General features: G+C 45.0%; 1 protein-coding gene and 1 long non-coding RNA gene across 4 annotated transcripts; one reads left to right on the plus strand and one right to left on the minus strand.

Annotated features, from left to right (window-relative positions):
• Nucleotides 1-100,949: 100,949 nt before the first annotated feature.
• LOC115463478 (semaphorin-3F-like) lies at nucleotides 100,950-241,823 on the minus strand. Of its 3 annotated transcripts, none has more exons than XM_030194019.1 (18): nucleotides 241,609-241,823; nucleotides 196,277-196,403; nucleotides 145,711-145,871; nucleotides 145,562-145,624; nucleotides 145,359-145,478; nucleotides 144,918-145,011; nucleotides 144,520-144,639; nucleotides 134,403-134,542; nucleotides 134,149-134,263; nucleotides 133,160-133,229; nucleotides 125,062-125,206; nucleotides 124,644-124,866; nucleotides 123,551-123,639; nucleotides 118,840-118,881; nucleotides 114,955-115,112; nucleotides 114,609-114,676; nucleotides 105,246-105,379; nucleotides 100,950-105,032 (listed from the first exon to the last, which is right to left on the minus strand). In XM_030194019.1, exons 2-18 carry the CDS (start codon nucleotides 196,389-196,391, stop codon nucleotides 104,640-104,642), a joined length of 2,250 nt encoding a protein of 749 aa, XP_030049879.1. In that variant the 5' UTR covers nucleotides 196,392-196,403; nucleotides 241,609-241,823; the 3' UTR covers nucleotides 100,950-104,639. The 3 variants fall into 3 exon arrangements, with proteins under 3 accessions (XP_030049879.1, XP_030049876.1, XP_030049877.1); XM_030194016.1 differs by having other exon boundaries at nucleotides 196,277-196,406; nucleotides 241,609-241,692; XM_030194017.1 differs by lacking the exon at nucleotides 241,609-241,823 and adding an exon at nucleotides 196,660-196,742 and having other exon boundaries at nucleotides 196,277-196,406.
• On the plus strand, nucleotides 213,242-236,259 carry LOC115463479. Its single transcript, XR_003941034.1, has 3 exons — nucleotides 213,242-213,324; nucleotides 231,737-231,741; nucleotides 236,230-236,259. It is a non-coding gene; the product is annotated as an uncharacterized LOC115463479 (long non-coding RNA).
• Nucleotides 241,824-288,358: the final 46,535 nt, after the last annotated feature.

Genomic DNA, 288,358 nt, shown 5'->3' on the forward strand with positions numbered 1-288,358 from the left:
TGTGTTTATCCCAAGCCTTCTGGAATTCCATTACTGTATTTTGTCTCCATATCTCTCCATCCATCCCCCATCCTTTCGGTGAGGAAATATGTGCAGATGCAGCTCCTGATCACACCTCTGGAGCCTCATGCCTTGATTTCTTGTTCTCTCAGTGGAATTCATGCTCAGATCTCCAGGGCTGCAAACAGGATGGCTTTTCAGAAATCCCTAATGAATATGAATGACATGGATTTGCATACAGTAAAGGTAGTATGCAGCAATTCTATCTCATGCATATTCATTAGGAATATCCTGAAAACTTGCACTGCTTGTGGTCTTCAGGGACCATCAGTGAATGTTACTGTTGTAGGACATTCTTTTCTCCTTATACATGATTTGAACCTTTGAGATATCTGAATGTCTTTATCCTTTTTCCCCATCTCTTCTTTCCTCTAGGGCAAAGGTTCCAATAAAGTGCATTCCATGAGAGAAACTCATGTATGCCATGGAATCTGTGCTGCTTGAAAAGAGGTAATGAAGATGATTCACAGCCATTATAGTTGGTTGCAAAGTCTTAAGCTCTCTCATTGACCAGCCCCAATGTTATCCCTCTGGCCAGCAGGCAAAGTCAGTGCCAGCATGTCGGACCAACTGCTGCCTCCTTCTCTGCCATCTTTCCTCAATAGTCAGAAGTGCAAGGCCCCATGTGCTTCCAGTTTCAGAAGAAACCAGCAGAGTAACCAGCAGCAGGTAAGATAGCTGCTCACCCATGGGCGTAGACTGGGGGGGGGGTGAGGGGGGGCTTTGCCCCCCCCCCAAACGACGACGACCCGCAGCGGTGAACGGGTGGCCAGCAGTAGTAAAAGCAGCAAGCAGCAGACAGGCTCGACTCCGCTTTCTTGCTATCTCTGCGTCCCGCCCGAAAGGAAATGACATCAGAGGAAGGCGGGACGCAGAGAGGGCAGGAAAGCGGAGTCGAGCCTGTCTGCTACTTGCTGCCTTTACTACTGCCGGCCGCCCGTTCGCCGCTTCAACTTCGGTACCAGGGGCTGTTGGTAGCGGCGCTGCAGCGATTACAATAGTCTGCCTCGGCCTTCCCTGCCACACGTCCCGCCTATGCGGAACAGGAAGTTGTACCAGAGGAGGCGGGACATGTAGCAGGGAAGGCCGAGGCAGACTGCTGTTATTGCTGGCTGGCTGCAGTGCCGCTACCGGCAGCGATCAATGCAAGTGAGTGAGGAGGAAGGAAAAAGGAGAGATGCTGGAACCGGGATGGGGGGGTGAGAAAAGGAGAAAAATGGAGGTACTGTTCAGCTGCACCTTTGGGAGGAGCGAGGTGATGGAACCATGTGGGTAGGGGTGAATGGAGGGCAGAAGGAGGATCTACAGGATGGAGGGAGAGAGGTGCAGGTCTGCTGTGCTGGATATTTTTTGGGGGGGGATGATGAACAGAGAGGAAGAGGTGATGGATTGGGGGGGAGAAGGGATTTAGATGTGGATTAGCTGGTAGGAAGGGAAGAAGGGAGAATGGATGGTAGGAGGAAGGGAAGAGAAAAGAGAGTGTCAGGGAGACAGAGAAGCGAGATTGTGGTCATTGAGGGAGCATAGAGATAGGGACACAAAGGGACAATGCTGGACAGAGAGGGGATAAGGGCATACAGGGACAATGCTGGGAGGGAAAAAGGGATATTGGAAGATGATGGACATAGGGTGAGTAAGAAGACAGGAGAGATGCTGGAAATGGGGAGGTAAGAAAATGATGGGGGGGTGTGCTAGACATTGTATGGGGATGGGGACAAAGAGGGGATATGCTGGACATAGGAGAAATAATGATATAATGGAGAAGCTGACATGGAAGGGAAGGGGACATGGAGGGATGCTGGATTGAAGTAAGGGAAGGAGGATATGCTGGACAGAAGAGGGTGAGAGAAAGAGAATATACTGGTCAGAGGAGTGAAAATAGGGAGAGAGGGTGCTGTATAGAAGGGAGGAAATAGAAAGAGAGGGTGCTGGAAGAGGGGAGAATTAGCAAAATAAACAGGAATAACAGGATGAAGATTGGGGTGAGGGACACGTTGAGGGCAGATACTGAAACTCGAGGAAGGGTAGGGACAGGGCTACTGCATAAAACAGAAGACACTGGAACCAAAGCAAATAGAAAAACTAAATGATGAGACAACAAAGGTAGAAAAAAATATTTAATTCAGAATTTATTAATTGGAATATGTCAGCTTTTGGAAATGTGCATCTGTGATATTTTGCATGTAAGTTTCAATTTTTCTGGTATTGCTGCATGCTGAGTCTGTCCTTGGAATTAGTGCTGTTATGGTTTAGTAAGAATATGAGTGTGTTTTTGTACAAGTTTGTGTATAGCGTTTTGCAGTGGAGAGATTGTGTGTTGGCCTTACTGAGGTGGCACCAAAACATCAGAAAGGGCGTAGAGCCTAAATCACGACACACTACCTCTTGAAGGATCTACATATAGAGCCTATGCATTTCTAAGGTCAACACTGGTATGGTATGGGAAAGGGGGTCGGGAAATACTACTGGAGATGAAGAGGGAGTGCTGGGTAAGGAGGAAAGAAGGAAGGAAGGGAGGGAGGGAGGGAGAAAGAGCTGGCTTTATATCTCATACATATTCATTATGGTTATTCCCCCAAAAAGCCAGCTCTTTTTCCCTTCCTTCCTCCATATTAGCATATTCATTTGCATATGTATATATGCAAATGAATATGCTAATATGCTCTGCCCCGTCCCTTGCCCCCCCCAAATAAAACAGTCAAAATACGCCTATGTGCTCACCCGATTCCTCTCGCCAACTGAAGGTGATTCCAAGGGGGGAAGGAGAGTGCCAAGCAGTGAGGGAAAAGGGAGCTGCTAATGCCAGGAGGGTGGGAGGGAAAGAGAAGGGCTGATTCCAGGAGGTGGGAAGGGAAGATGATGATGCTAAGGTATAAGCAGGGGATGGTTTGGGAAGGTGATGGTTATGTGACAAAATGAATCTACTACTGCGTGTTCTATGACACAGAAAAGACTCTAGGGCAGTGTTTCTAAATTCAGTTCTGGAGTATCCCCTTCCCAGTCAGGTTTTCAGGATATCCACAATGAATAAACATGAAAGAGATGTGCATATAATGGCAAGGGGGCATGTTTTGGGCTGTGGAGGGGCCAAAAGATAGACATCCAACTAAGATTGTAGAAAGGGAAGGGATATCCGTGTTAAGAAATATGAACAACTGCATTTAGGTCTGGTACTTGGCATGTCCAGGTTACCGAAAGGTGCTCCGATTGAACAGTTCTCCACCGGAGAGAGTAAGGGAAGTTACAGTAGGTATTTTCCTGTCCTTGGAGGACTCACAATTAAGAAAAGAAACAAAAATTACAAAAATCTGCAGTGGGACTCAACCATGAAACCTCTGGGTCATTGCTCAAACTCTCAGCTGACTACTCTAACCATTATAAGTACATAAGTAATGCCATACTGGGAAAAGACCAAGGGTCCATCGAGCCCAGCATCCTGTCCACGACAGCGGCCAATCCAGGCCAAGGGCACCTGGCAAGCTTCCCAAACGTACAAACATTCTATACATGTTATTCCTGGAATTTTGGATTTTTCCAAGTCCGTTTAGTAGCGGTTTATGGACTTGTCCTTTAGGAAACCGTCTAACCCCTTTTTAAACTCTGCTAAGCTAACTGCCTTCACCACTTTCTCCGGCAACGAATTCCAGAGTTTAATTACACGTTGGGTGAAGAAAAATTTTCTCCGATTTGTTTTAAATTTACTACACTGTAGTTTCATCGCATGCCCCCTAGTCCTAGTATTTTTGGAAAGCGTGAACAGAAGCTTCACATCCACCTGTTCCACTCCACTCATTATTTTATATACCTCTATCATGTCTCCCCTCAGCCATCTCTTCTCCAAGCTGTATAGCCCTAGCCTCCTTAGTCTTTCTTCACAGGGAAGTCGTCCCATCCCCGCTATCATTTTAGTCGCCCTTCGCTGCACCTTTTCCAATTCTACTATATCTTTCTTGAGATGCGGCGACCAGAATTGAACACAATACTCAAGGTGCGGTCGCACCATGGAGCGATACAACGGCATTATAACATCCTCACACCTGTTTTCCATACCTTTCCTAATAATACCCAACATTCTATTCGCTTTCTTAGCCGCAGCAGCACACTGAGCAGAAGGTTTCAGTGTGTTATCGACGACGACACCCAGATCCCTTTCTTGGTCCGTAACTCCTAACGTGGAACCTTGCATGACGTAACTATAATTCGGGTTCTTTTTTCCCACATGCATCACCTTGCACTTGCTCACATTAAACATCATCTGCCATTTAGCCGCCCAGTCTCCCAGTCTCGTAAGGTCCTCTTGTAATTTTTCACAATCCTGTCATGATTTAACGACTTTGAATAACTTTGTGTCATCAGCAAATTTAATTACCTCGCTAGTTACTCCCATCTCTAAATCATTTATAAATATATTAAAAAGCAGCGGTCCTAGCACAGACCCCTGAGGAACCCCACTAACTACCCTTCTCCATTGTGAATACTGCCCATTTAACCCCACTCTCTGTTTCCTATCCTTCAACCAGTTTTTAATCCACAATAGGACATTTCCTCCTATCCCATGACCCTCCAATTTCCTCTGTAGCCTTTCATGAGGTACTTTGTCAAACGCCTTTTGAAAATCCAGATACACAATATCAACCGACTCCCCTTTGTCCACATGTTTGTTCACTCCTTCAAAGAATTGAAGTAAATTGGTCAGGCAAGATTTCCCCACACAAAAGCCATGCTGACTTGGTCTCAGTAATCCATGTCCTTGGATGTGCTCTGTAATTTTGTTTTTAATAATAGCCTCTACCATTTTCCCAGGCACCGACGTCAGACTCACCGGTCTATAATTTCCTGGATCTCCCCTGGAGCCTTTTTAAAAAATGGGCGTTACATTGGCCACCCTCCAATCTTCCGGTACCACGCTCGATTTTAAGGATAAGTTGCATATCACTAGCAGTAGCTCCGCAAGCTCGTTTTTCAGTTCTATCAGTACTCTAGGATGAATACCATCCGGTCCAGGAGATTTGCTACTCTTCAGTTTGCCGAACTGCCCCATTACGTCCTCCAGGTTTACCGTGAAGTCAGTAAGTTTCTCTGACTCGTCCGCTTGAAATACCATTTCCGACACCGGTAACCCACCCAAATCTTCCTCGGTGAAGACCGAAGCAAAGAATTCATTCAGTCTCTCCGCTACGTCTTTGTCTTCCTTAATCGCCCCTTTTACCCCTCGGTCATCCAGTGGCCCAACTGATTCTTTTGCCGGCTTCCTGCTTTTAATATACCGAAAAAAATTTTTACTATGTTTTTTTGCCTCTAATGCTATCTTTTTTTCATACTCCCTCTTGGCCTTCTTAATCTGCGCCTTGCATTTGCTTTGACACATAGAAGTCTGTTTGTCCATTTTATAATACAAATGTTCTTGTGATGCAGTAAAGATGTCCTTTATTTTCCCCATTCTTAGTTTAGATGCTTCAGTTTGTAAAATGGATGCTCATATTGGACAAACCTTTCTCATATATTTAGAACAAGCTGTGTACCGGCAGGTCCTGTTCTAAAATGTGTGAGAAATTCTGCTCAGTATCTACTCTTGGCCAAATTTTATTCTTAGGGCTTAGCCCCAGCTGGTCTCAGTTTTCCTCTTCCTTTCTTTGTCACTACGGATCCTCTGCACTTATTCCAGGCTTTCTTGAATTCCTGTTATTGCTTTTATCTCCCCACCAACTCCCCTGGAAGTCTGTTTCATGTATCTGCTACTCTTTCAGTGCACCTTCTTTTTCAGTGGCATCTCACTAAATGTGGTCTGGTCAAGGCTGGAATAGGAGCCCTGTTTTCTCCATTAGGAAGGGTGCTCAGGCCTCATTATACAGGTTTACATAGCCTAGTGTCCATACTTTAACCTTTCTGACCTGCAGGGAGGGGATGCTGCTCACATTCTGAGCTCATCTCTCTTTTGCATGAATTCAAACATGCTTAATTGCAGTAGGACCCTCCCTCTCTCTCTCATCTTTTGCCTGCCCCAGGCTGACAGTGGACACAAACCTGCAGAAGGTAATCTCATGGCTTCCCCTCAGCCTTGTTTTGTCCAGTCACCCTAGTGGTAAGAGGGAAGTCTGTTCTAGCCAGGACCTTTGCCTGGGGTAAAGTGGAGGGGGGGGGGGTGGCAGAGGAAACCATCAGGGGTAGGGTAGAGGGAGGAGGACAGAAATGGCCCTGGATACTGACAGCAGAGACACAAAGGAACATGTAAAGAAGGAGGCCAGGTTCTGAGCAGTGGGAGGTTTTGTACAGAACAGGCTAGAGGTAGACAATTTTTTTCAAAGACTTTGCAACAAAGAAAGAGTCTCACATGGGAGCAAAAAGAGATTAATTAATTAAAAATGGAAATCGTTGTATCTGTCTTATATGACTTCTCTGCTTGTTTACTGCAGAAGGAACCTCACTTACATACCATACTTATCAGACTGGTGTTAATCAGACACAATTTGCTGCATTCACAGATCTGTTTTTTCCAGCAGATTTGGTGCTCTGCATCCTGCCAGTACCTGGGAAAGGTTATCTAACCATTTTTTCTTATGGTGCACATTTGATTACTGCAGAACCTTACTATAATACAAAGTTCAGGTTGTGTTCCCTGCAGGACTGACTTCAGCATAGCAAAGGACCTTCCATCGCTAATAAACATCTGAAGAGGTGGGTAGGTGGGGGGGAGGGTACTCATCCTCAGGTTTGTAATCCATTACTATTTCTCAGTAATCTTAATCAAAAAAGAATAAGACAGTAATACTTTATTTCACTTCAGTTTAAGTCCTAAAATGTTTCCTACGGAAAAATTCCCAACATTGTCCCCCTTCTACACTGACTCCCCCCAACCACACTCCCCAAATTTCAAAAACTAAAATAACACCCAACAACTGAGCTTCACACACATAAAACACACAGAAATCACAACATACATAGACACCATCACACCAAGCTGAGAAGTCTCTTTGTGTATTGAACAAAGATGAAATAGAGGATGGAAATCAACTGAACTGAGTGGATTTTACCAACAGAAAAACCCACAACGCTTGGCTCAATACAGCAGCATTTTCTGTTATCAGAGCAGTAAGAGAAAAGACAAGGACACTTTGCCTAGATGTGCCAAATGTTCCTCGTTAGAAGAGTGCCACACTCATTTGAAGGCTCTCTCACTCTCACACTCTCTGAGCCTCTTATCTCATTCATTAGGAGTGTGTCACACTCATTTGAGGGCTCACTCTCACACACTCTGAGTCCCTTCTCTCACTAGGAGTGTGTCACTCATTTGAGGGCTCACTCACTCTCACACACTCTGAGTCTATTCTCTCACAAGGAGTGTGTCACACTCATCTGAGGCTCACTCACTCTCACACACTGAGTCCACTCTCACTAGGAGTGTGTCACTCATTTGAGGGCTCACTCACTCACACACTCTGAGTCTATTCTCTCACTAGGAGTGTGTCACACTCATTTGAGGGCTCACTCACTCCCACACACTCTGAGTCCCTTCTATCACTCACTAGGAGTATGTCACACTCATTTGAGGACTCTCTCACTCTCACACTCTCTGAGCCTTTTCTCTCACTCAGTGCACTGATCCTCCTGATCAGTGTGTTCAAAAGGCTGAAGACCAAGAGAATAGCCTAAATGTCCCAACTAGTAGGAAGAAATCAGAGGACATTTTCCTATGTACTTTGCCTTCCCCTGTCATTCCTCTTTTCCCTTTACCTACAAGTACCTGTGCTCTAAAACTTCTATAAAATATTTTAGCCACTGAGATTATTTCATCCTCAAGAGCAAGAGCAAACAAATTCTGTTGAAAATTGTCTCACTTTGCCTCTATCTGTATCATTTAAAGACACCAAAGAGAAGCAAATGGCATTTTATGCAGGGTTTTGTTTTTAAAATTCGCAATGCAATATGATACATTTTTGTAGATTTATACGCCAGACCAGTACGTGTTTTCTAGCAAAAAAGGTGCCAGTACTCAAATGCCAGACCACCCTTCAGGGGTGGGGTGATCACTGAGGGACCCACCCCACAATAGCCAGGCCCCCTGCAACCAGTCACAGAATCTATGAAAAGGCAGAATTGGTGTGTTGAGCCTGAGCTCTTGCACTATAACTTGGGGACCATGAGTCAATTTTAGCAGACAATGAAAAAGGTGCCGGTACTCAGTACCACCAAGTACCCCCTCAAAAAAAGCCCTGTCCCAGACATTCCTTCTGAAACATCTTACTCCTTCGGGGTGGTAAATCTCACTCTTTGTCAGGGTCCTCCTTTGGCATTTCTGCTTTGCTGGATTCTAAAGTGATACATAATGGACAAAAAGCACATGAGCGATATTATACAGACAGGCACTCTAGAAATGGAAATAGAACAGTAGGTAGCTTACTCGAGTAATGGCTCCAGAGTCACCTGACAGGATTGATCTAGGCCTGAATTTACCCCAGGGACCTGTAGTTCTGATTTGCCAATTGCTTTACCTAAAAGAAGCAAGTTTACAAGTTAGGACAGGCTTAACCCTGTCAGATGAATCTGGAGCCAGCTGACAATCTTGTCCCCAACACTCATCTAATCTGCTCATGGTCACCCCTAAAGATTCTCTGCACTTACCTACTTGAATTCTGTCGGTGTCTATGCCTCCACCGGCTTGGAAGGCCAGTCTAGCTATCCACCTCCCTTCCCATGAAGAAATGTTTCCCAGTTTTACTTCTGAGTCTAGACAGAGATATAGGGACAGGAGAGACATGATCCCCAGTTTACTGTGGTTCCAGGACCATGGGAAACGCCACAGAGACATGCGATTGAGATCTCAAATACCTCCAGGTATAAAGAAGGTACATAAAGCAAGGAAAGGAAGTACTACAATAGTGATGTCCAATCTTTTCACATGAGGGCCCACATCCAATTTTGTTTTCTCACTCATGAGGCCAGTGAGCAATTTTTGGAAGGCATTAGAAATGTATATGGGCTGTGTTGGCATTTCCACATGGCAGCCACTAGAGCAGCTTAGTAAATGGGGGAGGGGGTCTTATTTGCTAAAGCTTTTCTCCCATCCTTTGTCTATAGAAGAAAACGTAATCAGGCTCTAAATTAATTAAAACAGCTGTCCTTGACACATAAATTCTGTGTGGGAGGTATGTTCAGGTCCTGACATGTTGAATTGGGTCCCAAGACATTTTACACAGATGAGTTATTCATATTCTCCATCAGACAGTAAAAGTTTCCAACCTTTTGTGTCTCTGGCTCAATTATCTGGCTCAGCATCTCTCGCCACATCTCTTTTTCTTTTCTCATGCTCTGATTTTGTCTTCGTTCACTTTTTACACTCTCTCTCTCTCTCTCTCTGGCATCTTCTGTCTTTTTTTAATTTTTTCCCATCCAACAGAATGTTGGAAAGAAATTATATATAAGGGATTGAACTGTCTGTCTGTCCATCTGCCTGGGGTCAAAGTGATTCTCCAAAATCTTAATAGAGGAGACTAAATTTGGATTGGGTCAAAAACCTGAGAAAAGACACATCACGTTAGAAAATGGGCCAGATTTGATCGTGGGGTGCAGAGAAATGTGGTCTCCTAAAAATGACCCAAAGCATTTCTATTGGAGAGGAATCTCCAGCAACCGTAGGATAGAAACATTGATACACTGAATCATAGAAGTTAGGAAATTCTCTTTTAAAACTGCCCTGCCTCTCTCCTCCTGGTCACAAACACATATAGGTGCCCACTTACCACATTCCAAATTCTTCATTCTGTTCTCCCACTTTTCTTATTTAAAAACCTCATACCCTTCTCTCCAAAGTGTACTTTATGTTCCTCCTAACAGCAATTTTTAGTAGTACCTTCGTTCCTTCAGATGCGCTCACATCTTCAAGAACCACCTCATTCTCAGTCATTTCACTCACCCTGTGGAATGATATCCCTTTCTACTTACAAACTGAACTCTTGCTTCTCAGATTTAAAGCTATTCTTAATTTTTATGTTTAAATCATATTTATTGACAGGTCATTTTCATAACAACAAGATCAAGGTCTCAACAATAACAAGACATGTCAATTTTTCAACTATGTAATCCACCGCTCCCCAACCTTTCCATCCCATATACAGTCAGCATGCATTAGGTACAATTATGAACATCAGTAGAACTGAGAAGCAGTATGTATTTAAAATAATCAACCAACCATTAAACTCACAGTTGACTAAGAATAGTATTAGTACACTATGACCTCTATCTGTGTCTAATATCAACATCTGTTAGCTAATATCATGCAAGCTACTAAAAACTTAATATAGTGCTGCGGGATCTTGGTATCAATATCCCTCAAAAGGGTTCCCATATAGCTTGGAACTTTATACCAGTGACATGTTCTAGGCCTTCACTTCGAGATGATCCATCTTTAATTGAACAAGCATCAAAGATCTCCAATGATAATAATAATGTGGGACTACCCTATTCAACCAAAAAGTGAGTATAGCTTTTATAGCTAATAGTATTGACTTTTGCAAAAATGGTCAGAAACCGCGCACTTGAGATGCACTCAAAAATTAATAAGGGGTCTCGAGGAGCTGGATATTGCCAAATAGAACTCACAAACTGTAAGATTCGAGTCCAAAACCGCACCACCCACAGGCAGTGCCAAAACATATGCCCCAAATTTGCGACACAAGCATGACATTTAGGGTACTGTGTACTGCAATGCCCGCTCTCTAAGCTCTAAGAGGTGGAATTTACATGCGAAGCGTAAATCTGTAGAGAGCTTCCTATTGACCAATATTAGTCAAGTAGATATGTAAACTCTTAAGGAAAGTCTACAGCTGTTGTCCTATAAGTTCTACACCCAATTCCGTCAACCATTGGGATGAGAGTCAGGCATAGTCCAACTCTTCTGTAGATTCTTGTAAATATTTATGATGAAATGTCAACGGGACCTTCAAAAGGGCCCCAAAGGATATGGCTTCTCATATAGTATCCTGAACATCTTCAGTCAGGTCTGTCCATAAGAGACTGCCAACATAATGTTTAAGCTGCATAAAGAAATATAAATCACATGCGGTGAGACCAAATTCCCTCTGCAGATCTGTAAAGGATTTCATCCCTCCCTCTTTGGTAAGAACATGCAATAAGTAAACAATGCCCTTTTGCTTCCAAGTATGAAACACGTGGAGGGGCATTTTCGAACGGGGACGCCCATCTCTAAGGGCGCCCATCTTCGAGGACGGCACAGTGAAGGGGCGGGGCCAACCATATTTTCAAAACGAGATGGGCGTCCGTCTTTTGTTTCGAAAATATGGTTGGGGGCATCCCAATCTCAACATTTGGGTCAAATGCTGAGATCGCCGGCTGTAGAGATGGGTGCCCTCGGTTTTCAGCCATAATGGAAATCGAGGGTGCCCATCTCAAAAACGAACAACTCCAAGGCATTTGGTCGTGGGAGGGGCCAGGATTCGTAGTGCACTGGTCCCCCTCACATGCCAGGACACCAGCCGGGCACCCTAGGGGGCACTGCAGTGGACTTCACAAATTGCTCCCAGGTACATAGCTCCCTTACCTTGGGTGCTGAGCCCCCCCAAACCCCCCCAAAACCCACTCCCCACAACTATACATCACTACCATAGCCCTAAGGGGTGAAGGGGGGCACCCACATGTAGGTACAGTGGGTTTCTGGTGGGTTTTGAAGGGCTCCCATTTTCCACCACAAGTGTAACAGGTAGGGGGGGATGGGCCTGGGTCCACCTGCCTGAGGTGTACTGCACCCACTAACACTGCTCCAGAGACCTGCATACTGCTGCGATGGACCCAGAGTATGACATTTGAGGGTGGCATAGAGGCTGGCAAAAAGTTTTTAAAGTTTTATTTTTAGGGTGGGAGGGAGTTAGTGACCACTGGGGGAGTCAGGGGAGGTCATCCCTGATTCCCTCCGGTGGTCATCTGGGCAGTCCAGGCACTTTTTTGTGACTTGGACCTAAACAAAAGGGACCAAATAAAGTGGACCAAATTCTCGCCAGTGACGCCCTTCTTTTTTCCATTATCGGCCGAGGGCACCCATCTGTTAAGCACGCCCCGGGACGCCCCTGTCCCACCTTCACTACCCTTCCAAAACGCCCCCGGGAACTTTGGCTGTCCTGGCGACGGAAAGCAGTTGGGGACGCCCAAAATCGGCTTTCGATTATGCCGATTCTGGCGCCCCTGAGAGAAGGGCGCCCATCTCCTGATTTGTGTCGAAAGATGGGCGCCCTTCTCTTTCGAAAATGAGCTGGACTGTGTCCCATTCCAGGTGGAAAGGCCAGATTGTCACAAATAGAGATATATGGGGTCAGTGATGCTGAGAACTGATGACGTCTACACAGCCATCGCCAGACTTGGTAACCCATTCTCAGATGTGGATAATACTGAAGCATTCCAGGAGGTGTTGGACCATAAGAATGCACCAATAAGCTAAAATGACATTGTGGCACCTGCTGAGTCTCCAACTCTGTGACCGAGAAGGTCATTGTTTTTCGATGCCAGTCATTGAGGTGTCGCATGCCACTGGCCACATTAAGGTATCAAAAATTCAATAAGCACTTTCAATGGTAACCTGGATCTATCCCCTTTCCATAGATAAGATTGCAAAGCTCTATTTAACTTTACTTCATCTCTTTTGGAGAGAAACACAGGCAACATCTGAAATCTGTACAACCATTTAGGTGCCAATAACATATTCACTAAATGAATCCGTCCACACAAGGAGAGCGGAAGCACCTCCCATGTCTGCAAGCACCCCAACAGAACTCGGATATTATTCACATATAATTGTGTTAAATTATTAGAAAGGTAGACCACTAAATACTTAATACTGCCAGTCACCCACTGAAATGGAAAAGGACCCCGCTAGGTGGTTTGTACTGACTTTGGAAAAGGCAGAGCTATAGATTGTGAAACAGTGATAATAAGTTCTAGTAATCTCGGTACTGACTCTTCAGAGTTGGTTAGTAGAAATATCAGATCATCTGCAAATGCAAGTGTTTTAATAGTGTGCTGATTAATCTTTACTCCGGAAACTCCATCATCCCCTTCTATGAGACATATCAAAGGTTCTCCACTACTGCCAACTCCAGACTTCGCGCCTTCTGTCTCACTGTCTCGCTGCACCCTACGCCTGGAATAAACTTCCTGAGCCCCTACGTCTTGCCCCATCCTTGGCCACCTTTAAATCTAGACTGAAAGCCCACCTCTTTAACATTGCTTTTGACTCGTAACCACTTGTAACCACTCGCCTCCACCTACCCTCCTCTCCTCCTTCCTGTACACATTAATTGATTTGATTTGCTTACTTTATTTTTGTCTATTAGATTGTAAGCTCTTTGAGCAGGGACTGTCTTTCTTCTATGTTTGTGCAGCGCTGCGTATGCCTTGTAGCGCTATAGAAATGCTAAATAGTAGTAGTAGTAGTAGGTTCAAGCAATAAAACAAAAATAAGTGGTGATAATGGGCATTTGTGCTTGGTTCCTCGAGAAATTGCAAATGAGGAAATTCTTTCCCCATTTACTAATAGCCTAGCTGTTGGGTTATGATATAAAGCAAGGATAGCCTGCAACAACCACCCCTGCAACCCTATCATCTGTAGAACCCAAAATAGATAGCCCCAATCAACTTTATCAAAGGCCTTCTCAGCATCTAGGCTGAGGGCCAGCATTGGAATCTCCTGTTTCTGAGTATATCCCATAGTTAAAATAATTTTCCATCACTAATTAAATATGGTAAAGCATCTGCCAGGTGATTTGCTAAAATCTTAGATAACATTTTAATATCTACATTGATTAAAGATATGGAATGATATGAGCCTGCTGAATCAACTGGCTTAACTGGCTTGGGAATTAAGGTAATTAATGTGGTGTTTTCATGGGAAGGGAACGCTCCCACCACCACCACCACCTCATTATAATAGTTCAATAACAGCTTTACTAATGATAGTTGTAACATTTTATAAAATTCTCTGGAGTAGCCATCATCTCCAGGTGCTGTGTAGGCCTTGAGAGTTTTTATAACCTGTTGCAGCTCTTTTCCTTGGATAAGTGCATTAAGACCCTGCAATATTTCTGAGGTCAAAGGCGGGAGATGGGCCTTATCCAAAAAGGAGGGTGCGGTCGCTGCGTACAGCATTTGAAAATGCTTTACAAATATCTGTGCAATGTGATCCACCTGCGTGGTTGACAAACCTTGTGAGTCTTTTAATAAATGAGCTGCTCTCGAGCCCCCACCCCATGCCTTGACCACCTGTGCCAGCAGCTTCCCTGTTTTGTTATCAAATCTATGTAACCTGTGCTTCCAATAGAGTAAGCCCCTGCATGTATGTTGATGAATATCTGCATTAAGTGAGGTTTGTACAACAAGTATAAGTTCTTTCAATCTAGGGGTTGGAGAATGGGCATATTGCCATTTTAACTTTTGTAACTTCCGTTCCATATTGATTATGCTAGAAGCTAACATTTTTTGTGACGACTGACATAAGCGATTATATTCCCTCTTAAGTATTGTTTTGGCCGCTGGCCAATATATCTGAGGTTGATCTTCATACTATACGTATGTGGTGTAATCTTGCCATTTAGTATTTAAATACTTAAGAAAATCAAAATTATGAACCAAATAAGCGGGAAACCTCCATCCTCTGCCCGAGCCCCTTTCTGTTGAGATTCTTAAGTCTATTCATACCAGTGAGTGGTCAGATATGGCTCCCGACCCTATTTCTGCTGCATGAACAGAGGAGAATAATGTAGAGGAGACAAATATATAGTCCAATCTAGCAGCAGTATTATATACTCCCGTCAAATGGGTATAATCTTTATCATTTGGGTGAAATAGGCGCCATGGATCTACTAAATTAAGTGCCAACGTGAAATTCTGCAACATTTTGTGACCTACTACCCCCTTATATGCCCCTTTGGTTTCTTCGATACAATCTAATGTTGGATCAAACCCCAAATTCATGTCTCCAGCCACTACCAGTCCTGCATCTCTATAAGGGAGAAGTTTGGTAATCAAAGAGGGATAGAAGTTTGACTCAAATGGTGTGGGGGCATATATAGAAAGAAAATAAATGACCTTCCCATGTATCCACACTCTGAGCAGGAGGAACCTACCTGAGGAATCTTTACAAATCAAAGAAGCTTTGTAATTTAAAGATTTTCAAAACAAAATAGCTACTCCCGCATGCCTAACCCCCAGAGGAGGAATAAAATATTTCACCCACCCACTGTCTCAGGAGTGTCATATACTCTACATTAGTGAGTCTGGTTTCTTGCAGACAAATGATGTCAGCATGCTGATGTTGTAAGGCTGTTAATACTTTTGCCCTTTTAATGGGAGAGATTATCCCCCCACATACACACACACATTCCAACTTGCTATTCGGCAATCACCTATTTTAGAACCACCCAATTCCAATTAAAGCATATTGAACTTTAAAACTGTGATAATCTAGGGTGCCCAGCCTCACCCCAGATTTAAAAAACTGATTGTTCTGAAGCCATATTTCAGCACCCACAATAAATTTCACTGCATCAGTATTCATGCTCTTATGCACATATAGAAAATCACAAAACATCTGAATAAATGTCCAGATGAGATACCAATATACTATCAAAGTCTGAATCCCCTCCCCTTGCCCAAACCCCCCCTTCTCCAACTTTCCACCTTTAGAACCCCCAATAAATCCCTCCACATTGCAATGCACAGAATGCATAGCAATTGCAGGAAGGGATCCCCACCCCCACCCCCTCCCCAATACACCACACCAAAATATTACTATTAATTTCCAGTCATACTATAATCTAGCACATAGTACTGTAGCAGTGCTCCCATGAAGAATTTACAAGCCAGCATAACTTCATATCAAATCTTACTACACATTAAACATTCTGTGCCCTCCAAAACCTGATCTCGCAGAGCAAATATTTGCAATACTCAAGTAGACACACGTATTTTAAATAATCTCGTGCCGAGGACCCTGAGTCATAGGTTATCCATTTTCCTTGCACTTGAACTTTCCAAAGAGTAGGATATAAAAACATAAGTCGAATGTGTCTCTCATGCAAGGCTGTACATATTGGACCAAAGCGCTTCTTTTTTTCCTGTAATGCATATGAGTAATCTTGGAATATTTTAATAGGAATGGAATCATATTGCAAAGTATCCCTTTTTTGCCTGAATCCTCTCAATATTTCAATTTTGTGCACATAATTATGCAGTTTTATAAGAGCTACTCTCGGGTAGGAATTCACATCTCAAACTCGCCCCACTCGATGGGCCTGCTCGATACAGAATAGGCCAACATTGTCGGATAAAGCAAATTCTTTTTTTAACCATGTCTGCAACAAAGGTATCAAATTGCGTTCAGGCAATGATGCGGGAAGGCCAATGATACGGAGATTTATTTATTTATTTATTTGCATTTGTATCCCACATTTTCCCACCTATTTGCGTGCTCAGTGCGGCTTACAATACATTGTAAATGATGGAAGTGCAATTGGTTGCAGTACAATTATGGGTTACATTGTGAAGAGTTATATAAGACAGAGTAAATTCAGGATATTATTAGGGGATAGAACAGTGGAATATAACAGTGGTGAGTTGAGAGGGGGACAAAACAGTATCGAGGGAACAGGGAGGTCTGACAATTTTATCTGTGGGTAGGGTTTAAGAGTGGTGAGAGCACGGGAGAAGAGATTTCAGAGAGTGTATTGGTGCGTGTCTATGAGATTGTATGGGCTTTATGTGTTTTGATCCTTGCCGTAGATTTTCTCGAAGAGATAAGTCTTTAGTAGTTTGCGGAAGTTGGTCAGTTCGTAGGTCGTTTTCAGGCTGCGTGGTAGTGTATTCCAGAATTGTGTGCTCATGTATGTGAAAGTCGATCTGTGCAGTACTTTGTATTTTATGCCTTTGCACTTAGGGAAATGGAGATTGAGGAAGGTTCGGGATGATCTTTTAGCGTTTCTGGGTGGCAGGTCAATTAGGTCGGACATGTATGCAGGGGCTTCACCGTGAATGATTTTGTGGACTAAGGTGCATACTTTAAAAATGATGCGTTCCTTACGCAATCTATTTTCAAGATTTTCCAATTTTTCCTCCTGCTGACGCAATTGATGCTGCATGGCCTCAAGTGGAGGAGCACGTTGTAAGGTCAAATCCTCCAGATTCAAAATCTGCTGTTCCAAGTTATTTGTACGGCCTGATAGATCGGTAAGCAGAGACTCCATCTTCACAATCTGTGTTATTACTGACTCCAAATGAGGTTGTAGAGCTTTCACTACCACCGCAGCCAACAGTGCAAATTGTTGTTCGGTGAAGGCCACTTCCGCTTGCTTCAGGGCCAACGCCATCTTTTCGTTGTTTCCCCGCAGCTTGTCTGAATCTTTTTTAACACCCTTCGTGGGCATACTTTGAGAGCGAGAGATTAGATATTTGTTCATACATCCAATGGACCAATGAGAAGTTAATCTGCGAGTTCAAATTGTCTGTATGTGATGTGAGAATGGGGGAAGAAGATGCGGGACCCTGGAGCAGAGCCAGCAACATCTTGCTCCAACACATCACGTGACCTCCCCTATTCTTACTTTTTATTTGTTCATTAGGATTTATTAACTGCCGTTAGGAAGAGATTCACCCAAGGTGGTGTACAGTAGGTACAGTTTAACATCAAACTTATAATTTTGCTAACAGCACAACAACAGTAAAATGAACAAGTATAAACATAAATACAATGAAAGAGGAAAACAACAGCAAATTGAAACCTAATAATAGGACTACCATGAAACAGGATCAAAAATATACACATTTAACAGCACTGAAACACCAGAGGAATAATACTATGTAAGCATAATAGTGATGGAATGCCTAATAAGCACACAATTAGAACATTCTTAAAGCCCACCTTTTCACTAAAGGATTTACCTCTGCTCTATGATGATTATAACTCCTTCGCCACAACTTGCAACGAGATCACCCCCGCACATCTGTGTCTATTGGCTCTTCTTTTCACTCTCCCTTCCCCACCTTATGTTTTTTTTATTTTTTTCTTACATTTGTACCCCGTGCTTTCCCACTCATAGCAGGTTCAATGCGGCTTACATATTATATACAGGTACTTATTTGTACCTGGGGCAATGGAGGGTTAAGTGACTTGCCCAGAGTCACAAGGAGCTGCAGTGGGAATTGAACTCAGTTCCCCAGGACCAAAGTCCACCACTCTAACCACTAGGCCACTCCTCCACTTTTTCCCTGCTTGACTTGATTAGATTTTAATTTTAATTGAACTCTACTCCCACACGTAACCTAATCTCAACTTTTGTCTCTACCCCTTACTCAAACCTTAATAATTTTTAATTTGACCATCCGAGGGGGGGGGGGGAAGTATATCTCGCTTGTATTTGGCCCTGCTGTTTTCTGCCCCCCCCCCCCAGCAGCACTATACATCTAGATGGGAAAGAGCGTTGCATGTCACCTTTCCCCCGGAAACCTGGGAAAAAGGCTTTAAGTATTTGCTTAAACCCTCAGTGGCTAGTATAGTAGCCTCTCTGAAAATGGTTTCAAAATTTTCTATTACTGCTACTATACTCCTGAGATGTTGAAAAAAAATGTATCCACAGGCTTCTGATCAGTGTTGGAGGCAGTGGCGTACCAAGGGGGGGGCAGGTGGGGCGGTCCGCCCCGGGTGCACGCCGCTGGGGGGGGTGCCGCGCGCCAGTCAGCTTCATTTGTTTCCATGCTCCCTCTGCCTCGGAACAGGTTACTTCCTGTTCCAGGGCAGAGGGAGCATGGAAACAAACGAAATAGAAGTTGCTTACCTGTAACGGTAGTTCTCCTTGGACAGATGATCTTGCAGCCACACAAGTGAAGTTACTCCCCCATGACGTAACGGACCCGGACATATAGCAAAGCTTAAAGCTTTAAATGAAACGCAGTTTACTACGCCTGCGTGCAGCTTCCCGCCATATCTCCCCCCCATAACCCCTCAGAAGTCACCGCCCCTTTCCAGTTTGGTAAAAGAGCTAGCGGCAACTTAAGGGAGGGTTGGGAGGGATTGTGTGGCTGCAAGATCATCTGTCCAAGGAGAACTACCGTTACAGGTAAGCAACTTCTATTTCTCCCTGGACAGATTCTCTTGCAGCCACACAAGTGAAGATTCCCCAGCTCCACAGGTAACAGGTGAACAAGACGCCCCTGCGGGCATACATGGTACTGTAAAGGAACAGAGAAAAAAGGTAAAACTGGTACCTGTGAGAGGAGGAGGTGGTAGTTGACGCCTCAGGACACAGAAGACAGGACCGCCTGGCCGAACGCCGCATCAGTAGCTGAAGCGGAATCCAGGCAGTAATGTTTCACAAAAGTGTGCACAGTGGACCACGTAGCTGCTCTGCAAATGTCCTGCAGGGAAGTTCGTTGCAGATGAGCTTTCGTGGCCGCCATGGCCCTCAGATTATGAGCTGTAACATGCGGAATCTGTGAGGGAGTGGCTGCGGCGAGCTGGTAGCATAAGGTGATACAGTTCGCAATCCACTGGGATAGAGTCCCCTTGGTTACTGGCCTTGAGCAGTGAGGGGAGCGGAGTGAAAGGAATAATTGAGAAGGCCTATTGGTGCCTTTAGTTCTATTCAAGTAGATGGTAAGGGCTCTCAGGCAATCCAGCGTATGAAATCTCTTATGGTCCTCGGAAACATGTGGAGGAGGAAAGAAGGTAGGCAGCATGATGACCTGATTGAGATGGGAAGGTGAGACCACCTTCGGTAGAAACTTCGGATGAGTACGGAGCACAGCCTTATCGTGTAGTAGTTGAGTATAGGGTGGATAGTGGACGAGAGCCTGGATTTCGCCGATGCGCCGTGCCGAAGTCAACGTGATCAAGAACAGTGTTTTCCAAGTGAGATATTTGAGGTCGGTAGACTGAAGTGGCTCAAATGGAGAGGCTGTGAGTGCATTGAGTACTAGGTTAAGGTCCCATGCCTGAGTTGGAGGGCGAATGGGAGGATAGAGATGCATGAGTCCTTTGAGAAAACGTTTCACCACAGGGTGCTGCATGAGGGATAAGTCATCCACCGGGTCATGGAACACCGAGAGAGCTGAGAGATGGAGCCGGATGGAGGAGTAAGACAGCTGTGACTCTGAAAGATGGAGCAGGTAATCCAAGACGCGGGAGAGAGAAGCGTTGGCAGGGTGGAGGTGATGGCCGGAACACCAGCTAGAGAACCGCTGCCATTTTGCATTGTAAGACTTGAGAGTAGAGTCCTTCCGGGACGCGAGGAGGACCCTCAGCACTCCGTGTGAGAACATCAGGTTGGAGTGGGGCTGATCCGCCAGGCCATGAGGCGGAGGGATGCGAGGTTTGGGTGCAGAAGACTGCCCTGCTGCTGTGTGAGAAGGTCCGGTTCCAGCGGCAGCGGAAGTGGAGGGCATGTCGTGAGGTTCAGGAGAGCCGTGAACCAGGCTTGTCTCGGCCAGTACGGAGCTATTAACAACAGAGATGCTCCGTCTGACTTGGCCTTTTGGATTGTCTTGGAGATGAGAGGGATTGGAGGAAATGCATAGAGGAGGCCCTCTGTCCACGGAATGTGAAAGGCATCTTCTGCTAGTCTGTGCTGACTGGGAAACTTGGAGCAGAATCTGCGACACTTGGCGTTGAGTGGGGATGCGAAGAGATCGACGAGAGGGTGACCCCACTTGTCGAACAGATCTTGCGTAACAGTGGTCTTGAGTGACCACTCGTGCGGTTGTAGTTTCCTGCTGAGCGAGTCTGCCAAGGTATTCTGCACTCCGGGTAGGTAGGAGGCTGAGATGGTGGACCGAAGCTTCAGGACCACCTGCCAGAGATGTAGAGCTTCCCGGCACAGGTGTCGGGAGCCGGTGCCGCCTTGCTTGTTGACATAGTACATGGCCACCTGATTGTCTGTCTGCACATGAATCCGCTGTTGCGAGAGGTGTGGCTGAAAAGCTTGAAGCGCTAGTCTGATGGCTCGCAACTCTAGCAGGTTGATACTGTATGTGATTTCTTTGGGCGTCCAAAGTCCTTGAGTCATGTAGGAGCCTAGATGCGCTCCCCACCCTTGCTTGGAGGCGTCGGTTGTTAGATAAACGGACGGTAGGGGAGGGCGGAAGGGCATACCCTGGAGGAGATGGGGGGCGTGGGCCCACCATTGCAGCGAGGTCTTTAGACTGTGAGAGAGCGGTATCTTGGCAGATAGCGGTTGAAGAGCTTGGATCCACCTGTCCCGGAGGTGCCACTGTAGGGATCTCATATGGAGCCTGGCTAGCGGAAGTACTGGAATGGTAGCTGCCATGTGGCCCAGAAGCACGAGTAACGTTCGGGCAGAGGTGACTGAGACCTGGGTTAGGTGGGCGATGAGGATGGAAATCCGTGTGGCCCTGTTGAGGGGCAAAAACGCCAACATCCGCGGGGTCTGGAGGACCGCTCCTATGAACTCGAGATGTTGCGTGGGAATGAGGTGAGATTTGTCCAAGTTGATGAGGAAACCCAGAGTCTGGAGAAGTGAGGTGACCTTGTCGAGAGAGTGGAGGGCCTCCTGAGCCGTTGGCGACGCGATGAGCCAGTCGTCGAGGTAAGGGAAGATTGTGATCCTTTGCTGGCGAAGGTGAGCGATGATGGTGATGACACATTTTGTGAACACTCGTGGTGCTGAAGAGAGGCCGAAGGGAAGGACTCGGAATTGATAGTGGTGAGAGTGGACCTGAAAACGCAGGTAACTTCTGGACGCTGGGTGGATTGGGATGTGGAGATATGCATCCTGCAGGTCCAGGGACACGAGCCATGCGTTCTGATCGAGCAGTGGCAGAATCATTTGGAGAGTCGTCATGCGGAACTTTTCTTTTTTTAGAAATTTGTTCAGGGAGCGTAAGTCCAGAATAGACCGCAAACCGCCGTTCTTCTTCTGAATAAGAAAGAACCTGGAATAAAATCCTGTATTCTGGGAACATTCTGGTACCGGTTCGATTGCCCTGATGCGCAGGAGGCGGGAAATCTCGCCGTGAAGTAGGTGGACGTGAGACGAAGGAACCTGTGAAGTGACTATGTGGGGGAGAGGTGGGAGGGTCGTAAAGTGAAGTAGGTACCCCTGGTTGACAATGGAGAGGACCCACTTGTCTGATGTTATCGGAGGCCAATGAGGGGCAAAAAACTGAAGACGACCTCCCACCGGTAGCTGCATAGCCATCTGCTTGTCAAAAAGAGGACAAGGGTTTGGGCGCCGTTGAGGGCGCTGGCTTGGGTGCCCTTCGCTCACGATATGCTTTCTTAGACTGTTGAGGTCTATGTTGCTTGTTGTTAAACTTGTAGTTTGTGTTGTATTTATTGAAGGGGTACTGTCGCCGAGGTTGATACCTCCTCTTAGGCGTGCCATAGGACGAGCGATGAAAAGAGGACCTGGGCTGATTGATGTTGTCCTCTTCCAGGGTGTCCAGAGTGGTGCAATCTTGTTTGATGTTGTCGATGATATCCTTAACTCCGTCACCAAACAGGTTATCCCCTGTGCAGGGAGCATCAGCCACTCTGCTATGAACGTCCTCCCTTAGGCCGGATGCTTTTAGCCACGCTAACCGGCGTGTGGAAAGGCCTACCGCGGCCCCTCGGACCGACGTGTCATATGAGTCGTGGGCGGCTCTAATTAGATTGGTGGCGGATTCCTCCAGATTTTGAAGCAGTGGCCGGAATTGAGGTTGTAGTGCCGCAGGGAGGGAATCCAGTGCTCGTGAGAAGTTGTCTAGTATGGTGAATTGGTAGTCGGTGTAATGGAAGATGTGAAGCCCTATGCGGGCATTGAGCATGGAGCTTTGATACATCTTCTTACCCATGAGATCCATGAGCTTCATGTCTTTCGTTGGTGGAAAATTTGAATGGTCTCGTGAGCTTTTGTGTCTACGCATGGCGGACTGGACCACTATGGAGTGGTGAGATAGTTGTGGCTTACCGAAGCCCCAAGTATCTTGGACTTTGTATTTCGTATCCAAACTCTTCTTGGTGGGGAGAGATGTTAATGGGGTAGACCACACTAACTTGTGCTGGTCCGCCAACACTTCGTGCAAAGGCAACGCGATAATATCTTTCGGTGCCTCCTTATAGCGCAGAGCCTGTAATTTTTTGGATCGGGGATCCGGTTGAGAAGAGGAGGAAATCCCTAAGGCTGCTGCCAATTTCATGAGAAATTTTGGATAGGAAGTATCCTCTGGTTGAGATGATTTAGATGGTAGCGGGGGAGAGGGGTCAGAAGGTAGACCCGGAGAGCCCGCGAGGAGGTCGGAGTGGGCGTCCGGACAGGAGGATCTGGAGCATCTCTGAGATGGGGGTGGGGAAGAGCCAGAGTCTGAAAAATTATCTGCAGCCAGAGAGTCTGAAAAGGACTCGGAGCGTGAGCGCTGCCGAGGGGCTGGTCGATCCGGGGGCGAAAATTCTGCCGCCGCCGGACGTGGTGGCTGCTGGCTGGTCGTGGGGTGCTGTTGAGCTGAGAGATTGTGATTAGCCAAAAAAGCACGCAGCAGATGGAGAATATCCTGGTTTGATTGGGACAGTGGCATAGAGGAGAAATCCGCAGGAGAGACTGCTGTCTGAACTCCTGAATGGTGGTGAGGAGAGAGTATCGCCTGTTTGTCCTGTGGAGAGAGAGGCATTGCCTGAGCCAGAGCAGGAGGAGAGGTGTCAGAGAAGTGCTTTGTAGCAGTCTGCAACTCAGGAGGGGAGGAGTAACCCTGATGGAGTGAAGCAGGGGAGGAGCTGTGGCTGTGATGCCCCAGGTGGGCGGAGCCAGCCGTGTGATGCGATGAGTGGGAGGAGCCAGCTTTGTGATGCGAGTGGGAGGAGTCCTGACGGTGCCGACGAGCAGAGGAGGAGCTGCTTCGGTGCCGAGGTGCAGGAGAGAGGTGTTCTCGGTGCCTATGGCCAGGGGAAAGGCTCTCCCGGTGCCGAAACTGATCGGAGGCACTGTCCCGGTGCCGAGGAGGCAGTGGGGAGGAGGTGCTTCGGTGCCCAGAACGACCATGCTGGTTTTTGTCAGCGGATGGTGTTTGCTGGGGTTGAGTCTGAGCACCGACAACTAGTTGGAGTTGTGGTGGCAGAGACTGTTGCCTTTTGCTAGGCAAGGCACTCTCCGGGGGTTCCTCACAGTGCCGTTTTTTACTCTTGGATTTCTTACCCGACTGCTGAGGTAAGTCCTGTACTGCTTTCAGTTTCAGATGTCTTATCTGCCTCGTCCGAGGGAGCATGGCTGCACATTTCTCACAGCTAGAGTCTAAGTGCGTCGTGCCTAGGCAGTGGACGCACAGGTCATGCGGGTCTGTGAGGGACATTTTATTGGAACAGCGTGAGCAGCTTTTAAATCCATGTTTCTTCGCCGACATGGTCGGGAAGAGGAGGGCTGCTAAATTAAATTGTTTGATAATTTTTAGAGAGAAAAAGCGATTAGAAAAATAACAAAAGAAAAAAATAAATGCGAGAGCTGCACTAACGATTTATCAACGGGTCTGACCGCCAGAGCGGGAAGAATAAAACTGGAAAGGGGCGGTGACTTCTGAGGGGTTATGGGGGGGAGATATGGCGGGAAGCTGCACGCAGGCGTAGTAAACTGCGTTTCATTTAAAGCTTTAAGCTTTGCTATATGTCCGGGTCCGTTACGTCATGGGGGAGTAACTTCACTTGTGTGGCTGCAAGAGAATCTGTCCAGGGAGAAGCTGAGCGGCGCGCAGCACCCCCCCCCCCCCCAGCGGCGTGCACCCGGGGGGGGGTTCTTTCGTCATGGTGGGGGGTTCTTTTGCCGGTGTGGGGGGGTGTTCTTTTGCCAGGGGGGTCACGCTACACGGGGGGCGCTGCACCTGGGGGGCAGGGCGCATCGGCGATCCGCCCTGGGTGTCAGCCCCCCTAGGAACGCCACTGGTTGGAGGGACTGTGGAGAAAGGGGAATGTTCTTACATATCTGGTGGGCATGCACTGTAGTATAGTCTTACTGGATGTCTGTTTTGGATTTGGTACTCGTCACTACAAAAGCCATATCCACGGCAGGCAGAGTTCTGCCTGTTGCATTTTAGGCCTCTGGAAGTCACTGTTGAGCAACATACGTTGGTAATACATTTTTTTTTTTTACAGCAGCTAAGTTGGCTTTGGCACACAACTGGAAGCAAAAGAAGACATTGCCATCTATGTTGCATATCGTTCAAAAAGTGGATTTTCTTTTTCAAATGTCTAAATTGACTCCATTGAGATGCGGTTGATTGTTGTCTTTTTCTAAAATCTGGCAACCATATGAGCATTGAAGATCTCAGTCGGGTCTGCGGTGACAGTAGCACCATGACTCCCTGAAGGAGGGTTCAGGAGGGATGGATGGGGAGGGTTTTGGGGTGTATTCTGTTTTTAGTGTTCATTGAGCTGGTATATTTGATGTTGTGTTTGTTAATTTTCTGAAAAAAAGTCAATAAAAAATATTTTAAAAATGGTTTAAATTTGTAACCCACTTAGGTATTATTTGCGATATATTAAATAAAGCTGAACTGTGAACTATTAACTATTCATGTGGTTAACGCATGAAAACAGGTCACCCTGCAACAGTGTTAAGGAATTTTATGGTAGTTTGCCTGTTTCTGCCTGTTATTCTGCACGTTACCTAATTTTTTCAGAATATTTCTGCTAGGGGATGTGGCATCAGTGGAGAGTGGACATGGAAGTGTTATCCAGATAACATGCTAACACTTACCACACGCTTAAGGGCTAATGGAGAGTTAACGTGGGATCACGTACCGCCTCTTAAAGCAGGTCCTGCACATTGTTCTGAATGCTAACGCATATTTGTGTCCTAAATTGGTCCTAGAGTACCCCCTTGCCAGTTAGGTTTTCAGGATATCCTCTATGAATATGCATGAAATTGATTTGCATACACTGCCTCCATTATATGCAAATCTCTTCATGCATATTCGTTGTGGATATCCTGAAAACCTGACTGGCAAAGGGGTATTCCAGGACTGACTTGGGAAACACTGTGCTAATACACTACCTGGAATAAAAATACTGGGAACGCCTCCTTCTTGATGCAGCCTTAGTTTTGGGTTTGCAGTGTTAAAATCCTGTGTTGTAGTGCATAAAGGCCTAAACAACTCACTTTAGTAAAAGGGCCGCATGAAGCAAATATATATACACAGAAATATATACATATATGGCCACACAAACACAAATACACACATGCACACATACAGACATGCAAAGGAGTTGGAAATTATTTTGTGAGGCATGCTCTGCATGCTTTCCCTAATTCCACTTTCTCCTGTTGCCATATCTCTGTTATAGCTGGGCTGGATCTTAATAATTCAGATGTGTATTTACTTTTCTTAGTCACAAATTATACAGTGAAACCTAGTGAACGAGCCATATAGCTTTTTTTTTTAATCAGTGTGAATTTACGACATAATAATCAAGCGATACATATTTGTATAGTAATATGCACTTGGCGAACAACCTTAAGGAAAATTAACTCAAGAAATAAGTGCCAAGCGCATACCTCTAGCGCTCAATGAATGGGAAGCAAAGAATAAGAAACATGAAAGGAAAACTGAAGCACTGTCTTGATTTGAACTAGCTACTCTTAAATACTGCCAGGATGTAATAATTAAATCAGTGGATACACAATCTTAGGGAGGGTGTTAAATCTAGAGCTTCCACAGCCCTTTTGCTGTTAATTATTTTTTATTACATTTGTACCCTGCGCTTTCCCACTCATGGCAGGCTCAATGCGGCAATGGAGAGTTAAGTGACTTGCCCAGAGTCACAAGGAGCTGCCTGTGCCTGAAGTGGGAATTGAACTCAGTTCCTCAGACCCAAAGTCCACCACCCTAACCACTAGGCCACTCCTCCACAATTAAGGTCACTGAACGGGTTTAAAAAACACATATTTAGAGGAATCATATTTAACAATACATTTACATAGATATTTAGGGAAAGACCAAAGCTCCCAGCTAGAGAACCGCAGGCCTAAACAACAGAAATGGTTTCCTTCTCTTCTCTGTTTCCCTAGTTACATCAGGAAAAGTACAGACAATACAATTTAAGAAAGGAATATCATGGTATTTAAACAATAATCATAACACCAATTTCTATCTGCACTCGGAGCTAATGTCGCCAATAACGTTACTGGAACAATCAAATCTGAATCAGATTAATATAGAGCATGGGTTGTCAGCTCAGTCCTCGGGATACACCAAGCCAGTCTGGTTTTCAGGATACCCACAATGAATATGCATGAGATAGATTTGCATGTACTAACACCATTTTATGGAAATCTCTCTCATGTATATTCATTGTGGATATCCTGAAAACTTGACTGCCCAGGTATGTCCCGAGGACTGGGTTGTGAACCCCTGATTTAGAGGTAACTTCCAAAATATCCACTGTTTAATCCACGTCTTCCTTCTGTTCTTGATAGGGGAGGCAATGATCATCGTGGATCCTTCAAAACCTCAAGCGAACATTTTTAAACATTTCACAAGGAGACATGAGAGGCAACTTAGGAAAGTTAATAAATTGAAGATTATGAATTTTTGTAATGTTCTCCAGTGCCTCAGTCTTATACCTTAAGGGGGTCTGTTACTAAGCGGCGGTAAACCCAATGTGGGCTTAACCCTCGCTAATCCGGAATTACCGCTGGGCTACCGCAGCAGCCTGGTAGTAGTTCCCACCCCCTGCGTGTGCAATTTCTGGCGCTACAAAATTATTTTTTATTTTTGTAGCGCTAGTGTTTACCCGGTGGTAATCGAGCAGTGTTGCGTACTGTCCAGTTACCGCCGGGTTAGCACGGGAGCCCTTACTGCCACCTCAATGGGTGGTGGTAAGTGCTCCCCCCCTCTATTAATAGGGTCTTGTTCACTAGGAATCCTGCATTGACATAGATTGTTGGTGCAGGAGTTGATGGGGTCCTGTGTTCTGAATGAGAAGGATGTTTGGTCAGGTTCAGGAAAGTGCGCGTTTTAGGCTGAGAGTTGGGCTTGGTGAGCCACCTGTGGCCTGGTGCACCCGTGGAGCTCTACGAGCAGGTGTTTGAACTCATTGGTAGGTATCTGCCGGTGGGTCTCAGGTGTTTGCAGATATTGGCTTTTCTGGGTATGGTGCAGACGATGGGAATTTGGCTGAAACTGGAGTGTTCAGGTAGATTACCCATCATAACGCCCAGGAGGGTTAAGCAGAGTATTAGACACCACCTCATGATGGAGAGAAAAGAAGAAGAAACAGAGAAAGAAAAAAGGAAAAAAAAGTAAAAAGAAAAAATGAAAAAAAAAAGTCCTGTAGGAGCGCGAAGTTGGGGAACTGGGTGAGGTCTGCTTTAGGCTTAGCGGCCACTCGGTCAAATGACATGGTGAGGTCAGTCTTAATGGGCTTCTATTTGAGGTGCCCCCACAGCGTTTCCCTCCCTGGGCTCCGGGGCCCCACAGTGTACCCCAGTGTTGCCGCAGGCTTCCTCACCTGCAGTGGGTGTCTTGTCTCCTTTCCTGGGGTGTGGAGCACCTGCAGCTCTGTCCAAATGCTTCCAAAGGTCTATCCCCAGCAGCGGGAGACTGTCCCATCAGTTGCAGTGGACAAGATGCCTCACTAGTTCCTCAGGGTTCTCCCCTTCCGCGGTCTCCTCAGGTTTTTTCCCCTGCAGCTGTCTTGGTGGATCACCCCACACAGTGGAGGTCTCCTTCAGGAACTCTGTCACCTCACCACTGCTCGGCTCTGCCCTGAGAGACGGGATTGCGGATATAGCAGTGATCGTGACTCAGAGGGGTTCTCTGCAGTGTTCGCCACTGCCTCACCGCCGCAGTCAGACTCCCCTTCTGTGTTGCGGGGACCCTTGCTCAGGATCACTCTCCCATTCTTCAAAGCCTGAAATCTGTTCAGCTGCAAAGTGCCCTGGATGCTATGCTGCCCTGGTGCCATCTGGTCCGCATTGCTGCCTGGTCCACGTCGCGCTCCCTCATGGTCAGTTCTTTTCTGGGCCAGAGGGCTTGGTCCCAAGGGGTGCTGTCTGTGCCGGGGCTATGGAGCGGTGCACTGCGGTCTTGTTGCAGCTGGCCATGTGTGTCGGCAGTCGGCAGCCGCATCTTCCCACTCCTGCTCGGCTGAAGAGATCTCGGTCTTCTCCCCCTCCCGCTGTTGCAGGGGTGTCTCAGTTGACTCCCTCCACTCCTGATGACACTGCTTAGGGTATCTAAACAAGATCGGGCATCCAGAGTCGACCTGGGATCCAGGAGCTTGTCACTGGGCTCCTGCTACGCTGTGACAGGGGTGTAGCAAGACCTCGGTAGGAGGGGGGTCCAGAGCCTGAGGTGGGGGGCACAGTTCAGCCCGCCGCCGGCCCCACCTGCCACCGACTCTCTCCCACCACTTTTGACCCCCTCCCACCGCCGACCCTCCCCTGCCACTTTGGACCCCATCCAGCCGCCGACCTTCCTCCGTCGCCGCTGCTGTCGCCAGCTACCTTTGCTGTTGGGGGTCCTCAACCCCCACCAACCAAAGTCTTCTTCAGCGCTGGTCTCCGGCGTGTTCGCTGATCTGTTTCTGTGAGTCAGGGGTGTGCTGGTAAATTTTTAACAACAGGCTCTTTCTCCAGACGTAGCCAGCTCTGCAGTTGGAAGGGCCAGCGGTAGCCGGGGGGGGGGGGGGGGGGGGGGGAGCAACACTTGCCTCTCTCTCCTCCCTCCCTTCGTGTGGGCACGCTAGGCATACCTTTGCTGGCAGCCAATAAATGGACTGCCACCACTCCCAACGTCTTGCTCTGAGCAGCATGCTGGAACTTCTCTCACATGCTTGAGAAGTCCCAGCCTGCTGCCCAGAGCTGGAAGGAGCGGGGAGCAGCAGTAGTCTATTTACTTGGCTGGCAGGGCTCAGCATCCCCACCAGCAAAGTAAAAGAGAATTCAGCAGGGGGCCCAAGCCCACATTTTGGGAGCCAGTTGTTAAAGTAGCCATGGAGGGCCCTACTTTAACAACCGGCTCCCAAAATTCTTAAAAAACTTAACAACCAGCTCTTGCGAGCCTGTGAGAGCCTGCTCCAGCACACCACTGCTGTGAGTCCTGACTTTTGATGTCCCAGGACATCAGGAGTCAGGACTCACAGAAACAGATTAGCTGAAGAAGACTTTGGCTGGCAGGGGTTGAGGACCCCCGCCAGCAAAGGTACCTGGCAGCAGTAGCAGGGGAGGGTCGGCGGCGGGGAGAGGGGGGTGAAAGTAGATGGGACAAAAATGTTCGGTCTTTCTGTACATCTTCCGTTCTTGTTGTTTTTTGAAAGTAGATGGGGCCAGGGCTAAATTTGTGGGGGCCAAATGCCCCCGTGGCCCCACCTAGCTATGCCCCTGGCTAGGCAGCCATCTTACCCATTCATGTGTCTACTTTTGATCAATGTGAAGAAGAGAGTGGTTTAAAAGATTGAAAGCAGCAGATAGATCAAGCGTGATTAGCACGGCATTTCTCCCACTATTAATAATAAGTTTTACAGTGTTCACAAGTCCTTAAAGGGAGTGCTCAGTGGAATGATAACTACAGAAACCTGTCTGGTAGAGATGAAGAGCATTAGTCTTGTTAAAATACTGTGTAAGCTGTTAAGATACTGTATAAGCTGTTCGGTGACAAGTTTCTCAGTTACCTTAGAGAGAAAGGGAAGTTTGAAGATGGGACAAAAGTTAGAGGGTGCGGAATGATCACCATTAAGGTCTTTACAGTAAGAATGAATGATGGCTGTTTTCCAGGCATCTGGAAAGTCTCCACTTGCAGTGACCATGGAAAGAATGTAGTTAGTAGAGGATTTAGAAAGTGCTTCAGTAGGCTAGCTTCAGTTAATGTAGCTGGGTTTTAAAAGGTTTTAGGTTATGAATAGAAATCAAACAAAATAAAACATGGAAAAGAAAATAAGATGATACCTTTTTTATTGGACATAACTTAATACATTTCTTGATTAGCTTTTGAAGGTTGCCCTTCTTCGTCAGATCGGAAATAAGCAAATGTGTTAGTTGACAGTATATATAAGTGAAGCATCAAAGCATTTCAATGACAGTCTTGCAAGGTGGGGGTGGGTAGGAGGTATGCATGGGTAGGAGGTATGCATCAAAGCATAGGATGGGTGTGGGTAGGTGAGAGGAGAGTGATAAACAGAGAAATACAACTTTATGGTTTATAATGGGCTAGAAAACCCAGATCCTTGTTAAGTCCTGTCTGTTGGGTGTCAAAATATTCAATCATTCTGACTTCAAAGGTCTTACGTTCCTGTATTGTTTTAAAGTTACCCTTCAGGATTCTTACTGTGAAGTCACTGGTGCAGTGTCCTGGTCCTGTAAAGTGTTGGCCCACAGGGGTGGGAATCTGACTGGCACCAGCTTTTTTCATGTTGTGTCTATGTAAATTGAATCTTGTCTTAAGCATCTGGCCTGTTTCTCCAATATAGCATCCTTCGTTACATGTAGATAAGTTCCTATAGGAGAACTCCATAAATTGTTATTAAGATACATCTGGGAAAAGTCACTACTTATTCTTGGGATTAAGTATCATGGATTCTTGCCACTTCTTGGGACTCTACCAGATACTTATAACCTAGACTGGCTACTGTTGGAAAGAGGATGCTGGACTAGATGGACCCTTGGTCTGACCCAGTAGGGCAACTCTTATGTTCTTATTTTGCCTGTGCCCTTTGGCCTTAGAGCCACCAGGGAGGCCAGAATACTTTGGTGGGTTTATGTTGGACAACCCTGCTCTTGAAGAAGAGCTCCTTGTATATGGCTCCAAGAGGCATAGAAACATAGAAACATGACAGCAGACAAGGGCCAAATGGCCCATCCAGTCTGCCCTTCCACCGTAACCACTAATTCCTCCTTTTCCTAACGGATCCCACATGGCTGTCCCACGCTTCCTAAAATTCTGACACAGTCTTCACCTTCACGATCTCCATTGGGAAGCTATTCCATGCATCCACACTCTTTCCATGAAACAGTATTTTCTTAGATTCTTCCTAAGTCTATTTCCTCTTAACTTCATCCTATTCCTCTCATTCCAGAGTTTTCCTTCACTTGAAAAAAGCTCACCTCCTGTTCATTAACGCCACTGAGGTATTAAAACATCTTTATCATATCTCCTCTCTCCCAGTGTATACATGTTGAGGTTCATGAGCCTATCACTATATGTTTTATGACCGAGACTGCTTACCAATTTGGTAGCCGCCCTCTAGACCGACTCCATCCTGTTTATATCTTTCCGTAGGTGTGGTCTCCAGAATTGCATGCAGTACTCTAAGTCACAGGCAGGGTAGTGGATATATGAAATGGCTTCTCAGGGGAGGTGAAGAACAGACAAAATCAGTAACAGAAAGATCTGGGAAAAGTGGAGCGAATCCTGAGATCTAAGGGTGTAAGGGTAAAGTTTGAGATAACTAGGGTCTGTGGCAGTGCAGCAGGGATAAATTGGGAAGAGACTAGATGGGCATTAGGGTCCTCCTTATCTGCGATCAGATTCCACATTTAACACAATTTACCCTTTGCAGCATAAGCTAGCACTGGCCCTGAGATTACAGGAAACCTTCCCTAACTGCCACTCACTCTGGCAGCTCCTGACAGTAATACCAGTCATTGACCTACCTTCCTGCCTCCACTGAGGTGCCCTCCATCCCTCTCCACTTGGTGGCTCTTCTCCCACTGCTCTCTTCATGCTCACAATAGAACAGGAGAAGTGACACATGTGGCATTAGCAAAGCAAGGGATGGTGGGTGGGGTGGCAGGGAAGTCTGTAAACTGAATAGGGTGGGGAGAGACTGTGGATGAGGAAATGATATGCTGGGGTGTGAGGAGGGAGGCATGAGGCTGGAGAGGGAAGGAGGTAAAGATGGAGGAGTGAGAGAAGAAATATAGAGGCTGCTCATGCTTGCTGCCAGTGAAGAACTCATGTTTTAAAAGGTAATTGTTTCAGAACCACATTATTGTTAATGAAATAAAACATTCTTTCTATTAACCATCTATGGACTGGGGGAGCAGTGGCAGTGAGGCCCTTAATACTGTTTTCCCCAGGTCCGGCTTTGTCTCTCAGCAGCCCTGGGCAAAGGGGAAAGGTTAAGGTGGAGAGTCTGTAGGAAGACTGTAGGAGAGACTCTGAAAGTGAGAATAGGATAGACAGGTAAAGTGGGTGCTCAGAAGAGAAGAGGCACCTTTAGGAGGAAGTGACTGTAGTGTGAAAAGAGAATAGAAGAAAAAAGGTAAAACTACTAGAATAACAAATAGTGAGTAGAAAAGGTGCATGTCTAATACCCAGGGATCCCACAGGTGCTCTTTATCCCACTACACATCATGAATCAGCAGGACACAGAACTAGTCAGTGTATGGGCTGTCACAAGCAGACAGACAGACAGAACCTGTACATAAGGCATCTTTTTTAATTTCTGCTTTGCAAAGAACACCTAAGGAAGGTAAAGCAGCAGTGAAGAAAAGGGTGTCAAAAATTGTCCCACCCGCCAACACACACACATACAAGGTTGGAAAACTGCTTTATTAATGCTTCAAAGAAAAATGTTTTGCAAATTCAATAATTGGAAACAATATATTAATGTATGCAAATATGCAGCAGATTTGCCATAGAATTTCAAAAACTTTGCTGCAAGATTTTGTTTTGAATGCTGGCTGCAAAACCCTGTTCTCATTACTTCCCCTCCCCCTCCCATACACACAGCCACCAAGCCAAGCCTCCAATATTGGAGCAGATAGATACTGGAGATAGATGTTGGTCAGACAGACAGAAAGATGCTTTCAGAAAAAGCTTTCTTACAACTCACATATGCTTAAGGGGAGAGGGCATCACCTCCTGGCCTTCCTCCATCCCCCACGGACACATAGGTCATGCGTCATGGCTCTTGTATTAACCCTAGAAGAAAAGATTCTCCAGTTTCTAGTTGATGCAGGAAGCACTCTGGAGTGTCAGTACAGAAACCTGGGAATAACCTTCTCCACCCCCTCCCCCCTTACAGATTCTGCTAGTGACAGATGTCTCTGTGGGACAGTAATTGACCCATCATATAGGCCAAGATGGGAAGAGGAGGGCAGGGAGCCCCCTAACAGCAGGTAGTAAGCCATACCAGCTCAAGCACTCTTCCAACCCACCCCCACCCCAATACCTATGAAAGAGCAGTCATTGCACTGCCTCCATCTGTTCTGAGGAAGCTGCCTGCAGGGTATGCAGGGCCCTGTTAAGTAGCCTGCTGATGGGGGGGGGGGGGGGGGGCTGGACACTGCCTCCAGCACTTACCCCCCTCCTCACGAGGACAGAGAATCATATCACTTCATTCATACATGCAAAGATGAAAGCTGAGCCCCCCCCCTCACTCCTCCTTCAGCCCCTTTTTAATTTGTTCCTTTGCCTAGCAGTGTCCCTCTTTGGATTCCTGCTCAATCAGAAGTTTTACCAGCCTCTCTTTTAGACTCTGGTCTTATGGGAATCTTCATTCACAATTTTCTGTGTTCTTCCCTTTGTGGTCTGCCAACCTAGACCCTAAATCGGTGCAGTTCCTGGCACTGCTTCAGCCTTATCCTCAGCCCTAGTGACACTTTTTATCAAACTGAATACATTGTCCCATTCATGTCCTTGGGGACCAAGAGGGCTCTTCTGACAAACTTGTGGACTTTAAGCCCATGACTCCAGTGCTTCCCTGGAGTCCCTTCCCAGCAGGGAGCCCAGCTTCTGTTCAGGCCACTAGGATTCTCTGTTTACAGCCCCCCCCCCCCACAGCCGAAGCCTGGGTACCCGGGTGCACAATGTCATGTTAAGGTTGGTCCGTGCACTCAGTCCTCCGCCTTATTACTTAGGAGCTAATACACCCAGGGCCATCCCTAGGGCTGTGTGAGCAGTGTGGCCACAGAGGACACAAGGGAGATGGGCAGAAAACTTGCTTCCATCTGTCTTAACCCCTTTGGTAACCACAGTGTAGTGGCTCAGGGCGCGCCTGCTCCCTCCCTTAGGTCAGAACGAAATGATCTAAAGGTAATGTTACCAGAAGATATTCACATTCAGATAACTTTAGGGGAGGTAATACATAGAAACATAGTAGATGACAGCAGATAGGACTGGAATAGTCTATCATTCAGTCTGCCCAACAGTCACACTCATTGAATGTGATATAAAATACATGGTTCTGTTTTTTCTTTTTTTTGAAAGTATCTTTATTAAACCAAGGAACATAAATGCATAGAGGGTAGTCCCAAAATATTGTGAAATATACAATCAGTAGTTGGTAAGGAACACACCTCGTAGAAATCTCAGGCAAGAAAAGGAATAATTAAAAGAAACTAGCACATTTAACTGAGACATAACCAGTATATCCTTAATCCATTTTTGAACATTGAAAGAGTCCCCCCCTCTCTCCCCCCCCACCCCTAAGCCCGTCCAGGATCATAGTTAATCATGCAATTCCTCTGCCAAATGTTCCACAGGATATAGAGATACATATCTAATCCACAAGTCAAGATAACAGCGATGTCCCAGCAACATAGAAAATTTGAGAGATACGGACAACCACTGTGCCATCCCATGCATAAGATTGTGCCATGCAGCTGTGGATGGGGGTGATGAGTCAACCCAAGTCCGTAGAATACATTTTTTAGCAAGAAGAGTGGCCTGCAAGATGAATTTACACAGCGCCTCATCCAGCCCCCATGGAGCTCTACTTCCCAACACCACAGTATATGACCAGTCAGATGGGCATTGTACAATGGATTCAATTACACCTAGTATCTTAAACCAGAAATTGGATAACGTGGGGCATTCCATAAAGGAGTGGAGGAAAGTGCCTGGCCCAGCCCCACACTTCACGCATGTATCATCCTCCCACAAGCCCATGATCTTTCCTTTTTGCCTAGTAATGTGGACTCTATGTAAGATTTTATATTGGATATCTTGTAAAGCTGCGTTAGGAGTTATTTTATGCATGTCTGCAAACACAGCTTCCAGCTGAGGCTCTGATATTTCCTCCGCCAGATCCAAACTCCATTCCCCTGTTAGCTTCTTCAAATATGAGGCTTTCCTAGTATCCCTGATCACTTGATACCATTGGGAGAGTTTGTTGAATTTAGAGGGTAAACTTTAAAAAACCTGATCTATTTGTGAGAAGGTTACCTGCACCTTCTGACGCCTCTCGGTGACCAAGACATAATCCCTGACCTGAAGGTAGGCAAACAATTGAGCATTGGGGATAGTCCATGCATGTCTAACTTGGTCAAAAGAGGGAAAACAAGTGCCCCCCCCCAAGCATCTTAAATGGCCCAGAAATCTACAACCACCCACCACCAGAAAACTCCGGAATCCATACCTGCAGGGAAGTCAGGATTGCCCATCAATGTGAGGAAGGGGCTCGCTCAATGTGAGATTCTGGTTTTTCATATTGAGGAATTGTTAATAAAGATCTTCAGCCACTTTCGTCACCTCCGCTGTGTTTCTTGCTTGCTGGTTCTTTGCGGAGTGTGAACTTCTGTGTTTTGTTTGCCTGGTCTTTCTTTGCCGTTTCTGGGAAATAGACTATAGACGTCCGCTCGGCACTATCCTTACATTTCCATCTACTGGAATTGCCCTCAAAGCCCTCTCCAGTCCATCCTAAATTGTCTTGCCACATACGGGACACAGACCATAGAATTCTGCCTGACACTGCCCTTGGTTCTTCTTCTTTGTTTTTTATACCATCTATTTTCTGATTAGGGATCCTCTGCGTTCATTTTGCGCTTTTTGAATTCCGTGGTGATTCAGTGGAGATTTTCATCATATTACATGCTGGCTGTGATGTTTAAATTAATACATACATTCATCACCACTATCCTCCAGATTCTATATATAGCACCGAAAGTTAGGTGCTGGAATTTGCACGCAGATCCAAGATCAGTTATTGGTGCCCGATTGAAACTGCATGTGGATCTCCACTGCGTGCTATTCTATAACTTGATGACTAACATTTCCAGTGCACAACCCAAAAGGGGATGGGACCGTGGGAGGGGTATAGGTGGCTCATGGACGTTTCCAAAAGTTAGGTGCCAAGTTATAGAATAGTGCCAATCCACACCTAACTTTGGGTGCCAGACTTACACCTGTTTCTATCAGGCGTAAATCTGGCACCCAAAGTTCGGCGCAACCTGCACACTACGCCAGTATTCTACAGTAATACATCATTATAAGGGACACTCGGATATGGTGGACTAAAAATATAGTCCTGGCTGAGAGAATAGGACTTCCAATGTATTTCTGCTCAGTTACAGCAGACTTCCGGTTACCAGAGACTGTTTTACATGGTCCTGTGACTTCAATGAACAATGTATGTAAGGGACTCACACGACGGTTGCACTACGAGTGAACTGACTGACAGCTGGTCCTAATGTCTGACAAACGTACACATACTGCACTTGATTTGGAAGTGAAAATCGCCATAACAACTGGCATTGAAAATGGTCAAAAACAGTCAACTGTATGTGCCAGACTAAATCTGGCAAAACAAACAGCAAATGGGATATGGCAGGAAAGAGAAAAGCTTAAGCAAGCGTATGAAGCGTTGGCGACTGCAAATAGAAAGCATTTGCGAATGGCAGCATTCGAAGACATAGAATCAGTGCACTTGAAGTGGTTTCATTTGGCATGATCATGGAATGTTGTTATTAATGGTCCACTGCTGTATGAAAAAGCGGACATGTTCACCAAGAAATTAATGCACGACGCATTTCAGTGCAGCGTAGGATGGCTGGACAGTTTCAAAGACAGACATGGAACTGTGTTTTGTGAGGTGTGTGATGAATCAGCAGCAGTGGACGAGGAAGTCATCAGCAAATGAACGACATCAAGTTTACTAAACCTGTTGTCATCATACCAACCACATGATATCTTTAATACTGATGAGATGGGCATTTTTTCCCACCTACTCCATGATAAGATCATGTGCTTCAAAGGTGACGCATGTCACGATGGCAAACAAAGTAAAGAATGCTTGACTGCAATGTTTTGTGCAAATACGGATGGCAATGAAAAACTGCACTGGCAAGTTTGAGAGACCCCGCTGCTTTAAGTATGCTAAAATGCTATCTACCGAGTACACTTTCAACAAGAAGGCTTGGATGATTTCAGAGATTGTCACCGAGTGGCTAATAAAACTGAACAAATGATTTAAAGCACACAAACGGCGTGTATTGTCTGTTGTGGACAACTGCCCGGCGCATCCAAAAGTAAAGAATATGGACGCTGTAACAGTAGCATTTCTGCCACCGAATGCTACGTCGCGCAAAATAACCGTGTGATATGGGACTAATAAAGAATCTCAAGGTGAAGTACAAACGATTGGTGGTGAAACGTTTAATCGAGAGTGTTGGAAAACAAAATCAACTTTGAAATCAATATTCTTGATGCAATGCTAAATGCTAGTTTAGCTTGGAACTCTGTTGCCCAGCAGACAATTGCAAACTGCTTTAGTAAAGCTTACTTTCGTAAGACTTTGTGTTCAGCTCATGATGCACCGCAAACTGAAGATTCTAGTAGTTCAGAAGATATTGACGACGATGAAGATGACTTGCCTCTATCTCGTTTCTTGTCTGAGAACAGAAGTTTATGGATTACGTCACCCTGGATGACACCGTCGAGGCATGTGAACAGCCAACTGATGAAGACATTGTCGCTGAAGTTGTATCACCCAAGGAAGAATCAGATGATGATACGGCCGGGACTACTGGAGGTGAAGTGGAAGCCGTTCCCAGCTTTCTGGATACCATATCAGACCGTGGAGACGTTAAAGCACTATCTTTACACTGCCAAGGACAGCGAAGTGGTTTTGCAGCACACTTTTGACATTGACTTATTCCTAACTAAGCGTGAGTGTTGTCTTAAACAAACATCTCTTCCGGACTATTTTAACTGAAATGTAGGTGTTGTTAAACTTCTTTGCATTTATATTTGCATATACTGTACTTTACGTTTTGTTGTTAACAATAAACCGAGGTTGAAACAACAATTGGCTGAGAGCTTTCATTGAGTAAAAAAAAGTTCTTTATAACACTATTTGGATATAACTGACCTTGGATATAAGGGACTATTTTTGACGGTTGGACGCCCTTTATAGAATAGGGACAGTGTGGATCTTTTTGGTGCCTAACTTTTAGCACTTTATATAGATTTTCCCAGTGCATTTTTTCTAGCAAAATAGGTGCCGGTACTCAAATGCTAGGCCACCCTTCAGGGGTGAGGTGATCACTGAGGGACCCACCCCACAATAGCCAGGCCCCCTGCAACCATTCACAGAACATATGACAAGGCAGAATTGGTGTGTAGTGCCTGAGCTCTTTCATTAAAATTTGGGGATCATGGGTCAATTTTAGCAGACAATGAAAAAGGTGCCAGTACTCGGCACCCTCAAAAAAGCCCTGGATTTTCCCCTATCTGTATAGTTAGTGGCATTGAACAGATATGCAGAGCAGTGACCATTGCCATTGTTATGTCTTTAGTTTACTGCTATTCAATAGGGCTTAAACTAGCTGTTGAGCTTATCTATATAGCGGCTCAATATCACCACTGTATGGATACCACCCTCCACTATATGGCTAGTGTCAGAGCCGTTAGACCTATTTTCAGTCCAATACTCCATAGAGTGGCTGAAAATACACAGATAGTGGCATTCTACATTTATCAGCTGCCAGTAGTAACATAAATCAGTTTGAAAATAGACCCCTAACAAGCAATAAAGCAGAATGAAAGGCCCGAGAGCTTGTCTCGACGGGCCCAGTTAAACGAGGGCTGGGCCCGAGAAGGCTCTGAGGGCAGTGGGGTGAAGAGCATGTGGTTATGGGGGGGTGGGGGGTTGTGTTCGGCTGATGAGCACGTGGGCAGCTGGGATTGGTCAGATCAACAGAAGCTGACAGCACAGAAGCAACACAGGCAGCTGATTGGAGGATAGGTTGCTGGGGGGCGGGGCTGTGGGAAGGGAAGAGGGGCTCTGCTTCCTCCGAGGCTCAGGGTGTTGTCTTATCCTCGGAGGCAGTTTTGCAAAGGAGCTGTGCAGCTTTTCAAGAATGATTGAGGCTTTAAGAGATAGAAAACTTACAGACTAACAGCTGCAGTGGCTTGGAGGAAAGGTTCCTGCCTTCACAGAGAGGTTAGAAACTTTGTTGGATCGAGTCCAACTTCAGGAGGTCAAAAGGACAAAGTTCCCAGGCAGGCAGGAAGGAACTGGGGAGACCTGCACATGGGAGCAGGCAGAGGAGAATCAAGGTGTGGAGCTCATTTTGCGCCAGTGACTCCAGGCAGCCCAGCACATGTGAGTACCGGGGGGGGGGGGGGGGGGGGGGGGGGAGGCAGATCTAAGGAGCTCAGCGGGGGTCACAGAAAAAGGGGCAGGGGAGTTGCCAGTGGAGGCATCGACCTTCACTAACAGGCTGGAGCTGGCGGTGAGTGAGAAAGGGTCAGAGTAGGGGGGCTGGTGCAGGGAATCAGTGAGGGATTCCTACCCCCTCCCTGCTGCTTGCATGGCAGAGGTGGCAACGGCTGGGGTTTTAAGGGGAGCACACATGGCCTGGGCAGAGTGCTTATGGAGGGGGGGTCTGCTGCCTGTGGGTAGACGGCGGGTGGAGAGAGCAGCGGCGGTTGGTGGGCACGCACAGCCTTCTGGTCCTGTATCGAGGAGCTATGGGGGAGGGTTTCCTACAAACATAGGCGACTCTTCGACAGGCTGGGGTCCATACCCATGGGTTTTGGGTCTCCCTGCGCTATGCCCCTATGGGCAGTGGCCATGGCTCTTCCCCAGGTGGTCACATGGGCTGGGATACCTCCGAGGGTGGATATGCATTGGGCATTTCCGGGGTTCCATGGGGTCTTGCCGGAAGCGTCCTGGGGGGGGGGGGGGGGGGGCTGGGGCAAGTGTGGGAGTCCGAGGGGGCTGGTTTTGCTGCCGCTTCCTTTTGTCATTACAGGTGCAGAGTGCAACGGAGGGAGTGGAGCCGGCGACTGGCGGGTCCAGCCAGATCGAGCAGGGGACGGCGGAACGCCCTTCTACAGTGCAGCAGGAGGAACCAGTGGTGAGACAGGGCAGGAGAGGACCCCGTTCATCCAGGACACGGCGGAGCAGCTGGACTGGGCGTCAGGACACAGCCCTGCTGCAGTCTCGGGATCGTCCATGGCAGGTGCTGGAGCTTCTGGATCGGGTAATGGGTCGTCCTCTAAGCGAGCACAGGGGGGAGTGGGTGACGAAAAGGGAGGGGCAGGGGGGAAGCGGATTAGGGCTTCCTCTTATTCCTCTTCCGCATCCTCCTCTTCTCGGTCAGTGGGCGTCTCCAGGGCGGCAGAATTGGCAAAGGGTGCTGGAGAGAGGACGAGGGGCCCGCCTGCCAGGGTACCCCTGTCTGGGAGTGGGTCCTGCGCTCGTTACGTAGGAAGATCAGGCGGAGAAAGTGCATAGCTATATGTTAGTAGCGGGAGGCTGGGGGGCGCCGGAAGGTTGCGAAGGAGAAGACATAGGCAGAGGGTACGAGGGAGCGTGAGAGTGCCAAACCGGTGGTAATTCGGTTCGGTCTTGTCTGCGCATGACAGTGAATGGGGGCGTTGCAGACACAGGATCAATTTATGGTGGTTCACATGGCTCCCAGGGCAGCACTGGTAGAGGTTGGGGGATGGGTAAATGGGGGTTGGCCCAGGCGGCTCTGGGTCGGTCCTTCGGGCCATGAGTGTGGGGGGGGGGGGGGCGGTGTCCCGGGAGCCGGATCTGGGCCATACTCCGAGGTCTATTGGTGGTTCAGTAGAGCTTCCTGTCCATTTATGGACTGCAAGTTGCGACGCATCCGTTCCGCCTGCAGCCAGAGGCATGTAGCGGCAGAATGTCAGGAAGGGACTGGGGGGACCGTCCGCAGCGAAGCCATAATTGATTAGCCGTGCCCTTATACCGGTGAGGGTCGATGCGATGCTGCCATGGCTCCATCGATATCCGGTCAGGGACGCTGCAGAGGCATTAGGGTGGGATCTCGTGGAGGGGGTTGTCATTCTGTTTCAAGGTCGGCTGGGCAGTAATTGGGGGCAGAACTTGGGTCCACCGAGTGGCTGCGGGAGGTGGTGAGGAATAAGTTGACGGAGGGGATTGCGTTCGGCAGGATTGCCGGTCCATTTCCGTCCGTTGCGATATCTCCTGGTGCGGTTATACCTAAAAGACAGCGCTGGGGTAATTCCAGCTCAGGCGCAACCTCTCAGACCCAGCGGGTGGGTACGTAAATGAGAGCATTCCCAGAGACTTCTGCTCAGTGCAGTACACGTCATTTGACGGTGTGGTACGGTTGATATGCCTGGGGGGGTAGGGGCGCAGATGGCTGAGGTCGATATTGAGGCGGCGTTCAGGCTGTTACCTGTTCACCCTTCTGCGTTGCTGTTGCTGGGCTTCCACTTTGAAGGGTCTTTTTTACGGGGGCTGGAATGCTGATGGGTGGTTCAGTCGCCTGTACGTACGGGGAACAGTCAGCTCATACGTACACTGGGTGATGGGCAGGGGTCCAGGCTCAAAAGTATAGTGCGCTATTTAGACAATTTCTCTCTATTGGGGCAGTTGAGGTCGGGGACCGTGGGCATATGCTGAGAGTCTTTAGGGTGGTTGCGGAGGACTTTGGCATCCCCTGGGCTACCGACAAAATGGAGGGCCCAGCCGCGGTCCTCACAGACCTCGGCACTGAAATTGACACAATACGGACAGTTTACCCATTTGCTGCGGGAGAAGGTGATTCAGTCGGAAGAGCAGATTCCGGCAGTGTTACAGGCCCGTAAGGCTACATTGTGTACCATTTCAGTCCCGGATGCGGAGCCTTAATTTGGCATGTCACGTCATCCCGATGGGTTGGGCCTTGTCTTGGCGGCTGGCATTTGCGACGTCGGGTCACGGAGCCTTTTCATCATGTGTGCTTGTCAGCGGGAGTTCGTTGCGATGTGGTTGGAGTTTTGTGTGCGTGTAAAGGTACATTAGCGTGGCAGAGCACGGTGGTGTCTAATGCGGATCTCGACTTCTGTACGGATGCAGCAGAAGGCTTGGGTTCGGGGTGTACTGTGAGGGCGCGTGGTGCACTGAACCGTGGCCGGACAGCTGGATAGCGGCGGGAGTTACAAAGACCATTACCTTCAGGGAGCTGTTCCCGTTTGTAGGGGCATGCGAGCGGCAGCCAGGGAAGTGGCAAAGTACAAGCATCCTGGTGTGGTGCGACAATCAGGGGGTGGTAGAGGTGGTGAATAAGGAGGTTGCACGTGCTTGCTGGTGAGCTCCGTGATCAGGGAATTGGTCCTGCGTTGTGTGCAACTAAATGTGCACGTACGGGCTAGGCACATGCCAGGGAATATCCAAGCGTATGGATGATGCACTTTCTCGTTTCAATTTCAGACTTTCCGGGCTTTGGCACAAGCGGCAGAGGTGGAAGGGCAGCCAATACCAGGGCATTTTTGGCGGCTAGGAGGCCTGAGGTGTGGGAGCGGCCGAGAATCTCGATTGCACCTGCCACACGGTCAGCGTATACCTGTGGATAGGACAGAGTGACTAGTTAGTTTCGGGACTAAGGCTGGCCAGCGAGTCGGGCATCAGGTGAGCTGTTAGCGGCCTACATTGTTCTCACACAGGCATGGGGTATTTCTCGAAATGCAGCCGCGCATCATCTGGCTGGGTTCTCCTTTTCCAGCAACATGTGTGGGTGAGGCCTGCCGAGCTTTAGTTTTCGGGTGAGCAGTGCCTTGAATGGTCAGAGCTGCTCATCTTCCTTGGTGCTGGACGCGCGCTGGCGGATTACTCACGACTTTGGGTGTGCTTTTTGCGGGCTGTTGAGTGCGCGACTTATCCAACATTCGAGATACGCCTCTTCCGAGTGGCCTCCACATTGGCATCTTATGGGACCTTTTGGGTAGGCGAGCTTGTAGCGAGCCGCAGGTCGGTTGCTGTGTTATCTGGGTTGTTACGGGAGACTGTTGGTATCCAGACTGGAGTATGGCGCAGTAAGATCTTGCGCACAAAAAACGGAGTTCCGGGCAGGATCTCATACCCAGTGTCCTTGTTGGAGGCCTACCTGGGTGGTCCGCCCACATGGCCCTCTTTCCTTATTAGTACATGCGAATGGCGCCAGCAGGTGGTCTTCCGGGGCGTACCGTGGGTATATTAGGCCCTCCTGAGGGAGCCTAGTACAGGGCCGGTACATAATGGTGGGGTGTGCTCTGTCGTGGTTATTTCTACGCTTTAGCCGGTGGCCTGATATGCCGGCGGTTTAGTTTATTGAAGGGGCTGCCGGTGTGGGTGCTCGCTTTCCCCGTGTGTGGTTGCCCCTTCCCCTTTGAGATGCTGTTGGTTCGATCTACTCAGTCTGGATGGTTGGACACGCCTTCATTCATTGGGCTGGTAGCAGAGCAGCGAGACATCCTGGGGGGATTCACTGGGGATTGGCGTGGCGCGGGGCCTAGATAGCCTGGCTTGGAGAGTGGGGCATGCTGAGGAGTCAACGAGGGCCACTGTTGTATCGGCTGCGCAACAGACCGCGACACCTTCAGGGGTTACTGGTTCGGGGTGGGGGAACGAGGTGGATGGTTGGACGGGTAAGAGACTCAGTGACACTAAAAAGGGGGAGACTCACGATTGGTATTGGCCTGGTTTCCTGGTACAAAATTGGTGGTCGGATATTATACCCAGACCTGCCCGCCTACTGGCGCGCAAGGGGCACAGGGGTTGCGCAAGGTCAATCGGCAGGTCACAGTATGGGTAAGAACGATGGGAGGTTTCCAACTTCAACACAACTGGGTGGCTGCTCAGTGAGCGGGGCTTTTGCACGGGACAGGGTACACCTGTCTGATGGGGGTCTGGATCTATTCTAAAATGATGTGCAGGTGTTCTTGGAGCAGCATGGTATTGTAGGGTCTCAGTAGGCCGCAGCTTGCTTTGGGGGGGGGGGGGTGGGAGGGGGCCTTTGCAGGTGCACGGACCCCTCCCCCCCTGTGGCAAAAAACCCGAGCTACAGAAGCAATGGCTCATGGGGGGGCTGAGCCAGGTCATTAAGATGGGTCAGGTGACCCGGAATAATGTGTGGAGGTCCACACGGGCCAGGCCTCTTGCTGTGAAGGCGGAGTCGAAAGGGTGAAGAGTTGCGGTGACAGCCGGAAGTGGAAGTTGCTGCTTTGCTATCATGGCGAGCGGCGGAGGGGGCAACTGTGGGTGCTTTTGTTATGACAACTGTAGCTCGGGGGTGGGGGTTATCCTATACGGATGTTAATTGGAAGTTTAAATGTTAATAAATCAAGCTGCGGCCTATGGTTATTCCACAATTGTGTGCAGAGAGTTATTGAGTGAAAGTGTACGGGGGGGGGGGGGGGGGGGGGGGGATGTGGGGACATGCCTGGTAGAACGGGTCCCAGCTCCAAGGTTTATGAAAGGCCCGAGAGCTTGTCTCGACGGGCCCAGTTAAACGAGGGCTGGGCCCGTTCGAGAAGGCTCTGAGGGCAGTGGGGTGAAGAGCATGTGGTTATGGGGGGGTGGGGGGTTGTGTTCGGCTGATGAGCACGTGGGCAGCTGGGATTGGTCAGATCAACAGAAGCTGACAGCACAGAAGCAACACAGGCAGCTGATTGGAGGATAGGTTGCTGGGGGGCGGGGCTGTGGGAAGGGAAGAGGGGCTCTGCTTCCTCCGAGGCTCAGGGTGTTGTCTGATCCTCGGAGGCAGTTTTCCCTCCCTCCCACCCTCTCATGTACTGGATGTGAGGAGGCTTATCTGTGTGGTGTTGTAGATGTTTTTCAGGAATGGCATCGGAGTTTGTCGCAGCAGCAAAAAACCTGAGCTACAGAAGCAATGGCTCATGGGGGGGCTGAGCCAGGTCATTAAGATGGGTCAGGTGACCCGGAATAATGTGTGGAGGTCCACACGGGCCAGGCCTCTTGCTGTGAAGGCGGAGTCGAAAGGGTGAAGAGTTGCGGTGACAGCCGGAAGTGGAAGTTGCTGCTTTGCTATCATGGCGAGCGGCGGAGGGGGCAACTGTGGGTGCTTTTGTTATGACAACTGTAGCTCGGGGGTGGGGGTTATCCTATACGGATGTTAATTGGAAGTTTAAATGTTAATAAATCAAGCTGCGGCCTATGGTTATTCCACAATTGTGTGCAGAGAGTTATTGAGTGAAAGTGTACGGGGGGGGGGGGGGGGGGGGGATGTGGGGACATGCCTGGTAGAACGGGTCCCAGCTCCAAGGTTTAATAGTTTATTTATTTATTAGGATTTAATTACTGCCTTCTTGAAGAAATTCACTCAAAGCGGTGTGTACAGTAAGAATAAATCAAACATAAGCAATAGGCAGTTACAGCAGTAAAAATATTCAAATAACAATGCAAAGTATAGATAGTATACCAATTTCAATGTCAGCACAATACATAATAGAACATTTTAATAGTAACAGCAAAACAAGGTTGCAGAGTACAGAGAGAGAAACATGAAGATGAATTCTTTGTTTTTGGTGCTTGCCAGGTCATTGGTGCCATCATTTCAAAATGATTAGGATGCAAAACACAGTACAAATGACCACTCCCGGGACACAATGAAGAAACTTACTCAATATTAAGGGTGATAAGCTCCCACTGGCTCCCACAGACAGAGCTGACTCCCAAGGGTCAGGTTACATTCCTTGACTGACTGCAGGAAAGAAGTGCTGCCACCGAGAAGCAGGGCCGGCCTCTTCAACTGCTTGTCCTATATTATTAATAGCAGTATTGGACAAGATATTAATAAGACTTAGCTATTCACAGATCATCCTCAGAGCGGCAAGAGTGGCCCATCCCAAAGCTAGAGATTTACCACTGCAATGCTGAAGATTGAAGGCCAATGAGTGAGATTGTTCTCATGCCCCCCCCCCCCCCCCACCCCACCAGCCATGTCTAAAACTAGTTCTGGCAGATGCATATTCCAAAAATTGACATATTCCTATCAATAATTAGAAAATAAAATTATTTTTTCTACATTTGTTGTCTAGGTTTTTTTTTTTTTGCTACATTTGTACCCTGTGCTTTCCCACTTATGATAGGCTCAATGTGGTAGGCAATGGAGGGTTAAGTGACTTGCCCAGAGTCACAAGAAGCTGCCTGTGCCGGGAATCAAACTCAGTTCCTCAGGATCAAAGTCCACCACCCTAACCACTAGGCCACTCCTCTTGGATCAAGGGTTTCTTAATCATCAGAACATACCAAGTTAAATAAAAAACAAACATTTCATCACCGTGGAATGCACATTGTGGAGTACCTCAAGGTTCCCCATTATCATTATGTTACACTCCTACCTTGCTACTCCTGGCGGTGGCCATCTTGAGAGGTTCATCTGAGAGGCAGACATCTTGGGAGGTTCATCTGTATCTGTTCCTGAGAGGCAGCCATCTTGAGAAGTTCATATGTATCTGTTCCTCAGAGGCAGCCATCTTGGGAAGCTTATTCTTATGGGACGTGCCCAATGAGAGTCCTCGCCTGGCAGCTGTGACAGGGATCCTCTGATGAGAGGCCTACTTAAGAGCAGAACACAGTCACCATTTTGCTTCGGCTTCAACTTCAGTGGAGTTTGTGGTGTTTCCTGTTTTCCTGTGACTGGTGAATTTGACCATTGCCTGAATCATAGACGCCTGGTATAAGAGGCTTGAGGAGTGTAAGCCTCCCCAGCCGCAAGCCCCAAGCGTCTCTCTCTCTCTCATTCCCCCCCCCCCCCCCCGATGCAGCGTCCGTCTATCCCTCTCACTCCCTCCTTGCAGTGCAGTCCCTCCGATTGCCACTACTGGCAGGCTCCCCCCCTCCCCCCCGATGCAGTGGCTACCCTCCCTCTCACTCCCTCACTCCTCTAATTTAAATTAGATCCCCATCGCTGCAGGTAGCAGCACACCAACATCTGACTACAGCTTGCTTCGGCCTGACGGCATGATGTGCCCCACCTCCTCTCTCTGACCAGCCTTCCTTATGATGTGTCCAACCCTCGCAGAAGCAGGAAGTTTGGTTAGAGAAGGCGGGCTACGGCATGCCGTCAGGCCAAAGCAAGCTGTAGTCCGATGTTGGCGTGCCGCTACCTGCAGCGATGGGGATCTAAATCAAATTAGAGGAGGGAGGGAGTGAGAGGGGAGGATAGACGCTGCATTGGGGGGGGGAAGGAGCCTGCCAGTAGCGGGAATTAGAGGGACTGCACTGCAGGGAGGGAGTGAGAGGGATAGATGGATGCTGCATCGGGGGGGGGGGGGGGATGAGAGAGAGAGATGCTTGGGGCTTGCGGCTGGGGAGGCTTAACCTCCCCAAGCCTCTTATACCGGGCGCCTTTCACACCCCCTTCCCGCCACCGCCAATGCTCCCCCACTGCCACTGTCGGGTGCCTTTGCTGGCGGGGTTCCCCAATCCCCGCCAGCCGAAGTCCTCTTATCCGGCGTGGCCGTGTTGCTGATCTGCAAGGCTTCTGTTTCTGTGAGTCTGACGGCCTGCTTTCAGGAGGTTGGGTTTTTCTAGGGGAGGCCTGCTCCCTGAATACGAGGAGGGGATGAGGCTTTGGCATGTGAGCTGGAGAACGGGGTCGAATGAGTGTGCCGCATACCTAATGCACTGGAGAACGGGGCCGAATGCGTGTGTCACACACCAAATGTGTGTGACTTGGTGTTCTGCATCCTGGCCAGCAGGAAAAAAAGAGATGATAGTGTCTTTGTATAAGTCTCTGGTGAGGCCCCATTTAGAATACTGTGTGCAATTCTGGAGACCGCACTTTCACAAAGATTTAAACAGCATGGAGTAGATCCAAAGGGCGGCTACAAAATTGGTCAGTGGTCTTTGTCATAAAGCATATGGGGGACAGACTTATAAACCTCAATATGTATACTCTAGAAGAAAGGTGGGAAAGAGGGGATATGGTAGAGATGTTTAGATATCTCAGTGACATTAATGTACAGGAGGTAAGCGTTTTTCAAATGAAGGAAAACTCTGGAATGAAAGGGCATAGGATGAAGTTAAGAGGTTATAGGCTCAGGAATAATTTATTTTTTTTCAATGTTAATTTTTATTAAAGTAATATACCAGCAAGAAGAATACAATCGAGTACCAACAGAACTTCAGCATAGTACTAACAGGCTGTAACATTATAAAGAGGAGGAGTGGCCTAGTGGTTAGGGTGGTGGGGAACTGAGTTCAATTCCCCTGGTCCTGGGGAACTGAGTTCAATTCCCACTTCAGGCACAGGCAGCAACCTGTATTCTGGGCAAGTTACTTAACTTAACCCTCCATTGCCCCAGGTACAAATAAGTACCTGTATACAATATGTAAGCCACTTTGAGCCTGCCATGAGTGGGAAAGCGCAGGGTACAAATGTAACAAAAAAAAAATAATCTAGGGAAATACATTTTCACAGAAAGGGTGGTGGATGTGTGGAATAGCCTCCCGGTGGTGGAGATGAGGACTGTGTCTGAATTTAAGAAAGCACAGGACACGCATGTGGGATCTCTTAGGAAAAGGAGGAGATAGTGGTTGCTGAGGATGGACAGACTGAATGGGCCATTTGGGCGTTATCTGCAATCACATTTCTATGTTTCTATCCTGTCTTTGGTTTCTGTCACTCACTACAGTTGTCAGTTAGTTGAATTATGCTATTATTTTCACTCGGAGGCGATGCACAAAGCTTACCTTGCAAAGTTTGCTTTAGATCAGTTGTAGTTAGTCTAAAGCAAACATTATGTAGCATCTAATGCACAAAGGGGTTTTGCGTGGCTTTAACTGTTTGCCGTAGCAGCTATTGAGAATCCTGTGCAAATGTATTACAATGAGCTCATTAGTATTATAATGAACATTCCATACCCTGCACAGAAAGGACTGCCTACCTTTACTGTGCTAGATTTTACGGCAGGATAAAAGCTGTCAGAGAGGAGCCCTCCTCATTCACACTGGCAACTCCGGGGCTGACCCCTGTCCACTTCCCTTCTCCCTTCAGCCTCTGCATCCCCCCCCCCCCCCCCCCCCCAGCCCTCCCCTCCTTCTGGCTCTCTGATGACCTTTACCTTCTCAGGGAATGATCCAGTCCTGCCTAAGTCAGCTCACAAACTTCAGGTTCTGGGCATCACAAGCAACAGCCTCAAGCTGCTTTGCCTGGAACACTGATACCCCGATGCTTGGAAGCAAATGCGGGCGCTAGAGGCCATTAGCACCGGACTAGCGCCCAGATTTGCTCCCGTGTAATGTTCAGAGCCAGCGAGTGCGTGAAACAATGAGCTTGACAGCTCTAATGCTAATTGCATGCAAATGCATGCTAAACAGAGTCATTAGTATTCCTCCCCAATGCTCAGTGGGCAGCATGCCAAACAAGGGCACTGCTCCCACGACAAACGCTATGCCAACTCAGAGCTGGTGTTAGGGTTTTGCCAGGGCATGGGGGAGGAATGGGGAGACTCTGGTTAGCATGCATTTGCATGCTTTGCAGGATCCCCAGACCCCTGACCCACCCAAACACATAACCTTCCCCCTGCAATACATAGAACTCTGGTGGTCCAGTGGGACCCTTGCCAGGCTGACCTGTCCTCCTCCCCCGAAGGTTAGCCCTAGTAGTTTAGCGGTGGTTCCCCCCCCCCCCGAAACTCCCTCATACCTTTAAAGCAGGAAGAGGGACTAGCACTCACTCCCTCCTCCTGCCAGCGCCACCTCAAAATGGTGGCGCCCCTGCTGGATGAGGCTTAACTACCATATACATTTCAGTGCTTTCTCCAGCCCTTATATTCCTCCTCCTTCCCTCACACACCCACCTCCTGAACTACACTTTGTGCATCTGGTCCTCAAATGCCCATGCCTCAATGTTTATAAGGTGCCACCAGCCTTTGTCATAGTCCTGGCACCTTAGAGTTTACAATCTAATCAAGATGAGCAGACAAGATACATACACAACAAGAAACAAATAATAGTTTCTGAGTTAAGGCAATGAGGTGCCTACTCTTCAGATATTAGGAGACCCAAGTTTCAAAACTTCTGAGCAGTAACACCAGTCCTTAAGGCCTCAGCCCTAGCTACCAAACATGGGCAATACAAGTGTCCAGATTACCTGAGATAAGACCAACAAGGAACCTACCCAACAAGTTAAACTCAAATGGCCTTCACCTTAGAAGCAATCGGGGTTAGTAATTAAAGATAATTGTTATGAAAATTAGGATGAGTTTTCATTTCTTCAATTTTAATCCTGCCGACTGCCATCAAAACAATACACGACCTAACAAACTTCCGAAAGTTATTAAAAACCATCTTGTTCGAAAAGGCATACCACAATGATCCATCTTAAATACCAGAAAACGAAACCCATACCAGAACTGGACAAAACCGAACTCTCGACACTGGATTGCTTAGCTGTACTTTGGCACTAATGAACTTTATTGTTATACCACTCTACTTCTCATTTCAGAAGCGAACTCTCTACACTTGATTGCGTAACTTTCCCTGTCACTCATGAACTCTATAGTAATACCACTCTATTTCTCATGCCAGAAATGAACTTGCTACACTTGATTGCTTAATCTACTCTGTTACTTAAGAACCATTTTGTATTTCTCAATCCGGAAATCGCAATCGCCATTACGGCATTATGTAAGCCACATTGAGCCTGCAAATAGGTAGGAAAATGTGGGATACAAATGCAACAAATAAATAAATATGGCGAAGTGCTCTGGCAGACACACTTTCTCTGCCCCTCATCAAAACTTCATGACAGGATATGATCTGTAGTGGCACCATGAGGTCCATGACTTCCCAGTCATTTATTTATTATTTGTTTAGCGCATTTGAAGCAGTTAACAAGTATGACTTTCTTTGAAGGTACTAGTACTGTCCCTAATGAGCTCACAATATAAGTAGTATATATTGTACTTTCAGAGCTTGAAGAGTGTTTTAGTGCTTTTTCTCGTAACGTCTTTCATAGATAATTTAAAGGCAGGGAGCTATACTGTGGGGTCAAGCAGATGTATTGAAATGTCACATCACCTTGTCCCCCATTGCCCCACCAAATAATTTTGTCTAGAGTCATCACTGCCTGCTAGTGATTTTTGTGCCATGTACAACTCTTTAATTTGTGAGACCTTGTAAAGCATCAACAAAATAAGATGTTCTGTACATGAGCTTTTGAGATTTTACAGGTTCTTCATCAATATATTGTCTTCAAACAGGCACAATTGCTTCCTAATTCCCTCTGCAATGTCACGATACAGAGACTAAAAAGAACTGCAGTGGTCCTAAGACTCTGCCCGGTGTAGCCCACCGGACACTTTACTTTCATCAGAGTGGACTCCAGCACCATCACTCTGCGTCCTGCTGCTTTAATGAGTTCTGAACCCTATTTTACAACTTTCTGGCCGACTCCCATACCATCCAGTTCCTTATTTCATTTGAATACTATTATTCGTTGCAACATCACAGTGGCTCATAATTACCATGGGAATTAAACTGGTAAGAGACAAAGACCCATCGAAAGGACAACAACAAACATCATTAGACAAAATTAGAAACAATGGGGAGGAAAGTGAATACCGTCCTATTACCATACAATTAACTGATGACGAAAGAAAAGGAAGAGATACAAGCATGCAACGGGAGAAGTTGTAATATGTGTTGTAGAGATTGTAACCGAGATTCAAGTGAATGCTGGGGAAAATAACCAAATTTTAAATCCAACTTTAAACTTCTCCAACAGTTCCAACTAGAATGTATCGGTAGCAGATTCCATAGAGATGGGGGATATACAACACAATGTCAAATCACAGGCAGAATTCAGATCTATTTTTGAAGGGGGAAGAACATGAAGAAGATTGGTATTCGCAGAACAAAATGTATGAGAAGTGTAACAAGAGGATGAGGGAGAATAGATACAACTGGACAACAGGTGTAAAAAGAGCTATGTGTTAATTGGAGAATCTTATACTAAATTCTGAAACTGATTGGTAATTGGTGGTGTGCAAAGTAACATGGCCGAAACATCTGGCTTTGCAGAGAAGACTAACAGCTATATTTTGTATTAGTTAGAGGTATGCCTACTAATAAGGAATTACAGTAGTCTAATCACGTGAGAACAAAAGCATGAAGAAGAATCTTCAAAGACCTATCGTCAAGGAACAATTTCAGAAATCTAATCTTCCTGAGTGCACAGGAAGATTTTTGAATCATCATAGAGATGTGGGGTTTAAAAGATAGACTGTTTCATGTCCACTGCTCCATCCTCATCCACCACGTTTGTCACCTTCTTTAAAAACTTGACAGAAATTGTTTTCCCCTTTGTGAATCCAAGCTGTCTGTTGTCTGCAGTCTTTAAAGATGCTGCTCTGTGAACAAGCTGAGGCTGAGAATTTTCCTCTTTGCTGAGGGGCTAGAGATGACTGAGGGAGAACCATGAAAAGTCACACGGTAAGACAATGAAGTCTTTCTTCTTGGCAGTGTCTCCTCTACAGCCTGCATCTGAAAGTGTTATGACAATGCAAGCAAAGGCAAGACCCTGTTAGCATGTGTGTGTGAGAAAGAGGGACAGGCAGATCAAGACAGGCAGATCAAGACAGGCAATTCAGTCTTATAAATCTGCACACCCTGAGGCCTTCCAACTTTTGTTTTGGCCAGCAGTTCTCTTCTGCTTCTTTGGATTTCTAGCTCAGTCAGAACTGGCCTTTAATGGGCTGATGCTATAATGTACTTCATTCCTAACTACCCAGGTATCCCAGCAACAGCCCATAAACTGAAGCCTCATCTACAACCCTGGAACCACTGGCTTTAAATGTAAGTGCTAGATGGCACTGATTTACAGTGTGTAAGATTCCCCACCCCTCCTCCACCTCACACACCCCAGGGCATCCCAGTATCCTCAGCCTCTCCTCCTTCACCCCAGGACTTCCACAGCACTCCCAGCCTCTCCCCCCTCAGGCCTGGTCACTACTGAAGACAGGATGCTGGGTTCCATGGACCACTAGTCTGACCCAGCAGGGCACATCTTATGTTAAACAGTAGATCACATGACTTGCCCAAGGTAGCAGGAACAGAATTGAATCTAGATTTCCTGGTTCCTAATTATTAAAAGGAAAAATTATTCCCTTCTCCTCTCACTTAACTTTACTCTTGCTGCTGCTTCCTTTTTCCACTTTCCTGCTTCTCCTTCTACCCCCACTAACTTCCCTTCACAATTCTCATCTCCCTCTTTGCCCCCCTTTTCCTTCTCTACACTCCTTGTCCCCTCTTCCCATTTCTTATGGCCCTCCCACTCCCCTCTGCATGTTCTTTACTATCTTTCTCTCTCCCTTCTCTGTTTCCCTCCTCTCTTCTCCTCTCTCCTCACTCCACCTGCGGTGAGATAATAATATAACTTCGCGTAAGTCTTGCGAGACCACCGCTTGAAGTCTCGGCAGCCATTTTCAAGAAGTGGCAGTAGCGAGCAGGTCAGCTGCAGTGGGCAGGAAAGAGTGGGGTTCTTTCCTGCCCCGAAGAGTCCATTAGACCACCAAGGCTGTAAGGTAGGCCTGAGGGGGGAGGGAGAGAAGGGGACAAGCTGCTCATGGATGGGAAGGTGAGAAGGGGGCAAGCTGCTCATGGATGGAAAGGAGAAAAGGGGCAAGCTGCTCGAGGATGGGAGGGAGAGAAGGGGGCAAGCTGCTCGAGGATGGGAGGGAGAGAAGGGAGCAAGCTGCTCGTGGATGGGAAGAAAGAAAAGGGGAACATGCTGCTGATGGATGTTTGACTTTCTTGAAAATGTACATTTTCCTAATTTTGTATTTAGAATATGGAAGAAAATGCATTTCTGTTACTTTTTCTAGTATTTTCACTGCTTATAGAATCTGGCTTTCTTGGGGGGGCAGGGCCGGTCAAACCCGGTAAGCGGGGGGCGCCTGCCTTCAAGGGTGCCGCCATACTGCACCGCCCTTGGTGCTTTAAATCTTTAATTTACCTCCGTTCCAGCAGCCACATCATTTGAAAGCCCTGCCCCATCTCTAGCCTTCCCTCCCTTTGTGAGTTCGTTCCGCAGTCCCGCCTTCTGATGTCATTTCCTCGAGGGCGGGACTGCAGAACGAACTCACGAAGGGAGGGAAGGCTAGAGACGGGGCAGGGCTTTCAAATGATGCAGCTGCTGGAACGGAGGTAAATTAAAGATTTAAAGCACCAAGGGCGGCAGGGGATGGGGCAAAGGAGAATCGCTGGACAGGGGCAGGGTGGGAGAAGAGAGAAAGGAGATGCTGTGGGGGCGCGGGCGTGCGGGTCCCGGAGGGGGGGGGGGGCGCGGGCGCCAACTCATAGTCTGCAGGGGGCGCCAGAGACCCTAGGACCGGCCCTGGGGGGGGGGGGGTCAAGGTAACTGTGCAGTGGGGGCAGGGCAGCATTTTATTTTTTATGTCCTCTTTTTTGTCTCCGCAAATATGGTAACCCTAATGTAAAACACCTGCTATGTCACTATCATCAGCGCAGGAGTTGCTTTTTTACAGTTTGTTCCTCACAGTTTGGTTCTATTCTTGTCAGCCTAAGTAGGAAATGAGGTCTGAATCTGCTAATCAACCCACAGTGGTAACCACAAAAACCCACAGTGGTAACCATAAAGAGAAAGTGTTGGTGGCCACATTTCACAAGGCTGCCTGCTTCTCCCTTGGGTTAAAAACTTGAGCAGACATAAGCTCCAAAGGCTGGCTGGTCTGTCTTGGGTCTCGCAGGGGTGCAGGAGATGAGATTTCTGCTATGTCAGTGGGTCCCAAACTCATTCACTTGAGCTTTCAAAATACCCACAATGACTATATGGAGAATAAGTTTGGTCTCTTCTGTATGCAAGTTTATCTTCTGCATATTCATGACATCCTGAATATTCAGAGGTCTCTCTCTAGCACAGTTTAGAGACCCCTGTGCTGTGCTATCTAATTTATTTCAGTTCAGCAGCAGGCAGATAACCTGAGAAACAAGGTGATCCTGCCATCTAGTGGCCTTCAGTGGCACTGACTAGATCAGACAAGGTAGACGGGATTAAAGAACAAAAGTAAAATAAAAGAAGGTATCCTGAAGAATGGACTCCCATTGTGCTCAAAACCTAACGCTGGCACTAGAAGTAATTAGCGCTGGACTAGAACTGGCGTTAATATGTGCAGGATGTTCGGCAGGCACTAGCGCGGGGAAAAAACATGCATGCCTACGATGGCCACAAATCATATTCCAATGTAGTCGAACTGTTAATGAGGTAATTTGGTATTCCCTTCCAATGCTCAGAGAACAGCGCAGAAACAATTGCTGCCCATAATGCTGGAAACCTACTGCCAACTTGGGGGAGGCGTTGAAGGTTTTGAAGGAAGGATTTCTTCAGAATTTTAAGTAGAGGAGTGTGGTAGCCGTGTTAGTCCACTCTTAAGGTTATCAATAGAAATCAAACAAAATAAAACATGGAAAAGAAAATAAGATGATACCTTTTTTATTGGACATAACTTAATACATTTCTTGATTAGCTTTCGAAGGTTGCCCTTCTTCGTCAGATCGGAAATAAGCAAATGTGCTAGCTGACAGTGTATATAAGTGAAAACATTCAAGCATTACTATGACAGTCTGACAGGGTGGGAGGATGGGGGTGGGTCGGAGGTATGCATGGGGACATCAAAGCATATCATTGATATTCTTCCAATGTGGTATATATCATTCAGTGTAAAAAATGTAACGAAGGATGCTATATTGGAGAAACAGGCCAGATGCTTAAGACAAGATTCAATTTACATAGACATCACATGAACAATACAGCCAGTAGGGCCCCCACCCCGGTGGGACAGCACTTCACAGAACCAGGACACTGTACCAGTGATTTCACAGTGAGAATACTGAAAGGTAACTTTAAAACCATACAAGAACGTAAGACCTTTGAAGTCAGAATGATTGAATATTTTAACACCCAACAGAAAGGACTTAACAAGGACCTGGGGTTCCTAGCCCATTATAAACCATAAAGCTGTATGTCTCTGTTGATCACCCTACCCCTCACCTATCCACATCCATCCTGTTAGAATATCAATGATATGCTTTGATGTCCCCATGCATACCTCCGACCCACCCCCATCCTCCCACCCTGTCAGACTGTCATAGTAATGCTTGAATGTTTTCACTTATATACACTGTCAGCTAGCACATTTGCTTATTTCCGATCTGAGGAAGAAGGGCAACCTTCGAAAGCTAATCAAGAAATGTATTAAGTTATGTCCAATAAAAAAGGTATCATCTTATTTTCTTTTCCATGTTTTATTTTGTTTGATTTCTATTGATAACCTTCAGAATTTTATAGTTTAGAGAGGAGGTGTTGTTCATCAGTGCACTCACCTCTAATTAGAGTATCCGGATTAGCAGTCCCGAGGTGGATGTCAGGGCATGCATTCAGGAGCGAGGAGCTGCGGGGCTCGATTGCATCCTTTGGGAGAATATGGCACTTGTGCTCTGACCGCTGTTTGCTGCCGTAAGATGGCGCTGGTATAGTCCGAGTGGGACTACAGCACTGATGCAGAGCACATGGGGCTGCCTAACTAGACTTGCAGGATCACCAGATGGATGTCAGAGCTTAAAAAGGAGTTCTTTCTTGTCAGACAGGACATAAAATCAGCATTAGAGGACATCAAGCAGGACACAGGGCCATCAGAGAGTGACAAGAATAGATGGAGTAGAGGATGGTACAATGCAAGGAAAGATCAATGCGAGATTCTAGTGATTATTTTCAGTGGGACATCTAGGTGATAAGGGGATAAGGTGGAAGATCTAGAGAATAGGTCTCTTGGGAATAATATACGGGTACCAGGTATACTGGAGGAAGCTCCATACAGACACTGTGTTTCAGGACTTAGGTCCAGATGCACAAAACTTTAACGACCCATTAATGACCCTTTAACAAAGAAAATTTCAACCGTAGCATGCATTAAAGGCCATTTTCCGACGACGCTAGCAGCTAACGAAAACGGAATGCAAACGAGTCACTTCCAATTGAAATGTGAACAATTCGCAATGCACTAACCATACCGACGATTGCAATGAATCATTTACCGTGATATATTTAACGTGAAGTCAGACCTGTCGTTAAGGCCTGAGCTGTCATACACACACTGCTCCCCGCTTCTCCCTGCAACATAAAAATCCAAGCTGGCATGTTTGAAAATTAAAAAAACCCACACAAACACGTGGCTCCCCGCATCCCCCTGCATAAAATTGAAAAAAACCCCCCAAAAGTCAAAAAAGGATCGGGAGGGGGCAAAGGCGCTCGTCAGGAGCGTCCTGTATGGACACCCTTCCTCCCCCCCCCCCCCCCGCCCGAGGTCGAACCTGCTCCCTGCTCCCCCCTGCATAAATATAAAAGTGAAAAAAAGGTTCGGGAGGGGGCAAAGGCGCTCGTCAGGAGCGTCCTTTATGGACGGCCTTGCCCCCCCGCCCCGCCCGAGGTTGCCGCTGCTCCCCTCTTCCCCCCCTTGCATTAAATAAAAAAACAAAACAAAAATCAAAGCTGTAACAGCCCCGGCCCCCCCCCTCCCTTCCTCTCTTCCTTTCTCTGTACTGTCCCACAGCTCCGCCTCCCGCCATCCTCCGCCCCCGTGCCCCGCCCCTGCCACCCCCCTGAGGTTGTCGCCACCGCTCCCTCCCTCCACTGGGCCCCCCCTTCGCATTACCGGCCCGCGTAGCGCCTCTCACCTCTGTCTGAAGGCGGTGCACGGGAAAGAAGAAGATCATCTGATCGCCGCCAGTCTTCATGACGTCTCTCCTTCCCTGACCTGGGCCCGCCCCTGTCTGACGTAAATAACTATGTAGTTGCTTACGTCAGACGGGGGTGGGCCCAGGTCAGGGAAGGAGAGACGTCATGAAGACTGGCGGCGATCAGATGATCTTCTTCTTTCCTGTGCAGTGCCTTCAGACAGAGGTGAGAGGCGCTGCGTGGGCCGGTAATGCAGAGGGGGGTCTGGTGGAGTGGGGGAGCAGCGGCAATGACCTCAGGGTGGGTGGCGGGGGCAGGGCACGGGGGCGGAGGATGGTGGGAGGTGGAACTGTGGGACAGTACAGAGAAAGGAAGAGAGGAAGGGAGGGGGGCCAGGGCTGCTACAGCTTTGGATTTTTCATGTAGGGGAGCAGCGGGGACCTTGGGCGGGGGGGGGGGGGGGGGGCAAGGCCGTCCATACAGGACGCTCCTGACGAGTGCCTTTGCCCCCTCCCGATCTATTTCGATTTTGTTTTTTGTTTTGAATAGTGCAGGGGGAAGTGGGGAGCCACGTGTTTGTGTTTTTTTTTTTTAATGTTTGTGGCATGCGCAGAGCAGCAAGCATAACGCTTGGCTGCTCCGTGCATGCTTTAGGGGCCGATTACCGACGGGGATTACGAAATTTTGATACATTGTACTGTTCAATACCGTACCGAACATGTGCGACTTGTTTTTTTGGTGCATTCTTCGTTTTTTCAAATTCATTAAGGACTTTAACGTTTTAGATTGTTTAACGTTTGGTTGATGCATCTGGGCCTTAGTGACGTACATCTTGAGCCAAGATGGCGGAGACAGAATTGCATTCGTTGTTAAGGTGGATTGGGCTCACAGGGTTTTGGGACCTCGGAAAGACAAACAAGTTCAGAATATTGTAGCCTGTATACAAGATTATGGGCAGAAACAGCATACTCTTGCTTTGCTCGCTCCAAAGGGAATGTTAAATGGAAGGGATTGACTGCTGGATTGCATCCGAACCTTTCTTCGGTCACACTCCAGAAGAGATGCAAATTCTGGGGAGTTACTGAATTTTATGAGCAGTCTCTGTCATGTTGATGTTATTACAATTTTCAGGAGGGTGGTTTTGGTGCTGTGCTTCATTTATGCAGCTAAATTTGAAATGGTTAGAGTGGAAATCACTACTACCATTTTCCATCAAAAGGTGGCATCACAGATTACCATATGTTGTCTTGATGGATAGGTTGACAGTCCTCAGACAGGACAAGATGGACAGATTTGCATCGGTTTTGACTTTGTTTCAGAACTATTTGGCAGCATAATCTATTTTCAAGAGCAGGGGGAGGGGGAGGGATGTTTGGGAATGGTAGGATGCATTCTTGCTTCTTGGGAGGAGTAGCCTAATGGTTAGTGCAGTGGGCTTTGATTCCGGCAAACTTCCGATTCCCCCTGCAGCTCCATGTGACCTTGGGCAAGCCACTTAACCCTCCATTGACCTTGGTACAGAAAAAAACTCCCCCCCCCCCCCCCATTTACAAAGCCACACTAGTGGCTGCCGGTATGCTAATGCTGACAAAGTTGTTTTTCTTTAGCTAAGGGTGAACCACTGCCCTTTTTAATGCTGTTGGTAGTTGACCATTAGAAAGAGAAATGTTCACAATTTTTGTGTTGCCTTCTATGAGGCCCACACTTGCCTGCAGCACTATCTTTGATGGGCAGGGGTCGAGGGAGCAGGTAGTTGGTCGAAGGCCTCTTAGGATTTTGTCAAGGCTCTCCTCTGTTATTGGGTTAAAAGTGTCCCATATGTCTCTGTCAGGAGGGGGTGAGTTTGTGCACTCCTGGTTAACTGATTGGAGACTGGGTGGAATTGCCTGTAAATCCTGGCGGAGACGTTTAATTTTGTAGACAAAGTATGCAGCAAAATTATTGCAGTTCAGATGTGACTGGGCAGACTGGTTCTGTTGTGGGGGTTGCAGTAGGCTGTTTATTATACTGAACAGCTGCTTGGTTGAATTGGCAGCCTGAGCAATGCATTGAGAAAAATACTGTTTTTTGGTTGCTGTTAAGGCTTAGTGATACTTTGTTGTGTTCTTCCTACAGTTTAGCCTGTCTTCATCCAGGCGAGATTTATGCCATCTCCTTTTCAGTTTCCGTCCTTCGCCTTTAAGGATCCGAAGTTCTGGAGAAAACCATGGTGAGCATTTGTAAGTGGGGCATAAGACCTTTTTTAGTGGTGCCATTTTCTTTAAGGTCTTGGGTAAGTGTGTATTCCAAATGTCAACCTGTTCTGACACTGTCTTTTCATCCACATGTGGATAGTCCAAGGCATCTAGGAAATTCTCAACTGTCAGCTTTTTTTTTTTTTTTGTCTCTGATCTTCTTCCAAACTCTGGAGGTGCCACTTGTTTCAGGTGGTCACTTAGGGAAACTTTAATTAGAAAATGGTCTGACTTTGATAGGGGTGTTATTTCAATACTGCTATCCCAGAATTCTGGGATGTCAACCCCTCTGTAGAATACCAAGTCCAGTATGTGACTCTTTTTGTGGTTGCAGAATTGATCACCTGTGTGAATCCTAGTGCTGTCATCGTTTCCAGAAAGGCAGCTGTGGTGGTATCTGGGGATTTGATGTGTAGATTGAAATCTCCCATGATCACCATCCTAGGATAATTCAGGGTCACTTGAATAATCAGGTCTAGGAGTTCTTGCACAGATAATGTGTTATTACAGCGGTTACTAAATGTACCACTATCCCTGTTGAAGGAGGCGTTGCATTAAAGGATATGCATGACTACAAACTTGAGACTTACTTGAAGCATGTTTTTCAACTAGCTGCGTTAAATTCTTGGGCAGCAATTTCTTCTTCTTTTGTAGTCAGGGCTTCTTTATCGTGTATTCAACAATTGTCCACGTTGGACTCGCCTCCAGACTTTCTCCCTACCCTAGAGGTGGGGTTGTCTGATTTGTCAGATGCTCTTTATGATATTCCCTGAGCATTAGCTAAGGGCTGCGTATGCCTTGTAGCGCTATAGAAATGATAAGTAGTAGTAGTAGTAGTAGTAGTAGTATGGCTTTGGAGGTTTCAGCATGACGTTAGCTATGGTTAAGGCATTGGGCCGCTGATGTGGCATCCAAATCTCATCTGGTGAAGTTGCCCTTTTGGGGGAAACTAGTGCGGATTTGGATAAGATTGTTAAAGACTTCAGAGATTCTAAGGTCCAGTGGCTACCTGAGGACAAACTAAGTCTCATCTCCGGGCGGCTAAGTCTTGTTTTCGAGACACGCAGAGGTATAGACCAGGGAAGGCTAGTGTTTCCACTTAAAAACCTCACTTTTCTCAGACTCAGTTTTTCTTTCAAGGGGGCAAGAAGCCCTTTTCTGCTTCTTCAAGAACTCTCCCTCTTCTCAGCCCTCACAGAGTATGATTCAATACCCAGTCGGAAAAGGTTTTTCTGCCACAGCATTGTGAGCTCAAGCTCAAACAGCAAATTCTCAGGCTTCTCTCTCTTCCCTGCCTGTGTGCGTGGGATTATGCTCAGCTTTTTGGTTTTATGATGGCAACTTTGGATGTTCTGCCTTGGGTGAAATTCCACATGTGGCTCCAACAGTCATCCCTGTTGAGCCAGTGGTCTCCAGTCTCGGGGACTTACGACCAGCTGGTGCCATGGATGACTCAAGCCAGACGGAGTCTGACTTGGTGGCTTCTCCCTGTGCACACTCAGGCGGGGTTGCCCCTTACAGACTCCCTTATATTCTCACCTCTGATGCCAGCCTCATCGGATGGGGAGCCCATTATCTCCACCACTCTGCACAGAGCCGCTGGTCGAGAGTGGAGGCTTCTTGATCCATCAACATATTGGAGCTTCGAGCTGTCCGGAAAGCTTTACTAGCTCTTGCGCCTCTTCTTCACGAGAAGCCAGTGTGTGTGCTCTTGGACAATGTCACAGCTGTGTCATACATCAACAGACAAGGAGGAACAAAGAGTGTATCTCTAGCCCAGGAGGTGTGTCTTTTTCTTCAGTGGGCGGAATTGAACACACCATGATTTCAGCGTCTGGCATAGAGGATTCACTGAACTCACAAGTGGGTAGATGTGAAGCATCTGTTTACGCTTTCCAAAAACACTAGGACAAGGGGGCATGCGATGAAGCTACAATGTAGTAAATTAAAAATGAATCAGAGAACATTTTTCTTCACTCAACGTGTAATTAAACTCTGGAATTCATTGCCAGAGAATGTGGTAAAGGCGGTTAGCTTAGCGGAGTTTTAAAAAGGTTTGGACGGCTTCCTAAAGGAAAAGTCCATAGACCATTATTAAATGGACTTGGGAAAATCCACTATTTCTGGGATAAGCAGTATAAAATATTTTGTACTTTTTTGGGGTCTTGCCAGGTATTTGTGACCTGGATTGGCCACTGTTGGAAACAGGATGCTGGGCTTGATGGACCTTTGGTCTTTCCCAGTATGGCAATACTTATGTACTTATATGTACTTATGGATTTCCTCAGCATAGTGTCTCTGGACCTGGGGGAATGGCAACTGTCAAAAACTGTATTTTTCCTCATTTCCACACAGTGGGGTGTTCTGGTTCTGGATTTCATTGCATCCAGACTCAATGCGCAAGTACACCGATTCTACAGCCACTTCAGGGAGAAAGACCCCCTAGGAATGGATGCACTGGTATAGCCTTGGCCGTCGGATGGCCTCCTTTACATGTTTCCTCCGTGACCTCTCGTGGGAAGGACGTTGTACAGGATTGCGCATCATCCCGGGCAGGTCGTTCTTGTAGCTGCAGACTGGCCCAGACCAACTCTTTCTCCACAGACGGCCATATTGCACCAAGGTCCAGTACTTATGGAGGATCCCTCCCACTTTGGTCTTACAGCCTGGCTCTTGAGAGGGCGTGAATCAGGAAGAAGGGTTACGCAGATGATGTTATTACTACCGTGCTGAAAGTCCAAAAGCGGTCCACTTCTTCTTATGCTAGAGTGTGGAGAACTTTTGAGAGCTAGGCTGCACAGAGTGGTGTTTCTCCATTTCGTGCTTCCTTGCCTAAAATTGCATCCTTCCTTCAGGAGGGATTCAAAAAAGGCTTGGCTCTCAATTCGCTCAAGGTTAAGGTGGCAGCGTTGGCGTGTCATAAAGGCAAGATACAGAATACCTTATTGGATGCTCACCCTGATATTGTGCAATTCCTCAAGAGAGTCACTCATCTGTGTCCCTCTCTCTGCAATATTTGTCTTCAGTGGAGTCTTCAAGTGGTTCTTAAGGCTCTTCAGTAGGCCACCTTTGAGCCCCTTCATTCGGCAACTATCAAAGACCTTACTTTAAAGGCAATATTTCTTGTTGCCATTTTGTGGCATGTAGTGTTTCAGAGATTCAAGCTCTCTCTTGCAGGCATCCTTTTCTCTGCTTTTCTGACTCGGGAGTTACCATATGGACAGTTCTGCCTTCTTGCTGAAGGTTGTGTCTCTTTTTCACGTCAATTAGACTGTGTTTCTTCCTTCTTTTTCCAGGGAGGTCTATTCTGCAGAATACGCTTCCCTGCAACTGTTGGATGTGAAGCACGTTCTTATAAAAATAATAAAACTTTATTTATAACTTGCTATATCTCAACAATCTAAGCAGGGAACATTATATATATATATATATATATATATATATATATATATATATATATATGTACATAATAAAATCCAGGTTAACAAAAATAATTAATAATAAAAACAAAATCATACATTGTAATAAGTAATACAAACTTACATAAAACAGTGAAATAAAAACATAGCATCAATCACAATTAAAAAAATGAGATTTTAACATTTGTCTAATGATCTATATGCACAAATAAACATATGGGTCTTCAGATCCTTCTTAAACGGAGCAATTTCCTACATACAACAAAGTTATGTGTTATCTTACCGCTACCAACTATTTCAGGCGATCTGATCATCTTTTTGTCCTCTTTGCGGGACCCTGGAAGGGTTTGCCAGCCTCCAAAGTGACAGTGGTTTGATAGCTTAAGGAGGTTATTTTGGGGGGTTACTTTCTGAGGGGCAGATCTGCTCCCATGCATGTCAAGGCTCATTCTACCAGGACTTTGGCAACTTCTTTGGCAGAGTCTAGGGCAATTTCGTTGGCAGAGATCTGCCAGTCAGTAACGTGGTCTTCTTCTCATTCCTTTGTTAAACATTACCGTTTGGATGTGTCTGCTTGAGCAGATGCTTCCTTGGGGGCCACGATTTTCGCTGCAGGGATATCACAGTCCCTCCCCTCTTAAGGATTGCTTTTGTACATTCCATTTGTCTGGACTGATCCTTGGGATGTAATGGAAGGAAAACTTAGCTAATTACCTGATAATTTTCTTTCCTTTAGTTCCAAAGAATCAATCCAGAGCCCGCTCTTCTGTGATGGTTTTGGTTTTTCCAGATTCTTTGTAATTTTGGGTGTTTGTATTGTTTGATTCCGTTATTTCTAAGGCATGAGTTTTGCCCTCTATTTCATAGTTCTTTTTCTGTCTAGAGGCTGGAGTTTTTTCTCTAAAGTCACTCTCTTTCACTGCTTTGTTATTGAATACTGGCTTGGTTGCTAAGTGCAGGAGCATTAGAGTTTTCTATCTCCACCTGCTGGTGGATGATCACAACCCATTTGTCTGGACTGATCATTTGAGACTAAAGAAAAGAAAATTATCAAGCAATTAACTAATTTTTCCTTATAAAGCACAGTACTGTACAGTCATAGAGCAGTGATTATTATTTATAGAAAATGATCAGTACATACAGAACCATAGAGTTACAGAGCAGTGATTATTATTTATAAAACACTGTCAGTGTAAACAACACTGTACTGTCTCAGAGCAGTGATTATTATCTATAAAGTACTGTCAGTGTACACAACCCTGTACAGTGACAGAGCAATACTTATCAATAATAAAGTGCTATTATGAGGTGTTGGTAGGATTTCAATCTGAGAAGCATGTCTGCATAGAGTATTGCTCTATTTAGGGACTGATTTGGTCTCTTCTTTTTCCTTTCGTTTTGTTGGTTAACTTTCCTCCTTGGTCCCCTCTGCTCTCTTCCTTCTTCTCTGCGTCTGACTTTGCTGACCATTTCTCAAACAAAATCGCAAACTTCTGTTCTTCCCTCCCTCAGTCTCCCCCACCCTCTAGCCCTGATACATCCACTTCCATTTATCTTAATTCTGACTCCGCCTTTCTGGTTCCTGGTACAAGTTCAACCTTCTTTCACTTCCCACCTTCAGCAAGGTAGTTTCTTCCTTCAGAAAGACGTCTTCTGCCCTCGATCCCATTCTTTCCCACTGAGCCACAACTCAATCCCATGGTCTCATCCCATTCTCCTTGACCATGGTTAACAATAATCTCAACACCAGCACTGTGCCCAAGGAATTGAGGTCTGCTGTAGTGTGCTCAATTTTTTATGTTTCAACAATTTTTTATTGATGAGGTCACATGGTATACCATTCCATCTCAGTCAATATAAATCGTATAACAGCGAAGTCTAGTACAAATTACTAAACCTGAAACATCCATCATCAATGTTTTCCAAACGTTTCTCCCCTATCCCTTCCTTCTTGTCTTCTCCTATATTTATAATGTGTACGTGTATAATTACTGTGCAGTTGCATAACTATTAACAATAAACTTTTATATGAAACTCCAATATTTATAACTCGTGTTTTACTCAGTGTATTATTCTAACAGTATTTACTGGTGGGTCCTCTTAATGTGCTCCTTCAAAGGATTGTTCTCCTATCTAATAATACACATGTCCCTCTATTATGCATTGAACATTACCCTTTCCATTCCTATACCCCCTCTCCCCAACCTCCCTCTCCCTCTACTCACATAAAATGTTCTCTACATATGTGTGCTCAATTTTTAAGAAGTCCTCTTTTGATCCTCTTTGCCTCACTAACTGTAGGCCCATCTCTAATCTTTCATACCAGGTCAAGCTTGCTGAAAAGGTGGTCCTCTCTCAGTTATTGCAACACATTCATTCCTCAAATTTCCTTCACCTCACCAATCGGGGTTCTGCCCAGGGCACTTGACTGAAATATCCTCATCTTGTTCCTCAATGATATTCACTCAACCATTGATTGTGATAATGCTGTTTTCTTGCTGGATCTTAGTGCAGCATTCAACCTTGTTAATCACTCTCTTCTCTCTTGTCTCTTGTTGCTTAGTGTTTCTGGTCAAGTCTGCAGTTGGTTCTCTTCCTTTCTCTCTGATCACTCTGTCTCTCTTCTGTCTTCCACTTCGTCTAATGCAGCTCTCCTGTGGAGTGCCCCAAGGTTCTATCTTTTCTCCAATCCTCTTTAACATCTTGCCGATCAAGAATTATCTGCTTCTTTGCTTTATGCCCCTTTGTGTCCTGTCAATTTGTTAGGCAGAGATTTACTGACCCAATTTAAATTCCAAATTCACTTTGACATACCTGAGCCCACTCAGAATACTTCATTGATATTTGCTGTTATGTCCCTTGCTGAACAGCAGGTGGCAGCAGCATTGGACAAATTGCCCAAATGTCTCTGGGCTACTCCTGACTCGCCCTACGGCGAAGTGCTCACACAACCCCATTGCATCGAGTTACTACACCAGTGTGATGGACCCAAAATTTCTCAGTACCCCTTGAAGCCAGAGGTAGTAAAAGGAGCACAGGAACAGGTACAAAAATTGTTAGAGCATGACATTATAGAAAAATGCCACTCTTTATACAACACACTCTTGTTCCCTGTCAAGAAAAAGGAAGTTGGACAATGGCGAATTGTCCAAGACCTACGCGCACTTAATGATGTTGTTAAACACATTTTTCCTAATGTAGAAAACACCACACCCTGTTGCACAGTGTAACGCTGCAGAAATATCACTCTACCATTGATCTCTCAAATGCATTTTTCTCTATTCCTTTGCACCCTGATTCTAGACCTTTAACCGCTTTTCAGTTTGATAATAACACCTACCAGTGGACTAGGCTACCACAAGGCTTCGCCGACAGTCCCACAAGTTTTTCCCAGACCCTGGCAGGGCAAATTCATGAATTTAAAAACAGATATGGCCTACCACCTCAGACCCATCTGCTGCAGTATGTGGATGACATGTTAATTACTTGCCACGATTTTGATACCTGCATACAGGTCACATGTGATTTCTTGGGCTTTTTATCCGCAAAAGGGTACAAAGTCAATAAGAAAAAATTGAAAGTTGCACAAACTCAAGTCACTTTCCTTGGTCACAATCTGGGTTCCCAAGTGAGAAACCTCGGTCCTGACACTTTGAAACATGTCTCTGCCCTAAAAATGCCCTCTACTGTTACTGAACTTAGGGATGTATTAGGCATGCTAAATTTTTGTTGCTTGTGGATCCCTTCCTACTGTGAACGTACCCAACCCTTCTACCAGAAACTGCAGGGAAAACAAAACTCTAAGCATGACCCAATTGTCTTTTCTGATGCTGAAACCTCTGCTTTGCTTTCATTAGTCAAGGATGTAATGCTGAGCTCTCCTCTTGCTACTATTGATGTGTCTACTGATGTACACCTTTGGATTACCCATAGTGAAAGAACCTGGTCTGCATTGATATCTCAGGACAATGAGGATATAGCCTGTGGATACCTATGTGGGAATTTTACCCCAGTTGAATTGGCATTTGCCTCATGTGAGTGCAGGCTGGTGGCCGCTGCCACAGCCGTTTTAAAATTATACAGCCAGGTATCTCACTTGCCTGTAGTTCTCCATACATCTCACGACATCAAGTACCTTTTGGACAAACATATTAGTCGCATGACTGCTTCTCGTTTGCACAAATACCAAGTTGTTTTATTAAGCATTGTCCATTGGATACAGCCCCTGACTGTCTCCGATCTGCAACTCTTGGATCCATTAGTAATAGCAGCCTAACATCTGGCAGTCAGGGGGCACCCGAGACATGTTCAGTTCTCATGCATGAACTGAGCATGCTTCGGGTTTTCTAACTGGGGTTCAGTGGGCAGCAGATATCATCAGCTAGCAGGGCTTGGAGGTCCCTGCCAGCTACAAGAATGATGTGCCTAGGGTTGCCAACTTTTTGAAAGAGAAAAACCAGATACCTAACATTGCCATGCCCTGCCCCTGCCCCAAACAAATAACTCAGTGAGAGCAGCGGTACAGGATTCAGTGTCTGCAGGCTGCATTGAAACCTGGGGGAGGGGGGGGGGAAGTAGTACAACAGGTTGAACTCTTCTGCCCCATTGAACCTGTATAATTATGGTACAGCCAGAGACCCCCCCCCCCCCCCACTGGAATGGTGGAGGGCCCAGTCATAGAGCTCAGGCCATTACAGACCTTGGCTGAGTCAGAAATCTGATGGCTGACATAACTGGGAGCTTACTGGAAAAGTATGGCCTAGTTTGTAGCCCGGATTGATGCCTAAATAAGCTAAATTAGGAAAAGTTAAGTTAATAGATATGGAAACAAAATGGAGAATTTCAGCACAAAATGGAAGCCGTATCTGTTGCAAAGTGGAATTTTCTCTAATGTAAGTTAGAAAAACAAGTTGAGAAATGAGTGAGTCATGCCAGGTGCATAGAAAATAGGGAACTAGCTGTCCAAGAGAGGAGGGAGACTTTCGTGTGAGCAGGATTGTGGTCAGCTATGGTGTGAGAAAGGAAAGGCGTAGCAAGATAGAAGCTACTCATTAGCATGAGCCAATCAGTGGCAACCATGACATTAGCATAGATCCAATCAGGTATATCTACTGTCATATTATCCATATCCTGAGGGCACCTATAAAAATCAGGGTTTTTCCTGGTTTAAGTTAGAGAGAAAAGGGTTGGCACTCTCTCTCCAAGGGAAACCAATGTGTCCAGCAGAATTGACAAATTACCTAATTGCTTTCCCTTGTAAAACCTCTAATTGGTAAGAGAAATTATAAAAGATTAGGAACTAATTAACACCTGTTTGCAGCTTATTATATTCCTATAATTAATTGATTGTACGTGCCTGTTGTCAATCACTGATTTGACTTGTATCTTGGTAAATAAACTCCTCATTCCAAATGATGATTTGTGGGCTTCACTTAATGATGAAAGGCTGTAAGTATAGATGCTTTTGCTGTATCAGGCTATCATTCGCTGCATTGTATAACCTGTAGCCTAAATCCAGTTTGTCATAAGGCTGGTATCTACTTCTTGCCAGTGCTGAGAGGCGGACTAATGCAGGTCCCTTAGACCTAACGTCTCTCTCAGTGGCAATTCCTTTTAGAACTTCACAACTCCTTGATTACCCCAGTACTAATGCTATTTAGAGATGGAGTCAGATTAAGGTCACTCCAGCCTTCTTGGGGGGCTCGGGACCCCTCAATTCACAACAAACCATAGCTCCCTTTGCAGTCCTTTAAAATACATATGCTTCCTCCATACAGTATTAAACCCATATATATATTCTATATCCACAGAGCCACTTGGTGCCTCCCCCAACAAATGTTATAGTAGATCTCAGCTAGGAAATTTCCCCATCAAGCTTGCTATAGAAACAATATTTATCTTTTATATAATCTCAGCAACAGCAACAAACTCTCAGTACCAGGCATATTATGAAGCAATGCAAAATTCACTCAGGACCTAGAGCATTACAGCATGACTTCTAAAATGCACAGTGGCGTACCAAAGGCAGGTCGGCGGGAGCGGACCACCCCGGGTGCATGCTGCAAGGGGGTGCAGGGAGCAGCCATGGGGCTGTTGGCTCTACCGGGTCCCTGCTCCCTCTGACACTTCTTCCTGTTCCGGGGCAGAGAACTGGTGCAGCTGACAGCTAAGCGACTGCTCCCTGCACCCTCAGGAGGTAAGAGCGATGCACTTTTGGGGGGAGGGGTGGAGGTGATACGCCGGGGAGCTGGGTGGGTGCAGCGGCAATCCGTCCCAGGTGGCAGCCAACCTAGGAACACCACTGAAAACGCACATAGCAAGGATCCTACCTAGGAAAAAGCAGTACTGTAAATTGTAATCACAGAAAGGCAGTAATCCCATCCCTTTTCCTTTCCCTAAATATGGAATGGGCCCTAGAACATCAGTAAACCTACTGAGAAAACTAAACACGCCAGATTACAACAGATCTTCACATAGAAACTCCATGTTAACAGAATACCTGGCTTCAATTACTCACATAGAACACAGAACCTCACCAAATACAAACTAAGAGGCCTTTTTACTAAAGTGCTGTAATTTTTGCACTTACCACACAGTTAATGCCAAAATTACTGTGTGGTAAGTGCAAAGACTGTAGAGTAAATGCAGGGGTATGCCTTGCATTTACCACACAGGGCAGACAGCACAGGGACACCACGTTACATGGCAGGGCTGATAGCATGGGGTCTCAGCGCTATTGGCCCTGCCATGTAACACTGCACTGGTGCTGACTATGACACTGACAGTTAGCTAGGGTGACACAATTGGCTCCTGATCCCCCCCCCCCCTTAGCCTCTGGTCTTCCCCCCCCCCCACACACACACACACAACCTAGCACTTCCATCCCTCCCCCTGCCCCCACACAACATGGCACCTTCCGATCTCACCCTGACCCCCCTCCCCTTGGATCCAGGCCCTGATCTCCACCGAATAAACAGAAATAAAGGGTCATGGATTTGATATACCGCCTTTCTGTGGTAAAGCCAAAGAGGTTTACATTTGTTATATCCAGGTATTTTCTCTGTCCCTAGTAGGCTCACACTAAGTTTTTGTACTTGAGGCAATGGAAGGTTAAGTGACTTGCCTATTAGGCTACTCCTCCAGCACTAGGAGACACTGGTGCCATTTTGGAAGAAGGTACTGACCTGGGCAGCAGCGGACGAGGATCACTGTCACCCAGGCCCACTGCACCACCAATTTTGACCTCAGGGTAAGCCCTGGAGGGGACTGGGGGAATGGGGGGTTAGCCCAGTATCCTGTTTCTAACAGCCAGGGTTTATTTGCTTGTTCACAAAGGATATTTTAGTCATTTTAAATTAAGGCACAGTATAACAGATTTCAATTACATTAATTGCTCTAACTCAGATGATGTTTTCTAAGATTTGTTCATCCCTGCTATTTTTGAAGAAAACTTTTTATAAACCGTTTAGGTTGGAAAACAAATGCTTAAGTTGGTGCAGTCAATAAATGCTAGTCTAACTATATAAATGACAAGTGACCGACTCACCCGCAAATGCGCAGTAGAGCCTGAACGTTGAGAGAGGAAAAGTCCAAGCCCTGCCTCCACCAGCTTCAGAACCAGAAAGGAGGAGTCAGAGGCGGGGCGAAGGGCGGAGAGTACAGAACAGGCCGAACGTAATGGAGGTCGCCGAGATCAAGAGGCGGGGCGAGGGGCAGAAGGTACAGAACAGGCCGAATGTAATGGAGATCGCAGAGATCGCCGAAGCACCAACCTCCATCCCCCTCCCTGACGTGGCCGCCGCCGCTCCCGCCCCCCTCCGTGCCGGGCCCCCTGCACTGACATGATAGCGCCTCGCACCTCCTTGTGAAAGATCGATCTTCTGCTGTCTGCAGCGCTTTCACACGGTGGTGAGAGGTGCTGTCATGTCAGTGCAGTGAAGAGGGGAGGGAGTGGTGGCGGGTAGCTGGACATGGGGGGAGGGCAGGGGAGAGAGCAGGGTTGGTGGACGGGAGAGGCCAAGGGAAAGAGGAGAGTTGCTGGACATGGGGGAGGGCAGGGGAAAGAGGAGGGTTGCTGAATATGGGGGGAAGGCAGGGGAGAGAGGAGGGTTGGTGGACAAGGGGGGAGGCCAGGGGAGAGAGGAGGGCTGCTGGACATAGGGGGAGGGCAGGGGAGACAGCAGGGTTGGTGGACGGGGGGGAGGCCAAGGGAAAGAGCAGGGTTGCTGGACATGGGGGGAGGGCAGGGGAGAGGAGGTTTGCTGGATATGGGGGGAGGGCAGGGGAGAGAGGAGGGTTGGTGGACAGGGGGGGATGCCAAGGGAGAGAGGAGGGCTGCTGGACATAGGGGGAGGGCAGGGGAGACAGCAGGGTTGCTGGACATGGGGGGAGGGCAGGGAAGAGGAGGTTTGCTGGATATGGGGGGAGGGCAGGGGAGAGAGGAGGGTTGGTGAACAGGGGGGGAGGGCAGGGGAGACTGCAGGGTTGTTGGACATGGATGGATGGAGGGGAGGGCAGGGGACAGAGGAGGGTTGCTGGACATGGATGGATGGAGGTGAGAATTATTAAATTTAGAACAAAAAACTCGCCTGTTTTAACGGCTAGTATTTCATAAAAGGATCAGTGAACATGGAACCTTTTCTAAAATATGTACAGCGCTTCCAAAGAAGCACATTAATTTGGCATTACACACAAAACAAGAACATATTTATAGAAGAATATGTTTTTAAAAAGTGTGGCATCACTATAGGATTTGCACTGTAAGCACTGGATGGAGTGTGTAGAAAGTTGCCAATTCCCCTTAACAACACTCCCTCACAGCAGGGCCGCAAAGAAGAGGGGCAGGAGGGGCAATATTCCTCGGGCCCATCCTCCAAAGTGGGCCCAGCACCGGGGTCTGTCTCTCTCCTGCTGTATATCATAAAGGCCATGAAAATTTGCAAACCACACATATTTCTAGTTTTAATATAACCTATTTTGCTTCTCTTGAGCAGAGAGCAGACTTAAAGAGTTGCAAAAGAATTATAAATGTGCTTTTTCTGAAAAATACCTTTCTAAGCCTGTAGAAATTTGTGGTTCGACATTTTGGCCTGTGTTAACTTGTGATAAGTTGGTGGTCAGCAGCTAAGCCAGAGACTCCTATGACTAAGGACACCTGCTGTATCCAGATAAACAATCAGAAGGAGAAGTGAGTGGGTGTGGGTAAAACTGTAAGGGTGGAGGGGGCTAGAATGATGACTGTACATACCAAGGACAAAGGTCACCCCATATCAAATGAAAACTTATGCTTATATGCATGACAGGCCCTAACTGCCAATATAATAAGGGAATAAAATGATAGACTTTGATGGAACATGAGATGTCACAACAGGAAACAGAATATTCTGGAAAGATGCATATTCATTAGGTAGGAAGGATACTTATAATGGTAAAAAAAAAGCGACGGCCAAAGCCAGAAGGATGCTTGGGTGCATAAAGAGAGGCATGACCAGCAGGAAAAAGGAGGTGATAGTGCCGTTGTATAAGTCTCTGGTGAGGCCTCATTTGGAGTACTGCGTGCAGTTCTGGAGACCACACCTAAGGAAAGATATAAACAGGATGGAGTCAGTCCAGAGGGCGGCTACGAAATTAGTAAGCGGTCTTGAATGCAAAAATTATAGGGACAGGCTTATGAACCTCAACATGTATACGCTAGAAGAGAGGAGGGAGAGAGAAGACATGATAGAAATGTTTAAATATCTTAAGGGCATTTATTTACAGGAAGAGAGCCTTTTTCAAAAGAAGGAGAGCTCTGGAATGAGGGGGCATATGACAAAGTTAAGAGGGAATAGGCTTAGGAGTAACCTAAGGAAGTATTATTTCACAGAAAGGGTGGTGGAGGCGTGGAATGGCCTCCCGGTGGAGGTGGTGGAGTCGAGGACTGTTCCAGAATTTAAAAAGGCATGGGATAAGCATGTGGGATCGCTTAGGAACAGGGAGAATTAGGGGTTACAGAGGATGGGCAGACTGGATGGATCATATGGCCTTTATCTGCTGTTATGTTTCTATATTTCTAAAGGAAGAAAAAAGTATTTAACAGGAAACAGAACTGAGGATGGAGAGCCTCAATGTGCCTACACTAGCAGGTGGACTTATTGACAGCTCCCAGGGAAAACTCTACTTTTATTTGCTACATATTATACTGTATTGGGAATTTATTTGTTACTCTTTCAATAATTACTGATTGGCTTCTTTGACAATTTGAATAAACATTTATTATGTCTAATACTTATTTAGTAGCTAGAGTTTTTGTTGCCTGGAGAGTAAAGATTTACTCTTTCAGAAGGTTACTTCTGTTGCAGAGGCAAGACAGAAGTGAACACTGCTCCTGTCGGGAGCTGGGTGATTGCATTAACACGATAACCCGGTCCCGGCACACAGGAGCAGGAGAGAAACAGACCTCAGCTCCAGGTCCCCCTTGGAGGCCAGGGAGGGAGCAGATGCACTGATGCAGGAAGGTAGGGGGCAGGGGGCGATGGCAGCCTGAGTGAGCGAGGGACAGCGTCAGCAGCTGTGCCCTGAGTACAAAGACTAGGGGACACTCAAGGAAGTGGAAATACTTTTAAAACAAATAGTTAATCTCTGGAACTTGTTGCTGGAGGATGTGGTAACAGCGGTTAGTGTATCTGGGTTTAAAAAAAGGTTTGGACAAGTTCCTGCAGGAAAAATCCATAGTCTGTTACTGAGACAGACATGGAGAAGCTACTGCTTGTCCTGATATTGGTAGCATGGAATGTTGCTACTATTTGGGTTTCTGTCAGGTATTTGTGACCTGGATTGGCCACTGTTGGAAACAGGATACTGGGCTAGATGTGTTAGATAATATATATTCTATTCTCCACCAATTAAATATAAGGTAATATGATAAGAATAAGAATATGTAAGAAAAGGGGGAATTAAATACTATATTTGTTGAATTACATTAACCTGCACTGCAAGGTTTAAGGACATGTGCTCAGAACATAAAGACCATATATTTAACTTTAAAAGGTTTATTTACAATACAGGTAATGTAATAATGTTACAAGAGAGAGGCAGGTTTTCAGAATCTTTCACAAGGGAAATGTGGTTTTCAAGATATCAAGTCTGAATTATAAATTATGCTGGATAATGGTAACTCACTTCGATAGAGGTTGCTGGGACTGGTGGAATGATGAAGATCCTTGCTGAAACAGAAGTCTTTTGTTGCAGAATTGTTGTTGCCTGGAGAAATTCTTATCAGGGTGTTTGTGAAGTCCAGCAGGAGGCAGAGCGAAGAGAACCAGATCCCAAGAGAGAGAGCTGGGCATTTTCAAGGCCTTTTATATTTTCTTGCTGGACCCTAGGCTGAAGTCAGGTGGGGTGTCTGAGAACTGGCTTCATCTGGTTTTGAGATGGGGCATGGTAACTGGTCACATGTTTAATGACATCATAAGACTTTCTGTCTGGACATCTGCTGTGATATACACATCCATTATCTGAGAGTAAGTGGGCTTTAGATAGCTAGATGGGCTTTTCAGTCTGAGTCATTGTCTGAGAATAGGTGGAGTTTCACTGTCTTTGGTTAACTCCAGTCTTTGTGATTGCTGTCCATCTTTAAAGTTTTGTTCTTTGGAGATGTGTTGATGGGCTTAGGTATCCACCCAGCTAGTTTTTGTTATTAGTAGTTTCCAGGGGGAAGGGAGAAGGTGAAAGTAAAGTCTTTGCATCTGTATATATTTTATATATACATTTGTATCTGATCTAGCAAAATCAATAACTCTGACAATTAAACTCATACCATGCTACAGATGGACCATTGGTTTGACCCAGTATGGCTATTCTTAAGTTCTAAATCGGGTTGCATAAATAGCAGTCCTATCTTTAAGTGGTTTGTGGTGAGGGGCTGAATATTGACTGAACCAGCTAAAAAAAAAAAATGGATATTCAGTGCTGAAACCTGGACAGGGCCTGGCATTGAATATCCAGGAATAGCGCCAGGCAGTAAAACACTCACTGCTGCTGGCTGAATAATACCAAGGGGTTTATTTCTAATTTACTGTACCTGTGAACAGATTTCAGCATACTTTGGTGCTAATAAAGAGTCTTGCTTTACTTTTATACTCTTGTCTGGCTGTATCTGTGAAGACCCATGCGCATCCCTCTTCATGCTAACATCCCTCTTCTGGCAGTGGGATCTGAACTTCTCCATTTAAAAGAAGTCACATTCACTAACTTCCAGGGCTATGGGCTTTATTACAATATAGAACCAGGAATTTGGGCTAAAGAGACTAGCCTTCCCCTAGAGAGGGAACAAATAAAGTGTAGTCAGAGCCTCAGTTCCTCTGATCCCCCCCCCCCCCCTTCTGCCTCAGTCCTGATTCCTCTCCCTCTCCCCCAAAGCAATTTGTGGTCCCGGGCTGATCCCCCACCCCTGTGGGCCCCCCTAAGCCTATCTTGAAGCTCCCTGGTGGTCTAGGGGGCATATAGGCAGGAGCAATCTCTCCAAAATGGCTGCCACTTTGCAGAAGCAACCACACTGGGTGAGAGCTAGTCAGCATTGCTGCTGCCTGTAAGCCCCCTAGTCCACCAGGAAGCTTCCAGGTAGGCCTGGGAGAGCCTACAGGGGTGGGAGGTAGGGGGATCGACCCAGAATTAGCAATTGCTTTGGGGGTGGGAGGAGGAATCTGGATGGGGCAGCTGGAACTCTTCTGACAATACCAGTGACCAGTTATCTGTGCAGCTAAAGTTAGGACAGCTTTTTTGCTATCCTAACTTTAGTCACTTAATTAATCAGTCAGTGGGCTGAATATCACTGCTAACTGGATAAGTACCAGCTCCTCCCAGGCTTTGCCCAAGCTCTACCCAAGAACCACCCTGGGGCAGTTGATGCTGATATTCGGCAGCAGTGTCCAGTTAAGTGTCACTGAATATTAGTGTTTAGGCTGATACAAGCAATTTAACTGGGTAGGATCATCTCCTGCCCAGTTAAATTGCTTTGAATATAAGGCGGATTGTTCTCACCAGTCTAACCTGGGCCTGCTCAGTTGCTGTGTACTTTCACATGGATCCACTTTTCAGCCCCAAATGACATATCAAGATTTTAAAAGAAGCTGCTACAATGAGCATTCTGCAAATTAACTACTTCACTGTAGGTTGCCCTGAATCTTGCAGTTTTTAATCTAATGCCTAATATTTTGTTTGAAATTAAATTATGAGTCACAATTCGACTGACATAACAGAAAATCAGGACTTCCTGAATTGGATTAGATCCTTGATACACAGCCTACAGAAGGAACACCCACCCTAACCCATAGCACGGAACTACAAACCAGGAAGAAGAATCTCCTTGCCTAGATGAGATGGGATATAAATGGCCTCAATAATTTATAATTATTAAACTGAAAGTTTAGCTGAAAGTTTAAGAGCCCTTTTACCAAGCTGCGTTGAGCAGCTAGCAAGGGTTTTACTGTGCTTTTAGATGTTAGTATCCATCCAATTTAATTATGTAAATTAAATCCACCAACACTGTAAAAACCCTGTGCAAGCTGCTTAACATTCAAGAGGTGCAGTTAAGTGAAGCCCCACTAGCAGCAGTTTAATAGCTTAGCTGCATTTTGATGAAGTACCACCCATGGCAGCAGTCAACCCCCTCCTGCTCTGATCCCCCCCCCCCCCCCCAATGCAATCCCTGCCCCTTCTCCCTGGACCTCCCCTGTGGTCTGCATAGTAGTCCAGTGGCCAAGCATGGAGCGGTCCCCCTCTCCTGCTTGGGACTGTGCTGGTTCCAAAATGGTACCAATGACCCATAGTTAAGGAGAGTTAGGGTGAGGTGTGTGTTCATGGTGTGAAGAGCAAAGAAACTACAAGCCCCAGAAGGCAGTGCAGCACCAGAGAGATTCAGAACCAAGGAACTACAAAGCCCAGAAGGCAGGGCAACGTCAGAGAAGCCAGGAGCTAAGAAACTACAAGCCCCAGAAGGCAGTGCAGCACCAGCAGACAGATCAGGTGAAGGGAGAAGAATCTATGCAAGGGAGGGAGGAGCCGGGGTGTGATTGGGAGATGGAATCAGATGGGGGAAGGGAGGAGCCCCTAGACCAGGAGGAAGGGGAGGAGAGAATGGAACTGGAGGAGGAGAAAGGAGGGGAGAATGAGGAGGAAATGGAAGTGCTGGTGGAGGGCTCTTAAAGTGAGTTATGAACTGAACTGGGGAGAGTGAATGAAGCCTTGGTGAATTGACCCGGTGGGTGGATGTCAGGTGGTTTTGTGCTGACAAATGAGGGAGGTGGGTCATTAGGTCTAAGAGTGAGAAAGTGACTTAGACCATATTGCCATTGAATTGAACTGTTTAATTTCATTTCTAAGATGAACTGTGTGTGAAGGCAATGCTAAACTAAACTGTGTTTGAAAGCAGTGCTAAACTGAATTGAGGAGGAAAACATTGCTAACTGAACTGAATTGTGAGCAGTGCTCAGTAACTGTGGGAAAGAGCAGTGCAACTAAGTACTGGATTAGAAGCAGTGCTGGGAGGGGGGTAAACCATATTGAAAGCAGGGCCAAAGTGAACTGTGTGGAAAGCAGGCCCGCGCTGAACTATATTGCAAGCAGGGCTCCAATGAACTGGGTTTAAAAGTGGAGCTACACTGAGGAGAGAGAAAGGCCTGTGAAGCCTTAAAGCAGAGTAAATGTACTCAGGAGCTAATAAAGCACTTCTGGTGATTTGCCTGTTGTCCGGAGACCCTGATTGTAGACTGTCGACTCGTGAGTGAAGGGCGTGCTTGGTAAAGAAAGGAAGAGACTGAGAAAGAGTGGCGCGGATCTGGCGGCTGAGCGTGACATATTATGGTGGCAGTGGTGGGATCGCAGTGAACCTCCACGGGAAGGAGTAGTGTCCTGGAAAGAGTGGAGTGGGTTCCGGACCAGACCAGTCGACCAGTCGGAGCGAGGTGCAGGAGTCCTGGAGGTTTCGGAAGCCCGTCGTGTGGGCCAACGCTGAGAAAGGCGTATTACTCGCCTACCCAGGTAAAGGGTACCTAGGGAGGAGGCGAGGGAGGATACAGTAATTGGAGAAGCACAGTTTCTGTGCAGTGGAAAAGAGTTTGTGAGATACCGCCCTTGGGTGGTTGGTTTTTTTTGTCTTTTTGCAGGAGCGGGGAATCCGGTGAAGGATATGGATCCCAAAGAGCTGTTTGCGTTTATGACGCATCAATTTCAGAAACAGCAAGAGATGGCTCATCAGCTGTTGGAGGAGTCGTTGGCGGCTTCCCGGGCACAGCAGCAACCGCTCTTGGACTTATTTCAGGAGTTGCTTCGAGGTGGAGGACGGTTGTCTGACAGGGGGCCGGATGGAAGAGTGGACCGAGCAGAAGGAGCGGTGGGAGTAGGAGGACTTCCCGGAGTGAACTGGCTGCCATGGGGTAAGCTGACTGAGTCGGACAATATTGAAGATTACTTAGGGGCATTTGAAAGGGTGGCGGTGGCTGCAGGGTGGCCCCGGGAACAATGGACAATTCGATTAGCCCCTGCGCTGTCTGGTGAGGCCTTGGCCGCCTTTAGGGCTTTGCCTACACTGGAGGTGGCGGACTATACCAAATTGAAAGAAGCTATTCTGGACAGGTATGGAGTGAGCCGCCACACATATAGAAGGCGATTCAGAGAATTACGCTGGGTGGAGAGTGAAACACCCCGGGCGTTGGCTCAAAAGCTTTTGGATTTAGCAGGAAAGTGGTTAGAGCCTGAAAAGAGAACTATGAATCAGGTAATGCAAGAGCTTGTGCTGGAACAATTTTTGGAGGCACTACCTGAAAAGTTTCGGGTGGATTTGATAAAGAAGGGGTGTATGTCACTTGAGGAGGCCATTAAAAGCATGGAATGTTTCCTGGAGGCCCAGCGGTGTGAAGGGGGAGGAGGACGAATGGGGGAGAAAGTGGCAAGAGTAACAGGGGCCAGACCTTCAGTGAATGAGGAGAGAATGTGTTACCGGTGTGGAAGGAAAGGACATCTGAGGAGGGACTGTTTTGCTAAACTAGGGTTCACCTCGTACTCCCAAGGGCCAGTGGTGAAACAATTGAGGCAAGCAGTGGAGATATGTGGGGTCTGGGTCAATGCTCTGCTAGATTCAGGGGCGGATCAGACCATGCTGTCTCGGGCCCTGTGGGAAAGAATAAAGGGAAAGAGAGGAGTAGGTAATGATAATAGGGGCCGGGAGGTTAGCATTCAGTGTGTTCACGGGGCTACCACTACATATCCCCTTAAGCGAGTTGGTATAAAAGGTCCTTCAGGGTCACACTGGGTATGGGTGGCAATATTACCCCGGCTACCTCAGGAACTAATTTTGGGGAGGGATTGGCCCCCATTTGTGCACTGTTTAAGAGAAAAGGAAGGGTTGGTCGTTACTCGGGGGCAGAGGAAAGAGCAAGAAGGAGTAGAGCAGAACTTGTCACATATTTTTCCCTTTCATTTGGAGGTACTAGGGGCTCCTGGGAAGACGCGGGAGTCCGGGCAAGTAAAAAAATTAACGCAGAGGCACAGGACTCAGACAATGAAAGGGATTGAGCAGGGAGGGGAGTTTCCGGAGGATCCTGAGGAGTTGTTGAGCAGGTTCCCTTATTTTAGCAGGGAACAGGAGTCAGATCTCACATTGAAATATGCCTGGGAACGGGCGAGGGAGCCGGTGGGGGGCACACAGGGACCCAAATTTGTGATAGAGAAGGGTTTACTGTTTCGGGTGATGCCAGCTGAGGGCAGTGAGGAGGAGATTAAACAACTTATTGTACCTAGGGGATTCCGGAAGTTGGTGTTACAGTTAGCGCATGACCATCCTCTGGGAGGACATAAAGGGATCCAGAATACAGTGAAACAGTTACTAGGGCGGTTTTACTGGCCTGGGGTATATAAAGAGGTAGAGGAATACTGTAAATCCTGTGGGGTATGTCAGAAGCTGACAGAGAAAGGGCCAAGGCCTGCTCCATTGCACCCTCTTCCCCGAATTGAGAATCCGTGTGGGAGGTTGGCAATGGATATTATCGGTCCCCTACTTAAATCCAGGAGAGGGTTTTCTTATATTCTGGTGATTGTTGATATGGCTACCCGTTTCCCCTGGGCCATACCCTTGCAAAATATCTCGGCAAAGGTGATTGCTGCGGAGCTGATTCGGCTCTTTTGTGAGGTTGGCTTTCCTAGGGAGGTGTTAACTGATAGAGGCACCAATTTTCTTTCTCGCTCCCTGGTACAGGTTTGGGAGGCTTTTGGTATTAAACACATTTGTACTTCAGCCTATCACCCTCAAACCAACGGCCTAGTGGAGAGGTTCAACAAAACTTTGAAGATGTTGTTAAGGAAGGGGTTAGGATCACACTATGAGAACTGGGATCAACTTTTGCCTTTTGCATTGTATGTATCTAGGGAATGTGTGCAGGCTTCCCTAGGGGTATCCCCCTTTGAATTATTATATGGGAGGGCCCCAAGGGGAGTGTTGGATATTCTCCGGGAGCAGTGGGTACCGCCGGAACGGGAGGATAAGACGGTAGTAGAATATCTTCATGATTTGAAAGGGCGGTTATGGAGGTTAGGCACTTATTCCCGGGGTAATCTAGAGAAAACCCAAAGTTATCAGAAGACGCATTATGATCAGGGAGCGCAGGTCAGAGTATTTCAGGAAGGGGATAAGGTGGTGGTTAGGGTCCCGGATAATCCACATAAATTTTTAAGTAAATGGAAGGGACCCTGTACGGTGAGGAAACGGTTGGGCCCGGTCACTTATGAGGTATTGAATGAGCGAGGGAAGCCTCAGACCTATCATGCGAACTTACTCCAGCCTTGGCAGGAAAGGAAAGCCTATTGGGCAAAAGGGGAGGAGGAATTGGAGGAGGACTTAGGACCGCAGATATCGGAGATATTTATTCCTAGGGAAGTGACAGTGGGAGACAGCTTAGAGGGTCCCCAGAAGGAACAGATGCAAGCTCTGTTGCTGGAGTTTCAGGATGTTCTCACAGCGTGTCCTGGGGAGACACACTTAATAGTACATGAAATTGAGACGGAGAAAGGGAGGGTGGTTCGTCAGCGACCTTATAGGTTATCCCCAGGTAAAAAGCAGGAGGTAGTTAAACAAGTGAAGGAAATGCTGGACTTTGGGGTGATCGAGGAATCCTTTAGTCCGTGGGCGAGTCCGGTGGTGCTAGTGCCTAAGAGGGATGGATCCTGGCGTTTTTGTATTGATTTTCGGCGAGTTAATGCGCTGTCTGTGCCAGACGCTTATCCTATGCCTCGTATTGAGGATTTGATAGATAGGCTGGGTTCGGCACAGTTCTTGTCTACTCTTGACTTAACTAAGGGGTACTGGCAAATTCCCTTATTGAGGAAGGCCCGGCCTAAGACCGCTTTTTGCACCCCGCTTGGGTTGTTTCAATTCAAGCGAATGCCATTTGGCTTAAATTCAGCTGCGGCTTTTTGCCAACGCCTGCTGGACAGAGTATTGAGATCACACCAGGAATATGCTGCTGCATATTTGGATGATGTTATCATTCATAGTCCAGATTGGGAGACCCATGTAGTCCAGGTTAGGGGGGTATTGCAATCTTTTCGGGAAGCAGGTCTCACCCTTAACCCTCAAAAATGCCATTTTGCCCAGCGAGAGGTAAAATACTTGGGCTATCGGGTAGGAAATGGTCAGGTTAAGCCATTGTGTGATAAGGTGAAAAGTATTCAGGAGTTTCCCCTTCCTACAAATAAGAAAGCGCTAAGAAGTTTTTTGGGATTGATAGGTTATTACAGAAGATTTATACCTCACTTCGCCTCTCGAGCCGCCCCCTTGACAGATATGTTGAAGGGTAGTAGACCGAATCAGCTCCAGTGGCAGGAGGACTCGGAAAGGGTATTTGCGGGGATGCGGTCAGCATTATGCCAGGAGCCTCTACTTAAAGCAGTGGACTTTGAGAAACCTTTTGTATTGCATACTGATGCATCTGGGGTAGGATTAGGTGCGGTGTTATCACAAGTGCATGAGGGAGAGGAGCACCCGATTATGTACTTGAGCAGGAAGCTTCTCCCTCATGAAACTAGATATGCCACGATTGAAAGGGAATGCCTGGCAGTTAAGTGGGCGATACAAGCCTGTGAGTTCTATCTTGAGGGGCGTCCCTTTAAGCTGGTCACGGATCATGCCCCCTTAAAGTGGCTGGGTCAGATGAAGAACCATAATGCTAGATTGATGAGGTGGTATTTGGCGTTGCAACCATTTCAGTTTCAGGTGGAACATCAAGCAGGGAAATTAATGCAGCATGTTGATGTTCTGTCTAGGATTGCTAGTCCGGTAGTAAAGGAAGGAAAAAACAAACGGACTAGCAATCGTTTGACTGGGGGGGTATGTGAAGAGCAAAGAAACTACAAGCCCCAGAAGGCAGTGCAGCACCAGAGAGATTCAGAACCAAGGAACTACAAAGCCCAGAAGGCAGGGCAACGTCAGAGAAGCCAGGAGCTAAGAAACTACAAGCCCCAGAAGGCAGTGCAGCACCAGCAGACAGATCAGGTGAAGGGAGAAGAATCTATGCAAGGGAGGGAGGAGCCGGGGTGTGATTGGGAGATGGAATCAGATGGGGGAAGGGAGGAGCCCCTAGACCAGGAGGAAGGGGAGGAGAGAATGGAACTGGAGGAGGAGAAAGGAGGGGAGAATGAGGAGGAAATGGAAGTGCTGGTGGAGGGCTCTTAAAGTGAGTTATGAACTGAACTGGGGAGAGTGAATGAAGCCTTGGTGAATTGACCCGGTGGGTGGATGTCAGGTGGTTTTGTGCTGACAAATGAGGGAGGTGGGTCATTAGGTCTAAGAGTGAGAAAGTGACTTAGACCATATTGCCATTGAATTGAACTGTTTAATTTCATTTCTAAGATGAACTGTGTGTGAAGGCAATGCTAAACTAAACTGTGTTTGAAAGCAGTGCTAAACTGAATTGAGGAGGAAAACATTGCTAACTGAACTGAATTGTGAGCAGTGCTCAGTAACTGTGGGAAAGAGCAGTGCAACTAAGTACTGGATTAGAAGCAGTGCTGGGAGGGGGGTAAACCATATTGAAAGCAGGGCCAAAGTGAACTGTGTGGAAAGCAGGCCTGCGCTGAACTATATTGCAAGCAGGGCTCCAATGAACTGGGTTTAAAAGTGGAGCTACACTGAGGAGAGAGAAAGGCCTGTGAAGCCTTAAAGCAGAGTAAATGTACTCAGGAGCTAATAAAGCACTTCTGGTGATTTGCCTGTTGTCCGGAGACCCTGATTGCAGACTGTCGACTCGTGAGTGAAGGGCGTGCTTGGTAAAGAAAGGAAGAGACTGAGAAAGAGTGGCGCGGATCTGGCGGCTGAGCGTGACAATGGACAGGGGTTTTATGATAGACAGATGGGATTGGACTGGGCAGGGTTTAAAACTTACTTGGGGAGGGATTGGAACAAGAGAAGGATGGGGGGAATATCAAGAGGAATTCCAAAAATACTAGGACTAGGGGGCACGCAATGAAGCTACAAAGTAGTAAATTTAAAATAAATTGGAGAAAATATTTCTTCACTCAAGGTGTAATTAAACTCTGGAATTCATTGCCAAAGAATGTGGTAAAAGCAGTTAGCTTAGCAGGGTTTATTGATTTGGATGGCAGTAGAATTTGGAACATGGGAGTTGTATAAGACTTCAGGGAGGGGTATTGGATGGGATGATATGTCCGTGGGGGGATATGCACTGTGGCAAATACATTATTTCTTTACCTCTCAGTGAGCCAGCACCACTTTACATGCTGTGGCAGCGCAAGTGCTCCTGCACTGTCTGCCAGTGTCAGCTCTGTGCAGTAGATTCAGGCAGAACCTTGTACATCCCCTGCATTTACCACATAGGCTTTGTACTTACTGTGCACTGGGTTTTGCACCTAACACATGATGTGCATTAGTTAAAGGGCCTCTTAGTCTCTTAAGTCTGGAGGAGTGGCCTAGTGGTTAGGGTGGTGGACTTTGGTCCTGAGGAACTGAGTTCAATTCCCACTTCAGGCACAGGCAGCTCCTTGTGACTCTGGGCAAGTTACTTAACCCTCCATTGCCCTATGTAAGCCACATTGAGCCTGCCATGAGTGGGAAAGCGTGGGGTACAAATGTAACAAAAAAAAAAAGTTTGGGTGAAAATAGGGCTCACATTTAGAAGCTTACCCTTTTACTTTGAATTCCAGGCAATATGCATAAATATCTAGAACTGCCATTCATGCCCTGGGATCAAAAGTGAAGGGCCCACAAATGTGTGTGTGTGTATGTGTTTTTTCCCCCTGCATTGGACACTATTCTTCTCAGGTTAGTTTTGAGATCCCTGGGACATTATTTTCTCTCTAGGGAGGGAGTAAAGCTGCAGATTGCTGTAAAAGCAGTTTCCAGGTATCCTGCTTTTACACAAATGATCTCCTAATTGTTTTCTTCATCAACCAAAAAGTCCTTAATCTCTCCCATTTCAGTGCTGACCTTAATAAAGACTTTCATTGGCCTTCAAATCATAAAATGATCTTATTTGTGATGTTTTAATGTCTAATATTTTGCTTGCATGATATATTGTTTAATTGTAGATACTTCCTTTTGTTTTAAAGTATGATTTACTATTAATTACAGATGTTTCTTTTCTATGTTTTAATATGTATTAATCTTTTATTTACTTGTGCAATTTGTTGTATTCTGTTTAGATATTTTGATGAGTGGATTATAAATCTCTTTAAATATAAGCATCAAATAAATCAATGATTAGCTTACGTTTATACTTGATATACTGCCTCAGTTGGTGCACAGATTGAAGTGGTTTACAATAATAATAATAACAACATAAAGTTGGAAATGAACTACAATATCAGACTGGAAAGTAGCCGTTCATTCAAAAAAAAAAAACAACCCGAGTCTATTCACTACTAAGAACATATCCTTCACAGGCCAACCCAATAGGTGCCTCTTAGGGCTATTTTAAAATTCCTTGCGGATATTTCAGCTCATAATCACTAGGGAAGACTATTCCATATAGATGGAGCTAAAGAAAAAAAAAAAAGCACTGTGCCTGGAGGATTTTAGGAAAGCAACACATGGAGAAGGAAGAACCAAGTGGCGAGCATTACGTTGACCTCAAGGAGCGTAAAGGTACATAAGGAGTAACTAATGAAGCTAAGTAACAGTGTATTCCTTCATGGAGAGCACTGAAAGCTAGCAAGAGAATTTTAAAATGGAGACAAAATGAAACAGAAGTCAATAGAGATGAATAAGTAATGGACAAACCGTCAAAATGATGAGCATGGCAACGGTCAGCATTTTTTGGCCGCCAGTAGTGTTATGCCTGGATATTCAATGCCAGGTCCATCATACCCCCAGCAAGATGTAAAGAAAAATAGAAATAGGGCAGGTGACAGGCTGGGAGGGGGATGATGTCATGGTAAGGGCAGCTGAAATCCATCAGACATGTCACCTTGTCATGTTTATGTCTTTACCACTAGATGGCAGTGCAGAACCTTAGTGAGGAAAGCTTAATTCTCTGAAGACAAACAGGCATAATAGTCTCACATATGGGTGACATGATCCACTGAGCCTGGTGCGGATACAGCCAAGAGCATTGTCACTTTAAATCTTTGAGGCAGTGTCCCCACCGCACATGCATGGGTGCCTTCCTGCCTGAAGCATGATCGTGGGACCAGCAGTCTTTTATGTTCTGCGGAGCAGAGGTTGTGCTTTCAATCTCTCCCCAGCATGAAAGCTTTGCCTTTTGGTGCCTTCACTTTTTCAGAATATTTTTTCTTCATATTTTATCTTTGTCAGTCATAATTTATGTAGTTTACTAGCCGTTCAGCCCGTAAAAACGGGCTAGTATGGGGGGGGGGGTTGAAAGGCCCCCCACCCCGCCGCCGAGTTCGCTGCTGCCACTCCCCCTCCGAGTTCGTCCCCCCCCCCCCCCCCGGAGCTGTCGCCACCCACCTTCCACCTGGTCGGGGCATGCATTAAAGGCCATTTTCCGACGACGGTAGCAGAAAACGAAAACGGAATGCAGATGAGCAAATTGTGTAGAAACCCTATTGAAACGAGATGCACTAAGGTTTTCCACCTGCCATAACGCTGGAAAACTGCCGGAAAGCTAACGACAGGTCTGTACCTGTCGTTAGGGCTGTCCAACTAAAATCTTCAATGTAAACCCCCCCCAAAAAAGCGAGGGGGCGAAAACACGCGTCAGGGGCGTCCTCGGAGAACACCTGCTATAGGTAAGTAACTTAGCTTTCTAAGAACTTTTTCCTAGTGGGAACAAGGGCTAAGGAGGGCACTCTTCAGAAACTGGAGAGTGCTGTTCTAGACTAGAGCTTATATCAGACCAGTCAAGTCTCCTGTATTCAACAAGAGATTCCCACTTTCGCAGGCCATCTCCTGCATTTCTATTGGGGAATGAAGATCTCCTGCTGAGCAGCCTCCCCCTCCATTGGCAGCAGGAGATGCGTTAATAAGAAGTTATGTCCTGCTGCCGCAAGATCAGTCTGAGATAGCAGTTCCAAAATCTCTCAGCTGAGGTTTAGGCAAGAGATGGAGAAGGTGGGTCTGATGGTTATGTTATGTCATATGGGATTTATAACCTTCCAAATCTTCAAATACAGAATTCAAGGCAGGGTGACATAAAAGATACTGACACATTTCATCAGGATATATTACATCAAATTTTAAAAGTAAACCTAATACAGGTGCAAAACTAATTAATTAGAAAATAAGTGTGTTTTAAAAACCTTTCTAAAAACAAATAAATTTGATAGAGAATGCAGATCAGGAGGTAGATCATTCCACAGACGAACTGCAGAAAAAAAATGAAATATCTGGAGAATACTGACTTAAAACTAATTCATTTAACAGATGGAAAAGCCAGTATTAACCAGTTGCATTATCTTGGTAATATTGTGCTGTGACTGGGTAGAGTGGAATGGAGCTTGGGTGTGGTCAGGTGGATCTTGGGGTTTGGCTTAAAATCTCCCTCTCAAATATTGGGCCACCTTGGCAACTTTGTTGTACTCAAGGGTAAGGTTCCTGAATTATACCCGCAGGGTGCAAGAATGCTCAGAGTATAATAACAATCTTTTGAGAAAGGAATCCCAAGGCAGTGAGGCAAACGGAGTATGAGTCTAAGGAGTCTTGTCTTAAAGAATGATGAATTTCACTCAACAAGCTCACTAGTGGTGCACTAGTCTTACTAGAGGCAAACCTAAACTAAAAGAAAACCCTCTAAAGAAAGAAAGAATGACTTGGGGACCAATGCAGTAAAGCGTTCAAGGCTTTGAGCAGGGCTAGTGCAGAGTGAGAGCGGCTGTAGCACACAGTTGTGTGGGTGCACGGATGCAAAAAAGGTTTTGCACAAAAGCTAATCCTGCATAAAGCCTTGTGTTACTGCACCAGTGCCCAGCTTATTAAATGCAATGGTGATAAGGCTATTAGCTATCCTTCTCAGATGCAGAAAATTGAAAGGCATTCACTTTGGAAGATCAGGTTAATGCCTTTGCTAAAAAGGTCTATTTTCAGGCTTCGCAAAAAAAAAAAAAGCAAGCAAACACTGAGCCTTCAGGATTGAGAAAAATGTAAACCTTAAGCTTGAACGGACTATCGCCACACTTTGGGAAACATATCTTGATTGTTTATTTTATCTTATATGTCCATGAGCAGACCTATAGGATCTTTTTGACCCCTGATGCAGGCGTTTGCACGCCGAAACATGGCCCGTGTCGGGTCATTTTCAGAATAAAAGGTTTACATTTTTCTCAATCCTGAAGGCCCAGTGTTTGCTTTTTTTGTGTTTCTGTTAATTTTTGTATGCTGTTACCCTCTGTTTTGTGACTCTATTTCACCTTCGACAGCTGAGAGCTAGTTGCTCAACTCTTAGCATTTCAAGCTTTAGAGGTATTGCTCAAGCAATATTATTACCAAATTTGTATTATTGCAGTTGTTTCTATGGAGGTGTTGCGGGAAAGCTGTTGAAGAGACTGCAGCTGCTCCAAAATACTGCACTGAGGTTAATCTTTAGGAAAAGTACATTCGAGAGAGAGTATCTCCTCTTTTTAAAGAACTTCATTGGCTTCCAGTTTCCTCTCGTACACATTTTAAAATTACATGTATAGTTTTTAAATCTCTTGCAAGTCAAAATGCAGTTGGTATAACAAAGTATCGCCTATTGCTCAGATCTTAGTATGGCTTTTCGATTAGCTCAAACTTGTACTCTGTTATTTCCAAATTGCAGAGGAGTCATGTTAAAAATATTTAGATTCTTCCTTTAAATATATAGCTGTTAGGGTCTGGAATAGGCTGCCAAACTATATAAGATTGACTTGTTCTTATCTTTTATTTAGAAAATATCTGAAAGCTTATATGTTTTCTGACATAGGCACGGATTAATTTAGGTCTGGCTATACTTTGCTGCATTTCAAGTTTTTTGATTATATTATATAATTACACTTGAATGAGGTGTTTCTTTTGCTTGTAATCCATGATGAATCAACTGGAGATATTGTGGAATATAAATCATTTATAGCATAGCAACACCGAGGTTATAATGCCAAGTCAAGGGAGGTTTAAAAGGGTTAGCTTGTTCATCTGCAGTCACATTAATGGGGATTTCATGCCTGTTTCTTCTCTTTACTTCCAGCATATCAGACCAACAAGTGTGTTTTTGGTTCCACAAAAAGCATAGTTTAAAAAAAAAAAAAGCAACACAAAGACACAGAACTGAAGGGTTCTGCTCTAATAGCCGCTTGAGCTGCACAAAAAAAGCATTGTATCAGCACCCGGAGTTGTGCAAACATTTATGTATATGATGGACTGCTTTCTTATTACTAGTGCAAATATTGTATGCAAAGAATAGCATTTTAGCACATTAGCAGAGAACTGTGTGCACGTGCATCTGGTGTCCTTCCATGTTAGCGCACATGTTCTGCACAATGTCTATGGCCTCAGCACATACAAATCTGGTGTTACGCTTGCGTTACAAAGCCACTTGCTCAGCCATCAATGCATAGCTCTGACATAAGCTTACTGCATTACAGGCTCCGATGCTCAAAACTCCGACACTGTTCCAAATAGCGCCATAAAAATACCGCCGGAACAGCGCAGAACAACACACTAATGCTCGTTAATGAGATGCAAATATAGGCGTGCTCATAGCACTGAGCATTAGGGAGTTTGGCGGGAGGATTGTGCTTGGCGCAAGCATAGAAGAGTTCCGCAGTAAGCTCGGCTCCTGTGCGCATGCGTCTGGTAAAACCCGAATGTGAAGCTCACAGTATTGGCGTGTGTTTTCTGCAGCCTAAATATAAACATTTTAATTTTTTTTTTTTTTTAGCTTGGACGCTTATATTTAGATGAAGGAAACAGACGCCAATGTGTGTTTTCACTGGACGTTTTTAAATTTTTTTTTTTTAAACATGGACAGGAAACAGACGCCAATGTGTGCTGTCGCTTGGGTCTGCTGTTTCTCACGACCAGCGCTTAAGAGCTTGCACGGGCTTCCTTCTGCTTCCAAAAGCAATTAAAACTGGCACTTTTGCAGAATGAATCATGAGAGAAACATGAGAATCATAAGAAATCCTCTCTTGCTACACCCTAACGCTTTCTCTGACCTGGTATTATTTTTTGTAGCGGTAAGGCAGTTTTTTTTTTCGGATGCTCTTTTCTGAGCATTGGGGAGGAATACAAAATGACCTCATTTACATGAGCTTGACTATATTTGCATGCTATCTGCGCTAGTGCCTGGCACTCTCATTGTTTCCCACGCTAGACCCCTCTAAACAATCTGTGTAGGTAAACGCAAGTGCTAGGATGGTGCTAATGACCTCTAGCGCTTGTGTTTAATTTTGATCTTCGGGGCCTGACCCTTTAATTTCTAGTGTTATTTTTCTTAAGTTTTGAACTCTGTCCTGTAAACTCAAGAGACTAGAAGTGTTGTTGACATGTTCATTTGCAAATATTTTCTCTTGTGTTTTTCCACAATTAAAGAGATTCTGATCTGGGGAAAGAGAGGCGCAGTGCCCCTTAGGTGCACAGAGCCGGAGATAACATGGCGCCGTGCACCGAGGGGGCATGCGTGTTCGGGCCAGCGGGGTGCCTAGGTGGATGCGAGGCGGGCTCAGTCCCGCCGCAAATGGGTACCCCGCTGGGAGGGGGAGGAGAGGAAGCGGGGTTTAAAAGCCCCGGGGTGGAGCCTGAACAACCCCTTTCATGTCGGACTCCAGGTGCTCACCTCATGGATCCCGGAGCGTCGTGTGCGGGCGGAGCTGCCTATCCCGTGGCCGCCAAGCTGTTCATCGGGAGCCGGGGGGACAAGGAGTGTAGCGGCGGGGACACCCCCTTCCGTGAATCAGGAGCGACCTGACAACGTTCCAGGCCGGAGCGATGTGGCAGTGATCCCGCTCCCAGGCGACCCCCTCCCCCACCGTTTCAGGCGCTGGCAGCAGCTCCGTAGCGCGTGCAGTGTCCCTGCACCGGAACCCCCAGCGGAGGAGCAAATCCGGCAGTGGCCGGTCGGGCTTTTCCTGTGGTGGCGATCCCACCCTGAGCACCGGGAGGAGCAACGTTGCAGGACACCTTCCCCAGTGCCCTCAATTGACCGGCAATTAGTAAGTAAAAAAAAAAAAAAAAAAGGGAAGAAGAAGGGGGAGACGAAGTTTTGGGCCACAGGACAGGATGTAGGCGGCCATATTTAGAAGAGCATGCTGTGTGCTGGGGGCGGCCATATTGGTTAGAGATAGCACGACTACAGGGGGTGGCCATCTTGGATAGGGCAATTCTGGGACCATATACTGCTCAAGGGAGGGCAGCCATCTTGGAGTGGGCAGAGTCGCTGGCAGAGTTAGAGCGAGAATGTTGGAAAGAGGTGGCCACATTGGTAAAGGTAGGAATCAAGCAATAGGTCAAACAAAATAAATAAATATATATACGTGTATATATACATATACATATATAAATGAATAAATAATATATACAGGAGTTTATGGAGCATATATAATGGTAAAGCATAATGCATCAAAAAAAAAAGGGGGGGGGGTTCATGGCAATTGTGTATCTCCGCCGGCGAGGCAGATATTAACTTGTTATCTTTTAAGTTTATTTAGATACTTGTTTGTCGACTACCTTGCATTACCCTCCCCCATCAGAATGTAAGCGGCAGCAGGTACAGACGCGATAGAAAACTGTGCCACACAGGAAATCAGAGCGGAGGACGAACACAGCGCATCACCCATGCAGGCAGACGAGACGACAGTGCAGGAAGAAGCCCGGAGCGATGCAACCGACCCACCTCCACCGAGCACTGCAGACAGAAAGCAAGCGAACAAGAAGGCAAACGTCACCGCAGACACCATATCGGCCAAGAAAGACAAAAAAAAGAAAGCGAAAGGAAGACAGGATGCCGCCACTGCAGGAGGTTGGCCACACCCGCCAGCATTCCCGGGATGGACAATGCCACAGAGCTTAGTAGCTCAGGCGACGGAGGGCCCGGGGCCAGTGGCAGGGAAAGGGCGGCACGCGATCGCGCCTCCATGGCCGTATGGCATGGGATGGGGATACCCTCAACAACCACCATACTATGAGGCGTGGCCAGGATTTGCCCCCCCCCCCCTTACCAGCCATGGCAAGCGACGGGTGCTGGCACTTTTGCAGAATGAATCATGAGAGAAACATGAGAATCATAAGAAATCCTCCCTTGCTACACCCTAACGCTTTCTCTGACCTGGTATTATTTTTTTGCAGCGATAAGGCAGTTTTTTTTTTCAGATGCTCTTTTCTGAGCATTGGGGAGGAATACAAAATGACCTCATTTACACGAGCTTGACTACATTTGCATGCTATCTGCGCTAGTGCCTGGCGCTCTCATTGTTTCCCACGCTAGACCCCTCTAAACAATCTGTGTAGGTAAACGTAAGTGCTAGGACGGTGCTAATGACCTCTAGCGCTTGTGTTTAATTTTGATCTTCGGGGCCTGACCCTTTAATTTCTAGTGTTATTTTTCTTAAGTTTTGAACTCTGTCCTGTAAACTCAAGAGACTAGAAGTGTTGTTGACATGTTCATTTGCAAATATTTTCTCTTGTGTTTTTCCACAATTAAAGAGATTCTGATCTGGGAATCATATACCCTTTGGTCCTGCTGTGCTTTGACAAGTGAGAAGGAGAGTGCTAACAACATTTACCAGAGAGCCTTCAAGAGATGTATCTTCTCCTCCTCCCGCCCAAACAAGAACTTCTATTTTTTATGTTATAATTACTTTCCTCCACACTGAACAGGTGCTGCCCAAATCCCCACTGAGTTAAACTTCTCTGCTGCCCTTATTATTGGGTCTCACTTTACCACTTGTTAATTCAGCTTTCTCTTTCTGCATTCCAGGTGCAAAGTGTCCCTCTGGCTTTCCCTCTCCCCCAGCCCTGCCATTGAGATGTCGATTTCACTTTTTCTCCCAGCTCTTCCTTCTGTACCAGTTGTCACAGAGGCCTCCCAGGCTCCTTAGCATTTCAAAGGGAATCCTGCAGTTTGTTTCCAGGGGGTTCCAGCTGCTCAGTGTCAGCAGGCCTGCTGCTCTTTCTGCTGCTCAGTCTCAGCTGCCTTGGCTTTGCAGGCTCCCTTAAGCTGAATGAATAGTCCTGTGACTCCTGTCCATCTGCCTTCTTGCATTGAGAGCCATAGCTATGGGCGATAGGTTCAAGAGGCCTGGGGTGGCGAGAGAAGATACCATATGACTCCAGTAAAAAGGGGACAGATTGAGCCAGTCCAGATTTTACTTCCACAATGGAATTAAAACCAGGAGTGGCTCAATCTGTTTCCCTTTTTCTGGAACCATATGGAACATACCAGTGACTGATTCTATGGTGGCCAATCAAATAGTCATTGGAAGTACTTAGCAGAGCTGCCAGCATAACCTAACTTTGGCCACATAAAGAGACTGATGTAATAATGTGCAGAGGTTTATTGCACAGCTTAGTGTAAGTTCTACTGTACCCAATGCACATTGCTTTGATAGCTTTCAGGCTTGAAGGTGGTATATGAGAACTTAACAAAAATCATAACAACAATTTTTCTGTGCTATGTGGTGCCACATCATGGTCTGGGTTCTTTTGCAAGATGTGAACTGGCTGTGATAAATCTGTGTCACACAAGAGCAGTACAACCAACCTGAAAATGTTAGAAATAGTCATGTGGGCCCCTATACCAGCAGCTGGCTGATTACTGTGACTGGCTTCCTAATCAGCAGAGCCCAGAGTCTTGGATACTTATCAGGGGTGGGAGGCGTAAATGAAGCCTCCTCTTAACCTCCATGCTATTTGTCTCTGTCAGAATAAAAAGTACATATTGGTGGTATGGACTCTGGAGTTAGGGCTGGTGTTAAGACATACTAGGGACCAGCAGAGAAACAAAGGGCACAGGCTCAGCCAGTACTAGGTACCCTGAAACCTTGCCTCTTTGATATATCTCAGCTGTGCCAAGAGGGCCTCTTGTGAACAGGCTGGTTAGGAGAATATAACCATACAACAAAAAAAAGGAGAAGCAACCCTACCTATGAAATCCAAACAGGGAAAAGTAGGGATGCATGAAAAGCCTTCCAATCCAAACACACAGGACCACTGAAAGACAGAGCGGGCCCTTCCTTCCTGCTTCTGCTCCTCCCTCAGTCTGTCACTCTCCTGCTCCTGTGTGCCAGGACCCTGGTTATCATGTTAACGAAATCATGTGGGTCCACACACACAGAAGCAGGAGAGAGACAGACCAAGGGAGCAGAACCTTCTGCCTGCTTCCGGAAGCCTTGCTGGGGCCAGGTCCCCCTTGGAGGCCGGGCCTGGGGAATCTTGCCCCCCTCACCTCAGCAGTCCTGCAAAAACAGAGATAACATGATGCTGAAACTGTTTTATTTATTTATAACATTTATAACCTGCACCATCTACTATTCTGGCTGGTTCACAATAATCACATTCATAATAATTTTCACATAAAAACATTACATTCATAATAAAACCATTATAACTACATAGACATAAAAATCACTACTAGAGTTACACAATAATCAAATCAATATCTCTAAACGTTATGCAGTAGCAAAAGTTTGCTTACATGTTTAGTGATATTCATCAATAAAACAGTTTCAGCATTTTCTGCATCTCTGTGTTTGGATTGGAAGGCTTTTCATGGGCATCCATACTTTTTCCTGATTAGGAGAATATAATGGCATGTTTAGGTCTCAGCCAATGGGAATAGCTGAAATGTGATTCAGAGGGCAAGAATGGGCTGCTCACGAAGAGGGCAGTTTTCAAAATCCATTTATTTATCTAGGGGTCGATGTTTAACAAGGTTTAAGCAGGCAGGAGGGACTTCTGCCCACTTGGACCTACTCAGGGGGCCACCCCCAGATATTCAGTGGCATTTAACCACACAGCTCCGCTGAATATCCTTTCTGATTCACAAAAAAACAAAAAGAAGGAGAAGCTCCAATCCTCACAAATATGTAAAAACCATCAGCAAGGAGTGAGGAAACAAAGACTGAGGAAGCCAAAGCTAAATAATGTGAAAAGTCCTATTTATTGTGTCCAAAGTAGTGCAAGCGTGCAATCGAAGGACTCGACACAGCCGCATTTCGGCAGGCGTGTCTTCTTCAGGAGCCCTAATGATAATAAAGATAAATACGTATAAAAATAAATATAACATCAATGAAAAATGCAGAACCAATAAAATAAAAACAGTAACAAAAACAGTGATAAAACATTATTAAGATAATAATGGTGCACGAACTGATAAAACTGAACATACTATAAATATGTGGTAGTTTTAACTTAAATGAAACAATATTAGACTATATGGGGAGTGTAAGATATACCTTGATATGTATATTTGTCATGTTTGTGACTGCTACATTTAGTTTACTGTCATGTCAAGGATTTTTCACATTATTTCGCTTTGGCTTCCTCAATCTTTGTTTCCTCACTCCTTGCTGTTGGTTTTTATCCCCTCTGAATACCATGGCATTGTGCCATGGCAGACCGTGGGCACAGTTGGCAGTTATGCATGCACCAACCATATTCAGTGTCAGTGTCTGCATAGCTGACTGTGAAGACAGAGCCACAGATAAGCCAGTGAGCTATGAGAGAGCCAGCATTAAATGTTAGCTGGCACCCACATAACTTCCAGGTTGGGGGCTGACTCAGCTATATCAACGCCGGTGCCAAACCACTGACCAGCACAGGCTGTATATCAACATGTTAGATTTTGCTCACACCTTTTATCTGGGTATATTGAGAATCTAAAAACTGTCCCTTTTGTATGTGAGTAAAAGTATATCTATATGCCCTCCCCATCTTCAAATCTCTGCTTAAAGCCCACCTTTTCAATGTCGCCTTCGGCACCTAGCCTCTACACTTCTACCCAGGAAATCTAGACTGCACAACTTGACATTTCGTTCTTTAGATTGTAAGCTCCTTTGAGCAGGGACCGTCCTTCTTTGTTTATGTTGTACAGCGCTGCGTAACCCTAGTAGCGCTCTAGAAATGTTAAGTAGTAGTAGTAGTAGTAGTAGTAGAAAATAGGCACAGAACCAAGGGTAGGTTGGGAGAGGCAGTAGTGTGCCCACTTTTTACATTTTCACAACTGTACACATTGTTTTGAAGGAAAAAAAGTATCTACAGTGGGGAAACTGGGGGGGGGGGGGGGGGGGGGCAGGATCACTTATAGGCAACAGTGGAAGCAAGATGATACGGAATGGCAGGTAGAAGTTTGGAAGGCGTTGTGGTCTGCTATCCTTCAAATGTCTCATTGTCCTGACACACCTGGACACACAATATAAGATACTGTTCAGGCTGTACTTCATTCCAGTAAAACTGCATAAGATACATGGGGGGTGGGAACCCTGATACATGTTGGAGGGGCTGTCTGGAGATGGGGGACTTTGACCATATGTGGTGGAGGTGCCCAAAGCTTAAAGTTTTTTGGTCTCAGGTTAGACTTCAGATCTCACAGGTGATTGGAGAGCTACTTCCAATGGAGAGGAACATGATGCCCTTGGGTCTTGCTATGTCCTCTGGTTTACGTATACTGTCTAAAAATGATATCACCTTTTACTTACTACTCACAGTCTGCTTGGTTATTGCAGCTGGGAGGAAGTGGATGGAGGTCCCATCTATTCAGCACTGGTGGGTAAAGGTCTGGCAGATTGTAGAGTTGGAGGGGGCGTCTGCAGTCTTAAGCTGCAGGTTTTTAATGGGAGGTGGCAGCCACTCTTGGCTTTCAGGCAGCCGGGCTGATGTAGCCAGACTGGGTGAGTGTGGCAGGTTCCTTTCAATATTTTTGACCAGGGAGTACACCCTATAGTACTTGTTTGTTCACTCCCGACTCGCCCTGTCTTTCTCCTTCTCCCGATTTACAGTCCACTGATAGATGATTTTTCCACACTTGCGAGTTCGTACTTGTTTGTGTTGAGTTAGATTGGTTTTTGTATTAGTTTTTATGAAATGAGAAGTCCAAAATGTCTGTATGCTTTGCTTCTGTTGTGCAATTTATCAAAACAAGTTTTCAATAAAGATACAAAAAAAAATGTACCTACAGAAGAAACAAGTGTAAATCGCTGAAGGTACCTTTTCTGAAGCTAATTCTCATACTGGTGCAGATTCCGTGAGTAAAAATTTGAAAAATTCTCCCTGGATATACATCTTTTCAATCAACTGAAACTTGCTCAGACACAGATGGATTTGCCAAACAGACTCTTGAGGCTGAAGGTGACAGACAACATTTTAGCCATATTTCACAAAACAACTTCGGAAATTGGCACATTTACCTGCAAGAGTTTATTTTCTGTCATGCGATGTACATGAAACTGGATGTGATCCACCATGAGTCCAGAGAGACTGTCAGCTCTCTGTTTACTGCACATTAAAAGTGACCTTCTTGGAGACAGTAATCCTGGGCAGATCTTTGAATCCTGTGCTATGACACTGAGTCACTGGACTTTCCTGGTTCTATTACTTTGTATGGACAGAAGCAGTATATTCGCTGCACTGAGCTCACACCCTTCATATAAATGTTAGCTTGATAAGAGCGAAACAAGGTGTCTCAATGCACATCAATACCTCAAAAGCAAGGAATGCATTGTCCAATAAAAAGGTATCACTGGGACTCTCGGTTTCCACTCATTTTGACAGTTGTGGTAGAGCTAAAAAAATGATACAGTCCCATGTAGAATCACAGGAGACTGAGTATAGTCTGGGAGCTCTAACCTGGAAACCCAGTCACCTTTCTTCAATGAGGAAATAGGAAGAGGAAATAGGAAAGCCTACATAGGAAAGAGCAAGAACCCTTCTGAGCTCCTCTGAAACAGTGGCGTAGCTATAGGTGGGCCCACCCACTTTGGACTCAGGCTCACCCAAAATTGTGACACTTGCTGTGGCTGATGGGGATCCCCAAACCTTGCCAGCTGAAAATTTTCTCTGCTTGGGCAGCCAGCGCTCTTCCAAATGTCAGCCAGCAGCACTTGCCTTGAGCCAGGGGCGTAGCCAGACAACAGATTTTGGGTGGGCCTAGGGAAGAAGTGGGTGGGCACCAATTGTTCTTCCTCCCCCCCCCCCCCCCCCAACTACCACCCAAAAAATATCTCAGCTGGTGGGAAAATGCTTCTTTCCATCTTGGCAGTCTGCAGCAGGCATGCGCTGAAAACTGAACATACGCAGGTGCCAGAATCATGGAGAGTAGCATTTTCGTTACCACTACTACTACTACTTATCTGGAGGAAGTCTTCAGCTGGCCGAGCTTGGGATCCCACAGCTACCACTAAACGTGTGCTACTGTTGGGTGGGCCTAAGCCCTAAGTGGGTGGGCCCCGGCCCACCCAGGCCCACCCGTGGCTACGCCACTGCCTTGAGCTAACACAGACTGGCCCTTCTGCACATGCTCAGTTTTCGCACATGCAAAAGCACTGAGCATGCCGGCATCAGCATCAGTTTGAGGCAAGAGCTGCCGGCTGCCGTTTGGAAGAGTGCTGGCTGCTTAAGGAGGAGGAGGATATCTTCAGCTGGCAGGTTTTGGGGATCCCTCCAGCTCAAGTATTTAATATTTTGGGTTTTTGGGCAAACCGGAGGGGGACCGGGGGGGGGGGGGTGAATTCCATGCCCGCCCACCTTGTGCTCTGGCCCACCCAAAATTGGCCATCTAGCTAAGCCCCTGCTCTGAAATATTGAAGAACTCTCCTTAGTTCACGCCAATGGGGAGAGTGTGCCTAACTATCACTCCCACTGTATTGCTTCATATCCAGTCTGTCTGTAGAAACCCATAAGCAGTTGAAAAAGAGAACAGGCACATTCTATGACCCTTCTACACATGGAGTATACTTTCCCCCAAAACATAAACATTGTGCAGTGGGAGCAGGGGTAGGAAATGCTGCCTTCTGCAGGCGAAGACAGGAGTTCTCAACCCAGTCCGCGAGACACACCCAGCCAGTCAGGTTTTCAGGATATCCACAATCAATTCGTAAGAGATAGATCTGCGTACAATGGAGGCTGTGCATGCAAATTTACTGTGTCTCATAACCACTAGGGTTAGAGAAATTACCTGTATGTGATATGTAAACTGCTTTGGTTGTGCCACAGAGAGGTGGTATACCGAGAATCTAATAATAAATAAATTTACTGTGGATGCATTGAAAACTAGCTGGGGACTGGGTTGAGAACTTCTGGGCGAGGAGGAGTGGATGCCATAGAGAACAGGAGCCACAGAAGTAGCTTATAGCACTTCTGCTGGTCCCCGTGCTATTGTTGCTGCTTACTCCTTTGCCTTGTGCTGCAGTAACATTGCTCTCCCTTGTCTTTGCTCATTGACAGCTTTGGTAAAGCTGCTCAAATGCCTTCCCTGAATGGGAGATCTGATGAATCGGGAGCAACATGACACCAGACAGCCTGGGAGTTGAGACTTGGTCTGTCAGTTCAGAAATCCCTTCCAGCTCTAATTATAATTCTAGATGATTTCCTGAGGTCCACCGTCTTTCTATTTGTGTGAATGATCTCCTAAGGTCTCTCCCGCTCCCATTTTTCTACAATTCCGTATCTATTCTAAGTTCGCTGCTGCACATCTATATCCTATCCTGCCACATAGGTATGCTTTAGTCGAAGTGCAGTGCCAGTTCATGAGTATTTTGGATATCTTAGAGCCACTCTCTGGGGTGTCTATCAGGCTGCTAGGTAAAGACTGTGGGTGAATCTGCAAAAAGGTGGGAAAATGTGGGATACAAATGCAACAAATAAAATAAATAATAAATAAACAAACCTGCTAGAGCAAGAAAGAAGCAATCAGCAGAGGATGTTTCTAACATGAGATGCAGGGCAGCTTCAGGCACATTCAGATGTCAGAGCAAAAAAGAGGCATGGTAGCACTGGGACTGTCCTCTCCTCTGTCCCACTGGATTATTGGATTTGTTGTCCTTGACGAGGGGAAGGTTAGTTAATAACACATTACTAGGAGCTGGTTGTCAGCAAGAGCACAGGTCAGCTTTAGTTGAATCTCCAGTGACCCAATGAAGCAACTGCAATGCCAATGATGCTCCCCCTCCCCCACCAAGACCAGAGACACTTGTTAGAAAAAGGTCTTTTATTTATGTTATACATTGTTTAAAATTCCACAGCAGGATGGGTTATTACAATAAAACAGCTTTGTTAAGTTAAAAGTGGGGGAACAACCCAAACAAAATAAGCCACGTGTAAAAAATCAGCCGTTAGAAAAACTAGCGTTAAAAAAATAGAAAACATTTCATCAAGGAATTTTTCCAGTGTAGACGGCATCGAGGAGGGTGTGCCCAGGTATGTGCTCATCTGTACATCTGCACATGTGGCTATGTGCACATCTGTGTGTCTGCAGGCATTTTGATTATGTGCTGTTAGCCCTTCAGGGATGCATGTCTATGTCTGCAGGTGTGTCAATGCATGTTGGCCATTCTCAAGGAGGGGGGGGCATTTGTGCTTGCAGGCATGCCAGTGTGACAGGGTAACACTATAAGTGAGCATTGTCAGAGTGTGCTTACATATCTAGGAATGTCAGTCTGTTTCAGTGTGCGTTAACCCCCAAAAGTGTATTTCCTCTGTAACAGTCTGTGCTGATTTTGTTTTGGGCAATAATTCTCCCTCCTGAAAACCCCAACTTGGAATTATAAAAGTCTTTTTGCTGTACATGGAAAGAAACCTCAAACATACACACAGTCTCCTTCCCAAAATATACACACCAAGGCATATAAAAGACTGCCTCTCCCCCCCCCCCCCCCAATACGCACACACACTTAGAGGTAAATTTTCAAAAGAGCAAAAGAACATGCTAGTCCCAGATGATTTTGAATACAGAGTACTCATGTACATAATTTGAAGAACAGCTTGTAATGCAGCTGCTAGAATATACGCACAGTGCAGTGATATGGAACGATGGTGTAACGTGTGTGCGTTAGAGGTACGCCTACTACCTATGTATCTGTCTTTATTTCTGAAACTTGCCCCTGAACCAGCTCTTTTTACCGCAGCTAGATGTCCTGAAATATAAGGTCTGATTTTCTAACAGGACACCTATATGAGAAGTGCAAAAAGGTACTTATTTTATAAAGGCAGCCAAACAGCAGCAGTAATCCAAGGAAGGACAAACACAGCAAGAGTTTATCCGGATGTCAGCTTTAATGGAAATAGAACCCAACCTGGCCAAGTTTCAGAACAGTGGCGTAACTACGGGTGGGCCTGGGTGGGCACAGGCCCACACAATCTTGGCTCAGGCCCACCCAGCTGCAGCACCGCACTGCTCTCTTCCCCCCTTTCCTCTGTGGTGTCCCGGCATCTGCACTCCCGTCTCTGAACCTCTTCCTTTCCCGGTGTCGGTACAGGTGGCCTCAGTTCCTGCTACAATTCATTCTTGCAGCTTGCACCGGCCCTACAGGCTTCCATCTGCAGATTGAAGCCTGCGGGGCCAGTGCAAGCAGCGAGAATGAATCGCTGCAGGTGTCAAGGATGCCTGTACCAACAATGGGGAGGGACAGAGTTCAGAGACAGGAGCGCAGATGCTGGGACACCGCAGAGGAGAGGGAGAAGATGTGGGGTAGGTGAAAAAAAAAACCCTCTTATGTTCTTAAAAAATATCTCTGGGAAGATATTTGTGGTGTGTCATTAAGGGGGATAGGGGGCACGTACACGTGGAAGGGCCCATCCAATTTACCTCTGGGCCCATCCAAAATACCGATTCTATAACGGCATCTGGATGCCAAGATTCTGTTACAGAATACTAGTGGAAGTCAGCATCTTTTGAAAATGTACCACATACAGTAGAAACTCAAAACACCCACCTAAAACAAACACAATAAAAACATGTTCCCTGAGCACACTGTGGCAGTGATTCACTCAGGCCTGGGGAGAGAAGGAAGGCAGCCCCTGCCGGCCAGAGAGCTGTGCAGAGAGTGTACCTTGGAGGAGCTGCTCTTCCAGCCTTCAGACAGGTCAGCCACTTGGCCATACTTTTTGGGTACATCTGTATGTGTATGCAGGAAGAACCATAGAGATGCTTGAGAGAAAAAGAGAATAGACAACACCTTCCCCTGAAAAAAATAAACCCACACACTCTCACGGGTCAAAACCATCCACTTTTGTGATAGCACCAGATCCTTAGAAAACCCAGACACAACTAAAAACCATCAGCACATCACACAAGGGAGAGGGGACAGATAGACCCAGACCCCAGATACACCAGCAGATCCAAACTGTCTTAGAAGTATCAGTATTAGCCAGTCACCTCCCCAATGCCCCTGACCACCTCCCTTATAAACAGCTCTTTCAGTCCTCTTAGTATAATCCTGTGACCCCCCCCCCCCCCAAGACTAGCAAAGACAAAATATTGAGAATATCTGCAGTGAAGCTGTTGCTGTCAACGAATCTATTATCAAGAATTCGATTAAATAATTTTAAGTATCAAAGTGCTGCTGCTGAAATAATATATATACACCTTGTAATAAATAATCATCCACGATGGTGGCACTCCCACCAAAGCACTTCTGAAAGGGAAGGGTGAGAAAGGGACGCCTCATGTATGGGAGAACACTGAGACCCTGCTCTTGCACCCAAGTCACCTGGTTTATGCTGAGACCTACAAGTGTCAGACTGTCCACTGCACTTCTACAGGGAGCACCCACGGAGCCGGAAGATGAGCAGAATGGTCAGAACCGGGCAGGGTCCTAGCCCGATTATGCCTTCTGCTATAAAACTGGGCACTGCTATATCCATTTGCTCTTTTCCCACACTCTAGACAGTCAGCATGGAGGAAAAACACATCACAAAACAGCATTCAGTAAACTGAACCTTCTCTATAAACCTGCCACTCTTCCTCCATTCCCCTCTCTACAACCCTCCTTTTCTCTCCATGTCTCTCTCCTCAACTCACCACCTCTCTGCTTTCCACTTTCCTTCTCCTACACTCTTTCTCCAAAGTCTTCCTCTATTCCTTCTCTCTTCCTCTTAGACTCTAAGCTTTTCTTTCACATAGACAGGAAGAAAGACAGGATACAACCGTTTTCTTCTACCTCCCTCCACTGATGCTTAAAAGGCACTCTGGAATGTCAGCTTCCAGCCTGCACACATCTTAGGATTTCCAGACAGGTACCAAACATAAACCTCAAACTACAAAACACAGCCCTTCTCCCCACAGTCTCACTTGTGACCACACTCCTTTTCCCTAACCCAATATTTCCCTGCCCTCTTTCCTCCACAGAGCCTTTCATTACATAGACCCAAGTGGTCACACCTCAGAATTTCAAAGACCTCCCAATATGGATTGCAAATATAATGTTAGGTCCTCAAAAACTCCCACCCCATTGGTCTTCCCAATCTAAGGATCCTTAACTTTTTCTAATCCAAACCTCAGAAACCAAAGGGATAACCCTAAGAGACACGTCATAGACATGCCCTTAAAAAAGCACCCCTACCAAAGCCAGAGATCCTAACTATGAACTCAGATGAGTAAAGTTTGAATGAGGTCTGGTCTCGGTGAGTAGCAAGAAAGTGTAAAATCTCAGAGAGAGGCCTAGTATGAAGGGTCAAAGTGAGGAGTCCATGGTGTCTCAAAATGAAATGCACTGCAAGGTCTCCAAGCAAGGCCTGGTGTTGGGTTTCCAAACAAAGCCTGGGGTCAAGTCTCCGAATGATGCCTGTGTGACGTTTTAGTAAGAGACCTGGTGAAAAATCCTATGGCACCAGTAGTCTTAGGAGGCTCAGCCATGCTTCTCAGCATCATTGCACATTTTTAACATTAGATTCTATCAGAAGATGCCAGTGGAGCAGATGCATGCTCGTTGGTCCGTTTGGGTCGATGAACCCGACTCAGTTGTTGCCAGTAGCTTTTACAGTACTGGTTGATGACCTGAATTTCTGGCTGCTCAAATGTATTCAGTATATCCTGGGTGGAAGGCTGTGTCCCCCGTGCCAACCCCTGTCTGTTCACCTGGTCATCAGTTAAAGAGACAGGATCTGTGGTGACACTGTCCACCAGCTCACGGTCCAGAACCTGCAGTCGGATGCGGGCCACTGTGTGCTTGAACCGATTCTCTGTGGCCACGCAGTGATACAAACCAGTGTCATTCTTCAAAACTGTCCTAAGCAGTATACCATGGCCAGTTTTCACCAAGGCTTTCTCTTGTCCAATCTACAAAAACAAAATGATGGTGATTGAAGATCAGTCTGAGTGCCTCATGGAACCACACAGACTTCTGAGACAGGAATCAGAGCTTCTAGGGGAAAGGAGTATCTCTTGTGCAGTTCTCTTTCCAGGGTCCTAAACAGCTGTGGTACTGCCCTTGGCTCTTGCCCTTCTCTGTGATCTAACGACAGAAACAGAAAAGAAGTGTACAAGACTTACCACTTTTCTATGTGATGATCCCTCTCTCTGTATCAACCACTTCACGGCAGCTTGAGGTGAGCGTGGCTGACATTCCAAGAACACGCTGGTCCCCTCCACACCATACTGCACTGTCTCCTGCAGGTGCTTCTCCACTGCTCCCAGAAGCGAAGCGCAGGACAGGGGGAGGAAACAAAAAAAAAAGGAGGAAGAGGAGAGCAAAGACAGGGAGCCCAGAGGAGGAGGAGCAGGGATAGAGAACAAGAGGAAGAGAGTAGCGGCAGAAGGCAAGAGTGTGAGAAAAAGAAAGAGTTTGTCATTCTTTTCATTTTATCACTTTGAGTCACAATTTAAGCACCCATTTTATGCGGGCTGTAAGCCTGTTCTATAACGGTAATTATGTATGCAATTGTCAATATATAATACTAACATAAATTGGCACCAATATATGTAGCACCAGGTCCACGGCTGGCATAAATGTTAGCACCTGAATGTAAGTTAAGTGCCTCTGCCCTGCCGTCCCTTTCCTGTGAACACACCTTTATAATTATACATTAAGCCAATTTAGCATGTAATTAATAGAACAGCAGCTAAGCACAGTACTACCATTAACACACATAAGTGCACACTTACACACAGAAATGCTAATATTCTACATCGGTGCTTACATTTAGGTGATCTGTTATAGAATGAAGGGGTTAATGCATTATTTTGTTAACATATTTAGAAACTGTCATGCAAAATAACATTTTTTTTCTCTTTAATTATTTTATTTTATTATAATAACCATACAGCACACCAAGTTCCACTACAGCAAAAACAGCATCAGAAAGATACAGTCCATAAATTAACAACATATAAAACCCCCTCCCATTAGCTGCAACAATCAGTCCCGTGGAGGAGCATAATCAAAAGGGACGCCCAGGTTTTGTTGAGGATGTCCTTGCAAAACGTCCCGATGGAGGGGCGGGGAAACCCGTATTATCGAAACAAAATGGACGTCCATCTTTCGTTTCGATAATACAGCCCAAATCTTGAAATTTTGGTCGTCCTTAGAGATGGTCGTCCCTAGCCTTGGTCATTTCTGATTTTCGACGATAATGGAAACCAAGGACGCCCATCTCAGAAACGACCAAATGCAAGCCCTTTGGTCGTGGGAGGAGCCAGCATTTCTAGTGCACTGGTTCCGCCTGACATGCCAGGACACCAACCGGGCACTCTAGACGGCACTGCAGTGGACTTCATAAAATGCTCCAAGGAACATAGCTCCCTTACCTTGTGTGCTGAGCCCCCCAACCCCCCCAAAGCCCACTACCCACAACTGTACACCACTACCATAGCCCTTACAGGTGAAGGGGGGCACCTAGATGTGGGTACAGTGGGTTTCTGGTGGGTTTTGGAGGGCTCGCTGTTTCCTCCACAAACATAACAGGTAGGGAGGGGGATGGGCCTGGGTCTGCCTGCCTGAAGTGCACTGCACCCATTAAAACTGCTCCAGGGACCTGCATACTGCTGTGATGGACCTGAGTATGACATAGAGGCTGGCAAAAAATATTTTGAAAGATGTTTTTTGAGGGTGGGAGGGGGTTAGTGATAAGCAAAGCACTGATAAGGAAGGCTAAAAGGGACTTCGAAAAAAAGATTGCGTTGGAGGCCAAAACACATAATAAAAGATTTTTTAGATATATTAAAAGCAGGAAGCCAGCAAAAGAATCGGTTGGACTGCTAGATGACTGAGGAGTAAAAGGGGCAATTAGGGAAGACAAAGCTGTAGCGGAGAGATTAAATGAATTCTTTGCTTCGGTCTTCACCGAGGAAGATTTGGGTGGGATACCGGTGCCAGAAACTGTATTCGAAGCTGACGAGTCGGAGAAACTTAATGAATTCTCTGTAAACCTGGAGGGTGTAATGGGGCAGTTCTACAAACTGAAGAGTAGCAAATCTCCTGGACTGGATGGTATTCATCCCAGAGTACTGATAGAACTGAAAAATGAACTTACGGAGTTATTGTTAGTAATATTATTTAGATTTTGCTCACACCTTTTTCAGTAGTAGCTCAAGGTGAGTTACATTCAGGTACAGTGGATATTTCTCTGTCCTAGGAGGGCTCACAATCTAAGTTTGTACCTGAGGTAATGGAGGGTTAAGTGACTTGCCCAAGATCACAAGAAGCAACAATGGGGTTTGAACCAACCACCTCTGGATTACAAGATTGGTGCTTTAACCACTAGGCCACTCCTCCACTTAAAATTGAGTGTGGCACCGGAAGATTGGAGGGTGGCCAATATAACACCGATTTTTAAAAAAGGTTCCAGAGGAGATCTGGGAAATTATAGACCAGTGAGTCTGACGTCGGTGTTGGGCAAAATGGTAGAGACTATTATTAAGAACAAAATTACAGAGCATATTCAAATGCATGGATTAATGAGACAAAGTCAACATGGATTTAGTGAAGGGAAATCTTGCCTCACCAATCTACTACATTTCTTTGAAGGGGTGAACAAACATGTGGATAAAGGTGAGCCAGTTGATATTGTGTATCTTGATTTTCAGAAGGCGTTTGACAAAGTACCTCATGAAAGACTCCAGAGGAAATTGGAGAGTCATGGGATAGGAGGGAGTGTTCTATTGTGGATTAAAAACTGGTTAAAAGATAGAAAACAGAGAGTAGGGTTAAATGGTCAGTATTCTCAATTGAGAAGGGTAGTTAGTGGGGTTCCCCAGGGGTCTGTGCTGTGACCCCTGCTTTTTAACATATTTATAAATGAACCTAGAGATGGGAGTAACTAGTGAGGTAATTAAATCTGCTGATGACACAAAGTTATTCAAAGTCGTTAAATCAAGGGAGGGTTGTGAAAAATTACAAGAGGACCTTACGAGACTGGGAGACTAGGCGTCTAAATGGCAGATGACGTTTAATGTGAGCAAGTGCAAAGTGATGCATGCAAGGTTCCACGTTAGAAGTCACAGACCAAGAAAGGGATCTAGGTGTCGTCGTTGATGATACGTTGAAACCTTCTGCTCAGTGTGCTGCTGCGGCTAAGAAAGCAAATAGAATGTTAGATATTATTAGGAAAGGAATGGAAAACAAAAATGAAGATGTTATAATGCCTTTGTATCGCACCATGGTGCGACCGCACCTCGAATATTGTGTTCAATTCTGGTCGCTGTATCTCAAAAAAGATGTAGTGGAATTAGAAAAGGTGCAGAGAAGGGCGACGAAAATGATAAAGGGGATGGTACGACTTCCCTATGAGGAAAGGCTAAAGCGGCTAGGGCTCTTCAGCTTGGAGAAAAGGCGGCTGAGGGGAGATATGATAGAGGTCTATAAAATAATAAGTGGAGTGGAATGGGTAGATGTGAAGCATCTGTTTACGCTTTCCAAAAATACTAGGACTAGGGGGCATGCGATGAAGCTACAATGTAGTAAATTTAAAATGAATTGGAGAAAATATTTCTTCACTCAACGTGTAATTAAACTCTGGAATTCATTGCCAGAAAATGTGGTAAAGGCGGTTAGCTTAGCGGAGTTTTAAAAAGGTTTGGACGGCTTCCTAAAGAAAAAGTCCATAGACCATTATTAAATGGACTTGGGAAAATCCACTATTTCTAGGATAAGCAATATAGAATGTTTTGTACTTTTTTGGGATCTTGCCAGGTATTTGTGACCTGGATTGGCCACTGTTGGAAACAGGATGCTAGGCTTCATGGACCTTTGGTCTTTCCCAGTATGGCAATACTTATGTACTTATGACTGTGTTCGTGAGGAGCTAGCTAAAATAAAAGTACACAAAGCGATGGGGCCTGATGGGATACATCCAAGGGTGCTCAAGGAACTCGGATAAGTTCTGGCGGTTCCGCTGATGGACCTCTTTAGTGCTTCCTTAGAGTCCGGAGTGGTCCCAGAGGACTGGAGAAGAGTGGAAGTAAGGAGGAGGTTGGGAATTACAGACCGGTCAGTCTGCCTTCGATGGTAAGTAAACTAATGGAAATGCTTTTAAAGCAGAGGATTGTGAGGTTTCTTGAAATGAATGGAATGCAGGACCCGAGATAGCATGGCTTCACTAGAGGCGGGTCATGTCAGACAAATCTGATTTATTTCTTTGACTGGGTGACCAAACAGTTGGATGTGGGAGGGGCGCTACATGTAGTGTACTTAGATTTCAGCAAAGTCTTCGACACAGTTTTGAACAGGTGACTCATAAATAAACTGAGTACCCTTGGTATGGGACCTAGAGTAACTGACTGGGTTAAAAATTGTTTGAACGGAAGGAGACACAGGGTAGTGGTAAATGGAGCTTGCTCTGAAGATAGGCATGTTATCAGTGGAGTACCACAGGGACCGGTCCTAGGGCTGGCTCTTTTTAACATCTTTGTGAGTGATATTGCGGAAGGGCTGTCTGGTAAGGTTTATCTCTTTGCAGATGATACCAAACTCTGCAATAGGGTGGACACCCTGGAAGGTGTGGATGACATGAGGAAAGACCTAGCAAAGCTTGAGGAATGGTCCAATATTTGGCAACTAAGATTTAATGCTAAAAATTGCATGGTCATGCACTTGGGTCACAAGAATCCGAGGGAACGGTACAATATAGGGGGTGAAGTGCTTCTGTGTACAAAGGAACAGTGGGACTTGGGGGTGATTGTGTCTGATGACCTTGAAGTTTCCAAACAGGTGTTTCCGAACAGGTAGAAAAAGTGATGGTCATAGCCAGAAGGATGCTTGGGTGCATATCAAACCATAACCTTAACCCATACATATACGCCGATGATGTAACGATATACATCCCTTTCAAACAAGGCATTAAAGAAATCTCCAACGAAATCAACCAAAGTCTACACATCATGAATACCTGGGCAGATGCATTTCGATTGAAACTGAACGCAGAAAAAACTCAATGCCTCATACTTACCTCCCAATACAACACGAAGAAATTTATCGCTATAAGCACACCTAAACTAAATCTACCAATCTCTGAAACCTTAAAAATACTTGGAGTCACCATTGACCGCCACCTAACACTTGAGACTCACGCGAACAACACAACCAAAAAGATGTTCAACTCCATGTGGAAACTGAAAAGAATAAGACCATTCTTTCCAAGATCTGTCTTCCGCAGCCTAGTGCAATCACTCGTACTCAGTCATCTGGACTACTGCAACTCACTATACGCGGGCTGCAAAGAGCAAATACTGAGGAAACTTCAAACAGCCCAGAATACAGCAGCCAGACTCATCTTCGGAAAACCAAAATACGAAAGGGCAAAACCCCTACGTGAGAAACTACACTGGCTTCCACTCAAGAAACGTATCACTTTTAAAGTATGCACCTTAGTTCACAAAATCATTCACAGTGAAGCCCCTGCATACATGTCTGATTTAATAGACCTGCCACCCAGAAACGCTAAAAGATCATCCCGAACTTTCCTCAATCTCCACTTCCCCAAGTGCAAAGGCATAAAATACAAAGTACTGCACGCATCAACCTTCTCTTATATGAGCACGCGATTCTGGAATACACTACCACGCAACCTGAAATCGATCTATGAATTAATCGACTTCTGCAAACTATTAAAGACTCATCTCTTTGATAAAACTTATCGCAAGGATCAAAACACATGAAGTCCATACACACTAATAGAAATGCATCAATACACTCTCCTCTGAATTCTCTTTCCCCGTATTTTCACCACACTTAAAACTCTACCCACAGATAAATTGTTATACCCGAATGTTCTCTCACCATTGTCCTATCGCCCTATCTTTTTCCCATTGTTACTTTCCATTGCTCTATTCCCATAATGATATTTTGACTTTTTCCCATAACTCTTCACAATGTAACCCATAATGGAATTGTAACAAATTGTATTGCCATCATTCACAATGTATTGAAAGCCACACTGAGCCTGCAAAAAGGTGGGAAAATGTAGGATACAAATGCAATAAATAAAAAAATAAAAAAATAAGGAGAGGGATGAACAGCAGGAACAAAAAAGTGATAGTGCCATTGTATAAGTCTCTGGTGAGGTCCCATTTAGAGTACTGTGTGCAGTTCTGGAGACTGCACCTACAGAAGGATATAAACAGGATAGAGTTGGCCCGGAGGGCGGCAACAAAACTGGTAAGTGATCTTGGATATAAAACATTTAGGGACAGGCTTATGAACATAGTAACATAGTAACATAGTAACATAGTAACATAGTAGATGACGGCAGAAAAAGACCTGCACGGTCCATCCAGTCTGCCCAACAAGATAACTCATATTTGCTGCTTTTTGTGTATACCCTACTTTGATTTGTACCTATGCTCTTCAGGGCACAGACCGTATAAGTCTGCCCCGCACTATCCCCGCCTCCCAACCACCAGCCCCACCTCCCAACCACCGGCTCTGGCACAGGCACAGACCGTATAAGTCTGCCCAGCACTATCCTCACCTCCCTAGCCCTGCCTCCCAACCCCGGCTCTGGCACAGACCGTACAAGTCTGTCCAGCACTATCCCCGCCTCCCAACCACCAGTCCCGCTTCCCACCACCGGCTCTGGCACAGAACCTCAACATGTATATACTGGAACAGAGGAGGGAGAGAGGAGATATGATAGAAACGTTTAAATATCTCAGGGACATTAATGTACAAGGTGAGCCTTTTTCAAATGAAGGAAAACTCTGAAATGAGGGAGTATATGATGAAGTTAAGAGGAAACAGGCTTAGGAGGAATCTAAGAAAATATTCATTCATGGAAAGGGTGGTGGAAGCGTGAAATAGCTTCCTGATGGAGGTCGTGGAGACAAGGACTGTGTCAGAATTTAAGAAAGCGTGGGACAAGCATGTGGGATCCCTTAGGAAAAGGAAGAGTTAGTGGTTATGGAGGATGGGCAGACTGATGGGACATTTGGCCTTTATCTGCCGTCATGTTTCTAAGTTTCTATCTTTAATGTTTAGAATGATGACATCTATGTGCATATTTATTTATTTATTTGTATCCCACATTTTCCCACCTAATTGCAGGCTCAATGTGGCTTACATAGTACTGTAAAGGTATCACCAATTCCAGTATGAACAAATACAAAGTGATGTAGTGGTAGAATAAAGTTCATGTGTGACAGACGCATTAGGGAATCGTACAGGGGAAGAGTTAATTTATATCCAGTACTAGCTTTGGTTTGGTTGTGTTGCAGTTGTTCAAGCATTTAAGTTGGGTTGGTGGGGTATGCCTTTTTGAACAGGTTGTTTTTTAGTAATTTCCGGAAGTTTAGGTGGTCATAAGTTGTTTTCACGGTGTTAGGTAATGCGTTCCATAGTTGTATGCTTATGTAGGAGAAGCTGGATGCATAAGTTGATTTGCATTTGAGTCCTTTGCAGCTTGATACAGATATGATACTGACATTTAAATACTTGAAAGGTATTAATATAGGAACAAATCTCTTCCAGAGAAGGGGAAATGGTAAAACTAGAGGACATGAATTGAGGTTGCAGGCTGGTAGACGTAGGAGTAATATCAAGAAATTTTTTTCATGGAGAGGGTTGTCAATGCCTGGAATGCCCTCCCGAGAGAGGTGGTAGAGATAAAAAGAGTAACAGAATTCAAAAAGGCGTGAGATGAACACAGAGGACCTCTATTTAGAAAATGGATGATAGGAAACAAAAATAAATTTAAATTAAGAAAAAAAACCTTAAATGGCTGCAGGGGGTGGATGTGTGAGTGACGCTTGGACGGCTACTCTGGCTGAACAAAGGCTGGTGCCAGGCAGACTTTGTAGGTCTGAGTCTGTATATGGCAATCTGGTTTAGAAAATGCTGGAAAGGGCTTCAATGGCAACTTCAGTAGCTGGAACCAAGGGCAGTGCTGGGCAGACTTTTATGGTCTGGGTCCATAAAATGTACATATGAATGCACGTACACATGTAAATTCCAATACACATGTAAATTCCAATATTCTGCAAACAGCTGCTTAACTTACATGGCACATATTTACAAGGGGAGCACGCAGCTGTACAGAATACTGAAAGTTAGGCAAGCCCCTGCCACACTCAGGCACTCACACTTGCAGCGGTGTGGGCACCTATATGTCAGCTGCAGTGATTCTGGGTTATGCTTGTATTCTATAATGCAACTTGGGCACCTTGGCTCCCTTACAGAGTAGGCTCCTATCCCACAGCCTTGGGGCATCTAAATGGAGGCACCCAGTTATAGAATCACCCCCCTCAGATCATTCTTTAAGGCTCCTTCCTCTGAGTATAGCCATGGCCATGGCCCTCAACAGGTTAAGTCTCACTAAGAGGGCTCATTACTAATGTGTTAAGGGAATAAGTTTGTTTTGACAAATAACATACATTAAATGATACAACTTTGCATTTTTTTTTACCCTTAATGCACAATGTTTTTAGCACAGTGCAAGTTAATAATGAGATGTGAAACATGAAAATGCATCTAAAGCAACTCATTATGTTGTTAAATGAATAATGCAGCTTGGATTTAAGATTGAAAGATATGCTATTCATAGAAAGGTAACAACAGTTTTGAGCTGGCATTTTCATTCCTGTCCAGGAGCATCAGGGCTGCTAACACATGACGGGGAGCCTCATAAAGGTTCAAAACACCCCACTCCCCAGTACCCATGATCAGAACCCCAACATCCCCCAAAAGCCCGTCCCAATCCTCCCTCAGCACCTACCAGTGATCTTCCTGGTGGCTAGTTTTGGGGGGGGGGGGGGGGGGGGGGAGAGGGCAGAAGCGATCCCAAGTTGCTCCTGTGCTATCAGCATCCAGGTACAAAATGGTATCCAAGTCCTCCTAGCTATAGTACCATGAGACTATGCAAGGGCCATTGGGTGCTTTTTTTGAACTGGGGACACCAAAGGTGCAGGAACAATTAGGGATCATATCTACCCTGTACTAGCACCAGGGAAAACCCCTGTAGGTGGCTGAGGGATTAGGGAGGATGGGGAGTTTTGAGAAGATGCTTTCTGGGATAGATATTTGAATCTGTAACTAGCTGTCTAAGAGACAGTGGATCCAACTTAGGGCCTACTATCTTTGCATTGCTTTGGCCAGGAACATATGATTTTCCCTGCTGCAGCAATGCAAAATGACATTTACCTGAGGTACCACAACTTTATTTATTTATTAGGATTTATTTACCGCCTTTTTGAAGGAATTCACTCAAGGCGGTGTACAGTAAGATACATGAGCAATAGAAAATTACAGCAGTAAATTTCGCTGCAGTAAAATATTGAATTTTACCGTAGCATAGTAACTATCCCTCTAAGTATTGAGGGTTTTAGCTTCATTTTTCTAAAATCATTCTTCTTCTAACTCCCCACCCCTCTTTTTTCCTTTTTCTTTTCTTTATCTCTCTGTCTTTTACACTTTCTCTCTCTTCTTACCTTTGGCATTGTACCCCCGGCACTGCCTCAGGGGATCTCCGTGTTTTATGTCCTGTCGGCGACTTCTCCTGGGGTGGAAGAAGATACAGGTTTGTTAGAGAAGACAGTAGAGATGGGCTGGGGAGGGGTACCAAATATCCTACGAGACAGCACATAGCAGTAACCCAAATTACCACATCACAGAAAAAACAGCCAGATCCTTACTTTCATAATCTGTTCCATCCTCTTATGGTCTGCTTCTATTTTTGAGCTATAACTGTGTGGAGAAGAAAGGCAGATACAGGCTCACAAACCAGAGAAGTGGAGAGCAGGGCTCTTTCCCCTTCCCCTGGATCCAGTCACTTACCTTTTGGAGGCAAGAGTGTAACGGGAACAGGACTCCCCATCCCAGGCACAGTATGGGTCTCTAGCCAGGCAGCAATCAGCACAGGCCTGTCCGTACACCGGGCAGCGATGGAGAGTCATCTGTGTGACACCAGTGGCCGATGAGATGTACAGCTGTTGCTGCAGTAGGAGGGTATGCAATCAACAGAAAGCGGTAGAACTTTAGTCCCCTCAGACAGGTCCCCTGTATCCCCTCCTGGTAGAATACCAGCTCTAGTTTTCTCAGTATACTCTCAGTATTCCCTACTACTACCCACTGGCAATGCTTCCTCCTTCCAGTTTTTCTGGCTATTCTAGAAATAGGGTTGCCAAAAATGCTGTTTTTATTTTTTTTAACAGAAATACAATTTAATCTTAGCCTATCTGACTGACCAGATAGCACAGAATATGTCGCCTACCACCTGCTGGAGACTAAGAACATACTCACTATATTTAAGCAGCATAGAATACTATGTATAGTGATCATCATAATTCAATAGTTCTGTCTCCACCTGCTGGCAGGAGAGCATATATCCAAGCATCTGGACTGGTCTGGAGGGACAATAAGAAAATGTTTTTTTCTCCATGGACAAGCAGGCTAGGCTCAGTATGAACATGTGTACTGTGACGCCTTTCAGTCTCCATTCGCTGAACAGGTCACATGTATGCCATGCTGCTGTTATCTCACTTTCACGCTGGATGCAGGGTTTCCTCAGCAGTTGTATTTCTTCTATTAGAAACTGTTTTCAGAATTTTTCTTCCTCAAAGTATCAGGGGGTTAATATTGAAAAGCACTTATGTGCTTAGTATCAAGTGTTGACTGTATAAGAGTTTTGCTTTAAATTTCCTGAACTGCTAAATGGATACATTTTGTCCATATAAGACAATATAGGGCTGAAAGTTATCCATTTAACTTGGAGAGGAGCTGGTGTCTAAGGGGGTCTTTTACTAAAGCTTAGCTCAAGTTATCTGCAGCAGGGCCCATAGGAATAAAATGGGACCTGCTGTAGCTAACTCGAGCTAAGTAAAAGATCTCCTAAATTTATCTGAAGAGCAGTAACATTTAGCTGATTTTCAGATGAATTTATCCATGTACATGGCTGTATAAATAGCAGTCCTAACATTATATGGATAGGCATCATGGTAGACAATATGTTAAAATGTTCTGCTCTGTGTGCAGCAGTGTCCAGAAAAAGCAAAAAAAAATATTAGGACATTTTAGAAGTAGAGAATAAAATGGAGAATATCATAACGTCTCTCTATCACTCCATAGTGTTTCTGCACGTTGTGCACTATAGGCAATTCTGGTCATTGCATCTCAAAAATATAACAAAAGAATTTAGAAAAAAAAAAGAGGTACAGAGAAGGGTAACCAAAATGATAAAGGGGGATAGAACATATGAGGAACAGCTGAAGAGGTTAGTGCTGTTCAGCTTGGAGAAGAGTCAGTTGAGGGGAGATACAATAAATTGAACTAACTAAATAAATGAGAGTGCATTTAGTTATTTACTTTTTCAAAACATACAAAGACTAGAGGACACACAATAAAGTTAGTAAGAATAATATTGAAAACTAATTGGAGAAAGTAGTTTTTACTCATCACATAGCTCTGGAATTCATTGTCAGAGGTTGTGGCAAAAGCAATTAGCAAAAGGTTTCATCAGGAGGTTTACAATGAGTCTGTGTAGAAACTTTGTGTTGACACTGATGTCCAGGGTCCCTCAGGGCCCTGCCTTGTCAGCCTTATTATTGAATTTTTATTTAGTTCCCCTTATGTGCAGAATTTCACAGTCTAAATCTTCATTTTCGTATTTATGTGGACAACATTCAATAATTTTCACTTTGATGGGGTTTTAGTTGATGCATTGTCAAAATTGCACCATTGAAAAATCCACTGTGACAATTTGGAGGTCTGCCAATAAGCTTTCGTTAAATCTGTCCAAAACCAAGATTATGGTTGTGGGATGATACAGCTGTTCCTAACTTACCTCTCTTCTTTCAAGTTCAATCTACCCAAATTGTGATTTTATCTCAGAGTTGTAGCCTTAAATTTTGGTGCATGTTAACAGATTTGTAGTTTTTGAATTTTTGACTCACAATGATTAATTCTGTGATTTGATCTGTCTTTTTAAGATTTAATTTCATTTTTCATTTAAGTATTTACATACCACTTAGACCTAAGTTGTTTACAGTTTCATTTTACGGGTACTGGGTCTGTCCCTAGTGGGCTCACAGTTTAAATAGTACATTGTTCTACCGTTGTACCTGGGGCAACGGAAGGGATAAGTGACTTGCCCAGGATCACACGGAGCTGTAGAGGGAATTGAACCTGGTTCTCCAGGATCTCAAGGTTCAGACTTGTTAGCAGATTGAAAAATATGCTGCCATCTGCAGAGTTTAAACCTTCCTCTATCTAAACTAGATTATTGAAACTCTATTTAGGACTTCCACAAGCTAGCACCAGGGCACTGCAGGACATCCAAAACTCTGCAGCTAGGCTGCTCACTGGAGCTTCATAGTTTGAACATATAGGGGGAGAGTCTATATATGGCAGCTAAAAAATCAGCGTGGAAATCAGTGCCAACCAAGCATATTTTATAAGTGGTGCCTAGATTTAGGCACGGTATATAGAATACACTTAGTTAATATCTCAGCGCCTAAAACTATGCGCAACCATTTATACCAACAAAAACGTGGCGCAAATCCCAGTGTGTAGATTTACGCACAGTGGGCCATGTTCTATAACTACGTGCATAAATTTTCGGAATGTCCACGAAATGCCCATTTCCCCACCCATAACCATACCTCTTTTTGCCTGCATTTGAAGTTCGGCGCACTTCGTTACAGAATATACTTAGTGAGTTGTGTGCATAAATTCTAATCAGTGCCAATTAGTGCTCATAATTGCTTGTTAAGTGCTGTTATCAGAGCTCATTAGCTTGTTAAGCTTGTTAAGTTACGTGTGTTGTTATAGAATCCGCTTGGATTGCGGCTTGGATCTCTAGGCGCACTACATAGAATCTGGGGGATACAGTGGCGTACCAAGGGGGGGGGGTGGTCCACCCCAGGTGCACGCCGCTGGGAGGGGGTGTCGCAGCGCGCGCCTGTCTGCTCCCAGTTTGCTATGCTCGCTAAATTCTCTCGTTCGCTGCAGCTCCCTCCTTCTGCCCCAGAACAGGTTACTTCCTATTCCGGGGCAGAGGGAGGGAGCTGCAGCGAACGAGAGAATTTAGCGAGCGTAGCGAACTGGGAGCAGACAGGCGCGCGCTGCGGCACCCCCCCCCCCAGCGGCGTGCACCCGGGGAGGGGGGTGTCATTTTGCGGGGGGAGGGGGCGCATCGGCGATCCGCCGTGGGTGCCGTCAAGGCTAGGAACGCCACTGGGGGGATAGTACCTAATTTATGTTCTTTATGCTTGTTGCCTACTTTTTATAGGATTAAATTTAAGATCTTGCTTTGGGAGCATACAGCTTTATAAAATTATACCCCTCTCTACTTATCTTCTGTTTTGACAATTTACCAGCTGGACTGTTTGCTATGGTCTAAGGAAATGAATAGGATAAAGCACTACTTTACATTTACTACTTTGAAAGTTACACTCTAAGAGTCACTAGTACATAATGATGGAGACTCCCTCCACAGCCTTGAACACTGTCTGCTCATGATGGCTTTATTGATACGAACCTATTTTTACGGTCATCTCAGCTTTTTCTTCATTGTTATTTTTACTGATTTCCAGTACAGTATCTGACCGTTAGCATGCACATACACATTAGAAGAAGACACACAGTACATGCAAATGTGCATGCATGCATATGTTGACACATCCTTTGCCACATTCCCCCTTCCTTAATAAGCATGTTTCTCACCCTTTTAGAAGAAATTCGAAGAGACTTCACAGGGGCAGGTACCTGCAGAGAAAAGCAACAACATTAGTGACGTGAACCCTGCACATCTGCACAAACAAAAACACTCATGCAATCATATCACTCACATCCTGTCATACTGGGGCACTTGTGGGTTTCCATCACCCTGGTGTAAACTAGTGGTGAAGTGTACACAAAGCTTTAATTCTTCTTCCATCTTCCCCCTGATCCTCCCTCACACTCAAGAGCAGTTGAAAACATTTTGGGGCTCAGTAAGGCACCAGATTGGAAGGCCCTGGAGTACACAGTACCAGCTGGATGATGGCACCCGATGCAACAGTTTCCATGGCCAGATGCTTGGGAGTAGGGATAGGCAAAGGCCAAACATTTCAGCTTATTTGGCTTTTTCCCCCAACATTTGGGTGTCTCTTCAGTTCATTTGCACTTGAAGAACAGGATGACCTTCTACACACTGCCAAGGACACTAACAGGCTTATTTTCGAAAGTGATCGCCGGCCATTTCCCGACATAAATTGGGAGATGGCCGGCGATCTCTCAAAAGCGGCGAAATCGGTATAATTGAAAGCGGCGTTTTTGACAGCATCGCTGCTTTTCCGTCGCCTCGCCGGTGAAAGTTCAAGGGGGCATGTCGGGGACTTAGCGAAGGCGGGCATGGGCGTGGCTACCAGATGGCCGGCTTTCGCGGATAATGGAAAAAAAAAGTGGCATTAATCAGTATTTCGCCGGGTTTACGCGGTCCTTTTATTTTCACGACCAAGCCTCAAAAAGGTGCCCCAACTGACCAGATGACCACTGGAGGGAATTGGGGATGATCACCCGTAGTCCCCCAGTGGTCACCAACCCCCTCCCATACTAAAAAAATAAAAATAAAACACTTTTTGCCAGCCTCAAATGTCATATCCAGCTCCCTGACAGCAGTATGCAAGTCCATGGAGCAGTTTTTAATGGGTGCAGTGCACTTCAGGCAGGCAGACCCAGGCCCACCCCCCCCTACCTGTTACACTTGTGGTGCTAAGTGTTGAGCTCTCCAAACCACCCCAAAACCCACTGTACCCACATGTAGGTGCCCCCTTCACCCATAAGGGCTATGGTAAAAGTGTAGAGTTGTAGGGAGTGGGTTTGGGAGGGATTTGAGGGGCTCAGCACCCAAGGGAAGGGAGCTATGCACCTGGGAGGTTTTTTTGTATTTTTTTTAATTTTTAGAAGTGCCCCCTAGGGTGCCCGGTTGGTGTCCTGACATGTCAGGGGGACCAGTGCACTACAAATGCTGGCTCCTCCCATGACCAAATGCCTTGAATTTCGCCAGGTTTGAGATGGCCGGCATTTTTTTCCATTATCGCTGAAAAACAAAACTGGCGATCTCAAACCCGGAGAACTCTGGCATTTGGCCGGGCTAAACCGTATTATCGAAAGAAAAGATGGCTGGCCATCTTTTTCGATAATACGGTTCCGGCCAGCTGTAGTGCCGCCGGCAAACTATTTCGCCGGTGACGTTCGATTATGCCCCTCCACATCCCTTAAACTCCTAAATTTGGCTAAAAAGAGAATGCACTTTTAGGAGCACATCTTGTTTTGAATATCAGGCCTTAAGGGGCCCTTTTACTAAGCCACGTAGGCGCCCTACATGCGCTCAATACGCACCAATTTGGAACTGCCAGTCGACTACTGCATGTCTGGGCGGTAATTTCATTTTTTATGCGCGCCCACTACGGCATTGTACGTGTGCTGACGATTACCGCCCGGTTAATGCGTGAGACCTTACCGCTAAGTGAATGGGTGGTGGTAAGGTCTCAGGCCCAAAATGGATGAACGTCAATTTTCATTTTGCCACACATCCATTTTTGGCCAAAAAAAAATAAAAAGGCCTTTTTTGCAGGTGCGCTGAAAAATATCTACACCAGAGAAGGCCACGTTTTGGTGCACCTTAATAAAAGGATCCCTAAAATGTTTGCTAATGAATGCAAATTCCTACTTGGGCATTCCTTTCTTCTGTTGGCCATATTAAATAAGTACATTAAAAAAATGAATGAATACATTGCACAGAATCACAAAGAAGGTCAGTTTCTGTTCTTTAAAGAATGACCAGTCTGCCTGAGGCTCCCTGGGACAATGGCATCCAATGCAGTCGCACTGATTGCTATAGACTTAACCCAGTCCTTCTCACACTCAGACTCTCACATTTTCTCTCACACACTCTCTCACGCTCATTAACTACTGAGGTAAAGCAGGTGATGTGTGGAGGGGGTAAAGTAATTTTGTTATAGCTTGATATTTCCTCAGCTTTTGATACGATTGACCATGAGGTTTTATTACACCTGCTTTCTGGAGATGGTTTGGCAGTTCCTGTCCAGGGCCGTGCCAAGGGTCTCTAACGCTCCCCTGCAGATTACCAGTTGGCGCCGCCGCCCCCCCCCCCCCACCTGGCTCCAAGGCAGCGATTCCCCTATCTCCCTGAGCCCTACCCTCCCACCCATCCATGCCCATCTGTCCCCTGCCCGATCAAGCAATTCCCCTCTCTCCCTTCCATGAACCCTGCCCTCCCGCTCCCATGTAGGAACTGCCCGCCCTCTTCTCCCCCCCCAAGATCCCTTTCCTTTTTTTTTTCTTTTAAATTTACCTTCCTCCAGCAGCGCAGCGTCAGTGAAGGAGGCGGCGCTCCCAGTCCCGACGTCTCTAGCCTTCCATTGGTTCGCTCAGTGTTCCGCCTTCTTCTGACGTCAAGGATGACGTCAGAAGAAGGCGGGACACTGAGCGAACCAATGGAAGGCTAGAGACGTCGGGACTGGGAGCACCGCCTCCTTCACTGACGCTGCGCTGCCGGAGGAAGGTAAATTTAAAAGAAAAAAAAAAGGAAAGGGATCTTGGGGGGGAGAAAAGAGCGGGCAGTTCCTACATGGGAGCGGGAGGGGCAAGGTAAGCACGCAGCGGCGGCGCCCCCCAGAGGATGGCGCCCCCCTGCGGCGCTTACCTCGCTTACCGCATCGGCACGGCCCTGTTCCTGTCTATAGCTGGTTCACATCTTTCTTGAAAAATACATAGTACTTAATGCTAAAAGATGGCATTTATTCTTCACCTTGGAAGTCCCCCTGTGGGGTGCCGCAGGGCTTTCCAATTTCCCCTCTCTTATATAACTTATACATGACCACACTTGGACAAATTTCTTGGAATCCGGGTTAGCTTATGTTATTATATGCTGATGACATTTTTGTATTGATTCCTATTAGTGCTGTTAAGAGTTTCTGTTCCTCCTGTCATTCAAGATTGTATCAGAAGGATCAGATTGGTCTATATCTGTACACCTTAGACTAAATACCGATAAGACCAGAATCAATTTGTCAAATATTCCACAGTCTATTCAAATTAGCGATGGAATTCAATTAACTATTGAATGGGTATCAAAGCTTTTGGGGATATTACTGGATTCCTTCTTAACTATGGAACCCCAGATTAACAGTTTAATTAGGAAGGCCTATTTTAAGATGAAGCAACTTCATTTGTTATGTTACTTTCTGAGAGATCACTTTAGAATTATTGTTCAACTTTCGATTTTAGCTTTACTGGATTACTGTAATTCACTATATTTGGGTATAACTGCTAGGCTGATTCATAAAATTCAACTGATTCAAAATTCAGCTGCTAGACTTATCTTCTGTTAGTCCCGCAGCGACCATGTGACTCCTCCATTGGGGGAGCTGAATTGGTTGCAAGTACAGGCTAGGATTCATTTTAAGGTATTATGCCTAATTTTCAAAATTTTGGAAGATAACTGTCCAGATGGATTGTCTCAACAGTTGATAATTTTAAATTCCATTGTGACAACTAGGCATTGCAATCAACAACTTCTGGCTTTTCCATCTATTAAGTCTGTTAGACACAAGGTTTTATTTACCCACTCTTTTTTGTTTCTGGTTGTACGTTTACAGAATAATCTTCCTTTAGAATTACGTTTGATGAAGTACTGTTATTCATTTCGTAAAGCTTTGAAAACTTACATATTTTGAGTTTAGTAGTTCTTAGTTTATTTTAGTTTATAATGTTATGTAGTTTTTGATTGTAATAGTAATCTTTTTATTGATTTTGTATATTTCTGACATTTTGTAATCAGTTTTCTTTATTGTATCTCACCTTGAATTTCAACTTGAGGGAGTTGGCGGGTGATAAGTCTGTTAAAACATGACAGATATATACATGCTGTCTCTCACATATTCTTTATGACACACGTTCTTTCTCTTACCCATACACTCAAACTCTTTCCCCTCCAAAGACAACCCCAGCGCTGTTATCCTCTCCCTCCCCCAATGTAGGCCAGAACCCAGTACTCTCACCCTTTCTGTCCCTAGACCCAATCTCATCATCTCGTTGTACCTCAACTTTCAAGGCCAATCCTAACTGCCTTTATCTCAGAAGCTGCAAGTGATTTGGTTCCCACTGACCAATACATTTGCTTCCCCCAACTTCCTCCAGCCCAAGTGACCTGTTCGGCTGCCACCGCTTTCTCCTCCCTCTGGCCCATCTAGGCTGATTCGGTCACCTCTGCTGCTCGACACATGACACCCAGAGACTTCCAGAAGGTATCTAGAGAGTTGGTAATTTCAACAAAATCCCAGCATCTGCATATTTCATCCAGAGAGTTCCTAGTTATATGCATCACCCACAGATCTATCTCTACTACCAAATGGGGCAGGATCCTTACCCGAAACACCTCCACCTCTTCCAGGGTGAGCTCTTCCATCTCAATTTGATCCTTGGGCAGTACAATAATCTTCTGGACTGTACCATGGTCTGCAAACAGGGAAAGGTACATATTTATATATAGATGAATATTTAAACTCTGTGGTCAGAATTACTTTTAAATGCCAGCTGTGGACTTTATATGTATACCTGAATATTCAGCGCCGGCCGATATCTGGAGTCTATATGTATACCTGAATATTCAGCACCGGCTGATATCTGGAGATTGGAACTGAATATCCACACGCTGACTGCTGTCAGTATCTGGATAATGATGATATTCAGCTTCATTATCTGGATACAATTCTGCATAACTTAGGACAGCTTTTTTCCTGTCTTAAACTTAATTCTGATACTGCAGCTGAATATTGCCAGTCTCTGGATAAATCCTAGCCCCACTCTGGTGCTGTCCTGATTGTTTTACGTTGCTCTGTGGTGATTTTCAATGGCATTATCTGGATAACATAATGCTGCTGAAAATCCATGGAGGTCCCAGTCAGCTGAACGTATCTGCTACTTGCATCAATCCTTTCAAATGTTGGACCCACAGAGACTTAATCATCGATCCCTGGAACCCAATGCCCTAAATCACTAACACAACTAGTCAGTGATTTCCAGGCTAGAAAGACAAAATTACAGTGCTGGTTCTCACAAAATTTGTTTCTGTTATACATTTTGGGGTAGTACCTGAAAACCTTCAGCATAGACCAGCGAGAGCCCTGAGAAACACTACTACAATGCATCTCTAGTATTTGTACAGAAGGGTTGTTAAGTGTGAAAGTCATTTAAAATAAATAATGACATGCTCATAAAAAATCCTTTCATGTCCGTAAAAACATCTTGAGAAACAGGGCTCAGGTTGTATGAGGCTGCAGTAATCTGGAGTTAACGACTATGAAGATGTGAATCTCACTATAGTACGCCCAGCTGTGAGCAAAACAGCAATGGTAAAATGCTTGTCCATAAAAAAGTTTGTTTGTTAGTAAATGTTGAGCAGACTGCTAGTAAAATATATTTTCAGGAGTCTGCAACCTTGTTGGCTGGGAAGATTATACCTGTCCCAAGGAACAGCACCTCATAGCGACCATCCACCGCATCCACGAGGTCAACAGCGATGCTGGTGAACTTGTAGTCTACACCAGTGCGCACAACCAGGGGGCGCCGCTGGACAGGGTACACAGCGTTGTACATAAGCGGATGTGTTCGGATAAAATTTACCAGTTCATCTGAGAATTCCTTTGTGGAACGAATCCCAGGAGTGAACGTACCACCAGGACACTGTAGAGGAAATGTATATCAAGTTGTTAATCTGCCCTTCTCCTTTCCCACAGTCACACACATGCATGTGTCATTCCAGCTCCATCATTATTCCTATACAGCCCCACAGAAACATCTAGAAGACTTCCGAAGCATGGGCTTCCTCCCAGTAGTGTTTCCTGTCTGTCAGATCCCTCGCATTGGTAAGAAACTTACAGCCCCTGGTCTTGGATACGGTATCTTGCCCAGATAAGAGACCCACTGGTAGTTATGTCCTTCCTTGTGTGCAAAAGGACCATTGAAGACGGTACGGACATCAGCCATGGAGTATACACAGACAGCGGAGGCTTTAAACACTGATCTGAGGAAAGAAAGAACACAAGGCCTGAGATCCTACCCCACTCCTAGTTCTCTTCCCTTCTGTACAGTTTGTTTATGTTTACTTCACTTGATATTAGAGGTGTGCACAGGGACAATCTGGTCCCCATCCTCATCCTATTGCTACCGTCCCCTCACCACCTCCACAGTTTTCTTCCCCACTCCCGTAACCAATCCGCATTTAAAAGATCTTGTAAATTCAAACAAAACAAAAAATGCATCTTATAACTTTTTAAAATTTAACAGAAAACAAAAGGCATTACTTTGTTAAATATGCAAGAAAACCATATTCTTATTATTAACATTGTTTTCTTAAATACCAAAGTCCATAATGTTCTTGCAGTCCACCATTCTGATGACTTGCTGCTGGTAGGGGTTCCAGGTAGAGGGGTGCATGGGCTCTCCATCCCCACCCCCATCCTCACCATCCCTGTGGATTTCCCATTGTTCCTGACCCCATGCACACATTTACTTGATATACCACATATCAAATGATGTATCTAAGTGGTGTGCAATAATTCAAACAGCAGAGTTAAGAACAAAGAATATATAATAATTAAAACAAATATATCAAGCCAAGAAGCATAAAATTTGTCAAGTCAGATGGGAGGAGTGAAAAAGAAAAGAGAGGAATGACTAGGCATGGCACATTTCCCGACTCAGGAGGTAAGACACAGTAACCCCAGGAACCCTCTCACTGGAAGCCAGAGAACTGGCAAATTAGTTCAGAAATGCCAATTTGAAAAATTAAGATTTAGGCCTGACTTGAATTTTTAAAAGGACGTTTCCATCTTGAGATAAGTGGGTAAATTTGTCCAAATGACAGGAGCCATTGTCCTAAAAGAACAGGTGTTGATATGCAGCATGGTTTAAGCAAGCAGAAGAGGCTCCTGCCCACTTAAATCATACTGACCTGCTGACCAGCAATATTCAACAGCACTTAACTGAGCAATGCCATGGAATATCCACACTGATCACCATGGCACTGTCCAGGGCCGCTAAGACAGGGGGGTGGGGGATTCCACAGGCCCAAACTCCAAGGTGGGGCCCGGTCAGTGGTGTGCTGGAGCAGGCTCTCACAGGCTCGCAAGAGCCGGTTGTTTTTAAGAATTTTGGGAGCCGGTTGTTAAAGTGGGGCCCTCCATGGCTACTTTAACAACTGGCTCCCAAAATGTGGGCTTGGGCCCCCTGCTGAATTCTCTTTTACTTTGCTGGTGGGGATGCTGAGCCCTGCCAGCCAAGTAAATAGACTGCTGCTGCTCCCCACTCCTTGTTTCCAGCTCTGAGCAGCAGGCTGGGACTTCTCCAGCATGTGTGAGAAGTTTCAGCATGCTGCTCAGAGCAAGACATTGGGAGTGGTGGCAGTCCATTTATTGGCTGCCAGCAAAGGTATGCCTAATGTGCCTGCACGAAAGGAGGGAGGAGAGAGAGGCCAGTGTTGCTCCCCACCTGGCCACCCCTGGCCCTTCCAACTGCAGAGCTGGCTACGTCCGAAGAAAGAGCCTGTTGTTAAAAATTTACCAGCACACCCCTGGGCCCGGTGCCGGCAAGCTTCTTCCTGCCTGCCTGCCTGCTTCCAGGTCTGTCTCTCTCCTGCTCCTATGTGCAAGGAGGACCCAGATGACTGTATTAACGCGATAACCCAGGTCTGGGTTATCGCGTTAAAACAATCATCTAGGTCCTGGCGCATAGGAGCAGGAGATGGCAGACCAAGGGAGAAGCAGTCAGACACAGGAAGGTAAGGGGGCGGTGGCCCAAATATGGGGAAGTGGTGGCCTGAATGTGTGGGGTGTGGCCTGAATGGGGGGAAACGGGTGGGCAGTGGTCCTGCCCCGGGCCTGGCTGTCTTTCAGTGGCCCTGGCACTGTCCAGATCGTGCTGAGTCAAAATAATGATAATGATAATCTGGTTTTATATACTGCTGATGCCTCACCGTTCCAAGCAGGTAACAAAATCACAAGAGACCAGAACAACCGTCTGGGAATGAAGAACTAGAGAAGATAATTACAATCAGGGATTTTGATGCAAGACAAATTTCTGAAACAGGAAAGTTTTAACCCTTTTCCTGAAAATGAAGTACGACTGAGAGGAGTGAAAAATGACTACAAGATCCTTCCAGTGTCTGGCTGCCTGGAAGGCCAAAGTTAATTCAAATAAGTATACTCTCTTCTTCTCCCTAACTGAGGGGGATGAGAAGGCCACGTCACCCTTTCTTCTTGCCCTCTTGGCAGCAAGAAACTGGAAATGATCATAAAGATAATTAAGTGCAAGTCCATGCATAACTTTAAAAAGGAAGCAGGATCTGTGTAAGCTGGTGGTATATGAAATGGTATAATATACACATAACTTGAAAATTGCTCTGGCCTCGACAGGCAACCAGTGAAGCTTTATAAAGCTGGGGGAAACGTTATCAAATTTGGTTAAACCAAAAATCAAACGGACTGCAGTATTTTGTATAGTCATCCTTCTAAAAAGACCCAGATATATGAGATTATTGTAGTCTAACTGCAAGACTAAAAAGTGCCTGTACTAAAAGTTTAAATTTATCAAGGCAGTCCTAGAAGTTATGTGGACACTAGTGATATTCAGTGCCACTCTGAAATGTTATTAACCCTTCTTCTCAAAAACAGTTGCTTGAAGTTCCATCGTTTCGGCAGGTTCATTTAGAAGAATGTAAGTCTTCCATATCTTATGTTAAGGTCCCTAAATTACGGAATGCTTTGCCCTTAGAACTTCGTTCTGTGCAAAACATTGCCCTGTTTAAGAGTGAATTAAAATCCCATACGTTTATTCAAGCATATGGGTCTTTAGATGAATAGCAGTGATTGATTTTTTTTTTTCAGTTATATGAGATTTAGAGCCCTGCTGTTGTTGTAGTTTTATGTTAATTTGTATTACATGTCGTAATGAATGATTTTGTAATATTGCTTTTGTTACTTATTATTGTATTGGATAATTTTATTACGTTTGTATTTTTGTACCCAGCTTAGACTGTCCTAGATACAGTGAGTTAGAAATAAAGTTTCATTACTATTATTATTACTACTCGTATACCTAACCGGGCAAGGTGGACCATGTATACAGCAGTTTTAACTTTGTCCAGTTAGGTATGCAAGTACAGCACTAAATAATGGCTGCACCTGCATAACTTCTAGGTGATGCTACTCAGTCAAATATTCAGTGGCCTGGCAGTGAATGTCTGGGTTCAATTTAGCCGGTGACGGTCAGTATTTAAAAAACGCTCACCGCCACCACCTGAATATTAATCAGACGGTATCTAATGAATTCAAAACAGAATGCAGTGTCAGACAGCTCCAGCAGCAGATTTTATTGTGAGAAGCAAAGAGCTCATACAGGGATATACAGGATGAGAAGACTGCTACAAAATTGTGGCAACCTTGCTGTGGTTGATGGGGATTCCCAAGCCCCGCCAACTGAAAAGTCCTCCTCCAGAGTTTAGAACGCACCCCTACACTTGGCAGTCACTGGCACTGTTTATGTGCCACCATGCTGGCCCCCTGCGTATGCTCGGATTTTGTGCATTCGCAAAAATTGAGCATGTCTGGGGAGGTCACAGAGTCAGTGGCCCATGGACAGTGTCGCCGACTGCCGAGCATAGGAGAGTGTTCTGGCCACTGGAGGAGGACTCTTCAGCTGGTGGGGCTTGGTGATCCCCACTAGCTCAGGTATTGATAACACAATGATTTTGCTACTGAGAGAAAGCGATGACTTTTGCTCTGATAGTTTGTGTCCAGCATTTTCTGTTTAGTGCTATGTGTTTAGTGAGTTGACAACACACATACAAGTAGGACTCCTCATTTTGCATTCACTACTTGGTGTATTTATTGACCCCTGATGCAGACGCTTTTTTAGCGTCAAAACACGGCCTTTGTCGGGTCGTTATCTTTGATATAATAAAGACTGTTGAACTCACGTCTCCAGTGGTGAATCGTCTATTAGTCTCTACTTTTGCCTTCTGTGATTCGTCATCGTAGAGAACTTTTCCTGTTCTATATTTTGGCTACTGAGAGAAAAACATGTGATTTATACTAAATTGAACCCGCCGATTCCAAATATGAACTCCGAATTTGCCTGACACGTCTAGATTTTAAGTTATACATGCAAAGCCTATTCACATATAATATTAATGCTTGGGATGGATTTATGCTAGTAGTGCAGAACTTCCTTGGGAACAGACCAGCTGAAAACTATGCTGAACTAGTAGACAACATGCTTAAAGCATATGAACAACTTGGCTGCCAAATGTCATTGAAAATGCATTTCTTACATTCCCATCTTGAATTTTCCCACCCAATTTGGGACACGTACAGTGGGGGAAATAAGTATTTGATCCCTTGCTGATTTTGTAAGTTTGCCCACTGACAAAGACATGAGCAGCCCATAATTGAAGGGTAGGTTATTGGTAACAGTGAGAGATAGCACATCACAAATTAAATCCGGAAAATCACATTGTGGAAAGTATATGAATTTATTTGCATTCTGCAGAGGGAAATAAGTATTTGATCCCCCACCAACCAGTAAGAGATCTGGCCCCTACAGACCAGGTAGATGCTCCAAATCAACTCGTTACCTGCATGACAGACAGCTGTCGGCAATGGTCACCTGTATGAAAGACACCTGTCCACAGACTCAGTGAATCAGTCAGACTCTAACCTCTACAAAATGGCCAAGAGCAAGGAGCTGTCTAAGGATGTCAGGGACAAGATCATACACCTGCACAAGGCTGGAATGGGCTACAAAACCATCAGTAAGACGCTGGGCGAGAAGGAGACAACTGTTGGTGCCATAGTAAGAAAATGGAAGAAGTACAAAATGACTTGTCAATCGACAAAGATCTGGGGCTCCACGCAAAATCTCACCTCGTGGGGTATCCTTGATCATGAGGAAGGTTAGAAATCAGCCTACAACTACAAGGGGGGAACTTGTCAATGATCTCAAGGCAGCTGGGACCACTGTCACCACGAAAACCATTGGTAACACATTACGACATAACGGATTGCAATCCTGCAGTGCCCGCAAGGTCCCCCTGCTCCGGAAGGCACATGTGACGGCCCGTCTGAAGTTTGCCAGTGAACACCTGGATGATGCCGAGAGTGATTGGGAGAAGGTGCTGTGGTCAGATGAGACAAAAATTGAGCTCTTTGGCATGAACTCAACTCGCCGTGTTTGGAGGAAGAGAAATGCTGCCTATGACCCAAAGAACACCGTCCCCACTGTCAAGCATGGAGGTGGAAATGTTATGTTTTGGGGGTGTTTCTCTGCTAAGGGCACAGGACTACTTCACCGCATCAATGGGAGAATGGATGGGGCCATGTACCGTACAATTCTGAGTGACAACCTCCTTCCCTCCGCCAGGGCCTTAAAAATGGGTCGTGGCTGGGTCTTCCAGCACGACAATGACCCAAAACATACAGCCAAGGCAACAAAGGAGTGGCTCAGGAAGAAGCACATTAGGGTCATGGAGTGGCCTAGCCAGTCACCAGACCTTAATCCCATTGAAAACTTATGGAGGGAGCTGAAGCTGCGAGTTGCCAAGCGACAGCCCAGAACTCTTAATGATTTAGAGATGATCTGCAAAGAGGAGTGGACCAAAATTCCTCCTGACATGTGTGCAAACCTCATCATCAACTACAGAAGACGTCTGACCGCTGTGCTTGCCAACAAGGGTTTTGCCACCAAGTATTAGGTCTTGTTTGCCAGAGGGATCAAATACTTATTTCCCTCTGCAGAATGCAAATAAATTCATATACTTTCCACAATGTGATTTTCCGGATTTAATTTGTGATGTGCTATCTCTCACTGTTACCAATAACCTACCCTTCAATTATGGGCTGCTCATGTCTTTGTCAGTGGGCAAACTTACAAAATCAGCAAGGGATCAAATACTTATTTCCCCCACTGTAAGTGACGAACATGGAGAGAGATTCCATAAAGACATTTCTACAATGGAGAACAGATATCAAGGCTGCTGGAATCCCAACATGATGGGGGACTACTGCTGGTTTTTGCAACGGGAAAATATGACCGGTCACAAATGCAAAAGTAGATGCCTGAAGCACTTTTAACAGTACTGGGCCTTGCTGAAGTAAGACTTTTAAACTGGAATACGAGACTATTTTGAAATTTTGTTATTCCATTACATTTTCATATACTGTTTACTACGAAACTTTGATGTAGATCAAGTAATTGTTGGAGTAAAACTCGTTCGGTAAAAAATTATTCAATGCTTTCCAAGTGCTTAATTCATTTGGGCAAACTTATGCATAACAAAATTTCCTGACGTGTTACAATTCTGACTTTGGATTTGTACTACGCACACTGAATTTAGTATAGGACAAATGGTTTTTGCCCAGTAGCACATGAAAATTTTTTTTTTGTTGTGCTGTGTAATTTGAGTTGAGGCTCATTGGGGGGAGGGGCGAGAGCAGGAGCTGGGGAAAAATATTGTGCCTACCCACTTTGGCCTCAGGCCCAATCAAAATTGCATCTCTAGCTTTGCCACTGCTTGGGAGAAGGCCAAGCAACTCTGTTCACTACTTGGCAATGGGAAGAAGTATAGAACATACATGGTCCACGTGACCTATGATATTCTCAATATAGCATTAATAGCTTTTGCAGCCACTATTGGCACCCAGAGATTTGCCTAGCTCCAAGCTTGAAATCTGACAAAAAGTATCCCCTAGGGGCGGACTGACCATTTGGGCAACCAAGCAGTGCTCGAAGGCCCAGAGGCTCTGCCCGGATTTCTGAAACACACTACAGCCGTCCCCGGTCCTACATTTAAAGGTGCACTGCTGGTGACCTAGTGGCCTCTGCATGGGGGAACATGTTCTTTCCTGCCTGTTGTGCTGCTGTTATTCCCCCTGCCCAGCACCACTGTACTTTAAAAATTGCGGCTGAGAATATCGAGACCACCACGGGAAGTCTTGGCCGCCATTTTGAAAATACTGCGGCACCGGCAGACGGGAAAATAGTGGCAGCACAGCGGGCAGGAAAGAATATGCTCCCCCCTCCCGCAGAGACCACCAGGGCCCTTCAGGTAGAACTGGGACAGCAGGGGTGTCGGCTGTGGCAGTAGGGGGCAGAAGCACGGCGGCAGGGGGTGTCGGGAAATGGTCAGGTGGGGGGCCCAGACCACCCTCAGTGCCCAGGGGCCCAAACCACTCGCATTGTACTTGTTTTTGTTTTTAACTTTGTGTGATTGGTGTGGTTGGTTGTGAGTTCTTGGGTGACTGTGCTTTCCTATTTTTTTTAATGGAATTCTTTTCTTGCGATTATTGTAGTTTATTATTGTAAACCACTTTGATTGCTATGGTAGGGAAGCGGTATATCAAATCTGAATGAACTGTAAATTGTAAATACATCAGCCAGCAGCAGCTACAGCTCACCTGCATGTGAATTCCCAAAATGACTCACTGGCTGTCTTGCATACAGGTTTGCCTTGACAATACTAGAAAAACAGCAGTGTGGAGCTACAGCAGGGAATGAATACTAGTGAGTAACCACAGGATGTCAGCAACAGAGATTGCATTAGGGAGTGGAATTCTAGGAGAGTAGCACAGGATTAGGAGTGCTTCTGGGACCCTAGGATAGAAGCATGGGATCAGTTCTGACAACAGACTTTAGAGACAGCAGCACAGGAACGAGAACGATATCAGATACTCTTTGGGACAGTGGCATAGGCTTGAGAATATTACCAAGGGTCTCAGACAGTAGAACAAGAGGTGGCAGCAGCATGGTTTTAGCAGTGATACTAGGAAAGTGTTACAGAATCAGGAACGAAAGAGGGACCCTGAGACTCTGAGGCAGCAGAACAGGCTTAGAAGTGAAAAGGGGACAGTGGAGTAGGATTGGCTACGATGATGGGACAATGGAATTGCAGGTCTGGACTGCCCTTATTCCAAAGGTCTCTCACCCAAGTGTGGAGAAGACAGCATACATCAATGGATTCTTTTCATCCTGTGTAGGCTGAATAAAGACATCCCCTGCAAAACAGAAGGTGCAGGTTAGTTTAAAAACCTTGAACACATGTTACCGAGAGAAGCCCAGTGAAAGAGAAAAAAGACAAAGATGGAAGTAAAGGGAGGGGGGGGGGGGGGGAATTGAAATTGATATACCACATTTCTGAGTTTTTTGCAACTACATTTAAAGCGGTTTACATATATTCAGGTACTTATTTTGTACCAGGGGCAATGGAGGGTTAAGTGACTTGCCCAGAGTCACAAGGAGCTGCAGTGGGAATTGGACCTAGTTCCCCAGAATCAGAGTCCGCTGCACTAACCGCTAGGCTACTCCTCCACTAGCAACATTCTGTGTAGAAGCCTGCCCTTGCAGATCAGCAATGCTGCCGCGCAGGCTTAGTCTGACGTCCTGCACGTACGTGCAGGATGTCAGACTCACAGAAACAGAAGCCTGCACGGCCGCGTTGCTGATCTGCAAGGGCAGGCTTCTACATGGAATGTTGCTAGCGGAATAGCAACATTCCATGTAGAATCTCAAATAGTAGCAGCCGAATCTCAACAATCTCAAATAGTAGCAACATTCCATGTAGAATCTCAAATAGGGAATGGGAAATGGGACTTGATATACCGCCTTTCTGAGGTTTTTGCAACTACATTCAAAGCTGTTTACATATATTCAGGTACTTATTTTGTACTAGGGGCAATGGAGGGTTAAGTGACTTGCCCAGAGTCACAAGGAGCTGCAGTGGGAATTGAACTCAGTTCCCCTGGATCAAGGTCCACTGCACTAACCAGTAGGCTACTCCTCCACAGAAGGCATAGCAGGAATGATGGGGGACAAAGAGTATGATAAGAGTGGGAAAGTCCTCAGCTGCACTGCATATGCACCCCCACCCCACCCCCCACCAACAGTCTTAACCACAGGAATTTGTGTCCAACTCACGCAGCTCATCAAAGAAAGTCTCCACACCATCTTGACCAATCACAGAGCAGACCAATCGTGCCTTCAGAAATGTAGTCCACTTATTCACCAGAGAGCGTAGTCCACCATTATCATTCTGCAGAGGTTAGAATTCAGAATTGTAACAGTGGTCCTTATATTCCACCTATATTGTGTTTTTATTGAGCTTTATTACTGCTTGTAGACCATTTTGAATGAATCTTTATCTATCTATCATCTACAAATCTCATACTTACTAGGCAAACCCTTCCAATTCTGGACAGGACTGCTGGCCCATTCACACCCTCTAATGCCTTCTCCCGGAACAAAAAGTACAGCTTATCATCATTTCGGTCTGAACTATCTGGGATCATGTGAGCATGGAGGAAAACAGGCTCTAAAAGAGACAGTAGGAATGAAACATTACCATCACGCCCCTTCCTCCCAAAAGAACCTCAAGTATTATACACACCCTGCCTGAGGAAGACTGCAGGAGAGGAGCATAATATATCATTACACGCCTTACTGACAATATTTGACATATTATATGGAGCCAGCCCTATCACTAGTGTACTGGGCATCCACCTGGCACAGCCAGCACAGATAACAATAGAGAAGCCCTTTAAAAGCCACTGTCACCGGCAGGCCTTTCAGCCTCATGGTGAGGGAATTTAGTGTGCACATGTGCTGGGACGCTGAAGACCCCATTGCTCATAACAGCTTTTAAAGGGTTTCTTGCTGCTTTCTTTCCTGGCTTTGCTGGTGCTGCACTGCCACTCCCCACCCTTGAAGCCTCTGTTTTCTTTGCGCTCCCATAGTCTTAGGGTGATGGGGTGGAAGCAGCAGTGGCAGGGCGAAAGGAAGGGGGGTTAGATGCTTGACACCTTGTGGGAAGAGCAGAGATGGAAAGAGAGATATGCTGGACACCTGGGAAAGGGGTAGGGAAGGGGAGATGCTGACTACATGGGATGGGGGGGAATATCCTTGGTTACCCCTCTTAAAGGGCCAATAACCCTTTACAGAGTAGAGAAAATATTTTTAACAATGGTTACAATAAAAATGTCAAGCAAAAAAACAAACACTTTGAGAAGAAAACAGAAGCTTACAGGAAGAACAGACTGAAAAATTCCTTCCTTCCACAAGTCTTCACACCATTGCACATTTTACAGTCTAAAAATACAATTCAATGCAATGCTTTAGTTTGTTTCACTGATCTATTCTGCACAACATACCTTCTACTTTGAACATGAAAAAGTAATTATAAAAATATTCAAAACATGATTAAGAATGAAAAAAGTGGGGAGATGGTTTCCAGTAAAACTGGTAATACAAGTTTTCCAGATTATACCCCTTGCTGGTGGGACCTGGAAGGGATTCAGACAGAATGTAGGGAGGACTTTAAATGTCAGTCTCCTTAAAGATGAGCAGATACTTAAAGATTATAAAACTTTCATCAAGGAGTAACTTGATAATAGTCTCTAAACTGTGAGCCACAGTTTACACTATTTGGGATGCTTTTAAGGTATGGGTTTTTTTTAAGAAGGGCTGTCAGGCATAAGTGAGAGAGAGAAGCCCAGCGGGAGAGGTTATTGAAGGACATAGCGGTTTGGGAAGCAAAGCACAAGCAAACAGATTCTTCATCAGTGTGGTGATCCTTACAGGATGCTCGCCTCTCCTTGGAGAGTCTAAACCAGGAGGCTCTAGACTCCTGGTATAGAATACACTGAGAAGACTAGTCAGATCTTGGCCTTTTGGCTGAGAAAGCAGAGAAGCCATAGGGCTATTACTAAGATTAAGGATAGCTTGGGTACATTGCTCTACAAATCCCATAGTATCAGGGAGCGTTTCAGCTGTTTTTCACAAGAACTTTACACCTGAGACCCCCATATACAACCATCACAGATCATTGATTATTTGGCCTCCTGTAATTTACCTACCCTGACCAATAAAAATAGGGCTAGACTTCAAAGGCCTGTCACTCCACTGGAGGTCCTCAGGGCAATTCGTACTCTGCCAACCAGTAAATCTTCAGGGATGGTTGGCTTTCCAGTGGAATATTACAAGACCTTTGCTACTGTGCTGTCTTCCCTCCTGGAAGAGGTGTTTAATAAGTTGAGGTGAGGTGAGCAGTTGCCTGCTTCCATGAGATAGGCCTGGATAACTATAATACCTAAGGAAGGTAAAGACCCCTCAGAATGTACTTCTTACAGGCCCGTATCTGTCTTACACAGATGTTAAGATAATAGCGAAGGTCCTTGCAATAAAGCTGGGGAATATTTTGCCTCATCTGATCCATCCAGACTAGCGTCAAGCAGCTGATAATATCCATAGGGTTGTAAATTTGATAACATTGGCCTATATTAGATCAATCCTACTTTTCCTTCTGGGAATTGACGGAGAAAAGGCCTTTGACAGGGTTCACTGGGCCTTCCTGACCAAGATGGGGTTTGGGGATTATTTCCTGGATTGGTCAAAAGCTTGTGCTCAAATTAATGGTAGGAATTCGAAAATGTATGAAATTGGAAAGAAGGATGAGGCAGGGATGCCCCCTATGCCCTCTCCTTTGTTCCCTTTTCATGGAACCCCCGCTCGAGGCTCTTCTAATATCTGAGTGGTCAGTGTGGAGGATATCTCTCTATATAAAACGCACCTCCAACGTTCTAATGAAGCCTCACTTTCCCAACGTTCTAAAAGTGAAGTGGCTAAGATCGCTTTTGCTCCATGAGTGTCTGCACCACCCACGCGTCAAACGTGATGAGGTTGAGGGCGGGTCATAATGATGACAACTACACTGTAAGCAAGGAAGCCCATTGGTTAATATCTGTTTCCACTCCCCAACGCAGCTGTCATTCCCATACACTCAAAACCAAGCAAAATCGCTGCTGGACCCTATCCCCCAGTCCCCCTCACCCACCCTCCCGCAAGCGCTCGCTCACTGTTCCGCCACCCTCCCTCTTCTCCCCGACTCCGGCCATGCTGCAGGACGATTACTACACACGAGTGGAAGTGACCCAATCAACTACACTGTAAGCAAGGAAGCCCATTGGTTAATCTCTGTTTCCACTCACCAACACAGCCGTCATTCCCATACACTCAAAACCATGCACACCTAGGAGCTGCTGATCCACATTGTCGGTTTTTTTTTTCCTTCTTCCATCTGAAACACGTCTAAAGCTGTTTCTACTGGATAAACTGTGCCTTAACAGGTAAGGACAAAAGGTTCTGAGTGATGAGGGTTGGAAAACACTCCAATCTCCACGGTTCTTCGGAGGACAACTCCAGAAGAAGAGGGAACCAAATCTGACGCAGCCAGAAGGGTGCAATCAGGATCATGGTTCTGCAGTCTTGCTTGAGTTTCAGGGAAGTCTTCCCTACTAGAGGTATGGGAGGATACGCATACAGAAGGCCTATCCTCCAATGTAGGAGAAAGGCATCTGACGCTAGTTTGTCGCGGGCCTGAAGTCTGGAACAGAACTGAGGGATATTGTGATTGATCTGAGTGGCAAAAAGATCCACCGAGGGGGTGCCCCACGCTCGGAAGATCTTGCAGACTACGCCCATGTTCAGTGACCACTCGTGAGGTTGCATTATCCTGCTCAACCTGTCGGCCAGACTGTTGTTTATGCCTGCCAGATAAGTGGCTTGGAGAAACATGCCGTGACGGCGAGCCCAAAGCCACATCTGGATGGCTTCCTGACACAGAGGGCGAGATCCGGTGCCCCCCTGCTTGTTGGTGTAAAACATAGCAACCTGATTGTTTGTCTAAATTAAGATTACTCGGTTGGACAGCCGATCTCTGAAAGACTTTAGAGCGTTCCAGATCGCTCTTAATTCCAGGAGGTTGATCTGCAGACCTTTTTCCTGAAAGGACCAGGCTCCCTGAGTGTGGAGCCCATCTACATGAGCTCCCCACCCCAGGAGAGATGCATCCGTCGTCAGCACTTTTCGTGGCTGAGGAACTTGGAATGGTTGCCCCACGGTCAAATTGGATCGAATCGTCCACCACTGAAGAGAATTCTGAAAAGTCGGTGGACAGTTGGATTACATCCTCTAGATCCCCCGCAGCTTGAAACCACTGGGAAGCTAGGGTCCATTGAGCTGATCTCATATGTAGACGTTCAATGGGCGTTACATGAACCGTGAAGGCCATGTGCCCCAGAAGTCTCAACATCTGCCGAGCCGTGACCTGCTGAGACGCTCGAACCATGGACACCAGGGACAGAAGGATGTCCGCCCTTGCCTCGGGAAGATAAGCTGTCTGAGTGCTCAGCAGAGCTCCAATGAATTCCAATTTTTGGACTGGGGTGAGATGGGGCTTGGGATAATTGATGACGAACCCCAGTAGCTCCAGCACCTGAACAGTCATTCGCATGGACTCCACAGCACCGTCTTTCAAGGTGCTCTTTATCAGCCAATCGTCGAGATAAGGAAACACATGCACTCCCAGTCTGCGTAGCGACGCTGAGACTACAGCTAGGCATTTTGTAAACACTCTGGGCACAGACACCAGGCCAAAAGGCAGTACACTGTACTGAAAGTGCTGTGTTTCCAGCCAAAATCGAACATACTTCCTGTGAAATGGAAGTATCGAGATGTGTGTGTAAGCATCCTTTAAGTCCAGAGAGCATAGCCAATCATTTTCCTGAATCATGGGAAGAAAGGTGCCTAGGGAAACCATCCTGAACTTTTCTCAGATAAGAAATTTGTTCAGGGCCCTTAGTTCTACGATGGGACGCATCCCCCCTGTTTTCTTTTGCACAAGGAAGTACCTGGAATAGAATCCCAGCCCTTCTTCCCCTAGTGGAACGGGTTCGACTGCTTGGGCCTGTAGAAGGGCGGAGAATTCCTCTGCAAGTACCTGCTTGTGCTGGGAGCTGAAGGACTGAGCTCCCAGTGGGCAATTTGGAGGCTTGGATTCCAGATTGAGGGTGTATCCTAACTGAAGAACCCACCGGTCGGAGGCTATAAGAGGCCACCTTTGGTGAAAAAAACATTCGGTATGGACACGTTTACTGAGGCTATGCTGAAGCAGAGTCAGTCAAAAGCCCGTCCCTTGCTTTTGCTGGGGAACCGCAGTAGACTTAGGCACACGCTGTTGACGGATCTCGCCCCCTGTGTCAGGAAGCCTGGGCAGGCTGCCGAGAAGCAGGAGTGTACCTACGCCTAGCATAGGAATAGGGAGCACTCCTCTTCCCTCAAAAAAACCTCATAGATGAGGAGGTAGTAGCAGCAGACAACCCGGCGGGAGAGAGAATCCATAGCATCATTGTCCTTCTTGATCTGGTCAACTAGATCCTCTACTTTCTTACCAAAAAGGTTATCCCACCGGCAAGGAACATCCGTCATCCACTGCTGGACCGAATGATCCAGGTCAGAGACACGCAGCCATGAGAGTCTGCACATCGCTATACCTTGGGCAGTGATCCTGGATGCTACATCAGAAGTGTCGAACGTACCCCTGGCCAGGAATTTTCGACACGCCTTCTGCTGCCTGGCCACCTGGCAAAAAGGCTCGGCCTGCTCCGGAGGGAGCGCATCAACCAAGCTGGACAGTTGCCTCACCGAGTTCCACAAGTGGACGCTCGTGAAAAGCTGGTATGTCTGGATCTTGGATACATCTTCCTCCCAAAAGAGTCCAAGGTTCTAGATTCTCTGCCTGGGGGCACCGAGGCATAGTCCCTAGAGCTCTTGGCTATTTTGAGGGCAGAGTCCACCAGCATGGGAATTGTGAGGTAGCTGAGACCACATCAATCTAGGTTCACCGTGGATCCGATATTGGGATTCAGCTTTTTTCGGGATCACAGGATTAGATAGAGGGAACAACCAGTTTCGCATAAGGACTTCCTTCAGTACATTATGCAAAGGAGCCATTGTAGCCTCTCTAGGCGGAGAAGGATAATCCATGACCTCGAGCATCTCAGCCCTGGGTTCATCCTCAACCTCCATAGGGAAGGGAATAGCCGCAGCCATTTCCCGGACAAAAGAGGTATAGGATAGACTCTCCGGTGGAGAAAGTCTCCTTTCTGGTGGAGGGGAAGGTTCAGAGGGAATCCCATGGGACTCATCAGGAGAAAAGTACCTGGGATCTTCCTCCCACGAACGCTCATCTTCAGTATTGGACAAGACATCCCTCAGAGCAGTCCAAAACTGAGCCTGCCTCAATGCCGAGGAGCGACGTCCTCGATGGCGGTGCCGAGAAGTCGACGCCCACCTGGACTGCGGTGAAGCTTCCTCCACCGACGTCAAAGGGGAGTCGACCTGAGTGGCAGCCAACACCAATGCCGCAGGCGGCACCGAGGTCGGGGACCTCACCACAGGCGAAGGGCCAGATGCCGCTGCAGCAGACGGTACGGAAGGCGCAAGCACCCCCAACACCGAAGCAGACTGGCGCAGCAATCCTTCCAGAAGCTCTGGAAGCAGGGCCCTGATGCACTCATCAAGAGCAGCAGTCAGACAAGACTGCGGGGTCGGTAAAAGAGCTGGTGGCAGAATCTGTTGAGGCTCGGGAACAGGTACTGCCAGATGACTGATGCATCGGAACCTCCTGAATAGAGGGGGGGCGATCCTCTTGGCGCCGACGCTTCTTGGGTGCCGATTCCCTCGATGTCCCGGAGCTCCCAGCACCATGTGTCGAAGGAGAACGATGACGGTGCTTCTTTGCCTTTCCTCAACGTCCGTCATTGAGACTCCTTGGTACTGATGAGGAGGATGCGGAATCCTCACGCCTCCTCGAGGCCAGGTCCGACGAAGGTCGGTCTCGGGGGGGCCTGCAAAACAGGAGGCCTCGAGGCAGGTGGAGACCCACTCAATGCCTCACTGCTCCCAGCACGAATTGGTCTTTCAGCAGCCATTGCTCCCGACGTCGATGCTTCCCTCAATGTCGATGTCGCCGACCTGGGTACCGATGTCGATGTCGAAGGACCGGACCAAGCCCAAAAAAGCTTTTCTCGTTGGGCTTCTCGAGATGCTTGGGTCCGTTTCTTCATACGAAGACACAGACAACAAGTGGCTGGGCTATGGTCGGGCCCAAGGCACTGGATACACCAGGCTTGGGTATCAGTACCAGAGATGGTCCGGTTGCATCAAATACAACGACTGAAGCCGCTGGGTGTCTTCGATGACATGGAAGGAAAAACGGCTTCGGTGAAATTAAAAGACGCGATTGTGCCTGATAAAAGAAAAAAGGGCACAAAAATAAGGGAATACCCGACTGCGTGGCCTAAAAACTGGCCGCAAACGAAAAGAAAGGAAACTTGAAAAGGGGACAAAACTAAAAGTACACCACGGGAGACTTTTTTTTTTAGACAATAATAATAAAATAAAGAAAAAATGAGGAGAAAAAAGCAAGAACTCGAAGATTCTTCCTGGGCCTGAGAGGAAAGCAGAAAAAAACTACCACACCTCAACGCGGAGAAAAGAAAACTGCGGGCACGTGCCTCATGCGACAGGCTGGAAATCAGTCTGCGCATGCGCATTGCGCGCGCACCAGAAGACTCTGGCAAAACTTTTTTTATATTTTGCTTGCAAAATGCCAATTCCCTGAGCGGACGCGGACGTCGACCCACATGTGAGAACAAGCAGCCTGCTTGTCCTCGGAGAACTCAGCTTCCACCTACACAGAAATTTTATTTTTGACTGTTTCCTCTTTCCAGGAGGGAAAGGTTGAAGGACTGGTAGCAACAGAATTATCCTCTGATAGTCTGAACGTTACAGCACTTGGATAATTCTCAGGAAGAGCTGTTTTTTTTGGGCCACTCTCCTGGTCTCTTGTTGTTCTTCAAGATAAACAGAATGTATTTGCATCAAACTGCCTCAGTTACTTTTGTTGGAAAAAGAATCCGTATATTTCATGATGTTTCCAGATGGACACAGGAGAGGAGGAAGAAGTTTTCTTTCTATGTGGCAGGAAGTATTGACTTTGGGGGCTAGATTTCAGTTAAGGTTTCCATGTAAATGTGTACTTCACTTTTTTTTAAACTTTCACAGCTTTGCTCCTTTTTAGATGCTAGAACTCCTGTAAGGTCTTTGTTGGATATTGAATGTTAAAGAAGTAGGTGCTGTCTAGTTTGCTTTCTTCATTTTCATTTTCCTTTATTACTTCCTCTCTAGTACTGTGAATAGTTTCACGCCCCCCCCCCCCCCCCCTTTGTGGATTAATGCCTGTACATTCCTTTTCCTAGTATTATTTTCTTTGTTACTTATGGCAATTTTCTTGACAAAGTTGATCTTTGGATTGTATAATTATAATTTTCTATACATAAAAAAAAATTAAAACAAAACAACACAGTCTTGAATTTGGAATGCAGAAATCTAACGGTCAGTCAGTGTGACAAAGCAGTTGGGAAAGCTAATAATATTCTTGGGTTTATAGCAGAAAGGAATTATTATTATTATTATTTGTAGCATTTGTATCCCACATTTTCCCACCTATTTGCAGGCTCAATGTGGCTTACATTTGCCGTAGTGGCGATTGCCATTTCCGGACTACAGAGTTGCACTTGGTTTTACATTCAAGTGCGTACTAGTAGAAAGAGGGAACTAATACTACCTTTCTACAGGTCTTTACTGAGACCCCACCCTGAGCACTGTGTTCAGTTTCCAAGACAACATGTACTAAAAGGACATTGCTAAATAGAGCAGGTCACCAATACAGTACATGCTCTGAACTTTGAGCTACACATAAAGAGGTTGAAAGAGTTAAAAATGTACTTTCCTAAAGAAGGCATGGCAGGGCTTCAGTAAAGTACCAGAAAGTAGCATTTTCCACAGAATGTCAGGAGGGTCGTCATATGAAGTTGGAAAGACAGAAACTCAAAACCAAATGTGGGAAAATACTTAGTCACTGTGAGGGCCCGAAAACTGCAGAATTCAATGGAACAAAGAGACCTTAGCAGTGGGAGAAGGAAGGAAGAAGATTATGCCCCTGATATTCAGGTGGTGGCAGGCACTGCAGTTAACTGCCGCCAGCATTGGTGATCCCGGACATTCAATGCTGATCCATTTCTAGTGACCGGCATGTGAATAGTCAGTGCTGGTTGGTTAAGTTAATAAATATTCAGTGCTGGCTGCTATTTATGCAGTCCAATTTGCGCTTGAATATTTGCGGATAACTGGCTAGCTCTTATGCACTAATATTGGCCATCTCGAGCTGAATATTAGCGCTTAGTCAGCTAAGTGCTATTTAACCGAAAAGAGCCATTCCTGGCCGGTTAAATAGCTCTGAATATCAAGCCCTGTAGGGATATGCTTTTGTTCTGAAATGACATGAAAACATCAATTACACTGATTATTTTGTTTCATGTTGTTTTTACAACAAACAGCAAACAACGTTTCATTGTTCGCTTAAAATGCAGAAAATGCAGAAAAGGAAATGAGTGACAATACAGGAGGGGTGGACATGGTGCCACATAATTTTGCAAACAGAAAGGCTCCATCATTTTCCTCTTCCTCCCCCCTCCTGCACATCTGCAGTGTCCCCCACCCTAGTACCCATACCTTTCCATGCACTTCAAAACCCCTTTCCCCAGTGTCTCTAATCTGCTGCACCCACTACCCCTCAGACCCTTCCAGCTTACTCCAATTTGTCACATGGTAATTTCCAGTTACTCCTGCCCCACTAGTGCTCTCCTCCAAAATGTAAATTTGAAACACGGCATCAATGAGGCAGGAGCTGGAAAAGTTTGATGAATGGTGGGTGTAGGGAATTGGATACACCGGGGGGGGGGGGGGGTGAGGGGTGGGAAAGGGGACTTTCAGTTTACAAAATTATGTGTCAATAAGCTTTCATCCCATGTCGCCATTCATTTCCTTTTATGTGCAGTAAAATGGAACAAAAATAATAAATAAATAAATAAAACCAATAATGCCCACACATTTTTCCGCTAGACAACCAGAGTTTTCTTGGATATGTGACAGCACAAGAAGTAGGCAGAAATGGGCAGTAAGTGTAGACCACAAGGTCCTTTTTTATTCACATCTTCTGCTTTTCTGTGTTTACATTCCCCAGTCCTAGAGATTGCCCTATGAATTATAAACACCATGCTGAAGAACAGAACAGGACGGTCATTTTATATTACTGCACTGTATCACACACTCTGGCATTGCAAGTTTTATGAGCAGTCATAGCAGAAAAGAAATAGAGGAAGAGAATGAAAAACAGACAAAGTGACGGAGAAATATACTTTGAACTTCTTATTCTGTTAATGTGATTGCCATTGCAACATAATGTAAGCCACATTGAGCCTGCAAATAGGTGGGGAAAATGTGGGATACAAATGCAGGCAAATAATAAAGAAAGAAAGAGAGAAGGAATATGTAAAAACTGAGCAGAGGTGACAGAGGAAAGCTGGCATATCTGCTCTGCTTCTCGCTCACCATTCAGCCACCGTGAGTCGTGCTGCTCTGTCCGGATTGCAGGCCTATTCCCCATCGTGCGGAAGACAGCTGCATCTGTCCCCATGAAATCCACTTGCACGCCAGAATACAGGTTTCCATCTACAGAGAAAACAAACAAATGGGAGGGGGAGAAGAAAAAGAAAGAGAAGGAGAGAGAGGAATGAAACAAGAGAGAAAAATTGAGATTTATAAAACAAGAGAATATGGAAAGAGAAATGCATGGAACACGAGGGGAAAAAGAGTTGTAGAGGAAGGTATAGAAGAGGGGATGAGGAACAGGAGGGACAGAGGAGGTCAGAAAGTAATTGATCAAGAGGAAAGTCAGAGGAGAGGAGGGGAAACAGAAGTGCAATAGGATGAGAACACAGCTCACTCACTGACAAGCGCTGCGGTGCTGTCCTGACGTGGGTCATACGGAGATTTACCCTTCCCGGACTCCTGTGTGCCAGGCACCATCCGGAAGAGATACTCCTGCAAGGGATAAGAGAAGCAGTACTAATTACATCACACAGACATGTGTGTGAACAGTGCTTCACACTGGGATCTGTACCAGGAACCCCGGTCCTCACAGGTGCTAAAGACCCAAATACAGTAAATATCCATAGACCTATCGCTGACCTGTGCTGAACAGTAAATCCTTCTCCAATGATATTCACTCTTTTCAGACTTCTGACTGTTTGCACTGTTATGCTTCTTTTGCTTACCTCCTACCTCCAGTTCTGGTTAATGAGGGAACACATAGGTTTACACAGTTCTGCTTATTTCTGACCCCAGCCCCAGTTAATTACAGCACACACGGGATTAACACTTCTGCTTACCTCTGACCTCCAGCCCCGGTTAATGAGGGCACAGATGGGGTGAAAGGCTCCAGTGCCACAAGTGTAGAGGTGTGTACGGTTTAAGGGTTGGATGAGCCGTACATAATTGTAGCACTCACCCTGCAGAGAGTGGGGGAGAGAGTATCCATTAATGATAGGCATCTGGGTAGCAACTCATTACGACTCCTAAATAAAATACTCACATGGCGCCCTTTTCCTGCCATCCGGCATTCATTCTGACGACTCGGGCTTGCAGGCCAATGGATCTGGACATGGAAGAGATGAGAACCAATCACTGATGGGGGTCTTTCCCACTCTTGTCAATTTCTCCAGTTCCCAGCATTCTACTTACAATGAGAGGCTCTTTATTAATGTTCTGTAAATCCAGAGCCATCAAGAACTCCCGGGCGCCCAAGTACATGCGGTCCTGGTCTTGGTCCATCAGCAAAATCCGGTAATCGCTGGTGTTAAATGTGAAGCTAAAAGGTCGTGCTGTCCGAGTATCCATTAGTTCTGTGAAGAAGGAGGAAGAAAACACGCTGAAATACATGAGGGGTGAGAGAACACATTATAGGAGAGAATGAGAAGCCAGGAAGGGGTACAGACCTGTATCTTATTTGCTACTGGATACTAATCTACAGAGTCATTTTATAACAGGTTGTCTAGGACAGGAGGCCAAACGAGTGCCTATTTTAAGCCTATTTAATAAAGGCACATAGGAACCTATGGGGCTCATTTTCAAAGCTCTTAGACAAACATACGTTACTATGGTACTTTGTATTGCTTTGAAAATGAGACCCCAAGGCATATTTTCAAAGCACTTAGGCCCCAGTGCTCAAAACTCCAGCACTGTTCCAAATAGTGCCGTAAAAATACCGCCAGAACAGCACAGAACAATGCCCTAATGGTCAATGCTAATGAGATGGAAATGTAGGCGTGCTCATAGCTTTGAGCATTAGGGAGTTTGGCGGGAGGATTGTGCTGGCACATGTGCAGAAGAGTTCCGCAGTACGCTCGGCTCCTGTGCGCATGCGCCTGATAAAACCTGAACATGAAGCACACACTGACATTTGTTTTCTGCAGCCTAAATATAAGCATTTAAAATTTTATTTTAGCCTGGACGCTTATATTTAGACTAAGGAAACAGACTCTAATGTGTGCTTTCACTGGGCATTCTTAATTTTTTTTTCAGCATGGACAGGAAACAGACGCCAATGTGTGCTTTCGCTTGGGGGTGCTGTTTCTCATGACCAGCGCTTAAGGGCTTGCTCAGGCTTCCTTCTGCTTCCAAAATCAATCAAAACCGACAGATTTTGCAGAAAGAATCATGAGGAAAACATGAGAATCATAAGAAATCTTCTCTTGCTACACCCTCACGCCTGCTCCAACCTGACATTATTTTTTGCAGCAGTAAGGCAGTTTTGCTTCGGGCGCTCTTTTCTGAGCGTTGGGGAGGAAAACAAAACAACCTCATTTACATGAGATTGATTACATTTGTATGCTATCTATGCTAGTGTCTTGTGCTCTCATTGTTTCCCACGCTAGACCCCTCTGAGCAATCGGTGCAGGTAAATACGGGCGCTAATACGGCTCTAATGGCCTCTAGAACAAGCATTTGCTTTTGAGCATAGAGGTCTTAGAGTTACAAAGTTCCATAGGTTACTATCAGGCTCATTTTCGAAAGAGATGGACATCCATCTTTTGACATAAATCAGAACATGGACGTCCATCTCCCAGGGACGTCCAAATCGGTATAATTGAAACCCAATTTTGGACGTCTCCAACTGCAGTCCGTCAGAAGGATGTCGAAATCTCAAGGAAGCATGGACGTCTTTCAGCAATAATGGAAGAAAACAAAGACGTCCAAGACTAAAACTTAGACATTTTGAGTTAGACCTGTTTTTATAATGAATAGCTGCAGTGGGAATTAAACCCACTTCTGTAGGATTGAAGTCTGCTCCACTGACCACTAGGCTATGCCTCTATGCCATACAAGAGGTGCCCCAAATGACCAGATGACCATTGGAGGGACTCAGGGATCACCTCCCCTTACTCCCCCAAATCACAAAACATTTTTCCAAACAGCACTTTCAAAAGGAAAAGATAGACTTTTTTTTGTAGAAAATGACCTTTCCTGTTCTGATTTTGGATGTTTTACAAAAAACGTCCAAATTCAGACTTAGATGTCATATCCAAAAATGCCCTTTCTGTATTTGACTTGTCCAAAGTCTCAAGGAGCAGAAGTGGGTATTGAACCCATGTTACCAGGATCAAAGCCCCCTGCACTAACCAGTAAGCCATTCCTCCTCTGTTTTAGAGGTCTTGCATTTGGATGTTTTTGGTTCGAAAATGGACCAAAAACAAGGAAGTCCAAATCACAAAGACGTCCAAATCACAGGACGTCCTTGGTATTTTCGAAACGAAAGATGGACGTCCATCTTTTTTCGAAAATAACCTTCTCCCCGCCTCCGAATTTGGACGTCTTAGTAAAACGTCCACATTCTGACTTAGACGTTTCTTTCGAAAATGCCCCTCTATGTAATTTTGTAAGTCTAAGTGCTTTGAAAACAAGCCCCTACGTATCTTTATAAAATGTCCCCGCAAATGCAATTGAAATCATGGCTAAAATGCAGCCACATACATTTAGACCTGCTTGGCAGCAGGTGTAAATGTGTACAGCTGAAATGTGTGGCCTGTATGCCACCCAAACCATGCCCCTGAAGGTATCTATACCCAGGTCATGTACAACTATGCACCTACTCATCCCAGCGCTTACTTGCACACAGAGGGTTTTTAAAAATATATATATCTTTATTGAGTCAAAGGTAGGAACAAGGTTGCACAAATCCAACACCAAGAAAAATACATACATAGGTCCAACATAAAACAAGTTGCGTACAAGTGTTCATAGAAGAATGTTATTATATACTAAGACAATTCAGCTCGCTGTTTCCCCCCTGACCGTTTTCTTAAATCGTTCCCCTCCCCCTCCCAGTACAGAGGGTAATTTTATAACAAGTATTTACACTGGATATTGTATTTATTCCTTCATTTTCCAAGATAGCACTTTTCCTTCTCTGATGCCTGTGCCCAAGAGGTGGCTGCACTGCTGTCCACAGAATTTGCAGTGCTGGGGCCCCCATGTGATTGAAAAGAACAGTGATTATTAAGGATGTGCATTCATTTGTCAGTGACATATCCTATGTCATTTCATGTCACTGGCAAATGAAAATGAGTAGAAAAAAAAACATAAAATTTCATGCTTTTTTCATTTACATCAACAGGATGCACTTTTCTGAAAGAATGCACCTCCTCTGCAAACAGTGCTCACTTTATTTCAGAAGAGTGTGCCCGTGACAACGTAAGGGGAAACAATGAACCCCCCCCCCCCCCCAAACGTTCTTGAAAATGATATAGGAAACAACACAAAATAAAAAATGTTCTGGCTGCACACTTCTAGTGATTTATTATTTTATTGTAATTCAGCAGGCATAATAGCTGCCACAACCCGGCAGACCATGGGTATACGCACAGAGGCCCATGTGGCATCACCTCACAGACTAGCACCCAAGGGAGAGGAGGAGAATTCCAGGTCTCTGTATAAGGGCTTTCCCAGCCTGGGGTCACAAGCTCTGTCTCAAGTCCCTGGGGACACCCTAGCTGGATACAAAGCTGCAGCTGCTGCAAAGAAGAAAGGAACCAGCCGCTGGGAGTCCAAATCCCAGCCCTAAAAATAGGCTGGGCGGCTCCAGCAGGGGCGGTGAGATCAGGGGTATTCTGGGCTGCACAGTGGCAGAGCTAAGAAGGTGAGGATGAGCCGGAGCTAGAGGTATGTGCACCAGCTGGTCCTCAGAGAGGACTCCCAGTCTGGCAGAATCCCCTTTGCATACCACAGTCTGACGCAAGCCCCAGCATGAGAGGGGCACTGGGAGGTGATCAAAAACCCCGACCACCTGCAGTGACCTTCAGCACCCCAGCCAGAGAGGAAGGTTGCACAAGGTTTACCCAGCCCTCGAATCCAGAACAAGTTATGTCTGTGAAGGGCAGGAGAGAAACTAGACAGGACAGAGTGATAATGTTAGCGGTGACTTTCTATTCATTTCCCCTCTTATAAGCTGCATTTTATAGCTGGGCATGGGAGTACACTCAGACAGGCAGATGTAGTTATACTGTGTCCCTTACTCATCTTTCTCTTCTTCATCCACTCACCTCTCATTTTTTTTTCCAAATCTCTCCTCATCTCACCTTCTCACGCCTGTCTCTCACTTCCCTTCTCTTTCCTGCCTCCCTTTCATCTCAGATAAGATTTGGAGGATAATGAGCTCTGTTACCAAGATTAAGAGGCACATACCAGCAGCATAGCTGGGAATGTGACTGGGTGAAATGGCCAGGAAAAGCCTCTTCCACATGAAAGGGAGCACCGGAACAGAGATCTGTCAGGTGTGCCTCAAGAGCTAAAGCCGATTAAAAGCAGTATTCACTTTTGCCACTTCCAGATCAACAACAACAACAACAAAAGAATACTTGCAGTGAGAACACAGAACAGATAGGGAAAGGACAGAGAAAGGGAGAGAGGGGACGGTCAATCATTAACCCAAACTAGACATCTGAGAGAGAACCCTAAAAGAAACCCTACACCTCCAGTTCTGCTACAGAAATTCTCCCAGCTATATGAGTGCATAAAGAAAGAATGTTAAAATTCTAGTGTCACCTCAGTAACAGTAACACAAACTCCTTCCACCACATGGCACTTTGTGAAGTAACACAAAACCCTCTACAAAAGACATTCAACACCTGAATAACAAATCTGTTATACCAATACAGCACTAACCCTCATGACTCAAACCACAGCAACCCTACCTAGGAAAGGAAGTACTGCAAATATTAAACCAGGTCATAGGTCATAGAACAGTGCTCTTCATTGCAAGGCCCAGGGGCCAGTGGCAGTCTCTATTGACCTTAAGTATGGCTCTCAGTCTCTTTCCCCAGTACACAATCTCCCCCCACCTGTTCCTCAGACTCACTGCTGGCATACCTCCATTACAATTATATTCTGTTTAATACCTGCACCATGCAGCTCTGGGTAAGTTTGAGTTACATGCTATCCAAAATGCCACTCTGTTCTCACAAGACAGAGAGCATCATGCAGTTCAAATTCACTGTTGGAAGAAAATAGCTGTTCAAAAAGGAGGCACACCAACAAGTCTCCAGAGAAAGTATAGGGGTAGATTAAAAAGTAGTGCTGGGGAGGGGGGCGCTTGAAAGGGATGGGGGTGGAGTCAGAATGAAGAAGGTTATCAGGGTGTTTGCTGATTTATCCAGTGATGGTTTTGGCTATCACACTGAAGATTTTCTTTTTTTACAAGCTATCTCCCCCCTTGAAAAATAACAATGATCTCTGTCATAGAACATCAGCCTACCTCCTATTGAGGAAACAGAACAAGCTAGATTGTAATTGATCCCTACACAGAAACTACACACTAGCAGAATATCTGACCTCGGTCACAAACACAGAACAGACAGGCCCTCACCAAATACAGAATAAGGGACCACACATTAAAAACATGCAGATAAAAACTGAACTGAAAACTTCAAGAAGCCAGACTCTGGGGGCGATATTCAGACCATGGGAGTTAGCACGGCTAAATCCTGCAGTCACCACTAAACCCGGATATTCAATGCTGGCCAAAGATATCCCACATATTCATGTGGCCAAATATAGCCACTAAAGTGGGGCTGAAAATCAGCAGATAGCCGGTTATGTAGGTCAACATAACTGGCTACGTGCTAGCCGCAAAGCGGTGAAATTCAGCAGGAGATAGCCGGCTATCCCCCACTGAATTTCGCAAGATAGCTGGTTATACAGCATTTAACCAGCCAGGTGCCGATCCTGGCTGTTTAAATGCTTTTCAATATCGGGAGATCTGTATTCAGTGTAAAATCAGAGAAGCAGAAATAGAAATGTATTTCCTCTTGTATTGTACAGAATATATAGATATCAAAGACACACATTTTTCCAAGGACAAGCAGGATACAAATCCTTACGGCAAAGTGACGTCACTAATGGAAACCATGTGCAGGAAGCTACTTCAGCAGCTTAGTGTAACTAAAAGCTTTTAAGCTGCCTTATTGCACATTGTCAATTCCCCCCTTGCTGCTGTCATGCGGGATCACCTTACTCTTCATCTTTCTGTGGAACCAGTTGGTTGCGCATCGCCGGAGCTTGCATCAGACGTGTGTTTTTCACATGTTAAACTACAATTTTGTGGCTTGCTCCTGTTGTAGTACCTTCTCCCGATAATGCTTTAGATTCTTAGATGTTTTGTTTCCTTTATTTTTTATGCTCAGCCCAGCATAAGACTCGATTAGGACCTCAAGCTTCCAGTCAGGGTTTCTTGTTCAAAATCAAGTCCTTTGATTTCCCTTCAGTTATTTTTCTGGATGACACATTCCAAACGAAAACTCCCAGTGGCTTTAAAAAAGGTAGCTGGTGCAATAGGACCATATCTGGTATGGATACCAATAACTAGAACCTGCAGCTCCTGATGCCCAACCATGAACACTCTCACTAAAGATTATGTTAACAGATGTCCAAGAGAGGTCTTTGTGGTTGTAAGAAGCAATGCAAACACATTTTTCATATTGGAAGCATAGGTCTCTATCCAGCTTATTTTCGAAAGAGAAAAACGCCTATAGTGCAACCTAAATCGGGAGATAGACGTTTGTCTCACAAAGGTGCCCAAATCGGTATAATCGAAAGCCGATTTTGGCTGTTTCCAACTGCACTCCGTCGCGGAAATGAATAAAGTTGACGGGGCGTGTCGGAGGCGTGGTGGAGGCGGAACTGGGGCGTGGTCATCAGCCAAGGAGAGATGGGCGTCTTTAGCTGATAATCGAAAAAAAGGCGTTTTTATTGCGATTTTGGGTCACTTTTTTTGGACCCTTTTTTTTCACGAACAAGTCCCAAAAAAGTGCTCCAACTGCCCAGATGACCACTGGAGGGAATCGGGGATGACCTCCCCGGACTCCCCCAGTGGTCACTAACCCCCTCCCACCAAAAACCCCCACTTTAAAAACTTTTTTTCCAGCCTGTATGCCAGCCTCAAATGCCGTACCCACCTCCATGACAGCAGAATGTGTTTGATCCTGTCACAGCCTTTCCCTGGGTCAGATGTGGCTCTCAGGTGCAGTACAGGGTCACATCAGCATTGCATTGTGGTGGGTGTAGGGTATTGGGCTCCGTGATTTCATTAGCTTGTGTTACAGTCTCACGATGTTGGTAGTTGGTAGGCTCTTCTCCCATGTGCTTTTTTTTTTTTTTTTTTTTTTTTTTTTTTTTTTTTTTTTTTTTTTTTTTTTTTTTTTTTTTTTTTTTTTTTTTTTTTTTTTTTTTTTTTTTTTTTTTTTTTTTTTTTTTTTTTTTTTTTTTTTTTTTTTTTTTTTTTTTTTTTTTTTTTTTTTTTTTTTTTTTTTTTTTTTTTTTTTTTTTTTTTTTTTTTTTTTTTTTTTTTTTTTTTTTTTTTTTTTTTTTTTTTTTTTTTTTTTTTTTTTTTTTTTTTTTTTTTTTTTTTTTTTTTTTTTTTTTTTTTTTTTTTTTTTTTTTTTTTTTTTTTTTTTTTTTTTTTTTTTTTTTTTTTTTTTTTTTTTTTTTTTTTTTTTTTTTTTTTTTTTTTTTTTTTTTTTTTTTTTTTTTTTTTTTTTTTTTTTTTTTTTTTTTTTTTTTTTTTTTTTTTTTTTTTTTTTTTTTTTTTTTTTTTTTTTTTTTTTTTTTTTTTTTTTTTTTTTTTTTTTTTTTTTTTTTTTTTTTTTTTTTTTTTTTTTTTTTTTTTTTTTTTTTTTTTTTTTTTTTTTTTTTTTTTTTTTTTTTTTTTTTTTTTTTTTTTTTTTTTTTTTTTTTTTTTTTTTTTTTTTTTTTTTTTTTTTTTTTTTTTTTTTTTTTTTTTTTTTTTTTTTTTTTTTTTTTTTTTTTTTTTTTTTTTTTTTTTTTTTTTTTTTTTTTTTTTTTTTTTTTTTTTTTTTTTTTTTTTTTTTTTTTTTTTTTTTTTTTTTTTTTTTTTTTTTTTTTTTTTTTTTTTTTTTTTTTTTTTTTTTTTTTTTTTTTTTTTTTTTTTTTTTTTTTTTTTTTTTTTTTTTTTTTTTTTTTTTTTTTTTTTTTTTTTTTTTTTTTTTTTTTTTTTTTTTTTTTTTTTTTTTTTTTTTTTTTTTTTTTTTTTTTTTTTTTTTTTTTTTTTTTTTTTTTTTTTTTTCCCCCTTCCTACTGGGTCAGAGTGTGCCCTGTTGTGTTTCCTGTTGTAGTCCATGCGGTAGTGGCCATTTTTTAAGCCAGTTTTAGTTCCCTTTCCTGTGTTAGCCATGTTAGACAACTTAGTTCTTACCTTGAGTGTGGCTGAAAGAGGGCATTGTACAGCATTCTGCCAGCTCTGACCTACTGCTAATCTCAGTACCAGGGAGACTCGTTGCCAGTGGGGCACAACCTCTGATCTGCAGTTAACTGTAAAGGCGGTTATTCCAATAAAGGACGTTTTTGGAGAGATTAGTCTTCAGGTGTCAACTGGTGTGCCAATGTTATATAGCAGCAACCAGTCCTAGAGGCCTGCGTGTATGCAGGTCCCTGGAGCACTTTTAGTGGGTACCGCAGTGCACTTCAGCCAGGTGGACCCAGGCCCATCCCCCCTCATCTGCAACACTTGTGCTGGTAAATGGGAGGCCTCCAAAACCCACTGTACCCACATGTAGGTGCCCCCTTCACCCCTAAGAGCTATGGTAGTGTTGTACATTTGTGGGTAGTGGGTTTTGGGGGAGGGGGGTTAGGAGCTCAGCACCCGTGGTAAGGGAGCTATGCATGTGGGAGCTTTTTCCGAAGTCCACCGCACTGACCTAGGGTGCCCAGTTGGTGTCCTGGCATATCAGGGGGGCGAGTGTACTACGAATCCTGGCCCATCCCACGACCAAATGGCTCGGATTAGGACGTTTTTGAGCTGGGCGTTTTTAGTTTCCATTATCGCTAAAAAAAACCAAACGCCCAGCTCAAAAACATCCATTTTTTTGAAAATACGGTTCGGCCCGCCCCTTCACGGACCCGTTCTCGGAGATAAACGCCCATGGAGATAGGCGTTTCCCTTCGATTATGCCCCTCCATGGGTCCAAAATCTCCAATGGATGCTGGGGGTACATCTGCATTGAGAGTGCATTGATCACCTTTGACATCAAGCATTGACAGAGGCCATTGGGACTGATCTTCTTTTGAATCCTGCCTGAACAAGAGAAAGGAACCATCCTTGACTTTATTGATACTAAGGGTTTGTGATGTCAAATGCAGGTGGAGGCTGATGGTATTGACATCGAACTTCATCAAAGCATGGCACTAAAAGCACTGAAGCATCAAGGTCTTTGGTGTCCTCAAAATACTCCCAATGTAAAGACTACTCATCCTCCTCAATATCGGAAGGGGTACAACAGCCTCCAAGGATCCAAGATATGGCCTCCAATACCCCTCAGGTGACTCAAGAGGAAGTGGCTACTCCTACTGTAATCCCCCATGCCTTTTTCAATGGTAGCCTTCAAGAATCATCTCATAAGGAGATTTGATGAATGGAATGCTTTTTTGCTCAGTGCAATGCTATGGTTTTTATATTGTCAGTGTTGTTGTAGAGAGAGATCCAACCAGTCCTCAAGACTCGTGTGCTACCAGAGGTTGATGTTGGCCACACCACTGTTGATCTCCAGTGAGTTTGGGGAGGAAGCTTCATCGAGGCATTGGAGATACTCAGGGTCTCAACACCCTCGCCCAAAACCTGACATTGATGTCAATAGGTTAAGATCCAAAGACCCAGACTTCACCTTTGGAGTACTTTTCAGAGTCTGATGCTGCATGCTCCTGGAATTCTGATTATGAGCTAGATTTTTTTTCTCTGAAGATGGGTCAACTGACTTACTATCAGACCCATGTCCACCTCATGAGAGAAGAAAGTCTCTACCTGAGAAACTCTTATTCATTGATTTTGTTTGAAGGAAGCCAGGGCAGAAGCACTGGACATGTTTCAGAATGTCATGCTCAATTCCCACATAGCTTCTTACCAGCTCTTCAAGGGCATGTACTTGCGATACATTGTGCACAGTATTGGGGAGTTTGCTGATGAGAAGGCTAAGCTACTCCATTCACTAGTGGAAAAATCAAAGGAGTGTGGAAAATACATGGTCTGAGCAACTTATGATATTTCTAATATGACATTGAGAGCTTCTGTAGGGTACTAGCACTCGAAGACTCACATGGCTTTGGGCCTCAGATGTAAGATATGTGCTGTGCCATAGGGAGAATCTTTTCAGAGATAAGATTCAATAGATTGCTACCCGCATCAAGCAGAACAATAATACCCTTAAGACCCTCTTCCATCCTAGAGTCCACTACTAGGAGGTATCGGATTGAAGGGCAAAGGATATCCTATTACTCTCAAAAATATAGTAACATAGTAGAAAACAGACCTGAACGGTCCATCCAGTCATTATCAATTCATGGTTAAACCAACAATGAATATGGTTTGATGTGTTAGATCCTGGTCTTTCTTTGTTACATTGGCCACTTTCTAATCTTCATGGACCACTGAAAATTTTAATGACATAGGTACCCTCCCTCACTCCCACTCTTCCCAAACAAACAGGGTTCTCACCCTTGTTCTAGACAGCAGAAGGTCCAGAAGACAAACCCTGGGATGTGGTTTTAATGCCTCACATACTGGAACATAGCCAGTGTTCCACTATCTATGCCAGATGACCTACTACTAGGAGGGAGGCTCATAGTTTTTGTAAACCAAAGGCCTGTGATAACCTCCAATCAGAGGGTTTTAAAGATCATCTGACTAAGATATCATCCACATAAGAACATATGAATAGCTGTACTGGGTCAGACCAACGGTCCATCTAGCCAAGTATCCTGCTTCCAACAGTAGCCAATCCAGGTCACAAGTACCTGGCAGAAACCCAATTAGTAGCAACATCCCATGCTATCAATCCCAGGGCAAGCAGTTGCTTCCCCCATGTCCATCTCAATAGCAAACTATGAACTTTTCCTCCAGGAACTTGTCCAAACCTTCTTTAAACCCAGATACACTAACTGCTATTACCACATTCTCTGGCAATGAATTCCAGAGCTTAACTTAAAATATTTCCTCCTATTTGTTTTAAAAGTATTTCCACATAATTTCAATGAGTGTCCCCTGGTCTTTGAACTTTTTGAAACGGCGAAAAATTGATTCGCAGGATTTTATAGGACTCACTTAGCCATCTCTTTTCCAAACTTTAGCCTTTTTCATATGGGAGGAGGTCCATCCCCTTTATCATTTTTGTCGCCCTTCTCTGCACCTTTTCTAATTCCACTATATCTTTTTTGAGATGCGGTGACCAGAATTGAACACAATATTCGAGGTGCGATATCACCATGGAGCGATACAGGGGCATTATGACGTCCTCATTTTTGTTTTCCATTACGTTCCTAATAATACCTAACATTCTATTTGCTTTCTTAGCTGCTGCAGCACACTAAGCAGCAGGTGACTCCTAACGTGGAACCTTGCATGACATAGCTATAATTTGGGTTCCTCTTTACCACATGCATCACTTTGCACTTGCTCACATTAAACGTCATCTGCCATTTAGATGCCCAGTCTTCCAGTCTCGTAAGGTCCTCTTGTAATTTTTCACAATCCTCTTGCGATTTAACAACTTTGAATAACTTTGTGTCATCAGCAAATTTAATTACCTCACTAGTTAATGCCATCTCTAGGTCATTTATAAATATGTTCAAAAGCAGCAGTCCCAGAACAGACTCCTGGGGAACCCCACTAACTACCTTTCTCAATTAAGAATACTGACCATTTAACCCTACTCTCTGCTTTCTATCTTTTAACCAGTTTTTAATCCACAATAGGACACTACCTCCTATCCCATGACTCTCCAATTTCCTTTGGAGTCTTTCATGAGGTACTTTGTCAAATGCCTTTTGAAAATCCAGATACACAATATCAACGGCTCACCTTTATCCACGTGTTTGTTCACCCCTTCAAAGAAATGTAATAGATTGGTGAGGCACGATTTCCCTTCACTAAATCCATGTTGGCTTTGTCTCATTAATCCATGCTTTTGAATATGCTCTGTAATTTTGTTCTTTATAATAGTCTCTACCATTTTGCCCGGCATCGACGTAAGGCTCACCGGTCTATAATTTCCTGGATCTCATCTGGAACCTTTTTTAAAAATTAGCGTTACATTGGCCACCCTCCAATCTTCCAATACCACGCTCAATTTTAAAGATAAATTACATATTACTAACAATAGTTCCGCAAGTTCATTTTTCAATTCTATCAGTACTCTGGGATGGATACCATCCGGTCCAGGAGATTTGCTACTCTTCAATATGTCAAATTGCCCCATTACATCCTCCAGGTTTATAGAGATTTCATTCAGTTTCTCCGACTTCTCAGCTTTGAATACCATTTCTTGCACCGGTATCTCTCCCAAATCTTCCTCAGTGAAGACTAAAGCAAAGCATTTAATCTCTCCGCTATGGCTTTGTCTTCCCTGATTGCTTTCCTTTTCAGCGCTATGCATTTGACTTGACATTCCTTATGTTGTTTCTTATTATTTTCAGTAGGTTCCTTCTTCCATTTTCTGAAGGATTTTTTTTAGCTCTAATAGCTTCCTTCACCTCACTTTTCAACCATGCCGGCTGTCGTTTGGTCTTCCTTCCTCCTTTTTTAATATGCAGAATATATTTGGCCTGGGCATCCAGGATGGTATTTTTGAACAGCATTCACGCCTGATGTAAATTTTGACCCTCGCAGTCGCTCCTCTAAGTTTTTTTTCACCATTCTTCTCATTTCATCATAGTCTCCTTTTTTAAAGTTAAACGCTAACGTATTTGATTTCCTGTGTATACTTACTTCAAAGCTAACATGAAATCCAATCTTATTATGATCACTGTTATCAAGCGGCCCCAGCACCATTACCTCTCGCATCAGATCATGCGCTCCACTAAGGACTAGGTCTAGAATTATTCCTTCTCTTGTCGGTTCCTGTACCAGCTGCTCCATAAAGCAGTCCTTGATTTTGTCAAGGAATTTTACCTCCCTAGCATGCCTGATGTTACATTTACCCAGTCAATAGTAAGAATCCTGAAAGGTAACTTTAAAACAATACAGGAAGATAAGACCTTTGAAGTCAGAATGATTGAATATTTTGACACCCAACAGACAGGATTTAACAAGGATCTGGGTTTTCTAGCCCATTATAAACCATAAAGTTGTATTGCTCTGTCACCCTCCTCTCACCTATCCACTCCCATCCTGTTAGACTATCACTTAAATGCTTTGATGTTTCCATGCATATCTCCTATCCACCCGACCCTGTTAGACTGTCACTGAAATGCTTTGATGTTTCACTTATATATACTGTCATCTACCACATTTGCTTATTTCCGATCTGACAAAGAAGGACAACCTTCGAAAGCTAATCAAGAAATGTATTAAGTTATGTCCAATAAAAAAGGTATCATCTTATTTTCTTTTCCATGTTTTATTTTGTTTATTTCTATTGATTACCTTTAAAAGTGGACTAACACGGCTACCACACCTCTCTACTACAAATTTTATAAAAGGACCATCAGAAGGTGGCTAGAGTGTCAACCTTCGGTTGCATCTCTTGACTCCAATGTTCTCACCCATTTTCTTCATCAGTCCAAATATTTTTCAAAAAGCCAATAGCTTCTTTTGTCTTTTTTATATTCTTATTAATCCTGTCATATTTATAATATCTTCAGCAAAAAGTGATGATTTCCAAATAAGTACTTATCTCAGATTTTTTTTGTTCTTTTTAGACACCCCCATATAATGCAGAAAATAAAAAATGCATTCACACACTGCCGCTAGAAAAGTATATGGCCCTCATAGGGCCCCAAATAAGATACTTAAATATAACAGTGTACAAGTCTGAGCAACATTAATATAGTTATTTAAACTGATTCTGCAGTCTGCTCATTTCTTTGACACATGGACAGAATGGTTAATTACACCACTCTTACAAGCTTGGGAATGTCACTAATCCAAACAATTATAGAGGGATTTGGGTCAATCACTGCTACTACTGTATTTCCTCGATTTTAAGATGCACTTGTTGCCACTTTTGATGTGCGTGGAAAGGAGGTGCGGCTTACATTCGATGGCATCTCAGAATCAAGGTCCAAAAATTGAAATCACACAGCCTAATTCTTCACTCTCTACACATAGCCACAAGGGGCTCATGCTGCCACGTTTGTTACTGGCTAACTCAGAGCCCTTGTCTCGTCCATTCTTTCCTTTTTTATGCCCACCGTGCATTCTCTGGGATATCGGTATGTGATCTTCAAGCAGCCAAATCCCAGTGCTACCCCAGCAAAGAAGTTGGCGGCCTCCCCCCCCCCCAGCCTGCCAACATTAGCACTTCTCGCACATGCTCAATTCGCATATGAACTGAGCATGCGCGAGGAGCACTGGCATGGACTGCTTGAAAAGAGGTCGCCGACCTCCCTGCTGAGGAAGCACCAAGATTCAACCACTCAAAGATCACATACCCAGGGCATTCTCTCCAGCAACAGTGAAATTACCAGTATTAACGGAGTGGGTGGGAGGGGAGTAGAGAGAAAAGCATTGCCTACGCCTGGTGCCACCCCAGAAGTGAATCATGGCTATGCCCCTGCCTATGGGGATTCTTTTTTCCTGGAGTACCAGCGACTACCAGTAAGCATTAGAGAATGACACGGGGACGGGGATCCACAGTAACCGCGGGGATGGGGACGAGGACAGAGCTTGCGGGGACGGGGCAGGAACAGATCCCACGGGGACAGAGCCCACGAGGACGGGGACAAACTTTGTCCCTGTGTCGTTTTCTACTTTGAAGCCTGTTAATGAACTGAACTGTTTTTATGTTTGAGTGATGCAGGCAATGACATTTTGATTTTTTGGAAAAACAAGCAAACGTGCTGGCCACAACTAGCAAAATTTGCATGGGGGATCCTGTACATCCTGCTACCAGCACATCTTCTAAGAAGACATCTTCTATTGCAGGAAGGACTGTGGAAGACAGGAGAGCTAGACTCAATCCCGAGATTGTTGATGACTTATTCATCCACAGATCAAAAAACCATAACAGTGCTTCATAGGGCATATTTCTCTCCTCAAGGCATACAGAATGGGTTGTATTTTGTACCCCTGAACATTTTAACAGGGTGGATTAGGATTCCTTGGGGTAGTAGAAGTCAGCTATTGTTGGGGTTGGAAGGGTAGAGGGTGGTGGTGAGGAGGGTTATTATAGCTGCTCAATGTTATTATTGTTTTCTATTTGTAATGTATACACAATAGTTGCACAGCATGTTGTTCCTTTTTATACCTTAATAAAAAGATTTAAATGTAAAATCTTAATTGTTTGAGGCTTCTGCAGATGAGGACAGATTCCATGAGGATGGAGGATGGAGCAGGCACGGGGCGGGGACAGGGACAGAACCTGCGGGGACGGAGTGGGGACGGAGACATGGCCTATGAGGACAGGGCAGGGACGGAGACAGAACCTGTGGGGCGGGGATGGAGACAGAACCCAAGGGGATGGGGCAGGGATGGGGAAAATTTTGTCCCCGCGTCATTCTCTAATAAGCATCACCAGTGATCAAACAAAGAAGCCGTGAGGTATATATTTTGCTGGAAATTTTAAGAATACCAATAGTAACAGATGTAAAGCAGGCTTGCTCCATATGCTGTACTTTGAACCTTGAACTGTGAACATTTGCTAAAACCCACAAAGACACTTAAGATGTCTGCAAAAAAAGTGCATTATGATGCAGCAATAAAAAGAAAGGTAATTTTATATGCTGAACAGAATGAGAATAGGGCCGTGGAGAAAAAAATTTGATATTAGTGAAGCAAATATTTGCTGACTGCAAAAACATCAAAATTTCATTTTTGAATGTAAAGCTACAACAAAGTGCCTTACAGGTCCAAAAAAGGGTTGCTATCCCAAAATTGACAAAGTGGTTTTACAGTTCGTAACTGATGCACAATCCAAAGATCTACCAGTCACAAACCAAATGATTCATGTTAAGGCAACAGAAGCAAATTCACTTGGAATAAACAATTTTAAAGCTTTAAGAGGTTGGTGCGACCGATTTATGTGTAGGGAAGGATTGGAATTAAGGCAACGAATGTCTATCTGCCAAAAACTTCCTGCAGATTTCAAAGAAAAACTTACATGCTTTCAGAGTTACATTATTCAATTACAAATTAAAGAAAAATACGAATTCAGTCAAATAGGTAATGCTGATGAAATCCCTGTGTTTTTTGATATGCCCTGTAATTATACTGTTAATCCAAGGACTTCTAAAGAAGTGAAAATAAAAACTACAGGTTACGAAAAACAGCGTATCGTTGTTATGTTATGTATAACAGCTGATGGCCGAAAGCTTCCTCCTTAATTGATTCATAACAGAAAAATCATTCCAAAAAATGAAACTTTCCCAATAGATGTAATTGTACGTGCACAAAAAAGTGATTGGATAATGACCAAAATGATAGAAGATTGGGTGAATATTGTCTGGAATAGGCTGCCAGGGGCTCTTCACAAACCACATAGCATGCTTGACGCATTCAGAGGACACCTCTCTGAAAGAAGAATAGCCTGAGACAAAACAATTGTGACTTTGTTTTGTTACATTTGTACCCCGTGCTTTCCCACTCATGGTAGGCTTAATGTGGCTTACATGGGGCAATGGAGGGTTAAGTGACTTGCCCAGAGTCACAAGGAGCTGCCTGTGCCTAAAGTGGGAATTGAACTCAGTTCCTCAGGACCAAAGTCCACCACCCTAACCACTAGGCCACTCCTCTCTTTGGTAGTTACTTCTAGTGGTATGACAAGCCAGCTTCAGCACTTGATGTTTCAGTGAACAAGCTATGTAAAGACTTTTTAAGAGAAGAATATGAGACCCAGTTATATTCTAACAGCCTTACTTTGACGCCTGCCAGGAACATCAAGAGAGCACCTTCTTCAAAAATGGCAGAGTGGGTGTCAGCTGCATTGAAAGAAAAGTTCCAGAAAATATAGTGCAGCACTCATTTAAGAAGTGTTGTATAACAAACGCACTTGACGGTACAGAAGATGATCTGATATGGGAAGACACAATAGTGACTGTGATTCCAAGAGGGATGAGTCATCAAGCTCTCACTGTGACGACTCAAGGTGTGAGAAATCAGCTGGTCCTAATGACTGTCATTAGAAGGATATACAGTACCGTACATGAAACTGTAATTGAACACTGGTACCGTAATTTTCTTTTTCAAAGGTTTCTGCTTTTCCTTCTGCATATGTTTACCATATTTACCATATCCAGTTTTGATAATTTTGTTTTTCAAAAGTTACGTACACTATATGGTACTGTAGTTAATTGGTAAGTTTACTTACCATAGTACTGTTCATGTTACCATGCATGTCAAATAAGGATGTGTTTGTCATACTGATAATTTAAAATGCAGTGCATGTGTTTGTGCTTTTCCTTCTGTATGTGTTTATTTACCACTAACTGGTGATTTTGTTTTTTAAAAGTTACTGGAATCTGGTACGGTAGTTAACTGGTAAGTTTATTATGATATCATACTACCGTACAGTTCATGTTGCCGTAAGTGTCAAAAAAGAATGTGTCTGTCATACCAGTAACTGAAAATAAATATGTGTGCTTTTCCTTCTGCATATGTTTACAGTATTTATTTATATATACATCTAGTAGCACTATAGAAATGATTTTTTACTTTTGCAATATGAGGGTGCATCTTAGAATCAAGTGCTTTTCCCCTTGTATGCAAAGGGGGAGGGGATGCGTCTTAGAATCAAGGAAATACGGTATTAAATATTTATATAGAGTGTCAAGGTGTACAGAGACAGCCCTATTCTTTGGTGCTTTTAATAAAGCAAAGATAGATAAACAAAAAAGACAAAATAAACATTTGGATAGAATCAGGGGAAAAATATATTGGGTCAATATTTAAACTCTGCAGTCATTGTTTAAAGATATATCTGAATATTCAGCATCAGCTAATATCTAGATATTGATATAAAGGTGGCTGCCAGCATTATCTGGATACCGGTGATATTTGGAGCCAGTATCTGAATAACTAACAGGTCTGAGCCCTGAACTGCCATGTGTCAGGATAGTCTGCAGGGATTTTCAATGGCACTATCTAGGTAATGCCACTGAAAATCTAGGTATGGCCCTGGTCAGTAGCACTTATCCAAGTAGTAACACGTGCTACTTGGATAAGTGGCGTTAAATATGAGGCCCTTAAAATCTCAAGTTGCAATTTCTGAGACGTTCCGAGAGAAGAGGACATTTCTCTGGTAAGTGAACACTATTGTGCTTTGGGAACTTAAAGCTTGGGGTTTAAAGGAGGAATTGTAGGTTAGTGATAGACAAAATAAAAATATAAAAAGCAAAATTTATCAACTAATCTCCATAGTCTTTTCCACTTAGTTCTAAAAACCTTGTACCACAGCATTAACAGATAGAATCTAGCAGGCACTGAAGGATCTAGTTTAGACCAATCAACAGCCGGTGTGGTTAAAAAGTGAGGTGAAGGATGCTATTAAAGCTAAAAGAAAATCCTTCAGAAAATGGAAGAAGGAACCGACTGAAAATAATAAGAAACAGCATAAGGAATGTCAAGTCAAATGCAAAGTGCTGATAAGGAAGGCTAAGAGGGACTTCGAAAAAAAAAGATTGCGTTGGAGGCAAAAACACACAGTAAAATTTTTTTAGGTATATTAAAAGCAGGAAGCCGGCAAAAGAATCGGTTGGACCGCTAGATGACCGAGAAGTAAAAGGGGGCAATCAGGGAAGACAAAGTCGTAGCGGAGAGATTAAATGAATTCTTTGCTTCAGTCTTCACCAAGGAAGATTTGGGTGGGATACCAGTGCCAGAAATGGTGTTCGAAGCTGACGAGTCGGAGAAACTTAATGAATTCTCTGTAAACCTGGAGGATGTAGTGGGGCAGCTCTACAAACTGAAGAGTAGCAAATCTCCTGGACCAGATGGTATTCATCCCAGAGTACTGATAGAACTGAAAAATGAGCTTGCGGAGCTATTGTTAGTAATATGTAATTTATCCTTAAAATCGAGCGTGGTACCGGAAGATTGGAGGGTGGCCAATGTAACGCTAATTTTTAAAAAAGGTTCCAGATGAGATCCAGGAAATTATAGATCAGTGAGCCTTACGTCAATGCTGGGCAAAATGGTAGAGACTATTATAAAGAACAAAAGCATGGATTAATGAGACAAAGCCAACATGGATTTAGTGAAGGGAAATCGTGCCTCACCAATCTACTACATTTCTTTGAAGGGGTGAACAAACATGTGGATAATGGTGAGCCAGTTGATATTGTGTATCTGGATTTTCAGAAGGCGTTTGACAAAGTACCTCATGAAAGACTCCAGAGGAAATTGGAGAGTCATGGGATAGGAGGGAGTGTTCTATTGTGGATTAAAAACTGGTTAACACAAGACTACCTCTACTTCAGGAAGCAGGTGAAAGCTTGGCTCTTCAACCAAGCCCTTAACGGAAGAAGTAACTAACTTGTTAGTCTCACTCACACACACAAGGATTGACTCGGGCTGCACATACTGCAGCAGGACATGTTTATCCACTCCTACCCTAGCTGAGATAATATTTAACCTTCTCTCTGACCTCACATGCAACTTTCTTCAAATCAATCACCTTACTTTCTAATTCTTCCTACTTTCCTACTCATCTATATGTTACAACTTTGCCTTACCCTTCACTACCAACTATAATGTTCTAGTACATATTGTGTTGTCATTGCAAGTAGTATACCATGCCATACTTTGTGTTGTTGTTTGAATATTTTTACTGCTCTAATTGCCTCCTGCTCATGTTTGATCTATTCTTACTGTACACCACCTTGATTGAATTCCTTTAAAAAGGCGGTAAATAAATCCTAATAAATAAATAAAAGATAGAAAACAGAGAGTAGGGTTAAATGGTCAGTATTCTCAATGGAGAAAAGTAGTTAGTGGGGTTCCCCAGGGGTCTGTGCTGGGACCGCTGCTTTTTAACATATTTATAAATGACCTAGAAACGGGAGTAACCAGTGAGGTAATTAAATTTGCAGATGACACAAAGTTATTCAAAGTCGTTAAATCATGGGAGAATTGTGAAAAATTACAAGAGGACCTTACGAGACTGGAAGACTGGGCATCTAAATGGCAGATGATGTTTAATGTGAGCAAGTATAAAGTGATGCATGTGGAAAAGAGGAACCCGAATTATAGCTACGTCATGCAAGGTTCCACGTTAGGAGTCACTGAGCAAGAAAGGGATCTAGGTGCCATCATTGATGATACGGTGAAACCTTCTGCTCAGTGTGCTGCTGTGGCTAAGAAAACAAATAGAATGTTAGGTACTATTAGGAAAGGAATGGAAAACAAAAATGAGGATGTTATAATGCCTTTGTTTTGCTCCATGGTGCAACCGCACCTCGAATATTGTGTTCAATTCTGGTCACCGCATCTCAAAAAAGATATAGTGGAATTAGAAAAGATGCAGAGAAGGGCGACGAAAATGATAAAGGGGATGGAACGACTTCCCTATGAGGAATGGCTAAAACGGCTAGGGTTCTTCAGCTTGGAGAAAAGGCGGCTGAGGGGAGATATGATAGAGGTCTATAAAATAATGAGTGGAGTTGAATGGGTAGATGTGAAGCGTCTGTTTATGCTTTCCAAAAATACTAGGGCTAGGGGGCATGCGATGAAGCTACAATGTAGTAAATTTAAAACGAATCAGAGAACATTTTTCTTCACTCAACATGTAATTAAACTCTGGAATTCATTGCCAGAGAATGTGGTAAAGGCGGTTAGTTTAGCGGAGTTTTAAAAAGGTTTGGACGGCTTCCTAAAGGAAAAGTCCATAGACCATTATTAAATGGACTAGGGGAAAATCCACTATTTCTGGGATAAGCAGTATAAAATGTTTTGTATTTTGGGGGGATCTGCAAGGTGTTTGTGACCTGGATTAGCCACTGTTGGAAACAGGATGCTGGGCTTGATGGACCTTTGGTCTTTCCCAGTATGGCAATACTTATGTACTTATGTAATTGAAGAAAGGTACCACTTTAACAAATTGGGTAAAGCTATAAGAACTAAGGGAGAAACATTCAGCCCATGGTAGTCAGCAAGTTTCTCCAAGGACAAGCAGGACAGATAACTCCTCATTCATGGGTGATGTCATCTGATGGAGCCTGCATGGAATCTTTTCTCCAGCACTTTTTCAGGGTCTTTTTTTAAAACTAACATTTATTGAAATTCACAACACATCCACAGAGAATCAGCACAAGATACACCATGTCTCGGTATGCATGGCTGGAGGGCGCTGACCTCTGGGGGTGGCATGTTCACCTGTTGCGCCAAACACTGGAGCTCTCTCTCTCTCTCTCTCTCTCTCCAGCTCCTGCGGGTCTGCCTTGTCTCCACCTCCCCCCCTCCAAAATCTCCTGAAGTCCCCCACACCATACACACCATGCCACACTTCTCCCTTCCCTTCTCTCCCTCCCAGCAGGTTTTCTGAAACTGTCTGAGTTGCTGGCAGCAGTTATCAGCCACACATACAGCCTGCTTTGGGCCTTCCTTCAGCCATATCCTGCCTTCTGATGCAACTTCCTGTTTCTGCGAGAGTGGAGCATGACTGAAGAAAGGCCCAAGGCAGGCAGCATGCTTGGCTGCCACTGCCTTCGGTGACTAGGGAAAAAAATTTAAATCCAGGGCAAGGAGAAAGAGGCTGAGGAAGGGGCAGGAACTGGAACTGGAACTGGGGACTGAAAAGGTGGGCAATGGGAGAAAGAGGCTGTGGAAGAAGGGAACTAGGGCTGAAACTGGGGGCTAAAAAAGGGAGGCCAGTGGAAGAAGGGGCTGCGTCTGCAACTGGGGGCCAAAAAGAGGAAAAGGTTGATTGAAATGGTCTAATGCTGAGGGCAAATACAAGAAAGGGCTGATGCTAAGGCTGGGGTAGAGATTAGGGGGACTCAGAGCTATCACACTGGGGTTCGGAATAAATCTAATGCTAGGGGGCTGGGGTATGATGAGTGGCAGAAGGGATATAAGAGTTAGGGGCTGATGCAGGGACTGGGAGAAGGAAGAGAATGTGTGGAAGAGGGGGAGAACAAGGGTATATAAAGGGGAAGATGAAAATGGAGGAGCAGTGGGATGGGTATTCGAGTTAAGGTGGAGGAAAGATAGGATAAATACAAACTGGAGGAGGTAGATAGATGGATGCTGGAGAAGGGGAGAAAGGAGAAGAGGCAGGGGCAAAGGATGATTTGGAAAGGAGGGGTAAGAGTGTGAGGGACAAAGGAAGAGGACAGATCTTCATAAGAGGTGAGACAGGGTGGAAATAAGGAATGTAAAAGGGGAAATAAGAGCTGGAAGAAGGAATAAGACATAAAGAGGCTGCAACTAGAGAGAAGATGAATGGCAGGGAAGGAGCTGGGGTTGGTAAGGGGTGAGAGGCAGAGACAGATAAACTGGGGAGGCAATGGATACAGAGGGTGGAAATGGGAGACAAGAAAGTGAGTGAAATACAGAAAATAGGAGACTGGGGGAAGAATAAGACACAGGTAGGAATGGGAGAACTAGGGAGTAGAGGCCTGCACGGGAACAGGGTTCACCGGGAATCCTGCGGAATCTGCGGGAATCCCCTCCGGGGCTGCGAGGTTCCTGTGGGGACGGAAGCAGCTCTGTGGGGTTCCCATGGGGATGGAAGCAGTTCCTGCAGGGTTACCATGGAAGTGTAAGCTACACCTGCGCCAGCCTCTCACCTGCCAAGTTCTTTGCGTGCCACCTCCTCCTCCTCTTTGCTTTAACAGCACAGATGTAGAAAGTCTTCCATTAACCCTCTCTGCTGCTGGGTTGATGCATAGGCCTCAGCACTGACACAGCCATGAGCATCAGAGGTCACCTGACCTATTGATGCAAGCATCTGGTGACCTCTCAGCACATAGTGCCAGCGAATCAGAGACGAGCCTTACACGTGTGCACCAGTGTGTTCTAACTTCCATTTATTCCTTGCCTGCAGTGCTGCGGCTTGAACCCAGAGACCGAGAGAGCCGCTAGGAATTTTTTTTTTAGGTATCATTAAATTCTTGCAGGATGGGTGGGGACAGGTAAGATTCGAGCATGGATAGACGGGGATGGGTTAGATTTCTGTCTCCATGCAACTCTCTACTAGGGAGGTAGGTGCACAATGGAGTCTGAGGAGTCGGGGGTGGAGGAGAATAAAATCTAGCTATGTTAAAAAAAAAAAGGGCAAATGAGAGAAATGAAGAAAAAAAAAGAGACAGAAGGATTAAAGTCTGAGTTAGATATAAGAAAAGGGACGTGAAAATCAGAAAATGGAAATCAAAAGTTTAAAAAATGTTTTTAATATTTAGAGAAACGAGATGTCAGCTTTGAAAATGTGGATTTCTTGTATTTTGTTCTGTGCAGGAGAAAATGTATTTCTATTTCCTCCCTTTTTTTCAGTGTTCCACTGCTCACAGCCTAATTTCTTGGGTTTTCAATTTCATTTTTTTGTCTACGTATTTGTTTCCAATGTGTAGACTCTCTCTCTCTTTTTTAACTAGATGGCAGTCTGTGTTTTCCTTTTGCAACCACAAAGAAGGATTCTTGTAATATGTAGATTCTGTGTACTATTGTTCTCTGTTTTCCAGCTGGAAATGTTCTAGAATATTTGCAGGGCTGACTTTTCATAGGTAAGGTTAGTGCAGTTTGAGTGTCTATTTGCAAGGTTTTGTATTAGTTCTCAGTGTCTGGTAGTGGAGGGAGTTTGTGTTGTTCTCACTGATGTGACACCAGAGATTGAACAGAATGTTTTTTGTAATTCTGCTTCTGCTCTGTAGCTGTTGCTAGGAGTTTTATTGGTTGATCTGTGAATGTTCCACGTGAATGAATAATTATACTCTATGGGAGCAATTCTATAACTGAGTACCAAAATTTAGCACGTTGATGTCATGCACTGGGCACCAATTCTACAATGGCATCTGTGCACCAAGATGCTGATAGAGAGTACTAGCCTAAGCTGGCAATGCCGTGCCTAAATGCAGGTATGTTTTTGCCGCGTGCCAGGGCCCCTTTTATGGCAGAGGGTAAAAAGGCCAAAAAAACAAATGGCCACGCAGTAAGTTCGCACTTGCTGTGTGGCCATTTTGGGGGGGAACACTTACTGCCACCCATTGAGGTGGTGATAAGGGACTCCGTGCTAACCCAGCATTAACCGAGTTGCGCGTAACGATGCCTGATTAGCACCGGGTAACCCCCTGCAGAAATATTTTTTACATATTTCCGCTAGCGCCAGAAATGGCATGCGCTGGGGGTGGAACTACCGCCACTACCCACGTTGGGCCGGTGGTAGTTCCAGGTTGCCATCGCTTTATCATGCACGTGAGTGCTAGCATTCTATAAGAAACTTTAGACACCCTATTATAGAATTAGGGGGTATATGATTTACATACAGTTGATTAGAGAGATGTGTGGCAGCTGTGTTAGTCCACTTTTAAAGGTAATCAATAGAAATAAAAGAAAAGAAAACATAGAAGAGAAAATAAGATGGTACCTTTTTTCATTGGACTAACATAATACATTTTTTGATTAGCTTTTGAAGGTAGCCCTTCTTCGTCAGATCAGAAATAAGCAAATGTTGGTAAATAACAGTATACATAAGTGATTCAGTTGAACAAGTTTATTGAAGACGCAGCTGCAAAGTTGACAGATCATGAGAAAAGATCTATAAACATTGAACAGCAAGTTGGAAAAATTGAAACTTGGATAAATACTTTATAATCTGTGACAACATCTGCCTTTAAAATTTGTTCAGCAATGCAGCTACAAATAGAAGCTTTAGAAAACAGCTATAGAGCTACGAATCTCAGGTTGCTAAACTTTCCAGTTACATATTATTTGGCTCCTCTTGAACTATTTAATATGTATCTGAAGGATATTTTACAGTTTCCTCTAGATGTATTAGCTATTACTAAAATATGTTATTTACCACTTGGTTCAAGAGTTTTGAATTCAGAAGGAGCAATAGATGAAGTCACTTCTCTAGATAGTTTAGATCTATCTCAATTTTTGGAATTCTTTCAAGATGTTATAACTAAAAGGGCTACATTATTAGTTTTTCAGTCAGAGGATAACAAGATGTCTATTCTCAAAAGTTACTTTTGAAAAAAAAGTTGTTTTTTTTTGCGCGGTCAGGCAGTAATGATGTTTCCTGATGTAGCTGAACTACTACTATTACTATAAATCACTTCTATAGTGCTACCAGTCGTACGCAGCGCTTTACAATTGAACATGAAGAAGACAGTCCCTGCTCAAAAGAGCTTACAATCTAAATCACTCAGGTAAGAAGAAAGGCTTTTCTGCAATTGAAACATAGGGTCCTGTTTACAAAGCCACGCTAGAGGTGAATTGGCGTTTTTAGCGCATTCCAACCATGTACTACTACTACTACTACTATTTATCATTTCTATAGCGCTAGAAGGCATACGCAGCACTGTACACCATACACAAGAAAGACAGTCCCTGCTCAAACAGCTTGCAATCTAGATAAGACAGGTAAACAGACAGAACAAATAAGGGTAAGGGAATAACAGGTGAGGTTAAAGGTTAAATCTCCTGGTGGTATAGTGGTCTCTTCTGGACAAGAGGGACTAATAGGTGAGGTTAAAGGACAGGGTAAGTAAGAAGTGGTTAGGAGTCAAAAGCAGTGGTAAAGAGGTGGGCTTTAAGTTTGGACTTGAAAACGGCCAAAGACGGGGGCTAGACACACAGGCTCGGGAAGTCTATTCCAGGCGTGGGATGCAGCAAGACAAAATGAACGGAGTCTAGAATTAGCAGTAGAGGAGAAGGGGATGGATAAGAGAGATTTATCTACAGAACGGAGTACTCAAGGGGGGGGGCGTAGGGAAGACGAGAGTGGAAAGGTACTGGGGAGCAGCAGAGTGAATACACTTATAGGTCAATAGGAGAAGCTTGAACTGAATACGGAAACGGTTAGGGAGCCAGTGAAGTGACTTAAGGAGGGGGCTAACGTGAGCATAGATGCCCACAATATTCCTATGGATGTCTACATGGTTGGTGCTAGCTAATTTTAGCATGCTAACCTTAAAAACATATACATTGGGAAAGGCGCTGCCTATCCCTGGGATCAGTAGCATGATTTTATCAGGTACTTGTGATCTGACTTGGCCGCTGCTGGAAGCAGGATACTGGGCTAGATGGACCACTGGTCTGACCCAGCATGGCTATTCTTATGTTCTTAAAACAAAGATGTTTCCATTTAGTTGGGTTGCCCACCAGAAGTCTCTTGAGGATCACAACTGCACAACAGCTGACAACTTTTCTGTACTTCTCGTCATCAATGCTGGTCGGAGCTGGACGCATGAGGATCGAGTCTCGCTGTTCTCTTTCCACACCCACTTGCAGAAAATTAGCCTCACGCAGCAACTGTTCACCTCTTTAGGTGTAGTCACCTTATGCAGCTAACTATCTAATGCAAAGGATTTGCTAAATAATGTCAGTGATGACAGATGCCCTGTGTTGCCAAACATTTAGTAGCTTCCCGAAACTCAGATCTGTTGTGAAGAGTGATAGCTGAGATATCAGCAAAAATTCTACCTTCGCTCCCTCAAACGATATATATCCCACTTTCCTCACAGCATGCAATACACGCTCCTTTACTGGGAAGTGAAGGAAACAAGACACAATGCCTCTGGAACATTCTGATTGCTGGGGACCTAGGGCGTATGAACTCTTTCAAATCTATGCTAGGCAGTTCAGCAGTGGGATCTGCTGCAAGGAGAAATTTATGGCAATTGGTTTGCATAAGTTTAGTGATGTTTTGTTCTTTCAGCGCCATTGGGACACCCCTCACCTGAAAATTATTCCTGCAGGCTTTTTTTCAACCATCCATCAGCATTAATAATAGTTCCTCTTGGTTGTGCTCCAACTCAGGGCAGTGTTTCTGCATGCCCGCTACATTGAGGTCGTGGTCAATTACTTTATCTTCAAATTTGCTAAGTTTCTGCCTTATCTCCTCTATCTTCTTATGTATGCTTTCCACATCAGTGTGCAGCTCTTGCTTAATACTCACAACTGCAGCTTTAAGCTCCTCCATCCAACTCCATAACTCTTTGCGACTCGCTGGCTGAGGCTTAGTCGCATGTTCTCATAGTACACCCATACTATCACACCGTTCCTCCACCATTACCTCCTCGGGAGTCGGCACCACCTTGGATCTTGTCTGCTTTGTCAATTCAGCCGGCTGGTAAGCATAAATCGTCACATATGATTTTGTTTTCTTGCTAATCTTTTATTTCATTTTATTATTTTCTTGCTTATCATTTTATTTCATTTTATCTACTCACTATACCATGTTTGCTGACTGGCAGACCAAGGCGGTATACAATCTAAAAATTACAGCAAACACAAAAGATTGAAAGGAACTACAATATCGGATAGTAAAGGGTAAATTCAATTATACAGAGAACAAATAGCGAAATGCAGTAAAGCAGAAATAAACTGAGTATAAGAAAGAAGGAGAATAAATAAATATCAAAAGGCAAAAGTCCATATGAATTAAAACAGTAAATTCTCAGTCCGGCATGAAAGCAAGGTTGAAGAGCCAAGTCTTAAGGTCAATTTTAAACTGTTTTAAAGAGGATTCAGCATGAAGTGTTAAAGGCATGGAATTCCAGAGGGCAGGTGCAGCGAAATAGAAAGCTCGATGTCTGGTAGATTCTAGAATTGCCTGTTTAGGATTTGGGAGGACAAGGCGATGTTCATTTAGAGAATGGAGGAAGCGCAAAGGAGCATAGGGGATGGTAAAGGAGGATAAGTAATCAGGGTAGCCCACACGAAGGGCTTTGAAAGTAAGAAGTGTTTTCAGTGGGAACCCAATGATGTTGTCGGAGCAGTGGAGAAACATGATCTGTATGGCGTGCACTGTAGAGAAGTTGGATGGCGCTGTTCTGAAGGGTTTTTTAGATGGGATTTAGGGCAACTCAGATAGATGATGTTGCAATAGTCTATCTTGGAGGTAAAGAGTGAAATGATGAGAGAGTGGAATGTGGCATGATCAAAGTAACACCTAACTAAGCATAACTGTTGTAGAATAAAAAAAAAATCCTGACTTGCATACAGCAGAAATCTGTGGAAGAAAAGACAGTTGTAAATCTAAGATGACTCATAAGTAGCAAAAGGACTCTGTGGGTTGGATAGGAGTACCAAACAGGTTAAGGGGAAAAGAAGGTGTGGAAAGGCCACCTGCAAACCAGCAGGCAACTGTTTTTTGGGTGTTCGGAACTAGGTGGTGAGAGGAAAGCCATTCAGAGACTGCAATAAGGCATGGATATCTAAAGAATAGGGATTTGTGGGAAATATTAGCAGGATATCATCCGCATAAAAGTAGCATGAAATACCAGAAGACTGAATAAATGCTGCAAGGGGACTAAGAAAAAGGTTAAAGAGAAGAGGGGAAAAAATAGACCTTTGGGGAACACCACAGGTCAATAGACGAGATGAGGAAGGATGGAAGACGGAGACTGAACTCTGTAAGAACGTCCTGAGAGAAACAAAAGAACCAAGCAAGTACTGTGCCCAATATACCAAGAAGAAAGCTGAGAAAGAAGTAATGATTGGTTTACTAAATCAAAGGCGGCAGAAAGGTCTATGGAGATGGCAAGGACAATATTGTGACTAAGTGAGTGTGTGTGCTGTGAGGAGTCCAGTTAACCCCACTCTGCTAGAGTGGATGAATAAATGTTCAACACGCAGGGACATATATACAAAATACCAATCAGTCCCAGGCATAATACCCTTATAAATATAGTACATTTACAGAGTAGGCATGTGTCAGTTATTCTGTACTGATGTAATAATGATATTCCTACTTGTTGTTACCTGGATCGTCAGAATATAATGTACCAACGCTGCTTGTTGGACTTGCTGTAGGTCAGCGATGTGCAATTCGTCATCGATCCACAGTTACTGTGGTTATTATATGTCAAATAACAATTTCTTATATTTTGATGATGTCACTTTCTCCTCCACTTTCTCAGAGCTTTTGAGAATGATTCACCACACATAAAAGCCTGTTCCTGCCTGCCAGCCGCTTTTGTTCAGGACCCCTTAGTTTTTCATGGAGCTGAGTGGATGTACTACATTTTTTCTCTAAAGTTGTTTTTGCATGTATGTCCTATCGGTGTCATGCATTTTTTAATATTCTGGTAGCATTGCACTGGTCATTTTCTCTTTCTTTTTTCTTGTTAGCTTGATTCAAGCCTATTAGGCCTCAAACTTTGGTCTGGGTGTTTTTTTCCCAATATCGTTTGATTTCGCTATAGCTATTTTTCCAAATGACATGTCCAAGAAGACACCCCTCCAAGCAGCGTATTCTTGGATTAACAGGATCATATCTGTTAAGGACCTGACCATAGTCCCTCTCATTGTATTCCCAGATGTCAAAAAGAGGGATTCGTGAAAGGGTTTTCAGAAACATAGAAAAATGAAGGCAAATAAAGGCCATATAGCCTACCCAGTCTGCCCATCCATGCCATCTACTCTCCCTTTCACTCTTTTAGACATACTGTGTACTTGTCCCAAGCTTTCTTAAATTCAGACAGTTTTCATCTCCAGCACTTCCACAGGGAGACTGTTCTACAGATTCACCACCCTTTCTGTGACAAAGCATTTCCTCAGGTTGCATCCCCTTTCACCTTCATCTAATGCTTCCTCGTTCCAGAGCTTTTTTTTCAATTGAAAGAGACTCACCTCCTGTGCACGTAAGCCACATAGGTATTTAGACGTCTCTATCATATCTCCCCTCTCTCCCCTTTCTTCCAAAGTATGCATATTGAGATCTGGAAGTCTGTCCCTATATGCTTTATGATGAAGACCATTGACCATTTTAGTAGCCACCCTCTGGACCAACTCCATCTGGCCCATCAATGTCAGCATCAGAAGCCTTGGTCTCCATGGGTCCTGGAGCTGCATAAGACACTGGGGATGCATCGACATCAAGAGTGTCTTGGTCGCCTTGACATCAAGCATCAGTAGAGGTCAATGGGAATAGTCATCATCCAATTCCCTCCCAAAGAAGAGGAAAGATTCATCCTCGACTTCATCAGGGAGCATGATTCCAGTTGCCTGGTGGAAGCTGAGATGCCCTGACATCACTCCTCATCAAGGCATGGCACTAAGAGCATCAAGGTGCCATGGTCATTAGTGACCTACAAGCACCCTCAATATGAGAACTACTCATCCTCCATGACATCAGAGAGGGTGTGACAGTCTCCATGGACCTGAGACCCTGGTTCCAATACATCCTGAGTAACTCAGGAGGATGTGGTCAAACTTATTGTGATGACAAAACAGCTGTCCTAACTTCATGCAGCGAATTAATTAGGCACCAGTTTGAATATTGGCCACTGCCAGGTTACCTTCCAGACTGGCAGTCATACCCAATATTCAATGACAGGAACCATACATGCCTCAGCATGGAGTATCCAGGTTTAAGTCAACCCACAGCTGGAAATAGCCTGTAAGCTGCTGATTGCAGTGGGCTGAATATCGACTCAATAAGAACCTCCATACTGGGTCAGACCAAAGGTCCATCTAGCACAACAGTGGCCAAACCAGATCACAAGTGCCAGGCAAAATCCCAGAAAGTAGTAAGAATCCATGGTCTTGACCCCCAGGGATAAGCAGTGACTTTTTCTAGGTCTACCTTTAAAAAGGTTTGGATAAATTCTTGGAGGTAAAGTTCATAAATTGTTATTAAGGTAGACCTAGAAAAAGTCACTACGCAAATTGCTTTTACTACATCTTCTAGGAATGAGTTCCAGAGCTTAAATATTTATTTTAAAAACTATTACTTCATGGCATGCCCTATGGAAAAGATTTGTATTTATTTAAACTTCTGTACTATATCTCCCCTATTCCTCCTTTCCTCTTTGATATACATATGCAAGTCCTCAAGTCTTTTCCCAAAGGTCTTTTGGTGAAAATCTCATACCATTTTTGTTGCTATTCTCTGTACCACTTCAAGTCTTTTTATGTCCTTAGCTAGCTATTGCCTACAAAACTGAACACAGAGGCCCTACTTGGGCAATGACTTGTATAGGGGGCATTAACACCTTTATTCTTCTATACAGCCTAGCATCCTTCTGGCTATGGCTACCGCCTTGTCACACTGATTCACCACTTTGAGATTCTAAGACACTATTACCCCAAGGTCTCTCTCCTGAATCATGCTTATCAGTCTCTCAGCCCCCTATCTAATACATCTCCTTTGGCTTTCTGCTCTCCAAGAGCATCACTCTGCAATAAATTTTAACTGCCAGACCTTAGACCATTCTTCTAACTTTTGTAGACCAAGAGCAAAAAATCTTTTGTTGAGAATCTTCGCATTACTCGACACAGGCTGTGTTTTGGCTACAACACCTGCATCAGGAGTCTGAGTAGAGCTTCTCCAACTTACACTTCTCCTCTGGGAGCCCTGCCCTTATGCCTCTGCTGTAGAAGTATAAGCTGCAGAAGCTCTACTCAGACTCCTGATGCAGGTATTGTAGCCAATCCTGGTGGAAGTAGGAGAAATAGCAGCAATTTTTTTTATTACATTTGTACCCCGCGCTTTCCCACTCATGGCAGGCTCAATGCGGCTTACATATTGTATACAGGTACTTATTTGTACCTGGGGCAATGGAGGGTTAAGTGACTAGCAATAACATGCTGTATCTTGCTACCAGGCCAGAAATGTAACCTGACCATATAACGCCCCTTTACTGGGCACATCTGGATTTGAGGTCCGACCTGGCTGGAGTCTCCCAAATGTAGTCTCCGTCAGTCACTGTGGCACTCGGTGACTCCACCTGGCACAGAAAGCATTAACGGGTGGGATTACCCTCTTCCTCCCCCAGGAAACCAAAAGGAAATACAAATCCACAAGAGGAAAGTGCTGTGAATAAAGCTGACTATTGAACCCCTCAGGTCGGGTTGGGGTAGGTGCTCCAGCCTGGGATGACAATCTGCAGGTTTTGAAAGACACATGATAGTATTTCAAGTTCAAAGAACACACTAAAGTCAACAGCTTATGCAAAAAACTCAGGGGGTCTTTTACAAAGCGTCAGTAAGCCCAACGCGGACTTACCGAACGCTAAATCAGGACTACCGCTGGCCCAACGCGACCACCGGCAGTAGTTACGCCCCGAGTGTGCACCATTTCCAGGGGAAAAAGAAGACCCACGGAAATGGCTTGTGCAGCAATAACACAGCTGTAATCAGACATCGCAGCCAGCACGCTGCCTGGTTACCACTGGGTTACCGCGAGCCCTTATCGCCACCTCAGTGGGCAGTGGTAAGGGTTCCCTGCCGCATAGCCACATGGTAAGAGTTCTCTTATTGCATGGCCATGTTGTCTCGGAGCTTTATTACCCGATGTGGTAAAAATGGCCCTGTTGCACGGGAAAAACAAACCCGCTGCTAGCGAAGGACTCTTTTCCTTGCAATTGGTAAAAGGACCCCTCAAACTGTTTATTCTTCAACTCCACATCTAACCATATTAAATGTAATTCTTTGAAAACCAAATTTCTTCTGATATTCCCCAGAGGAACTTCTTTATTGTCCTCCCTTGGATATATTTACAGATGCTGTTCAGCAGGATTATGTACACTTTTTACAGGCTCCTGTCCATGCCTATCCCAGGGAATAGTGTCCCAAAGACTGTGCTCCTCTCTGTATCACGAGTCCAAACCCCCTGTGGCCTGACCTCTCTCCAGCGGTGACCCCCGCTTTGGATCTACCCTGGTCTTGTTATGGGCACTCCCTGGCTCCAATCCCTGGATCCCAGGCTCGGTCTCTCCTTTGCCCACCTGTAGCTTCACACTTCCTCAGTTGCAGCTTGCACAGCCACAATTCCCCTATACAGTCAGTGGTTACACTTCTGCCCTTCAGGATTTCCCTTTACTCCTCCAGGTCCTGTTGGCAGGGAACCATCAGGCAACCAAAGACCCCCTCAAAGGGCAAACTACCACTTTAATTCTTTTCTGGTCCACCTCCCCTGTCACTCATATGTAGCAGGGCACTATTCCTCTGCACCTTATTGCACTCCCCTTGGGTTGGGCTGGGCTGGGCTGGGCTGGGCCTCCCCCCCCCCCCCCCCCCAGGGACCTCCCAGTCACTCCCCCCCAGTGACTCTCAACCAGGGATTCTATCCTACTGGTAATCCCTATCTAATAGGGGATTACATCTCTCAAGTGATCATTTATTAACAGTGCATAATAACTGTCAGTAAAGCACTCCCTCTTTGTATTATTTTGACAATACATGTATAAATTGATCTGCCAAAAAAGTCTCCTGCATCTGAATCCGAAGGAGTGAGGGACCCGGTTTTCCCACTGATATGAAGCAGAATAAAAGCGGATGAGATAAGAAGTGACATTGCCTCAGCCCTGGTTCTTCCATCACCAGCAGCTGACACAAAGCAGATGGCACGATCCCATGCACAGGCTGAAAACAGAGATGTTACTAAAGCAGTGTCACACACTTGCTCACACGTTCCTCTGAGAACTGCAGGAGGGATCACAGCAGCACACACACATCACTAACTTCAGGCCAAGCAGCAGACAGAGTTGAATATGAGGAAGGCCAGGGATCTGAGAGAGAGACAGCTGAATATAGGAGGTGCCAGGGGCCTGAGTGTAGAGAGAGATGACTACAGGAAGGGCCAGGCACATAAATGAAGAGACAGCTTAACACAGGAACAGCTAAGGGGCCCAAAAGAAGAGAGACAAACTCAGGAAGTGCCTATGGTCCAAATGCAGAGAGCTGAAATTAGGAAGGGCGGCCAAGAGCAGACAGATAAGTTGTGTTCAATTTATTAAAGATTTTCTTAACTGCCTTTTGAGAATTCACAGCAAAGAGGTGTACAATATAGATTATAAGAGAGTAAAAATTCAACAGTGTATAATACAATGAAAAAATGTAAAAAACAAACACACATAGAAAGCAACAGCCAACAGACATAGTTATCAAGAGAAAACACAAGAAAGAACAAAAAGGAAAGCTAAGACAGAAATTAGAATAAACATAATAGCTAATGCTAGTGAATAGCTCACAGCCCAGCTCTGATGGTTAACCTCCAATGATGAGTTTTCCAAGTCACTAAAAGCCCAAGTACATAAAAAAGTTTAAGGTCAGACTTAAATTTCACAAAAAATCGGCTCTGTCCTTAGAAATGGTGGATAAGAGTTCCAGAGGGAGAGTGAAGTCTCCAATACAGAGTTGCTTGGGGACAGAAATTTCAGCCATCCCTGTAATCCATACCCACCCATACCTGCTAAAATCCAATCCATCTCCACCCAATCCCACAATTAATCTCCTCCATCCCCACCCATACCCACAGGAGTCAATGCTATTATTTACTTGCTCACAGCCCTCTGTTTCCTCCTGTGTTTTTTTGGATGGTATTCACTATTCAACTAATGAGTGTTCCAAGCCTCAGTCTGGTGTTCTAGCTGCCTCTCTGGGCATTCCAAGTCTCTTTCTAGTGCTCCAACTACCTCTCTCCATACATTTCAAGCCTCATTCTGGTGCTCCAACTGCCTTTCTCAGTGCATTCCAAGCCTAATTCTGGAGTCATCAGAGGTTTTGCCTACACTCCCATGGTAACTCTTTCCATCCCTGAGGAAATCCCATGGTAACTTCTTCCATCCTTGCAGGGATCCAGCAATTCCCATTCCTGTGCACCTCTCTAGTCTGCAAAGGCAGTATGACAAGTGATCTCAAGGCACAGCAGCATACTTACCTTATATGGCACCCAAGGCAAAGTGTACACACACACACACACCCTCCTCCAAGCAAGGGGGTGCGCAGAGCAGGCACACGCTGTTGGCTCTGCCGGTCCCCTGCCCCCTCAGACGTCAACTTCCTGTGACGGGGCAGGGCCGCACCTGTTCCGTGTATCCCCTCGCTGCCGGCATCTGGGGCAAACCGCCTCCACACCCCGCCCTAGGTATGTTAGAGTCAAGGCATACAAATCATTGGTGAGGAGATTGCCAGTAAGTTGTCTTTGCTGAGAACACTGCTGGTAGGTTTAATAAGTACTCAAGGTCACTTGAACATGGAGCTTTATGGAGTATTATAGGGATCTTAAACTTTATTCTTAGCGAGATGGGAGGCAGTGCTGTTTAGCCTAAAGAGGAGTCACATGGTCACATCTATTGGCATAGTAGAGATGCTTGACTGTAGCATTCTGTATTAACCATAACCATTTGAAAGAGGAGACTTAAAGACCATTACAAACACCACTGCAGTAATCAATCATAAATGGTTAACACTTGAAGATTTTTGGTTTCATTAATCTGAGAAAATGAATTTGCCCAAGGAAAAGAGGAAGGCCTTATGACAGACAACATGTGCCCATCAAATGTAAGTAGTAAATCTAGGAGCGAATACAGGGCGAGCCTAGGGCCTGGAGAGTGTGACAGAGGTAAGAGGAGTTTGCGCCTGATGTAGAAAGGGTGCAAAAAAGAACGGAAGACTCAAGAAGTCATGCAGGTCTGCATGATCCAGGCAATGATGCTCTACATGGGTGGCAGATGGGTGAAAAAGCGTGAATTGAATTATGGATCAATACTTTGGCTATACAGGAAATAGATTCGGAGACCCAAGCAAGAAAGATATCTGAATCAGAAAGGCAGCAGATGGAAAGAGAGGCAGAAGCTGGGGAGAGACTGAGTGAGAAGTAGTACTGGTGTCATACAACAGGATCTGAGGCACATTTGTAGTACCTCTCTCCCCACAACCTGATCCTGCACCATCCTCCATACATGCAAAGAGGTCAGGTAAGATCTCAGTTTCCAGATCACTCTTAGGTGACAGGACTGACTGATCTATGGCCTCTTACAAGGCAGGACAGCAGTGCTGCATGTAAGCAGGTACAGTTAAATACCCAGCACATGTAAGACATCTTCTGCCAGTATAATACCTGAAAAACATAGTGCTAAGCTGCCATTGAACACAGGAAATCAGTCAAGAGTTTTGAGATTTGTTTAACTGCATGCATGTAGTAGTCCAGACCTTTTCCTAGATTTCACCATAACTACAATTCTGGGCATACAATGGAGCAAAATGAAGACTGAATCAGCTTGTTCAGGTTTATCGGGGTGGGGTATCAGTCTCACAGGGAGGTGCGGAGAAGGGGAAGGGATGAAGATGTTATCTAGGGAATTTTTGCCACTAGGGGGGCTGATATTCAAAGTGATTTAAGTGGGTAGGAGAGGCTCCTGGTTAAATTGCTTATTTGGAGCTATCCACTGATATTCAGTGGCACTTAATCAGTTAGTGCCACAGAATATCAGCACTAACCACTAAACAGAAAACTGGTTATTTTGCAGGTGGTACGGGGCGGAGTTGGCACTCATATGGTTACGTGCCAATATTCAGTACTTAACTGCCTAAATTAAGTGGACAAATCGGACTGCATAAAACTCACTCCTATCTTCGTGGTGTGGTTCCACTTAAACGGTTAAGCACTGAATATCACACTTAATTGCATAACAGATAACCAGCCACATAAATCCAGATATTCAATGCCAGTGCCTGGACATGGCCTGACATTGAATATCTGGGCAGAATGCCACTGCCAGACAAAAAAACACTGACTGCTCTCGGCTAAATATTTACTCCATGTTTCCTAAGCACCTAATTTAGCAGCAGACAATCTGGTTTGACTTCTTTTCAGCCACTGTAATCTTCGGACATGCCATGGCTTGTTGAGCAAGGGGCCTGCTGCTATTGATGCCACATGACTCTGGTGTCAATCCTTGTGTCTGTTCTGTAACATTTCTCCTGGTGACCCAAGCAGCCCCATAAGAATCTCTATACCTAAAATAGATAGGTTGGATCTTACTTTACCCTCTAGTTTTAGGCCTATCGCCAGTATTCCTCTGCTTTCTAAATTGATGGAGTCCATGGTACAGTTGCAACTTACTCGTTACATTAAAAAACATCAATGTCTATGTGAGACTCAGTCTGGTTTCAGGAGTTTGCATAGTACTGAATCTCTTATCTTGGTTCTCTTGTCTAAATTTCTTAGGGCCCTGAGTTTGGGAAAACAGAGGGTTCTCCTTCAGTTTGATATATCGTGAGCCTTCGACTCAGTAGATCACTTGGACTAGGTGGACTGGTACTTGTCTTGTTTCAGGGGTTCTTGAAAAATTGTAGTTATTATGTATTAAAGAACAGAGATATTCCAATGTCTGGAAAGCTGTTTGCAGTGTCCTGCAGCGATCTCCATTGTCATCTTTATTATTTAATCTTTTCATGTCAGATTTAGGTAATGTTATTCTACCTTAAAAGACTTTTTTTATTTTCCTAGGCCGACATCTTTGTTTTAGCTCCTGTATACTTGGACTATTCTCTGACCGTTTCCGTTATTAATCAATGTATAACTCGGATAAGTGAACGGGCACAGGAGCGTCTGTTAAAGCTGAATGCATCTAAGACCAATATTCTCCAGTTTACTAATTCTCTTTCTAGTATCCCAGAATCTGTCCCCTTAAAAAAAATGGAACAGAAACAAGAGCAGACCTGGAGTCCAAGGAAATCTTTATTGAAACAGACCCGATGTGGCCCCGTTTCGCCAAATAGGCTGCATCAGGAGTTTACAACATACTATTGGATTACACATACATATAAAAAATACAAATGATAAATATAATTAAAATACATGCGCACAGACATGCAGAAAAGTTAAAAATTAAAAACATGCAACAATAAATCATAGCATATTCAAATCCTAAAAATCATAATATCTAAAAAGTCTTTTTTATACAAAGCATGAAAAATACAAGTGCCAGACAAGTGAACAAAGAGGATAAAACATGCCAAGTATACAGACAGCAATCCAGTATAGTTTGTAACCAATATAAATAATGCAAGAGCTTTTAAAACAACATAGTGTGGAAAGTGTGAAAAAAAACTCTGTGTGTAAAACACCATAGTGGATATATATGAGACTAGACTAGGCCACACTGTAGGCGCGCAAACTTTTTAGCGTGCGCTAAAAATTAGCACTTGCTAACGCTAGAGACACCCATAGGAATATAATGGGTGTCTCTATTGTTAGCGCGCGCTAAAATGTTAGCACGCCTACAGCATGGCTTAGTAAACAGGAACCTAAATATAGACCGAAAAGAACACACATCTAACAAGGGGGTTAAAACAGTGTTTCTCCTAGCTAGCAAATGTGGATCCAAGACTGCCTATAAGTAAAAAATAAAAAAACAATCCAAAATTCTAAAAACTTTAAAAAAAATAATTCATTTCTTTATAAGAAGGACTGTTATAGGCTTAAAACAGCAAGTTAGTTACTCACAATCAGCAGCTCCTGAATGCCAAAAAAAAGAAAATATGATGCAGAGTAGCAGCTTCTCACCTCACTCTCATGGTAGTAAATGTGGAATCAGCCATATTGGATAACAGACTAGTTTATATACAGGCTGGGGAGGTCAAGGGTAACTGCAAAGTTTTTAATCACTTTAAAAAAAAAAAAGAAACATAATTGCATTCAAAACTTTAGATACAGTTGCTGATCTTGTTTAAAGCGCCTGAACATGCTGAAAACAATAAAAGCAAAACAAAAAGAACTAATTGGGAGGCAATAAAAAATGGCATTCAAAAGTCAAAAGCAAGGATGGATTAAGCATCTACAGTCTATTCCCTTCTCAAAACCCTAATTTACATTAAAAAATCACTGCAAAAATCACTAGCAAATTGTCAGAAAAGTTTAACAATGCCAGGTTTTTAGAGTGTTAGATTGATTTTTATTTTTTACTTACAGGCAGTTTGGATGCACATTCGCTAGCTAGGGGAAGCACTATTTTAACCCCTTCTTCTTAGGTACATGTCCTTTTTGGTCTACATGTAGTCTGTTCTCACATATGTCCACAATGGTGTTTTACACACAGAGTTTTTTTATTCACACTATCCACACTATGGGGCTCATTTTCAAAAGAGAAAAATGTCTAAAAATTGGCATAAAGCAGAATTTGAAAGTTTGTATCACAAAAACATCCAAATCAGTATTTTCAAAACCTGTTTTGCAGACGTTTATCTATGCAATCTGTCTGCAGTTCATCCAAATCAAAGGTGGGGGGGGGGGGGGGGTGTCAGGGGTGGTATTAGGGCGTTCCAATACTTGGATGTTTTACAGCCATAAAGGAACAAAATGAAAATGTCTAGGGCTGAACAATGTTTTGGTCTGGACCTATTTTTAGAACGAATATGGCACAAAAAGGTACCCTAAATGACCAGATGACCACTGGAAAGAATCAGGGATGACCCCCCCCCCTTACTGCCCCAGTGGTCACTGGCCCCCTCCCACCCCCAAAAAATGTGATCAAGATATTACTTAACAGTCTCTATGACAGCTTCAGATGTCATGGCCAGGTCTAGTAGAGCAGCATGCGGATCCCTGGAGTTGTCTAGCGGTTGGTACAGTGCACTGCAGACAGGTGGGCCTAGGCCCATATCTCTCCCTACCTGTTACACTTGTAGTGGAATCTGAGAGTCCTCCCAAACTAATCAGAAACCTAGTGTACTCACATATAGGTGCCCCCTTCACCCAAAAGGGCTATTGTATTGGTGTACAGTTGGGGGAAGTAGGTTTTTGGTGGGGTTTGGAGGACTCAGCAGACAAGCTAAGAGAGCAACGGTGAGATGTGTACCTGGGAGCATTTATACGAAATTCACTGCAGTGCCCCCTAGGGTGCCCCACTGCTCCCCTGGGATGTCTGGTGGATCAGTCTACTTAAAATGCTGGCCCCTCCTATATCACAATGGTTTGATTTTCTACGTTTTGCAAGTGGATGTCTTTTTTTTTTTTTTTGGAAAATGGATAAAAAGATAAATAGCCATTTTCAGAAAAAAAAAGGTAGACTTTTTCTGTTTTGAAAATGGCTATATTCCCCACTTGAATTTCGGACTTTTTAAGCACAATGTCCAATGTTGGACTTAGACGTCATATCAAAAATGTCCTTCCACGTTATGTTACAAGCAATGCATTGTTTATATTGGTTACAAACTTTATACTGGATTGTTCGTCTGTATACTTGGCATGTTTATCCTCTTTGTTCACTTGTCTGGCACTTGGTTGTTGTTTTTTTTTTCATGCTTTGTGCAAAAAAAGACTTTTTAGATATTGTGATTTTTAGCATTTGAATATGCCTATGATTTATTGTTGCATTTTTTTTCTGCATATCTGGTGCATGTATTTTAATTATATTTATAATTTGTATTTTTTATATGTATGTTTAATCCAATAGTATATTGTAAACCCCTGATGAAGCCTATATGGCAAAACGTGACCACGTCGGGTTTATTTCAATAAAGATTTCCTGGGACTCCAGGTCTGCTCTTGTTTCTGTTCCTTCTTGCTGTTTGCTGCGGACTTGAAGAGCTCCCTTAATAAATGGAGCCTCATTACCAGTTGTTCAGTAGTCCAAAGTTTTTAGGGGTAATTTTAATGTGATCAGAAAGACTTTTTAAATAATTTCAGTTAACATCTATTCACTCATCTATGAGAAGCATTTTGCTTTGGTGATTCAGGCAATAATCCTGTCTAGTCTTGATGACTATAATTCTGTTTACTTTGCTCTTCCTCAGAAATTAATATCCAAACTGCAATTATTACAGAACACAGCTGCTAAGATAATTTATCATTGCTCTAGATATGATACACCTACTCCTTTGCTTGTGTCTCTACATTGGCTCCCGATAATGGCCAAAGTTCATTTCAAGATTTTGTATTTTATTAATCATAAAGCTGTCTATGGATTGGCCCCATGTTCTCTGATCTATCTGGTTAGTCTTACCCCTTTATCCAATATTAGGATATGTCGATCAGAAAATCACTGCAGGCTATTTACCCCTTCGCCTGCAGGTGTAAAATATAGCCATCATATTGGAAGGCTACCTTTTCATTTTTTTCTACTTTAATTTGGAATGAACTTCTGTTAGAACTTCAGTTGGTTTCCTCTCATTTTTCTTTTAGAAAGATATACCTGTTTGATACATTTTTGTTTACTTAATCTTGTGGATATTCTATATCTTTGATAATCTTTGTTTTTGTATTTTTTTAGTTTCAATACTTGTTTATTTTTATTTCGTATTGTTGATATTATTACTTTGTTCATTTTTTGATTGTAAACCGTCTTGGACCTATTGAATTTGGCATTGTATAAATTACTGGATTAGATTAGACAAGGAGCTGTGTGCAACATTTGTGTTTACATGGAGCCACCATTTCCTCCTTGTCACAGCCGCAGGGGCCATGCCAGATGCCTTGACTTACCCCTGCTCCCAGGGGTTGGGTCCCGCATTGTTCTCAGTGCCAGTGGCGAGCGGTTGGTCCTGGCAGGCATCCTGTGGGGGTCACTGGGCCTCACCGTGCTCCTGGTGCTGGCTTCCTAGGGTGTGCCAAAGACTTACTGTTAAAGGAGCAGCGCTCTGGAGTTCCAGAATGCCGGGGAGGCCACTCTTCCAGTCCTGGGAGTACCTGAGGAAGGTTCTTGCCTCCTTTCACCACAACAGGTCTCCATCTTGAGCCTTGCCTCCAGATATGTCTGCCTTGCCTGTCTCCTGTCCAGCCTTGCCTGCCTTGTCCCCAGCCAGCCTCGCCTACCTTGCCTCTAGTCCACCTTGCCTGCCTTATCTCCAGCCAGCCCTGCCTGCCTTGTCTCCAGCCAGCTTTGCCTCCTTGCCTCTAGCCTGCCATCTCCAGCCAACCCTTCCTGCCTTGTCTCCAGTCAGTCTTGCCTGCCTTGTCTCCAGCCAGCTTTGCCTCCTTGCCTCTAGTCTTCCTAGCCTGCCTTATCTCCAGCCAGCCCTTTCTGCCTTGTCTCCAGTCAGTCTTGCCTGCCTTCTCTCCAGCCAGCTTTGCCTCCTTGCCTCGTCTGCCTTGCCTGCCATCTTCAGCCAGCTCTTCCTGCCTTGTCTCCAGTCAGTTGTCTCCAGCCAGCTTTGCCTCCTTGCCTCTAGTCTTCCTTGCCTGCCTTGCCTCCAGCCAACTTTATCTGCAATCTGCTGGCCTAGCCCTGTCTTCACCTCCAGCCAAGTTTGCAGTTCCAGCTGTGTCTTGTCTTCAGTTCCTGCGGAGTCTAGTGCCTAGTCTTATCTGTCCTGTGCCTAGCAAAGGGTGACTTTTCTGCTGCCAGTGTCAACTCAGCTGTGGCCAAAGGACTCACCTTTTGAATTGTGATGGAATGCAAAGACCATGAGCTCTGGTGAGTCTCCCACCTTGCAATTGCTGCAGCAACTGACTCTCCAGGTCTAGCAGCTCGCTGACTTGGTCCAAGACTTATCTGCTCACATGGATCATAATCAGTTATTGGTGGCACAACAGGCTCCGGCTCCTCTAGGTTCAGACCCAGTCCCAGTGGCTGCTCCCGTAACTACAGCATTCGACTAATGGCAGCACCAAGATACGATGGGAACTCCAAAGACTGTAGAGGGTTCATTAACCAGTGTCTGATCAATTTTGACCTCCAAACTAGAGACTTCTTTTCTGATGGGGCCCAGGTGGCCTACATTATTTCCTTGCTGTCGGGCCAAGATCTGGCATGGGAGTCTCCACTCTGGAAACAGAATGATCCAGTGCTCAATGACCTTTGCAGTTTCCTGGTACAGTTCAGAAGAGTTTTTCAGGAGCCTGGGAAGGTCATGGAAGCAGCCTCTGAGCTTCTCAGGCTGAAGCAGGGAATACAGACCCTTGGGAATTATGCCATACAATGCCACACCCTGGCTTTGGAACTAAGCTGGAATAACAAAAGTCTAGTTGTGGCCTTTTCGTAGGGGTTGGCACCGCAAATCAAGGATAAGCTGGTGGGACAGGACCCCCCTACTGCACTGGATGACCTTATCAGTCTCTGTAATCTGGTTCATATCCGATTCCAAGAGCAAGCCCAGGAGAAGCGATCCTTGGAGAAGACAATCCTTAAGGTGTCTTGCTACCAGCAAAGTCCACAGCCTCTCAACTAGAGGGAGTCCCTACCCCCGATCCTGAGGAATCAATGCAGGTGGCCACTCCTCTATTTCTGTAAAGGAAAAGCAGATGTGTTGGACACTGAATTTATGCCTTTTTTTATAGTGAGAAAGGATATTATGCACTTAAATGCCCTAACAAGTCTAGCCCTTCAAGCCAAGTTGTAGCTGGGGGCGCAATGCTGGTTCCCCCCCCCCCCCCCCCCCCCCAGGCACTTCTGGTACCTCATTCCTAGTTCCAGCAGTGCTCAAGTTAGATCGAGGGAAAAAAGCACCAAGGTTTTCTTGGATTCTGGAGCAGGTGGGAACTTCATCCTACCCAGGATTTACTCGACCATTCCAGTCTCCTCTGTGTATGGGAATATTCAAGGATATCTTCAAACTCAGATGGTACCCCTATGCCTGAGCAGAGGGGGGTCACAGTGAGGCCATCATCCTTTACATCCTCCAGACATCCATGAAGCTCATCGTCTTGGGTTTACCATGACTACAAAAACACAATCTGACAATAGACTGGGCAAATGGTGAAGTGATTGCCTGGGACAATACCTGTCATCAATGTTTTGAATATGCAATGCCTGCCTTCACCCTAGCCACTACTGGTTTCTTGATGACATCCCCTGGGCCAGTGAGGTTCAGGCCAAGGCATGCCTCGAGCAGCAAGCAGAGACATGCCTTCCTCATCATAAGAACAAGGATGCTGTGTATCTCCTGCTGGGAGGGAGGCTTCTTCAGGGTAAGGCTTGCCCACCCTTGGCATCCAAGACTCAGGTTGGGGTTGATGACATTCTTAGAGGTCTACTGAAGGAACTTCCTACTTCTCATGCCATGCCTGAAGAACTGGACCATGGGGACGTAGACCAGGAAATCTCTAATTCCAAGAAGGCCTATGATTACAAGGATAACTCATGGAAGTCTACTAGCCACCGTCTTGTTTTATTGTTCCTGAGATGGTTCCCTTGCCTATTTTCCTACAGACTCAAGCCTGGATCCTGGAGAGGAGGCCCTTTTAGGAGGGGGTACTCTCATGGCTGTGGGGGCCATGCCGGGTGCCCTGACTTACCCCTATGCCCGGGAGTTGGGTCCCATGATGTTCTCGGGACCAGTGGCGGGCAGTTAGTCCTGGTGGGCCACCAGCAAGGCCGCCTCCATTATCCTTTGGGGGTCTTCGGACCTCACAGCGCTCCCTAGCTCTGGCTTCCTGGAGCATGTGAGTGCTCTTAAAGGAGCAGCGCTCTGGAGTTCTGGAATGCCGGAGAGGTCCCACTTCCAGTCCTGGGAGTACCTGAAGGAGGTTCTTGCCTCCTTCAATGCCTTCGCAACAGGCCTTGCCTTGCCTCCAGATTTGCATACTTTGCTTTGCTTCCAATCCAGCCTATCCTGCCTGCCTCCAGACCATCTTAACCGCCTTGCCTCCAGTCCGCCTTGTCCCCAGTCAGCCTTGCCTACCTGGTCTCCAGCCAGCTTTGCCTGCCTTGCCTCTAGCCCACCTTGTCTGAATTGCCTCCAGCCAGCATTGACTGCCTTATTTCCAGCCTTGCCTCCAACCTGCTGGCCTAGGCCTGTCTCCACTTCTAGCCAAGCTTGCAGTCCCAGCTGTGTCTTGTCTTCAATTCCTGTGGAGTCTAGTCCTATCTGTCCTGTGCCTAGCATGGGTGATTTGCCTGCTGCCAGTCTAGGCCCGACTGAACTTCGGGTTGACCATGTAGCATCAACCTGGTTGCAGCCCAAGGACTTACTTTTTGAATGTGACACTCCTGCAGCATCTGGAGGAGACAGGTCAGAATGTGTGTAGGGGGGCAGGGGTGGATTGACGAGGCTAACTTAGGATGGAGGAAGATAAAGGGAATAGCTGTGTTGGTGAGTGCTGGTGTTTTTCTTTTTCTGTATTGCACTGCATGCAGAGTCTGGCTTCTCTGAGCTTCCGTTCAGCCTTTGCACACTAACATTTCTGTTCTGGGTTCCCTTTTTCTGTATTTGGTGAGGGTTTATCTGTGTTTTGTGTGTGACCAAGGTGAGATATTCTGCTGGGGTTTATTTTCTGTGTAAACATTTCTATAGCCTTCTGAAGCTGCTCCAGCGCTTTGCTCCACTATCCATATTGGGAGGGCTCTGACTGGAGTATGAGGTAGGACAATGGACATCAGGCCCTCCCTAGTCCTCAGGTTCATATGGCTTATATAGAGGACAGATTAAAAATTCAAATAGATCTAATAATCTCCTGGAATTTTCTGGATATGGAGAGACATCTAAATGCTTGCTACATGTCAGACTGAGCAGCATTCCCAGCCTTGTTTCTTCTGAATTACTCTGTTGTGCTGGTGATGCTTCTTAACATCCTGTCCTTGTACAGGTTTGTCACAGGGCAGTAGATTGTCTGCACTGATGTGAGAAAGTTGTTACAGTAATAGAATAGTTAAAAAAAGCTCAATTGAAACACAAACGCAATCTACTCTGTTCCTTCCTTCCTTCCTTCCCTCCCTCTTCTCACCCACACACCCCTGTGCTGCTTTTCTTAGACAGATTGCTTCTGGGACAAAGATTTCTTTTTTTGGCTGATTCACTAGTTAGCTGACCTGTTGATTCTTTACCTCTGTACTTGGTTAAAATGTTTCCCGCCTCAATTACACCTCACGTAGCTCTTTGCAATTGTTATTTCTCAGCCAGAATGTTATAAGATCTGTTTTGTACCTTGCAGTAGAACGAGAGGTGCAGAATAGTAGACTTACGAGTAACATCAGGAAATATGTATTCATGGAGAGGTGGTGGATGCCTGGAATACCCTCCCAAGGGAGGTGGTGGGAACAAAAATAGAGACAGAATTCAGAAATGCGTGGGATAAACACAGAGGATCCTTATATGGAAAAAGGAAGGAATCAAGGCAAAACTTAATTGACCTTCACACTTTAAACAGGACATAGAGGGATGCAACCTGCACAGAGCGACAGATACAACCCTAAACAAAGGCATAGGGAGTGGAAGAGTAGCCTAATGGTTAGTGCAGTGGCCTGAGAACCAAGGTAACTGGGGTTTGTTCCCACTGCAGCTCCTTAAGACTCTGGGCAAGTCACTTAACCCTCCATTGCCCCAGGTACAAAATAAGTGCCTGTATATTATATTTAAACTGTTTTCATTGTAACCACAGAAAGGCAGTATATCAAATGCCAACCCTTTTCCCTATAACCTACACAGAGGGGCAGCTAGTACCTTAAACAAAGGGAAGGGAAAGGGAAATGATACACTGCCTTTCTATGGTTTTTGCAACTACATTCAAAGCGGTTTACATGGTATATACATGTACTTATTTGCACCTGGGGCAATGAAGGGTTAGGTGACTTGCCCACAGTCACAAGGAACTGCAGTGGGAATCAAACCCAGTTCCCTAGGATCAAAGCCTACTGCACTAACCACTAGGCTACTCCTCCACTCCAGAGGGATGTAGCCTGCCTGGAGTGATAGATACAACCCTAAACAAAGGCATAGAGGGGTGTAAACTACACAGAGGAGCAGGTAGAACCCTAAACAAAGGCATAGAGGGGTGTAACCTGCACGGAGTGACAGATACAACCCTAAACAAAGGCATAGAGGGGTGTAACCTGCACGGAGTGACAGATACAACCCTAAACAAAGGCATAGAGGGGTGTAATCTGCACGGAGTGACAGATACAACCCTAAACAAAGGCATAGAGGGGTGTAACCTGCACGGAGTGACAGATACAACCCTAAACAAAGGCATAGAGGGATGTAACCTGCACGGAGTGACAGATACAACCCTAAACAAAGGCATAGAGGGGTGTAACCTGCACGGAGTGACAGATACAACCCTAAACAAAGGCATAGAGGGGTGTAACCTGCACGGAGTGACAGATACAACCCTAAACAAAGGCATAGAGGGATGTAACCTGCACGGAGTGACAGATACAACCCTAAACAAAGGCATAGAGGGGTGTAATCTGCACGGAGTGACAGATACAACCCTAAACAAAGGCATAGAGGGGTGTAACCTGCACGGAGTGACAGATACAACCCTAAACAAAGGCATAGAGGGGTGTAACCTGCACGGAGTGACAGATACAACCCTAAACAAAGGCATAGAGGGGTGTAACCTGCACGGAGTGACAGATACAACCCTAAACAAAGGCATAGAGGGATGTAACCTGCACGGAGTGACAGATACAACCCTAAACAAAGGCATAGAGGGGTGTAATCTGCACGGAGTGACAGATACAACCCTAAACAAAGGCATAGAGGGGTGTAACCTGCACGGAGTGACAGATACAACCCTAAACAAAGGCATAGAGGGGTGTAACCTGCACGGAGTGACAGATACAACCCTAAACAAAGGCATAGAGGGGTTTATCTTGTGGGATGGAGTGCTGCTTGGTCAGTTAGTATTCTCTATCTCCTGGACCTATATGTCTAGCTCCATCGCTACCTGTTTTCAAATCCATGCTGAAAACCCACCTTTTCACTGCTGCTTTTGGCTCCTAGCCTCTACTCATTTGCCCTCCCTTGTTTGTTCCTTCCTTCCTTCTCACCCAGTACTTCCCTCATCCGTAACTGTCTTGTCTGTCTGTATTATTTAGATTGTAAGCTCTCTTGAGCAAGGACTGTCTCTTTGTGTCAGGTGTTCAGCGCTGCGTGTATCTGGTAGCGCTATACAAATGCTAATAATAATTAGAATTTATCCTGCACAGAAGGGCAGGTACAACCCTTTAAAAAGGCATAGAATGGCGTAACCTGCACAGAGAAGCAGGTACAGTTCTGGCCGCCTTGCTGGGAAGACTGGATGGACCATACAGGTCTTCATCTGCCATCATTTACTGCATTACTATGTTATTGTGAGTAAAAAGTATCTTTAAATAACTACATACTGTAGTTAGCTGTTGAGATTCAGGGTTCTGAGTCAATGCTCATGGAATAAGTTTTGTAAGTGGTCAGAGTTGGAGTCAGTATACTACTAGTAAGAATTAAAATCTGATTGCAGCCCTGGGTAGGGAGGAAAAGTGGGATGTTCCAAACCATCCCATTGCTGGTTTTATACTATAGGATGTACAGTACCTTTATATGCTGCACAGCTAAGAGAGATAGCTCCCAGCTTCGATGGTCTCATCCCTCTGCTTTCATGGGTCTCATTCGAGCCCTTTCATTTGACCCAATAAAGATTTTCAGGTCAATATTCAGCTGGGGTGGTCAGTGTGTACTTTAAACACCATCTGCCACAGCTAAACTACATCTGGATATTTATTGCCAGTATCTGAACAGTGAACGGTGCTGAATCTGCGGATTCAGCATGGATTGCTGGCACTATCCAGATAGCAGCGATATCCATAGAAACATAGAAATATGATGGCAGATAAAGGCCAAATGACCCATCCAGTCTGCCCATCCTCTGTAACCCCCAATTCTACCAGTCAGTGGACCGCCACTCATCGGGTAACTGCAGGGACTGTACTTACTATCTGCATAGCACTGGGGCAGTCTATGATGATTTTCAGTGCCATTACCCAGATGATGATGCTGAAAACCAAGGGATGGCCTTGGACAACAGTATTTACCAGCAGAGCTCTCGCACCTTGGACAAGTGGCTTTGAATATTGGGCCCTTTAATTTCTTTTTACACAAAGGCCTTCACCAACTTGTGCCCTCAGATTTCACTGATATGAAACAGTGCCAGTTGGAATAGGGTAATCTCTGCTATGAAAAGATGATGGCAGGTACTAGTGCAGACCCGCGATGTTGGTGGAGTGAGGTAGTCTCTGGTGGGATGAGACAGTATTGGGTTCTGACTGGAAAAAGTTGTGAAAGGCTCGAGATGCTGATGAGACAGACTTCAGCTGCTTGGCTCATGGAAATTTCGACCTTTTGTCTTGTTTTTTTTTCATACTGAAAACATTCCTTTCAGTTTATTTACTGGACTGGGATATGTTTCCCACTCTTTACACTTACAATTGGCTTAAATAGAAAGAGAGGCGATCAAGAGGGATTGCACAGAGCAGAGGGGGAGTGGGGGGGGGGGGGGGGGGGGAGGGAAGAGATTGCTGAATGGAAATCACTCTTTTACCAAGCAGTTCTGCCACAGACCATAGAAGAGATCTGGCCACTTGCTTTAGAAATGCAATTTTCACAGTCTCTGAAGGGCAGTAATGGAGCCCCCTGAACACCTGCATGATCAGATAACACCCTCCCAGGCCCAAGCACTCCACAGCAACTAGCAGAGGCAACATGGCTCCTGTCCCACCTGCCCAGGTTACCCTGCAGGCCTGTGGAGCCAAGAGAGGCGAGCCAAATCCCTGGCTTGCCCCAAAGCAAGGGGAAGAAGAGAGTGGGAGTCTGCACGAAGGGGGAGAAGGTGATAGCAAGAGAGGGGATGACCAGGCTTCAGATCCTAATGCAGGGCGGTGCGCTGAGCGCCAGGCATGAGTGAGGAGAAGCAGCTGGAAGGATTAGCAGTGTCTCTGTCTGTACTCACACTGCATGTCGGGCTGCTGGCAGCAGATGTGGGTTTATCCATGAAATGCATAACTGAAGACTTAGTCACTACCAGGGCAAGAGAAACAGAGCAAAAAGGACACAATGCATACACCTTGCATAGGCACACAAATGCACACTCCACACACACACACAAAATTGTACTACCCTACACAGGCACACCTGTATACTTGACTTGTAGATATACAACCCCACCCCCCATCCCGCACACAATCACATCACCCTTTCAACACACACTCTCTCTGCATACATACAGCATGTAGATACCAAAACCACACATCGATTTATCCCCTGCGTAACCAGTATGACCTGCATAAAAATTCCACAGCAACTCTACAAACACACACACATACACTCTGCATGCACGGTCATTTCACATACACAAATACATTCTACAAACACACTGATACTCTTAAGAGACACACACATATGTACCTCCTTGAGATATAGCCCTCCATATAGATATATACATGTACACAAAACCTTGCAGCTGTATATCCCCCCTGTATATACAAAGACCATCACCCTGCAGATAAAAAGCCCTTTGCATAGGACACTCAAACACCCTGTAGATACACAAGCACCCTCCACATACACATACAAAAAGGGTTTTTAGTCATGTACAAAAATTAAATATCACCTTCAGCTCCTAAGAAGAGGAAGTAAGTCACAACTGTATTCACCAATAAGTTTCTCATCACTGAAGAGAGACATGGGAAGGGGAGGGGGGAGGAGACCCTTTAGCACTGAAGACAGAAAACTGAGCCTCAGGGTGTTCCAGTTCTGAGGGGAGGGGTGGATCAGTGGCGTAGCCACAGGTGGGCCTGGGTGGGCCAGGGCCCATCCACTTAGGGCTCAGGTCCACCCAAGAGCAGCACATATTTAGTGCTAGCTAGTGGGGATCCCAAGTTTGCCAGCTGAAGACCTCCTCCTGATGGTGCTGAAAACACAGCTCTCCACTTCAGCAGTCTAAGCTTCCTAAGCTGCTAATATTGGCCTCATCACATTGGGGGGGCGGGGGGAGCACTTGGTGCCCACCCACTTCTTGACTAGGCCCACCCAAAATCTGGCTACGCCCCTGGGGTGGATGTGAGAGGATATGCCTGGGGAAGTTTGTCTGCATCTTTTCCTCCCTCCATGTATCTCTTGTTTTCTTCCAGCAGTGCCAGCAATGGTATCTGCCTCACAACCATGCTCAGGTCTGTGGATTACCCTGATGCCCTCCTGCCGCCTTCCCAGGATCAACAGCTGGTCTCTTACCTTTGAAGGACAGGCGTACCCTTGGAGCTGCTCGATGGTTTCCCAGAACCACACAGCAGAAAAGTGCCAGGACGAGCAGCAGGATGTTGCTCCTGTATGCCCCTGCATTGTGCATCTTTAGAGGAGGCTACTGCCAAAACAGAAAACACAGGGAGACAATCATTCATCAGAAAAGAGTTGGCTAAAAACAGTGTTACCTAGTCATTCTTTAACAGAGTGCTACCTGGTGTCAAATGCACCATACCACTGCTACCTTACTGTAACCCCCAGAGAACTCTCCTCTCTCTCTACAACCTGTTACCGACCACCTTACTGTGCCCCCCCCCCCCCCCCCAGGAGAGCTCTCTTCTCCTACAGCCCACTGTGCCTCTGGTATTTCCCACCTTGCGGTGTCTCCGGAAAGTTTCCTTCTTCCTCTATGGCCTGACACTGCTCACAGAATAAAATGCAGAATCCCCCAAGCCAGTGGGTGAGACAGGCAGCCCAGCACAGAGAATGGATCAAAGCTCTCTAGCTCAACAGTAACAGAGCAGGGTGTACCACTCCCACTGATGGATATTTCCTCTTCTAGGAAAGATTAGAACTCTGCATCACAATGTCCCACTCCTTTCCTCTCAGTATCTCATATAAATCAGCAAGAGAGCTCTGATACCTGAGGAGGAAGCCCTGCCCCAGTCAGCCCCACCTGCCTCTCCGCTCTACTGCTCCTTTTCCTGCCAGCTCCTAGAAGTGCGGCTAAGGTTACAAGATGGCTCAAGGTCAAAAGGGACAGGCTGACTTACTCCAGGTTTTTCCCATTATAGTTAGGGACTTGTCCCCTTTTACTTACAGGCCAATGGCATGTCCTGGAGAAGACAAATAAGGGGATTTCAGTACTGGAACAGCAGGAGGTGCTGCAGTCTCAGGAGGGAGGTGACCTGGCAGAGCTGCGGTTGTGTGTGTGTGTGGGGGGGGGGGGGGGAGTCTCAGTATTCGAAGAGCAGAAGGTGCTGAAAGGGAGGAGTGAGGAGCACTGACAGAGCTGTGTGTGTGTGCTTGTGTGATGGGGGTCTCAGTACTGGAATAGCAGGGGGTGCTGCAGGGGAGGAGTGAGGTGCAGTGGCAGAGCTGTGTATGTGTGGTGGGGGTCTCAGTACTGGAATAGCAGGGGGTGCTGCAGGAGAGGAGTGAAGTGCAGTGGCAGAGCTGTGTCTGTGTGTGGTGGGGGTCTCAGTACTGGAATAGCAGGGGGTGATGCAGGGGAGGAGTGAGGTGCAGTGGCAGAGCTGTGTGTGTGTGGTGGGGGTCTCTGTACTGGAATAGCAGGGGGTGATGCAGGGGAGGAGTGAGGTGCAGTGGCAGAGTTGTGCTTAGAATAGTAGGGAGAGCAGATTCAGCTCTGATGCCTGAGGCAGACGCATTCTTGCATGTCCAATGACCCAGTGTGTGCAGATGGTGTGATCAGGAGCTCCCCTGAGTGCTGGAGGTGCTGACTTGTGGTTGTAAGTGTTAGAACAGGAAGAGAAGAGAGAAAGTGAGAATGCGTATTCAATCAGTATCCTGGCAACCTCCCAAGCGCTAGCCCCTGGGCTCCCAAAACACTAGCAGACAAGTAAACGCAAACACACACAGCCCCCTGTACTGGCTAGTAAAGCTTCCACTCCCTAGACCAAATGTCAGGGAGATCTTGAGTAATGAGCCCCATCCCTCAACTTTTCCCTCAATATACCAACTCCACCACTGAGACACACACAAGACCCAAAGGACAGTCCACTGTTCCCTTCTTCCCCGGCACATATACAACCCCTATCCTCACTTCCCTCAGAACTCCCAGAATTGCTCTGACAGGGCACCGCTGTGAGGAAGCCCACATTGCTAGGTACCTATGTCAGGGCACTGCTGTGAGGAAACTCAAGCTGCCTGGGTCCTACTGAAAGGTGACACTGTTCTGAGGAAGTTCAGATAAGTACAGCTGCAGCTGGGAAGGAAGCAGGGAGTGTCTGGCATTCTGTTCAAATTGACAGAAATTGCCCAGTAGGTATGTTTCTTTGCCAGGTGCCTTGGTGCGCCCATATCCTCCCCCTGGGGGGGGGGGGGGGGGGGGAGACACAGAAGATTGACATGACTGTCCAAGGAGGAGCTCACAGGTCTGGATCTGCAGGAAGAGAGCAAAGCACAGGCAGAGAGATAGAGAAGACATGCAAGGTGCACATACATGTGAGAGCATCAAACACAGAAAAATGACAGCAGATAAAGACTGTATGGCTTATGCCCACCCATACCATCTACTATCTCTTCCCCTCCCTTAGAGACCCTATGGAATTGTCTCAAGCTTTCTTGAAGTCAGATAGGACTTTCAACTGCATCACAAGCAGTGCGTGCAGTGCTTCTGACGGTCCCCCTTTTTTTAAAACAGTCTTTCTAAAGACTACTACGTCACACCTGAAGGATCATCTTCAATGTTACTCAGCAATACTTTGCCCTAAAGTCTGCTGTGTGATCTCCAAAGGTTTGTCATTATTATTGCTCCGCAGCACTGTGTAAAGCAGACTCCTGATGCAGGCCTGACGGCCGAAACACGACGTTGTGTCGAGTCTTCAAATTATTAATAAAGTTGTTTACTAACGAACATCTTCCAGTTTCTGGTATCCTTGGTCGCTCTCCCACTTTTTTTACACACTTGTTTCTATCGTGGGGCATTTGAGTTCTCCATTTTTTGGCGGATTTCCTCTCACATTATGCCCACCCATGCCATCTACTATCTCTTCCCCTCCCTTAGAGACCCTATGGAATTGTCTCAAGCTTTCTTGAAGTCAGATAGGAGGCCATTCCACGTATCCACCACCCTTTCCATGAAGAAGTATTTCCTTAGATTACTCCTGAGCCTAAAACCCTTTAACTTCATCCTATGCCCCCTCATTTTCAGAGTTTTCTTTCAATTGAAAGAGACTCACCTACTGGGCATTTATGCCACGGAGGTATTTAAATGTCTCTATCATACCTCCCCTCTCCCACCTTTCTTCCAAAGAATGCATATTGAGATGTTACGTCTGTCCCCATATGCTCCACAATGAAGACCAGTGACCAGTTTTGTAGCTGCCCTCTGGACTGAGTCCATCCTGTTTATATCTTTATTTTTAAGTTGCGGTCTCCAGAACTCTACCCAGAACTCTAAATGGGGTCTCATCAGAGTCTTAAGGGTACTGTAGGGACATGTGTGGCTTTGTAGAAATGAGCATCTGGGAAAGAGATTGGCCCAGTGGCACTGCTGTGAGCTGTCATGTGGAAAAGCTGGGCTCAATTCCCAAGTCAGGGGACGCTGTGGAGACACCATTCACAGCTCCTGGGGGAAGGGGGTCTCAGTCATCAAGTAATGACACTTAGAAGGCAAGCCTATACTTCTGACACTTCTTAGATATATGTGCAATATATATATATATATTTTTTTTTTTTTTACATGCCAGTCATTTGTAGTCACATAACACATGATCCTGTTCTGGAAGTCTTCCACCAGTTCACAGTTGGTAGTGGTTCTGGTTCTGCACTTCTGAGACACAGAAGAAAACAGCTTGAGGTGAAAGAGACCTGACTGGAGGAGTGGCCTAGTGGTTAGACCACCAGTCTTGCAATCTAGAGGTGGCCTGTTCAAATCCCACTGCTGCTCCTTGTGATCTTGGGCAAATCACTTAACCTTCCATAGCCTCAGGTACAAACTTAGATTGTGAGCCCTCCTGGGCCAGAGAAATATCCAGAGTACCTGAATGTAACGCACCTCGAGCTACTACTGAAAAAGGTGTGAGCAAAATCTAAATAAATATAAGTGGACACTTCCTTTTAGGCACGTGAGACCCTGATCTATAATAGCACCCTGATTCCATTATAGAACATTAGAGTAGCCCTGAATCGGTATGCCTAACATTTACTTGCCCGCAGTTATAAAGCCATGAACCTGGTGTAACTGTGGGCGCCAAGGTTGAAGACCCGACACAGGCCAGTATTTCGGTGACAAAAAACACCTGCCTCAGGGGTCACAAGACTGCACATAAGAAACATAATCATAAAAATACATAAGAACGGTGATTGTAAGTAACAATGAAAAAGCTTATATCTTTGTTACTTACAATCACTGTTCTTATATTTTTTTATGATGTTTTTTATATGCAGTCTTGTGACCCCTAAGGCAGGCAGTTTTTGCCACTGAAACACTGGCCCATGTCGGGTCTTCAACCTTGGTGCCTAATAAAGAGTTTCACTTGAACTCTCCCTGCCTGAGAGTCGTGTCTCCCTATACTTTCCTCTGATCTTCATTACATTTCGTAGTGGGTATCTTCCTGTTCTCCTGTGGACTGTAACTGTGGGCGCTTACATGTGGCAGGGGCACATGTAATTTACTGTATTGTGTAAGCTGTGTGCATAAGTGGCAGTACTGCCCAAGTTCCTCCCATATGAACACCCTCCTTAAATTCACATTCCATGCCACTTACACATACTCTTACAAAATTGCACTCAGTCGATTTACCGTTTTCTTTACATTAACATGTGCAAGAAGCGCTTTGTTGTAGAATCACCCTTTTAGTGGCCCACGACTGAACAGTTTCCAGCTGAAGACTATTGTTGCAATGCCAGGGGTATAAAATAGAGGGGAAAGTCCTGCAGAGCTGTGAATGAAAGCAAATGGTAAGATAACCCAGCCCAGGCTGATTTTCACTGAGCCAGAGGATCAAGAGGAAACCTCCAGGCCCCCAAAAATGTGGTGTGAAATTACAGAAAACCAGGATGCTGGAATGCCAGATGTCACATGAAAGCCACAGGGTACAGCCTTTGCCACCTAAGCCACTGAGATTTGGATGTACCCCAAATCAAGTGAGACGCACCACGTAAGACAAAGACATTATCTGTGCCAGGAGAGAGAAAAGTGCTGAAAATGAGGGGGCATCTGAGGTGTTTTGCTTCCTTGCTGCATTCCTGAGTCATGACATTAGCGCTGGAGATAGAGGAGGAGTGAACAAGTAAGAGCCATAGCCTGCACAGGCTGAAGAGCCTGCTGCCCATTGTTAGTGCTGCAGGTGTCAATTGCAGGTCCCCTGGCACACCTCAGGAAGGGGTGGATACCAGTATGCTAGTGTAACATACCTCCTTTCTCCTGCTCCTTCACCCTCCCGCCAGCTTCTACTAACAGGCATACCTGTGTGCATATACATGCCTTAACCAGGTCACCAGAGGCTAAAAGCAAGGCAAGAAGCCAGAAAACCCAATACAAAAAAACCAGGCTTTCCTCTCATTTTGTATCTATAGGGAAAAGGCTTAGTACTGGCTCCAGGTGTGGCTTGTGATTTCAAGGGCAAGCAAAGAAAATGCATGTCATCCAATGAAGTCAGGGACGAATAATATTACAGAAACTAGCTGTCAAAGCTGAAGACTTTCGGGACTGGTGAATAGCACATGCAGGGTCATTCCCAAGATCTACGATGTTGCATGGGCACACTTCACTTTTATTTTCTCAGAGCATCCAGAAGACAGGTCTTCTCTTCTCTTACCTTTTTTGTGACTTCATGGGTGTCACGACGTTTTTTTTTTTTTTCTCCTTCCCCTTTACAAAAATCCTAGACAGGTTTTTCACCTATCTTCTTAACAGTTTTGTATGACCACAATCTGCACCATTTCCACTGCATAGTGTGGTATAGCTGGTCTTTTATCATCGAGCCATTTAATTGCACTGTGACTGTTGTTTGCCCTATATTCCAGAAATGGTGGCCCTCTGGCAGTTTAAAAAAAAGAGTGGAGAGGTGTGGTAGCCGTGTTAGTCCACTCTTAAAGGTTATCAATAGAAATCAAACAAAATAAAACATGGAAAAGAAAATAAGATGATACCTTTTTTATTGGACATAACTTAATACATTTCTTGATTAGCTTTTGAAGGTTGCCCTTCTTCGTCATCCACACGATTCTTCCTGTTTCTCACCTATCCACCCCCATCCTGTTAGACTGTCACTGAAATGCTTTGATGTTTCACTTATATATACTGTCATCTACCACATTTGCTTATTTCCGATCTGACAAAGAAGGGCAACCTTCGAAAGGGTGATTCTACAACAAGATCACATTTGTACCCCACGCTTTCCTACTCATGGCAGGCTCAATGCGGCTTACATGGGGCAATGGAGGGTTAAGTGACTTGCCCAGAGTCACAAGGAGCTGCCTGTGCCTGAAGTGGGAATTGAACTCAGTTCCTCAGGACCAAAGTCCACCACCCTAACCACTAGGCCACTCCTCCACTCAACTATGTTTATTTTTATTTTATTTTATTTGTTGCATTTGTATCCCACAATTTCCTTGGTATCATCAATCCATCCAGCACCTACAATATGCTATCCAAGACAACATAAGATTCAGGGAGTCTTTGTCCTGGAAGCTTATACAATTGAATCTTGCTATGGCCTTGCTTTCATTCCCAGTCCTCAAAATATGGCCTCTCCAAAGAAGGTACTATACTCTATGTACAAACACTTCCCAAGGTTCTCCCCAGAACTACTGGTTTTTAAGCATCAAGGATGTATACTTGAAAGAAAATGGCAAAAATCTCAGTATATATGAATACGAAAGTGCAAAACCCCTAAGTGAGAAACTTCACTGGCTCCCACTCGAGGAACGCATTGCATTCAAGATCCACACGATTGTACACAAAATCATTCATGCAGATGCCCCGATCTACATGCTAAACCTTGTGGACTTGCCCCCCAGGAACGCCATAAGATCATCCCGCAAATTTCTCAACCTGCACTTCCCCAGCTGTAAAGGTCTAAAATACAAGCTGATACACGCCACCACCTTCTCTTACATGAGCACGCAGATGTGGAATGCATTACCTACAGCCCTGAAAGCTACTGACGAAATAACCAACTTCCGCATATCTTTGAAGCCACATCTCTTCAACAAGGCCTACAAAGAGAACCCATAACCTCACAAACTACCTCACCAATCCTTCTAATTATTATAGTCCACCTTCCACACTATCCTGCCTAACACCTTCCTTTTCTCTTCTCTTACTTAATCTCTATACAATACTAAGTGTATCTGATATCATGGAAGGACTATGTCATAACAAACTCTGTAAGCCACATTGAGCCTGCAAATAGGTGGGAAAATGTGGGATACAAATGCAATAAATAAATAAATAAAGATAGGTTCAACTATAAGAAAAACATGGTAATGAACTAGCCCATATTAATATTTTTCTCAATACATTGAACAAGCTGCAAATTCAACCAAGCAGCTATTTAAAATAGTAAACAGCCTACTGCGAAAAACAGAATTAACCTTCCCAGTCACAACTAACTAGCAATGATTTTGCCACATACTTTGCCAACAAAATCGAAGATCTCCATCAGGACCTACAGACAGTCCCATCAAGTCTCCCACCAGCTAATAAGAACACTCCTTCTTCCCCACCATGCATAGCCATCTGGGACTCATTCAACCAGATCACAGAGGAGACTCTTGAAAAAATCTTGAAAGGCCTACAGCTGACATCCTGCTCTCTCGACCCCTGCCCAGAAAAAAATAATACAGACAGCAAGCACAGGCCTCATTGAAAGGGCCACTAAAAATATTAACCCCTTTCTTGTGGAAGAGCAGCCACCAACAACACTAAAAAGGGCTGTAGTGCACCCCCTACTGAAAAAAAGAGCTTCCTTGACCTGGACAAGCTCAAAAACTACTGACCAATCTCTAATCTCTAACATCTCTTTCCTGGCAAAACTTATAGAACAGACACATAGGCGGTCGGTGGCCCAACTCTTTGGGGAGGCTAAAGAGGCGGGGTTAGGGTGGGGTTAGGGGTGGGGCCAGGGGTGGAGCTTAAATCCATAATTGTCAGATAACACACAGAAAAAAAAAATAAATAAAAAGAATAAAGTGGTTACTCAAAGCATATACTAACCACAATCGCTCAACTGCAAAACACTATGCACAACTTCCCTGGCTACTAGCGAACACACAACCCCCCCCCCCCCCCCCCCCCCAAAAAAAAAACAGTACTTCCAGTCAGACGTTTGCTCAAATGAGCTGCTAAGTCAGTTAAAATCCCCAGCTCAAGCTGATGTAGTAAAACCCAGCTTGTGCTAGACTTGGTTATACAGTCACAAGTGCAGTGGCTAGGAATTAACAGGAACGAATTATAAAGAGACTAGCAAACTGGCTGCCTTACAGTAGCTCCTTTCAGGCCAGTAGCCAGACTCTCCCCCCTTCTGACTTTAAAGAACTCGCCCTCACCCTCACATCAGCTGCTTCTCTGCAATATCCAGGGTCGGCGCTATGGATTAGTATTTCAGCATTTTCCCTCCTTAGCTGGAAGTCTAGTTTCAGCCTGCACAGCCACATCCCGGAAAGGGAAGGGATGAAGGGGCATATTTCAAAAGAAAATAGTACCTGTTCCAGCAGTAATGCACGTCTCTTGTGTTTGGAGAGGTGATAGGCAGTGAAGGAGCCCTGAATGCCAGCTCCTATCACTATACAGTCATACAAGCTGCTTCCACTATGGGCAGCCATATTTCAGTTTTTACTGTACTCTGAACTTGGAGGTGGAGCAAACTAAAGCTGAGCCTACTTCTCCCTGCCTGCATGTGGGCTGTCTTTGCTGATTTTAGCAGCAGCCCTTTTCCCCTTTGATTTTCTGCCCTGAGGTTTGTGCCAGGGCTGCTGTGCTTGTGTATTTCCACCGTCGCCGCTCGCCCTCTCAGCTCCCCGACCTTCCTGCAGTGGCCGCCTTTTTAAGTTGCAGCGACACCACAGCTCACCTCCGCTTCAGCCTTTCGCTTCTCGCTCAGTGTCCCACCCTCGCTGAAACATGAAACCTCATCAGAGGAAGGCGGGACACTGAGCGAGAAGCAAGAAGGGAAAGGCTGGAGCGGAGGTGAGCCGTCGCTGCAACTTAAAAAGGTTTAAACGCCGGGCGGCCACTGCAGGAAGGTCGGGGAGCTGAGGGCGGGCGGCAGAAAAGATCACGGCTTGGCTGGGGAGGCTTAGCCTCCCCAAGCCTCTTATACGGGGCGCTTATGAACAGACAGTATGCATTCAACTCATGACTGGTTAAATGAAAGTAACTAGCTAGACCCATGTCAATCTGGCTTCAGACCTGGGTACAGAATGGAGACAGTTTTTGTGTCCCTTCTTGAAACTGTAACAAGGGTTCTGCCTCGACACTAGTGTTGCTGGATTTTTCAGCAATCTTCGACACTGTGGATCATAATATCATGCTTACTAGGCTGGCAGATACAGGTATCAGTGGCACAGTATTTACATGGTTCAAATTCTATTTGTCAGACAGACAACAATCAGTTCTGTTCAGCAACAGCACATAATCACCTTGGCCACTGAACTTTGGGGTGCCACAGGGATCCATATTGCTATCTATTTTAATATCTACCACAAGCCTTTAGCTGAGCTGCTTCAGTCAATGGACACAAAATTCTATCTCTGTGCCGATGACATGCAACTACTCATATCCATTGAACCAGATCTACCCACAGCTTTGAGGAAACCAATTACCTGTCTACCAGCAACTCAGAAATGGGTGAAAAACAAACTCTGCCTGAACCCAAGCACAACAGAGATTCTGTGGATTCCTAACACAAGTGGACAAGTATCTGACGTCAAAATACCTTTTGGAAAGTATGAACTCTCCCTAAAATCACAGGTGAGGAATCTTGGGATACTGCTAGACTCATCACTTACTTTGATCCCACAAATTCAAACCTTTAAAAATAGTCAGGCTCATTTTCAAAAGAGAAGGACGTCCATCTTTTGACACAAATCGGAAGATGGGCATCCTTCTCACAGGGTCGCCCAAATCAGCATAATTGAAAGACGATTTTGGGTGTCCCCAACTGCTTTCCGTCGCGGGGATGACCAAAGTTCACAGGGGCGTGTTGGAGGCGTAGTGAAGGCGGGACTTCAGTGTGCCTAACACATGGGCGTCCTCGACTCATAATGGAAAAAAAGGGCGTTGCACTTGGACGACTTTACCTGGCCCTGGTTTTTTTTACAACCAAGGCACAAAAATGTGCCTGAACTGACCAGATGACCACCGGAGAGAATCGGGGTTGACCTCCCCTTACGCCCCCAGTGGTCACTAACCCCCTCCCACCCTCAAAAAACATCTTTCAAAATATTTTGTGCCACCTCAAATATCATACTCAGGTCCATCACAGCAGTATGCAGGTCCCTGGAACATTTAGTGGGTGCAGTGCAGACGCAGGCCTATCCCCCCCTCCCCACTTCTGGTGGTAAATGTGAGCCCTCCAAAACCTACCAGAAACCCACTGTACCCACATCTAGGTGCCCCCCCTTCACCCGTTAGGGCTATGGTAGTGGTGTACAGTTGGGGGTAGTGGGTTTTGGGGGGCTCAGCAGACAAGGTAAGGGAGATATGTACTTGGGAGCAATTCATGAAGTCCACTGTAGTGCCCCCTAGGGTGCCCGGTTGGTGTCCTGGCATGTCAGGGGGACCAGTGCACTACGAATGCTGGCTCCTCCCCTGACTTGCATTTGGTTGTTTCTGAGATGGGCGTCCTTGGTTTCCATTATCACCGAAAATCAGAAATGACCAAGTCTAGGGATGACCATCTCTAAGGATGACCTAAATTTCAGGATTTGGGCGTCCCCAACCGTATTATCGAAACGAAAGATGGACGTCCATCTTGTTTCGATAATATGGGTTCCCCGCCCCTCTACCGGGACATTTTGCAAGGACGTCCTCAGCAAAACTTGGGTGTCCCTTTCGATTATGCCCCTTAGTGTCTATCACCTGTGGCAAGTACAAAATCTCTCTCAATATATTGAAAAGATAAGTCTGACCACAGTGATTTGTGCCATGATAACGTCATGAGTGAATTACTGTAATGCCCCCTGTACACTGGTCAAACAAAACAGTTTGCACTAGCTCCAGCTAATGCAGAAAGCTGCAGAACAATTGATAGAAGGCTGCAAGTCCCAGGACCACATCACACCCTTCCTGCAAAAACTACATTGGTTACCAGTACCTTACAGGACCAAATGTAAAACTATGTTTGATTTTCATGGTCCTCAGACACAATGGGCCAGAGTACTTGAAGAATAAATTAGCCCTCTACACACCTTTACGACATCCAAGGTCCTCTCAAGGGGCATCACTATCTGTCACCTCATCAAAAGAAATTGCACGATGTGATACTACCAGTGAGCCTTCTCAGGAGTAGCCCTCACACTCTGGAACTTACTCCCAGAGGGGCTAACTCAAGACTACCTCTACTTCAGGAAGTAGGTGAAAGCCTGGATCTTCTCCCATGTGGTAACTGACTATATATTCACTCAGTATCTGGACTAGCTTGCTGCACACCCTGTAACTTAGATCATTTCCTCATATCTTATTCAACTCTACATATAATTTACCTTCAGTTTAACTACCCATCTAGTTATCCAAATTGACTTTTTACTACCCATCTTGTCCCCGTCTATATGTCTCAGCTGAACTTGCCCCCTCAGCTGCATAGTAAGATGTTTCATTGTATTAGCATTAGCATCATATCTATGTTAGTTGAAGGTTTTAATGTGTGCAATTAGGTGTTTCAGTGGTATTATTCTGACATTGTATCATATCTGTGTTATTTGAATGTTCTTCCATGCTATCTAGACTATTACAGAATCATTTGTGTTGAATGGATATATATCACATTTCTCTTATATGACAGTTCTACAATGCTGTTAAATGTGTATATATATTTTTTTTTGTTACATTTGTACCCCGCGCTTTCCCAGTCATGGCAGGCTCAATGCGGCTTACATGGGGCAATGGAGGGTTAAGTGACTTGCCCAGAGTCACAAGGAGCTGCCTGTGCCTGAAGTGGGAATCGAACTCAGTTCCTCAGTTCCCCAGGACCAAAGTCCACCACCCCTAACCACTAGGCCACTCCTCCACTCTACTACATCATGTTAGTCCTATTACTAAGTTGCCATTCCCAAGTTTACCTCATTGATTGTATTTATGCTTATATTTGATCATCTTACTACTGTTATGCTGTTGATAAAATTGTACATTTTATGTTAAACTGTAGCTGCTGTACACTGCCTTGGGTGAATCTTTTCATAAAGGTGAACAAAACCCCAATAAATAAATAAAATGGCTGCCAACAGATCAGGTTTTCAGAATATATCTAATGAATATATATGAAAGAAATCTGCATGCCTTTTACCTCTATTCTATTCAAATCTCTCTCATGCACAATCATTAAGGGTATCCTGAAAGACTGACATTTTGGTAGCTTGTCTTTACAATGAATGCATCCAAGCTGGGCTGAGGAGCTCATATAGAAGGGCTCCACAACCAGAGCCTATGATCCGGTCAGTTGAAACGTCACCAAATAAATTTCCTAGGGCTAAGGGCAATATGGAATGCTCATATTTATTTATAAATGTGCTTATTCATTTATTTATAAATGTTTACATACCACTTTCTCAAAGAAACTGTGTACAAAGTGGTTAACAGCATAAAATTCTATAATATATTTAGACATACGTATTAAAATAGCACAATACCAGTGACAAAAGATCTTCAGTTTATAGGAACCCACTAAACCTATAATCAGAGCAATAACACTGGCTTTCAGAAATTGGCTGGACAGCAAAATTATACAAGTTCAAGAACAATCAGGTAGCCACATACTACCTAAATAAGCAGAGAGGAACAAGATCATACTTCCTGTGTTAGGAACTGGGCCATCTTCAGAATCATTTATTTGGCAAGAAAGGACAACATCCTAGCGGACAAACTAAGTTTTGCAACCATATGAATCCCTAGACGGAGAGGTGGCGAAAAAAACAGATGTTTTCTTGAGTGGAGGATATCTGTTTGCATTCCCTCCTAAGAGAAAGGTCCCTCAGTTCTATTCAAGGATAGGGACTCAACCAGCCTCGGACAGCTTCCTGAATTGAGGGAAGGACCCTCTGTACGTATATCCTCTGGTAGTGGAAACCCTCCTAAAACTCAGGTGAACCAAGGGACTATAAAGTTCAGCTTTTTATTGGCCAAGAAAGATATGGTTCCCGCTCCTGATGGAGTTGTCCATCAGCAAACTGATCAGATTGGAGTCTTCTCCCATCCTTATTACATGGAATCTGATACATTCCAACACTGGATCCTAGCCCTCACAGCCTAGATGTTGAGAGGTAACGTTCACTTTCTTGAATCTCCCTGACAGTGTCTCTCAAATTCTTCTGGCTTCTGGTTTTAAATGAAATAGGTTTGTCCTCTGATAGATCCATTTTCTATCGTACACAAAAACTGTTTGGATACTCTTCCCAGCTGTTGGAGTTGGCTTAAAAACCAGTTCCATTAGTGCTACTGTTAGTGCTCATGATTACACAGTTATCTAGCTGAAACACACTTCACTTCGCCACCATGAAGAAGATAAAATCCATCTCATTACAGCCTTTAGTTGTTTACCTTCTGAGGCCTCTACCTTGAAACTTCCGATCAAGCTTCCCAATCTTGAGACCTCAATATGGTACTAATCCAACTGCTGAAAGCTCCCTTTGAGCTTCTGGATTCCTATGAGCCAGAGTAGCTGACCTAGGTGGTCATATTTTTGGTAGCAGTCACTTCATCACACAGAATTGGTGAGCTCCAGGCCTTAGCAATTGAGGCACCCTACACAAAGGGTTTCAAAATAGGATGGTTCTGCACCCACATCCTAAGTTCCTACCTAAGGTTGTGTCAGATTTCTACATTTTGGTCCACTGCCCTTCGAACATTCTTTCCCAAGCCACATAGCCATGCCTTGTATTGCAAAAAGCCTTCTACCTGGCGTGGAATAAAGCCCTTTCCTTTGACCTCAATAAACCTTGGACTGCTATAGCTATATACACTCTGAGCCAGATTTTCAGCTAGCACCGGGACTGGTTAACCCATACATTCAAAGCTACTATCTGTATAGATGGAAGCACTGAATATGCATGTAGAGTGGTGATTCTATCAGAATTATTTGTTTAGTTTAAACCTATTATGCAGATAATTGTTAGCACTGTCTCTGCCTCATCCATCCGAGGGATGGGCAGAATGAATGGGTCACCCTATGCTTGAAACAACCTTCCTGAGCCCTTACGCCAAGCCCCCTCCCTGCCCGTCTTCAAGTCTTTGCTTAAAGCCCACCTCTTCAATGCTGCGTTCGGCACCTAACCCTTACCGTTCAGTGAATCCAGACTGCCCCAATTTGACTGCCCCTATCGGACCGACCGTTCACTTGTCTATTAGATTGTAAGCTCTTTGAGCAGGGACTGTCTCTCTTTGTTAAATTGTACAGCGCTGCGTAACCCTAGCAGCGCTCTAGAAATGTTAAGTAGTAGTAGTAGTAGTCATGTAGTCCTTACCTGTTGTCATTTTCTCTGTTTCTATGTAACCTGGGTCTCATTCATATTATTATTATTATTATTATTTGTTGCATCTATACTCCACTCTTTCCCGCTCGGTAGCAGGCTCAGTGCGGCTTACATAGTATGGAATTACATAGTATCACAGAAAGAACACAGCTGTAGCCATAGGCGCCCCGTATAAGAGGCTTGGGGAGGCTAAGCCTCCCCAGCCCGCCACTGCCCCGCCCCCCGCCACCGCCCGCCGTACCTTTAAATATTATAGTTTTGCTGGAGTTGCGGGCAGCCGGCATTGAAGACATCAGCAGGCTTACGCTGGTTCCAGCAGCCTTCCCTTCCCTCGTTGCAAGTCGGATGATGGCTCCGCCCTCGTAGATACAGGAAATACGTCAGAAGAGGGCGGAGCCATCATCCGACTTGCAACGAGGGAAGGGAAGGCTGCTGGAACCGGCGTAAGCCTGCCGATGTCTTCAATGCCGGCTGCCCACGACTCCAGCAAAACTATAATATTTAAAGGTACGGCGGGGGGGCAGAAATGAAACAGGGCAGACGGGAGAGGAGGGTTGCTGCACATGGTGGAAGAAGGGGAGAGGAGGGTTGCTGGATGGAGGAAAGGGGAGAGGAGGGTTGCTGGACATGGTGGAAGAAGGGGAGAGGAGGGTTGCTGGATATGGTGGAAGAAGGGGAGAGGAGGGTTGTTGGACATGGTGGAAGAAGGGGAGAGGAGGGTTGCTGGACATGGTGGAAGAAGGGGAGAGGAGGGTTGCTGGATATGGTGGAAGAAGGGGAGAGGAGGGTTGCTGGATGGAGGGAAGGGGAGAGGAGGGTTGCTGGACATGGTGGAAGAAGGGGAGAGGAGAGGGCAGGGGAGAGGAGGGTTGCTGGATGGAGGGAAGGGGAGAGGAGGGTTGCTAGACATGGTGGAAGAAGGGGAGAGGAGAGGGCAGGGGAGAGGAGAGTTGCTGGACATGGGTGGATGGAGGGGAGGGTAGGGGGAGAGGAGGGTTGCTGGACATGGAGCGGGAGGGAGGAGTGAGGAAGGAGATGAGATAACAGAAAAGGAAGAGAGTAGAAAAACTGCACATGGATGAAGAAAATAGGCAAAAGCTGGATCCACTGGACAGTCAAGTTTGCGGAGGATCCAGCTTTTACTTACGGATGTAGGACAAGAAATGAAGAAGAAAGGCGGAAAGTAAACAAATAAATGGAAAGGAAGCCCTGGAAACGGAGTTAAGAGGACAGATAGCAGCAGAATGGGACACTGGGCCAGCACAATCAGAAAAACAAAGTCACCAGACAACAGAGGTAGAAAAGATCATTTTATTTTCATTATAGTGTTTGGAATATGTCCACTTTGAGAATTAGGTGTTCAACATTAAAAGTTTATTTACTTATTTATGACATTTTATCCCACATTAAACATGAATTAGGATGTTTTGTGGCTCTACATGAGAATTGTGATATTATGATCCCTTATTTCAATATTGTTGACGGTCTGCATTTTCCGTATGGGTGGTATATTGGTGTATTAGGTTCTGCCCAGTGTAATATTTATGGTACAGTAAGGTTCAGAGTGTGTTTTTGCACAAAGTTGTGCATAGTGTTTTGCAGTTGAGCGATTGTGGTTAGTATATGCTTTGAGCAACCACCGACATATGATACATAGCTAATATCTAAATTTAATAAAAGGTATTAATTGTGACATTTATTTATTTATTTTTTTTCTGTGTGTGATCAGACAATTATGGATTTAAGCTCCACCCCTGGCCCCACCCCTAACCCCGCCCCCTTTAGCCTCCCCAAACAGTTGGGCCACCGACCGCCTATGGCTGTAGCAATAGTAGAGGTATGATGTGGTTGTTAGGAAATAGGTTGAGATAGGTGAAACTGGCAGGGGATGTAGGGGTAGGAGAGGTAGGAGTGGTGTAGAGTGGGTATGGATAGTATCTGGCTATTCAATATATTGAAATTATACAGATAAGCCAATTATGCATCCACTTGTCTCCAATGAACACATAATTTGATTTGAATATTAATCCATCAAATTTTATAGTAGATTATGGGGATCATTTTCAAAACAGAAAAAGTCTCAAAAATGGCATAAAGTGGCATTTGGACGTTTTTCTCTGAAAATGTTCCAAATTGGGATTTTCAAAACTCGGATTTGAGAAGTTTTCTCTGCAGTGTGTGCAAATCACAAGGAGCAGAGGGAGTTGGCAGAATGTTGGGGGCGGGATTTAGGCATTCCCAAAACTTGGAAGTTTTTCTGCCATAATGAAACAAAGCGAAAATGTCCAGGTCTAAAAGTTAGACGTTTTGGTCTAGACCTGTTTCAATCATAACTAAGTCACAAAAAGGTGCCCTAAATGACCAGATGACAACCGGAGGGATTAAGGCATAATCCCTCCTTACTCCTCCAGTGGTCACTGACCCCCTCCCACCACCCAAACAGTACAACTCAGCCTCTATGATAGCTTCAGATGTTATGGCCAGTCCTATTAGAGCAGAAAGCAGGTCCCTGAAGCAGCCTAGTGGTCAGTGCAGTGCACTGTAGAGAAGGGGACCCAGGCCCATATCCCATTCTAACTGGTACACTTGTGGTGGAAAGTGTGGGCCAACCAAAACCCACCAAAAACCTACAGTACCTACATAGATGTGACACCTGCTACGTTGGGTACAGTAGATTTTTGGTGGGTTTAGGAGGGCTCACCACAGAAAATAGAGGATCATTCTAGAATATTGGGTATAATTTTACATTCAAGTCTGCTTTTTGATAAGCAAATAAATGCTCTTAGTTAAAGATTTTTTTATAAGCTTAAGCAGCCAAGGGCAATAAGACCATTTTTACTATTCGAGGATTTCAGGACCTTAGCTCAGGCAGTTTTGTTGCCTCAACTGAACTATTGTAACTCGCTGTATTCTCAGGCCACAAGTAAGTTGCAAAATCATTTACAGCTTTAACAAAACACTGCTGTCAGGTTGATTTGCGGTCCTGGTTGTTTTGATAATGTGTAATCTTCTATGCATGATCTTCATTGGTTATCAATGTATACATTTTAAGATAATTTGTTTAATTTTTAAATCAATTTTTGGATTAAACTCAGGGGGGATTAGAAGAATTGCTTGTATTTCCGTCTTCTGGAAGAAAGTTGAGCTTCCTACAAACTTTGAAATTAGGTCATTTCTCATTGGAAAATGTTCGTTTTAAACCTATTGCTGAGAGTTCTTTCCCATTTTGGGGGGCAAGATTGTGAAATATGTTTAAAACATATGTCCTCATTTCTCTTTTAGGAAAATTTTGAAGACTCATTTATTTGATCAGTAATTTTGGAACATATCAGTATTTTGACATTTAGATTATAAACGTTTAGTTTCTGTTCTTTCTCTCTATTGTAGAGGTCTATTGACATGTAAACCTCCGTGAATCCTTTTTTTTTTTTTTTTTTAAACAGGTGGTATATAAGACTCTGATATAATAAAACAGAATAGAAGGGAACAGTGAGTTGTATCCTTGAGACCTTTTATGTGAAGTCCACTGCAGTGTCCCCTAGGCTGCCCCACTGCTCTGCAGGGTGTCTGTGTGGTCCGTCTACTAAGAATGTTGTCTCCTCATACATCCAAATGGCTTATTTTTGTGCATTTTTCCCTTGGATGTTTTTTTTTCTGAAAATGGTTCAAAAAGATAGACGCACTGAGCACAAAAACATCTAACAAATGGCCATTTTCGCAACAAAAAGTCGGATGTTTTTTTGCTTTGAAAATGGTCATGTTCGCTACTGAATTTTGGGATGTCTTTCCCCAAAATCGGATTTAAACGTCATATCAAAAATGCTCTTCTCTATCTCTTTTGCATACACCCAGGCAGGTTTCACCTTGAAAGGGCATGATAAGTTTCAAAGGTGCTAATTCTATTACAGTCCACCTATTCTACAAAGGGATAGTAGGCGCTTATGTTTTATAGAATATTAACGTAACAGGTGACATACATGCCTATAATTTAGGTGTGAGCATTTATACCAGCCATAGAACTAATGTAAGTGCTTGCACCTAAATGCCAGACATATGTCATGCATGAAATGTGAGTCTTACCCACCTACCCAGACTTCACCTATGTGTACACCTACCTGTAAAATACATGCGATGTAAGATATGCATGTATTTACAGAATAACGCTTTGATGGAATTTTGTCATTTACGTGTATGTGTACACATACACACATATAAACCATTATTCTTGCTGCATAAATGTTAACGCCCATCTTTTAGAATTACTCCCAGAAGGTCAAAGCCATGGCTGCATCAATGACCCACTTCTGTCCACAATTTCACATAACCCTATTTGGAAAGGGTAAAGTTTGACCAGTCTGTCCTGAAGAATATCTTTCGGGTTTAGAATCCAACTCCTTCCCCCCCCTAGGATCCCAGTTAATTAATTTCCAGGTTGCCTTAGTTTAATAAAAAATAAAAAAAAGAATTGACAAAACAATCCGTTGCCAATAAAAACATAGTTGTTGGCACTCTTTTTATCTTTTTTTCCCTTTCTTTTGTTAAAGGCTACTTGTAGCTAGGGATTTTCATGGTTCAGGACTGTAACCTGCTTGTCCTCAGAGAAGTGGCTTTCCTGTAACAGGAGGTTTCGGAATCAATTCACCCCCACCATTTTGTGCCCCTCTTTCATAAGTAGCAACTGATTATTTGGATTTTCCCAAATAGTAACTATTGTGAAAAGGGTTTACTCAGAAGATACCTGGAGTTCACAAATTGCTATTCACCACAGCCTGACAAAAAGATATCTGGGGTGCACAGTAGGAGAACAACCCTGGCCTGCACTCTGTCCTGGAATCCGTTCTCACGGGATTATTCACCCCACCCACACTTGTTCTGCTTGTATTTGCCTCCTGAGGCTTCTGCCTTGAATACATTTGTTCCCGCCAAGGACAGGAATAAGTCTAGGCTGACTCCCTTTCCGTTGCACATCTCCCATTATCTTATATGTGAGGAAATCTGTCATATGTATTTTCTTTTCCTGTTAGGAAACATCCCAGGAGCGGGGGTTTTACTGCCATCTTTCCTTTTACTGTGTTTAAATTCGGTTAACCGGGAATATAGAGTCAGAGCAGAGGTCCCAGCCTTTCTCTGAGCTTCTGAGAAGACAGTACAGCTTTCTCCTCAGTTTGTTTCTCTATACTGGTCCAGCAGAAGCAGCTGGATAAACTGGGCAATGTGCTGGTGGCAGTACTGGCCCTGTTCCCTCTTGTCCTTGTCAGGTAATGAGCCCCAGTCCCTGTTCTCCTGCGGGTTTTATGATGGGCAGTGCATCATAGCTACTTACACAGATCAGCTCTGTTTCATTGACCTGAAGCAGCTCAAATACTTCCTTGTGATAATTTTTCAGTTACTAACAGCCTTTATACAAAGGGAAGGAAGTGGGTTGTGATTTCATTTCCATTTGGCCTAGCTAACCTTAGAACTGGGTGAGCCATACCAGGCTCAGGCCCAGGATCTAACTCCAGTCCGATTTGTCAAGGCAAAGAGCCAGAAACCAGACATATCAGCCTTTAAAAAAAAAACTTTTTATTGCCAGTTTCTCACTGCTGCTGTCTCTCCACCCCATGCCATGGAGCAGTGCAGCAGTACAAGGCCACAGGCACAATGATGGAAAGCAGTTTTTCTTGTACCTGTGGCTCCCATTTCTCATTACCCTGTGCATGATTTCTCTTAAGAGCAGATGCAGGCAGGTAAAAGCAGTAGGGTAACTGCCAGGACAAGAATAGCTAGCCTCTTCTGCACCCTCATAATCCATGCTGCCCCAAGTGAGGGGAGAATGAAAGGAGTGAAAAGGAAAGAGAGAGGGGAGACAGCTTTACTACTATACGCAGCCGCCTTACAGTGTGACCCACTCATTTTACATCATCAGCTGTAGTGTGGCATCACACTGTTTTGTGTGGCGATAAGGAGCAGCTGGCTGGCCACAGGCATAAGTACAGCCATGAGTATAAATCTGCCACTAGAGTGAAGGGGATAGGAGAAAAACAGGACAGAGAAACAAAAGGGCAGAACAGGGGGCAGAGAGATGAACTAGAGGATTTGATAGAGAGGCAAGGGGGAGCTACAGGAATTAACTAGCCCAAGAGCTTGTCTGGAGGGCGCTTCATAAGTGATGGATGGAGGCCCTCCTGGCCAGTGATATCGGGATAGCGCTAAGGCAGGAAAGTGGTGCAAAACAAGAGCGAAGAGGGAGATTGGAAAACTTGGGCAGTTTAAGGGTAAGCCAGGTTGAGGAAATAGATGATTGGTGGGGCAAGGGAAGGTCCCGGATGAAGCGTGAGAGTTGCATTGCCTCCGAGACGCAGGGTTGTTCCTGATCCTTGAAGGCAGCTTCCCACGCTCCCATCCTTTGCTGCATAGGGGCCTGGGGGGCATGGGAGGCCTTTGTCGCAGCGGGCAGTAACCCAAGCTACAGGGTCTCAGGCTCATAAGGGATGAGTCGGTTTGTAACTAATGGGTCAGGTGACCTGGTTTAAATTGGGCACAGAGGTCTGTGCTGGCATTTATGGGCCCTTCCTCAGCTGAGGTGGGGCTGTGGTAATTTTAAGCCACTTTACCGAGAAATGTGGTGAGGAAAGCAAATGTGGATTCTTGGGCATTGTTAACGTAGCTTGGGGTTAATTTGTTGTCATTTGGTTTACAATGTAACAAAAATAAATATTTAAATATTGCCAATAAAGAAGCTGCAGGAGCCTTTGTTACCCCAGACGGGAGTATAGTCTCATTATTTTGGTATGGTTGGGGCCAGGTAGGGTGGAAAGAGGATTCAAGGGGGATGGGGATAAGAGGGAAGGAGGGATCCCCATCTCTGAATTACTGGAGAGGAAGATGGACAGTGGAACTGGAGGAAAGGGGAGAGACAGAGAAGGGAAAGATGGAAGGAACGCTGAAAGGAAAGAGGCATAGGGAAATGAGTAGTGCTATAGAAATGATAGGTACTAGCAATAGCAGATGGAGCCCTGTAAAAAGACTAAAGAAATGGGAAGTGGAGGTGCTGGCAAGGGTGATCTTCAGATTGAGAGATGAGGTATGCACAGATGAAAGAGAAAAAGAAGGAATGGGGAGATAGGGGTGAGAGATAATGGATGATTAAAAGGACAAAAGACAGAGAGGGAGAGATGAACTGGTGGAAGAGATTGCAGAAGTGGAAAGAATGTTTACAAGCATAACATTCATTAGAGCTTTGGAAAGCTGGCTCAAGAGAAGGAGAAATTGTAAAACAAGCCAGAGGCAGAGAAATAAAATACAGAGAGATGGGGAACATCCCAGTGGAAGTGCTGTGTATTGTTATGCAGAGAGACCTGGATTCAGTTACTGACTTACATCTTCCTTTTTCTAGGTCAGCCAGGGCTGCTGGGGTAGGGGGGGGGGGGGGGTTGGGGAGGAAGGATGATGAGAGTCATAGATGTAGTCCTTGCAAAATGGATACATCTAGTGGTTGGATTGAGGGCCCATGATTGCAGGCTTTAGGAAGCAGACCTGGTGCATGGCCCTCAGTCAGTGACTGTTATTATAATGACTTGGGAGGGATATAAATAGTAGTAAATGAAGGCTTGCTACAACTGAACTGGAAGTTTAAAAGGAATGGGAGGAAACCACAGGGTCAACAAATAATTCAGTCATAGGGAATAAAAGGACTGGGGAGAGATAAGACAAAAAAAAAAAACAGGAGAGAAATGGGAAAATGAGAGCAGTTGGAAAAGAGAAAAGGTTAGGGGAAACAGAGATGAAAAAGCCCAAAACAGAAGCAAATGGATACAGGTGGGGGGGGGGGGGGGGGGATGTGGAAAGGTGTGTATTATTATTTGTTACATTTGTACCCCACATTTTCCCACCTTGTTATTATTGTTACATTTGTAGAGGAGAGGACACAGGGAAGAAGATTGGGAAGAGATGAAGCGGGGATGTTTTGAGGCCAAGAAGATGGTGTATTCATATGGGAGGAAAAAAGAAGGGGAGGTTGGGGGGAATGGGAACATAGCGGGGGGGAGGGTATATGTAAATGCAGAGGAAGGTGTAAGGGCACACTCTTTTCCCCCTCCTCTCCCTCTTACCTACCCCCTTACATCCCTACACTCTCAACCATCTCACTCCTTAGCAGTTTCTTTTCCCCATTCCAACCTTTCAATCGCTCACTTCTGCCAGCTTTATCATTGTGTCAGGTGATGGGGCTGAGCTCCCTGACACTCTGCTGCTCCTGTTGTGATTACAGCTGGCTCCACCAGTGCTTTGAGTGCCAGAGTCCGGGTTCTTGCCACCCAGCCTCTTCTAGCACAGCCATGCCACTTCCTTGTTTCCTGCAGTGGTGGGGCTCAGGCAGTCCTGACACATTGCTGGGACCACTCGGGTTTCACCATTGGTTCAGGTGGCAGGACCTGACCCCTCGTCACCCTACAGCTCACTGCTCACACTTAGATCTTCAGACTTTCTCTATACTCATCTGTTTGCACACGTATATCTAGATAGCCAAGCCGTATACTATGCTTATCTACAGTTTTGTGTATTATTATATTATGGTGTTTAATGTGATCCAATTAGAATGAGTGAGCTAAGCAGAATAGAAATCTAGGGCTGATATTCAAAGGATTTATGCTCCTAACTTTGTGAGTTAGGCTCATAAATTAGCCTCTTTGAAAATGTACCAAGGCTGAAAGCCTAACTTTATACTCAAATGAGTAGCTAGTCAGGTCACAGCAATCAATGGTTTATAAGCTGCTGAAAGCTGTGGGCTGAATTAATCCGGATACTCAATGCCGGGTCATGTCCAGGCTCCAACATTGAATGTCTGAGTAACTGTGTCATCTGGAAGTTAGCTGAGAAGTGCCTGGCTAGCTCAGCGGATAAAGTTAGGACAACTTTTTACTATTCAACTTTTTCCACTTACTTAATCAGTTGGCAGACTGCATATCACCATTAACGACTTAAGCTCTTATTTCACCCAGGCTACGCCCCTGGACTACCCTGGCACTAACAGGGTGATCCAGGGGGGACGCCTGGAGGGAACAGTTGGACGTGGGAGGAGCGCTATATGTGGTGTACTTGGATTTTAGCAAAGCCTTTGACATGGTTCTGCACAGGCAACTGATAAATAAATTGAGTGCCCTCGATATGGGACCTAAAGTGACTGACTGGGTCAAAAACTGGTTAAATGGGAGGAGACAGAGGATAATAGTAAATAGAACTTGCTCTGAGGAAAGGGATATTATCAGTGGTGTGCCAAAAAAAAAAGATAATCCATTGGTTTCACATTGGATAACTAACAAGCATAATATTGATGATCTTAGATGTTTGGTTCTAATACAAGTCGCACCTCCACACCGGGAGGTGGGGGAGGAGATGTCAGTACTCACTTGTTCAATTTAGAGCAACGTTACATATTCCAGTGGGATACCGTAGCCCCTAGGGGCTTAAACTTGGAAGTTGAATGGTTGTAAGGCGGTTGACGTCAGGTTTAGGGGGAGTGGTTAGGGCATATTTAAAGTGGGCTCATAGTAGCGTGCGTTTACATTTTGACATCATATCCAGTATCCCTGGCGGGGACACGAATCCCATGGGTGTGCAGCTGTAAGTAGAATGTTGAATATTATAAACAGAAGGATATATTGTTGAAAGTTGATGTATGTGTGTATGCTAGAAAGTGACGTTTACATTTGTATTTCACAGAACGGGTCATTTGGTTCTCCTGAGGAAGGTCATTCCGAAATGTGGTCTCGCATTGAGGACCAGCGGTGGTTAAGGTTGTGTTGGTGAATGAACATTTATCCCTATCTCAGTAGCCATCATCCAGCCAGAAACAGCGAAGTCGCCAACTTACAGTCTTTGAACTGTGGAATGGAAGAGCTTGTACTCTAACTGATATGATTATGGTGTCATCTATTTCACATTGATCTTATGGACACTGCTACAGCATAAGACCTGCGGGGGCGTGCTGTGGAGTTTTGAAAAAACCACAGCGGTGGATAATGTGGATCCTGCATAGTTGATTGGACTGGGGTTAGCAATGTTCCGATGTTGAATGAATCGTAGTGAAAGGGATAAATGGATTGATTAGGACTGCGTGTGGTGGCGGATGGAAGGAGTGCTGAGATATAAAGTTTTGGGATTGTATTTTAATGTTGCTTCAGCATACACAAATGGTATATAATAAAATGAGATGAAGAAAGTATACTTGGGTATGGAGTGCTTTGAAGATTGATAATGTAAGAATTGTGGCACTACAAGTTATATGTATATTTCTTCTGTGTTGAATAAATAATTAAAATTGAATGCCAAGAGATGCAGGGTCAAGCACTTGGGTTACAAGAATCCAAGGGAACGGTACAATATAGGAGGTGAAGTGCTTCTGTGTACGGAAGAAGAATTAGACCTGAGAGTGATTGTGTCTGTAACTTAAAGTGGCCAAACAGGTAGAAAGGAGACAGTCAAAGACAGAAGGATGCTTGGGTGCATAAAGAGAGGGATGACCGGCAGGAAAAAAAGAGATGATGCCTAGCGTTGCTTTGGCCAGTGGCAACTTTATACCTGGATACTCAAAGCCAGGTCATGCCCGGAAACCGGCATTAAATATCAAGGCATATGCAGCTGAATAAAACTTAGCCGGTTAAGTGCAATATTCAGTACTTAACCAGCTAAGATGAACTGCATAAAGGTAGGACTGTGTTTTAGGCAGTCTTCTTCATGCAGTTACCTCAGCCAGTTACATGCTGAATATTGGCACTTAACTGGCTAAATCCCAACTCCTCCACCAGAACCCCCACAAAATAGCTGGTTTAAGCTTAGACACTAACCTCTGGAGTCTATATAGCACCACTTAAGTTGCACATGCAAATCCAGTCGTGTTCTGGATTTGCACATGCAACTTAATTAGTTAACAAGCCAATCAGCACTGATAATTGCCAATTAACAATTGACACTAATTGGCATTAATTAGAATTTATGCACACAACTACGAGCATTCTGTAAAGTGATGCACGTAAATTCTAAGGTGCACAGCTGAAAAGGGGGCATGGCCATGAGCAGATCGTGGGCATTTCTAAAATCTATGCGTGTTGCTATAGGCCATTTTCCCTGTATGTGGGACAGTATGCAAGTTGCTGAAATTCAAACCTCTTCCCTGAGGAAGATACGAAACTTGGCCATGTCGGTGGAGGTTCTCACAGTGTGGAAAACAGCTGCAAGCTAAGTGACATTAGTGCTATTAATAAAGATTTGAATATTTTTGGACTGTTTTTAAAGAAAAGTTAACAAAATTTATTATATAGCCCAGTGGTTCCCAAACCTGCTCCTGAAGTCACCCCAGCTAGACAGGTTTTCAGGATATCCACAATGAATATTCATGAGAGAGATTTGCATGAACTGCCTCCACTGCATGCACATCTCTCTCATGAATATTCATTGTGGATATCCTGAAAACCTGACTGGCTAGGGTGCCTCCAGGACCAGGTTTGGGAATCACTGATATAGCCAACTGTGGAGTGTACTCAAAAGTGGATAAACTAAATCATAAAAAAATAAAATAAAAATGATGGATCGATGAAGATTTGAACATCATTGCTTCTGAGGATTTGGATAGCAACATTGATGCTGTGAATTCTGACGATCCTTATAGTAGTTATCTGAAACTTGTGAAAATATGTTGAGAGTACTGTAAAAAATCCATGAAAGTTTCCTGATTTGAAACTTACTTTGCTGCTGCATTGCATTTAAGTTAAATAGTTGCATAGGAATATATGGACATCTCTAGCATTTAGCGCACACTTATTTTTAGTGCACGCTTTTGTAAAAGGGGCCCTGAATATCCAGTTAAGCTCCGCCCCCGGACTGTTCCGAGCACTAACCAGACAGTGCTGCAGCAGTCACAAGCAATATTCAGCGGCATTAAGCACTGAACATTGTAGGATGGTCAGCTCAGTGGGGTTTAACTAGGCAGCAGCCTCTCCTGCCTGGTTAACCCTTTTGAATATTGGCCCCTACGGGCATAACTTTTAAGCTCTTAAATTAAGATGAATTTTCAGCTGAAAACTTAAGCTCACAAGTTTGCTGAAATTGGGGCGCAAATTTATGAGCTGAGCTTTCGTTGAACATCAGGGCTTTAAATAAAATGAAATGAAATGTGCAAACGGATGCACAGAGATGGTCAACAACAGGTGCTCTCTTTGTATGGAAAAACGTGCACAGAAAGAAAAATAAATACAAGAAAGCTAGAACAGAATCTTACTTTTGGCTAGAGTAGACTTCAATGATTTATTTCTGCTCTACATTAAGTTGGCTCAAGTCTTGTTTGGCTGCCATTTGGCTAGTGTGTTTTCTCGCTTAGCCGCTTCTAACAAAAATGAATTTGTGTTTTAGTCCTCAGTGGCTCTAAGCTAATGTGGAAAACAGCAAGCCTCAGGCAGCAGAACTTTTAGGGGCAAATTAGGTTAGGGGACCTGGTGAGAGAGAGAATGCCTGCACAGATTCAGGCTGACCAGAAACCTCAACTTCATGCTCTGAGAGATGATGTAGGGACAAGCCAACTTCACAGCCTTTTGGTTGAGGGAATACTGATGGCTGACACGTGCGGCTTGATTACTGGCTCCTTTCAGAGGGTGGCAGGAGACCCAGCTGTCATCAGTTGGTCCACTGTCTTCAGATCCTTTCTAGAGGCTTTGCCTGAGTACCTTCAGTATCCCGCTACTGAACAGGAGAGGGAGGCACAAAGGGGATTCTGTGTAACAGCTTCAAGCCTTTGTGAGCTGTCAGCCCAGCACTGGAAAAGTGAAGTGTGGTTTTTTAGGACTAAATGAATGGTGTGTTTTGGTGTCCAAGAAATCAAAGCGCCAGCTAGTAAGCAGAACTGTTCTTCATTTAAAGAGACGATAGGGTGCAGACATGGAAAAAGTGTCATTTTGGGAGGATGGAAACATTTGCATTTCAAGAGCAGTCTTTCATGCTTTCAACCTTGCTATGTCATTGCAGGTGGAAGGGGCAGGGTTGTCACACAGGATGGCCAAGAAGGGCAGTTCTCCAATGTGCCATGCCAGAGAGCTCCACAGTACCCTTTTGAGTCAGTCTGTGAGCATACAATCCTGAAAGGGATTGGAGCGCTGAAGGAAGGAAACCATGGCCTGAAGCACCATTTTGTTTAGTGACTACCCTGGGGAGGACAGATGTTTATTTACTTATTTAGAATAGCTCAAGGTGAGTTACATTCAGGTACACTGGATATTTCTCTGTCCCAGGAGGGCTCACAATCTAAGTTTGTACCTGAGGCAATGGAGGGTTAAGTGACTTGCCCAAGATCACAAGGAGCAGCAGCAAGATTTGAACTGGCCACCTCTGGATTGCAAGACCAGTGCTCTAACCACTGGGCCACTCCTCCACTCTAATCTAATCCACTCCAGTCTAATAAAGCCTTTACTATACAAGTCTGGGTGCTGTCTTTTCCCCTTTAAATTCTTTAGATCCGCACTGCATAAATGTTACAGGGCATATGCACATGAAGCCTATCTGTGGTTGAAGTAATTTAAGTATTTGAGTTTCCTGCCCTCTATACTGCACAGACGTCCCCTTTCAGCTTGCCTTCTGCACTTCTGCTGCACAATTCTGGATATTAACTGATGTCACAACAGCGACTTTGCATGCCCATAAAAGGATAACGATGCTCATGCATATTGTAATGAGGCAGATGATGCAGTTCAAGTCCCTCATCATGCACTCCTTATCGTCCTCTTTAAAGTTTTTTTGAAGCTCCCAAAGAGCTGATTTTCAAACTTAAACACAACACAGTAAATGATGGCAGATAAAGACATGAATGGTCCATCCAGTCTGCCCAACAAGGTGGCCAGAGCCATGCCCTGTGCAGGCCCCAGCCACCCATGCTTAAACCTAAGATATTTGCCCAATCCTTCTAAATAACTATTAGCCATGGTCTCTTTCTAATGGGTGAACTGAACCGTCTGTTGTAATCAGTGTGTTTCTTCTAGCAAAAAAGGTGCCGGTACTCAAATGTCAGGCCACCTTTCAGGGATGAGGTGATCACTGAGGGACTCACCCCACAATAGCCAGAACCCCTGCAACCAGTCACAGAATCTATGACAAGGCAGAATTGGTGTGTAGAGCCTGAGCTCGTTCATTAAACCTTGGGGACCATGGGCCAATTTCAGCACACAATGGAAAAGGTGCCGGTACTCAGTACCCCCAAGTACCCCCTCAAAAAAAAAGCCCTGGTTGTAATACAAAACTAGGGACAGTCAGGAGAAGCAGCTGCTCTTTCAAGGATAGCAATACATCCTTTATATCAGGTGCATAGGTTACCCAAGGTCTGCTGATTGACCTTGTCACTAAGAAAGGTTAATAAGAAGCCAGGAGTGCTCTTCTCTCTCCATAGCAGGTTACACATTGACAGGGTGCAGCCCAAAGATCCATTCACAGGCCTCCACAGGCAGCAGCTGATCACCACCTGAGGAAAGACCTTTCACATCTTTATTACGAAAACTAAATGGCTAGCACCTGCTTCAACCTTCTCAAACTACCTCTGAACATCCATGTATAAGCATGCACAGTCAGACACTCAGGACCACCGGGGGGGGGGGGGGGGGGGGGGCAAAAATCCCCAGGCCCGGCAAGCTTCTTCCTGCCTGCTTCCGGATCTGTTCTGTCCTGCTCCTGCATGTCGCCCAGGACCCAGATGATTACATTAACTTATCACATTAATGGAGAAGGAGAAGATAGAGCGAGGGTGCAGTGCAGCAGTGAAACAGAAAGGGGCAGGGCGGGGGCGGCAGCCCGGGGAGCACACGCGGTGTTCTAGTCCTGCCCTAGGCCCGGCTGCGTCTCTCAGTGGCCCTCCAGACATCAGACCAACTTCCGCAAACTACTAAAGACCCATCTCTTTGACAAGATATACCACAAAGACCAAAACATGTGAAACTCCCGCATACATCCAGAAATGCTAATAATGCCTTCTGTTATATTACTATCATGTATTCCATTACCATGCAACCCAAAAATCCTTCTGTAACACCAAATGTTTACTCCCTTCTCATTTCCACTATCCATGATGTACTGTAAGCCACTTCGAGCCTGCAAAAAGGTGGGAAAATGTGAGATACAAATACAATAAATAAAAATATTAGGACAACCAGATTAGTCAAACAAATGCGTGACATTTGTTAGGCGTACACATGATCAATTCAGAGCCAGGGCTACCTTTTTCTGCAAGTGGAACAGTTATTCAGCATTACGGCCCCTGTTTTAAAAAAAATTTTAATATTCATTTTTATTAATTTACTTTTGCTTTAGTTGCGACCAGCGATTCATCTCAGGACTTGCTAGGGACAAGTGATCTATTGCTCAAGGCAGAACTAAGTGGGCAATCCTATATCCAGGTGCCTCCCTTTAGATGCCCCAAGGGTATTCTATAATAGACTGAGGCACCTAGATTCTATTATAAAAGAGTAGTCTAAGCTGGTATCAGTGTGTCTAACATTTAAGCACCCACAGTTCCCCCAGCCATAAAGATGGTATAAGGGTGAGCGCCTAAATATGGCAGAAGTATCTTCTGTAAGTTACTCCCATGAGTGGGAGACAAGTCTATGTTCTGCCTATGCTCTGTCTCTGTGTGTCCCCCTCCCCCTTTGCAAATATGCGCTATGTAAGTTAAACAGGCATTTGTAGAATAGCATCCAGGTGACCTGTTAGAATTTAACACAGGTATATGCGCACATGCGTGCGTAAGGGGCTAGTATTCTCAACATTTACATGGGTAGTGCATGCACAAATGAGAACACGGTTAAAGAATTGCCCTTTAGTCCTATGATCAAACTTGCAATAACCCTACCTATTAAAAGACAATACTCTAAATATTATACTACGCCCAAAGTACCAATACACCTAGAATTAGGAAAATGGAAGAAAAAGGATTGCTATTGATCCATAGACCCAGTTACATTTTATCCCCAATCCTCCCCTCCAGTCTTCCACTGCCTCTTGTCTTCCTATCCTCCCATCACCCACTCTCAAGTCCCTCATTTCCATCATCTGTACTCACCCCCTCCCAAATCATCATCTATCTTCCTCTTACTCTCTCATTGCCTCACTGCCCCCACTTCTCCTTCTCTGTCATTCACCCTGCTTGGCATCCAGTTCTTTTCTTCTCTTACCTCTACCCAGCTTACCTCCTTTCCAATCCCATTTCCACAATCTCCCACCCCAGCTTCCATAGTCCCCAGCCCTGTTATGCTCTCTCTCAATCCCTTACTAGCTCTCCACATCCTTCATACCATATCCTTGCCCTTTCCTCAAGACACTCTTTCCCTCTAATCATCCCATCCCTCCATCTCTAAAGGCTCTTTCCCCTTCACACTCACTTCAGACACTACTCCCCTCTTCCTTCTCCCTCCCTCAGACACTTTTTTCTCTTCTCTCTGCCTCCCTCCACTTTTCCTCCATTGCTCTGTGAAAATCTGTTTGTGGGGTTTGTAGGATATATTTAGGAAGCTGAAGCTGAGTACTAAATGTATTCTCTCACTTTTGGTCTATTGGAAAAATGCTTTGTACATAGGGCCCTATTTATTTAATTATACCCCACATTATCCCAAGTTATACTCAAGTTCAATGTTGCTAACAATTGAGATTAAGTAAGGGAAAGGGAAATGGGACTTGATATACTGCCTTTCTGAGGTTTTTGCAACTACATTCAAAGTGGTTTACATATATTCAGGTACTTATTTTATACCAGGGGCAATGGAGGGTTAAGTGACTTGCCCAGAGTCACAAGGAGCTACAGTGGGCATTGAACTCAGATCCCCAGGATCAAAGTCCACTGCACTAACCACTAGGCTACTCCTCCACTCCAGTAGGAGTGGGCAATAATAACCCACCCATATCCAAAACCATTTAACCAACCAGTAATGACACCTGTGGTTATCCCCTGCTGAATATTCCTGGTTAGCGCCTAGGAGATAACCAGCTATATTGCATGATATAGTTGGCTATCCCCGAATATTCAATCCATATCCAGCTATTGTAACCCGGCTAAAAATAAGCCAGATATTCAATGCTGGTCACCAGAAATGGCCCAGCATTGAATATCTGGGCTGACCGCGGGAGTTTGCCAGTCTCCCTCCCGTGGTCTGAATATCGGCCCCTAAGTGTACAACAATCATCTTACAATATAGTCAATATTTGAAGTATAGACTAATAAAAGAAGATACAGTGTGCGTATTCAAGTGTCTGTGGAAGGCTAATAAAATCAGAAGGGGATGGGATGGGATTGGATTTTGTTTTAGTATATGTTTTATTTAAAATAAGTCTTTCATAAGTATTCTTACCAAGGCACTATGGTATTCAATTTAGTAACTTGGTCAGAGGGTTTTATAGAACACAGCCTTATAAGTAGTATCACATGTAATAGGTTTTTTTTCCCAATATTAAATAATCATTCAAGACACTCTTTCCCTTTTGCTCTTGTCTTTCCACTCTACAGACACTATATCATCCCTCTTCACTCCAGTTATCTTCCTCCTTCTAGATGCTATTCCCCCTTCTACTACCTCTCCCTCTCTCTGGATGCTTTTCACCCTTCTGGATGATCTTCACCCTTCTCAACTTCTCCTTCCAGACACATTTTACCCCTTCTTAATCCCTCCATCCTGAAGATATTATCTGCTTCTCACTTACTCCCTCTAAAGAGGCTCTTCCTTCCTAGTAATATAGTAGATGATGGCAGATAAAGAACTATTCGGTCCATCCAGTCTGCCCAACAAGATAAACTCATTGTATGAGCTACTTTATATGTATACCTGACTTTGATTTGTCCTTGCCGTTTTCAGAGCACACACTGTAGAAGTCTGCCCAGCACTAGCTTTGCTTCTCAATTACCGGTGTTGCCACCCAATCTCCGCTAAGCTTCTGTGGATCCATTCCTTCTGAACAGGATCTCTTTGTGTTTATCCCACACATTTTTGAATTCCGTTACCGTTTTCATCTCCACCACCTCCCACAGGAGGGCATTTCAAGTATCCACCACCCTCTACGTGAAGAAATACTTCCTGACATTTTTCCTGAGTCTGCCCCCCTTCAACCTCAATTCATGTCCTCTAGTTCTACCGCCTTTCCATCTCCGGAAAAAGTTTGTTTGCGGATTAATACTTTTCAAATATTTGAATGTCTGCATTATATCACCCCTGTTTCTCCCTTCCTGCAGGGTATACATGTTCAGGTCAGCAAGTCTCTCCTCATACGTTTTGTAACACAAATCCCATACCATGTTTGTAGCTTTTCTTTGCACCGCTTCAAGTCTTTTTACATCCTTAGCAAGATACGTTCTCCAAAACTGAACACAATACTCCAGGTGGGGCCTCACCAAGGACTTCTACAGGGGTATCAACACCTCCTTTCTTCTGCTGGTTACACTTTTCTTGCCACAGCCTAGCATCCTTCTTGCTACAGCCTCCGCCTTGGCATACTGTTTCCTAATGCTGTTCCCTCCTGTTCACACCCATCCTCCCTCCAGATGCTCTTTCCTCCTCACCCTGTCTTGTCCTTCCCCAGCTCTTTCCGCTACCTCCTTCTTTCCCTCAGTTTTCCACCTCCTTCTTCTCAAGATGAACAAACCACACCTAGATTACCCACACTCATCCTGAGAATGACAAGGACAAATCAAACTCGGGTATACATATAAAGTATCACATACCATGTAAAATGAGTTTATCTTGTTGGGCAGACTGGATGGACCATACAGGTCTTTATCTGCCGTCATTTGCTATGTTACTATGTTATGTTACTCATTCTCCCTCCCACTGTGCATTCCTACAGGTCATCAGCAGGAGACACATTTAATCTGACATCATTTCCTGCTGCCATGAGACCAATCTCACAGCTTCTATTGTGGCATTTTACCCCAAGGCCACAGGAAATGACCTCAGATTAAATGTGTGTCCCTGCTGCAGGACTATAGGAATGTATAATAGGAAAGGGACTGAGTGTGAGTAACCCATGGCAACCCATTCAGCCCAGAAGGATGTAGATGTTGGGGAACTAAGGAAAGGATGAAGGGAGTTAAGAACATAAGAATAGCCATACAGGGTCAAATCATCTACGGAGAAGCCCCAACCTACATGTCAGACCTTATAGACTTGCCTATTAAGAACGCAAAGAGATCATCACACACATTCCTCAATCTCCACTACCCTAACTGTAAAGGGATGAAATACAAATCCATATACGCATCCAACTTCTCATACATCTGCACGCAGCTATGGAACGCACTACCGAAGGCCGTAAAAACAACGCAAGACCTAACCATCTTCCAAAGACTAATGAAAACAGACCTTTTCAAGAAAGGCCTACCACAAACATCCAGCTTAAATACTAAATATTAACATTACACATGACCTATACAAATGCGAACCTCTATCACTTGACTGGTCAACCTCTTTGCTATTAATGATCAAACACTACCTCTTTATCCTTATGCTGAACAGAACTTCTCAATAGTCGATGAACTAATGTCTGTTACAATCTAACCTATTACTCAGGAACCTTCTTGCACTATCATAATGTCTTCTTTACCATGTATGTATTACTCAGGAACCTTCTTGCACTACCATAATTTATTCCTTACCATGTATGTATCACATGGTATATATATATATATACCGTGTTTCCCCGAAAATAAGACACTGTCTTATATTAATTTTTGCCCCCCAAAATGCGCTAGGTCTAATTTTCAGGGGCTGTCTTATTTTTCGTGGAAACATCGGGGTTGGATCGGGGTTGGCCCGCCCGCCCTCCGTCGCTCCCGGAACTAACCTTAAATGCCTCCTTTCACCTTCGCAGCAAGCAGCAGCAGGGCAGGCCACTCCTTCCTTCCGTGTCCCGCCCTCACCTGACGTAACATCCGCGAGGGCGGGGCACGGAAGGAAGGAGAGGTCTGCCCTGCTGCTGCTTGCTGCGAAGGTGAAAAGAGGCGTTTAAGGTTAGTTCCGGGAGCGACGGAGGGTGGGTGGAGGGGGGCCCGGAGACCTCGGGTGGGGGGGGGGGGCAGCCCGGGGGCAGGCTTGTCCGGCTCTCAGCGGCCCTGCTTTCAAACAAAAATTTGCTAGGTCTTACTTTGGGGGGAGGCCTTATATCTACCAATTCAGGAAAACCTCTACTAGGTCTTATTTTTGGGGGATGTCTTACTTTCGGGGAAACAGGGTATATACCACGATCTGTTCCATATACACTATGTTCCATATATGTTACCATGTATGTTTACACCAAGAATGTTACCATGTATGTATGCTCCTTAATGCAATACCAATTGTAATTCTGTTACCTGGAAATGGCAACCGCCATTACGGCCAATGTAAGCCACATTGAGCCTGCAAATAGGTGGGAAAATGTGGGATACAAATGCTACAAATAAATAAATAAATAAACCAAAAGTCCATCTAGCCCAGTATCCTGCTTCCAACAGTGACCAATCCAGGTCACAAGTACCTGGTAGAAACCCAGAGTAGCAACATTCCATGTTACCAATCCAAGGGACACGTAGTGGCTTTCCCTATGTATATCTTAATAGCAGCTTATAGACTTTTCCTCCAGGAACTTGTCCAAGCCTTCTTTAAACTCAGGGGGGTAAATATTCTCCTGGCAGCGGTGAACATTTTGCTGACCGCTGCTGGCATTATTCCTGGATATTCAACGCTAGACCATGTCTGGGCTTTGGCACTGAATATCCCGTTTATGGTTAAGTCGATATTCAGAAATTAACTGGTCATAGGCTACCACATAAAGATAGGACTGTGTTTTATGTGGTCCCATTTATGTGGTTACCCTGGCCGGTTAAGTGCAGAATATTAGTGTGCGCTAAAAAACGCTAGCGTGCCTATAGTGCAGTTTAGTAATCAGGGCTCTTAGGGTCCTGTTTACTCATTTATTTATTTATTTGTTACATTTGTATCCCACATTTTCCCACCTATTTGCAGGCTCAATGTGGCTTACATAGTGCCGGAGATGCGATTGCAGACTCCGGTGTAAACAAATACAGAGTGATGCAGAGATAAGATAAAGTTCATGTGGTATAGCCACATAGGGGCGTCATACACGGAAGAGTTGTGTTGTGTCCATTCCGTATTTTGGTTTTGTTGTGTTGTAGCGGTCAGGCATTTATGTTGGGTTTGTAGGGTATGCCTTTTTGAACAAATAAGTTTTTAGTGTTCTCCGGAAGTGTAGGTGGTCGTACATGGTTTTAACGGCTTTTGGGAGTGCATTCCACAGTTGTGTGCTCATGTAGGAAAAACTGGATGCGTAAGTTGAATTGTATTTGAGACCTTTGTAGCTTGGGTAGTGCAGGTTTAAGTACGTTTGTGATGATTTTGAGGTATTTCTAGTTGGTAGGTCAATCAGGTCTGTCATGTATCCCGGGGCTTCACCGTAGATAATTTTGTGAACCATTGTGCAGATTTTGAAAGTAATACGTTCTTTGATTGGGAGCCAGTGCAATTTTTCGCGGAGGGGTTTTACGCTATCAAATCGGGTTTTTCCATAGATAAGTCTGGCTGCCATGTTCTGAGCGGTCTGCAGCGTTATAGGTGCGTTAGCATCTTTAATGCACGTTAACCATGTACGCACCTACAATATCCCTATAGGCGCCTACACAGTTAATGCGCACTCTAATTGTAGGCACGTTAAAAATGATAACACGCCTTAGTAAACAGGGCCCTTAGTGCTGATTGTTCTTCATCTTGTACAGATAATAAATCTTGTATTAGATGGGATTTGGGATAGAAGGGAAGGTTGTTTAGGATTACATCTTTATGCATCTACATATGTTTAGGTCCACATAATTCAGAAGAGGCAACAGAAGGGGTCATGGTATAACATTCAAAGGGGTTAGATGCTGGAGTAACATAAGGAAATATTTCTTCAGGCAAAAAGTGGTGGATATATGGAACAACATCCCAGTAGAAGTAACACAACTGGGATAAGTACAAAGGATCCTTTAATACAAGGAGGTAAGGGTAAAGTCTGTACTTCATGAATGGGCATAGATTAGAAGGACCTCAGAGTCCTTATCTGTTATCCTTTTCTCTGTTTCAGCCCTCAGTAAACACTGATACGTTCCTGAAAACACCTAAAAGCAGCAACCACCTATAAATGCCTAGGGTCAGGCACCTGTAGACATCTATAAACAATCCTCCATAGACACCTGCAGTCAGATGGTCACACATGTTGGCACAAGGGAAAAGGTCCAAGCTAGAACCTGGAGATTACTTGCATTTTTTTAAATTTGTGGATTGTAACCTGAGGTTGGCATTAATAGATTATGTTCAGTTACAATCCCTTTTATTTTATTTTTTTTTTACTAGCTTCACTATTTCACTTGGTAAAATTGTGTCATTATGAAAACTAAGTCAGCTCTCAAAAAAGTGACTTTGCCTGGTTTGTAACATACATTTTGTATTTTGCATAAAGAAACCCATGAATTAAATGTTTGGTGGGGAATACTAGACCTTCTCTCATGAGACAATTGCAGGGGGGCAGGGGAGGTGTGTATCCATGTCCCCCCCCCTTTTTTTCCCCACTCTCCTGTGCCTACTGCACTCTGTGACCAGTGCCTCAAGCAGCTTCTAGTGGCTGGGGTGAGAGGAATGCAGAGCCTACTGTATTTGGAGGGCTCCAGAGCATACTTGCAGAGAGGGTATGGGAGGAACAGGTGCCCATCACAATGTGTTGGCATCTCATGCTCTTCAAAGCTTGTTTACCACATACCAGCAGCCTCTCATCTGCCGCCAGAAGCACAATGCAGGTACCTCTCAGTTGACTTTGTTTGCTTGCTTCAGAGAGGGACCTGTCAGTGAAGCTCACAAAGACAGCAGCAGAGAGGGCTCCCATAGAGGCTCGGGGTGAGAGTGTCAGAGTGCACCCAAAGAAGCTCAGGGAGAGCATGTCAGACAGTGCCCTCAAGAGGACCAGAAAGAGTGCTTCCATTGGCAGGGTTGGAAACATTTTCAGAGCCAATGCAAACTCTTTCTAACCCAATAACATTCTGACTTCTGCTTTTTAAGTTTTTCTTAAATTTGATTAAGCTTGTTTAAATGTTAATCTTTATCTTGTTTGCGTCTTTTATTTTGTATTTGTTGGGTCATTTTGTTCTTTTTTTTTCCAGTTTTTGTCATTCTTCTCTAGTCTAGATCCTTCCCTCTCCCTCCCCCCCCCCCCCCTTTCTGACTTCATCATGTCTGTTTCCCATGCTTGCACCAGCGTCAGCAGTATTCACATCTTTTACTGGTCCTGAGCCAGCTGCAATAGCATCTGGAGGACCTGGGGCAGCATCAGATGTCAGGTCTCCAATTTTAGTTACCTGGTCCCTCAGATTTTTCCTGTTGTGCTCACTGTGCCAGAATGTCAATGGCAGTTCAGGTACAGTGTCAAAGAATTCTTCCACCGAAGCTTGCGGAGGTCAGAGTGCTGCCATAGGTCAAGGTGACAATATTTCAAATTCTAGTGCAATAAAATTTCAATTTAGTAAGACAGAGGAGCTGAGCTGAAATAGGAACTTAAGAACATAGGGTGGATTACTACAAGATTAGTGAATATATACAGTTCTTAGGACATAGATTATATGGGGTAAAAGTCTTTTCTTGTCCTGTGGATTTATTTTAACATGTTTTAATGATCGTAAATGTTTACTGTGCCTCACGTAGCAATATCAATGAATAAGTGAAATGAAATAAAGGCAATCAGATCCAATTGTGTGTAGATTCTCTAGGTCATAAAAGGGCATCATTTGCAGCTTATGTTATAAAAGGTTCACCCAATGAAGAGCTTTGTATAAAATAAGGCTGAAGGAAAAATACATGTCTTTGGTAGCACATACAGGAGGAACAGCCGTTTCACACAAAAAAAATGCTCAAAAAAGGAACAGCTTCCCTTGGAGCTTTGGGTAAGTAAGAAATATACAATAAATAAAATTAGAAATATACAGGAATATACTAGATTCCACAAAATCCTCAAATCGTTCCTATTCAAACAAGCCCTCACAAAGAACGACAATATCTCAAACAATTAATTATTATCTGAATTGGTTATTACTCTGTTTACCATTAACTTTCTCTTTGCTTCATGTACAATTTGTAATTCATAATAGATTTTCTAAATGTTAATATCCATAGTTATCCCAGTATGTTTTTGATACCGTATTGTAAAATTGGATTCTTACAATAAATTACTTTTCTTATGCATTATTCTTTGTTATGTATCCTATACTGTTTATTTTAAACCACATTGAACTCAAACCTGTTTGGGATAATGTGGGATATAAATGTCAGAAATAAATAAATAAATAAATGTGTAAGTGTTGGATTGCAGAGCTCCAGGTCCAAGGGGATCCAGTGACGGAGCTGAGCTGCAAAATTCAATTGTATTTTTACTGTTCAAAATGGTTTTGAATACCAGAGGGGTGAACACAATTCCCCAATCAATCATGCTTCCACACCCCGGGCCAGAATGAACTGTTGGCTAAGTTATATGTGCCTCAGAGCAGGTGCGGGTATAAGTGCTGACGAGGAAATGTTTTTAACTAAAGGTTCACCCAAACCATGCCCAGAGCACTTCCCCTTCAAATCTGTGCCTGCTCTGGATATACACAAGTAAGCAGTGGACTTTCTAAACTTGTTACTTACACATATATGACCATTTAGACATGCAAATCAGCTCACAGTGTCAAAAAAGATGATCCCTTTTTCAGTTACACACATGCTTAAAAATATTTCAACCAATTATCAGTAGTGGTGCCCACTACATTAATTTAAACACCGGTTCTGGCCTTTAAACTAATACATAAATTCAGTGCCACTACATATACAATCAGCAGCCCTTAATAAGCATGGGATACAATGACTGCCGTGGCCAGTATTGGGCTCATTTTCGAAAGAGAAGGACGTCCATCTTTCAATATAAATTGAAAGATGGACGTCCTTCTCCCAGGGACGTCCAAATCGGTATAATCGAAACCCGATTTTGGATGTCTCCAACTGCAGTCCGTCGCAAGGACATCCAAAGTTCAAAGGGGCGTGGCGGAGGCGTAGCGAAGGCGGGACTTGGGTGTGCCTAACACTTGGACGTCTTTGACCCATAATCGAAAAAAACAAGGACATCCCTGACGAACACTTGGACGTTTTCAACCGGACGTGTTTTTATTACGAATAAGGCACAAAAAGGTGCCTGAAATGACCAGATGACCACCGGAGAGAATCAGGGATGACCTCCCATTACTCCCCCAGTGGTCACTAACCCCCTCCCACCTTCAAAAAACATCTTTCAAAATATTTTGTGTCAGCCTGTATGCCAGCCTCAGATGTCATACTCAGGTCGATGACAGTGCATGCAGGTTCCCTGGAGCAGTTTAACTGGGTGCAGTGCACTTCAGACAGGCAGACCCAGCCCCATTTGCCCCCCCCCCCCACCTGTTACGTTTATGGAGGAAACAGCGAGCCCTCCAAAACCCACCAGAAACCCACTGTACCCACATCTAGGTGCCCCCCTTCGCCCGTAAGGGCTATGGTAGTGGTGTACAGTTGTGGGTAGTGGGTTTTGGGGAGCTCAGCACACAAGGTAAGGGAGTTATGTACCTGGGAGCATTTTATGAAGTCCACTGCAGTGCCCCCTAGGGTGCCCGGTTGGTGTCCTGGCATGTCAGGGGGACCAGTGCACTACAAATGCTGGCTCCTCCCATGACCAAATGGCTTGCATTTGGCCGTTTTTGACATGCACATCTTTGGTTTTGAAAATTGCCAAAAGTCAGAAACGTCCATGTCTAGAGACGTTCAAATCTAGGGACTTCCAAATTGAAGGATTTGGACATCTCTGCCTGTATTTTCGAAACAAAAGAGCCGTCCATCTTTTTTTCGATAATACGGGTTTCCCCACCCCTGGATTTCGCCGTTTTACAAGGACGTCCAAATTGTAACTTGGACGTCCATTCAAAAATGCCCCTCCATATGTTCAGATTAGATCTGCTATTCAAGCCTAAACTCAACACATTGGGTAACGGCAGACTTGCCCCTACCTGGATAATATCCTTGGCCTACCTTCACTCTGCCCCAGACTCAGCCCCTCACTATACAGATGTTATTGGGTGGTTAGATGGACAGCAGTCAAAAAGCCAGGGATAAGGAAGTTATACATTCACAGGCCACTGATGAACCTATATCTTCCTTGGAATATTGAGCCCTTTATGTCTATGGAAGGGCCTCTGTGTTTTGAAAAACTACATCTACAATCCCCAATGAAGCGTTTAATAAGGGTCATCTCTGGGTCACTGCTGGTTGCTGGCTATGTTTTAACAAATTTTGCTCTAATTCATCTTGCAAATGGAGGTGTTGTACTGGATGGCTTTCTCTACCGCGCACAGACCAATTCACCATGTTTACACACCCTACAGCCTAACAAACAGATGTGCACAGAACAAACAAGGAAAATGGAACATCACATCGCATGACTTCACCAGGGTAACTGAATGCTTGGGAGTAAAGTGAAGAGAGAGGCCCAGGACATGTCTAACAGAGAACAGTCACTTGCCATAAAAAGCACCATTCTGAATAGCATACGCATCTCATCCTTCAGCCCAAACTGGGGAACCAGAGGAGAATGCTGCCCATGCCCCAAGCTAGGTAACATCTGCCATAATGCAAAAGCAAGCACATCTGGACATTAGACCATCTGATGCATTCACTCAGGTTCCAGACCTGCTGATTCTCAAAACAACTTAATTTCGCTCTTGCTGACAGGAGCGGGATCAGAGTGGACCTTAAGCATGTGGGCAAAGTAATGTCTTACTCTGTAATTACAGCTAAACAGTAAGAATCAACAAAATGGAGCTGAACTGTGGGGGCTTTCTAGAGAGCTCAGATCTCTTTTTTACGTCTCTCACTGACCTGAAGAAGGGGCTTATGAGATCTCTAAAGCTCGGGTTCTGCAACATAATTTTGGAAGGTCACAGTCCAGTTTCTTCCGAGTCCTACAGGACAACGAGACCTGCAGCAGCTAAACATTAACAGTTTTAGACTCTGGAGATGAAGGCTGGGAATAGTTGGGAGCTGCAAGTGACACCAGCTCTCCATTTAGCCAAATGTTTCACGCTGCGCAACCTAGCATCTCTGTACCACACAAGGTGCTGTTTATAGTGCTAACTCAGTATCTCACAGGAGAAGATAATGCAAAGAATAGTTGCTTCTCTAAGATGTTGAACAAGCTGGGACAGGCTGATTCCCCCTGCAGTGAGACAGGCAGATACTCTGGTGCACTGGGAAAAGCAGAGGCATGTGAGGCTGCTCGCCCCATTCTGGTGTAGTGAGGAATGCAGCCCTCCCCCCCCCCCCCCCCCCCCCACGACTTCCCTGCAATGGGACAGACAGCCCACTCCCGCTATCATGAAGAATCCTCCTGCACTCATACAGTGGGGCATACACCCAATTTCTTTAGTGCAATAGATTGGGGGAGAAGATTCACTCTACCGCAGTGGGACAGGCATTACTCCCACCCTCCACACACTCATGCACCGACTAAAGGCATCTCCAGATCACAGCTCCAGCGTTTAAAGTGGAGAGCACAGAATCCAGGGGGTTCTGGCTTCATTTTCTCCTCCAGGCTCATTTTACTCTTGGCAGTCCTTTTTTCCCTGGAGTAGAGATAGAGAAAAGGGATGTTGTAAAAGCCTGATAACAACCAAGACTGCAGAAGCAGAGACACATCCCCTTCTCTACCTCTGCCCCAGGGAAAAGGGGTCACCAAGAGTAAACTGAGCGTGGAGAAGAAACCAGATCCTTCAGATCCAATGCTTTCCACCTCATGGATCCAAAGCAGCTTCAGCGGCTTTTAAGGTGGAAAGTCTGGGAACTGGAGGATCCAGCTTACCTATTTCCAGTCATAGACATAGTTTGCCTTTTAAGTTTGGGAACTTAAGAGTATTGGTGGTGGTGGTGGGGAGCAAGAAGGCCAATTCTGCACCAGGAGTATTTGGGGAGTGTCATCCTCCCTTTCCACCTCTGCTCTGCCGAAGTACACTTAAGTACAGTTATGCGAGAGGTACTCAGTAACTCCTAGAAAAGGTGCAGTGCCTGGAAACAGGGGATAGCTCAGAAGGACTTTAACTGGTTGACCTGAAGACATCATTCACTCAAATAAATACACATGTGCTGTTCAGTGAAACAGCATCAACAGTGAAAAGAAACATGTGCCCAGCAGGGATTATGAATGGCCTCTTCCAATCAGAAGTCCCAAAAGGTCATGGTACCAGGCACAACAGCTTCCTGCACCATTGTTACAAATGACTTCTAGCCAGAGAAGCCAGTGTCAAGTGTAAAGGTACCGGCATTAAAATATCCACAGCAATTCCTGGATCTACTGGAGGAAATGAGCTTGTCCATTGCATAAGGGTGCAGGGACACAAGGCTGATCTCCTTCAGAGCACGAGCAGCCTTGCCTTCTTCCACAGAAAACCTAGGATATGACAGCACACAAAGTGCAAGGCAGCCCAGCCAGTCTGCACAGGTTCGTTTTTGTTGCACTGTCACGGGTTCCCAGTTTATCTCTCTCTCTCTCTCTTCCCATTCTATTAGCTCTGCTCCCAGGAGAGGAGTTCTGGACAGGAAGCATGTTTCCTTTCGGTTAGCATCCAAATCTCACACGGCTCTTCATTTCCCTTCATGGGCAGATGTTCTAAAGAACTCAATAAAGTCAATTTACAAAAGAGAAAATAAACCCATCTAAAAGAAACCGCCAGGTCATAGAAAACAAGAGAGAGAGGAAATAGACATGTTCCCTGTGAAAGGAAAATATCCAGTAATCCTGTCTCCAACAAAGACATGGAATGACGCAAATTACTGTACTGTCTCAATATATTCATCCTTATTCACCGACACTTACGCGGCCACTCTGTATCCAGTGAAACACCCACTCAGTGGCTGTATTACATGTTCCACTGACTGACCATATCAATCTCTGTACTGACAGCAGCACTCCACTTGCTGACTGCTTCACCCTCTGCATTTAGTTATTGTAATTTGTAGTAATTTACAACTTTCTACAGCATAAAACATTTTTAAAAAATCAACTGAAACATAGCAGTATCACTAACAACCCATTCACTGATCACACCACCCCATGTACCCACAGGAACACCTCAGTCATTGATTATATCACTTTGTGTACCCACAGGAACACCTTGCTTAATCATCACATCACCCCATGTACCCTCAAGAATGCCCCACTCATTGACCATATCACTCCGTGTACCCACAGGAACACCCCACTCTCTGATCATATCACCCCATGAACCCACAGGAACACCCCACTCACTGACCACATCACCCCGTGTACCCACAGGAACACCCCAGTCTCTGATCATATTTATTTTTATTTTAGTTACATTTGTACCCCGCGCTTTCCCACTCATGGCAGGCTCAATGCGGCTTACATATACAGGTACTTATTTGTACCTGGGGCAATGGAGGGTTAAGTGACTTGCCCAGAGTCACAAGGAGCTGTGCCTGAAGTGGGAATTGAACTCAGTTCCTCAGGACCAGAGTCCACCACCCTAACCACTAGACCACTCCTCCACTCACCCCATGAACCCACAGGAACACCCCAGTCTCTGATCATATCACCCAGTGTACCCTCAAGAACGCCCCACTCATTGACCATATCACTCCGTGTACCCACAGGAACACCCCAGTCTCTGATATCACCCCATGAACCCACAGGAACACCCCACTCACTGACCACAATCACCCCATGTACCCACAGGAACACCCCAGTCTCTGATCATATCACCCCATGTACCCTCAAGAACGCCCCACTCACTGACCACATCACTCCGTGTACCCACAGGAACACCCCAGTCTCTGATCATATCACCCCGTGTACCCACAGAAACACCCCAGTCTCTGACCATATCACCCCATGTACCCTGTGCTTCCTGATGGTATCACCTCCTGTATCCGCAGCACATGCTGCACACTCCACTTACTGACTGCATCACGTCTTTTCCCACAGTAATGCCCCCCCTTTGCCCTTATTGCCTCACCCTGTATAACTGCAGCAATACCTATATCACTCCATATTACTCTCTTGACCACACTACTCCAATAGCTGTTTACTAACCCTTTTGCTGAATGCAAGCACTCACTGCATCATTTTCTGCACTCACAGCAATACCCCATTAGCTATTTCATACCATACTCACAGCAAAACCCCACTCACTGATATTATCACCCTCTGTCTACTTACTGACCACATCACTCCCACCACACTTTACTTACAGAAACGCCCACTCACTGACCACATCACCTTCTGCTTGTACCCACAGGACCAGTGTTATACCAAGGCTGCTGCACAGGATGCAAATATGAGGGGGGGGGGGGGGTTCAAAAATTGCTCCCAGCCCACATCTCCTTTCACTGCTGGTGTCAAAGCCGGCAGAATGGGGGACACCAGTAGGTGAGCTGCGCAGGGCACAGCAATAGCTGGGTACAGTCCTGTACAGGAACACCCCACTCACTGACTTACCCACAGCAACACCCTTTCCACAAAGCACACCAGTGTCTATACTCAGAGGAATACCCCACAGTGGCCACATAACCTTCCATATCCACAACAACCCCCCCCCCCCCCCCCGGCAGGCCCCACCACCCTCTGTGCCCACACTCCCTGACCACATCAGCCTCTTCAGCTACATTATCAGCACCCACACACCTACTGCACCAACCCTGTACCTGGCGCTGCTCAGCAGTAACAGGAGAGAGAGAGGCTGAGCTGCAGGAGATCTTCCTCTTTCAATCAATTTGCAGTTTCTTTGGCCGGGCTCTGCCCCTACCCCCCCCCCCCCCCCCCCCCCTGCATTCCTCAGTGAAAGGCAAGCGAGCAGCCTGCTGTACCTTGAGCCGGAGCCCAGCCGAGTTGGCAGCTCGGGGCAGCGAGCCCTGGGATGAGGAGGAGGAGGAGAAAGTTAAAGTCCCGGGAGAAGTGCTGGCAGCTCGGGCATGGTGCTGCTGCTGCGATCCGAATGGCTTCTGCTCTGCTGCTGTGTGCGCTGGCCGGGCGATGGCAGTGGCCGAGCTGACAGGTGGCGGCTCGTCACTGCTCCCCCTGCCTCCGCTTCGCCTGCTTTGATCGGCAGGTCAGAGGGAGGAGGAGGCAGCGATGCAGAAGGAGGGAGGGAGGGAGGGAGGGAGAGAGGGGCAGGGCAAAGAGAGAGAGAGAGGAAAGAAAGGCAAGGGAAAACAAAGAAATAAAGGGAGGAGGGAAGGGGAGGGAGGAGAAGGGAAACAAAAATAAAGGCAAGGTAGGCGGCCGGGCTAGAAGCAGGACACAGGGCGAGATTTTAGAAAGTTAGATAAAGAGGGGGAAGAGACAAGGGCAAGAGAAAAAAAAAAAAGGTAGGATACATTGGACAGGACAGGAGAGATACACTTCCCCTCCTCTCCCCAGAGTCAGCATCCCCTTGCACTCATTCCATGGGTCAGTCTTTGAGCTCCAGAGACTGAGAATCCCCTAACGCTTTTTCAGTCTCAAAGTTATAGCCCCTCACATTCACTCTTTCGGCATTGGAGTCTCAGCATCCCCTCACACTCAGTCCTGCATCCCAGAGTCTCAGAATCCTCTCACACTCATTCCTTCCGCCTCAGAGTCTCAGCATCCCCTCATAGTCACTCCATGGGCCTCAGAATCTCAGCATCCTCTTACACTCCATGGGCCTCAGAATCTTGATTCTCAGCATATCCTCACACTCACTCTTTTGGCTTCACAGTCTCAGCATCCCCTCACACTCAGTCCTGCATCCCAGAGTCTCAGAATCCTCTCACACTCATTCCTTCAGCCTCAGAGTCTCAGCATCCCCTCAGTCACTCCATGGGCCTCAGAATCTCAGCATCCTCTTACACTCCATGGGCCTCAGAATCTTGATTCTCAGCATATCCTCACACTCACTCTTCTTTCAGCTTCACAGTCTCAGCATCCCCTCACATTCAGTCCTGCATCCCAGAGACTCAGAATCCTCTCACACTCATTCCTTCGGCCTCAGAGTCTCAGCATCCCCTCATAGTCACTCCATGGGCCTCAGAATCTCAGCATAACCTCACACTCACTCTTTTGGCTTCACAGTCTCAGCATCACCTCACATTCACTCTTTCGGCCTCAGCATCCCCGCACACTCACTCTTGGGCCATAGAGTCTCAGCATCTCCTAACACGCAATTCTTGAGCCTTAGAGTCCTAGCGTTCCCTCACACTCAGTCCGCGCACCTCAGAGACTCAGAATCCACTCAGCATCCTCTCACTGCACTAACCTCAGTCTCAGCATATCCTCACACTCACTCTTTCAGCTTCACAGTCTCAGCATCCCCTCACACTCAGTCCTGCATCCCAGAGTCTCAGAATCCTCTCACACTCATTCCTTCGGCCTCAGAATCTCAGCATCCTCTTACACTCCATGGGCCTCAGAATCTTGATTCTCAGCATATCCTCACACTCACTCTTTCAGCTTCACAGTCTCAGCATCCCCTCACACTCAGTCCTGCATCCCAGAGTCTCAGAATCCTCTCACACTCATTCCTTCAGCCTCAGAGTCTCAGCATCCCCTCATAGTCACTCCATGGGCCTCAGAACCTTGATTTTCAGCATATCCTCACACTCACTCTTTGGGCTTCACAGTCTCAGCATCACCTCACATTCACTCTTTCGGCCTCAGCATCCCCGCACACTCACTCCTTGGGCCATAGAGTCTCAGCATCTCCTAACACTCAATTCTTGAGCCTTAGAGTCCTAGAGTTCCCTCACACTCAGTCCTCGCACCCCAGAGACTCAGAATCCACTCAGCATCCTCTCACATTCCATGGGCCTCAGTCTCAGCATCCCCTCACACTCATTCCTTGAGCCCCAAAGGCTCAGCATATCCTCACACTCACTCCTTGGGCCTCAGAGTCTCAGAATCCTCTCATACTTACTCAGGCCTCAGTCAGCATCCCCTCACACTCACTTATCCAGCCTCAGAGACTGGGCATCCTCTCACACTCACTCCATGGGCCTCAGAATATCCTCACAGTCACTCTTTCGGCTTCAGTCTCAGCATCCCCTCACACTCACTGATCCTGCCACAGAGACTCAGCATCCTCTCACACTCACTGCTTGGGCCACAGCATCTCCTAACACTGAATTCTTGAGCCCCAGAGTCTTAGCAATCCCTCATATTCAGTCATCACACCCCAGAATCCTCTCAATCTAATTCACTGGGCCTCAGAGACTCAGCATCTTCTCACTCCATGGGCCTCAGTCTCAGCATCCCTTCACACTCATTCCTTGGGCCTCTTTCCTGCCCTGAAGACTCCACTATACCACCAGGGTGGCCTCAGATATGTGCCGGGAGGGCACCCTGCGGCTCAGGGGAGGGGAGGCAAGGAGTCAGATCGCGGCAGTGGTGGGGAGCAGGAGGGAGCGCCACGGGGCCCCTGGAGGCGCGGGGCCCTGTGCGACTGCTCCTCTCGCCCCTGCCTAAGACCGGCCCTGGTCTCAGCATCCCCTCACACTCGCTGCTGAGGCCACAGAGTCTCAGCATATCCTAACACTGAATTCTTAATCCCCAGAATCTTATCATTCCTTCACACTCAGTCCTTGCACCCCAGAGACTCAGAATCCTCTCTCTCTCATTCCTTGGGCCTCAGAGACTCAGAATCTTCTCACCCTTTTCCAGGGGCGTAGCCAAACTACAGATTTTGGGTGGGCCTAGGCAAGAAGTGGGTGGGCACCAAGTGTTCTCCCCCCCCTCCCCCCCCCCCCCCCCCCCCCCCCCCACACACACAAAAAAAATATCTCAGCAGGTGGGAAAATGCTTCTTTCCACCTTTTCAGTCTGCAGCAGGCATGTGCAGAAAACAGAGCAGGTGCCGGTATCATGGAGAGTACTGTTTTCATTACCATCAAGGGGAAGTCTTCAGCTGGCTGAGCTTGGGATCCCCACCAGCTACCACCAAATGTGTGCTGCTGTTGGGTGGGCCTGAGCCCTAAGTTGGTGGGCCCTGACCCACCCAGGCCCACCTGTGGCTACGCCACTGCCCTTTGCAATCTGGTTTTTGTCCAGGATATTCCACTGAAACTATTGTTGCCTCTTTGCTGAACGATTGCCATAGCGCTATTGAACAAGGTAAGGCTCTACTGTTGGTTTCATTAGATCTCTCTTCTGCCTTTGATTTAGTTAGTTACTCTCTGCTATTGTCACAACTGACCTCCTTGGGCATCTCCAGTACTATACTCCATTGGTTTCAGTTATTCCTCACAGGCTGTTCCTTCCAAGTGTCCCATCTTCGCTTTTGAACTCGATGTCTCTGGGTTGTGGTGTTCCCCAGGGCTCCATTTTGTCTCCCCTTCTTTTTAATGTTTTCTTAGCCCTCTGGCATCCTTCATTCGGGATTTCCACGTGAAATGCTATATTTACACAGATGATATCCTTTTAGAGACCTCTCAAGATCCGTATAATCCTGATCTTACCATAAGTACATAAGTACATAAGTAGTGCCATACTGGGAAAGACCAAAGGTCCATCTAGCCCAGCATCCTGTCACCGACAGTGGCCAATCCAGGTCAAGGGCACCTGGCACGCTCCCCAAACGTAAAAACATTCCAGACAAGTTATACCTAAAAATGCGGAATTTTTCCAAGTCCATTTAATAGCGGTCTATGGACTTGTCCTTTAGGAATCTATCTAACCCCTTTTTAAACTCCGTCAAGCTAACCGCCCGTACCACGTTCTCCGGCAACGAATTCCAGAGTCTAATTACACGTTGGGTGAAGAAAAATTTTCTCCGATTCGTTTTAAATTTACCACACTGTAGCTTCAACTCATGCCCTCTAGTCCTAGTATTTTTGGATAGCGTGAACAGTCGCTTCACATCCACCCGATCCATTCCACTCATTATTTTATACACTTCTATCATATCTCCCCTCAGCCGTCTCTTCTCCAAGCTGAAAAGCCCTAGCCTTCTCAGCCTCTCTTCATAGGAAAGTCGTCCCATCCCCACTATCATTTTCGTCGCTCTTCGCTGTACCTTTTCCAATTCTACTATATCTTTTTTGAGATACGGAGACCAGTACTGAACACAATACTCCAGGTGCGGTCGCACCATGGAGCGATACAACGGCATTATAACATCCGCACACCTGGACTCCATACCCTTCCTAATAACACCCAACATTCTATTCGCTTTCCTAGCCGCAGCAGCACACTGAGCAGAAGGTTTCAGCGTATCATCGACGACGACACCAAGATCCCTTTCTTGATCCGTAACTCCTAACGCGGAACCTTGCAAGACGTAGCTATAATTTGGGTTCCTCTTACCCACATGCATCACTTTGCACTTGTCAACATTGAACTTCAACTGCCACTTGCACGCCCATTCTCCCAGTCTCGCAAGGTCCTCCTGTAATCGTTCACATTCCTCCTGCGACTTGACGACCCTGAATAATTTTGTGTCATCGGCGAATTTAATTACCTCACTAGTTATTCCCATCTCTAGGTCATTTATAAATACATTAAAAAGCAACGGACCCAGCACAGACCCCTGCGGGACCCCACTAACTACCCTCCTCCACTGAGAATACTGGCCACGCAATCCTACTCTCTGCTTCCTATCTTTCAACCAGTTCTTAATCCATAATAATACCCTACCTCCGATTCCATGACTCTGCAATTTCTTCAGGAGTCTTTCGTGCGGCACTTTGTCAAACGCCTTCTGAAAATCCAGATATACAATATCAGCATGCAAAGATTTATGTATTGGGATTTTATTTATTTGGATTTATTAACCACCTTTATGAAGAGATTCACCCAAGGCGGTTTACAATAGGTACAGTTTAACATCAAACTTACAATTTTATTAGCATAACAATAGTAAAATGAACAAGTAAAGACAAATACAGAATGAAAGAGGGAAACTTGAAAGCAGAAACTGAGACCTAATAATAGGACTACCATGAAACAGGATCAAAAATATACACAATTAACAGCACTAAAATTTAAATAACAGAGATATAATACGATGTAAGTATAATAGTGATGGAATATCTAAGAAGCACACAAGTAGAACATTCAAATAACATTGCTATGATACTAATGATTTTTTACAATACAGCTTTCCATATAGCTGAGGGGCCAAATGCAGATATATACATGGGGACATGGTACAGAGTCAGTTATGATAAATAAATGGGTGGCTAAACTAAGGCAAGTTTTTGTACAGTTAATCAAGATATAAGGAACTAGTCTAAGTTACAGTGTGTGTAGCAAGCTAGTCCAGGTGCAGAATGAGTGTATAGTCATTCACCCTGTGTATTAAAGAGAAGGGGAAATGGGACTTGATATACTGCCTTTCTGAGGTTTTTGCAACTACATTCAAAGCAGTTTACATATATTCAGGTACTTATTTTGTACCAGGGGCAATGGAGGGTTAAGTGACTTGCCCAGAGTCACAAGGAGCTGCAGTGGGAAACAAGCTCAGTTCCCCAGGATCAAAGTCCACTGCACTAACCACTAGGCTACTCCTCCAGCTCCATATTTTATAGAAGAGCCAGGCTTTCACCTGCTTCTTCCTGAAGTAGAGGTAGTCTCGAGCTATACGTAGCAGGGGCATAGCCAGACCTCACAGTGGGAGGGGGCCAGAGCCTGAGATGGGGGGGGGTGCATATATTGGTCTGTCATCCCACCGCCCCCCTGCTGCCCTGCCGCTCCCCCACCACCACCCTGCTGCTCCCCACCCACTGCCGCAGCAAATACCTTGGCTGGTGGGGGTCCCCAATCCCCGCCAACTGAAGCATTGTCCAGTGCCGGTCTCTGGCACCGACATGTTGCCTGCCCTGCTCTGTCTTCCCCTCATGTTCACAGGAAATTTGGGGGGGCCCAGGCCCCCATGGCCCCACATAGCTGTGCCACTGATACATAGCCCCTCTGGGAGTAAATTCCAGAGCATGGGGGCTACTACTGAGAAGGTTTGCTGGCTTAAATGCAGTCTCTTCTTGGCTAGTGTCTCATCATCTCCATCTTAATCAGCAAAAAATGTTAGCAATTTGGCTTACTGGACAACGTTCTGCACTTTCTATTGCGCCAACCATTGATTCTGTTCCTATCTGTCTACTGGATACCATGAAATACCTGGGAGGTCACTTCGATAGTGCCCTAACTTTCTCTACACACATCTCTATAACTGTTAGGAGATGTTTTTATTCTTTACGTCCGTCTAGTTCGCTCTCTCCGCCCAATTCTTAGCAACGAAAGCTGTGCCACCTTACTATATGCTCTAGTCGCCACAAAACTGGATTTCTGTAACATTATTTATGTGGGTCTTCCAGACATCTCTGTAAGTTACAGGCAGTACAGAACACTGCCATCCGTATTTTTTCAAATGCACACCGTTAGAACCATGTCACACCTGGAAGAGCACCATTAGCTTCCTATAAAATACAGGATCATTCATAAAATCCTGACCATTACTTTAAAAGCATTATGTCTAGGTTCCCCTCTGTACTTGGCCAATCTCATTACACACTAATGTCCTAACCACAAGCTTTGTTCCGCATTGAATTACTGCTTATCTGTGCATCTGTTCATTGTTCTTGACTTAGTTCTAAGCGTACCTCTGCGTTTTTTCTGTTTAGCTCCTCTTCTGAATGCTCTACTACTTTCTCTGAAGTCAGAGCTTTCTTGTCCCCGTTTTCATGCTCTTCTGAAAGCTCATTTGTTTTCGCAGGCATTTCCCTAATCTACTCATTTTTTTTGATTGGAGACAGGATAGCTGACAGGCAATTGGTTGTATCTTTCCCCGTCCCATCTTGAAATATTCTTTTCTTTTTTATTCTAAACTGGGTGACTTCTTCTGTCCTATTTTGATATTGGCGTTCCTTTCTCACTTCTTTCATGTTTAGTTATTGTACACCGCCTTGATTGTTTGTGAAAGGCGGTATATCAAGTCTGCAATAAACATAAACAAAGGCCTCAGAGACTCAGAATCCTCTTACACTCAGTACTTGCGCTCCAGAGACTCAGCTTCCCCTCACACTCATTCCTTGGGCCTGGCACTCAGCTTCCCCTCACTTTCAGTGCTTGGTCTCTCAGTATTCTCTCACACTCATTCCCTAAGCCTCAGAGCAGCCCCTCACTGGGCTTCAGATACTAAGCACTGCCTCGTATTCACTCTTTGGTCTTAGGCACCAGAATTTAACCAGCCATAAGCCGATATTCAGACTGATGGCTGGTTAACTTGCATATTTTTATTTTATTTATTTATTGGGATTTATTAACCAGCTTTATGAAGAGATTCACCCATAAAATTAGGAGAGTTATTTGCTGTCCTAACTTTATGCAGTTACTTGGCCAGCCTGTGATCTGAAAATCGCTGCTAACTGGCTAAATTTCCACTGCGCCCTATCTCTGCCCCTGGACCACCCCCCAAACTAGCTAATTTCAGCATAGGCGGTTATTCAGTTAACTGCCACTGGACAGACCTGCAAAAGTGATTTAAATGGCCAGGAACATCTCCAGGTGTCGACACAAGTTTTTGGAGAACCAACAATATTTATGGGTATGTGCTAGAATGCTATTTCACACATAATTCAACAAACATAAAACATTAATATTATTCTGCACAGTTCTCAACAGCCCTGCACTTTACTCTTCCAGGATACCTCCCCCTCATCTTCTCATTCCTGCCAGGGTTTTCATTTTTGACCCATCCCCTTCAAGAAAGCTAGAAAAAAAGTTGAGGCTCGCAGTAAAGAAAAGAAACAATCCTCACTAACACAGGTCACAGAAAAATGAAGTAACCTTTCATTTCACCCCAAACCTTGCATTAGAAAACCCTGCACTCAGCCTTGTAGTCTTCTACATGCTTCTCTGCATTTACCTTACATGTAGCTAATGCCTTTATTACTGTGGGATTTAAATGAGCTGTGTGCCAATGCCAGCGTGAATCTGCTCATAGCTCATGTTTTAACATAAGCTGCCCACAAAATTGTGTTCAAAACCCTAAGGGTTGAGGAAGCCTGGTTCAGATCTTTCTGCTGCTTCTTGAGATCCTGGGCAAGTCACTTAGGTGCCCTTTAACTAAAGCACGGCAAGCCCACCGCAACCCGGCATTTCCAGCGCTGCTGGAATTTTTGTAAAATTAATACCCTAGGGGGTTACCCGGCGGTAATCAGACAGCGGTTACCGCTGGGTTAACGCGGGAGCCCTTACTGCCAAGCTCAGTGGGTGGCAGTAAGTGCTCCCCTTGAAATGGCCACATGGCAAGTGTGAACTTACCACATGGTCATTTCTTTTTTTGGCCTTTTTACCCACCACAGTAAAAGGGGACCTAGCGTGCGGCAAAAACGCCACTAGCGCAGGGCCCCTTAATTCTCCCTTCCCTCAGGTACAAACATAGGGGCCCTTTTACTAAGCAGTGCTTAAAGGGGCCCTGCGTTATGATTAGCGTGTGGGTTTCCCCACGTGCTGAGACCGCCTCTAGTGCAGCTGTAAAATAGCCACATTTCCATTTTTCCCCATTAATGGCCAGGTGCTAATTTCCCAATTATCGACACCTGTTTAGTAGGTGGAAAGGGCTCATACGCTAATCAGTTGGCACGTAACAATGTAGCTGTGCTAACTGATTAGCACTGGACATGTCTACTCTCCACCCCCAAACATACCCCAGCACTAAAAAATACACTGGGAAAGCACGTGCGCAGATGCCTGAACTACTTCCGGGCGCCTGGGTGTGCCCTGTGGTTTGAACATCTATTGTAGTGATCTCTGTTTTATTGTAAACTTCTTTAAGACTTAATTTGTACTAAGCGGTACAATAAGTGATTAAATCAAATCAATCAAATAATATGTTAGTGCTTACCGCCGCTTAGTAAAAAGACTCCTTAGATTGTAAGCCCTCCAGGGACACAAAAATATCTACTTTGTCTGAATGTAACTCACCTTGAGCTCCTACTGAAGAAGAAAAAAAAAAGGTGTAAGCTATCCAAAATAACTAAAATTGCATCAGCCCCTTAAGTGTTCTCACCTCAAGAGCCCACATAGTTCCTTCACACTGAACAGTAGACCTCAGAAAATGAGCAGTATGTAATACTCACACCCTGGGATTTAAGAGATTGAATATTCCCTCATATCCATCCTCCCTTCTAACCTCCCTAGTGAAACCCTCTCCAGGGGTTTTGGGGAGATAAAGGAAGTCAGAGTCATGGAAGCCAGATTGCTGAGCTCCGCAGGGGTTTCCGTTGTTCTCTATTTTACTGAATATTCTCTGTAGTTCACTGGGTTTTGTACTGTCTCAGGCTAGCAATATGAGTGTTTCATCTATGACATTACAGTATTTCTTCTAATTTTCCCTTACGAAAGTGATATTTCACTCAGAATAGCGAGTTGTATTAAACTTCTGGAAAACTGGATCAAATCCCATTTATAATAGTGAGTTTCTCATGATAAGACAAACAACAGATAACTGGAATGATAACATTAGCCAATCCAGATTTTAGATTTTGAGACTAGTCTGAAAATACTGGGAGTACTTTTGACTAGTAGGAACGGCAGACAAATGCCTCGGTGAAAAAAATGTTTCTTATGTTGAAAAAATAGAGGAGGATTAGAAACTGCTTAGATCCAATGGCTTTTAGAATAACTGTGCAGAGTTTTATCCTAGATCAGTAGGATTATTGTAACAGTATATATTTAGGCTGTTCCAAATTCTTACTGAAAAAAGTCCAAAGTGTTCAGGATATGGCAGCTTGATTAATCTTACGGGCTGAAAAAATGAGAGAGTAACACCCATCTTGCGAACACTGCATTGGCTTCCAGTGGAAGCTCATATTCAGTTTAAATTGTGCACTATGATTTTTAATATATTATACAGTATACAGCAATGCTCTATCTTATATGCTAGAATTGATTGGTTTACCATCATTCCAACATTCCAAGTTTCAAGTTTATTCAGAAATTTACTATCCCGCCCATTACAAAAGTATCTAAGCGGCTTACAGACTAATATGGGAAAAGACAAAAAACCAAAACAAGACTTGGCAAAGAAAGGGGAGGCAGGGAGGAACTACAATACTGATAGTACCATCCTGTTTCCAACAGTGGCCAATCCAGGTCACAAACACCCGGCAAGATCCCAAAAAAGCACCAAACATTCTATGCTGCCCATCCCAGAAATAAGCAGTGGATTTTCCCCAAGTCCATTTTAATAATGTTCTATGGACTTTTCCTTTAGGAAGCCGTCCAAACCTTTTTTAAACCCCGCTAAACTAACCACCTTTACCACATTCTCTGGCAACGAATTCCAGAGTTTAATTACACGTTGAGTGAAGAAACATTTTCTCTGATTCGTTTTAAATTTACTACATTGTAGCTTCATCGCATGCCCCGTAGTCCTAGTATTTTTGGAAAGCGTAAACAAATGATTCACCTCTACCGTAAAGTAAAGGGGAACAACACACAGGGACAGTTGTGCTGCCAGAAAGCTTGTTCCTAAGAGATATACCACAAGAATAAGCCTCCATATAAAGGAGTGTTTTCAGGTCAGCCTTAAACTGTTGTAGGTAGATTTGGAGCTTAAGATGGCTCGGCAACTTCTTCTATAGTTCTGGCCCCTGGACAGAAAAGATAATATTTCTGGTTGTGGCATGTGTAATGTCGTGAGGAGAAGGAACCACAAGCCACTGTTGCTGTGAGGATTGCAAGGGCCTAGAAGGACAGTAGGAGAATAAAAGACTGGAGAGGAAAATGGACTCCCCAGAGTGCCATAGTTTAAAAAAGATGAAGGAGAAACTTATAACTAACAGGTTGTGAGATGGGCAATCAATGGCCATCCTTCAGGAGTGGTATAGCGAGGTCATACTTCCAGTGACCTGTAATGAGTTTTATGGCGGTATTTTGTATCAGCTGGAGACATTTAAGATCTCGCACCTTAATGCCCCTATAGAGGGATTTACAGTAGTTCAAATGGCTAATGACAAGTGATTGTATGAGGATATTGTGAGCAGAGGGAGAAACTAGAGAGCTTAAAGAATGAACAGCTCACTATATTTGAGGTGTAAAAGTAAGGGAATTATCAATGAGTACTCCTAGGGTCCATGTACTATCTAGTAAGAGAACTGGAACGGAGCAAAGCAGAAGAGGTAGCTTGTCATCAATCAAATCAGCTACAGCTAAGAAACCACTGCTGCTACAATTTCCTAGTCCAAAGAGTCTTCGTTCAAAAACTGTTTTCTCATTTAGCTTTGCTTATCTTGCTGCACACCTAAGGAATGCCCTTCCCATTCAAATAAGAAATGTGAACTTTTCAGAAAACAACTGAAGGCTTTTTTTTTTTTTTCTTTTAACAAATATTTGTTTGTTTTTATTTAGAGACTGTCTGCCTCTCTTATCTTGTAATGTGCACTGAACTTCAATGGCTTTTGTGGAATGTAAGAGAATGTTGGTGTTGGTATTGGTATTGGATTATTTTGCTGGACTATACTTCAGGCACACGGGAGGGCGGAAGTCACAAACCCCTACATGAACTGCAGGGGACAGGACAGGTAAATTGAAGACCTTCACTTACAGCTAAATACCACGTATTAACAATTGTCTACACACATAGAGGGGCCCTTTTACTAAGCCGCGTAAGCGTCTACGTGTGCCCAACGTGTGCCAAACCAGAGTTGCCGCCCGACTACCATGTGGCTCTTGTGGTAATTTAATTTTTGGCGCATGTATCGGATGTACACCAAGTGGCATTTGATGCGCGTAGGTCATTACTGCCCGATTACCGCATGAATCTTTACCGCTAGGTCAATGGCTGGTGGTAAGGTCTCAGACCCAAAATGGACACGCGGCAATTTTCATTTTACCGCACGTCCACTTTAGGCAAAAATTTTAAAAAGGCCTTTTTTAAAGGCGTGCTGAAAAATGGATCGGCGCCTGCCCAAAAACCGCACCTATATTACCACAAGCCATTTTTCAGCGTGCCTTTGTAAAAGGACCCCATAAATAATATCAGTCTAAGCCAGTGGCTCCCAAATCTGATCCTGGAGGCCCCCCAACCAGTCAGGTTTTTAGGATATCCACAATGAATATTCATATTTGCATGCTGTGGAAGCAGTGCTTGCAAATCTGTCTCATTAATATTCATTGTGGATATCCTGAAAACCTCTGGCTGGGGTGCCTCAGGGACCAGGTTTGGGAACCACTGGTCTAAGCTAAAAGGAAATAATTCGTAGTGGAGAGTATACTGAGAAGGCTACATGAATATACTTCACAGGGAACACAGACTTCTAAGTCTAACCAAAAAGTCTAGGAGTGACAAGGGATTTTGTATTCAGACAGTCTGGAATAACAATAGGGAAGAGCTTATGCATTTATCTACCTTTCTAACATATTCCTGAATCTCCATTACCCCAGTTGTAAAGGACTTAAATACAAATCAGCATATGCATCCTCCTTTTCTTACATTGGCACACAACTCTGGAACGCTCTATCAAATGTCATAAAAACAACGCACGACCTAACAATCTTCTGAAAATTACTAAAAACCAAACTGTTCGACAAGGCATACCACAATGACCCTTCCTAAACACCAAACAATGAAACTCTTCCAGAACTAGACAAAACCGAACTCTCTATAACTGACTGCTTAAACCACTCTGTAAATAATGAACATTAACGCTTCATCAACTAATCTCTCACGCCAGAAATGATCTGATTATCTAACTTACTCTATAAGTCACTTTATCTTTTATGTACTTAATCAAATTGTACGTTGTATTTCTCATGCCGGAAATGGCGATCGCCACTACGGCACACTGTAAGCCACATTGAGCCTGCAAAAAGGTGGGAAAATGTGGGATACAAATGCAACAAATAAATAAATAAATAAAATTTCTGGTCTTAGCAGTATAGTTTGTAAACAATGAAAGAACCTGGAGCTAAAACTACTAAGGGGTTGATGCAGAAGCATATGGTCACCAAGAGGTCTATCTGCACCATACAGAAAAAGGTTCAGTACAGAAGTTAATTTGTTAACTATTAATTATTCTGCTGCAATGCAGAAAAATACGCAAACGTTTTTAAGGTAAGCGCAACAAGAGAAATGTACCACTGGGTCTGAGGAGGTGTAGAGAGGTTAGTTGAGAGGATTTACAGTTTTGGGGACAAATACCAGTTTTTCTTTTTTTCTACAAGATAAGTGCCTGCAACTTTAAAGAGAACAGGAGGTGACAGCTCTGCACACAGGTCTGAGATTTTTTTTTCTTGGACCAGGCTGCAAATGTACTTAAAGAGAGGTACACCTGAGGCACAGAAGGAGGTACACCTATCCATACCTAAGAGGAAGTGCTCTGTTTCATAGACATAGGAAGGGAGTATCAGGGATAGATTAAATCTCTGATTCCCCCAAGAGAGAGTGGCGTAGCTACGTGGGACCACAGCCCCCAAATTTCCTCCGGTCCCCTGGTTTTGCTGGCGGGGGTCCCCAACCCCCATTAGCTGAAGTGTTGTCCAGCCCCGGTCTCCGGCACCACCTCGTTGCCTGCCCTGCTCCTCTCTTCCCCCTCACGTCCTGCATGCTCCTTTTAGTGAAACTGCTCAGTTTCACTTAAAGGTGCGTGCAGGATGTGAGGAGGAAGAGCGAGCAGGGCAGGCAACATGGCAGTGCAGGAGACCGGCGCTGGAGAAGGCTTCAGCTGGTGGGGGTTGGGGACCCCTGCCAGCCAAGGTACTTTGCTGCAGCAGTGGGTGGGGACCGAGGAGCAGCGGAGGCTGCGGGCGGGGCAGCAGACTAAAATGTGCCCCCTCACCTCGGGCTCTGGCTCCCCTCCCACCGCGAGGTCTGGATCCACCGCAGAGTCTGTGAAGAAGCATGCTGTCTGGAGCTAGTGGAGAATGAGTGGCAGGGATTTATCAGTCTATCTCTTGTAGCGAATATGAGACATTGTATGTTCTGTGAGGCTAGTGAATTGCCCTTTGTTGGTGTCTCTGGGTCCAAGGATGACCTGGCAAGAGTCCCTCTCGGGCAGGCTCCATCCTCCCTAAATACTTGGCACATGCCTCCACCTCAGAAGGAAGGGTGTTAGTGGGTGGGATTTCCTTCCCTTTCCCCCAGGAAAGGAAACAAAACCGAACACACTGTGAACAAGGCTGGCTGCCAGTATTTACCAACTGTCATTAACTTATTGTTATTTGACTTCAGGTTTATAACAAGCACCAACAATACACTTAACCAGCTGAGATATTAAACTCCTTGAAGGATAATCATTGAAAAAAATAACAAGAATCTCTTATACATTCCTATAAGCATCAGTGTTACCAGCTAGGTAAGATCCTTTTTATCTCCCTCCATGTTCCATTGCTAGTTTCCACACTTTTGTCCTTCTGGTCATATCCCCAAGTCTACAAACAAGAGTGCAACTGGACGGGTGGGTGGCTGCTGCAAATCCTGGGGTGATCTGTGGTGTTGGCCTAGCCTCTCTCTGCTGTTCCTAGACCTCCAACCTGCTGCTGCAGATACTTCCCAGCCAAAATCTCCCCTCTCCACCATTAGACCCTCCATCCACCGGGAGCAGTTGCTGCTCCTTAACCTCTGAATTAAGCTTTTTGGGCTGATGCAGAAAGCTTCACGGTTGAACTGCGTGCAGATGGCTGAGCACTTGGCTTCCACTGCAAACATACTGAGAAAATATTCTGTGTCAATGCAATAAGCTAATCATATGAAAATTCAATGCGCACTGAACTTGTGTGCTAACCAGGGAAAGCCAGACAGATGCATGCACACAAGGTGGCACAGCAAGGGCAGCTAGCACTCTGTGCGTATATGCTGGAATATTATTCTACGGATAAATATCAACTTTGCAAAAATGTCTTGCATATATATTTTGTGAGGCTGATATTTATGTGCAGAACAGCATTCCAGTTCAAGCACGACTCAACTCTCTTTCTGTCTCTGATTCTCTTTCTTTCCCTTGTCCCCCATCCCTTCGCACCTGCATTACCTTGTATAGAGAAGCTTCAATAACACGAGGGACTTCAGAAAAGCTCCTTCATCTCAGATTCCTTTGTTGGGAGAGCAAAGAAGGTAACCAACAAAAAGTACCAACCTGGTAGGAGACTAAAGCCAGCCTCTCACACATCATCCCAGGTACAGACCAGGGGAATACAGAATTCAGCCCTGCACACACCATCCCAGGAGGACAGAATCCAGCCCCTCATCTATTATCCCAGGCAGGGCAGCTGGATAACTGGAAAACTGTAAGGGAAGCCTGCGCCCTGGACCCCTGATACTAGCACTTCTTTTGCCATGATGTGCACCAGTTTTAATTTAATTTTTTTAGCAAGTGATTTACCCCTTCTGCTCTGTTACTGGACATGACACGTGTCCTGTCCCCCCCCCCCCCCCCCCCACCCCTGCTTTACAGATTCTCAGTCCTAGCCAAAAAGTAAAGGAAGTATCACTGAGTCACTAAGATTTCTCAGGTGGTATTCCAGGATATATATACCTGCAAAGGATATAACCCAGTATGTCCCTGCACAAATAATATCAAAGGGGTCTATTTCTACTTACCTTTTCTATAGCACTACCAGATGCCTGCACCAAGTCCCTCCCTTGCTCTGTTCCTGTGACTCTCCTGCTTGCCTGAGGTTTCTGTAAACATGCACACACTACAGGCAAGGAGCTGAGCAAGCGCCACCTGAGAAGAACAGAACTGAAGGGCTAATTCAAGGTATGCTACATCACCACAAGCAGCAAGCTTGAATGCCTGCCAGTTAAAGACTTACACACTCCCCCAGGAATTCTCCTCAGGAATGTCAGGTATCTCTCCAGGGGCTGGGGCAGCAGTGAAGAACCCCTCTCCAATCACTTTTCACAGCTCTATCCTGAAACAGCAGCCAAGCTGGGAGAACGGAAAAAGAAGGGGGACACATGGAGAGTTCCCCACTGGAGGTTGGGGGGGGGGGGGGTGCCATACAGCACTGGCCATGCTTCCAGAGAGACCACATTCACAAGAAGTCTTTTGCTTCAGAATTCTGACAGCTTTTGAAGACTAGAAAAGTGTCCCTCCCCCCCCAGAGAGACCACATTCACAAGAAGTCTTTTGCTTCAGAATTCTGACAGCTTTTGAAGAATAGAAAAGTGTCCCTCCCCCCCCCCCCCCCCATCACCTGAGCACTGTGAGGGGGCCTTAACAAGGCGCGCGTTTTGCTCCCTCAGGGTCACCAGCAGGACACTCAGGATCAGCTGGCTGCAAATAGCCACTTTTGAAAAATCAGGGAGTGGCCAGTCTATTCCTACCTGGCTGGGACCCTAGAGAAACTATTCCATCCTTGCCTGTTTTTCCAGCGTTTGTAGATGGACATCCTGGGCTGGCAGCAAATTCTCTTTGGCTACTTACAAGGCTGGCAGTGATTGATTTATTTCCCCTTCTCTTTCTGAATCCAGAGGACATGATCTCTGGGCTCTTAACTACTGAGCTGTCCTTCCTTCTTCTGCACTCAGGCAAGATATTCCATGGTTTTGCTGCAACAAATTATTATAACTACCATTTAAAGACCCTTATTTTCAACCAATTGCCATACATAAATTCCTGGATATTTTGAAAGGTGAAAATTGGCTAAACAGTTTTTTTTACCCTAATTGTATCGCCTACACTAGCTGCCTTTTAAAACTCACAATCTGGGGCAAAACCACACCCCCAGTGCAGACTGCTCCAGCATTAACCACTCATGGGGTCTTGGGCAAATTTTAGTAAAGGCCCCGTCCAGCAGCACTTCTTACTTTGCTTCCTAGGCATAAAGGTGTGGAGCAGGGTTGCCAGGTGGAAAATTTTTTTCCCAGCAAGCCAAACCACCACAAGGGTGGAGGTACACAAATTCCTACGAAAAGTAGAATCTGAGGAAAGCCCAAAACCCGCCCAAAGTCAAACCCCGCCCCTGACACCCCCACCCCCGCGTCATCACCCCTGCCCCCGCCGTCATCAACCCCGCCCCCGCCGTCATCGGCCCCGCCTCCCCCGTCATCGGCCCCGCCCAGAATGTCACTAACCCCGCCCAAAATGTCACTAACCCCGCCCCCGTGGCCGAAAAAACCGCTTTAAAAACCGCCCAAAAGACCCAAAACAAGCCCAAAAAACCGCAACCCGCCGCGGGCAAAAATTTCCCACGGCGGATTGCGGAAAACCACCCACCTGGCAACACTGGTGTGGAGCTGCTATCAATCTGCAGTACTCAGAAACAGGAAGTGATGTCAGAAGGGCTGAAACTGGTAGAGCCATCAGCAGTGTGATTGATGGTGGCTCTGCACATTTATGGTTCTTCCCCCCCCCCCCCCCCCCACCAAAGAAACTGCTGGATCAGTGAGGGAAGAAAGAAGGAAGATGCTGGACTGGAGTGGTCCCTGTGCTCAAAGCCATGTTTACTTATGGGCTTCTTGTTAATCTGGGCGTACTGGTAACAGCAGCCCTGCGTCTCAGGCACAGCAGAGACTGCCAACTCTCTGCTCTGTACAGTTCTTAGATACTTGGAACCATGTAGTACTCATATTCCCAAGCTGGTCTCGTGATGATTGACCAGAGCCACGGGAATATGGGTACCATACATGGCTCTAAGGGGATGATGCAGAAAGCTGTGTGTTAGAGGTCTGTGCTGGGGAGGGAGAGACTCTGCTGCAGATTTTTATAACACACGTAAAAAAATTGTGCTCAATGCAGTAAGGAACTAGTATGTAAATACGCTGTGCACAAAACTGTATTCTAACATGGGAGCACATAAGTACATAAGTATTGCCACACTGGGACAGACCAAAGGTCCATCAAACCCAGCATCCTGTTTCCAAGTGGCCAATCCAGGTCACAAATACCTGGCAAGATCCCGAAAAAGTTCAATACATTTTATGCTGCTTATCCTAGAAATAAGCAGTGGATTTTCCCAAGTCAATTTAATAATGGTGTTTGGACTTTTCCTTTACGAAGCTATCCAGACCTTTTTTAAACCCTGCTAAGCTAACTGCCTTTACCACATTCTCTGGCAACGAATTCCAGAGTTTAATTACACGTTAAGTGAAGAAACGTTTTCTCAGATTCATTTTAAATTTACTACTTTGTAGCTTCATCGCATGCCCCCTAGTCCTAGCATTTTTGAAAGAGTAAACAAATGATTCATATCTCCCCTCAGCCGTCTTTTCTCCAAGCTGAAGAGCCCTTGCTGTTTCAGCCTTTCCTCATGGGGAACTCGTCCCATCCCCTTTATCATTTTCATCGCCCTTCTCTGTACCTTTTCTAATTCCACTATATATTTTTTGAGAAACAAATGCATGTGCACATGTCTGCGTTAGCAGTAGATTTATTTTGCACACAAAATATTGTGTGGCACTCGGAGTTGCATGCGTATCCATCCACTCATGCTGGAATGTTACTCTGTGCACAATTCTTTTCAATATGCATTCTTGTATATGCACAGATGTATGCACACACAACAATGAGTGTTGATACAATTTTTGCAATGCCAACAATATTGTATTGCATTTGTCAACAGTTCAGCACTTTATTCTTCGTTCCACACACCTCCCCCTCAGCTCATCATCCCTGTCTTTTTTTTTTTTTTCTTTTTACCCATCCCCTTCAACCAAGCCATTGAGTTGTGGGGGTCCTGTAAGCTTTCAGTAAAGAGAAGAAACAGGCATGAAATCCTCACTAATGCTGGCCACAGAAGAATACATTAACCTTTTACACCTCTTCAGACCTTGTGTTAAAGCCCCAGTGTTAGAAAACCCTCTGCTCAGCCTTTGTGTCTTCTGCACACATCTTTGCATCTGAGCTTAATTGCTAATACCTTTGTTACTATGAGATTTAAATGAGCTGCACACTGATGTCTACCCAAGATTTCCTGCACAGTTAGCTTGTGCGCAAACTTGTTTTTAACATAAAGTGGTCCTAAAATTACGTGTAAAAACTGTGCTAAACTGCATAAACTCTAGTGCACTTTATTACATCTGTCCGTAATTGTCTAAGGCAGTGATGGGCAACCTTTTGAGCTTGGTGTGTCAAAATTCGCGAAAAAACCGAGCATAACTCGGGTGGTGTGTCACTTCGAGAAAAATCTACTAGGACCGCCCATGGGCCCCCCCTACCCGAGATCGCTGCCCACCCGAGGTCGCTGGGCCCCCCCCCCCTCCACCTGCTACCGGGCCCAGAACTAACCTTAAAGCCTCCTTTCACGTCGCAGCAAGCAGCAGCAGGGCAGACCTCTCCTCCTTCCTTCTGTGCTCTGCCCTCGCGGACGTTACGTCAGGCGAGGGCGGGACACGGAAGGAAGGAGTGGCCTGCCCTGCTGCTGCTTGCTGCGACGTGAAAGGAGGCTTTAAGGTTAGTTTCCGGGAGCGAGGAGGGAGGGCGGACCACACTGCGGCGGCGCCGCGTGTCATCAAAAATGGCTACGCATGTCAGTGCTGACACGCGTGTCATAGGTTCGCCATCAGGGGTCTAAGGGCTCCTTTCTCTAAGCTATGGTATAAGAGACCCTGCCTTAGTAGCAGCACAATTGTTTTGCTGTGTGCAGAGTCCCCTTTCTACTGCGGTAGATAAAAAGGAGGAAAAAAAGAAATGGCTGTGTGGTAAGTTCTCACTTACTCCACGACCATTTCGGGGGGGGGGGGGGGGAAGCACTTATGGCTGCTCATTGAGGTGGCAGTAAGGTCTCCCGTGCTAACCCAGCGGTAACCGGGCAGTGATTACTGCCGGGAAACCTCCTACCCCGATAATTTTGAAAAATTCCAGCAGCGCCAGAAATTTCGTGTGCTGGGGTGGAACTACCGCCGTGGTTGCAGTGGGCCGGCAGTAGTTACAGATTGTCGTGCGGGAACCCTTTAGTAAAAAGGGACCCTATGAGCCAGAAGAGCCAGCCAAGAGGCAGGGGTACAGAGAAGGGCAACCAAAATGGTAATAAAAGTGATGAAACAACTCTCGTATATGGAAAGGTGGGGGGGGGGGGGGGAACGGGACTTGATATACCGCTTTTCTGTGGTGTTTGCAACTACATTCCCCCTCTACTCATCCCATCCTTCTCTTCTCCATCTCCTCTTTATTTTATCCCTCCTTACCCCTTTACTCCCAAATTATACTATCCTATCCTGTCTACCCTCTCTTACACTAATCATACATTATCAAGATCAACATATCATACACTATCAAGTTCAACTTATAATGTTTTGAAATTTCTATTATGTGACTTTGTATTTCAAATTACTATGTAAGCCGCATTGAGCCTGCATTGTGTGGGAAAGCGCGGGGTACAAATGTAATAAATAATAATAATAATAATAATAATTCAAAGCGGTTTACATAGTATATACTACTTACGACCACCTACAATTCAGAAAAACGCAAAAAAACTCACTTGTTTAAAAAAGCATATCCCACCGACCCAACATAACCAACAGATTCCCCACAACACAACATCAATAAAGAACGTAATGGACATAACACAATTCTTCCGTTGAACAATCCCCTAATGTGGCAGTGCTGCATGAACTTTATCTTTATTCTACCACAACATCACATTTTATTTGTTTAACCTGGAGCTTGTAAACACCTCTCCGGCGCTATGTAAGCCACATTGAGCCTGCAAAAAGGTGGGAAAATGTGGGATACAAATGCAACAAATAAATAAATAAAAAATGTAACAAATAATAATACAGGTACTTATTTGTACCTGGGGCAATGGAGGGTTGAGTGACTTGTCCAGAGTCACAAGGAGTTGCAGTGGGAATTGAACCCAGTTCCCCAGGATCAAGGTCCTAAACGCTGAAGGCTAAAGAGGTTAGGCCACTTCAGCTTGGAGAAGAGATGCTGAGGAGAGATATGATAGAGGACTATAAAATCAGGTGTGGAGTGGAATGGGTAAACACAAATAGATTTTTTACTCTTTCAAAAAATACGACGACTAAGGCACATGCCATGAAGTTATAAAGTAGTATATTTCAAACAAATAGGAGAAAATATTTTTCAGTTCTCACATAGTTAAGCTTTGGAGCTTGTTGCCAGATGAGATGGTAAAAGCAGTTAACATAACTGGGTTTAAAAAAAAGTTTGGACAAAAATAAGTTACATTTATTTATTGGGATTTATTAACCGCCTTTATAAAGAGATTCACCCAAGGCAGTGTACAGCAGGTACAGTTTAACATAAAACACGATTTTGTTAACAGCATAACAATAGTAAAATAACCAAGTGTAATAAATGAGGTAAACTTGAAAACAGCAAATTGAAACCTAATAATAGGGCTACCATGAAACAGGATCAAAAATATACATATTTAACAGCACTGAAATTAAAATAACAGAGATTTAATACGATATCAACATAATACTAATTAAACATCTAATAAGCACACATTAGAACATTCAAATAACATAGCTATGATACTAATACTGTTCTACAATATAGCTTACCCTATAGCTGAGGGATCAAGTGCAGAGATATAGGTGGGGACAAGATGCATGGTACAGAGTCAGTTGGGATAAACAGAGGGGTGGCTAAACTCAAGGCAAGTAACCTCATGCTGTTAGAGCAAGGAGAAAAGAAAGTGTTCCTTTCAGTGTGGGAGGGGTATATCCAGACTTTCCATCAACAACTAGGAGGTTAATAATGAATAAGATGTCCAGTTCACAAAAGCTGCAGGGAGCTGGGGGAGGGGACATATTAAGGGGAGTACTGAAAAGGGGGAAGAGGATTGGACATTACTGAGAACATTTTCTGCCAAAGGTTTATAAGTATACAGACCTCCGGAACCAGATGTCATGGAAATGGAAGAGGTAGCAATTGGGAAGTGGGAGATGGGGAGGGTATTTTAACTGGGTGTTGCTTTCAGTGCAGTTAAGCAGTTTGTGTCATGTTATGTATGTATGGTTATTATGTGGACTTCATAAACTCAATAAAAAAGTTTTCACATAAAAAAGGGATCTTACCAGGTATTTGTGACCTGGATTAGCCACTGTTGGAAACAGGATACTGGGCTTGATGGACCTTCAGTCTTTATGTTCTTATGTAACAAATTCCTGGAAGTAAAGTGCATACACTTTTATTAAGGTAGACCTGGGGAAGGCCATTGTTTATCTATGGGTGTAAGTAGAATGGAATCTGCTACATTCTTGTACTCTGCCAGGTACTTGTGACCTGGATTGGCCACTATTGGATAAAAGCTGTATAAAGCTGGATAGGGCATAGTAAGAATAACCAATCTAGAGGGGGGATGCACTAAAGTCGTCGTTAGAGCCTTTCCCTACCGAATTCCATAGCGAATCGGTAGGGAACGGCTATGCACGACCAGTTCTAACTGTGGAATTCTACAGTTCCTTATGTAAAGCTGAAACACAGGGAGATCCATTCCTGCACATACTGAATCCTTTTCGAATGCCTGTAACCTTCCAACCCTTATTAGTGATGAGTGTGCTTAGCTCATTGCATCTATTACTGGGGAGGAGTTACAGAAAGCAATCAAAAATCTTAAACTTCATAAATCTCCAGGACCAGATGGATACAGTGGTGAATATTTTTAAATGTTATCATTTAAATTAACAGGCCCCTTGAGAGACTACTAAGATCAGGCTACTGAGGCAGGAAGGTTCTCCCAGTTGTCCAAACAAGCTTGCATTACAGCGCTCCTGAAACCAGGGAAGGATCCATTCTTCCCTGAATTATATCGGCCCATGTCCCTCATAAATGTGGTCCTTAATCTCCTGGCAAAAATCTTAGCAGAGATTGGCCCACTATGTACTGAAGTTAGTAGGAGAAGATCAAGTTGGCTCTGTGAAAGGCAGCAATCATTTTTTAACACCTCCTCTTCTATATGAAAAATTTATTTTTAGTAATAATCCATGAGGGTGTACCTAGGAAAATGTGTCTAGGAGAATCCACTTAAGCAGAGAACTCAAACGCCCCCTGAGAAAACACAAAAGTGTAAAAAGAAAAAGTGGGAGGTTGACCACGGATACCAAAGACAGAAAAGGTAGAATCTTGAAGTAAAAACGTTTATTGATTAAAAGACTCGACCATAGGCGCCCGGTATAAGAGGCTTGGACAGGCTAAGCCTCCCCTGCTGTGCTCTAAGGGGTTTAAATTGTTGATTTACCTCCATCCTCACAGCAGGAGCTGCAGTGAAAGCCCTCTAGCCTTGCCCAGTTGTAGAAATTGGTTTATGGTTTATTTACCTTACTGCTGGGAAAGCAGGGGGGGTTGGCTGGAGGTCTCCTGGGTTGCCAGGGAAATATTTAACGAGGATGACTTCTTCACCTGCACTGAGGACAGATAGCAGCAGAATCATACTGGGCCAGCATGATCAGAAAAAGTCACCAAAAAAAGGTAGAAAAGATCATTTTATTTTCATTATAGTGTTTGGAATACAGTATGTCCACTTTGAGAATCAGGTGCTCAACATTAAAAGTTTATATTTATTTACTTATTTATTGCATTTTATCCCACAATAAACATGAATTAGGGTGTTTTGTGGCTCTACATGAGAATTGTGATGATATGATCCCTTGTTTCATATTGTTGACGGTCTGCATTTTCCGTATGGGTGGTATATTGGTGTATTAGGTCTGCCCAGTGTAATATTTATGGTACAGTCAGGTTCTGAGTGTGTTTTTGCACAAAGTTGTGCATAGTGTTTTGCAGTTGAGTGATTGTGCTTGGGGAACTGAGGAACTGAGTTCAATTCCCACTTCAGGCACGGGCAGCTCCTTGTGACTCTGGGCAAGTACCTTAACCCTCCATTGCCCCATGTAAGCCGCATTGAGCCTGCCATGAGTGGGAAAGCGCGGGGTACAAATGTAACAAAAATAAAATAAATATGCTTTGAGCAACCACTTTATTCTTTGACATATGATACATATCTAACATCTAAATTTAATAAAAGGTATTAATTGTGATTATTTTATTTATTTATTTTTTCTGTGTGTTATCAGACAATTATGGATATAAGCTCCGCCCCTGGCTCCACCCCCCAACCCCACCCCCTTTAGCCTCCCCAAACAGTTGGGCCACCGACCGCCTATGGACTCGACACAAACATTGTGTTTCGGGTCTTTTAATCAATAAACATTTTTACTTCAAGATTCACCTTTCCTGTCTTTGGTATCCGTGGTCAGCCTCCCACTTTTTCTTTTTACACTTTTGTTCCTAGGAAAAGACAGCATCTTAAACATTGCAGCGAGCACTAGAACATCAATGCACCCATGTAAAACTAAACAAGCCAGATTAGTATAGATCAATCCTGCACAGTCAATGCCAACAGAAAACCATGTTGTTTTCACACAAACAGAGCACAGATACACCCTTACCCAGTATTTTTTATTTTTTGTTACATTTGTACCCCGCACATAAGTAACCATAAACTAAAAATAGAAATATGTAGACAAAAATTCAACTGAACTCCCAAGAAGCCAGACTCTTGTCCTAACCTGAGGAAGGGGGCTTTGGTCTCCAAAGTTTTGTCAAAAATGTATTAAAATTAGTCCAAAAAAAGATCACCTTATTTCCATTTTTTATTTACAAATGTTTATTAACACAGCTACAATACTACTTTATCCTAAAGCCAAAAAAAAAAAGAAAGAAAAATGTATTTTTGCTACCTTTGTTGTTTCTTTTTTCTGCTTTCCTCATCTTCTTTTCACTCCCTTCCATCCAGCATCTGCCCTCTCTCTCTGCCCCTTCTATCTACTGTCTGCCCTCTCTTGCTCTCTGCCCCTTTCATCCTCTGTCTGCCCTCTCCTTTCCATCCTGCATCTGCCCTCTCCCCATTCTATCCAGCATCTACCCCTTTCTCCCATCCAGCCTGTGCCCCCTCTCTTCTTTTTTTTTTTTGTTACATTTGTACCCCGCACTTTCCCACTCATGGCAGGCTCAATGCAGCTTACATGGGGCAATGGAGGGTTAAGTGACTTGCCCAGAGTCACAAGGAGCTGCCTGTACCTGAAGTGGGAATTGAACTTGGTTCCTCAGTTCCCCAGGACCAAAGTCCACCACCCTAACCACTAGGCCACTCCTCTACTCCACTCCTTTTTACATGATGCATCCAGTATCTCTCTCTCTCTCTCTCTCTCTCTCTCTCTCTCTCTCTCCCTCTCTCTCTCTCTCTCTCTCTCTCTCTCTCTCTCTCCCTCTCTCTCCTCTCTCTCTCTCTCTCTCTCTCTCTCTCTCTCTCTCTCTCTCTCTCTCTCTCTCTCTCTCTCTCTCTCTCTCTCTCTCTCTCTCTCTCTCTCCTCCTCCCCCTCCCCCCCCCCCCCCCCCCCCCCCCCCCCAGTGCTGCTGCTACTCCAGCTCCAAACTGCAGCTGCCGGCTCTGCTCGGAAACTGGAAGTGACATCAAAGGGGCGGGATCGGCAGCTGTGGGATGTGGGTAGGTAGAGTGCAAGCCCCACAATCATAATTGCTTTAACTTGTTTTGCCACCGCTGCTGCTGCTAGTATGGAGGAGAAGCAGCAGTGGCTGAGGTGACGACTGGAGGAAGGCACCAAACAGAAGACTGCACACTAGAGTTGAGGGAACAGTGCAGCACCCCCTTAAGATCTGTACATGGGTTGATGCACCACTGGTGAAGGGTAGACATGCTGTCATCCATGTTCATAAATTAATTCTGTCAAATGACAGATGTAATAGTACATCCACTCCTACCCTGGCTATTAGCTTTGACTCAGAAAAGGCTCTTGACAAGGTGGAGTGGTCTTTTTTGCTCCCATTTATTTAAAAATATGGTATTGGCGGCTTCTTTTTGAGAGCTATACAAACTTTATATGCCAACCCTACTGCAGTAGTATTGGTTAACAGGCTGTCTTCAGAAGTGTTTCCCTTGGAGAGAGGTACGCAGCAGGTCCCTTGTCCTCGTTGCTTTATATGTTATTTTTGGAAGCCCTGTGGATACAAATTTGCTTGCCTGGCTGAGGAACAACATGAGAAGTCCAGTGGTGACATTAAACAGCTGCACAGGAGCTGGCAGGCACAGTACCCCTGTGGTAATACTCTGAGCTGCAATGGCAACTAAGAGGAATCTGGTGGGGCTATAATACAGTGCTAGAATGACTCCAAACGCTGGCCAGCATGAATACTGCACTACAACTTCCTTTTGGGGAAGCACAACTAAGAGAATGGCATGGAGGAGAACCCAGGGTAGATGACTCCAGGAACCCATCGACAGGTGCGGCAGAGGCCGGTACCGCAGTAAAAGCACAATCACTACCAGAAAGTCTAGACAGACTGTCAGTGGCAGGAGTACTCCCAGAAGTACCTACAACAGACCCTTCACCGTAGAATGCTGTAACCATAAACATTCCAAACTGCTCAGTTCTTTGGCTTTTACCTCCTTTTGTGGGGTACTATTAAGACAATGTATACACTACAAATAGAAGAAAAGAAATCAAATCTATTTAAGCCAAATTCTTTCTGAAGATTTCAAAGGACTTCACCTGGCCCTCTTGCAGTAACTGGGAGATTTTAGCAAGGCCTCATGCCCTCCAGCGCCTAGCTATAATTTCTTGCTCAGGAGCCTTTACCTTAAATAGTACAGTTAGAGGCACTGGCAATGATAGGCATTCTTGACCTTCCAACAGACTCCTAAGATTTCTCCACAGCTGTATAATGTGAGTGATGTAAAGGTTATTAGTTGAGATATTACTTCGATGTCTTGTATGATTCCAGAGAAGGTCTTGTAGTTTAGCAGTTGTTGTATGATATTGTTCTATCTGAGTGAACGTTTTTTGGCTGGGTACCTACCTTCAATTCCACACATGTGTCAGTTGAGCAGCTAAGTAATAGCTACTCAAATCAGGGATCCCCAATCCACCCATTTCTTTATGCTTAAATAGTACTGCTTTGGCTATTCTAAGTCTTCCCCCCCCCCCCCCCCCCCACCGATGAAAGCATGAATCAATTTTTGCCATTGGTTGAGGATTTTCCTACTGATAGGAATTGGAAGGGCTTGAAAAAGATATAACAACCTTGGCAAAAGATTCATTTTTATAATAGCCATTCTTCCCATCCTGGAGAAGGTACCTTTGCTCCAAACTCTTAAGTCTTCCTGTAGTTTTTTGATCAAAGATTTATAATTAAGCTCAAAGAGAGATCACTGGAGATCTTTACACCTAAATATTTCAAATGGGTGTGCACCCACTTAAAAGGAAAGTTTTCCTTTGATCTTGCTAGCTCCTCCTCTGTAATATTGATATTGAGAGCCTCAGTCTTGTCTAAGTTAGCTTTGAAACCTGAAACTGATCCATAGAGTTTCATCTCTTGTAAAATAACTGGGAGTGGCAAATGCAGTTTGGAAACTGATAATATAACATTGTCTGCAAATAATGAGATTTTGTGCAGGCGAATACCAGTGGTAATGCCCCCTATGTTTGTGGCATCTCTGATCTGCTTGGGTTCGATTACTAGGGCAAACAGTATTGGCGATATGGAGCAGCCCTCACTTGTACCCCGACCCAGTTTAAAGCAGTTAGTATAAGTCCCACTGATTTGAGGAATGGCCTAGTGGTTAGAGCACCAGCCTTAACATAAAGAAGTGCCTGGTTCAAATCCTCCTGCTGCTCCTTGCGATCTCCAGCTACTACTAAAAAAGGTGTGAACAAAATCTAAATAATATAGGCCTCTGGTTTTACGTATAGGGTAGCTAGCCATGACGTAAAAGCTTGGCCAACTCCTACCTTTTTAAGCATTGCAAACATTATCTCCCAGTGAACATGGTCAAATGCCTTTTCAGCATTGACCATTATTAACATAGATGGTGCTTTTTCTGTTTGAGCAGCCCATAGCAAATTAAGAACTCTCTTAATATTATCCATAGTTTGTCACCCTGGGATATAACCGGCTGGAAAAGCTTACCTACTAGATATGTGTAGATGCGAAAGCCTCCTTGAGCCATCAAGCTAGCAGGGCCTGTTTTTTTTTTTTTTTTTTTTTTACATTTGTACCCCGCGCTTTCCCACTCATGGCAGGCTCAATGCTGCTTACATGGGGCAAGCAAATGCTATGTCTTGCAACACCAGGAGCTTGCATCAAATATGATAAGGTCACCCCAAACACCAGCTCATGCAAACAGGGAGCTGAAACAACTATTGATCTATGGTGGACCAGCCGCCTGGTGGTGCAAATCTAGAAAAGCTAGGCTGTAACTACCAAAAACATCGCTTCGGGAGGTGCTGGAATCCAGACAAACCAGGACCTTACCAAATATGCCAGACTGGGGTCCACAACTAGCCATGTAGGAAAGTGTGAACTGCTAAATTTCTGCAATAATCCATAGAAATCAAACAAAATAAAACATGGAAAAGAAAATAAGATGATACCTTTTTTATTGGACATAACTTAATACATTTCTTGATTAGCTTTCGAAGGTTGCCCTTCTTCGTCAGATCGGAAATAAGCAAATGTGCTAGCTGACAGTGTATATAAGTGAAAACATTCAAGCATTACTATGACAGTCTGACAGGGTGGGAGGATGGGGGTGGGTAGGAGGTATGCATGGGGACATCAAAGCATATCATTGATATTCTAATAGGATGGGTGTGGATAGGTGAGGGGTGGGGTGATCAACAGAGACATACAGCTTTATGGTTTATAATGGGCTAGGAACCCCAGATCCTTGTTAAGTCAGAATGATTGAATATTTTAACACCCAACAGAAAGGACTTAACAAGGACCTGGGGTTCCTAGCCCATTATAAACCATAAAACTGTATGTCTCTGTTGATCACCCTCCCCTCACCTACCCACACCCATCCTGTTAGAATATCAATGATATGCTTTGATGTCCCCATGCATACCTCCGACCCATCCCCATCCTCCCACCCTGTCAGACTATCATAGCAATGCTTGAATGTTTTCACTTATATACACTGTCAGCTAGCACATTTGCTTATTTCCGATCTGACGAAGAAGGGCAACCTTCGAAAGCTAATCAAGAAATGTATTAAGTTATGTCCAATAAAAAAGGTATCATCTTATTTTCTTTTCCATGTTTTATTTTGTTTGATTTCTATTGATAACCTTAAGAGTGGACTAACATGGCTACCACACTCCTCTACTTAATCCAAAAACTGCTGCACCCAGCTAAGACCCAGCTTAGTAGCTGCTGAGTGCTGTTGCCAAGAGAGAGAGAACTTCCGAAATGTCCGAGGAAAGCCGTGCCAGAACCATACGCCATGGCTGAGGTAACTTATAGGGTCCAAGAGAGACAGAAACCAACCAGGAACCCTGCAGGGGGCCTGATTTGAGACTCAGCACCAGGAAGAACATCCAAGATAGATTCCAACTCTGGGTGCCATGAAATCTATGCCCAGACTCAAAGGACCAGGAAGTGAAGTCGTACTGAACCTGGATGAGAACATAGTAACATAGTAGATGACGGCAGAAAAAGACCTGCACGGTCCATCTAGTCTGCCCAACACGATAAACTCATATGTGCTACTTCTTGTGTATACCTTACCTTGATTTGTATCTGCCATTTTCAGGGCACAGGCCATAGAAGTCTTGCCCAGCACCAGCCCTGCCTCCCAAACACCAGCCAGCCACCAAGAGATGAACCAGAGCTTGCATGGCGAGTTCCAGAAAAAAAACCACACACAATGAAAAAGGAGAACTCCCAGTGGCAACCCCGTTGAAACATGGCCAAGCCTAGTCAGACTGAGACAACGTGAAGCTATTCCTCAAGCCTCGGGAGAGGAAGATTGCCACACTGGAACCTGAGAAGGGACGGAGAGCCCTCCCTCAAGAAGCATGGAAGGCCATAGTAGAACTGGAGCTGGAAGCCTAGTCCTTCCAGACAGCCTGCACAGTGGGAGATGTAAAGAAGCAGAAATTTAAAAGCTTGGCTAGTACTGGCTTTTATTTATTTATTTATTTTGGTGCATTTTTACCCCACATTTTCCCACAAGAGCAGGCGCAATGTGGCTTACATTAATTCAAGAGGATACAATACAATACATAGAAGGCACAGATACGGAATGAGACAGGAGGGGAAGGGGCATGGGATTACACGGGGAGAATGTCAGGGGCGAAGCAACCGACAAAAACCTGTACAGTCAACAAGAGAGAGAGTTTAAACAGTGGAGTTGCCAGTGGAATAAGCCTTGTCAAATAAGAATGTTTTGCCTTCCTTTGTCATCCAGAAGCACATGAGGTTGTCTGGAGTTGAACTCACAACCTTCTGGGGTTATACCACTGGTGTGACCTGTTTTGCTTTGACTTTCCGTGGAGGCTCCTCCTGTCTTCTTGGATTTGCGACCTGTGTACTATCACAGTTACACCGTGAAAACAAAAGCATTTGGTCTGTAGTACCTGGCCCCACAACAAAAGAAGAGACAGAAAGGTTAACAGAACCTTGCTTCCTGTGCTCCTAGAAACTCAGTCCTGAAGACCGTATCTGGAGCTTCTCTGAAGCAAAAAAAAGTATTTATTCTCTTTGTGTTTTCTTTTTTTTTTTTTTCCCCCATGTTTGTGTTGAAAATGAAGCTCACTAAAGGTGACCTAGACTGAGGACAGGTGAAACATCTTCTAAGTCAGAGCTGACTGCACAATGAGAGTGGTGAGAAAAGGCCGGAGTGGACTTGGCAGAGACGACCCTGGAATTAGCGATGCGGGGAGGGGGCGGCAAAGGTAGTATTTCTCGCGTATACCTGGCACTGCTGGGCCGCACTGATCCTCAGGTGTTATTTCATGCTAAGTGGGAGGGTGTACTGCAGACCACATTCACCAGGGCAGTATAGATGAGGAATTACAAGTACTTGCTTAAGCCATCCTTAGCACAATCTGTTAGTGAAAATGGTTTTAAAATGCTCTATTGGTGGTATTGTACCCCCGATAGGTTACAAAAAATGTACCCTGGTTCTTCTGGGCAGTGTTGGCGAGACTGTGGCTGCAGAGGCACGTTTTATCATATTTGGTGGGAGTGTGCGAAAGTGAAGACTTATTGGGACACTGTAGGGAAGCTGGTTGTCCAAGTGCTCCAGCAGCCATACCCACATAGGGCAGAACATTGCCTTCTTCACTTTAGACCGATGACAATTCCCGCTGGGCATCACAGATTGGCCACTCAATATTTTGTAGCGGGAAAAATAGCAATTGCACATGCTTGGAAGCAACTGGAATTACCGGACTTACGAGTAGTAACACAGAAGGTTTACTACCTCTACCAGATGTCGAAGTTGACGGCCATGAGGAGAGGCTCCATGTTGGCTTTCACTAAAATATGGCAGTTATACGAACAGTTTAATGATCAGAATCATTCACCACCGGGGTAGGGGGGAGGATGGGGGAAAGTTGGGGAAAGCGTGTGATAATTCTATATGATAGAACAGGCTCGTAGGACTGCACACGGGAACAACTAGCGTGGCTGACCGCCTAAGAACTGGTGCAACAGAGTCAAGCGGCGTAAACTATAGTACACTATTGACAGCAAGATGCACAGGTCGTGAACCTGCCTTGTGAATCCTCGTGTTCATTCTCTGCTAGCCATTGCCCATAGTAAGACATTCAGGTTGCCTGAAACCACTCTGTAATAACAAGAGTTGTCCAATGCCATGAAAAAGAATCCAAGTACCCGAGAGGTCCCAGGGCACCCCAGCAGCAGGGAACCTGTAGATCTTGGCCCTCACTCTCAGCTGGTCATTACAACCAGGAAGCCATGCTGTTACCTAGAAACCGCTCTGTAAAAGTTGCTATCTGTCCACAATCCTGCAAAGGAATGTAAAAGGCACAAAAAGCACAGGCCAAGTCAGCATCTGGTACCGCATTAGAGAGCCAAGCTACTGTGGAAAACCCCAGAAGCCCAGAAGGGAAACGCAAACGCCAGCTGTCTCGACCAAGAGAAATAGAAGTCTGTACTACAGGGTTTTAAAGTGACCCCAGAGAGTGACACTAATTCTCTATGAGCTGAAAACAAAATCAGGGCCCAAGGAAAAAAACAGCTGAGCACCTCTGCTTTTAAGCTGAGGCCTAACCCAGACCAGACCCTGACACTAGCGGGAGAAGGCCAGGCAATCTCTAAGGAGCTAGTCTGCCAAAAGCAGGACCTTGTCCAGGGAGAAAGCCATGAGGTACTCACTGTGGCAGAAAGACACTGGAAAGCAAGAAAGACACGGATCCCAGGCCCTGCCGGTGTCCCCAGAGGCAAGGAGAAAATTACCAGCTGAATCATTAGCGCCTTGCCCAAAGGAAATAGAGTATTCCTTGGATGGAGCCTAGTTCCAGACTACACTGCTGGAGGCCGGCAAACATTAAAATGTAGGGTCAGAGCGAACTGGCCTGTGACTACAGCAAAAGTGAAATAACTAAATTACAGAGAACCTTCCCTACCTTGCCCCCAGGAAATGCACCACCAGCAGTGAGCCTGCTACCTCAGAAGGTCCGAGCGGCAACTAGTGCAGCCTCAGAGAGAACATTGATACCAGATGCGACAGAACCATCACTAAGCCTCAACCGAACCAACAATGGGACAGAAACCAGCTGCTGCAGAGAGTCTGTAAACAGTGGCTGCCCTTAGGTTGAAGTAGCGGGTGCAGAAAAGGACCGCCCGCCATGGAAAGGCCAAGTTGGAAAATCCAGGAGATTGTGCTGAACCAACAGCCGAATGGCAGGGGAACCCCTGACTCATCTAGAAGGAGGTCCCCTTCCTCTGAGCTCTCTGGGTGCTGGGGAACCTCTGGACACCTCTAGCGGACCAGTAGCAAAAGTGACGGTGAAGCGGAGTCAAAGTTCACTATGCGGGTCCTCACAGAACCTGATTCCTCTGCTAGACAGAAAGGAGGGAAGCAGCGAGAAGTAACAATAACTCTGAAGGCAATTCTGACAGCGATTACAACCACATCTTTTTTTTTTAATAGTGCGCCCAGAACATGGGAAACCTGGAGCAAGATACTCCCCTGTGAACATACCTGATCTAGCTGAACCAGAGAAAATCACCGCAAGCAAGGCACTCCAGCTCTCAGGCTGACAAGATGGCTGCCAAAGCCCTGTCAGCACTATGTAAAAGAGCAGCTTGCACTCGGCGCAAGGGGGAAAACAGCAAGACCAACCCAAACTCAAACCTCGTCTGATGAACAGAGCCTACAGACCTTGTAGTAGGATGTGATATTTGCTCCCCGCCCTGAAAGACGACCACAGAACGCGTGTACTGCTGTAGGGTTCCCCACCGGGAACACAGCACCAGAAAATAAGCTAAACAGTAAAGAAAAACTCACCCTGGGAAGCTCTTGGGAGGCCTGCTGCTGACCCACTTGCTCTCAGCCTTGGGTCATCAGAGTCCAGTACAGGCACATATCTACTCTCTCCACTCCTAACCCTGACACTGGGGGCACCAGTATCTCTCCAGGAGCCAATATGATGTTGTCTCTTTTTTTTTTCCTGTGAGGAAGGGAGCATGGAGGAGGGCTGGAGAGGGTATCAGGGTGGGGTAGGGACCTGGGGTGACCAGGTGTACCCCCTAAGGGCGGCACCATTCAGCAACACACCCTCCTAGCTCAACTGAGCTGAGAGACCCAGAACATGAGACCAGGAGCTTGTGAAAGACCATCTATCCACCTGCTGGAGATAGAGAATACCGACTGACAAGGGAGCATTCCATCCTATAAGGAGGTGCAATTCAGTGCTCTCTATCTCCACCTGCTGGTTGATGCACACAACACGCAAGTCTCTGGATTCATCTGCTGCTGATGCTATTTGTATTTGAATTTAAATCACTATTCGTACAAATACAAATATTGTATTCAGGGCACTATTCGGAGCTGAATCAAATCAAACCTGAATATTCAGTACAATCCTACTCTCTATGGCTGTCAGGGCACCCTCCCCCCCCCCCCCCCCCCCCCACGGAGGCATCACAGTTGAGAAAAATGTTTAGTAAATAGGGCCCTCAATTAGGCTTTTACAAAGACTTACCCATGTTGTGTAGATGTTAATTGTATGTTCATGGTTTTAGTATACAGTACACCAAAGTAAACAGTTAATTAAAATTTTATTATCTGTCCATTGAAAATAAAACCTCTTGATATTACTCAGAAAAAAAAATTGAGTCCTTTTTTTTTTCCCACTGATTTTCTCCTAGACTTATTCTTTTTGAAATTTACGCTGATTCAAAGCAACGTCGTGAACCAACAATACACTTTGATTACTTCTTAAGGAGGTGTGGACTAGAACTAGAGAATGACACGGGGACAAAGTTTGTTCCTGTCCCTGCCCCATCCCCACAGGGTCTGTCCCCGTCCCCGCTCTGTCCCCATGGGTTCTGTTCCTGTACCAGCAGTTAACCCTGTGTGTCCCTATCCCTGTGTCGTTCTCTAGTGTGGACATTGTTAAGAGACTTTCCCCAGCAGGTTGTAATAATGATCACAATGCGTGGGTAAATGGGGGTTGGGGGGGGGGGTCTGTGCTGGTCAGGGAAGTTGGTTGTAGGCCCCTAAGGTTTTCAAAACTGGTGAGTTACTTATAGCTCTGTGGTATAAGCAGTGTGCTGGACAATGAGAAGGGGGCATAAGAGTAACAGTAGGATGATACTTATTTACACAATAGGATGTTAGAGGCCAGTATTCACAGAAAACACTAAAGTAGATCGCTATATTAAATAAATAGATCTCAATTTTAATTCTTTAAAAGGAGGAAAAAGGATCTCAAAGACCCATAAAGCTTACAGAAATTCAAAGCTGTTTATAGAGTATTGTTTACAGAGTATATTGTTCAGTATTTTTGGAATGAAAAATTAATAAAGCGATGCAAAGAAACTGAGGACAATTCCTGTGGAAAACTGCATTCCTAGGGAAATGTAACAACTATAAGAAATGAAATTTAAGATACCTATTAATATTTTTATATTTACATTTAAATACCACATTACTTCAAATAAAATCTTCAACTCAAAATTATTTATAAAAGTCAAATAATATTACAAAGTAAATCTTCCTAAAATGTAAATCCTACCCCATCCTACTCTTACTAGCACAAAGGCAGGTTTGTCTTTTAACCCCCATTTTCTCCCTAACCATCTCTGCTAGCCCTAATATATTTTCCCTTTGTAGTCTTACTGGAGTCCATCCCCCTCTTTGAATTCTCCCTCGTGATTTCATCCTTTCTATTTATTTATTGGGCTTTATTAACTGCCTTTATGAAGAGATTCACCCAAGGCAGTGCACAGTAGGTACAGTTTAACATAAAACTTACAATTTTGTTAACAGCATAACGATAGTAAAATGACCAAATCAATGAGGTAAACTTGGAAATGGCAAATTGACATTCTCCCCTGTGCTGTGTTCCTCCCTTTGTATGTATATTCTCCATCTGTCCACTTGCTGTGTTTTCCTTTTTCTCCTGAGTCCAAGGAAAGTGATCCTTGGGCCCTCGACAACTGGTCTGTTCTGTCCTTCCCTCTCCTCCCATTTCAAGAGGAGTTGAACACTTTATCCATGGCAACATCTGCCCCATTGCATCTGGGAGAGAGGATGGTCAACACCATGGCAACTGATCTTGGTTTTCTTTTCCTTCCAAGGAGGGGCTCTTGGCTCCCTCTGACAAGAAATCTGCCTCAGAAGAGGGCAGAGCAAGGCAGGGCTTCAATGTGGGCCTCTGCATATGCAGTGCTCTATCTTCTCTGGGCTAGAGGAATAGGTGGTGGGGGTACAGCGGCAGGTGCAGCAAAGGAAAGGCTGTCATGTACACCAGATCTGCGTCACTGCCCCCAAATTCTGGTGCCCTAAGCAGATGCCTAGTAGTTTGCTTAGTGGAAGTGCTGGTCCTGAGGATCTTGTAGATCCTTGAACATGATGTTTCTGGCATCTAAAAAAGGAGCAATACTGGGCCTTCAGGATGGAGATAAATGTAGTTCTTTTTATTCTGAAAGAGACCCACATTTATCTCCATCTTGAAGGCCCAGTGTTGCTCCTTTTTTTGTTACTGTTTATGTCTGTATGCTGTTTTACCCTCTCTTCTGTGACCATCTAAGTATGTCAGACGAAGATTTCTTTCTCCATGATTTGTTCTATCTTCCCTGCCTGAACTGAGATTCTGATGTGAGGAGAAAGGAATCTGTCAGTTTGGTCTCAGGAAGAGAGAGTCCTTTACTAATACAGTATATTGAACAGACCTACAAATAGAGGTACCCGTATTTTCTCCCTTCACCTCATGTTTTACATACAGAGTAACAGAGATTAGTGGATTAGATGACGCATCCTGGAAAGGCTATATCTTGACCTCCATATCCAAGAGATACGTGATGTGGTGTTCCTCAAGGTTCACCGCTATTACCATCATTGTTCAAAATCTTTCTTAGCCCATTAGGGCAGTATTTATCTCAATTAGGAATTTTCATTCTGAGTTACGCAGATGACATCTTCCTTCTTTGTCCAGAACAAAGTACTTTTGAGAAAACACTCTTATAAGTTAAGGAATATATATCCCACATAGATATATGGGCTAGTGAGAATCATTTGAAACTAAGGGCCCCGTTTACTAAATTGCGCTACAGGCACGTTAGCGTTTTTAGCTCACGCTAAAATTAGTGCACACTAATGTTAGAGGCACCCATAGGAATATATAAAATTACAGTTAGTGCACCTTAGTAAACAGGGCCATAAATAAATTAAAAAATGAAACTGCTCTGGTCTGGAAATTATGACAGAATTCCGGAGAAAGAGCTTATTTTGAAAATAGAGATTGAATCGCGAGTTCTAGGAATTATTCTGGATTCTAAATTAACATATGAGTCCCAGACTAAGTCATTAACAAAGGGCCTCTTTTACCGAACTGCACTACTGATTCTCAGTGCGGAAATGCACGGGAATTGCATGGCTTGCTAAAAAAAGCCCAAAGTGTTTCTTCTTCAAGTTATAGCAACTAAAGTCAATCAGGTCTAGCCTGAATTTAGATAGTTTTAGAATCGTAGTTCAATTAACATTATTACCACAGCTGGATTACTGTAACTCTTTGTATAGGCCAATGTCAGTTAAATTACAGAGAAGATTACAGTTATTGCAGAACAGGGCTGCTAGATTGATCTTTGGACTGAAGAGTTTTGAGAGTACAACCTCCTTGTTGAATAAGCTCCATTAGTGGCCTGTCAACTTGAGTACTGAGTATAAAATGGCTTGTCTGTTTTTCAAATCTCTCCATGGTAAGAACACAGAGAGCTTAGCACAAATGATTACTATTGCTAAAAACTGGAATACTTCCAAATTTCAACATAATTGGAATATTTCTTTTCCTTCAATGAAAAATATCTCGAATAATAAACAACTTAAGCAATCTTTTTCATTTCAGGGAGTAAGAATATGGATCCAACTGTCTATACAGATTAAACAGCTGTCGTTGTATTTCCTATTTCAAAAGGCTTTGTAAACTTTTTTATTTTCACAATAGGATAGTAATTTAAAGATATAACAAATATATATGTAACTATACTATTTGGCAAATCCCCCTTTTTTGTTAGGGGTTTTCTTTAGTTATAAATCCATCTTGAATCCATGGTGTTAAAGGCGGAATAGAAATCCTTTATAGTACAATATAGTTTATGCAAGGACAGAATGCAACACTAGAGAAATAGAAGCAGTGCCCTGCACTCTGCAAAATACAAAGAAAGCAGTGTAAATTTACTGCACAACTGACATTTTCTGTTCACTGAATTAAAAATAAAATTCTTCTTTCTATCTTTGGTCATTTAGGGCCTCTTTTACTAAACCATGCTAACGATTCCCGGCATGGCAAATGAGAGAAAGCCCATAGGAATTGAATGGGTTTCCTCTCATTTGCCGTGCGGGAATCGCGAGGTTTAGTGAAAGAGGACTTTAGTTTTTTCTGATCATGTTTCTTCCAGTCTTCAGTTTCTGCTTTCCTCTGACTTTTCTTAACTCAGTCCATCTGCCACTTCTTCTCTCCATTCCTGTCTTCTTCACTTCCTCTCCTACATCCATTTCTGATTTTGATCTTTTCCTTTCACCTTTCCTCCATTTATTTTTCTGTCTCTCTATCTGCTTAGGCTTCATTCATTCTTATTATTTAGTCTTCAAGCTTCCTTTTTTTTTAACTGCATCTATCTACAGCTTTCCATCTCCCTCATCTCAGCCCTTCCAATCCTATTATTCACAGTTTTTTTAAATAACTAGTGCCCTCTCTTCCACCACCTTCTCTATTTCTCTTTCTCTTTCTCTCTCTCTTTTTCCTCCCCTCTGTACAGCACCCTCTATTTTTATTCCTCTGACCAGTCTCTCTTTTTCATGCCCCTCCATCCAGCATATCATCTGTCCCCATCTCCATTCAGCATCTCTCCCCATCACCCTACTCTCCCCTCATATCCAGCATCCCTCTGGGTCCCTCTCCTTCTCCCCCTTCCACATCAGCATCTCCTCATTTCCCTATTCCGTCGCTATCCTTGTCGAATGTCCAGCATCCCCTTTGTCTTCTTACTCCCCCATGTCCTGTCTTCCTACTGACCCCATGTCCAGTATTTTCATTCACCCTACAATCTCCCATGTCCAGCATCCTCCCACATCCCTTTTAAGTACCTACCTGCTCTAGCATTTCCTCTCTTTCCCCTTCCTATAAGCCAGCATCTTCCTCATCCCAACCTATTCCACCACTTCCCCTCTCTTCCCCCCATTCCGATCCAGCATCTGTGTTCTGTCATCCTATTCCCCCCATGTCCAGTATCTCCTCTTTCCCCTCCCAACAATATTATTCCCTTTCTTTCCATTTTTCCCTGAGTCACCATCTCCTTTCTCTCTCTTCTCTCTCTTTTTTTTCTCTCCCTTCTATCTTTTGTCCAGCACCTCCTCTCCCTATATTCCCCCTCTGTGTTCAGCATATCCCCGCTGTCTCCATATTCCCCCTTCCTGTATCCAGCATTTCCCCTATCACCCTACTCCCTGCAGGGTCCAGCATCCCCCTTTGTGTCCCTATCTGTCCCCTGTGCCTATATGCTCCCTTCCTACCCTGTCCACCATCTCCTCCCTCAGCCATTTCCAGCATCTCTCCTCCATCCTGATCCATCATTCCCTTCTGTCACACTATCACCCCTCATGTCCACCATCCCACTCCGCTCCAAAACAAGTATACCCCCTTTCTTTCTCTACTCCCCCAATGTAGCATCTCTGCTTTTCTCCCCTCCCTAGCTGGCTGGCCCCAATCCAGCATTGCACCTGGCTTTTCCCTACTACCTCCTCTGGCACTCTGCAATGGCAGCCTCACTTGGATGCTGTCAGCCCTAGCCTTTGGCTCCAGACCCACATCATCGGAAGCCACTGACTCCAACACCAGTGAAGCAGAAAGAAGCCATGGGACCTTTCTTTTTACATGTGCTGCTAAAGGCTCTGCTAGTCCTGGCCTTCAAAAAAAGGAAATAACTTCAGAAAGGGGGGGCCCTTATAGAATTACCCCCATAGAGCACACATATACATTTATACCTTTACCAGAACAACTGTAAATTTACAAGACAATTTATGTATTACTGGGAGTTATTGGTGCCTATGTTACCTCTATAAAATAGAGATAAAATAGGTGCATTTTTTAACATTTCACATAGGTGCTCTGTTATAAAATTACCTCCAATGTGGGGGTAATATCATCATACCGCTCACTCCCTGACTCAGTCAAGCGACTGAATTTTGTATCAGTTGCAGTCTTTTAAGGTTGCTTTATGGCAACTCTGGTACATAGAACTGGAGTGAAGGAGCAGCCTTGTGGTTATTGCAGTGGCCTGAAAACCAGGGGAACTTGGTTCAATTCCCACTGTAGTTCCATGTGACTCTGGGCAAGTCACTTAACCCTCCATTGCCCCAGGTACAAAATAAATACCTGTATATACTATGTAAACCACTTTGATTATAACCACAGAAAGGTCCCCATCAAATCCCCATCCCATTTCCCTTAAGTAAACTATCCTGACCTGAGGAAGGAGGTTTTGCTCTCTGAAAGCTAGTCAAAATGCAGTAATCAAATTAAACCATAACCATAGAATAAATAACTATAACAAGATTAGCCTGGTCTTCAGAAAACAAATCTGGCACAGTGAAGCGCTGCGTACGACTGGTAGCGCTATAGAAATGATTTATAGTAGTAGACTTGTAAAGTATGACATGGCTACTGATGAAATCTGTTTATACACGGACAGCCTGAATGCCCAGACTTAACACCTAGTCTGTCAGCTTCAAAATCTGACCTGCAATAACAGGAAGAATAGACAAGGGGCTATTCTACTGAGAAATCCACATAGCTACAGATCCATTAATGTAGCCAGAACACAATATTGTGGGGGGACCCTATGTTAAAATGAGGGGGGGAGGGCAATAGGTATGCTATCTCTCCTCACCAGTAACATATGTCATTCACCAGTGACATCCAGATAGTAATGGTGACAGCCTGTCATGCTACTTCTCATCACCCTACCTTCCTTTCCTGATGTGCAGCCAGCACTTCGTGTTCATGGTCTTGAATGGGATATGCCACCTATGAGGTTTCAATGTGTGCACTGCATTGGGTAAAAAATTGGAGAAGGCCATGGCTTGTGGATCTGTTGCAGGCAGGGCTTCGGGATCTCCACCAGCCAGGGTAATTCACATTGACTGTGTTGGGGCCAGGGAAATCAGAAGGTCCTGGGGTGAAAGTGTGGGGGGAGGGTCTAGGCAATGTGTGTGGTGCACATACTGATCACCCTGATACTTCAGGCCTACCTAAAGCTACTCTCCTAATAGATCTATTGATATTAAGGTGCACTATATATGTGAAAGTAACCAATCTGCCACAGCTTGTAAACATAAATTGGCATTTTCCATAGCAGCCTCATGGCCCTTTGACACATAAAACACTTGGACATCATCTGCAGATATAAACAAGTTCCCTCCTTCACCATGTTTTGCAATTGCATTAGCCAATGGGGTAATATACAGATTAGAAAGCTGATGCAGAAAGCTACTGCCAGCTCAGTCTTGCAGATACCCAATGTTCCCTCTAAGCTATGTGGCTGTGCACATTTTGTTAAGAGGCCAAACAGTAGTTCTCACCTTCTACGCAGCAGGTTCACTGGGATCAGCCCCTTGTTCCTCCCACCGTTACCACCCCCCGCCACTGCTGCTGCTTTCCCAGACTAGCAGCAGTAGCAAAACAAAATACTGCCATCGTGGGGCAACACTGTGCAAACCCACAGCTGCTGGTCCCACCCCCTCCATCACTTCTTGTTCTGGGGCAGAGTCGGTAGCCGTGGGTATGCATAGTGTGGCCCCATGATGGCTGTATTTTGTTTTGCTGATACTACTACTAGTCTGGGGAAGCAGCGGTGCTTGCAGGAGTGTTGGGGGAGGGGGCAGACACTGGATGGAAGTGGGGAAAATAGGCAGATGCTAGATGGAAGTGGGGAGGAGAGAGAGGGAAAATGCTGGATAGAAGAGGGAAGAGAGAGGGCAGACACTAGATAGATGAAGGGAGAGAGAGGGCAGATGCTAGAAGGATGTGGGGAGGTGAGAGAGGACAGATGCTGAAAAGGGGAGAAGAGGGGGAAGATGCTGGAGGGATGTGGGGAGGATAGAAAAGCAGGCACTGGATGGAAATGGGGAGGAAAGGGGACAGACACTGAAAGGAAGTGGGGAGGAGAGAGAGGGAAAATGATGGATGGAAGAGAGCAGTGAGGTGGCAGAATTTGGAAGGAAGTGAGGAGGAGAGAGAGGGCAGATGCTAGATGGAAGTAGTGAGGAAAGAGGGCAGATACTGGATGGAAGAAGATGGACAGATACTGGAATTAAGTGGGGAGCAGAGGGACAGACGGTGGATGTAAGTGGAGGAAAAAGAGGGCAGATGCTGGATGTAGGGGAAAGAAAGGACAGATTCTGAATGGGAGAGAGAAGGCAGATGCAGGATGGAAGAGGGGAGAGAAAAGGCAGATGCTAGATGGAAGAGGGGAAACAGAGGGCATATGCTGGATGGGGGGAAGAAAGAGGGCAGATGCTTGATAGGGGAGTACAAAGTTAGTGAGAGACTGGGGAATAAGAGGCAGTAAAATATAGAGAGCCAGGATGAAAGAAAGAGGTGGTAAGCTGTAGGTAGATACAGCAAAAATAGGGAAATTGAGGTCTGGATAGTAAGAAAGAATTAAATCTGGACAGAGGCAGAAAATAAATTGAAGAAAGCTGAAAGGAAAAGGAGGAAAGAAAAATGACAAATGGGCAGGAAATCTTGGCAAGAGAGTTAAGAGAAGAAGATAAGGAAAGCAGAAACTGAACAAAGTAACTGAAAAAAGTAAATGGCCAGACAACAAAGGTAGAAAAAGGAATTTTATTTCTAGTTTAAGATAAAGTAGTGTGGTAAATGTGTTAATAAATGTTAATAAATAAAAATAGAAAATGGAAATAAGGTGATATCTTTATATTGGACTAATTTTAAATGTTAATACCTTTTTGATGAACTTTCAGAGACCAAAATCTCCTTCCTCAGGTCAGGACAGGATACCATAATAGCAGTATACTGTTCTGAAAAAGGAAGGAGGTTTTGGCCTCTGAAAGCTAATTGAAATATGTATTTAGTCCAATAAAATGGTATCATATTTTCCATGCTTTTTTGTTTTATTTATTTATTTAACAAGGCGTACCACACAGATCAACCAATATGAATATACACAACTCCTCCACATATATTTAGAACTGTCTTATAGTATCTGCTTGTTTTACTACTACTATGCTCTGTCTTCATCATGTTGCCCAAGATCCTTCTGTAATACTAAATGTCTATTTTCTAATGTATTTCCATTACACATGATGTATTGTAAGCCACATTGAGCCTGCAAAGAGGTGGGAAAATGTGGGATACAAATGCAATAAATGAATAAATAAAATAAATAAATAATTTGTAATGTAGTGATTGGAATATGTCCGTTTTTGAAATTTATATCTGCTATCTTTATATTTTACACAGTACATGGGGACATGCATCACTTTCTCTTTCTCTGGTGTTGCACTGTATGCAGAGTCTGATTTCTTTAGGGTTCAGTTTAATTTTTTATTTCTATTTTTAGTTCATGGTTGATTATTCTATACTGGGTGACTGTATTTGTGTGTGTGAAAGAGACATGGTTTTCTGTTAGCATTGACTGCAGGATGATCTGTACTAATCTGGCTTGTTTAATGTTCCAGTTGGTGTATTGATGTTCTAGTGCCCACTGTAGTGTTTGTGGTGCTGTCTTTCCTAGGTAGGTCCTTGTTGTGTGACTTGTGGAAGTTACTGCTATTATGGTATGGTAGAACTGCTCTGCAGATCCTGAGTGTCACACTATGCCTGGTACTGGATTTGGGATTTAGATCACACCTTTCTCAGTAATAGCTCAATCCAAGTTACATTCAGGTTCAGTAGGAATTTTCCTGTCCCCAAAGGGCTTACAATTTAAGGGGCCTTTTACCAAGCAGTGCTAAAATGTGGCCTGCAGTAGCTCCAAAGCAGGTCTGTCCCACTTGCTGAAGCCACTTTTAGCACTGCGAGTTAAAGGCACATTTTTCATCAGTTAGCGTGTGGCAGTGTAGCTATGCTAACCGATTAGCACAGTACGCACCGATTCTCAGCCCCCAACCCGTCCCAGTGCTAAAAAATAAAGTCTATTTTTTTTTAGTGCATGGGAAGCACGCTCAGATGCCAAAATTGCTGTGGGACGCCTGAGCATGCCCTGCAGTAAGGCATTTTAAGCTGTGGTAAGAATGCATTAGTGCTTATCGCAGCTTAGTAAAAGGACCCTATGTTTTGTGTATGAGGAAATGGAGAGTTAAGTGATTTGTCCAAGAACTTAAGGAGCATCAGTGGGATTTGAACCCTGGCTTCCCTGCTTCTCAGCTGGTGCTCTATCCATTAGGAGTCAGCTGGAGCAGATAATATGTTTGGTAACTCATCAGCAAACTAAAGGCTAGCAGAGCTGAAGCCTGGTGGCCATTTGGCAACCTACCAAAAACATTGATAGGTAAATTATTTTATGACTGTCATTAACCACAGGATTTCTGTTGCATTACTGCTGAACATCACTGTTCACTTGGCCAACAGGAAGATGCTAGACTGGGGAGCTAGTGCTGACTGAGAGCCAACTGTTAAAGTACCTGCATATATTTCCAGCATGCTGCAAATATTTTTCTGTTTACTATGTCATATTATTTTACCAAAGTCGGTCAAAATAAATCAGACCTAGAATTTTTTCGCAACCAAACAAACAAATTTGTGCAAGTGTAACAACTAGGCGTTTGCGTTTCTTATAATACAATTTTTTTTATCTGAGACCTCAGTTTGGGGTTTCAAGCACACCAATTATTTACGGTAGATGCTTAAAGGCACCCGACTTGTCACTGGTCCCTTTAATTTACTCATGTTTGTATTAACACCAAATTTTTGGAACATTTTTTGTTTTTTCTTTTTAGTTATTAGTCTTCCTTTATTTAAACTTTTAGTATGCTATAAATTTACTTAGCTTTTTTCAGCAAACGAGTAGTATCAGCTTCAGAGAGATGTTGTTCCGACATGAGTCATGTTTCACCGCAAAGCGTTTTTTTCAAGGATACCCCCTGGATATAAAATAAACATTTTGTCACCATTCAGTTATATATATATATATATATATTTTTTTTTTTTTTTTGTCACTGTATACCGAGAGCAAGGTCACTTTTTGTAGAATAGTTGTTCATACCTCTTATTGCTACTGTGCTAACATGTCGGCCGATCTGGGATTAAAATATGCCAAGATGGCGGCTAAGCGTCCTGCTGCTGATTTAAAGGTCTACTTTTGGATGACATGGCCCAATGAGGAAGTTTAAGTGCTAATTGGATAAATATCGGTATTGTATACACAAAAAGTAGCACATATGAGTTATTTTGTTGGGCAGACTGGATGGACCGTGCAGGTCTTTTTCTGCCGTCATCTACTATGTTACCACGTTACTATGTTAAATGAGGGTGGACCATTCTAGTTCTGCGTTTAAACCCCTAGGGGTTACTGTATTAAGTATGTAAATCCAAAATTGTTCACGATAGTTAAGTAATCTGTCTGTGTGGCCTCCCTCCCACCTTGTCTGCACTGTGTCAATTATTCGCCATCTTATATCTTGCCAGTTATGGGAATGTTGTTGCCAGTGAATCACTAATGGGGCTAAAACAAACACGAGTAAATTAAAGGGACCAGTGATGAGTTGGGTGCCTTTAAGCATCTACCGTAAATAATTGGTGTGCTTGAAACCCCAAACTGAGGTCTCAGATAAAAAAAATGTATCATAAGCAATGCAGACACCTAGTTGTTACACTTGCACAATATTATTTTACCATGCATTATTTTTTTTGTGCGTGGTATATAATTCCCTGGCATGCATACAGTGTGCATAATACCATCAGTAACAGAAGTTCTGGGGGAGGCAGCTGGTAGACAGTGAAGAGGTCCTTCCCTGCTGTGTTCAAAACTATCCCTAGTGTCTTTTTTTTTTTTTTTTAAGAATGGTGCTCTTCCAGAGGGAGCAGTGTTTCCTTTTAAGCAGTACTAAGGCCCAGATGCATCTACCATACGTAAAAAAAATCTAAAACGTAAAAGTGCTTACCGAATTTGAAAAAACGAAGAATGCACAAAAAAAACAAGTCGCACATGTTCGGTGCGGTATTGTAAAGTACAATGCATTACAGATTCGTTAAACTGTTGTAATCCCCGCCGGTAATCGGCCCCTAAAGCATGCGCAGAGCAGCCAAGCGTTATGCTGGCTGCTCTGTGCATGCCACAAACGTCAAAACAACAACCACCAAAAAAAAAAAAAAACCACAAACACATGGCTCCCCACTTCCCCCTGCTTAAAATATAAAATCAAACCAAAAATAAAAAAAGGATCGGGAGGGGGCAAAGGCGCTCGTCAGGAGCGTCCTGTATGGACGGCCTTGCCCCCCCCCCCCCCCCCCCCCGAGGTCGCCGCTGATCCCCTCTTCCCCTGTATTAAATAAAAAATCAAAACAAAAATCAAAAGTTTAGCAGCCCCGGCCCCCCTCCCTTCCTGTCTCTCTCTTTCTCCTTCTCCCACAGCTCCGCCTTCCACCATCCTCCGCCCCCCTGCCCCGCCCCCCTGAGGTCGTCGCCGCCGCTCCCCCCTCCACCAGACCCCACCTCCGCCTTACTGGGCCCGCGCAGCGCCTCTCACCTCTGTGTGAAGGCGCTGCATGGGCAAGAAGATCATCTGATCGCTGTGAGTCTTCAGGACGTCTCTCCTTTCCTGACCTGGGCCCGCCCCCTTCTGACATAACTAACCTTGTGGGTTATTTATATTTTCAAAACATGACAGCTTGGATTTTTATGCTGCAGGGAGAAGCAGGGAGCAGTGTCTGTATGACAGCTCAGGCCTTAACGACAGGTCTGACTTCACGGTTAAATATATTGCGGTAACTGATTCGGTGCAATCGTCGGTATGGTTAGTGAATTCCGAATTGTCCACATTACACTTGGAAGTGACTCGTTTGCATTCCGTTTTTGTTAGCTGCTAGCGTCGTCGGAAAATGGCCTTTAATGCATGCTATGGTTGAAAATTTCTTCGTTAAAGGGTCATTAAAGTTTAGTGCATCTGGGCCTAAATGTCAAGTATCTGAGTAAAATTCAGAGTAGCTATAAACTACAGCTGAACCAGTAAG

Source organism: Microcaecilia unicolor, chromosome 2, assembly GCF_901765095.1.
Source record: "Microcaecilia unicolor chromosome 2, aMicUni1.1, whole genome shotgun sequence".
In the NCBI taxonomy this organism is placed as follows: Eukaryota; Metazoa; Chordata; class Amphibia; order Gymnophiona; family Siphonopidae; genus Microcaecilia; species Microcaecilia unicolor.

Bases quoted from the DNA above. Each gene is read 5' to 3' on its own strand.
- LOC115463478 (XM_030194019.1), bottom strand. From the start codon at position 196,391: ATGCACAATGCAGGGGCATACAGGAGCAACATCCTGCTGCTCGTCCTG. The intron at 133,230-134,148 runs GTGAGTTGGACA...TCTGTTTTGCAG, and splicing joins GACTTTCTTTGATGAGCTGC to GGGATGTCTTTATTCAGCCT. The intron at 123,640-124,643 runs GTATAATCTTCC...CCCTGTTTGCAG, and splicing joins GGTGCTGTTCCTTGGGACAG to ACCATGGTACAGTCCAGAAG.